The sequence below is a fragment of the Protomyctophum bolini genome, assembly GCF_963924005.1.
Source record: "Protomyctophum bolini genome assembly, chromosome: 12".
NCBI lineage: Eukaryota > Metazoa > Chordata > Actinopteri > Myctophiformes > Myctophidae > Protomyctophum > Protomyctophum bolini.
In genome coordinates, this window is record NC_137873.1 from 29,880,602 (window position 1) to 30,123,101 (window position 242,500).

The 242,500-nt window shown below is 41.5% G+C and overlaps 7 protein-coding genes across 24 annotated transcripts in view; all 7 read right to left on the reverse strand.

The window, feature by feature from the left end:
- Nucleotides 1–34,300: 34,300 nt before the first annotated feature.
- On the reverse strand, nucleotides 34,301–68,224 carry bcl2b (BCL2 apoptosis regulator b). 2 transcript variants are annotated; one of them, XM_080777977.1, is made up of 2 exons: nucleotides 67,122–68,224; nucleotides 34,301–39,480 (listed from the first exon to the last, which is right to left on the reverse strand). In XM_080777977.1, exons 1-2 carry the CDS (start codon nucleotides 67,674–67,676, stop codon nucleotides 39,343–39,345), a joined length of 693 nt encoding a protein of 230 aa, XP_080634103.1. In that variant the 5' UTR covers nucleotides 67,677–68,224; the 3' UTR covers nucleotides 34,301–39,342. The 2 variants fall into 2 exon arrangements, with proteins under 2 accessions (XP_080634103.1, XP_080634104.1); XM_080777978.1 differs by having other exon boundaries at nucleotides 67,118–68,224.
- A 3,162-nt stretch (nucleotides 68,225–71,386) lies between these two features.
- Nucleotides 71,387–76,487, reverse strand: kdsr (3-ketodihydrosphingosine reductase). The gene is made up of 10 exons (XM_080777485.1): nucleotides 76,064–76,487; nucleotides 75,550–75,639; nucleotides 75,045–75,101; nucleotides 74,861–74,926; nucleotides 74,667–74,762; nucleotides 73,778–73,969; nucleotides 73,315–73,398; nucleotides 73,131–73,214; nucleotides 72,911–73,012; nucleotides 71,387–72,380 (listed from the first exon to the last, which is right to left on the reverse strand). The coding sequence occupies exons 1-10, from the start codon at nucleotides 76,250–76,252 to the stop codon at nucleotides 72,249–72,251; spliced, it is 1,092 nt and encodes a 363-aa protein (XP_080633611.1). The 5' UTR covers nucleotides 76,253–76,487; the 3' UTR covers nucleotides 71,387–72,248.
- Nucleotides 76,488–76,923: 436 nt separating this feature from the next.
- vps4b (vacuolar protein sorting 4 homolog B) lies at nucleotides 76,924–91,990 on the reverse strand. Of its 3 annotated transcripts, XM_080778796.1 has the most exons (13): nucleotides 91,832–91,990; nucleotides 90,171–90,282; nucleotides 89,562–89,734; nucleotides 86,062–86,173; nucleotides 85,601–85,754; nucleotides 84,540–84,598; nucleotides 83,967–84,086; nucleotides 82,611–82,767; nucleotides 82,366–82,514; nucleotides 79,153–79,234; nucleotides 78,843–79,062; nucleotides 78,575–78,715; nucleotides 76,924–78,480 (listed from the first exon to the last, which is right to left on the reverse strand). In XM_080778796.1, the coding sequence occupies exons 1-13, from the start codon at nucleotides 91,850–91,852 to the stop codon at nucleotides 78,379–78,381; spliced, it is 1,602 nt and encodes a 533-aa protein (XP_080634922.1). In that variant the 5' UTR covers nucleotides 91,853–91,990; the 3' UTR covers nucleotides 76,924–78,378. The 3 variants fall into 3 exon arrangements, with proteins under 3 accessions (XP_080634922.1, XP_080634923.1, XP_080634924.1); XM_080778797.1 differs by lacking the exon at nucleotides 91,832–91,990 and having other exon boundaries at nucleotides 90,194–90,218; XM_080778798.1 differs by lacking the exons at nucleotides 89,562–89,734; nucleotides 90,171–90,282; nucleotides 91,832–91,990 and adding an exon at nucleotides 87,113–87,343.
- A 593-nt stretch (nucleotides 91,991–92,583) lies between these two features.
- On the reverse strand, nucleotides 92,584–103,743 carry LOC308325520 (tetratricopeptide repeat protein 39C-like). Its single transcript, XM_080778041.1, has 14 exons — nucleotides 103,304–103,743; nucleotides 101,833–101,881; nucleotides 100,271–100,399; nucleotides 98,832–98,943; nucleotides 96,514–96,916; nucleotides 95,601–95,769; nucleotides 95,371–95,464; nucleotides 94,804–94,911; nucleotides 94,573–94,682; nucleotides 94,361–94,484; nucleotides 93,837–93,934; nucleotides 93,642–93,746; nucleotides 93,510–93,548; nucleotides 92,584–93,228 (listed from the first exon to the last, which is right to left on the reverse strand). Exons 1-14 carry the CDS (start codon nucleotides 103,444–103,446, stop codon nucleotides 93,139–93,141), a joined length of 1,773 nt encoding a protein of 590 aa, XP_080634167.1. The 5' UTR covers nucleotides 103,447–103,743; the 3' UTR covers nucleotides 92,584–93,138.
- A 277-nt stretch (nucleotides 103,744–104,020) lies between these two features.
- Nucleotides 104,021–183,095, reverse strand: LOC308324985 (laminin subunit alpha-3-like). 2 transcript variants are annotated; one of them, XM_080777355.1, is made up of 77 exons: nucleotides 182,509–183,095; nucleotides 181,778–181,933; nucleotides 167,978–168,095; nucleotides 159,475–159,593; nucleotides 158,866–159,036; nucleotides 157,657–157,760; nucleotides 156,022–156,137; nucleotides 154,490–154,608; nucleotides 153,666–153,756; nucleotides 152,083–152,217; nucleotides 150,542–150,613; nucleotides 150,393–150,440; nucleotides 148,313–148,447; nucleotides 147,593–147,727; nucleotides 146,933–147,067; nucleotides 146,421–146,473; nucleotides 145,632–145,740; nucleotides 143,396–143,448; nucleotides 142,872–142,977; nucleotides 142,503–142,602; nucleotides 141,959–142,115; nucleotides 141,230–141,377; nucleotides 140,423–140,565; nucleotides 139,366–139,469; nucleotides 138,307–138,463; nucleotides 137,666–137,829; nucleotides 137,378–137,486; nucleotides 137,181–137,278; nucleotides 135,038–135,227; nucleotides 134,738–134,864; nucleotides 134,278–134,426; nucleotides 133,506–133,621; nucleotides 132,988–133,199; nucleotides 132,171–132,375; nucleotides 131,892–132,036; nucleotides 131,645–131,785; nucleotides 130,642–130,803; nucleotides 130,130–130,231; nucleotides 129,782–129,865; nucleotides 129,179–129,409; nucleotides 126,414–126,527; nucleotides 125,003–125,121; nucleotides 124,806–124,886; nucleotides 124,374–124,474; nucleotides 124,050–124,100; nucleotides 123,396–123,547; nucleotides 122,219–122,329; nucleotides 121,483–121,594; nucleotides 121,075–121,248; nucleotides 120,250–120,446; nucleotides 120,040–120,156; nucleotides 119,625–119,779; nucleotides 119,059–119,200; nucleotides 118,601–118,700; nucleotides 118,394–118,510; nucleotides 117,404–117,574; nucleotides 117,132–117,283; nucleotides 116,804–117,001; nucleotides 116,565–116,710; nucleotides 116,278–116,437; nucleotides 115,694–115,821; nucleotides 115,338–115,479; nucleotides 115,146–115,244; nucleotides 114,850–115,010; nucleotides 113,809–113,926; nucleotides 113,455–113,595; nucleotides 113,196–113,326; nucleotides 112,928–113,065; nucleotides 112,440–112,560; nucleotides 109,087–109,220; nucleotides 108,584–108,764; nucleotides 108,272–108,427; nucleotides 107,776–107,941; nucleotides 106,590–106,744; nucleotides 106,305–106,398; nucleotides 106,053–106,172; nucleotides 104,021–105,368 (listed from the first exon to the last, which is right to left on the reverse strand). In XM_080777355.1, exons 1-77 carry the CDS (start codon nucleotides 182,779–182,781, stop codon nucleotides 105,220–105,222), a joined length of 10,296 nt encoding a protein of 3,431 aa, XP_080633481.1. In that variant the 5' UTR covers nucleotides 182,782–183,095; the 3' UTR covers nucleotides 104,021–105,219. The 2 variants fall into 2 exon arrangements, with proteins under 2 accessions (XP_080633481.1, XP_080633482.1); XM_080777356.1 differs by lacking the exons at nucleotides 104,021–105,368; nucleotides 106,053–106,172; nucleotides 106,305–106,398; ... (3 more) ...; nucleotides 108,584–108,764; nucleotides 109,087–109,220 and adding an exon at nucleotides 111,516–111,815 and having other exon boundaries at nucleotides 182,509–183,093.
- Nucleotides 183,096–184,417: 1,322 nt separating this feature from the next.
- LOC308325690 (oxysterol-binding protein-related protein 1-like) lies at nucleotides 184,418–218,300 on the reverse strand. 9 transcript variants are annotated; one of them, XM_080778307.1, is made up of 28 exons: nucleotides 218,180–218,300; nucleotides 217,329–217,485; nucleotides 217,147–217,232; nucleotides 216,704–216,778; nucleotides 216,134–216,245; nucleotides 215,928–216,013; nucleotides 215,437–215,581; nucleotides 215,080–215,147; nucleotides 214,929–214,973; nucleotides 214,765–214,838; nucleotides 214,548–214,611; nucleotides 214,159–214,260; nucleotides 213,033–213,152; nucleotides 211,257–211,335; nucleotides 210,682–210,788; nucleotides 203,805–203,979; nucleotides 200,250–200,451; nucleotides 195,730–195,805; nucleotides 194,901–195,035; nucleotides 193,777–193,874; nucleotides 191,235–191,417; nucleotides 190,915–191,022; nucleotides 190,394–190,483; nucleotides 190,008–190,131; nucleotides 189,641–189,757; nucleotides 188,070–188,193; nucleotides 187,867–187,957; nucleotides 184,418–185,464 (listed from the first exon to the last, which is right to left on the reverse strand). In XM_080778307.1, exons 1-28 carry the CDS (start codon nucleotides 218,192–218,194, stop codon nucleotides 185,386–185,388), a joined length of 2,937 nt encoding a protein of 978 aa, XP_080634433.1. In that variant the 5' UTR covers nucleotides 218,195–218,300; the 3' UTR covers nucleotides 184,418–185,385. The 9 variants fall into 9 exon arrangements, with proteins under 9 accessions (XP_080634433.1, XP_080634432.1, XP_080634434.1 ...); XM_080778306.1 differs by having other exon boundaries at nucleotides 184,418–185,735; XM_080778308.1 differs by lacking the exons at nucleotides 210,682–210,788; nucleotides 211,257–211,335 and having other exon boundaries at nucleotides 184,418–185,735.
- A 22,401-nt stretch (nucleotides 218,301–240,701) lies between these two features.
- The window catches only part of znf521 (zinc finger protein 521), a 140,975-nt gene continuing 139,176 nt past the window's right edge, over nucleotides 240,702–242,500 (reverse strand). For all 6 annotated transcript variants that reach the window (XM_080778641.1, XM_080778640.1, XM_080778639.1 and 3 more), the window contains one exon: nucleotides 240,702–242,318. In XM_080778641.1, coding sequence (XP_080634767.1) covers nucleotides 242,289–242,318 — 30 coding nt within the window. In that variant the 3' untranslated portion in view covers nucleotides 240,702–242,288. The remainder of the gene's footprint in view (nucleotides 242,319–242,500) is intronic.

A 242,500-nucleotide genomic window follows, 5' to 3' on the forward strand; every position in this document is an offset into this window, starting at 1 on the left:
TTCAAAATTTCAAAAAACATGGGCTATAACCCATCGTTTTTGTCATTTCGTCATTTTTTTCAAATCCTCAAAATGATGAAAAACTGCGCGCTATAGTATGCCGTACGATATGGGCTATAGCCCACGGTCCAAAATGATGAGAAACGAGGCTAACATTTTTTTCCAAAATTTCAAAAACATGGGCTATAACCCATCGTTTTTGTCATTTCGTCATTTTTTTCAAATCCTCAAAAATGATGAAAAACGGCGCGCTATAGTATGCCGTACGATATGGGCTATAGCCCACGGTCCAAAATGATGAGAAACGAGGCTAACTTTTTTTTTCAAAGTTTCAAAAAACATGGGCTATAACCCATCGTTTTTGTCATTTCGTCATTTTTTTCAATCTTCAAAAATGATGAAAAACTGCGCGCTATAGTATGCCGTACGATATGGGCTATAGCCCACGGTCCAAAATGATGAGAAACGAGGCTAACTTTTTTTTTCAAAATTTCAAAAAACATGGGCTATAACCAAATCCTCAAAATGATGAAAAACGGCGCGCTATAGTATGCCGTACGATATGGGGCTATAGCCCACGGTCCAAAATGATGGAGAAACGAGGCTAACTTTTTTTTTCAAATTTCAAAAAACATGGGGCTATAACCCCATCGTTTTTGTCATTTCGTCATTTTTTTTCAAATCCTCAAAAATGATGAAAAACGGCGCGCTATAGCTATGCCCGTACGATATGGGCTATAGCCCACGGTCCAAAATGATGAGAAACGAGGCTAACTTTTTTTTTTTTTTTTTCAAAAAACATGGGCTATAACCCATCGTTTTTGTCATTTCGTCGTATGATTTTTCAAATCCTTCAAAAATGATGAAAAACGGCGCGCTATAGTATGCCGTACGATATGGGGCTATAGCCCACGGTCCAAAAATGATTGAGAAACGAGGCTAACTTTTTTTTTCTAAATTTCAAAAAACATGGGCTATAACCCATCGTTTTTGTCATTTCGTCATTTTTTTCAAATCCTCAAAAATGATGAAAAACGGCGCGCTATAGTATGCCGTACGATATGGGCTATAGCCCACGGTCCAAAATGATGAGAAACGAGGCTAACTTTTTTTTTTCAAAATTTCAAAAAACATGGGCTATAACCCATCGTTTTTGTCATTTCGTCATTTTTTCAAATCCTCAAAAATGATGAAAAAACGGCGCGCTATAGTATGCCGTACGATATGGGCTATAGCCCACGGTCCAAAATGATGAGAAACGAGGCTAACTTTTTTTTTTCTAATTTCAAAAAACATGGGCTATAACCCATCGTTTTTGTCATTTCGTCATTTTTTTCAAATCCTCAAAAATGATGAAAAACTGCGCGCTATAGTATGCCGTACGATATGGGCTATAGCCCACGGTCCAAAATGATGAGAAACGAGGCTAACTTTTTTTTTTCAAATTTCAAAAAACATGGGCTATAACCCATCGTTTTTGTCATTTCGTCATTTTTTTCAAATCCTCAAAAATGATGAAAAACGGCGCGCTATAGTATGCCGTACGATATGGGCTATAGCCCACGGTCCAAAATGATGAGAAACGAGGCTAACTTTTTTTTTCAAAATTTCAAAAAACATGGGCTATAACCCATCGTTTTTGTCATTTCGTCATTTTTTCAAATCCTCAAAAATGATGAAAAACGCGCGCTATAGTATGCCGTACGATATGGGCTATAGCCCACGGTCCAAAATGATGAGAAACGAGGCTAACTTTTTTTTTCAAAATTTCAAAAAACATGGGCTATAACCCATCGTTTTTGTCATTTCGTCATTTTTTTCAAATCCTCAAAAATGATGAAAAACTGCGCGCTATAGTATGCCGTACGATATGGGCCTATAGCCCACGGTCCAAAATGATGAGAAACGAGGCTAACTTTTTTTTTCAAATTTCAAAAAACATGGGCTATAACCATCGTTTTTGTCATTTCGTCATTTTTTCAAATCTCAAAAATGATGAAAAACGGCGCGCTATAGTATGCCGTACGATATGGGCTATAGCCCACGGTCCAAAATGATGAGAAACGAGGCTAACTTTTTTTTTTTCAAATTTCAAAAAACATGGGCTATAACCCATCGTTTTTTGTCATTTTCGTCATTTTTTTCAAATCCTCAAAAATGATGAAAAACTGCGCGCTATAGTATGCCGTACGATATGGGCTATAGCCCACGGTCCCAAAATGATGAGAAACGAGGCTAACTTTTTTTTTCAAAATTTCAAAAAACATGGGCTATAACCCATCGTTTTTGTCATTTCGTCATTTTTTTCAAATCTTCAAAAATGATGAAAAACTGCGCGCTATAGTATGCCGTACGATATGGGCTATAGCCCACGGTCCAAAATGATGAGAAACGAGGCTAACTTTTTTTTTCAAAATTTCAAAAAACATGGGCTATAACCCATCGTTTTTGTCATTTCGTCATTTTTTTCAAATCCTCAAAAATGATGAAAAACGGCGCGCTATAGTATGCCGTACGATATGGGCTATAGCCCACGGTCCAAAATGATGAGAAACGAGGCTAACTTTTTTTTTTTAATTTCAAAAAACATGGGCTATAACCCATCGTTTTTGTCATTTCGTCATTTTTTTCAAATCTTCAAAAATGATGAAAAACTGCGCGCCTATAGTATGCCGTACGATATGGGCTATAGCCCACGGTCCAAAATGATGAGAAACGAGGCTAACTTTTTTTTTCAAAATTTCAAAAAAACATGGGCTATAACCCATCGTTTTTGTCATTTCGTCATTTTTTTCAAATCCTCAAAAATGATGAAAAACTGCGCGCTATAGTATGCCGTACGATATGGGCTATAGCCCACGGTCCAAAATGATGAGAAACGAGGCTAACTTTTTTTTTTCAAATTTCAAAAAACATGGGCTATAACCCATCGTTTTTGTCATTTCGTCATTTTTTTCAAATCCTCAAAAATGATGAAAAACGGCGCGCTATAGTATGCCGTACGATATGGGCTATAGCCCACGGTCCAAAATGATGAGAAACGAGGCTAACTTTTTTTTTTCAAAATTTCAAAAAACATGGGCTATAACCATCGTTTTTGTCATTTCGTCATTTTTTTTCAAATCCTCAAAAATGATGAAAAACGGCGCGCTATAGTATGCCGTACGATATGGGCTATAGCCCACGGTCCAAAATGATGAGAAACGAGGCTAACTTTTTTTTTCAAAATTTCAAAAAACATGGGCTATAACCCATCGTTTTTGTCATTTTCGTCATTTTTTTCAAATCCTCAAAAATGATGAAAAACGGCGCGCTATAGTATGCCGTACGATATGGGCTATAGCCCACGGTCCAAAATGATGAGAAACGAGGCTAACTTTTTTTTTCAAATTTCAAAAAACATGGGCTATAACCCATCGTTTTTGTCATTTCGTCATTTTTTTCAAATCTTCAAAAATGATGAAAAACGGCGCGCTATAGTATGCCGTACGATATGGGCTATAGCCCACGGTCCAAAATGATGAGAAACGAGGCTAACTTTTTTTTCAAAAATTTCAAAAAACATGGCTATAACCCATCGTTTTTGTCATTTCGTCATTTTTTTCAAATCCTCAAAAATGATGAAAAACGGCGCGCTATAGTATGCCGTACGATATGGGCTATAGCCCACGGTCCAAAATGATGAGAAACGAGGCTAACTTTTTTTTTCAAAGTTTCAAAAAACATGGGCTATAACCCATCGTTTTTGTCATTTCGTCATTTTTTTCAAATCTTCAAAAATGATGAAAAACTGCGCGCTATAGTATGCCGTACGATATGGGCTATAGCCCACGGTCCAAAATGATGAGAAACGAGGCTAACTTTTTTTTTCAAAATTTCAAAAAACATGGGCTATAACCCATCGTTTTTGTCATTTCGTCATTTTTTTCAAATCCTTCAAAAATGATGAAAAACGGCGCGCTATAGTATGCCGTACGATATGGGCTATAGCCCACGGTCCAAAATGATGAGAAACGAGGCTAACTTTTTTTTTTCAAAATTTCAAAAAAACATGGGCTATAACCCATCGTTTTTGTCATTTCGTCATTTTTTTTCAAATCCTCAAAAATGATGAAAAACGGCGCGCTATAGTATGCCGTACGATATGGGCTATAGCCCACGGTCCAAAATGATGAGAAACGAGGCTAACTTTTTTTTTTCAAAATTTCAAAAAACATGGGCTATAACCCATCGTTTTTGTCATTTCGTCATTTTTTTCAAATCTTCAAAAATGATGAAAAACTGCGCGCTATAGTATGCCGTACGATATGGGCTATAGCCCACGGTCCAAAATGATGAGAAACGAGGCTAACTTTTTTTTTCAAAATTTCAAAAAACATGGGCTATAACCCATCGTTTTTGTCATTTCGTCATTTTTTTCAAATCCTCAAAAATGATGAAAAACGGCGCGCTATAGTATGCCGTACGATATGGGCTATAGCCCACGGTCCAAAATGATGAGAAACGAGGCTAACTTTTTTTTTTCTTATTTTCAAAAAACATGGGCTATAACCCATCGTTTTTGTCATTTCGTCATTTTTTTCAAATCTTCAAAAATGATGAAAAACTGCGCGCTATAGTATGCCGTACGATATGGGCTATAGCCCACGGTCCAAAATGATGAGAAACGAGGCTAACTTTTTTTTTCAAAATTTCAAAAAACATGGGCTATAACCCATCGTTTTTGTCATTTCGTCATTTTTTTCAAATCCTCAAAAATGATGAAAAACGGCGCGCTATAGTATGCCGTACGATATGGGCTATAGCCCACGGTCCAAAATGATGAGAAACGAGGCTAACTTTTTTTTTTCTTTTTTCAAAAAACATGGGCTATAACCCATCGTTTTTGTCATTTCGTCATTTTTTTCAAATCTTCAAAAATGATGAAAAACTGCGCGCTATAGTATGCCGTACGATATGGGCTATAGCCCACGGTCCAAAATGATGAGAAACGAGGCTAACTTTTTTTTTCAAAATTTCAAAAAACATGGGCTATAACCCATCGTTTTTGTCATTTCGTCATTTTTTTCAAATCCTCAAAAATGATGAAAAACGGCGCGCTATAGTATGCTGTACGATATGGGCTATAGCCCACGGTCCAAAATGATGAGAAACGAGGCTAACTTTTTTTTTTTTTTTTCAAAAAACATGGGCTATAACCCATCGTTTTTGTCATTTCGTCATTTTTTTCAAATCTTCAAAAATGATGAAAAACTGCGCGCTATAGTATGCCGTACGATATGGGCTATAGCCCACGGTCCAAAATGATGAGAAACGAGGCTAACTTTTTTTTTCAAAATTTCAAAAAACATGGGCTATAACCCATCGTTTTTGTCATTTCGTCATTTTTTTCAAATCCTCAAAAATGATGAAAAACGGCGCGCTATAGTATGCCGTACGATATGGGCTATAGCCCACGGTCCAAAATGATGAGAAACGAGGCTAACTTTTTTTTTTCTTATTTTCAAAAAACATGGGCTATAACCCATCGTTTTTGTCATTTCGTCATTTTTTTCAAATCTCAAAAATGATGAAAAACTGCGCGCTATAGTATGCCGTACGATATGGGCTATAGCCCACGGTCCAAAATGATGAGAAACGAGGCTAACTTTTTTTTTCAAATTTCAAAAAACATGGGCTATAACCCATCGTTTTTGTCATTTCGTCATTTTTTTCAAATCTTCAAAAATGATGAAAAACTGCGCGCTATAGTATGCCGTACGATATGGGCTATAGCCCACGGTCCAAAATGATGAGAAACGAGGCTAACTTTTTTTTTCAAAATTTCAAAAAACATGGGCTATAACCCATCGTTTTTGTCATTTCGTCATTTTTTTCAAATCCTCAAAAATGATGAAAAACGGCGCGCTATAGTATGCCGTACGATATGGGCTATAGCCCACGGTCCAAAATGATGAGAAACGAGGCTAACTTTTTTTTTTTTTTTTTCAAAAAACATGGGCTATAACCCATCGTTTTTGTCATTTCGTCATTTTTTTCAAATCTTCAAAAATGATGAAAAACTGCGCGCTATAGTATGCCGTACGATATGGGCTATAGCCCACGGTCCAAAATGATGAGAAACGAGGCTAACTTTTTTTTTCAAAATTTCAAAAAACATGGGCTATAACCCATCGTTTTTGTCATTTCGTCATTTTTTTCAAATCCTCAAAAATGATGAAAAACGGCGCGCTATAGTATGCCGTACGATATGGGCTATAGGCCACGGTCCAAAATGATGAGAAACGAGGCTAACTTTTTTTTTTTTAATTTCAAAAAACATGGGCTATAACCCATCGTTTTTGTCATTTCATCATTTTTTTCAAATCTTCAAAAATGATGAAAAACTGCGCGCTATAGTATGCCGTACGATATGGGCTATAGCCCACGGTCCAAAATGATGAGAAACGAGGCTAACTTTTTTTTTCAAAATTTCAAAAAACATGGGCTATAACCCATCGTTTTTGTCATTTCGTCATTTTTTTCAAATCCTCAAAAATGATGAAAAACGGCGCGCTATAGTATGCCGTACGATATGGGCTATAGCCCACGGTCCAAAATGATGAGAAACGAGGCTAACTTTTTTTTTTTAATTTAAAAAAACATGGGCTATAACCCATCGTTTTTGTCATTTCGTCATTTTTTTCAAATCTTCAAAAATGATGAAAAACTGTGTGCTATAGTATGCCGTACGATATGGGCTATAGCCCACGGTCCAAAATGATGAGAAACGAGGCTAACTTTTTTTTTCAAAATTTCAAAAAAAATGGGCTATAACCCATCGTTTTTGTCATTTCGTCATTTTTTTCAAATCTTCAAAAATGATGAAAAACTGCGCGCTATAGTATGCCGTACGATATGGGCTATAGCCCACGGTCCAAAATGATGAGAAACGAGGCTAACTTTTTTTTTCAAAATTTCAAAAAACATGGGCTATAACCCATCGTTTTTGTCATTTCGTCATTTTTTTCAAATCTTCAAAAATGATGAAAAACTGCGCGCTGTAGTATGCCGTACGATATGGGCTATAGCCCACGGTCCAAAATGATGAGAAACGAGGCTAACTTTTTTTTTCAAAATTTCAAAAAACATGGGCTATAACCCATCGTTTTTGTCATTTCGTCATTTTTTTCAAATCTTCAAAAATGATGAAAAACTGCGCGCTGTAGTATGCCGTACGATATGGGCTATAGCCCACGGTCCAAAATGATGAGAAACGAGGCTAACTTTTTTTTTCAAAATTTCAAAAAACATGGGCTATAACCCATCGTTTTTGTCATTTCGTCATTTTTTTCAAATCCTCAAAAATGATGAAAAACGGCGCGCTATAGTATGCCGTACGATATGGGCTATAGCCCACGGTCCAAAATGATGAGAAACGAGGCTAACTTTTTTTTTTTTTTTTCAAAAAACATGGGCTATAACCCATCGTTTTTGTCATTTCGTCATTTTTTTCAAATCTTCAAAAATGATGAAAAACTGCGCGCTATAGTATGCCGTACGATATGGGCTATAGCCCACGGTCCAAAATGATGAGAAACGAGGCTAACTTTTTTTTTCAAAATTTCAAAAAACATGGGCTATAACCCATCGTTTTTGTCATTTCGTCATTTTTTTCAAATCTTCAAAAATGATTAAAAACTGCGCGCTATAGTATGCCGTACGATATGGGCTATAGCCCACGGTCCAAAATGATGAGAAACGAGGCTAACTTTTTTGTTCAAAATTTCAAAAAACATGGGCTATAACCCATCGTTTTTGTCATTTCGTCATTTTTTTCAAATCCTCAAAAATGATGAAAAACGGCGCGCTATAGTATGCCGTACGATATGGGCTATAGCCCACGGTCCAAAATGATGAGAAACGAGGCTAACTTTTTTTTTCAAAATTTCAAAAAACATGGGCTATAACCCATCGTTTTTGTCATTTCGTCATTTTTTTCAAATCTTCAAAAATGATGAAAAACTGCGCGCTATAGTATGCCGTACGATATGGGCTATAGCCCACGGTCCAAAATGATGAGAAACAAGGCTAACTTTTTTTTTCAAAATTTCAAAAAACATGGGCTATAACCCATCGTTTTTGTCATTTCGTCATTTTTTTCAAATCTTCAAAAATGATGAAAAACTGCGCGCTATAGTATGCCGTACGATATGGGCTATAGCCCACGGTCCAAAATGATGAGAAACGAGGCTAACTTTTTTTTTCAAAATTTCAAAAAACATGGGCTATAACCCATCGTTTTTGTCATTTCGTCATTTTTTTCAAATCTTCAAAAATGATGAAAAACTGCGCGCTATAGTATGCCGTACGATATGGGCTATAGCCCACGGTCCAAAATGATGAGAAACGAGGCTAACTTTTTTTTTCAAAATTTCAAAAAACATGGGCTATAACCCATCGTTTTTGTCATTTCGTCATTTTTTTCAAATCCTCAAAAATGATGAAAAACGGCGCGCTATAGTATGCCGTACGATATGGGCTATAGCCCACGGTCCAAAATGATGAGAAACGAGGCTAACTTTTTTTTTTTTTTTTTCAAAAAACATGGGCTATAACCCATCGTTTTTGTCATTTCGTCATTTTTTTCAAATCTTCAAAAATGATGAAAAACTGCGCGCTATAGTATGCCGTACGATATGGGCTATAGCCCACGGTCCAAAATGATGAGAAACGAGGCTAACTTTTTTTTTCAAAATTTCAAAAAACATGGGCTATAACCCATCGTTTTTGTCATTTCGTCATTTTTTTCAAATCCTCAAAAATGATGAAAAACGGCGCGCTATAGTATGCCGTACGATATGGGCTATAGCCCACGGTCCAAAATGATGAGAAACGAGGCTAACTTTTTTTATTTTCTTTTTTCAAAAAACATGGGCTATAACCCATCGTTTTTGTCATTTCGTCATTTTTTTCAAATCTTCAAAAATGATGAAAAACTGCGCGCTATAGTATGCCGTACGATATGGGCTATAGCCCACGGTCCAAAATGATGAGAAACGAGGCTAACTTTTTTTTTCAAAATTTCAAAAAACATGGGCTATAACCCATCGTTTTTGTCATTTCGTCATTTTTTTCAAATCCTCAAAAATGATGAAAAACGGCGCGCTATAGTATGCCGTACGATATGGGCTATAGCCCACGGTCCAAAATGATGAGAAACGAGGCTAACTTTTTTTTTTTTTTTTTCAAAAAACATGGGCTATAACCCATCGTTTTTGTCATTTCGTCATTTTTTTCAAATCTTCAAAAATGATGAAAAACTGCGCGCTATAGTATGCCGTACGATATGGGCTATAGCCCACGGTCCAAAATGATGAGAAACGAGGCTAACTTTTTTTTTTTTTTTTCAAAAAACATGGGCTATAACCCATCGTTTTTGTCATTTCGTCATTTTTTTCAAATCTTCAAAAATGATGAAAAACTGCGCGCTATAGTATGCCGTACGATATGGGCTATAGCCCACGGTCCAAAATGATGAGAAACGAGGCTAACTTTTTTTTTCAAAATTTCAAAAAACATGGGCTATAACCCATCGTTTTTGTCATTTCGTCATTTTTTTCAAATCCTCAAAAATGATGAAAAACGGCGCGCTATAGTATGCCGTACGATATGGGCTATAGCCCACGGTCCAAAATGATGAGAAACGAGGCTAACTTTTTTTATTTTCTTTTTTCAAAAAACATGGGCTATAACCCATCGTTTTTGTCATTTCGTCATTTTTTTCAAATCTTCAAAAATGATGAAAAACTGCGCGCTATAGTATGCCGTACGATATGGGCTATAGCCCACGGTCCAAAATGATGAGAAACGAGGCTAACTTTTTTTTTCAAAATTTCAAAAAACATGGGCTATAACCCATCGTTTTTGTCATTTCGTCATTTTTTTCAAATCCTCAAAAATGATGAAAAACGGCGCGCTATAGTATGCCGTACGATATGGGCTATAGCCCACGGTCCAAAATGATGAGAAACGAGGCTAACTTTTTTTTTTTTTTTTTCAAAAAACATGGGCTATAACCCATCGTTTTTGTCATTTCGTCATTTTTTTCAAATCTTCAAAAATGATGAAAAACTGCGCGCTATAGTATGCCGTACGATATGGGCTATAGCCCACGGTCCAAAATGATGAGAAACGAGGCTAACTTTTTTTTTCAAAATTTCAAAAAACATGGGCTATAACCCATCGTTTTTGTCATTTCGTCATTTTTTTCAAATCCTCAAAAATGATGAAAAACGGCGCGCTATAGTATGCCGTACGATATGGGCTATAGCCCACGGTCCAAAATGATGAGAAACGAGGCTAACTTTTTTTTTTTTTTTTTCAAAAAACATGGGCTATAACCCATCGTTTTTGTCATTTCGTCATTTTTTTCAAATCTTCAAAAATGATGAAAAACTGCGCGCTATAGTATGCCGTACGATATGGGCTATAGCCCACGGTCCAAAATGATGAGAAACGAGGCTAACTTTTTTTTTCAAAATTTCAAAAAACATGGGCTATAACCCATCGTTTTTGTCATTTCGTCATTTTTTTCAAATCTTCAAAAATGATGAAAAACTGCGCGCTATAGTATGCCGTACGATATGGGCTATAGCCCACGGTCCAAAATGATGAGAAACGAGGCTAACTTTTTTTTTCAAAATTTCAAAAAACATGGGCTATAACCCATCGTTTTTGTCATTTCGTCATTTTTTTCAAATCCTCAAAAATGATGAAAAACGGCGCGCTATAGTATGCCGTACGATATGGGCTATAGCCCACGGTCCAAAATGATGAGAAACGAGGCTAACTCTTTTTTTTTTTTTTTTCAAAAAACATGGGCTATAACCCATCGTTTTTGTCATTTCGTCATTTTTTTCAAATCTTCAAAAATGATGAAAAACTGCGCGCTATAGTATGCCGTACGATATGGGCTATAGCCCACGGTCCAAAATGATGAGAAACGAGGCTAACTTTTTTTTTCAAAATTTCAAAAAACATGGGCTATAACCCATCGTTTTTGTCATTTCGTCATTTTTTTCAAATCCTCAAAAATGATGAAAAACGGCGCGCTATAGTATGCCGTACGATATGGGCTATAGGCCACGGTCCAAAATGATGAGAAACGAGGCTAACTTTTTTTTTTTTAATTTCAAAAAACATGGGCTATAACCCATCGTTTTTGTCATTTCATCATTTTTTTCAAATCTTCAAAAATGATGAAAAACTGCGCGCTATAGTATGCCGTACGATATGGGCTATAGCCCACGGTCCAAAATGATGAGAAACGAGGCTAACTTTTTTTTTCAAAATTTCAAAAAACATGGGCTATAACCCATCGTTTTTGTCATTTCGTCATTTTTTTCAAATCCTCAAAAATGATGAAAAACGGCGCGCTATAGTATGCCGTACGATATGGGCTATAGCCCACGGTCCAAAATGATGAGAAACGAGGCTAACTTTTTTTTTTTTAATTTAAAAAAACATGGGCTATAACCCATCGTTTTTGTCATTTCGTCATTTTTTTCAAATCTTCAAAAATGATGAAAAACTGTGTGCTATAGTATGCCGTACGATATGGGCTATAGCCCACGGTCCAAAATGATGAGAAACGAGGCTAACTTTTTTTTTCAAAATTTCAAAAAACATGGGCTATAACCCATCGTTTTTGTCATTTCGTCATTTTTTTCAAATCTTCAAAAATGATGAAAAACTGCGCGCTATAGTATGCCGTACGATATGGGCTATAGCCCACGGTCCAAAATGATGAGAAACGAGGCTAACTTTTTTTTTCAAAATTTCAAAAAACATGGGCTATAACCCATCGTTTTTGTCATTTCGTCATTTTTTTCAAATCTTCAAAAATGATGAAAAACTGCGCGCTGTAGTATGCCGTACGATATGGGCTATAGCCCACGGTCCAAAATGATGAGAAACGAGGCTAACTTTTTTTTTCAAAATTTCAAAAAACATGGGCTATAACCCATCGTTTTTGTCATTTCGTCATTTTTTTCAAATCTTCAAAAATGATGAAAAACTGCGCGCTGTAGTATGCCGTACGATATGGGCTATAGCCCACGGTCCAAAATGATGAGAAACGAGGCTAACTTTTTTTTTCAAAATTTCAAAAAACATGGGCTATAACCCATCGTTTTTGTCATTTCGTCATTTTTTTCAAATCCTCAAAAATGATGAAAAACGGCGCGCTATAGTATGCCGTACGATATGGGCTATAGCCCACGGTCCAAAATGATGAGAAACGAGGCTAACTTTTTTTTTTTTTTTTTTTAAAACATGGGCTATAACCCATCGTTTTTGTCATTTCGTCATTTTTTTTAAATCTTCAAAAATGATGAAAAACTGCGCGCTATAGTATGCCGTACGATATGGGCTATAGCCCACGGTCCAAAATGATGAGAAACGAGGCTAACTTTTTTTTTCAAAATTTCAAAAAACATGGGCTATAACCCATCGTTTTTGTCATTTCGTCATTTTTTTCAAATCTTCAAAAATGATTAAAAACTGCGCGCTATAGTATGCCGTACGATATGGGCTATAGCCCACGGTCCAAAATGATGAGAAACGAGGCTAACTTTTTTGTTCAAAATTTCAAAAAACATGGGCTATAACCCATCGTTTTTGTCATTTCGTCATTTTTTTCAAATCCTCAAAAATGATGAAAAACGGCGCGCTATAGTATGCCGTACGATATGGGCTATAGCCCACGGTCCAAAATGATGAGAAACGAGGCTAACTTTTTTTTTCAAAATTTAAAAAAACATGGGCTATAACCCATCGTTTTTGTCATTTCGTCATTTTTTTCAAATCTTCAAAAATGATGAAAAACTGCGCGCTATAGTATGCCGTACGATATGGGCTATAGCCCACGGTCCAAAATGATGAGAAACAAGGCTAACTTTTTTTTTCAAAATTTCAAAAAACATGGGCTATAACCCATCGTTTTTGTCATTTCGTCATTTTTTTCAAATCTTCAAAAATGATGAAAAACTGCGCGCTGTAGTATGCCGTACGATATGGGCTATAGCCCACGGTCCAAAATTATGAGAAACAAGGCTAACTTTTTTTTTCAAAATTTCAAAAAACATGGGCTATAACCCATCGTTTTTGTCATTTCGTCATTTTTTTCAAATCCTCAAAAATGATGAAAAACGGCGCGCTATAGTATGCCGTACGATATGGGCTATAGCCCACGGTCCAAAATGATGAGAAACGAGGCTAACTTTTTTTTTCAAAATTTCAAAAAACATGGGCTATAACCCATCGTTTTTGTCATTTCGTCATTTTTTTCAAATCCTCAAAAATGATGAAAAACGGCGCGCTATAGTATGCCGTACGATATGGGCTATAGCCCACGGTCCAAAATGATGAGAAACGAGGCTAACTTTTTTTTTTTTAATTTCAAAAAACATGGGCTATAACCCATCGTTTTTGTCATTTCGTCATTTTTTTCAAATCTTCAAAAATGATGAAAAACTGCGCGCTATAGTATGCCGTACGATATGGGCTATAGCCCACGGTCCAAAATGATGAGAAACGAGGCTAACTTTTTTTTTCAAAATTTCAAAAAACATGGGCTATAACCCATCGTTTTTGTCATTTCGTCATTTTTTTCAAATCTTCAAAAATGATGAAAAACTGTGCGCTATAGTATGCCGTACGATATGGGCTATAGCCCACGGTCCAAAATGATGAGAAACGAGGCTAACTTTTTTTTTCAAAATTTCAAAAAACATGGGCTATAACCCATCGTTTTTGTCATTTCGTCATTTTTTTCAAATCCTCAAAAATGATGAAAAACGGCGCGCTATAGTATGCCGTACGATATGGGCTATAGCCCACGGTCCAAAATGATGAGAAACGAGGCTAACTCTTTTTTTTTTTTTTTTTCAAAAAACATGGGCTATAACCCATCGTTTTTGTCATTTCGTCATTTTTTTCAAATCTTCAAAAATGATGAAAAACTGCGCGCTATAGTATGCCGTACGATATGGGCTATAGCCCACGGTCCAAAATGATGAGAAACGAGGCTAACTTTTTTTTTCAAAATTTCAAAAAACATGGGCTATAACCCATCGTTTTTGTCATTTCGTCATTTTTTTCAAATCCTCAAAAATGATGAAAAACGGCGCGCTATAGTATGCCGTACGATATGGGCTATAGGCCACGGTCCAAAATGATGAGAAACGAGGCTAACTTTTTTTTTCAAAATTTCAAAAAACATGGGCTATAACCCATCGTTTTTGTCATTTCATCATTTTTTTCAAATCTTCAAAAATGATGAAAAACTGCGCGCTATAGTATGCCGTACGATATGGGCTATAGCCCACGGTCCAAAATGATGAGAAACGAGGCTAACTTTTTTTTTCAAAATTTCAAAAAACATGGGCTATAACCCATCGTTTTTGTCATTTCGTCATTTTTTTCAAATCTTCAAAAATGATTAAAAACTGCGCGCTATAGTATGCCGTACGATATGGGCTATAGCCCACGGTCCAAAATAATGAGAAACGAGGCTAACTTTTTTTTTCAAAATTTCAAAAAACATGGGCTATAACCCATCGTTTTTGTCATTTCGTCATTTTTTTCAAATCCTCAAAAATGATGAAAAACGGCGCGCTATAGTATGCCGTACGATATGGGCTATAGCCCACGGTCCAAAATGATGAGAAACGAGGCTAACTTTTTTTTTTTTAATTTAAAAAAACATGGGCTATAACCCATCGTTTTTGTCATTTCGTCATTTTTTTCAAATCTTCAAAAATGATTAAAAACTGCGCGCTATAGTATGCCGTACGATATGGGCTATAGCCCACGGTCCAAAATAATGAGAAACGAGGCTAACTTTTTTTTTCAAAATTTCAAAAAACATGGGCTATAACCCATCGTTTTTGTCATTTCGTCATTTTTTTCAAATCCTCAAAAATGATGAAAAACGGCGCGCTATAGTATGCCGTACGATATGGGCTATAGCCCACGGTCCAAAATGATGAGAAACGAGGCTAACTTTTTTTTTTTTAATTTAAAAAAACATGGGCTATAACCCATCGTTTTTGTCATTTCGTCATTTTTTTCAAATCTTCAAAAATGATGAAAAACTGTGCGCTATAGTATGCCGTACGATATGGGCTATAGCCCACGGTCCAAAATGATGAGAAACGAGGCTAACTTTTTTTTTCAAAATTTCAAAAAACATGGGCTATAACCCATCGTTTTTGTCATTTCGTCATTTTTTTCAAATCTTCAAAAATGATGAAAAACTGCGCGCTATAGTATGCCGTACGATATGGGCTATAGCCCACGGTCCAAAATGATGAGAAACGAGGCTAACTTTTTTTTTCAAAATTTCAAAAAACATGGGCTATAACCCATCGTTTTTGTCATTTCGTCATTTTTTTCAAATCTTCAAAAATGATGAAAAACTGCGCGCTGTAGTATGCCGTACGATATGGGCTATAGCCCACGGTCCAAAATGATGAGAAACGAGGCTAACTTTTTTTTTCAAAATTTCAAAAAACATGGGCTATAACCCATCGTTTTTGTCATTTCGTCATTTTTTTCAAATCTTCAAAAATGATGAAAAACTGCGCGCTGTAGTATGCCGTACGATATGGGCTATAGCCCACGGTCCAAAATGATGAGAAACGAGGCTAACTTTTTTTTTCAAAATTTCAAAAAACATGGGCTATAACCCATCGTTTTTGTCATTTCGTCATTTTTTTCAAATCCTCAAAAATGATGAAAAACGGCGCGCTATAGTATGCCGTACGATATGGGCTATAGCCCACGGTCCAAAATGATGAGAAACGAGGCTAACTTTTTTTTTTTTTTTTTCAAAAAACATGGGCTATAACCCATCGTTTTTGTCATTTCGTCATTTTTTTTAAATCTTCAAAAATGATGAAAAACTGCGCGCTATAGTATGCCGTACGATATGGGCTATAGCCCACGGTCCAAAATGATGAGAAACGAGGCTAACTTTTTTTTTCAAAATTTCAAAAAACATGGGCTATAACCCATCGTTTTTGTCATTTCGTCATTTTTTTCAAATCTTCAAAAATGATTAAAAACTGCGCGCTATAGTATGCCGTACGATATGGGCTATAGCCCACGGTCCAAAATGATGAGAAACGAGGCTAACTTTTTTGTTCAAAATTTCAAAAAACATGGGCTATAACCCATCGTTTTTGTCATTTCGTCATTTTTTTCAAATCCTCAAAAATGATGAAAAACGGCGCGCTATAGTATGCCGTACGATATGGGCTATAGCCCACGGTCCAAAATGATGAGAAACGAGGCTAACTTTTTTTTTCAAAATTTCAAAAAACATGGGCTATAACCCATCGTTTTTGTCATTTCGTCATTTTTTTCAAATCCTCAAAAATGATGAAAAACGGCGCGCTATAGTATGCCGTACGATATGGGCTATAGCCCACGGTCCAAAATGATGAGAAACGAGGCTAACTTTTTTTTTTTTAATTTAAAAAAACATGGGCTATAACCCATCGTTTTTGTCATTTCGTCATTTTTTTCAAATCTTCAAAAATGATGAAAAACTGTGCGCTATAGTATGCCGTACGATATGGGCTATAGCCCACGGTCCAAAATGATGAGAAACGAGGCTAACTTTTTTTTTCAAAATTTCAAAAAACATGGGCTATAACCCATCGTTTTTGTCATTTCGTCATTTTTTTCAAATCTTCAAAAATGATGAAAAACTGCGCGCTATAGTATGCCGTACGATATGGGCTATAGCCCACGGTCCAAAATGATGAGAAACGAGGCTAACTTTTTTTTTCAAAATTTCAAAAAACATGGGCTATAACCCATCGTTTTTGTCATTTCGTCATTTTTTTCAAATCTTCAAAAATGATGAAAAACTGCGCGCTGTAGTATGCCGTACGATATGGGCTATAGCCCACGGTCCAAAATGATGAGAAACGAGGCTAACTTTTTTTTTCAAAATTTCAAAAAACATGGGCTATAACCCATCGTTTTTGTCATTTCGTCATTTTTTTCAAATCTTCAAAAATGATGAAAAACTGCGCGCTGTAGTATGCCGTACGATATGGGCTATAGCCCACGGTCCAAAATGATGAGAAACGAGGCTAACTTTTTTTTTCAAAATTTCAAAAAACATGGGCTATAACCCATCGTTTTTGTCATTTCGTCATTTTTTTCAAATCCTCAAAAATGATGAAAAACGGCGCGCTATAGTATGCCGTACGATATGGGCTATAGCCCACGGTCCAAAATGATGAGAAACGAGGCTAACTTTTTTTTTTTTTTTTTCAAAAAACATGGGCTATAACCCATCGTTTTTGTCATTTCGTCATTTTTTTTAAATCTTCAAAAATGATGAAAAACTGCGCGCTATAGTATGCCGTACGATATGGGCTATAGCCCACGGTCCAAAATGATGAGAAACGAGGCTAACTTTTTTTTTCAAAATTTCAAAAAACATGGGCTATAACCCATCGTTTTTGTCATTTCGTCATTTTTTTCAAATCTTCAAAAATGATTAAAAACTGCGCGCTATAGTATGCCGTACGATATGGGCTATAGCCCACGGTCCAAAATGATGAGAAACGAGGCTAACTTTTTTGTTCAAAATTTCAAAAAACATGGGCTATAACCCATCGTTTTTGTCATTTCGTCATTTTTTTCAAATCCTCAAAAATGATGAAAAACGGCGCGCTATAGTATGCCGTACGATATGGGCTATAGCCCACGGTCCAAAATGATGAGAAACGAGGCTAACTTTTTTTTTCAAAATTTCAAAAAACATGGGCTATAACCCATCGTTTTTGTCATTTCGTCATTTTTTTCAAATCTTCAAAAATGATGAAAAACTGCGCGCTATAGTATGCCGTACGATATGGGCTATAGCCCACGGTCCAAAATGATGAGAAACGAGGCTAACTTTTTTTTTCAAAATTTCAAAAAACATGGGCTATAACCCATCGTTTTTGTCATTTCGTCATTTTTTTCAAATCCTCAAAAATGATGAAAAACTGCGCGCTATAGTATGCCGTACGATATGGGCTATAGCCCACGGTCCAAAATGATGAGAAACGAGGCTAACTTTTTTTTTCAAAATTTCAAAAAACATGGGCTATAACCCATCGTTTTTGTCATTTCGTCATTTTTTTCAAATCTTCAAAAATGATGAAAAACTGCGCGCTATAGTATGCCGTACGATATGGGCTATAGCCCACGGTCCAAAATAATGAGAAACGAGGCTAACTTTTTTTTTCAAAATTTCAAAAAACATGGGCTATAACCCATCGTTTTTGTCATTTCGTCATTTTTTTCAAATCTTCAAAAATGATGAAAACTGCGCGCTATAGTATGCCGTACGATATGGGCTATAGCCCACGGTCCAAAATGATGAGAAACGAGGCTAACTTTTTTTTTCAAAATTTCAAAAAACATGGGCTATAACCCATCGTTTTTGTCATTTCGTCATTTTTTTCAAATCAAAAAAAGTTAGCCTCGTTTCTCATCATTTTGGACCGTGGGCTATAGCCCATATCGTACGGCATACTATAGCGCGCAGTTTTTAATAATTTTTGAAGATTTGAAAAAAATGACGAAATGACAAAAACGATGGGTTATAGCCCATGTTTTTTGAAATTTTGAAAAAAAAAGTTAGCCTCGTTTCTCATCATTTTGGACCGTGGGCTATAGCCCATATCGTACGGCATACTATAGCGCGCAGTTTTTCATCATTTTTGAAGATTTGAAAAAATGACGAAATGACAAAAACGATGGGTTATAGCCCATGTTTTTTGAAAAAAAAAAAAAAAAAGTTAGCCTTGTTTCTCATCATTTTGGACCGTGGGCAATAGCCCATATCGTACGGCATACTATAGCGCGCAGTTTTTCATCATTTTTGAAGATTTGAAAAAAATGACGAAATGACAAAAACGATGGGTTATAGCCCATGTTTTTTAAAATTTTGAAAAAAAAAGTTAGCCTCGTTTCTCATCATTTTGGACCGTGGGCTATAGCCCATATCGTACGGCATACTATAGCGCGCAGTTTTTCATCATTTTTGAAGATTTGAAAAAAATGACGAAATGACAAAAACGATGGGTTATAGCCCATGTTTAAAAAAAAAAAAAAAAAAAAAGTTAGCCTCGTTTCTCATCATTTTGGACCGTGGGCTATAGCCCATATCGTACGGCATACTATAGCGCGCCGTTTTTCATCATTTTTGAGGATTTGAAAAAAATGACGAAATGACAAAAACGATGGGTTATAGCCCATGTTTTTTGAAATTTTGAAAAAAAAAGTTAGCCTCGTTTCTCATCATTTTGGACCGTGGGCTATAGCCCATATCGTACGGCATACTATAGCGCGCAGTTTTTCATCATTTTTGAAGATTTGAAAAAAATTACGAAATGACAAAAACGATGGGTTATAGCCCATGTTTTTTGAAATTTTGAAAAAAAAAGTTAGCCTCGTTTCTCATCATTTTGGACCGTGGGCTATAGCCCATATCGTACGGCATACTATAGCCCGCCGTTTTTCATCGTTTTTGAAGATTTGAAAAAAATGACGAAATGACAAAAACGATGGGTTATAGCCCATGTTTTTTGAAATTTTGAAAAAAAAAGTTAGCCTCGTTTCTCATCATTTTGGACCGTGGGCTATAGCCCATATCGTACGGCATACTATAGCGCGCAGTTTTTCATCATTTTTGAAGATTTGAAAAAAATGACGAAATGACAAAAACGATGGGTTATAGCCCATGTTTTTTGAAATTTTGAAAAAAAAAGTTAGCCTCGTTTCTCATCATTTTTGACCGTGGGCTATAGCCCATATCGTACGGCATACTATAGCGCGCCGTTTTTCATCATTTTTGAGGATTTGAAAAAAATGACGAAATGACAAAAACGATGGGTTATAGCCCATGTTTTTTGAAATTTTGAAAAAAAAAGTTAGCCTCGTTTCTCATCATTTTGGACCGTGGGCTATAGCCCATATCGTACGGCATACTATAGCGCGCAGTTTTTAATCATTTTTGAAGATTTGAAAAAAATGACGAAATGACAAAAACGATGGGTTATAGCCCATGTTTTTTGAAATTTTGAAAAAAAAAGTTAGCCTCGTTTCTCATCATTTTGGACCGTGGGCTATAGCCCATATCGTACGGCATACTATAGCGCGCAGTTTTTCATCATTTTTGAAGATTTGAAAAAAATGACGAAATGACAAAAACGATGGGTTATAGCCCATGTTTTTTGAAAAAAGAAAAAAAAAAGTTAGCGTCGTTTCTCATCATTTTGGACCGTGGGCTATAGCCCATATCGTACGGCATACTATAGCGCGCCGTTTTTCATCATTTTTGAGGATTTGAAAAAAATGACGAAATGACAAAAACGATGGGTTATAGCCCATGTTTTTTGAAATTTTGAAAAAAAAAGGTTAGCCTCGTTTCTCATCATTTTGGACCGTGGGCTATAGCCCATATCGTACGGCATACTACAGCGCACAGTTTTTCATCATTTTTGAAGATTTGAAAAAAATGACGAAATGACAAAAACGATGGGTTATAGCCCATGTTTTTTGAAATTTTGAAAAAAAAAGTTAGCCTCGTTTCTCATCATTTTGGACCGTGGGCTATAGCCCATATCGTACGGCATACTACAGCGCACAGTTTTTCATCATTTTTGAAGATTTGAAAAAAATGACGAAATGACAAAAACGATGGGTTATAGCCCATGTTTTTTTAAATTTTGAAAAAAAAAGTTAGTCTCGTTTCTCATCATTTTGGACCGTGGGCTATAGCCCATATCGTACGGCATACTATAGCTCGCAGTTTTTCATCATTTTTGAAGATTTGAAAAAAATGACGAAATGACAAAAACGATGGGTTATAGCCCATGTTTTTTGAAATTTTGAAAAAAAAAAGTTAGCCTCGTTTCTCATCATTTTGGACCGTGGGCTATAGCCCATATCGTACGGCATACTATAGCGCGCAGTTTTTCATCATTTTTGAAGATTTGAAAAAAATGACGAAATGACAAAAACGATGGGTTATAGCCCATGTTTTTTGAAAAAAAAAAAAAAAAAGTTAGCCTCGTTTCTCATCATTTTGGACCGTGGGCTATAGCCCATATCGTACGGCATACTATAGCGCGCCGTTTTTCATCATTTTTGAGGATTTGAAAAAAATGACGAAATGACAAAAACGATGGGTTATAGCCCATGTTTTTTGAAATTTTGAAAAAAAAAGTTAGCCTCGTTTCTCATCATTTTGGACCGTGGGCTATAGCCCATATCGTACGGCATACTATAGCGCGCAGTTTTTAATCATTTTTGAAGATTTGAAAAAAATGACGAAATGACAAAAACGATGGGTTATAGCCCATGTTTTTTGAAATTTTGAAAAAAAAAGTTAGCCTCGTTTCTCATCATTTTGGACCGTGGGCTATAGCCCATATCGTACGGCATACTATAGCTCGCAGTTTTTCATCATTTTTGAAGATTTGAAAAAAATGACGAAATGACAAAAACGATGGGTTATAGCCCATGTTTTTTTTAATTAAAAAAAAAAAAGTTAGCCTCGTTTCTCATCATTTTGGACCGTGGGCTATAGCCCATATCGTACGGCATACTATAGCGCGCCGTTTTTCATCATTTTTGAGGATTTGAAAAAAATGACGAAATGACAAAAACGATGGGTTATAGCCCATGTTTTTTTTAATTTTGAAAAAAAAAGTTAGCCTCGTTTCTCATCATTTTGGACCGTGGGCTATAGCCCATATCGTACGGCATACTATAGCAAGCCGTTTTTCATGATTTTTGAGGATTTGAAAAAAATGACGAAATGACAAAAACGATGGGTTATAGCCCATGTTTTTTGAAATTTTGGAAAAAAAAGTTAGCCTCGTTCCTCATCATTTTGGACCGTGGGCTATAGCCCATATCGTACGGCATACTACAGCGCGCAGTTTTTCATCATTTTTGAAGATTTGAAAAAAATGACGAAATGACAAAAACGATGGGTTATAGCCCATGTTTTTTTAAATTAAAAAAAAAAAAGTTAGCCTCGTTTCTCATCATTTTGGACCGTGGGCTATAGCCCATATCGTACGGCATACTATAGCGCGCCGTTTTTCATCATTTTTGAGGATTTGAAAAAAATGACGAAATGACAAAAACGATGGGTTATAGCCCATGTTTTTTTGAAATTTTGAAAAAAAAAGTTAGCCTCGTTTCTCATCATTTTGGACCGTGGGCTATAGCCCATATCGTACGGCATACTATAGCGCGCCGTTTTTCATGATTTTTGAGGATTTGAAAAAAATGACGAAATGACAAAAACGATGGGTTATAGCCCATGTTTTTTGAAATTTTGGAAAAAAAAGTTAGCCTCGTTTCTCATCATTTTGGACCGTGGGCTATAGCCCATATCGTACGGCATACTACAGCGCGCAGTTTTTCATCATTTTTGAAGATTTGAAAAAAATGACGAAATGACAAAAACGATGGGTTATAGCCCATGTTTTTTTAAATTAAAAAAAAAAAAGTTAGCCTCGTTTCTCATCATTTTGGACCGTGGGCTATAGCCCATATCGTACGGCATACTATAGCGCGCCGTTTTTCATCATTTTTGAGGATTTGAAAAAAATGACGAAATGACAAAAACGATGGGTTATAGCCCATGTTTTTTGAAATTTTGAAAAAAAAAGTTAGCCTCGTTTCTCATCATTTTGGACCGTGGGCTATAGCCCATATTGTACGGCATACTATAGCGCGCAGTTTTTAATCATTTTTGAAGATTTGAAAAAAATGACGAAATGACAAAAACGATGGGTTATAGCCCATGTTTTTTGAAATTTTGAAAAAAAAAGTTAGCCTCGTTTCTCATCATTTTGGACCGTGGGCTATAGCCCATATCGTACGGCATACTATAGCTCGCAGTTTTTCATCATTTTTGAAGATTTGAAAAAAATGACGAAATGACAAAAACGATGGGTTATAGCCCATGTTTTTTTAAATTAAAAAAAAAAAAGTTAGCCTCGTTTCTCATCATTTTGGACCGTGGGCTATAGCCCATATCGTACGGCATACTATAGCGCGCCGTTTTTCATCATTTTTGAGGATTTGAAAAAAATGACGAAATGACAAAAACGATGGGTTATAGCCCATGTTTTTTGAAATTTTGGAAAAAAAAGTTAGCCTCGTTTCTCATCATTTTGGACCGTGGGCTATAGCCCATATCGTACGGCATACTATAGCGCGCCGTTTTTCATGATTTTTGAGGATTTGAAAAAAATGACGAAATGACAAAAACGATGGGTTATAGCCCATGTTTTTTGAAATTTTGGAAAAAAAAGTTAGCCTCGTTTCTCATCATTTTGGACCGTGGGCTATAGCCCATATCGTACGGCATACTACAGCGCGCAGTTTTTCATCATTTTTGAAGATTTGAAAAAAATGACGAAATGACAAAAACGATGGGTTATAGCCCATGTTTTTTTAAATTAAAAAAAAAAAAGTTAGCCTCGTTTCTCATCATTTTGGACCGTGGGCTATAGCCCATATCGTACGGCATACTATAGCGCGCCGTTTTTCATCATTTTTGAGGATTTGAAAAAAATGACGAAATGACAAAAACGATGGGTTATAGCCCATGTTTTTTGAAATTTTGAAAAAAAAAGTTAGCCTCGTTTCTCATCATTTTGGACCGTGGGCTATAGCCCATATCGTACGGCATACTATAGCGCGCTGTTTTTCATGATTTTTGAGGATTTGAAAAAAATGACGAAATGACAAAAACGATGGGTTATAGCCCATGTTTTTTGAAATTTTGGAAAAAAAAGTTAGCCTCGTTTCTCATCATTTTGGACCGTGGGCTATAGCCCATATCGTACGGCATACTACAGCGCGCAGTTTTTCATCATTTTTGAAGATTTGAAAAAAATGACGAAATGACAAAAACGATGGGTTATAGCCCATGTTTTTTTAAATTAAAAAAAAAAAAGTTAGCCTCGTTTCTCATCATTTTGGACCGTGGGCTATAGCCCATAACGTACGGCATACTATAGCGCGCCGTTTTTCATCATTTTTGAGGATTTGAAAAAAATGACGAAATGACAAAAACGATGGGTTATAGCCCATGTTTTTTGAAATTTTGAAAAAAAAAGTTAGCCTCGTTTCTCATCATTTTGGACCGTGGGCTATAGCCCATATCGTACGGCATACTATAGCGCGCAGTTTTTCATCATTTTTGAGGATTTGAAAAAAATGACGAAATGACAAAAACGATGGGTTATAGCCCATGTTTTTTGAAATTTTGAAAAAAAAAGTTAGCCTCGTTTCTCATCATTTTGGACCGTGGGCTATAGCCCATATCGTACGGCATACTATAGCGCGCAGTTTTTCATCATTTTTGAAGATTTGAAAAAAATGACGAAATGACAAAAACGATGGGTTATAGCCCATGTTTTTTGAAAAAAGAAAAAAAAAAAGTTAGCCTCGTTTCTCATCATTTTGGACCGTGGGCTATAGCCCATATCGTACGGCATACTATAGCGCGCAGTTTTTCATCATTTTTGAAGATTTGAAAAAAATGACGAAATGACAAAAACGATGGGTTATAGCCCATGTTTTTTGAAAAAAGAAAAAAAAAAGTTAGCCTCGTTTCTCATCATTTTGGACCGTGGGCTATAGCCCATATCGTACGGCATACTATAGCGCGCCGTTTTTCATCATTTTTGAGGATTTGAAAAAAATGACGAAATGACAAAAACGATGGGTTATAGCCCATGTTTTTTGAAATTTTGAAAAAAAAAGTTAGCCTCGTTTCTCATCATTTTGGACCGTGGGCTATAGCCCATATCGTACGGCATACTATAGCGCGCAGTTTTTAATCATTTTTGAAGATTTGAAAAAAATTACGAAATGACAAAAACGATGGGTTATAGCCCATGTTTTTTGAAATTTTGAAAAAAAAAGTTAGCCTCGTTTCTCATCATTTTGGACCGTGGGCTATAGCCCATATCGTACGGCATACTATAGCGCGCCGTTTTTCATCATTTTTGAGGATTTGAAAAAAATGACGAAATGACAAAAACGATGGGTTATAGCCCATGTTTTTTGAAATTTTGAAAAAAAAAGTTAGCCTCGTTTCTCATCATTTTGGACCGTGGGCTATAGCCCATATCGTACGGCATACTATAGCGCGCAGTTTTTAATCATTTTTGAAGATTTGAAAAAAATGACGAAATGACAAAAACGATGGGTTATAGCCCATGTTTTTTGAAAAAAGAAAAAAAAAAGTTAGCCTCGTTTCTCATCATTTTGGACCGTGGGCTATAGCCCATATCGTACGGCATACTATAGCGCGCCGTTTTTCATCATTTTTGAGGATTTGAAAAAAATGACGAAATGACAAAAACGATGGGTTATAGCCCATGTTTTTTGAAATTTTGAAAAAAAAAGGTTAGCCTCGTTTCTCATCATTTTGGACCGTGGGCTATAGCCCATATCGTACGGCATACTACAGCGCACAGTTTTTCATCATTTTTGAAGATTTGAAAAAAATGACGAAATGACAAAAACGATGGGTTATAGCCCATGTTTTTTGAAATTTTGAAAAAAAAAGTTAGCCTCGTTTCTCATCATTTTGGACCGTAGGCTATAGCCCATATCGTACGGCATACTATAGCTCGCAGTTTTTCATCATTTTTGAAGATTTGAAAAAAATGACGAAATGACAAAAACGATGGGTTATAGCCCATGTTTTTTGAAATTTTGAAAAAAAAAGTTAGCCTCGTTTCTCATCATTTTGGACCGTGGGCTATAGCCCATATCGTACGGCATACTATAGCGCGCAGTTTTTCATCATTTTTGAAGATTTGAAAAAAATGACGAAATGACAAAAACGATGGGTTATAGCCCATGTTTTTTGAAAAAAAAAAAAAAAAAGTTAGCCTCGTTTCTCATCATTTTGGACCGTGGGCTATAGCCCATATCGTACGGCATACTATAGCGCGCCGTTTTTCATCATTTTTGAGGATTTGAAAAAAATGACGAAATGACAAAAACGATGGGTTATAGCCCATGTTTTTTGAAATTTTGAAAAAAAAAGTTAGCCTCGTTTCTCATCATTTTGGACCGTGGGCTATAGCCCATATCGTACGGCATACTATAGCGCGCAGTTTTTAATCATTTTTGAAGATTTGAAAAAAATGACGAAATGACAAAAACGATGGGTTATAGCCCATGTTTTTTGAAATTTTGAAAAAAAAAGTTAGCCTCGTTTCTCATCATTTTGGACCGTGGGCTATAGCCCATATCGTACGGCATACTATAGCGCGCAGTTTTTCATCATTTTTGAAGATTTGAAAAAAATGACGAAATGACAAAAACGATGGGTTATAGCCCATGTTTTTTTAAATTAAAAAAAAAAAAGTTAGCCTCGTTTCTCATCATTTTGGACCGTGGGCTATAGCCCATATCGTACGGCATACTATAGCGCGCCGTTTTTCATCATTTTTGAGGATTTGAAAAAAATGACGAAATGACAAAAACGATGGGTTATAGCCCATGTTTTTTGAAATTTTGGAAAAAAAAGTTAGCCTCGTTTCTCATCATTTTGGACCGTGGGCTATAGCCCATATCGTACGGCATACTACAGCGCGCAGTTTTTCATCATTTTTGAAGATTTGAAAAAAATGACGAAATGACAAAAACGATGGGTTATAGCCCATGTTTTTTTAAATTAAAAAAAAAAAAGTTAGCCTCGTTTCTCATCATTTTGGACCGTGGGCTATAGCCCATATCGTACGGCATACTATAGCGCGCCGTTTTTCATCATTTTTGAGGATTTGAAAAAAATGACGAAATGACAAAAACGATGGGTTATAGCCCATGTTTTTTGAAATTTTGAAAAAAAAAGTTAGCCTCGTTTCTCATCATTTTGGACCGTGGGCTATAGCCCATATCGTACGGCATACTATAGCGCGCAGTTTTCATCATTTTTGAAGATTTGAAAAAAATGACGAAATGACAAAAACGATGGGTTATAGCCCATGTTTTTTGAAATTTTGAAAAAAAAAGTTGGCCTCGTTTCTCATCATTTTGGACCGTGGGCTATAGCCCATATCGTACGGCATACTATAGCGCGCCGTTTTTCATCATTTTTGAGGATTTGAAAAAAATGACGAAATGACAAAAACGATGGGTTATAGCCCATGTTTTTTGAAATTTTGAAAAAAAAAGTTAGCCTCGTTTCTCATCATTTTGGACCGTGGGCTATAGCCCATATCGTACGGCATACTATAGCGCGCAGTTTTTAATCATTTTTGAAGATTTGAAAAAAATGACGAAATGACAAAAACGATGGGTTATAGCCCATGTTTTTTGAAATTTTGAAAAAAAAAGTTAGCCTCGTTTCTCATCATTTTGGACCGTGGGCTATAGCCCATATCGTACGGCATACTATAGCGCGCAGTTTTTCATCATTTTTGAAGATTTGAAAAAAATGACGAAATGACAAAAACGATGGGTTATAGCCCATGTTTTTTTAAATTAAAAAAAAAAAAGTTAGCCTCGTTTCTCATCATTTTGGACCGTGGGCTATAGCCCATATCGTACGGCATACTATAGCGCGCCGTTTTTCATCATTTTTGAGGATTTGAAAAAAATGACGAAATGACAAAAACGATGGGTTATAGCCCATGTTTTTTGAAATTTTGAAAAAAAAAGTTAGCCTCGTTTCTCATCATTTTGGACCGTGGGCTATAGCCCATATCGTACGGCATACTACAGCGCGCAGTTTTTCATCATTTTTGAAGATTTGAAAAAAATGACGAAATGACAAAAACGATGGGTTATAGCCCATGTTTTTTTAAATTAAAAAAAAAAAAGTTAGCCTCGTTTCTCATCATTTTGGACCGTGGGCTATAGCCCATATCGTACGGCATACTATAGCGCGCCGTTTTTCATCATTTTTGAGGATTTGAAAAAAATGACGAAATGACAAAAACGATGGGTTATAGCCCATGTTTTTTGAAATTTTGAAAAAAAAAGTTAGCCTCGTTTCTCATCATTTTGGACCGTGGGCTATAGCCCATATCGTACGGCATACTATAGCGCGCAGTTTATCATTTTTGAAGATTTGAAAAAAATGACGAAATGACAAAAACGATGGGTTATAGCCCATGTTTTTTGAAATTTTGAAAAAAAAAGTTAGCCTCGTTTCTCATCATTTTGGACCATGGGCTATAGCCTATATCGTACGGCATACTATAGCGCGCCGTTTTTCATCATTTTTGAAAAAAAATGTAATAATGAAAACAAAATTTGTATGTCTACTTCGAAGTTATGCACATTTTATGATAGGCCACTCCCATTGCATCTCCCCCACCCCTTTTAGCCAATTGGTCTGAAAGCACATGACCTTCATGCAACATTTCAGTCTTCTACAGCAAATATTGTAGCTGCTAGAGGGACGTTTAGGAAGATTTGACAAAACCGCTGGCGGCCATTTTGAAAAATGGCTGCCACACCCACCAGAATAAGAATTTGGGATGGCCCAATATCCAGTTTCGTTACCAATATATCTGTCAAAACTTCTGCCAAATTTGGCGCTTACGTCATAAAATGAACGATAGGTTAGCTATGCCGCCTCACTATGGAACGATAATCATTCCGAGACCATGGGCTATAGTCCATGATCTTGGAATGATTAGTCTATTTTTTCAAATCCTCCAAAATGAAAAACGGCATACTGAAAAACGAGGATTTGAAAAAAAGTTCCATGGACTTCTAATATGGACCCCCAACTGACTGCCGAGTGTGACCGTGGACTGCCATTTTTGGTGGAAGGAGAAGAGAAAACCAAGAGTACCTTCGGGCTTGTCCCTAAATAGACTTGTAACCCAAATGTAGAGAGTACAAACGCAGTAAAGAACCTGGGGGTTATCATCTCTGAAAAGGCAACAATGAGCAGAAAATGAACCATGTAAATACAACAAATTGAGGGCACCGCAGGGAGTTGAACCCCATTCTGGTAAACCAGTAGTACCACACCAGTGCCTTAGTTTGTTTTGTTGTAATTTACAGGTCCAAAAGCAATCACATTCATAATAATTTGAATTATAATGGACTATAAATGATAGCCATGATTATGTCTTACAATTGAAATCGAGAAGAAGACTAAGGAAAACTCCTCAGACATAAACTAAGAAAATATTTTATTTTTCCGTGCTCATAAAGAGCTGCAAAGTGCTAAAAGTGAAAAGTGCAGCAGAAAACCTTTGGGTCATAGGCCCATCGTCAATGCCTCGCCTACTGACCGGCATGAATTAAGTTTTAGCTGCAAATGGCAGCATAAATAAATCACATCAATACACACCACATAATGTGATGTGAACTGACACGATGAAGCTTCACTCGCACATTATAAAAGACATACATCACATCAATCCACATCACATACCTAACCCTAGCCCTAACCCTAAATTCATCATGTGATGTGGGGATGACGTGATGAAGCCTTACTCACCAATGTGAAATGATACGAGACATAAACACACATCACATACCGGGCCTGTGTTCATATGTGATGTGGGCTTAGATGAAGCTTTATACTCACAAATTGGATCTGATAATATAGCACAAACAATGCTCTTATGACCTAGAGGTTTGCTGCTGGACTTCTCACTTAAAGCACTTGGAGCGCTTTATGAACATGAACAAAACAAAAAGATTCTTGGTCTCCGCCCAAGCAGTTGGCCTTAGGTTTGTGGCCAGTCTTTCTAGCCAGTTGTCCCACATTTCTATTTTAAAATCTACATGTTTTCAAAAGAATTGCCCACATTTAAATATACATTACAATTTATGCCATTTGTGGACGATTGACAAATTATACGAGGTGCAAATTATGCAATGGCAGAAGCATTCTTTGGACCCCAGTATTTGTCAGCAATACAGCAACACTATGAACATGAGAACACAACATACATACAACACTGAGGATGACATTAGAACACAAGAGCAATGAACAGAGTGCATGGCGTGCAACGAGCTATCCGCAATTTGTGAAATAATCACATAAAAATATCACATAAATGCACATCACATACCGGCCTGTGTTCATATCTGATGTGAACTGACGTGATGGCGCTTTACCAGCAAATGACACAACGCAAATGACGTGAAACGATACAGCTCCAATCAAATGATTAGAAACTGTATGAGAGACACGACCCGACACACACACCACATGCACTAGTGAAGAACTAGTGATAGATAGGAAAGAAAGAAATGACTTATGAAAAATAAAGCAAAATGCGATTAAAAACTCTGACCAGAAAAAACAATAACTTTATTAAAGCAAAGAATAGAAGAGAAGTTGAAAGGTCGGTGTAGAAACCGTGCATGTTCGATACTAATAGGTTATATTCAATAATGGATGATCTTTGCATCGTGAGCTTGTAGATCAGCTATTTGCTACTTTAGTGTGTGACACTGTAGCATGACCAAGTAAGGAAATTAATTTACAAAAGGTTGAACTATGGAGATACAAGGTTTCTGCCCGACATCAAAAGATAATAAACTACGCCCACTTACCTTCAATATCAGCACTAAACAAAACAAACTAACCAACGAAGAAAATCTGCCATAATTTTCTTCCTGTTAGTTTGGACAGATCTACAGCATAGAAGGCTGTAAACAGTGTTAAGCAGGCTACATGCTACCATAATGATACCGGAAATAAGTCGCATGACGCCAAATCACATTTTGTACACACAGTCCACTAGTGAAGAACTAGGGCAATGGGCAAGGAGAAATAAAAAAAAATAGTTTTTTTATTAAAAGAGAAAGGAAATAGAAATTCTAATAACTCGACACAGAAAACAGCACAGAAAGACTACAACAGAACATACATAATGTGATGTGACGTGACGCGACAGCTTTACCCGTAAATTATGTTAAACAATACATAAATCACATTGCGGCATGTGATGTAGAGTGGCATTATACACAGATTACGTGAAACGATACACGGTGCGAATGACAACCTATGGTATGGTAGCATGTAGCATGTAGCCCACTTACACAAGCATCAGGAATCAAAAGGTTCATTACTAACCTTCACTGCCAACAGCACCCAGGAGTGGCAACAGCACTGTACCTTCAATACCGACGTCGCCTTGTCAGCTTCACGTTCTGAAATGACAAGAAAAAAATATATCTATTTAGTTGTCGGCCTACAGGATGACATTTTGTAAGTCATAACAGTCACTGAAAGCTGTGTCACCAATATCTTACTTTATTATTGTCACAAATTGTGATTAAAGCTCCTATAAGCAATAATGTCAATTTTAATGATTTCTATTTCATTCAGCAATGAGTAAAACACACATGATTTAGTCTCTGCGATACATCTAGGGGCCACAATCTGCAGTCAAAGATATTCCTAGAAGCTTTGTCATTGGTCAGAGAAAAAAAAAGAACCCGGTCAAAATGACTGACCAATCAGGAAGTAGACAGGCAAATCGACCAATGACAAAGCTAGGAACATCTTTGAATGCAGATTGTGGCCCCAAGATGTGTCAGAGACAATATTGTTTTACCCATTGCTGGCAGTCTGAATACCAATTTTCAACGGCGACTTCACCCCTTTTGCAACCAGAGCTTATTTTAATGATATTTGGGAGACAAGAAACACTTTCCTGGGTTTTTTATGTGGGTAATCGTCGTTTTTAGATATGTAGTATTTCAAAAGTGTCCATGGGCTCCATGATGTCATGGACAATGGGCTCACTTCCTCCCTAGACTACATGTTGTCTCAGTAAGACAGCCCTCCCCTATGCACAAGGAGCAGTGCACCAAAGCATTATGGGAATTGTAGTCTGGGTAGGAAGTGTCCATGAAATCATGGACACATTGAAATACTAAAAACACATAAAAACCTCAGTAAGGTTTTTCACCCAAACATATGTAAAATCATATGTATGACAATGAATGGTCAACTTGACATGTAATGGTGACACTGCCCTTGTTTCTACTACAGCCACATGTAATCCAGGTACATACCATGGGGGGGCTTCCGTCGCTCAGTTGAAGATAGCCGGTATTAATAGAGCCGCGTAGGTTGTATGGCACAATACGTCCCGAGCACCGTACGCCTCGTAATCTCAGGGAGCGTTCGTTGACACCGTTATACGTTTCAGCTCAGCCGAGTAGACACTCTATTATCAATACCAGCCATCTCCTGATGACCCCATCCAAGGTCACACATGACACCAAGGTCACATGATTAACCTGCAAGACATAAATAAAAACAACATTACTCTTTATCCAGATTTCATACATTGTAAAATTCATATAATATTAAAAGGATATTTCACTTTATCGTCTACTCAGGCTTATGTGAACACTGCAGACAGCTTTTAAGTTGCTTGATTCAGTATTTAAATATTCATTTTAGCTTTTTAGCATTTTAACTTAAAAACTGTCTGTAGTGTTCACATAAACCCGAGTAGATAATACAATGACAAAAAGTTAGTTTTTTAAAGTGAATTGTCCCTTTAAGATATTGGTAAAAAAAAATCTAAACTTCAAAATCTACATTATATAACTTGAGTCAAAGTTAAAAGGTTTTGGCATCAAAATGTACTTAAACATTTCAAATGGGACAATCTGCATACTTGGTCATTTTGAACAGAAAAAAACCTTTTGAAAATAGCAGATCTAAAAGCTCACAATGTGTCACATCACATTCACAATGCATTGTGAGCTTGTAGATCAGCCATTTTCACAGACAAGACAATGCTTTTGTTGCGATCAAGGCCCAAGGCCTCAGTCACACATATATGCATATACAGCATATGTTCTGGGCTCTGCCTGTGTTTGATTGCCCCCCAAAATCAAACACAAATGTTTGGTCAAAGCATGTGCCTCCCATTGGAAATGCATTGGGGCGGCCATTAAACAGACAAGACAAATGTTTTTTGTGTGTGATCGAGGCCCAAGGCCAAAGAACGAGTCCTATAAAAGGACAAACATTGCTGACATTGTTGTCCATTTAGTGTCACAATAAACAACAGTCTTATAAATACTCTGTTTAAACAATAAACAGTCCTATAAATCATCTTAATGTCTAAACAACAACAGTGCTCAAGGATAAAACCGTGTTTCTCAAACAAACGCTTCTTACCTTGGAACAGCTCTGCTCACAGACAGCATGAAGTGGATCCCAAACCAAACAGCATGCTGGGAAAAAACATGGCCGCTCCTATTTAAATCCAAAGCCCCGCCCACTGGATCCGGTCACCTGTTCAACTAGTCCGTCCGTCATTGGTCCGTTAGTCAGAGTGATTTGTGTGTTACACTGTTGATGTAACTGCTGTGTGCACCACACACACACACACACGCACTCATGCACGCACGCACGTGCATTATTTCACCCTTTGGTTGGTTATAAAGGCTTATATTAATAAACACAAGGACGTGTGTGTCTGTGGCTGTCTGTATCAGCCTTTATAGGTTTGTTTATTCCGCCATCTTGTTTGATATTTGTTTGAGTGTCACCACCATCAGCCTTTAACAAGTGTTCAATCAGGCAAATGAGCACCAGCAGCCATCTAGCAGCTGTCTGCCTTCCTGCCTGTCCAATTGTCCATGAGTAGCTGTCTGTCTGTCTATGAGTAGCTGTCTGTCTGCCTGCCTGCCCAATTGTCTATGAGTAGCTGTCTGTCTGTCTATGAGTAGCTGTCTGCCTTCCTGCCTGTCCAATTGTCCATGAGTAGCTGTCTGTCTGTCTATGAGTAGCTGTCTGCCTTCCTGCCTGTCCAATTGTCCATGAGTAGCTGTCTGCCTGCCTGTCCAATTCTCCATGAGTAGCTGTCTGTCTGCCTGTCTATGAGTAGCTGTCTGATTGCCTGCCTGTCCAATTCTCCATGAGTAGCTGTCTGTCTGTCTGCCTGTCTATGAGTAGCTGTCTGCCTGCCTGCCAGCCAGCAAGTTGGTTAACAGAAAATAAATTGTTATGGCTGAGTAAAATAAAATACAATAAACACAATTTGCCTGAAAATAGATTACCCAGCTATGACCTTTTTCATGAAAAAAAATGAGTAGTGATATGGCTGACTGAGTAAAATAAAACAATCTACCTGAAAATAGATAGCTATAAGTGAAAAGCAATTTCCGCAATTACCATTTCCGCAGTAAGGTTGAAATATTAAACTATTTATCAAGGTTATAGGCATTACAGTATGAATTAAGGAACAGCAAGGTGCCAAAGTTTTTAATATCTCAAAAACTACAAAACATTTCAAAGTACAAAAGGTTTCAACAAGCCTGTGTGTCCACAGTCTACCCACATTATAGCTGCACCTCCTCCAGGTATTCTGCACAGGACCCAAGCTCAGATCAGACTCCCTGTGCCCCAAGGATGGTACTGTTAACAGAGTTAGGCTTGACCAAGTCCTGTTTAGGAAGAAACGTTTCTTGAATACATAGAACAGTGGTTCCCAACGTGGGACCCAGGGGTCCTTGAGGGAGTTCCATGGGGTCCCCAGCTAAATGATAGTTTAGAAGCAAATGGACCCTTATGGGTCTGTAACTCTGCGAGTATACAAATTGAACCAACGGGTCCATTTGGTTCCAATTGTGCACTCCGAGTTAAATGAACATTGATTTTACAATATACATTGGGGGTTCCAGAGATAGAAATGCCATTAAATGGGGGTCCGTAGACTAATGCATGTCAAACTTGGGGTCCTTGAAATTTAACGGGTTGATAATCTGTGCTAGAGCTGTAAAAAATCTTCCCTTATGGGAGTCCCTGGCATATCTTTTCAAATGGGGGGTCCGCGGGAAAATAAACGAGTGCCAATTTGGGGGTGACATTGACATGAAAAGGTTTGGGAACCACTGACATAGAATGTCTGTGACCTCAAGGAGACTCCATTCAAAAACATGTAAAATAAAGCATACATTGGTAGCCTAGGAATACCTATTATTTAATTGAAAATACATTTACAATATTGTGAGTCCTGCTAATTTTGTATTATCAACATAAGTTTAAAAGCTACCAAAAGTTTTTTCTGTACAAATGGAAGCACATACAGCCTGTATAGCCACTAGCCAGGCTTCAGTTTGAGAACGTCTGCATGCAGCCATAGGCAGCAACCACAAGGTGACACTATAACACACTTTTCAGGGTTAGTCTATGGGTTAGACACATCAACACATTCTACTATACCCAGTATATACACTGATATATACAGTATATCCAATTGATATAGCCTACCAAGTACAAGGGTAATAGATCATTAGCCTCTCGTTCTTAGAATTGGATCTTCAGCTTCCACTTAAAATTCTGAAATTGTTACAGTGGAATAGGATGTTTTTGATGCATTAATGTTGACTAAATGAGATGGTGATGGATCACATGGACTTCCAAATGAGGGGTAAAGCCGGACTAGACTTACTCCAGACAATCTGCTTTGATCTCTCAATCTCCCATGTGATATCCAGCACTGGGAACGTCTCCTCTACACCTTGTAGGCCTAAAGAAGAGGGGCTTTAGTAGCTCACTGAGCTTTTGGACAGCGCTCTCTCTCTCTGTCTCTCTCACACACCGGACAGTCTTTTGAAAGTCTTGGGGTTGATATAAAATTCTCCTTCTTCAGAGCGTGTCATGCATTTTATATGCATGGAGGGTGAGAGAGAGCAAATTTCAGGGGGCTCCAGCCCAAATTAACTATACTCTATGTTAGTCTCCTCAGGGGGACTACATCCCCTCACATGAGGCCTTTCTCTATTCCCTCATTCTCGCACTCTCTTTCAACATTAGTTTTACTGCATCATGCATCATCATTTTAACAAATTCTGTGGAGCGCCACTGCCTTTGAAGACCAGTGTGATGAGAAAAGAAGCAGAAACCTGGCCTCGGGGCATTTGATTCTTTCACTCGTCGCGTTTAGCTGCATATGGAGGCAGAGAAGGCGAGCAGACAAGTGCAGTGTTTGGGGACAGCTTTGAAGTGTGATGGGGTGCGGCTGCACTGTTTCTGCACGGCCCTTCAGAACGAGTGTGTGTACTGCAGACTGCCATGTTGACACAGTCAGCTCTACAAAGGACTGGCTAGACAACTCCAAACTGACACAGGAGTGCTACTGAGATTCAGTTCTGTTCCTAAAATCCTCCAATTCTCCATCCCTCCCTCCCTCAAAGCACCTTTTCTCTCAGACATGAACACGAACACAACACACACACATACACACCATGTTGTGTTGATGATTATGACAGCAGAGAAACCTGGGCTCAGATTGTTTGAGAAATCTGGTTTATTAGGAACAATATTGATCCCGCTAGCTTATTGTGGATATAGCAGTAAACAACAGAAACACAATCCACTTGTTAAGTGCTACAAGTTTGATATTATAGACATAAAACAGTACACTACAGCAACCATAGTGCCTACATTCATATTATGCACAGAAGAGAATATGAAAAATGACTGTATTGCTGTTACACTGTTATTCCCATCCATAAATTAACAGCTGTATATACATGTCCTTTGCGAACACATGTGGGATATCACACACCGTGTGTCATTAGTGTAGCTGATTAAGAGAATCAACAGGTAAGGTTTCAGTCTGGCAGGTCTATATTTTACAGGTAAGTGCTGTATATCAATGGCGCACAAGCTGACAAAAGGTTACACTACACCAAGCAGGTCAGTATATTCTACATGACAAACCCTTTACAGAGAGGTTACAAAATCTCACTCAAAAGTCTTTCACAGAAAGTGAAAGTGAAGTTACAAGTATTCTCTTCAAGCTCTCTTTTATTATTGTTACTATTATTAAAAAAAAGAAAAAAAGATTAATACAAGTTAACTTTGGTTTCCAGCTTTCTAGAACTATACTGTAACTTTGTGGCAGTTTAAGCTGTAAGTGAACATTAAAAATCAGGACTTGATAGTACAGCAGCCTTAATATAGCTGATTAATACATCAGAACAGAAATTGCCCAGGCGGTGGCGTAACCGTCTGGGCACGCGAGTGGTAATCCAGTCGCAGTGTGCCGCGGGTTCGACTCCCGAGCCCGACACGGCCTTTACTGCATGTCTTCCCCCATCTCTCTCCCGTTTCCTGTCAGCCTACTGTCTGTCCCTTCAAAAACCAAAAAAAAAACTGCGTACAGAAATTCACCTTTCAACATGATTTCTTCTTGATACGATAGCAGCCAGAAAATAGTATAGTTACAGTGTGAATCCATGAACATTTTGTGTGATTGTTGTTAAAACTCTGGTACCTCTCAATAAATAGAAAATGTAACTCCTTTGTTGTTATTTGTAATGTTCTACCCAATTCTAATATAAATATGGTAATGGTTATAGATATATAGCAGGTATTATTTGAGTGAGGACAATATTTTCCACTGACGCAACAAAGAAGTTGAAGATTTTCAATGAGAGAGAGCGAGAGAGAATGAGAAAGAAAATGCTATATAGGCTAATGCATTGGGGGAAAAATGCATTATAGCCTAAGCCTTTCAGAATTTTCTGTCAAACAGTAATGCAAGACAAACATCAATAAAATTGTCTGAAAATAATAAATCAATGTTGCCTTTGCAGACTGGATGTATTGCAGCTGGGGGACAACAAGGGACATCTCAGATTCCAACTCAACAGTACACAGTATGCAAGGCTGCAAATAGACCATTGACTGACAATATGAAATCTGTGTGTGCCTTAGTATTCGGTCTACTACAGTAACCTGCTGCTACAGAGATCCATGCTAGGATTTGCTACCCATGAGAACATGGTCTTTTGTCAGTGTGGATTCTAACATTACTAATAGTCTGTGCTGTGGGGCCCCTTTGTCCCCTCAGAGTCAGACCAGCAACAGCTGGAGGACACATGTTTAAAGGGGTTTGGCAGAATGGCAGTTCAGTTCTGACTCTGAAACACGGGTGAGGCCAAACAGTATATCCAGGCAGAGACTGTGTGAAAGAACGACAGGGCAAAACAAATGTAACAGAGGTAGAAAATTGAAAAGCTGTTGTTGGGAAAAAGGGGGGGAAAAAGAGGGGGGAAAAACAGTGGAAATGCTGTCATCAGGTGCTGTTCCAAGTCCGATTATACTTGCGTACTGTATTCCTCTCCAGATAAAGAATTTTAACAGAGGCTGGGTGTGAGGCCTGAGGGTTGTGTGTATTGTAAGGGCTTTAGAAAGCCTGAGGGATCCACGCCATGGGATTGTCCATTCATGCCACCCACTGTCTTCTTTTCCTGCAATACCATAATATGCAATCATTTATTTTTCAGGCATCTCACATGTAGTAGTAACATTCTTCACCCCATCGGTAAGAACATAATGTCTGGGCCACCCTTTGTGCTCCTCACTCTGTCAAAATACCTTTCCACCTCTGCCTTTGCTATGGCAAACCGGCATGGGTGCTGTGGTTTGGTGTGCCATGAAAAAAAAAAAAGACAAAAAAAGCCCTGACAGTCAGGGAGAGTTAAAAAAAACAACTCTGCAGAGCAAACTCAGTCAAGCTCAGTCTACCAACACTCGCTCATGGAAAGCATAATGCTGCAGTGTGCTGCAAGTTCACTGTATCTGCTCTTGGTATTATTTTGAGGAGTGAGAGCAGTAGAAACACACCAGGCCGGCCGTTTCCATTATACATTCTGAGCAGCTGTTGTGCGGAGGAAGTCCTTTGAAGGATGGCTGGAGGGGGGTAACCGGAGTCCACAGTTCAAACAGGGTTCTTCACCCCAACAAGCAGGGGCGGGTGGGGCGGCGTGTATGCGGGCGGCCTCTGTGCTGTGGTAGCACTCATTGCGCCCTAATTATCAAGTCTTCCATGAGAGGTCCAGGAGGAGCTTACTTTCTTTAGCCATACCGACACATGCAAACGTCTACTACACTAAACACTCGAGGTTCATGCTACAACTAGTACAGAAGCAGGCAGAACAAAACAAAGACATTACCTGTCCTTGAACCCTCCTTTTTTTCATCAGAGTCCTGCATTGTCCTCAACTTTGTGTGATTACATTTAAGCTGCATTCTTTCGCGACTTTATTTGCACTGTGCGGGCAGCGAATTGATTTCTTACGGTTTTGATTTGTGCCTTTGTTTTGAAATGGAGGGGAGTTCATAGAGTTCACAGGAGTCAGCTTTGAAGAGAGGCAGGTTTTCCGGATATGCGGGAGAGTGTCTCTGAGGAGGCAGAAGCGTCTTTGAAAGGAGAGAGGAGGAAGTAAAAAGGGCGCAGGGAGACGGGAGATAAATGAAGTCCGATAAAAGGATCTCATTCACTTTTGTGTAAGGTATGCTCCGATGGTAAGGCTAGCTGCACCAAGAGCAGCCAGGCCGAAGACCGTCTTAATGGAGGGCCAGGAACAACTGAAGACCGAGTCCCTCTGTCTGTCATACAGCTCCACGAACGCCTCCTGGAAGACAGCAAGAAAAAAGAAAGATATTAGCTTTAATTACGTATATGAAATAATGTGTTAAGTAGAAAAGTTAAAAATAACACTGAATTTCTCTGTATGCATGTGTTCAAAGATCGTTTTTTATTGTTTCCAGAAAAAGAAAGAAAAGAAAGAGGGGGAGAGAATGAATAATAAAAAATAGAGACAGCAAGGTATCTATATTTACACATGGCATTATCTACATGAGGTTTAGGAATACGGCGCGTGAGCATAGCAGCTGGGATATACTGTTCATGACATTAGTGCAATAAGAGTATCAATGCGTTGTACATGAGATTAAGGTGCAGAGTATCAGCAAGTGTCAAGTTCACCATCTCCACCACCGTGAGAGAGAGACGCGCGCACACACACGCACGCACGCACGCACGCACGCACGCACACAATTTAGGACAGAGGTCGATTCTAAAAAACGCCTTATAAATCCTGACCTAAGTTTTCTGAAAAGAATTACAACAATTGTATGTTTCAATTCTATATACTGTACATAGCAACAAGAATCCCATTAAGGCTGAGATTCAACAGAACAGTCAGTCCCATAACACTTGTCATTCAACAAACCCGGGTTTACATTGGCATGTTGAGGGGTGCTGCAGGATATTCTTCTAGACATAAATATATTAATGCCACATACACATACTGTACAAGTGAGCAGTAGTTCTGTGAGATTTAGATGCTTCATAGTCCTAAAAAAAAAAGGAACGCTATCTAACAACCATGCATGGTACAAATTGATTACGTGTGTGTGTGTGTGTGTGTGTGTGTGTGTGTGTGTGTGTGTGTGTGTGTGCGTGCTGCACGATTCTTGCTCAAATGTGAATCTAGATTTTCCTCCACAAGAATTGAGATCACGATTCTCACACGATTCTCATTTTTTCCATGAAAATATTGATAAAAAATAAATAAATAAAACCTTAAGAGTAACTAAAATGAATTGGACAGCCAACTAGTGTTGCACAATTCTTCACAAAATGAGATTGGATAGGTGTCTGAATCTAGATCTCAATATCTTTTTTGATTCATTGTGCACGGTGTGTGTGTATTTATGGTTCCTATAGCAAACACAATGGATATCTCTCACATGATGAAATAGACATCCACATGCAAACCTTGACAGCAGGAACAGCTGGCCAGGAAGCAACGATACTACGACCTCCTCGCACAAGCACGCACATGCGCATGCACACACACACGCACGCATGCACACTCCATAATCATACTGTTCAAATGAGAACAGCATTCTGACTTACAAAGAGGTGCAGGGAAGGAAGATCCAGAGAATAAACTCAAAATCTAAATTTACACTTCCATTGTGCGACCACATCGCTTGCTGACAAATAAGGCATCGAGTCATGATATTAAAAAAAAAAATTAGTCAAACATCTGTTTACTTTGTATGACAAAGTATAATTTATGTTTTATCCTGACCTGTATTCTTTGCTCCTTTGTCATGGAGATAATCACATTAGTGGTGTAACGCTATAGATTTGAGTTCCTGTGATGCTAGCACCTAAGCTGTAACCGGACCCATCTGTGAACAACGTTGAATTGTTAAGTTTAATTCACTGCAGTGTTATTGTGCCGGCTCTCCTGGGAGCGTGTCTATTTTTATTAGTCTCTCAATTTAATTCAAGGTCAAATTTACGTACCCTAATTATGTTGCATATAATTTCCCGCATATACGTTTATTTGCCCTTGGGCCGTAAAAGGAAAACTAGGTCAATATCCTTTATTTAAGAAGTGTCACATTTCATTGTAGAATACGTTTCATTAATAGTGTCATATACCATAGCAAATGCCTCAGAGTTGGGCTGGCCGTCAGTGGGCAATAAGACTTGAAACAAGATTCACGTGTCAAACCTTTGCCTCAATTACAATTAACAATTATTTTTAAAGCAGGTCAAATAGCAGCTCTACCATAGCTCACAAGTCACAACGTGTCGCATCACAAGCTTATAGAGGCAATTTTCACTATTTGTGTACACCACCATTGTACAACGAAGCATAATACAGGGTTAAGTGGATAATAAGACTAATCGATTAGGTTGAAAAAAAAGTCTCTTATCGCTCTATATCGGTTTCGATATATTTTAGATTAATTACCCAGCCCTATACCTCAGAGAGGATGACCAAAAAAGGGATCGTCTATTCCACAGTACTGCAGAAGAGGGGGGGAAAAAAGACAAAAAGTATTTCCTGCCTTCGTCTCCTCCTCCCTTCCTTTCCCGTGGCATTCCTGAGGCTGGGGGCTGTGTGACACACACACACACACACACACACACACACACACACACTCAGGAAGGATCAGCACTTTATTCGCAGTTCAGGTCTGCAGGATCCAGTCAGCAACATCTTTATCCAGCAGGCATTCCGTTCCCAACAGTCAAACCTTTTAATTAGCCCCCGATTGAAACGTGTTGAATGGTGTGCAAGTGGGAGAGCCAAAAATTAGGATTGCTTATTACAGAAGGCATGTAGTGGTACCCATGATAGCTCCCTCCTTTTCAGTTATATTAATAGTATAAAAGCAGCATTCAGGTATTAATTAGGGAACATGTGGCCCAGTGCGACCTCCAGCTGTGAGGAATGTGTTCACAGTAGGTCTCCTCTGGCCACAAAACACAGCCTCCCACTCTTTTTTTCCCCACCTACAGCAGACAAAAAAGAAAGGAGAAAAAAAATAAAAGAAAAACAGTTTGCTGAGGCAACAACAGCAGCCAACAACTGGGTCCACACAGCGTGCGCATGTGACCGACCAGCAGAATGGTGCGACAAAGGGCAAGCTTGTGAAGAGTGCCCTCAACGTGTCCCTGAAAGCCATGGGCATAGGTTATCATCCGAGACAGTGAAAGTCATAAAAGAGGGCTCTCCAATTACAGTAAGTATTACTTTGACAAGGCAAAATGATGACGAGTGTTGAAAGTTCTCCGTGTTAATTTGTCCATTTGTAACTCAGAGAGTGTACAAATGTTTGGTCACATTTTGCACACAGACTGTGTAGGCTATTATACACAGGGGGCAGTAACAGTAATAAGTCTGGACAGACATTGAGCAGCAGTCATACCAGCAGGGTTTGCTGGGAAACAGGGGAGGGGGGTCAGGTGGATATCATGAGACTGAGGCATGCTGTTGTCAGGCTCCACTTCATCTCCCAGGACTTTCTCACCCACACACCACTGAGCAGCCCTGCCATGACCATGTGAGCTCTGTGGAAAAACAACTTCAGCCATGCTGACCTTTCTCCCCCCCCACTCTCTCTCTATGTCTCTTTCTCTGTCTCTGTCTCTGTCTCTCTTTCTCATTTAGCATGACTCTACTGTACAATCCAGCTCTGCTCAATTGGAGCACAATAGAAAAATAAGAACATATAAAGAATATTCAGCACACACTATGTAAGTGTTTTTTGAGTAAACACGAAGCGATGACCCAAGCAGAAAGAGACGGAACTACTGACTTAATCGTACCAACAAAAATAGTTACAATTAGGGATGTCCCGATCGCTATTTGTTTTGCTCCTTATCCGATTCCGATTATTTGATTTTGAGTATCTGCCGATCACGATCCGACATTTATTTTTTTAGAACACTTATGCCATATCACAATATCCAAAAATCACAGACAATATCCAGTCTAATATCATGATATGGATATATGGTCCCGATTATGGTCCCGATATCACCCACGGTTCCTGATCATGTGGTCGGTATATGGGACAAGGAAAGAAGGAATCCCATCGTTGCCCTTCGGCGGACCATCTGCTATTAGCAGCAGGTGAGGGACTAACGAGTCAAACCAAGGTTACACTTTTCAACAGGACCCATATTGCCGCCTGACTGTTCCGTGCCGCTTCGTAGATCAATGCCTTTTAAAAAAGGTCACGGCAGCCCCATAGAGAAGCCAAGAGAATCCGATGGGAAAATCCCTGCTACCATTGTAGGCAGGTTTACCAAATCCCCGTCCTTCGTTCTCATAACTAGCACACACAATGAGTCCCTTGGAGACAGCCACACATGCTGGAGGCTCTGTAAGGAAAACGCACTCACACTGGAGGATCCCTGCGCTTGGCCATGGGGTGGCAACTTGTTGTAACCGAGTGCCATGGTTACCGAGTGCAGGTTTCACACATGATTTGCTTTTCCCACCCAACAAGAATCTCACCGTCTTGTTTTTCACATGATTTAGACCTCGACCGTCTCTCCTTCTTCCTCGTGTCAGACACAGACGTTTTCACGCCCATGGAGAAGCCTGATCATGTCATAGGGAAACAGGAAATTCCAGGCATTTGCCAATTCCTCTGGGGTATCCCCTTATCACCATTGAGATGATCCGTTGTCTTATGTAGAAGATAATGAGCCATCTTGTGCGCTTGACTAGCCAACACGATTACAAACCCCAGCTACACTTTATCCAAAACAGGAAAAAATCTACAATATTAACCAGTCAGCTCTGTTTCTGGACATTTCTGTGGGCAATTACAGCCAGCCACAGAGTTTTCTTCTGAATGAGGATGGAAAGGAGAAAGGGATGTGGGTTAAAGTTCAATCTGTAATTAAAGTCCCTGTTGTGGCTTCAATGCTATATATTCACTGCTTATCCCAGCTGTTTGTTTGGTAAGTGTTCATCATACAAAAGCACTTGCTATACTGTATGCACTGCCTCACCTCTCGCCACTTTGGTTTTCTAATGAGGTTCTTCCAGACTCCTCCAAAGCTAATTAAAGTCAAACAAAACTCCCACTTAAGAAGCATATTATGGAGGTTAGGGGCAGGGGAATAGGAGATAACAAACAAGAATGGGAAGGCATTAGTAATTCCCATTGTGAAGGATTGCTTTTGATCAACAAATATTGTACACTGCAAAAGTGTGAGTGTTCATTTAAGTCTGGCATAAATGGACCCTTATAGTCCATTCAGGTACATTTGTAGACTCTCAAGAGTTGCAAATAGATCAATTAACACTGAGAATTCTACTGTGTGTAGCATACTAGTGCATGGGACAGAAAATATATTCTTCCTCTTGCTTCAGCCTTATAAACAGACGTGAAGCTATACATACTTAGCATGCTCTCCAGACACAATGTGTAACAGCCAGGACAGGAGCAGACCTTGCGTCTGGCAACAAGGTCGCATCCGATCGATTTCTCTGGAGTGTCATCCATCGACCAGCACGGAAAACAGAAAGAAAGAGAAAAATAAAACGATGACGGTGGAGTTTGTAGTGTATTACCCAGAGAATCCCCAGTGTCAGCACAGATCAACACTGAACCTATGCGCTAAGGACATGGAACTACATGTGGACTATACTGTGACAAACGCCCATACTGTAGTTAGGACCATAGGCCTCAGCCTAACAAATCTAACCTTGCATAGTCTCGTGGGAGGCAAATCTCAATGATTGGGCATGGGACACAAGCTAAGGCTTGATCACCCTTTAGCTGGCCACCTTTGATGAGGGTGTATAGTGTTGGAAGGCCGAAACACCCGCTGATTCAAAGGCACACTACTGAGGATGTGTCCCAAAATTGACATCATACCCTAGTTGAAATACACCTCCTAATGCCACTCTTAACATCAAGGTAATCTCATGTGAGCCCACACCACCTATTGGCACAATGGACAGTCTTAACATCACGTCCCGTGTTTTATGATTCCCAGAGAATCCCCAGTGTCAGCACAGATCAACACTGAACCTATGCGCTAAGGACATGGAACTACATGTGGACTATACTGTGACAAACGCCCATACTGTAGTTGGGACCATAGGCCTCAGCCTTGCACAAATCTAGCGTAGCGTAGATGTTACTCAATGATTTTACGGTGTACCTGAGGTTACAATCAAAATACTACTTTGACATGTGATGCAGCAAAAACTCCCCTATTCCGGGCATGTCATAATAAACAAACTTACGGCCTCAAAAGCCTTGGTGAACGTTTGCCAATCTACAAGCATGAAGATCGGCTTAGATTTGTTTAGATGGAGAAAAGTATAGACCCCTGGTCTGGAGGTTTATAGGGTTTAAGTGGTTAAAGAGTAATATTGATTCAATATATGTCATAGACAGCAGAATGGTTTGGCGATGTCAACAAAGACAGTATTAGGCACAATTAAGGTTTAGTGTCTGGTCTCAGAAGTAGGCCTGATGGATACAAAAATCGAAATTTTATCCAGATGATATGGAAACAAATCTGGTTATTGGATCATGGTTATTGAATGACAGAAACAGCAATGCAAAATAAAGAGCAGAAACTACTTCCTGGCGTGAGACAACAAAGGGAAGCGGAGAAACCGTCACTAAAATTACTAACAGACGTATGTTTTGAACTCACTGTCATCGATGAGACTTACTTGTCAAACTTGGCATACACCATTTTCAGTAGACAATCATAACATTGGACACTAGTATGGAAAATTATGTCTTCAGGGGACGCTACCTTTAAGGCTCATAAATATTCAAATACGTGTCAGCAGCAGCATTGATGTTTACAAAACAGTGCGCTCTCCCACGGGACTGTGCCTACTCCACTGGAACATGCAACGTGATAGCCTGTAAATCACCCTCACCTCTCATGATATTCCACCTTCTTTATTGTCTCCATTATTCATTGTCTATAAACCGGTAGATAAATGAGAATTGTATAGTTTACACATGAGACTTTGCTTTCATTAGAGATGAATTATGTTTCCTTGAACTTGGATGCTCCGCTCTGGGTTAAGACATCTCATTGTGTGGGTGACGACGTCAAGAGGGCTTTGAGAACATTTGGAATGGGATTGAGGAAAACACAACTCTTCTCCACTGACCTTGGGAATTGCCTGTGTTTTGAATTCTTGCTGGTCCTTTATTGTGATCAAGCGAGCCTATTGATTCCACTCAGCGGCTTTGATCCAAGATGAAACAAAGACCAAGGTGACCTTACTGGCCCATAGGGTGTGGGGGTGCAGACAGCATCTCCCTTTTCTGTTATTTACCTTTCTACCTGCTCTCACCTGTCACCGTTGGGTTAAAGGCACCTAACCGAATCTCCAAGCATACTGTATGATTCACAAGCAGACATACTGAAGGGCAAAGACACATCAAAGCAGGAGTGAAACCACAGACATGAATAGCCATGGCAGATGATTCTTTGTTTGTTCTGCATTTGCACTTTGAGTATTGCATTATGAATTGAATGCCAGGTAAATGCCAAAAATGTGGAAAAAGTAATGCAGGCAATAATTCTCTCTCATTGTTCAGCCACGTTGTAGCCGGTCTACAACAGTCCTCCAGGGATCCATCCTTGGCCCCCTCATTTTCTCCCTGTAAACATACATCTTATTCTTAACTGAAAATAGCAAATCTACAATCTCTCAACACGCCAAGTTGTAAGCTTGTAGATCGGCTATGTTCTGCAAAGCCTATTATTATGACATACCCTGAATAGGAATGCTAAGTTTCAAGTGGTTAAATATTGTTAACCATTCCTGCAACTTGTTGGAAATGTATTAATGTCTCCCAGTGTAACCATTAAAACAATCTACATACAACACAATCAGCAACAAAAGTGACTGGTTACAATAGTTCCCTCAAATAAACACAATGCAACAAAAAGGGGATGTCTGCGTGGTCAGAGGATGTCTCCATTGAGTTTATCCGGTCTTCAGTGGAGGAGGAAGTGACAGAATAAAGCAGAACAGAATGCAGAATGACTGCTGTGCTCTAAAAATATCAACAGGCATCGTCCCAGGTCCTGGATCAGGGCCGGCCAATCTAATAAAGCCACTCTCATCTCCGCAGCTCAGTCCATTTAAAAGGCCACTGATGACGTGCAAGAGGACAGGAGAAAATGGAAAAGTGTTGCCGAGTCATTATTCACACTTGGGAGGTAAGTGGTTCAGTTGGTTGGTGTGTATGTGAACGTCTGTTGGGGTGCATTAGAGCAAGATTGAGTGGCTTTCAGGTAAAAAGACAGGATGTCTGCCACTATGGTCTCTCCCAGCCCCAGGATGCCTTCCAAGAAGCACAATCTGCTGAAGTGAGTAAGTGACGTGTGGCGTGGATTCAGCCATCATAACACTATGGGAACCAATAAGCAGCAACAACACAAAACTACCAACCCAATCAAAACCAAACTATGTTCCTCTTGCCCGAGAGAGACAACCCTGGGAAAGGTTCCAGTCTGAATAGTTTGGGATAATTATTCACTCACAGAAATGCGAAGGCACTCTGGTTACGAGCCACTTAGTAAATGGAAAGTGGTACGCGTGGCATTTAAAGCATGCATAAGCACTACATGGAAAAAAAGAGGGGAAAATATATCACTTTGATTATCGCCCTGTGGTCTGGGATTACACATTACAAACCAAGGTAAAGCATTCTGGTGTTCTGGGTCACATTGCCTAATGGTGTGCTATATCAGACTGAAATCAGCCTTGGATTGTTGTAATGCAGGAACTACTGTCTAACGAGGAAGGGAGGTATATTGACAAAACACAGAGTACTGATAGAGCGTAAGAGCTCCTGCATAGCCAAGCAACGCTGCGCCTGTAGATAGAATGTTGTGATACAGAGTGGTGGTGGACCGTGGGAACCAACTGTAGCTTCTCCTGTGACAAACATAGCCCATGGGAGAGGTTCATTTCCTGTGACGGGGGCACCACGACTCTTTCAAGCCCTAAAAGTCATATCCGTTGACCTCTAAACCTTCAGACCACACAACCCAACCATCTCAGCAGGCAACTCCCATAGAGTTGAAAATAAACTGAGTGATCTAAGTCCAGAGCCACGGAAAGCTACTGTACTGTATTATATAGAGTAATGAAGCGGAGATATGGGAATAACATCTGTGGGCCCGCATTCAAACTAATGACCGTTACATACATGGTAGCAAATGGTCCTGCAGTTGCAATCTGATTCTGATCAGGCCAATATTGAAATATTTTCCTTTGTGTAAATATTGGGTTTTAGATGCGTTTGAAATATTGCAATTAATGTAAGAGGCTCAGGCTTTTCTTTTCTTTTCTTTTTTGTAAACGCATGAGGCCCTTTTTGTTCTCTGGCCATGTTGGATTACACAATCCTGGAAAAACATGGGGGGTTCTTTTCCAAAGGCAGTGGTGATTCTGTGATTGGTCACTTGCAGTGAAAGCCTTCAGTATTTGAGTTGCTATTACGTGACGTCACTTCCTGTGCCAGAGGCTGTGGAGATGACATCAGTGTCTGGTTTGAGGTTTCGCTGCGGTTGGGCCAGCTATGGTTAAATCATTTGAGCCGGTAACTAGGGAAGGACTAGAGGCAAGCCAAACATGGAGGCACACTAATACCATGAAGAAAAGGGTGGGGGAGCCGGGTTTACATTCTCTCCAAATCTCAGTCCAAGTTTCAGCAATTTCAAACAGCAACAAAAGCTTATGCAACCAACTAGTTGACTCACCAAAAGGGGGGGACATTGTGATTCCACTTAATTCGCTGAAATCGTGACTCACCCTTATTAATTTATATGATGTAATTCTAAACACACAGACTGTCATGTCATCTAGTAGACAATTAATCGTGTCAGTGGAGGAGAAAGTATTAGAACATCAAAGCTACAGTAGACAGCCCCTACATCACACAGTCTCCCCTTTCATACAGGAGACGTCTTGTAAAGCAGGTCTCTGATGAAAGCCCGTCAGTTTTGGCAACAAGATAGTGGAGCAGTTTACGTGACTGGCGTACATGAGGCCCCCCGTTTCAGGTTCTGTGGAGTCCTCTGTGTGCCCATGTAAATGAGAAAGGCCACAGTCTGGAACAGGGTGCTGTGAACAGGACAGGCAGAGGATCTCAGATGTCCATTAATGTCAGTGAAAACAATAATCTGTGTGAGGGGCCCTCAGGAACCTCTTTGAAGCCGAGGGGAGAGGAGCTGATGTACAATGTTCACTGAACTTTTTCCACTAGGTCACAGTCATGACAGTTCACATTTCGTACTCATTTCGTCTCATTTGCACCCTGTCCGTCCGTCCATCCATGAACAGCTAATCTCCAGTGGTAACATGTCATAGTTCCGACCTCCCGTTAGTCCGGCCGATTACCAACTAACCCTTAACCGCCCACGTAGGTTGCTAACCCTTTTAAACAGCCACGTAGGTCAGACTAACGTGTTGGCCCAGGTTGCTGCAAAACAAGTTTCCCTGGATGCCAAGGCAGAACCTCTGCCCCCAATTCTTCATGTCGGCCTGTTAGCACGCCACCATGAGGCAGAGTTTTGCAAAACACATTGTTATTACTCCTACAGATTCTTTCCAAACACCACACAAATCGCTACACAGTATCTGTATAGTCATGTGATCAACAAGGATCTGACCGACTTTCCATATTCCATCCTGATTGGCTAAGATTGGCTTGCAAAGTTTGCAGGATTCATCCGTTTTGAACAAAATGCCTCAAATCATGAATACAGTGTGCGATTTTCGTGAAAGTTTGCATGCACACTCCCTGGAGGCCAAGGAAAAACCTCTGCCATGAATTATCACATCACATCACATTATAGTGCCACCAGGAGGCCGACTTTTGTAAAACACATTGTTTTATAGTACTCCTTGATCCTTCAGATTCTATCCAAAATCCACACAAATCTATTCTGTACACAGTATCGCTATATAGTTATGTGATCAGGACGGATCTGTCCGATATTTCATATTCCATCCTAATTGGCTAACATTGGCTAACAAAGTTTGCAGGATTGGTCCATTTTGAACAAAATGCCTCAAATCATGAACACAGCGTCCAACTTCCGTGAAGTTTTGTATGAACATTCCCACTAGGCAGAGGAAGAAATGCCACAATTTTCACAATGGCCTATTATACCGCCACCCGGAGGCCACAATAATATACCTGACCCGGAGGAGACCTGTTCCCCGATTAGCACTTTTGTGTTCATCTAAAAGGTGATTCTCCACCAAAGAGACTGATTCAGAGTTCAGACTGCTAGTCTGTTGTAGTCTTTTGGCATTAGTTACTTTAAAAGTCGGCAGACAGCACATTGCAATTAGATGACACCTCCACACCACACCACACCACACCAGAAGGCGAAATTAGCCTGCCAGCGTTGCTAGGTCTGCTTATTATAAGAGAGACTTTGGGCTTGTTTTCCTGTAAAGTCGCTTGTAAATTATTCATAGTTGAGGGTTGCTTTAGTTTGGGTTTATTTCTGAAGTGTAGTTGCTTATTTGGGCTTGCTTTCAATATTATTTTTGAAAATAGCTAATGTGGGATAGGGCTCAAGTGGTGAAACCGGTTGCTTCTTTTTGGCTTGTTTTCATTAGACATGGTTGCTTGTTTCACTCACATAATCTGGCAACACCAGAGTCTTGTATCTGCACCAAAACAAAACACTTTTCACCAGCCCAGGGCTAACGACGGGCTTAGCCTGTCGGGCCCTAGCCTCTGTCCTGGCTTACTCATCTGCAAAGAGAAAAGCCTGGTCACAACCTAAGGCAGAGACGCTATCGGCGGAAGTGTCGGGCCAGAACATTCGTCAGATGTCTTTCCCCCGGATATGATATTTTTTCGACTAATCACAACACTTCCGTATCATTCACGGAGATGTGAACAGATTTGTAAAGCGTCAACGTCATTTCCTTGAGTAGTACTTCCGCCCAAATCCCGCAACTTACGCCCCAGAAAATGGCGACATACCAACGATAAGTTGTCGGTAGTACACCCTATACAACTCCTTCCTCGGCCAAGGCGGGACGATATCGGCGCAGAGGAGAGTTGGCTTAAGTAACACTAGTACGTAACACTGAGGACTGGGCTGTGTTATACAACACTTGCTTATTTTATTTGGGAAGAAATCACAAAAACCAAGAAAACAATGGCTGAAAACAAAAGGGGAAGAAAAACATACAGGTAGAACTCAAGATGGTAGAAGGCTGAAGGCTGCAAGTGTGGAATGCGTAACAAAACGTCTCTGTCCTTCACGGAACATGAGGTCATAGGGGGATAGGGGGGGGGGGGACAACAATGAATCTTACCCAACTCGACTTCAGACCGAACGAGAACCTCCCCTGTCTGCCTGCCTGCCTTCCTCTCACAGGGAAGGGATGTACAGTGCTATACATTACTTGTATACTACAGTATATATATCCAGTACTTATACTCCATTACTTATAACAAACTTGTATACTTTTCATGGGTGATGTAACAAGAAATCAATTTGCGTAATACTTAAACAATCTCAGAAAGAATTAGCTGTGATGTTCTTTACCACGAAGAGTTCTCCCTCAGCACCCAACCCCCCCCCCCCCCCCCCCCCCAGCCCCACCCTTTGCTTCTCTGCCTGGGAGTTCAGTGACCTCTCTCAGGCAACCAGCTGATTTTCATCCAGGCTGGGGGATAGGAATGAGAGGAATGCATTGATGTGTGGAAACAAACAACTGCGCTGTGTTAGAGAGAGAAGCCTGATATGAGAGGCATTTCAGCCTCAGATAACCAGGGTCTACAGCAGCCTAAATAAAGGCAAACTTGTCGTACGACCACATCGCTAGACGGAAATAAATGATTTTCAACTCAAGTCAGTTTGTTGAGCGACGCGGCTGTATGTCAAAGTGTAAAGTTCACTTTGACGAACTAGACAATAGACTGTACCCTTCCCAGAGACCACCGTGTTGTTGCAGCTATACTTTTGTAACAGATGAAATCTTGCTTGTATTGGTGGAACTTGTTCCTTTCTTTGGTTAGACAAATCTGTATCCATTGTGACTTGTTAGAAAAGCCTTGGAAAGAACTATTTGTGTCAGTTAGTTGAGGGAATGGGAGGCTCAGTCAGTGGCAGTGCTGGGTGACCTTTCCTGTCGAAGTGGAAACAAGCACACTAGCACAGTGTGCCACTTGAATGATAATGCCCATTGTCGGTTACACTGTAAACCCTGAGGTGTGAAAATGTGTGGAAAGCTATTTCTTTTTATAATTTTGGGGCATTATTCCAACAACTATCAGCGTAAGGACAAATGGAAAATGCTATTAGAAGCATGGCCTATTGTCTGGTAGAGAGGCTGCATCAACATGTACTTGACTTGTTTGCTTAAGATTTGAATAGTCATTTTCCAGTGGAAAACATGTATCACTGTATAATAATGAGGTGAAGTGTCCCAAATATTATGTTGATGCTTGGTAACACCCACGTGGATGTTGTGCAGTCAGCAGGCACGATCAGCTGAGAACCAGATGACTGTTATGTCAGAAGACTTATGACGTTTTACTGATAACTTTTACTCTAAATATATATATATATATATATATATATATATATATATATATATATATATATATATATATATATTTCTATGGTATGAGCTTAACCTTCCACCAACTCCCTCTAATGATTATATATCTATAGTACGACAGAGGGACAAATTGCAGAAAGGTAGAACTGCTATTTTCGGTGCACGACTCAGTCATACAACAAAGTAAATATCAGACATAACCCCCTATTAAGAGTGCATCTTTGTAACATTGAGGCATTATTTATTTCCTCCTAATTCATCACTCTTTGGACTTTCAGGTTAGTATTGCAGCCAAACCTCTATGTTTTTGCCAAACATAGCCCTGGCAGCCTCTCTCAGGCGATGTTGCTTGCTAAAAACGACTGGCAGAGGATTCATTCCCAAGGGGACGAGCTGTGTGGTGTGGCAGGGCTCCTGTTTAGCCTGCAGTCCTGAGCTCTAATTACTTTGCCTCTTTGTAGATTCAGGTCTCCCCTCCTTGCCTTCCCCATATCGCCCCTGTTGACTGCATCACCCTGATTAAAGTCACCTAAATCACATCCGCCATCATCTGTCCATTTCATCCGGACACTTTTTAACCCTCTTTGAAATTGGGACACATGCTCAGTCAGTACACTCCTCAGATCCTTTGCAGAGAGGCGAAAAGTAGAGAGTGCACAGTACAAATTATCTGTGTTCAATAGGAGTTAATTATGCACAGAGGATCATCTGGACTGACAAGAGTAATCTGGTAATCTGGTTCAAAAGGACCTTTCCATTTCTAGAGTTCAATCGAACACTGTACATTTTACTGGACGTCATCTATTGGCCGAGTGGCTGCTCTAATAGGTTGAGAGGTAATGGAAAAGAAGTTCAATGAGTGGTGAAGGCCTACTTGTAAGTGGTATTTTCCACATCAACGATCAACAGAGAAGTCCAATGTTCTCTGGCAGCTTGTTCTACGACTTCTTCGGTGAGACGATGTTCTAAAAAGCATGAATATGAAGCGGTTTCTTTGCGATGCTGGGTGACTTTTACAACACTCCTCACAAGCTAAACTTCCAAGATAAACTTTATAAGTCTAATTTCCAAGTTGATTAACTTAGGTTTGTAGATGTAAACGCTGTCTAGACATGTCAAAGTGTTACATTCCCCTATAAAGAAAAATGCTGTCTCTCTTGTAACTGGATTCAGGGATCATAAACATTTTTCTTTGAAAATGCTGTCTCTCTTGTAACTGGATTCAGGGATCATAAACATTTCTCTTTGACACAAGTCACAAACTCCCAACTTCTGCATCATAGAATACAGAATTACAGATGCCTAATTACTCCATTGTCAAAAAAGGACAAGAAAATACTCAAGAAAAAGGGGATTCACTGTCAGTTGTTTACTTTCCATTCTTTTACTTTTCTTTGAACTATGTGTCACTATTTGAAGTTATGACAGCCCAGCAACCAATTAAAAAGGCAACGCTTTCTTGGTAGGCCTATAAGAAATTCAACATGGAAGAACAACGATTCTGTACGGGTATAGGGCCAGCATATAAATGCTGGTGCACCGAGAAGCAGAGGTTACCCGCGATTACGTAAAAACCGTCTGTTCTGCTCAATGCGAATACGCTTGTAGGTATGGGAGGACAGGAACAATTCAGCGCAGCGAAGGACTTCACTACATGAGCAAAGTTTAGCTGATCACTGCTTTAAAGCACAAGAGTTGAAGAGCGTTCCCTTTGCAGCCTTTCATCTTCTCACCATCACCGTCCCAGCACTTCAAAACCAATCAGTCGCCATCAAAGGTGCCAACCGGGGTGGTGGGAAGCAAGCCAATGTGTGCCAAGATGCCTGCGTGCAAACGACAACAGCTGAAAGCAGCCAAGAAAAACTGCTAAAATGTCATTCCAACCAAGATCTTTCCAGGGAGACGTGTTCTCACCATTGTTGTAATTGAATAAAATAAAATAATCCTGACATCCTTCTAACTGCGTCAACGCAGTTTATAACTTTGCCGCTGTCAGGCAGAAACCTCGTATCTCCATATTTCATGTTTTAGGATACAAAATTTAATAAAAAAAACTCTTTATATTACACATCATCTATGAGTATATGAGTGTATGAGTATATGAGTGTCGTACAAAAGTAACAAACAAGCTCACAACATTAAAAACATATGAGCTTGTGACAAAAGATCTATTGGAACACTTTTTGGTTCATTCTTTCATTTTCTGAGAAGTCACGGTTTTGGACATACATTACAAGGTTTGTCCAATAAGCTACGAGTACGACTTATTGTTTTACTAAGTTGAGTCTATCCAGATGCTATAGTATAGCCGGAATCATAGGAAATTGTGAATCAATAGAACGCAGTCAGAGTGATATCAGATCAGTGGCTGACCTCACCCAACATCCGTTGAGGTTGCACCAGATCAGATTTCTGGGGGAGCTATTTGCTCTGCTGCCACAAATCACATGGGGTGTGGAGGACCGACTTGATGCCACAATTGTGAGTCCGATCAATGCCGATCATTATTTTCGAGAGTCCTAGACCACAGATTACCAATTTTGACAGATAGTCAAAACCGAATCAATTAGAAAACCTTTTTTTTCAGATCGGCTATTTTTGAACGTTTTTGAAAAGGTTTTACCATTTTCAACAAGAATGACATGACCAAAAAAATATATACAATCGGAAAGGTTGAAAGTGGTCAGAAATCGGGACACGTCAGCTGCATAATTGCCAATACCGATGTCATCACAAAAAAAGTCTATATATTGGATAGCCCCATGGCCCCCATATATCGACCGGGCTCTGGGGAGGGGGAGGAGCAGGGGGTTATGCAGAGATCACTGCCCCCCCAGACCTCATCTTGGAACAGCACAGAGAAATCTATTTACCATTATCTTGCCAAGATCATCTTTTCTGGAGGGGGGAGTGTATATACTCAGCATTTCAGGGAAGGGCATATAATGGCATGCTGTTTGTTAATGGTCAGCACTGTAGCCAGTGGCACTGGGAAATCCCTGCAGGGCTGGTGGTGCTGTGTGTGCGTACATGTGTGCGTGTGTGTGTGTGTGTGTGTGTGCACGCGCGCAGTGTATGCGTGTGTGTGTTAGGCTTGCATGGCACGGCTAACAGGAAGCTAGGCACCCTGGGGCCATCTGCTCCTCGCCACAGCTCACATGTCACTCTGTGACAACACAGCATTATTGATTCACACCACCACATCCGCTTCTGTGTGTGCTCATCTGTGCGTTTGTGCGCGCGTGTGTGCGTACACAGATCCATTGTGAGGACAGCAGATAATTGATTCACACAAGTACATCCGCTTCTGTGTCTGCCTGCGCATGTGCGTGCGTATGCGTGCGTGCGTGTGTTTATATTATGTGTTTGAGTGGCTACTCAATGAACCTCAACAACTGTTTAGGTTATACTATATCCATGAAACTGTATCTCTGCGACTGACTGGGGAAGTCATTCAAGAAATATGGACAGTTGCACTTCAAACGGCAGTGGCCAGTGTTACAGTACAGAGAAATATGTATCTAAATATCTATAGAATTGACTTTGAAGCCTTTTTGAGGGCTTGTTACAAAGTTCCAGACAGCTAGATGTTTCTCAAAACTAGTTAACCTTGACCTATATTGATGTCCAACAAGACCTACAGTTTTTCAGGCTGTGCCCAATGGCAATGTCAACTACACTGCAAAACCTAGAGTCTCAATGTAACTCTACTTTCAGAGTTAAACCGACACTCTAGATTTCACCGTGTGTAGAGTCTCAGCGGTGGTCTCATTATCTACCCACCACAGCAGCAAGAGTGGACCCCTTTTTAATATCTGAAATGGCTCACACGTCAATATAGAACATGCCATTTTCCTTTAAAACAGGTATTGCTTTGGGATCCATTTGGTTCTATTTGTACACTCTGAGTTTAATTAACACTCTTGCAGGGGGGGGGGGGGTGTAATATGGCAATTAAAGACCACATGGGAGCTGTGATGGTAACAGCTATATTTAGAGGCCTCTCACATGTCCCTGCATTTTTCAAGGATCGGCACGTTACCTGACACTGAATGCCAGGTCTCGAGGTAATAGCTGGTGTGTGAGAGAGAGAGAGAGAGAGAGAGAGAGAGGGCAAGCGATCACAAGAGACCGTGATGAAGAGAGACTAAAGAGAACGTGTAAGAGAGATAGAAATGGAAAAGAAAGTGTAAGAAAGTGTATGAGAGAGAGAGAGAGCGAGAGAGAGAGAGAGAGAGAGAGAGCAATAAAGAGACAGACATAATCCGTCATTTGGTGCATGGATGGACAGCCCTTGGGGTTCCAGTTGAGGGATATCCATTTAGTGCGAGTTTATCTAACCCATATATAATTCATCAGCATGTGTTGTCACTGGGATGCAAGGGTTAGAACCGTTATGCTGGCCAAATGTTGAGCAGCACTTCACACCCTTTTATTAAACGCAAGGTTATGGAAATGCCAATATATCACATGTATGAATACATTGAAGTCTCTGTGAATTTACCCCCCGAGAGAGTAACAATGTACCGGTACCCATAAAAGGAACATTTAATGAACATTTGCGTTAATGTCGACTATGAGGAGTAAAAAAGGGTATAGCCAGGAGGAGGCCAACAACCAGAACCATGCAGACACACCCTTAACAACTCATATGTAGTGGTTACTTCCTGAATGAAGCACATGGGCCGCCAGCGATTGTCAACTAAAGAACAAATGTCCACACCCTCTGGCTGGCCACTCAGGAAAGCAACACCCAGGTCGTCCCCATTATTTATTTATTTACAGTTGGAGACATTCCTAAGCCTCTCCTAAAGGAGACAGTGAAACAAACACACAGGACGGGTGTGGAAGGTCTATGGGGAGAAGGCAGGCCAAAGAAACCCAGATCATATCAAGACGTTCACTCCTCATCCCATCCAGCCATGCTTCAACATTTCAGTATCACACCCTCGGTTTACATCTTTCTCCCCCCCCCCCCCCCATCGTACATGAAAGCCCCTTCGTACATGAAACACACACACACACACACTTAAAATCAGTCAATCAAATAGTACTCTTTCTTAAAGTTACAGACCTGTAATGGTCCATTTGGTTCACAACTATCAATCACTTGGCTTGGAGCCCCTTCATGGACACCCTGGGGGTCCCCGGACCACATGTTGAGATCCACTGAGATAAGGCAACACCAGCACAACAACCAATGCATTATGAAATGTGATGTGGCCATAATTTATACAATGCTAATCATGAGTTCTGTTCTTCAAATGACATGGTTGCAGAGCATAACAGAGACACAAATCTTAGGGGAACGGTTCAGTTCAGTGAAATGTTTTTGGAATGTGTATGTAAGATGGTGCAAACACAACAAGCAATATCATGTCAACTTCAAGCAGGGAACAACAAGATCAAACTGAATGTCTGAATTTTGAATCACTGGGTTTTTTTTCATTGCTTTCTCTGCTCACATGCTTCAGCAGTGGTTCTCAAACTTTTTCATTTCAAGGAGCCCCAAATCAATATGTGTTTGCACTTTGCAAGCGGACCAGAATCTTTGTGGTTTTGTTGTTAAAATATATATTTTTTTATCTTTCAAGATTTTAAAATAGCTGCGATGTGCTACAGCTACAGTACCTGTAAAGAATATTGTATACTGTATTTGGATAGCCAGGCATTATTGAGATCGAGTTCCTCTTTAAAGGAATTCAAGTATTTGTGTGAAATGAAAAATCATTATAAATTGGAGCTTGGAGAAGCTTTTGCTGGTAGACTACAGTATTTATTTTGTTTCTTTTTGTGTTGTAGGCTAACAAAGTCTGCAAAAGATGCTGGTGAAAATGGCTGCACATTGACACAAAATCATCAGAAAGCAAAGCACTGACGACTTTCACAAAACCTTTATTGGAAGAAAGTGTCTTGATTAAGTAAACTATCAAGCATGTGTGTCATACATATTATCTCCATGCATCTCCTGCTCCTTAGTACAGAATACGTTTTCATATCGGGATGCCAATTACATCCAATCAGAGAGTACTCATCCAAGGTACCAAGTGAAATTGGAAGTGATAAAACCGAAACATATGAGCACACAAAACTGGAACACTATGAAATTGAAGCTCCAAGCTGATAAATAATCTTTGTGAAGTTCTTTCTCCTTCAAATCTCCTTTCAAATTGGTATCCTAGCCCAGGGGTTTTGAACAGGTGGTCTGTGGACCACTGGTGGTCCATTAAGGCAGTGGTTTTCAACCCTTTTCATATCAAGGCCCATTTGATTAGATTTAGCCTATCAGACCCAAAACTAAAGAATATTTTGTTGTCGTTGGATTAGATTTTGTCCACAATTCCATGCAGTAGGTTGGAGATAACAGCCAAACGATCAAAATCACAATTATTTTACATTTTCTAATGGTGTAAACTTCTTGTACATTAAGTAATGCAAATAACAATAGTTTTAACAATAGTCAACTCATGAGAGCGTAAAATGGTCCCCCTCAAGGACCACTGGTTGAAAACCACTGCATTAAGGTATTTAATGTGGTCCCTGATCAGTGTTGGGGATAATGGCGTTATACGTAAATAATGGTGTAATATAATGGCAATACTTTTTTGGGTAAGGGAGTAACCGAACAAGTACGTTTGCTATTAGAGTAATCCATTACCTAGTTACTTTTTCCCAAAACAGTGGCGTTACTAGTTACATTTAAGACGTTTCCCGAATGAATGAGCTCTGTCAACAGAGAAGTGAAAGGCTGCAATTAGCACCGTCATGTCTGTGGTGTTACACGAAAATCAGTGACTATTATGCTTCGCAGTCTGTGGTTTTTGTGTAATGATTCTGTCACCACTTTGGTGTGACACACACGGCTCTTGTTTAAATTCCCTTTTCAACACTTGTGCGAAATGACATAGATTGAAAGAAGATCCATAGATTATCCTTTAGTAAGGCTGTGGAATTATTCACACTATTTTGGGATTTATTGGGGAAAGGAGGAGATCAACGTCAATGCAGATTGGTGAAGCAGCAAGCAGCAGCTTTCCTCCGAAGGTGGAAAGCCTGGTGACGCGATGTTACAATACTGGTAGGCTGCAGTTTGTTTTTTTCCTCAAGGGTGGGTTTTAATTGTCGGTAACACAAAATAACACAAAAATAATCGAACAAGTCACTTTTCTCAGATGGCAATGAATGTTGTAACGTAACGGGATTATTTTAGTAAGTTAACGAAGTTATTTTAGAAAGTAACGATACCCAACACTGTCTATGATCATAACATTTAGTAATGTAGGAAAGTGAAGATTTGTACCAGCTTGCCCGATTGAGTCATCGTTATTAGGAAATGCCCGTGCCCACATGTGTCTGCTCTATCGGTAAATCAGTTCATGAGCTTAATGGGAGGTTGGATAACCTTTTATTGTATATTCGTCAACCAATCAGATTGCATCCTCGAATCGACCGGTTGCATAATTAGTATTTTCTTCCATGGAACAGTGTGCACTGTTCCGTGGAAGTACGTCAATGTTGTTGTTGCAAGTTACTGGGAAATCTGAGATTAAGAAATTCCACAGAAAAGGGAGTTAGAATCTCAAGAAGGGTAATTCTACCAGCTTGCCTGATTGAGTAATTATTAGGAAATGTGCCCATATATTATAATCATGTCATCATGTGTCTGCTCTATCAGTATCCAAGGATGCACCGATAACAGCAAATATCGTCCGAAACAGATATGTGCCCGATACATCGGTGCATCCCTTCAGTTAAATTAATTTGTTGCACGTAGCATCGTGCAATTAATGAAATCAAGCCCTTAACAATCACGATTCAATCTTTTTGTTAGCTATTAATTCAAATATTTTCTTACATTTGATGGATTTTGAAATACTGTATTATTTAAACATATTTGAATACATTTAACAAAAGGCATTTTATTTATTTCCATTTTAAAACATTTTCCCATGGACCACCTGCAGGCGGTTGAGAAACAGTAGCATGTACAGTATAGACAAGGATGCATGGCATAGCAAGTCTTACCAAAGCACTAATCTTAGCCCATATCCATCTGAACACAACAGTGATCCCAGCTTGATTCTTAGTCAGGGTGGTGATCCCTGGTTCACATTCACAATCACTTGAAAACCCCTGTCCTAACCTGAAACTATTTTTTGGTCCTAACATTTTAGGGTCTATATCCACCAAGACGTTTTTTTCCTGAGCACAGCATATGTTTTAATTGTTATTGGGGAGCGCCAGCATCGTGAAGAGGCACTGATCCCAGGAACCCAGTGTTGAAATATTTCCATCTTGGGCATTTGGGAAGGTTTTTAGCACAGCACCTGGGATAAAACACTTGGTGGTAGGGCTGGGTATTGCCAACAACCTCACGATCGATACATATAATGATACAGAGACCACAACACGATATGTATGTGATTAATTGAACTCACCAATACTTGGTGGACCCATAGCCTTAAAGTCACACTCTGTGAAATTCCATTATGAACACTAAAAAGGGTTAAAGTTACAAATAATTAAGTATTCCAAAGCAACAATGGCCTGTGTTCAGAGAAATTGATAGTAGAGAGCCCAGCAACATCCCCAGGCCTACTTCTGAATTAGGGTATTCATGTCAGTGAGAGTCAAGAGAGTCACAGCCCAGAGCTCACTGGTTTAGAAGAAAATGATTCTGAGATTACAGTCACAGGGGCTGACGGGTGTAAACACAGTGGCAGATGGCGAGCGACCGAGGCCTACGCAGCAAAGGGGTACAGTAAAGGGGGGAAATCTTGGCCCCTTTTAGCCAAGCTAATCTCTTTTGTGCAGTTAAGTCTCCATTACAGTGCCTGTAATACAGTTCCAGTGATAGAATTGTTTTTTGACCGCTTCCGTTCATATTCTAGGCTATTATATAACTCTCTGGCTGCCTTTCGCTGCCGATTGCTTCTTATCTCACCATATCCACTAAACCTACCAAACCAATCAATCTGCCCAGCCACTGCATTCATCATAGCACAGTGTTTAATACAGCCCGTTTGATTTATTATCTATTCGACCCAAAGGCATTTTAGGAGAATATAAATCGTCCTGACATCCAGCATATGGCACGTAATGAATGAATTACACCTCTTATCAGATATTAATTAAGGTTTAAACAGAAAAATGAAAAGACAAAAACAATGGACTGATCATACGAAAGAGAAATTAATATCTAGTTATTTATCCTGATTGATGGGAGATAAGAGCACATTGATTTGAACTTGATGCAAATGTTTCCTGTTCAAATAGTCACCTTTTCTAATTTCCAGACAGAAAGAAGCTCATCAAACCTTCATTTACAAAGATAAACTGATGAACAGCAGCTCATCCGAGGATGTCAAAGCAGCCTACGGCCTCTAGTTTGAGGGTGGTAAAGTGGTGCATTCAGCCTATAACTATACCCAGCAGGGTTTCTCCAATTGCCAGACACTTACAAAACTCCCATCAGCGCCGACATATTGTGACTGTCTGTGAGCTTAAACTGTTGCCGGTATTCCGCTGACAAATGTGAGAGTTTGATTAATGACAGCCATAATGTAACCAGTAAACAAATATTACATCACTCTTCCCCTTTTACTCGATAGGGAGTGCAGACGGATAATAAAATACAATAAAAGCTGGTGTTCTTTTGGTGGGTTTTCCCTTTTTAATTAGGCTGACCTTCTTAATCTGTTAGCAATCCTGACTTCACGGCTGTGACAAACGTCCAAACCCATCAATGGCACTGCCGATAAACATTAACATAGAGGTCTAAGTCTAAACTCTGCTCTGCTACAATTGCAAACTGCCCGTTGGCTTTTCCGATATCTTGTGTAAATGGGAAATGGTTTATCCAAGGCGCTTTACATAGATTGTGCATTACATTAACCCATTCACACACACACGGAGCAACCATATGCAAGGCACCAACCAGCACATCGGGAGCAATTAGGGGTTCAGAGTCTTGCTCAAGGACACTGCGACATTCATTAACTCTGGGGGAGCCCGGGTTCGAACTGGAAACCTTGCGGTTCCCATCCGGCCACTCTACCCCTGACCCAATGCTGCCCCAAAATTGGACATTTTCACCATAAGGTGACCAAAATGAGTATGCTTCATTCTGTTAAAGTGCTAAATTGAGAAGAATGAAATGAATAATCTACATGGGAATAGCATATCGTTGCTGTCGGGTGGAAACCTTGGATGTCCAAAACTGAACCTGTGTTCTGTGTTAATACTTTATTAGTTAAATATTTGTAAAAACACACAGTTAACCACTTTCACTTTAAACAATATATAAAATATGCAAAAATACATAAAAATACACCAGCATGCCTATTCTGGGGGGAACATTCTCAAAATATAGCAGATCTACAAGCTCACAACGTATTGCATCATGATACGTTGTGAGCTTGTCGATCTACTATTTTTGCTACTTGTGTGTAGGGCATTCATTTACAGAAAAAATACATAATAGACATATGGTGAAATATGGAAATACAAGATTTCGGCTCGACAGCAACGTTATGCTCATAGAATGTGTGAATGTCTAAAATTATTCACCGTCAAGCTTTAAAAAACACATCTCCTTTGCATCTAGGATACATAAATGGGATGTAAGTGAGATCTCCTCACAAAATGTTATTTTCCCATGAGCAGTTGTGCCTCCTTTGTCAGGCAGTTGTTCAGGTTTTCCCCTTAGTTCGTCTCTGCAGACGTGTCAACCTGATAAAGATTAATGACTTCTCCGATGTCCTAGATCCCGCTCGGCCTCGACAGGGGAGTCGAGGGGCTCAGACAGATACCCACAACACCGTAGAAAGACCTATCCACTACCAGGATATACTAAGGGAATCCCCCTGCAGAATGGATCCAATCCAACATGCTATTCTTTGTCTCTCAGCAGCTAGTGGCATTCCTCAGACAACCTCAGCTAGGTTGTTTTTGATTGGTCTAAGGTGGGGAAACCTAACGGCCAATCATCCGTTGGCTATGGGCAAATGGTTTTCCAGGTGCACTTTCTTCCCCCCCCCCCCCCCCTCCCTCAGCCCCTCCCTCTCCTCCGCCTTTGTGCAGCCATTGTGGAGGAAAAATAAGCACAGAAACAAAAACTAATTTTTCAACTTTGAGCCTGTTTTGTGTTAGCCATCATGAGTTGTGAAATAATTTGTTTTTTATGCAGCACATTTTGGCAGGACCCCGAGTGCCATGCCGCCCCCTCAGCCAGACAACAGAATGTCTGAGGTCAAGCCTGTAATTTCAAGAAGTTGGTCACCGCCTGCCACTTTGTCCAATCACTTGATATTTACTGAGAGCGCTTGTGTGAATAAACATAGGTGTGCCGCGCGTAGGTGGGTATGCAGCCAGTGCACATCATCCATGTGTGCTCCTGTCTTGCTCCTACACTCATTATTCTGCCCTGTCCCCAAACAAGTGCAATTTCTCTCACCACAAAAGGACAGGAAAGGATGGATTTATACAGGTGGAGAAAAGTGTGCACTGCTGCACACAATGAAAGGATAGTCTTTCAAAGTCTATAGCAGCAGAGGAAGATGGAGGGGTGGGTGGGGTAATCACTGCTAAATAGGACCTATTTCCACACAAAACAACTACTACCTTGTTATTTCTGAGAGGCCCTTAAGTTTTGTTTATCTAAAAAGTATATTTATTTACATTTCTCACCGGCAATGCCTAGACTCAACACCAGCCAAATGGGCACTCCTATTTTGGGCCCCAGCTGTGTCAAAACAACAGGAAACCATGAGGATGGCTGATAGAGAGGGGTTTTCATGCCACTCTCACATGTCAAAATGCCATTATTAGTTGAATTAAAACCCATTACGGTTTTTACAATGAGGAAAACAAACAGTGGGTGTTAATAACCTTCACAGGTACATTTGGTTCCACTTGTACACTCTCAAGAGCTAAATTAACACTTGGGACTCTACCGTGTGCAGCATTATGATGCATGACCACAAGCATCCAGTTTCAATATTGACATTATGCAAATGACATTCAGAGAAGTCATGTTTCCATACTGGCCTGTATCCCACTGCCAAACAAAAATAATTGTCTGGGAGGGAGCTGCACAGAAATCAGTTGCATTCAAGATAGCAAGTCAATTTATGTGAAGGAAACAAACAAACAAACCAACCAACCAACTATTTTATTCTACAGTTTTATCCCTACTGCCGCAAGCCACCCAGCAAATGTGTTTTGTGAGAAACATTTACAAATCAATATTTTAAATGGATATTTAAAAGCTTTAGGCTAAACAAAATTCACAAGCTCTAGCTAAAAAAAATCTGCTTTTGCTAAAGACTTTTATATGACACATTGGTTTAGAAATAACTTGCAACTTGCATCTGTGTCCACTGTCCAGACAGCTCATATGGGGAGATGGAGACAAACATGAGATTCTCTTCGCAGATGAGTAAGGCTGGGAACGAGGCTACATGAGTTGTGGGATGTTGAAAGCATCCCACAACTCCAATCAGAACAAAACAAAACAGTTCAGATCTATGACTTTTAGCCACCTTTAATTGCACTGTTAAAAACAGGCGTATAGTTATATATAAATAAAATAATAATCATTCAGTTCAATTTGGGTTCTGTAACTTTAGCTGCAAGATTCTTACATCTGTAAACAAGTCACTGTAAAGATATGGGGGGGGGGGTCCACAATCCCAAACTAGCTTCCAGACAAGGCTCTGGGAGAGCAATACAACATCACTTATCAGATTACAGGTACCTGAAATACATGTCAGGGAATTCCCCCCAAACTGCCACGCATTCAAATCAACAATTCAGCGTTATGGTCCGTTAAAACTGGATAAACATAAATTCAAACTGAAACACTGTGTAAAAACTGACACTATTTCGGTCTTAGGCTGTACTGAATCTTTAGTTTGAGTATTTTTGAGCCATAACAATTTGGAGTGGACATGGTTTAGCATAAAATGCATATATGCACTAAATTAGACACATGTTCACTCAGTTTTCACTCAAACCTGAATAATCCCTCGGATTATGACAGTCCACTCTCGTATGGATAAGAAGGAGCCGCAGAGAGATACTGTCATCTCTCTACCCAGCTGGAAAACACAGAGTATGATGACCTACATTGTACACTGCAGGCACAGGCTATGTCTATAGAGACTTCTTGCAGGCATCAAGGCAGCCCAGCCACACAGCACAGGTTTGAAAAGCAGACAAAAGAGTTTCAACCTAGATGCACAGAGGGGTGCATGTTAAACACACAGGCTGCAGATTGGAGCTCTGCCTTGCTGCAGGGAACTCCCTCCACTGTGTGCCTTTGATATGTGGCACAAACCGCTTCCTTCTGGGGCAAGGAACACATTAAAGGGGAATGCTAAACGCTCCTTCCCTTTTGAGATCAAATGCTCGATATAAATCATTGATTAGCCCACTGCCTCCCACCCCCCCCCCCCCCCCCCGTCACCTTCTGGCAAGATAACCGAGCAGCACAAACATAATGTTCTCATTATGAACATTCCTACCCATTAGAGGATAAATCGTGGTGGGCTGGAAGCTTGTTTCGATGGCTGTGTGTAGCACAGGTTGAGCATGTGTAGAAGTCGATACAGTGAGCAGAATAGTTTCATAAAACGTAAACGTTATTATATTATTATTGTTATCGCCACTTATTGTGGTATGAATCTCCCACGTCCACTGTGTGTGTGTGTGTGTGTGTGTGTGTGTGTGTGTGTGTGTGTGTGTGTAATGTAATTAGTGTAGTGGCTTGTCCTAGTTTGCACCTGAAATGTCTATCTGCCATGCAGATCTCCTGACAGTGGTCCTCCTCATAGTTAAGAGTCCTGTTCAGCCATGCCTGGAGGCCTGAACACATTAACTCAATAGCTATGAGTCCCCTGACATGTGTCTGGACTGCTACCTCCCTCAAGAATAATGACCAAGCCAGGGAGTTGTATCACCTTCAGCACCTTATGTATGATAGATAGGCTTAATGGGGCAAGAAAAAACATATAGTTAAAAAAAATGTTGTGTGTGTCCCCCGGGAGGAGATCAAATGTTGCTTTCAAGTACAGTATTTCTTCCCTTGGATAATGGAGCTATACCTAACGACAGCTGCTTACCTAGCACTGACATTATAGAGGAGAGAGGGTGGGCTTTATGTCAGAGCGTCGGGAGGTGTGACAGAGAAGACAGCGTTTCATTGGCCTGATAAGCTTGACAGACAACGACACTATCAAATCAGATTGCTTCATGAGTGACGCCGGTTTGGTGCTCTTATCTTTGCGTAATGTGCGCATCTAGGGCAATATGGAATCAGAGATGTAAGGGTGAAACTACAGAATCATCACACCTACCCATCCCCCGTTGTCTTGAATCCAGCTGTTTAGAGTCCCGCTTAAATACTCCGTCATCCACTCCGCGATGTGGTCCACTTGCGACGTCATCTCCCTGCCCACGCACTCTGCGCACACGGTGCCTCCGAACTCGAAGAAAGCGATAATCCGGCCCCAGTTCACTCCGTCCCTGAACAGTTCGTTAATGACCTCGGTGAAGCGCCGCTGTGCCGTGGTGGACGTGAGATACAGTTGATGTGACATCTCTATAAAGTCGGGCTGGTATAGCCTCTCGAGTTCATCGCCGGCCTCGCGCAATACCCTGTGAATAGGAGCGTTTGGATCCGACTGGGAGAGTCGTTTAGACGGATGAGGGACGTTCTCCGGCCCGGCGTTGTTGGAATCTCCTCCACGACATCGTCGGACCAGAGTCGGCGCGGGGACGACGAGTGACCCATTATTAGCAGCATCTTCCTCCCCGTCCCCGAAATCTTCAAATTCCCATACATATCCTCGTTTTGACAGTTTATGACAAATGTACTTTTCCACAATATTGCGGGTATGCTCGTCCTCCATAACGGCGTTAATTTGGCACTTAGTAATGCTACTGATGGATACAAATATCTAAACAAAACGCATCACGACCAAATAAGTGCACAATACCGTGTGATGCATAGTGGAAAAACTGGGGTAGCCTATACAAAAATATATTAAAAGATCCAATGCGTTACGTCTGATCGGGAGCCAATAAGATTTTTTCCTCGGGGATTTTCTAGAAAAGACCCATTGGCAAACAGGGCAAGAAAGATCACCTTTTAAAAGTCCAAACTGCGTCGTGTTTTAGAACTGTTCTGCGAAGGTGTCCCGAATTAAGCCTTGACGAGAGGAGGAGGAAAAAAGTGGCGACCTTCCCTTTGCATACAAATCCAAGATACGGAAGAGGTTAGAATACTGTCTGCCTGTGCATCTGCACAGAGGATCGGCCAGTGTGTGTAGCAAAAAGAAAACGTAAAAGAAAGCCAAAGTTGCACGTGTCCAGAGCAGGCTATAACGCCGCCAACTATTTTAGCAGCGTTTACGCACAACTATGCACGGAACTGTGAGCCAGTCCAGACAAGGTCGGACTGAATGCTCTCGTACAATTGCTACTCACATTCGCAGCTCCCTGCCCACTGCGAGGGCGGTATTTCATAGTACGTCATCCACGCAAGACAGACAGACAAGCCATTTCCTTGAGGGAGCGCTTGGGAGACTTCACGTGGTGTGAAGGACACAGGAAGAAGGAACATTTTAATACAAAAGACGGTGGTCACGATATTTGCACTACTGTAGCCTATAGTATTTATGACTGAAAGCAAAACGTATGCCATAAATAAAATATGATCTTCTTCAAATAGGCAGAGACGCAGAGTGATTACTAGGACAAACATTTGAGAAGCTTCTATGAGTCTCAGTCTTGCCCATCTAGAAATTGAAGATGCTCTGTCTGCAGAAGGTTGCTTTGATGTAGCCTACACTAGCTCCTTGTGTGCTGTGTGGGTGCCACACTGTCCACAGTGGCATCTACCCATTCTGTACATTGATGAAGATTAACCTATATTTCTACGTGCCTGTGTTCTCCCTCCAACTTCTTAAACCCCAGCTCCATTCTCGGACTCACAAAGTTTCTAAAATCTCAGCCGGTTATTCTGCTGATCTGAGAGAGCTGCTATCCAGGCTGGATCCTCCCTAGCTCTGGTCCATAGATTGAAGTTGACATCTTAAACAGAATGTGTGTAACACGGTACACCTCAGCCATCACAAGCCCCAAAAACCCTGTGCATAAAATCGCAGGACCGAGGTTTCACTGCAGGTTTCTCATTTCTCAAAGGAGCAGTATAGTATGGTTCGGGTCCAGCTACACGCCTACACCCAGGGTGACCTATACCGGGCCAAGGCCAGGCCCAAGAGATCAGGGGACCCTGGTCCAGGGCTAAGGGGACCCAAGCCATGAACCTTGCATGAATTGTTGCTGTCATTGATGTCAATAACAATAACAGAGCTCCAAAGGTCACAGTAAAGCCGAAGGAAACATTCACTTTGTACATGTGTATACCATAATAATGCCTTTTAAGTGCATGTTTATCACACACAGTATGTTTCTATAGGACTTGAGAGGGGCATGCAAAAAGCAAGTGTAAAACAGCACTGGAATTTCTAAAAATCTTGTTAGGGTTACTCCAGTGTACCTGCCAGGCAGATGGGGGGAACCTTTTACAAGTCTGTGCCAGGGGCCTATTGTCCCATACTCTGCCTATATTGATTGAATAGTTTATTGAACATAAATGTAAAAACAGCAACAGAGTACAGTCAAACACTTCAAAAGGGATAGCACCAAAAAGTCCTTGCAGTCTTAATTGTTTCCATTTAGGCCCTATGCAATCAATTCATAGACTATATGACTACACCCGATATAGCCAGATTACTTCAAAGGAAGTGGTGACTATATTACGTATACTTACAATAGTACAACAGTACATTTTAGATTATAATAAAGGATAAACAAGACAGGCAGCACAGTAACAACAAACAAAACATCATTGCTTTTTTTGTTCTCTCCACGGGTATTTATTTCATTTATCATGTAAGAAAATAAGACAAAGAAACGTTCCACTTCACATTTTCTTTCAATGGCACACAAGGTGAAATTCTAACAAGTTTGGCAAATAAAGACAGCAAAAACAAAAACACCCTTCCATATTCATTACTTCAGTCATTACTCTATTGTCTCATTTAAATATATCTGTTGACACCAAAAATGGAAAGTGGGAATGTTAGCATGAAGCATTGAAAACATCTCAGTTGTGTTTAACATATTGTGAAATAGGCGGATTTGCATAGCTTAAAAGTGTTAAAACAACTCTGCTTTTCCATGAGCTACATGTCCTATCAACTACGTGTTACTACCTCAAGGTCAGCGAGTGATTCTGAAAGCAAAAGTATACATAAACAAAAAGCTACCGAGTGCAGGACTGTAAACCTTTAACCAATGTCAAATGAGAACATCATCACAAATGAGTCATCCATTCTCAATTTCATATCTTCGGTTTGAGCAAGGCCTTTTTGTCAAATCTGTAATTGACAATTCACAAAACAGTTGGCATTTTACATTTATTTAAATTATTAAAATTAACTGGTAACCTGGAGATGGGGCCACATTATTCTGTGGACAGATCCATTCTTTTAGCAATAGCTTCATCAGGAGTTACTTCTTAAGGCTTATAATGGGTCCCCACATTGGTAGTGCTCCTGCATTAACACTAGTTCTAAGATAAACTGAGCAGCAACATCAAAATAAATCTCAAATAGTTGCATTAGGTCTGCAGAAATTGTCTTAATACATTTTGGCATTCAAATATTTGTGTTGTGTTAAAAAATATTCCTACTTTCTGATCTGTACACATTTGTAGTAAAGTACATTCTCCCCATGTGATGGATAAAAGGAAGACTTGCATGAGACGTTAACATTGACATTTTTCTTGCTCCCTAAAAAGCTGAATTGTTGAGAAATGTAGGGTAAGGTAAATAGATATTCACAGGCTTGAGGGACATCCAGAGAGTAAATCTCAGTAAATGTAAATGTCCACCTTTTTATAACAGGGTCACATTGAACCAGAAATCAACGATGAAGGAGCCATGCCTCCCCTGCATACAAAGATGGTCTTCGCTCTTAATATTTTGGCCTCAAAAAAATCTTAACACACACACAAAGATCTCCAACGCCCCCTTGAGGCCTAAAGGGATACTGCTCGAACCAGCAAGTGTCATCCCTTATGTTGCCCTGACTAACACCACCATCTCCATCAATACTCAGATCCTGACTGGAGGCGGTTAAACATGTGCAGACACATAAAAACACACACACACACACACACACACACACACACACACACACACACACACACACACACACACACACACACACAGTAGATACATTTCATTGTGCACTATCCTAATGAAAGCAGAGACAGGCCTGGTGAATTAGCTCAAGTTCAGAGTTGAAAGTTGACATCACCATTTGCTACTGAACAGATTTCCCATTCCCATGACATCATGACTTTAACACATGCCTTTATGTGGCCTCTTTGAGAAATTGCACAACAAACTGATATAATTTGGTATGTTGTTTCCAAGACATCAAAATCTAATGGCTTTACTCGCTCCCTGTGGTTGGCTCAGTCACAGCGCGCGCGCGCGCACACACACACACACACACACACACACACACACACACACACACACACATCAAATGCTTAAGATTTTAATCTCCCAGAAGCAAATTACTTTTGCATTAGAAAAATGTACATACAAAATAAAAGTAAACCCACGTTCACTCTCATCACTGCAATGTGCTGTCGTATGACCTTTCAGCTTGACAAACACTGCAAACACAAGCAAAACATCCATCAATGTAGACAAAACATGTGGAAGGTAATAACCATGTTCAAAATAACAGAGGTTAATAAGTCAAAGGGAGGTGCTTTGCCTGCAAAGACTCACAATCACATGACGAAATGGTACAGAAGTTCTCACTCACACAGTATAGGGTGAATAAGGTGAAGCTTGCTGTGTGGTACTTGCAATAGTATGACAAAGGTAAGTGTTATTAGCATTCCATTTTCCCCCAGTGGAAAGGGATTTCAGGCCATATAGGCACAACCAGTCAGACAAGGCTATCCATTACGTTTAAACATGTGTGCGGGTGGTGGCAGTGAGGCTTAATACATCTAGTGTCAGTTGCTGACAAGGTCGACTTTTAAGAACAGCTTGTGGGATGTTTAGTCTGCCCTCATCTACTGCAGACTTCACCCCCCCACCAACAAAGCAGGTGCACACATGAAAACCAAAATGTCACTGGAATGCATTTGAGTGGTGTTTAAAAAAAAGGGTGGGGGTTACAGTACATCAATGGACAAGCAAGAAGGACCCATCTGCCATTTTCTTTCATTCCATCTGTTTAGCCGATATCAACGCCTGGCCTTAATGGCCACCCAGGGTGGCGTGCTTTAGGGAGTGGGGGTGGATGTGTGTAGCTGGTCTCCTCCAGTGGCTATAATAGAAGGAGGGGAGACGGTGAAATGAAGTGGGGTAAGGGGTGCTTTCAAAGTATTACTCCCTCTTATCGGCTGCTTTATCGGCTGCTTTGGACTGCTCTCTCTGGATCATGCAACGGCGCACAATGCTGTCAAAGCTCCCCAGGTAGAAGAGGGCGATGGTCCGAAACAATCCCATGGTCACTATCTGCACGGGGTTAGATCAAGGTGAGGTTTGAGAACAGAGGTCAACATTAGGATGTGCCTAGGTGCATTCACAGTAAAATCACATCCCTCAATGTTCATTTATCAGAGTCCGAAATGACCGGTTTGCAGATTAACCGGGGCAAGTAAAGGAAATGTGATACCGATTGAGCCAGGTATTCTATGGAAATTGTCTATGTCTTACGGTTCAAATCTGAACACAAAGACATCACAAAATATCTCTTTTTCATATTACTCACTCCACGTATTGCTAAGGGAACAGTGTCCTCTGGCGCATCACAGCCATAAACACCCATATGAGAATAATAAGAACACCAACTATAACAAGCAGTACCTTGCACCTTTGGCGCATGGCCCCAATTAACAGGATTTGTATTGGGATGATTAACTTACTGTAAATACCTGTGCTCTCTTATTAACTGTGGCCTAGACTAGAGCACTGTCTATGGGGAACCCAAAGTGACATCAAGAGTACAGTATGTGAAGCAGTGACTGACAGGGAGGTGGCTTTACCTGTTGGAGGCCTTCAGTGATGGAAGTAACAGGTGACATTCCACAGGTGAGTGCTGAAAGCATATAGCCATCAGGGCCCACAGAGCTGTTGAAGTTGCCTTGCTGCAGGAGGAAGAAAAGAAAGAAGAATGTATCAACAAAACAAAAAAATCCATGGAAGAAAATAAATAAATATTTTAAATTAAACATCAATAACTGGCAGATGGATGGTGTTTCTTACCACAGCATCCCTAACGAAAATCTTGGCCACTTGCTCTGGTTGACAAACCCCAGAGGTCTCAGAGATTAACTTGGTCTCTAGTGGCTATGAGGGGTATGAAAAAATAAGGTATCGTTTGGTTGAATTGAATTATAAATAAAATGTGTTTAATATTGTCCAAATACTATTGCGTGAGACCATTTACCTTTGTTTTGTTCTCCTCTGCGAGTCCTGGAGTATCTGTGTCAGGCGGGTAGGCCACAGTCACATAGATGTTGTATGGCTTCATCTGATCAAGAAAGAACACGGGAAGTCTTACAAAAACCAACGACGTACTCTCAAAGTAAAATGAACACTAGGATTTTGCAGTGTAGATATTTGATCAGTGTAATAAAAAAATTAAAACCCCCCGGAAACTCATGAACCAAGTATATTCTAATTCACTGTGTGTGTTTAGATTAACCACTTGAACCCCAGCATGCCTATTCTGGGGGGTTAATCACAAAAAATTGTAGATGTACAAACTTAGCTGAACACGTCAAAATGCCACAGATTGTAAGTTTGTAGATCGGTTATTTTTGGTGAAGAGATTTGGTGTAGACAGAAAAAGCAGTCCAAGTACAGTTGTGTCTGTGTGCCCTCTGTAGGACTTCCCTGGGAAGACTCACCTCCATCTGCAGTGACTCTGCCAGGCCACGGAGAGCAAACTTAGAAGGAGAGTAGGCAGTGTAGCCAAACAGGCCAATCTGGCCTGCTTGTGAGGACACGAACATAATGCGTCCCATCCGGCGTTCCTTCATGGTGTTTATGACGGCCCGTGTTGGGTACACGCTGCCGAGGTAGTTCACCTCCATCATACTCTGTAGGAAACAATGGCATGCACAAGAAACCGTGTTAGGCACACCCATACACTAGGGTAGGTCGCTGTGGCTATTATTGACACGTTTAACACGCTTTCCATTATAAATTCCACTGTGAAAGCCTATCTGTAAAGCTGTTTAGATGGGAATAAAACATGCATAAGGTGCATATCTAAGTTGCTACTGAATCCTTGGTTTCAGCTTTCCATAGTAATGAAACAGTCTGAATTTTGAATAAGCAATCTTGCACATCTGGGTGAAACTTAATTCTATCATGGCTTTTATTTTAAGGTGTATGTCCTTACACATGTGATCTTTATCATCAAGCATCGTAGCCTGACACTGAATTTTCATTTAGGGTTTTTTTCACGTGGCTAGCGATTCAGGGCTGGAGCCAGGCTACAAGCATCTCAGAGTATGAAATGAACCAAACTACCCAAAATTGACAGACATGTTTACCTGTCAAACACAAACATATAAAGTGGCAACATTCACAACTCCTCTGGAGCACATGAAATGGTAAACCAATTAGTAGTAGCAAAACATGTCCCTTTGGAGGGGAAGAAAGACAAATATGAAAATGTAATAAGAAGTTAAGACAAATACCTCTCAGATCCTTGAACAAACATTTCATAGGATTGCTGAGAGTTATGAAAAAAGGTTAATTATGGGACCTTGTTGTCATCACTTAGCCTACTTTGAAGAGCTCCACCTCCACTTCATCAAACTTTGCAGAAATGGATGTTCCTGCACAGCATACCAACATATCCACAGGTCCCAGCTTCTCTTGAGCCTACATGACGCAAAAAAATGTGACTTTAGCATTTACCACTGCATTGAATATGACATCAAATTAGAGACGGTCCAGTGTGATAAAGTGAGTTAATGTACCTGTTTTATCACACTCTCCACCTGATTATAATCCTTGGAAACATCCACAGATATGCAGAGCACCACCTGATTACAGGAGATGGTAAAAGAAGTTATGCAATCTTATGCAAAAATATAAGGGTATGCAGCACTATATCGTTAGAACACAGTAATATCGAGTTGGTACACATAAAAAGAAACATACCTGTTTGTCATTTATAGCACATTTCTCCACCTCCTTCTTAGCTTGAACTAATTTGGTCTGAGGAAAAAGTAGTGCATGTTAAATCTGATACGTCCATGTGCATTTATTATATGGGTATATTACACTTTTAACATTTTACCATATCACCACCCAGAGGCAGTATATTAATTAGTCGCAATGCTGCTTACAAGGTTAGTGTGATGAAAGCAGCAGTGGTTGTATTTTAAAAGCACAAACAAACGTAATTTGTTTTGCAGCATGTATAAGTGTGTAATTACACAAATAAAATGGGATTAATCATGGATTATTATACTTTTTCCTTTTGTTCATTATGGCCATTTAATGATGTATTGTAGTTAATCATTTTAAAAAGTGTGCAGTTGATATCATTTTCCATGTTTGGCAACTAATACGTTGGGGCGTGGAACAGACAGGTTATGAGTTAGGACTGGACTATACTATGGTGCACAAAGGGTATGAATGGCACGTTAGGATTTCTGCTGACCTCGTCCCGTGCCACCAAAGTGATGAAAGCTCCTTGCTTGTAGCACTCCATAGCAATGCACTTTCCTATCCCACTGGATCCACCAGTCACCTGCAGACAGAAAAACAAACTACAGTCTAGCGAGGCATCTACTTAAATAAAAGGTGCCTTTAAATACCTTCCAACTGAACACAACTCAAAGTTTCTCCAAAATAGTTGTCTAAAGTAAATCATGTCCCAATCAAATGAAGTCGAGCATCAAAAAGTGTCACTCCATGAAACGACTTCATTCATCCATCGGTGTGGGCGTGTCATAGTGTTGACAGTTGACAGTCAGTCTTTATAAATTAGTCACTGTAACGTGATCACTCGGCAAACAAAGACCAGAGTGTAAGAAACCATTCCAATTTAACATATACTTTTACTTTAAACGCTTAAGAGAAAGACGTTGTTTTACAAACGAAACGATGACTAGAACTATACCACCTGGTGGATATAACGTCCCCATATGTGTTGCGCTCTGTACAGTACTTACCACGACATGGGCCCCGTTCAGTTTCAGAGGTTTGGGACTAATGAGAGGCGATATCATGTACAACAGTAACACAAAGGCAACGATGAATGCTGCGACGACCAGAAGCATAATGAATGGCAGAAGAAGCCACCAGGAATTGATGAAAAGCCAATCGGTGATCGTTGAACTCAAGCCTTCCTCAGAGGACATGGGTGATTCTGTCAGTCGTTAGCTTATTTGCTAACTATAGCGAGCTAGCTTCTGGAACGAATAGCGGCGGTACAAAGAAGGGGGAGGCGAAACGAACACTTTGGAGGTGGAGTTGTTTTTTTCTAGCAGGATTCGACAGTCGGTCAGAGAACGAACACTGGAGATAAAATTACCCTACTGGACCTTGCCTCTCTAGTCGTCTACGACAAAGCGCACTCAAACCAAAACAAATCGAACTGTGAACTTTGAACGTCTGGTTCGACGGCCGCTAGTTCATTCGGTACATGTAGTCCTCAATTCAACAGCATATCAGAGATCTCTTTGAGCATGGAGCATACTAGTAGGGCTCAAGCGTAAATGCACTACAACTCCCAAAATGCTTCAGCTTACTCATTCCTGTGTACGCACTATGGTACGCACCTACAACCCTTATGTTACACACAGCACACCCTCTAGTATGAAGTATGTCAGATATACTCTAGTATGAAGTATGTCAGATATAACATACACATGTGATTGGGATAACAGATCTATGCAAACATTTTAGCCGATTAAAAAAAATCACATCGCCATTCGACACCCTTGTCGTCACACATTTCTACATTTCCCATTGTAAATTACAATGCTCCATCCTCCAGTTATGTTGAACAAAAATACAGCAACAGCCAACAGCTTCTTGTGACTTACTTTATTTACATACATGAAAACTTGAAAAGATTCTTATATGGCCTCTTCATAAAGAAAAGGGCAAATAGTTTGTAGTATAGAGCCATCTCCAAAGGCATTTTAAAGTAAAATGAGAGATATTCCCTATCAACATGTTTAAAGACAGTCTTGTATTCTGAACGCCATAACATAAGGAGTACAGACAATGTAATGAGTTTACATGAAATGTGTAAGTTATTATACATTTCTTTTCAGTGGTGGCAAAGCACCCCTTACATAGCAATGACTTCCAATTAAAGAAAAAAGATAAAGAAATCCTGCAACTTGTTTAGAAGGCACATGGTTCACATTGCCACTTAATAATAATGGCTACATATTTAAAGATGAATCATGCTTGGAGCTGTATTTCAGTAATGTAAAGTGTAGATGATAGTGATGTCTCTACCCATGTCAGAAGAGTCAGAATTCAACACCTTAGCCATGTCTCTTCAAAAACTGATGCTGTGGCTATGTCAATAATAAGGCATTGCTTCTTTCAGGTTGCGTGAAGGATATTGTGATATTCTGTATTGCCTTGTAAGAAAACGTGACCATAGAAAGACGTAGGCTCTGCTGTGGAAAGACTTAACGATTTGAAATGAGACTACTTTAAGTCCTTTCCAACTGTAAAATGAGTGGTCTGGCACCTTTGGTGATCCATCCTCATTCCTTCTTGGATTTGTCCAGAAAAAAAGATCACAATTTGCCAGATGCAGCTACTGCCCTGAATGAGTCACTTTCTCAACCCGATAACATATCCACCACCGTGACTAAAATGTTGCATGCATTGTTAGCTCTCCCCAGCTCAACAGTAATACAGGTTTATAGAGTATTTAAAATAAATCTTTCATTGATACAAAATACAGGTGCAATAAAGACATCCTCTCAACTAGTGAGATGTGGGCATGATGGAAATTTGACAGACAGTGAGTTCAATTTCTATTTACGATGGTAAGTTAGGTGTGAACTTTAAATATAGGATATATGGGATAATCCTGATGTGAAATAATTTATGCCTCATATATCCAGATTAATTGAATAGTCTGATTTACATCAATATATATATTTTTCAACAGAGTTGTCCCAAGTTGCTTGGGAATTTTGCACAGCTATGCATTTAGACCTTAGTGCATAATACAAGTAACCAAAATAATCCATTCTAAGAAGCAATCAAACCACATTTTAACAGTTCAACTGCAGAAATGCTGCAGAGAAACCCCCCGAACAACAGCGGATATCAAAGAAAACAATGTGGTATTCCATTTCCATCCCTTCGGTTGTGTGGCCAACACAACTTAATATAGCAGTCTTGTGATATACCAATAGAGCCCTAGGACTGGTTGAGGGTTAGAGGGAGAGAAAAGGAGAATGAGAGGAAAAAGATCACTATTCCTTTGGTTTGCTTTGGCTCGAACATCCCATTAACCTTCCTGACCAAAGTCCTCTGTGAATTTTCTCAGTTTATCCAGATCTTGTTCATTAACTGTCGGCTTTGTGCTGGCCAGGGACCTCAGCATGTCGGACTGAAAAGTAACAATGAAAAACACACATTACAAGATATTCAATATTGGCTTCTCATGCACTTGTTGTAGAAGGCCAGCATTTCAGTACTCTTACCATGGAAACAACAGGTTCCAGTAGCTTCTCGCTAGGAACATCCATCCATGTCATCTCAATAGCATTGGGATCGCCAGGTGAGCACGGGGTCAAGAGGTCATCTACAAGAACATTGGGGTCATCTCTTGACGGCCCTCGTGCCTTGGAAACCACAATTAATTAGTATTTATGTTTTGGCAAAACAAAAGTGTGATTTCAAAAGTGAAATCAAAGTGGCAGCAATGGTCTACTGAAGCATAACCTAGCATGCCTTTGTAGGGAGACCTACCCGTTTAAAGTGGGTAGCTGACTGGACCTTCCTGACGGGCTGCATGAGTGCATCTCTGACAATGACGCTGACATCTGCTCCGGAGTATCCTTCTGTCTTCTTTCCCAGCGTAACAAAGTCAGAATCATTGAGACAGGTCGGGGTGGCGCCCAGGTGGAGATGGAACATGAAGGTACGGGCATGCTCTTCTGGCAGAGGGATGTAGATCCTCTTCTCAAATCTGACATGGTATTAGAGGTGTTCAGTGAGTGCAGAGGAGAAACAGCCTGGTCGCTATTTGTTAATATGTTTGGCAGATGACAGAAATTACCTTCTTCTGATGGCAGAGTCCAAAGTCCATGGGATGTTGGTCGCTCCGAGTACCAGGACTCCCTCGTTGTCGTTCCCCACTCCTACACAGAACAAGGTCAAGGATACAGACTCAAGTCTCAATCAACCACTTTCTGTATTTATAAACTGGTCATTACAGAATTTAGTGTTACGGAATACGGATTGCATTGGATTTTGCATAAACAGATTATAATATAATCTGTTGCTGCAGAGTTTATGCACAAATCAAAAAAATTATGGAAAAAAGCTAAACATTAGAAATGTGGCATTGGTAACTCAGTTTAGGTTTTTAGGACTAGAACCTGTAACCTGTAAATTGTACAACAGAAAATATAATGGAACATCCACATCACATGGATAGTGAAAGAGTAAGTGCACATCACATTTGTATTTTGCCAGTTTAGCAGTGGAGATACATTATCTTAAAGGTATTATGACATTATTTTTAACATAATTTTTAACAACATTAAAAGTCTTGGCCATGGTCCTTCAAACGTGTCTAAAAAGTTTGAACAGAAAAACTCCACTCCAGTATTTATTGCCAGGAGTTTTTGTGTACATGTAATATGCATCCTGAGAAGGCATAGAAAAACACATTATTTTAGCCTGTAGATGTCGGTAATTCCCCCTTTCCTGTCAATCACTACCCAGCTCCGCCCCCCCACCCCTCAACGCCTCCCCCCTCCATACCTCTCCGCCCCCCCTCAGAGAAAGGGACTGTTTTTTTTCTTTCTTCACAAGTTCACAGCATCTTACTGCAGCCATAGCAACGCTGCCAGTGCCAACCACGCAACTTCTTCTCCCTTTTATAACTATTTGTTTACATACAATGGCGGCTAATGCTCATTTATTCGACCCCGAATCAGACCCGTGTGTGTGTGTGTGTGTGTGTGGGGGGGGTGCATGAGTGAGAGAGAGAGATATCATTTATTTAACATTAACATTAATAGTTAATAGGGCCAGTATATACGGTATAAGGCACATATATATATATATATACACGGGCCATTATATCTATCTCTCTCACACACACACACACACACACACAGGTGATCCCCGTGGGCCGTGTCGGCTCCCCGGTGCTCAATATCACACACACACGGGGATTGTGTTCTATCTATCTTAAATATAGGCTATCTACTGTCTTTCAACTTTTGCTATGAGGTTCATCGATAGGCCTACATACATGAACGCAATAAACCAATTGAAATGATTCCCTCAAATAAGTACATTACTCCTGTAGTACATTACTACAGGAGTACGTGGTACAGCGCCACTGTACCACGGTGACAGTGCCTCGGGTGACCTGCGGCCAGACTCCGTCGTCGAGGAGAAACCTCGAGCTTTTCACGGAGCGCCTCCGAGCGAAAGTGGACCGACTTCTGGACCCTGTGGCCCGGCCCGCGGAGGACCCCCTAAGTTGAGACTGGGTGTCGAGGAGCGTACACCAGTGGTCAGCCCCCTGTGCTCAGGGCGAGGTCCCGCGACAAGGGCAATTAATTTTAGTGCGAGGAAACGTCCCGCAAAAAAAATAAACCGGCACAGAAACGCGCTGAGAGCGGGGTTGCTCCTCCCCTCTACTCGGGGAAGGTTTTGGGGAAAACTCTGACACAACTATATTGTTTAGTTGTTTGTCTATCTATCTATATCTGCTAAGTTATCAACCGTGTGTGTGTGCACTGTTTAGTCCACAATCAGCGTTAGCGACGGATAGCGTTCTGGAGAGTTCAGTTCAGTAGTCCATCCATAGCTTCGATGAGAACCGGAGGGGGGGGTGAATGCACGATCACTTGTCCCCAGAAACGTGCCACTCGCGACGGAACACGGAACACAACCTGTTTTCACCGCTTCGACAACTTGTTTCTCATATAAACTTTCATTTCTATCGATAAATATGCTATGGTCTTGCCAAATATCCATTCATATTTCATATACAGCCCATATTTAAAAAGTTTATTTTTTAATGCAGACAAGTGAAGCGGAACGGAGCTTTAGAGAGGAGAGACCTCAGGTGGAGGGGAGGAGAGGGGCGGGGAAGAGAGGAGAGGGGCGGGTAGTAGAATTGGTAGGTAGGGAGCAGAGGAGAGGGGGCGGAGGTTTAGCGGTACATTACGTAGGCCTCCGTCGTCCAACCCACGAGTCATATTTGCATAATTATTCACAAAAGTCCAGACAGCAGAGAATACACTGAATGTTCAAATTTCGTTTTTTTTGGTGAAATTGATGTCAAGAAAAGCCAAAAAACACAAAATATCTACAAAAATGTGTTTTAAATGTCACAATCCCTTTAATATTTAAAACATAAAATGTAATTTCTCCCCAAGGCCCCTTTAAGTTGTGTGAAAATACTGCAGCAAATCCTCCATTGGGTGGCAGGCTTTGTCAATTATAATGCTGATGTTCTGTACTGATAATCCAGGCATTCATTCAAAGAGGAAGTTCAGTCTATAACTTGGAGCCGTGTAGGAAAGAACATTGCAACGATATGCTTCCCCCTTTTCTTTTAAAATAAAATATGTTTTTGAATGTATTTAGCATAATATGGTATGGACTCTATGGAGGGTTAACTGTCTGCAACATGGGTGTGAGAAAAATCACAGAAAACTTATAATCTTTGACATTTTAAGAGTAGATAAACAGTGGCCAATCAAATCTGGATGTTACGTTTGTCCACCATCCACCCACCAATAAGTACATTTTAATATAAGAAGATTGCTCTGTGATCACTGATCGGTAATCCAGTAATCTACAGCAGGTTCCGGTGCTGGACATATACCCCCGAGAAGGGAATGCCAAGTTTTCTCGACGGGGTCCGTGAATCTATAACCGGGTCTGTGTGTCACCAGGGTTTTCCAGCAGTGAAAAGTTAAGATAAAATGATTTGTCATTTTGTCAGCGACGCGTCACTGACTGTGGTTTATAAAGAGTTTGAGTCTGTTACTTCCGTGTTGCATAGCATAACTGCCTCTGCCCTCTGTCGAATCCTTGGTATCTTTACGTTCACGTGTTCAGAGCAGCAGCAGTGTAACAACAAGCTGTAGCCTTTTTTGTCACGCTTAGTCACACAATAAAACACTACACGGTACCATGCCGGTCCGCAAACATTTTATGAACCGTCAGCTGGTCCGTGGAAATACAAAGGTTGGGAACCCCTGATCTACAGGGAGGTTCAGGAGGTAATCTGTGGACTCACCCTGCATCTGGACCAGGAACTCGGTCTTGATGCGCCGAGCTGCTTCACTCTCATTCTCACTCCTTGAACCACAGAGGGAGTCAATCTCATCAATGAATATGATGGAGGGTTTGTGCTCCCTCGCCAGGGTGAAGAGACTCTTCACAAGTCTGTTGAGCAGAAAGGAAGCGTTCAAAGAAATAATAAACAACCACACACTGGTGTTCCCACTGCCCGTGCATATAGTACCAAGACAAGACACTCACTTTTCACTCTCTCCCAACCACTTGGAGACAAGGTCAGAAGAAGAGATGGAGAAAAAGGTAGAGTTGTTGGCTTCTGTGGCCACAGCTTTGGCAAGATAGGATTTTCCTGTACCTGGAGGTCCAAATAGCAGGATCCCTCTCCATGGTGTTCTCTTACCTATTAGACGGCAGAACCCACATATCGTTAATACCTGGTTATAGCATTTAAACAAAATAATGAAAACCCTCCCTCCACACAATACTTTACCCCAAAATCATCATACGTTTTAAGAGGTTTTGAAAGATTAAGATGTTTTTTGCAGCTCTGGAAATTGGACAAACATGTAACGCATTTCACCTATAGCTTAGCCCCGGCCTCTCCCACTTAGACACTTTCCAGTCGGGCTCATTTCATTCCAATGTAAATATAATGGATTTTACACATTAAATACTGGTTCATTTTTGGAGCCAGAACTTCCAAATCTCTTCCAAATCAAGAAGGCCTGCCATATGCACTGGAAAAATATGTGCGTGACATCTTTTTTCTTTTTTTTTTATCATATAGGAAAACTATTGGTGGAGAGGTTTGTCTAACCCAGTGGTTCCCAAACTGTGGTGCGTGCAACCCGTGTGGTGCGCAAGCACCTTCTAGGCCTAGGGCGTGCGTGACATGAAAAGGCTAATGGTGGTGCTAATATGCTATGGTTTTATTTTAAATATATTAACATAGGGTTAACATCAGGTTCATAATATATGTGCATATGTGTGGATAAATAGGAAATATATGTCTCTATATAGCTTATGCAATCTATATTTCCATGTGGGGGGGGGGGTGTCAGCTAGAGACTGAGGCGAAATAATAAGGCCCAAAACCAACCAAACAGACCAGCATCAGTCTTTCCCTGTGTGAAGTGCGGAAGGGAGTGCAAATCCCGCATTGGTCTACTCAGACACACCGAACGCTGCACCAAAAGCCGAAAAACCCCTTTCCAGAGCGTGACTCCATAGTCTCTCGAGACTGACGGATGCCAATGAATGATGATGACGATTGGACATTAGCAGTTTGGGGAGGGCCTTTGCTATACTGTAGGTCAATTGGTCACTGTAAACTAGCTCAAAGTTCAAAAAACTCCTATGCATACAGACGTATCAGTGCCGACTGCAGGGTCATACAGACTACCCCCATAGAAACGTAATGGTCTGAGGTGATGTTCAGTGCTTTATTTTAAAATAACAGATCTACAACTTCACATGTCGCTGTGAAGTGCTAAAACGCAGCCTAGTCGCTTCTTTTGGGCTTGTTTTCATAGACCTGGCCTCTTGTTTCTCTTGCAAAATCTGTCAACACTGGTCACTGGTGGAATAATATTTATTTACCAGTGAACAGGTGTGGGAATTTGATGGGTAGAATGACAGCTTCTTTCAGGGCTTCTTTGGCTCCCTCCAAACCAGCAACATCACTCCACTTAATGTTTGGCTTTTCCATTACAATTGCACCTGGGGAAAACAAAAGTTTTGAATTGAGAAGACCTCACGCAGCTTTGGAACAGCTATACAGCAATCTCATCAAATTCTACTTTATTAAATAATTTCAAATAAGCTTAGAGCTTAATTGACCAGATCCCTTAATTATATATTTTATTGTATTATCTCTTTTCTTATGGTAGATAACCAAGTATTCTAATTATGTTGTAGTTTTCTATATTTCTTGTTTACAATCATGTTCTGGATGTTTTGTGTCTTACATAGGTAGAGGCCTCTCATCCTAGCACTTTCCCTTTTCTATATTTGTATTTGTATTGTTTTTATACTGTGCTAAATAAATAAATAAAATTAAAAACTCAATATATTAGCAATACCATTATGAGCGGCATTGTAACATTCATTGATTTAAAAACAATGTGACAGAAGGTGTCATATTCTGATTGGCCAAGGTCTGACATCTCTAACCTGAGAGTTGATTCTGGAACTTCTTTTTCTCCGGATCCTCTCCTTCATCACTTTCATTCCTAATAACACAGGTGAAGATATGGAAAGACAGAAATGCAGTAATGAACACACAAACATAATTTACCACGATTACAAGGGAGGCACCGTCTCAAGCGGACCTTGAAACAGTAATCTGTGCATTCATTCAACCCCGTTACGACTGGATTTTTGTAATTCCCTGTATTTGGGGCTCAGGGCAAAAGGTTATCTCCAACTTGTTCAAATTTAAGACTTTTAAGAAAGAGACAAGACCATATCACTCCCATCCTTGCAACACTAAACTGGCTATCTGTTAATTATAGAATTTATTTCAACTCTTATACATTATTTTTTAAATCCCTACATAATCTTGTAGTTTCAAACTTACTACTACTTTGTACTACTAGGAATTAGGTTTAAAAAATATGTAAAATGTTATGCACATTATATAATAATTAAATAATAATATAATGATTTACATTTGGGGGATATCTTTCAGAATAATGAATAAAACATGTTCTAGACATTCGAATGATCACAAAAAAAAACATATATTACATCTATTTTCTTTACTCCAGACATTTTTAATTTGTGTGAATTTCAGCCTCTGTGGGGGGTATTTATATGCAAATATCATGACCAATGGCATTGCAATGGCATTGCAATGAACATCACTGATGACGTTTAGGTGAAAAAAGAACAGAAAAAAATATAATAATTATGTAATTAATTTAAATATAATTGTTGCTATAAAGCAACGCTGGGTCTTAGAGGGTTAAAGCCCTGCAGCTGTGGACGTCCCTACCTGCAGAATGTATATTTTACAGAAAACTTGATACTAAATCTGTTAGTTTTTCTATTCCTATTTCATAACTTTTATTTCACTTTTATTATTACACACTTTGGTTTTGTTGTAATGCACCTAGTAACTGTGTTTTTTAAAAGTCTATATATAACTATTTAAGTCATTGTACTAACAACTTAACAGACTTGATTCATCACATTCCAGCTCTGAAAACACATGGCTCCACCCATAAACACACCCTTTGTCTTCAGAAGAACCAGACTCTTTCACTGGCTTGGCAGGTGGAGCCTTCTCCTTCTTCTTCAGGTACTCCTTCAGCTTTTCTGCTCTGTCCAGGTACTCTGCACATTTTGCCCGGATGCTCTGCTTAGCTTTGTCACCCTGGGCTTCGTCTAAAAAAAGGAACATCCAAGAAATGTAAAATATGTTCTGGTAATTTTTAAACAAAGTTCCTATTAACATTACAATTTACAGTAAATATCAAACCATTTATGTCCATACAAATCTGAATTATTTAGATAGTATACCTATGACAACAAAAAACACAGGGTCCAAAATGACCCATCACTACTTTGAAGAGGTCAAGAGGATGACAATGACGTGATTATTACAATATGATTCTGCATCAGATTAGGATAGACAAATATCAGGCGGCACACGAGGAAATAGTTAATTAAATGCAAATATTCCACTTCTTACATTTTACCACATGGAGGAAGTACTGAACAGCATGTTGGTACAGACGCAAAGCCTCCTCATAATTCTGAGCTTTATCCTCCTGGGCAGCCTTGCTGGCAAGATCAATGGCTTTCTGAAAGACGAGATGGGAGGATAAAGTTGTTGGAATAACAATGCTGGTCACAGAAAAATGACATACCTAAAAGTAATGGAGAGCTATAAAAGAAGCACAATCAATTACTATGTAGCGACAGTCTCTAAATTATGGGGGTGGCACTGGCAAAACCAAAACAGACTACCTGTCTGAATGAAGTATACAAAAATACATTTAAATATACAGGCACCATAGGCGGAGGGCAATATGACACATTCACAAATAAGCATTGCTGCAAAATATTATGGGCGTTTAGAGATACAATTCTCACCTGCGTAGCATTATTAGATATAGATTGGTTCATTTATTGGACTTACTTATACAGTTTCACTTCCTGATTACTATCATTAGCTGTGGATTGTGTATGCGGGTCGTCACCATAGTGACAACAACATATAGCCTACACAAATGTAGGTTTAATATCCTACGATCCAAGTATACTTGGATTAAACAAAAACCTATATTTTAACAATCAAAACTATAGTTGGATAGCTTGGCTAATCAGATAGCTTTATGCTAACTGGCAACTTGAATATCTAACCATTAAAAGTTAAACACTTTGATGATGACACTAAACATCAAACAGCATACTTGTTACTTGCATCATTACAAAGATAAAGACGACGCACAACACAATGGTAAACAACTTTATTTGGCCCGAGTTGACGTTAGCTAAATTTGACGCTACAAAAGTTTGCTGCTAACCAACATTAGCTTTGCTATCCATGCTAAATTGGTCGATTCTATATTAAGTTAAACCCCACATTAACACAATGTCCGACCGTGCTCAAGGACACTTTACACGGGAGGGTCGTTCTTCGGTAACTAGGGTGTTTTCCATGACCCGTTTTGTTTGTATGTGTTGTTTTAGCTCATTAGCTGTATTAGCTATAGCGATGTGTTAGCTCTCCAACTTACCTGCAAATTGTTGTTAGCCATAAGGGCTGATTCTTTATCCCCCTCGGTCGAAACAAACCAAACACGGCAACAAAAACAACGATTTCCAAATCTGCTCGTTTATTAACAACACACCTAAAATAAAACGACGGCTAATTATAATTGTGGTCGTCTTGTTTTTGTATCGTCAAATCAACACCGAAGCAGCTGCAAACTTCCGCATTGAAAACAAGTCCAGTCCCCGAGGTTTCTCACGCACGCGCTGTGCGGCGTGCACAATATGTCATTGCGACGCACCCACAATACATTCAGGAAAACTGTAGCTAGGGCCTAGGGATGCTCTCCAATTTACCTGCAAATTGTCAGACATAAGGGCTGATTCCCGATTGAAGATTATTTATCGGCTTATATTGCCGAGGTTCTCTGTTGCCTTGGAGAGAACCTTAAAAGGACTGTATGAAGGTAGCTGTTGAGGGACGAGTGAATCGGAGGCTATCTCTGAGACTCGGATAGTCCTAGCTCTGATCCAAAGCCCTAATTCCCTTAATTGCTTCTTTAGTCCGCTAGAATGCTACTGAAATATTATTAATTTTATACGTTTACATGGCTATGTGACGTCATGCATGCATGCTGACAGCACGTCATAGCCAGCTCAGCTGTGACATCACGCTATCATCGGTTTCCATGGCAACAGTTTATACTGATCAATAAGTTAGCTCCAGCATCAATTCAAACGTTAGTTATTCAGTCCTCGCATGCACAGGACAAGATATACAAACGTAAACTAGTTGAAGTGGGTCAAAATAATCCACTTCTCCTGAAATTCACAAAATAATTCAGATAAAACTGAGTTATTTACAAATTTAAGTAAAATACATATTATATAACAGATGATGACAATCCTTTTATAGGTACAAACCAATAATATTTTAGGGATTGTAAAAATACCTTACTATTGCTACTGATATAGACCTATATTGAAAGCAAACTAATGACAACACTCAACAGCGTCAACTCCGCAGGAGCCGAAGCACCCGCTGGCAAAATAATAAGCCAATATCAATATGCAGTATATGCACCCACTCACTAAAATTAAGACTGAATTTCCCTTCCCTTCCCTGGTCATGTTGTCATGCACGTAGTCACATACTCACTAACGTTATACAAAGATGAGGTCCCTGACAACACTGGTATGCGTATAGAAAATACATGATAAGTAGCTTGCAGAGTTAGTTCAGTCAGATATACTCGAGGGGCTCATTCAGTGTTATGTTGCGTTCACACGGGCAGTTGAAACGATGCAGTCTACCATTCATTGTCAATGGAAGCCAGCGACATTAAGCTACGAAGCAGCTATGACGCGTGAAGCTGACGCAAATTATGCTGTTATGCATTTTTGCATCATTTCATCTGTCCGTCTGAACGCACCATTATGCAAGACCTACATGTCATTCGCTGACGTGGCATTTATTTAAGCTCACCTAGGTCTGGATTCTTCTTGCGTGTTCTTATGCACTGTTTGCTTCCACCGCCACCGGTGCCTCTGCTATTCTGTTCCCCATGGGCGGTTGTTATTGTATATCTATGATCTATCTCCCCTAAAACACCAAAAGGGCTTCTCGTCCAGAATGGGTTAATGGTTAATGATGGTTGTGCCGAGCAGGGAGAAAAATTTAGCAGAGCCGAACGCCAACATAAAATGTTATATGCACACTTGTATTCTCATTCTATAATAAATATTTGTTCAATCTATTCGTGAGTTATAATTGGTCCTCACTTAAACTATGTGCCATTGTCAAGAGGCTGTGGAAACTAGTTCATACATCATCTGTAGGCAGGTTTGGTCATTTCAAAGATTATTACTTGCACAAGCAGAGCACGTAAGTACTGTAATTGGCTGCGTATGTCGGTGGTGTCCATCGGCCAATCAGGGATTGGCTGATGACGTAACTAAGGTACGTTTGGTGATGCACTTGCGGTGGCCTAATGTTAGAGGAGCGCCCTTGTTGTGGGAAGGGTTGCCGGTTCAATTCCTCGGACCAGCAGGAAAATCTGGGTGGGAAAGTGAATGGTCTTCACTCACCCAACACCGCAGAAGTGCCCTAGCCTAGAGCAAATTGGCCCTGAACCCCCATCTGCTCCAGTGGAGCTGCATAGTGGCCAACGATATAAGACTGTGGGTTGTGCTGGTCATCTCCCAGATTTTAATGTGTGTGTTTCTATGTGCATGGCTTTGCTGATAATGAGCAGCTCAGCTGCTGCTCTGCAGGTAAAACTTGATTGAGACCTATTGAGTACTACTGCCCTAAAACTGTTTAATGAGGTAGACAAGACTGTGAAATGCTTTATATTCCCTTGATTAGAAATGTGAAAACTTGTGGCGATTAGCTGTGCGTCGCCACGCACGCCCATTGGTGCCGTCAGTTCACTCCAGACTGATACGTTCTTTTTATGTCCTGACGTCACGCACCTGGCTAGCTGCAGGAGGAAGTGCTGTGGCAGCGGCGGAGGCTGGAGGTGTTTGTTTGCAACTTGCAGTAACCTCTTTATTATCTAGGTACTTCTGTAGTTCTTCCACTCTGTCCAGGTACTGTTTACATGTATCTCGTATCTTCTGGTTGCCATCTTTACCCTGGGGTTCACCTGATGGGGAGGGAGAGGATGTTTCTGTCAGGGGCTACTGCCGCATTTGTTGATGTTGAAAAATATGCTATGCAGTTGAAAAGATACATACACGCACATGCACACACACATCACACACACACAACTTTAGATCTTATAACCTGGTATTCCAATCTTTTACAAAACAGCTATTTTCTGTTAGTGTTCTATCGGCCTATATACACCTGTATTAACACAGTCACGATTGATATTAGTGCATTAGGTATTAGGCTATAGAGTTGGAAAAATGGAGGGACAGTGATAATAACCACCGGGGGGGTAGGCTATTCTTTAAGGGATTTGGTGCAGGGAGGGGGAAAAAAGTACAGAGCCAACTCAAATCCAGTCGACTACATATACACTGTAGAGGGTTTAAGTGGTTATGTCAAGTTTGTAATTTCATTCCAATGAAGCATACGTTTTACAATGTGCAGGAAGTACTTGACTGCATGTTGGTATGACTGGATTGCCTCCTCATAGTTCCCAGCCTGGTCCTCCTGGGAAGCCTTCTGTGCTATGGCTATAGCTTTCTGGGAAGAGTAGGACATTGATGCATTAACAATTAATTACTATTGTCATCCCATTCCATCCTGTAATTGGTTAACACTCTAAATCTAAGGTTCTCAAACTAAAGGGCCGTTTACACAAAGCACTATAACAAGGTTCTCCAATAGACGGCCTGCGGGCCAATTGCGGCCTATGAGACAATTGTGCAGCCCGCACAAAAACAAGCCAAAATAAGTTTGCACTTTGCACTGCACTTTTTGACCACCACAGGCTACCACACCGTACAGCTCCACCTGACCTATGATGTAATTGCATCCGATTAGTTCTCTTCTGATATTAGTTCCAACGTCCTCTACTAGCCATTCACAGTCATGTGCTTGGCCAATAGGAACTTTGTCACACTGGAAAGGTTTTGTCAAATAACGCATCTGATCTATGAAACTACAGTCCTTTTTTGCACGTATTTTAGACAGTAGTGCTTTAAACGGCAAACGTATGGATAATGACAGCGAGGTACAACTTTTATAAACTACAACAAATTCATGGTTAGATGGCTGCCGGTTGAAGTTTATGGAATAGAGAGAGAGAAATAGATGGCAGGCCTATACAAGCAGTCTGCAGATTTGGTCCAAAACTCTCACAAATCAGTTGCCTCTGGGGTCATATGATCATGATCAAGATATAAATAACTTTTCCACGTCCCATTCCAAGTGGTTTTGACCAAAGTTTGCAGGCCCTGGATAGGCAACCCTGCCTGGTGGAGACCTGTGCTCGCCCCAATGGAGCACACTTTTATACAGAGTGTGGACTTTGCCATCCACTTGAGTTAGAACTATATATTTTTAATTACATCTTTAAAAGTTGTATAATAGCTATAATGACAATGCTATAAAGGCATTGTCATCTAGAGCTTCACCATGCCTCTAGGCTAGGCTCTATATTCTATAAATTGCATTATTCAGGCATTGGCCACCACAGGAAATCTAACCTCAGCTAAAACAAAATTAATAATACATGATCGTTGCGTCCATAAACAAACACTCCAATTGATTAGAATCAGGGCGGCAGTTGTTGGTACCATACTGAAACTGGAATCAAACAAGGCTGTCAAAACAACATTTTCCCACTCATTGATAGAATAACTGTGAAACACTAACATGCACACTTTAAAATGATTAGACGTCAGGCTTTTGCTAAGTAGTGATAGTGACATTTGACAGAATATGAACAGTTCAGACTGTTCACTGTCTGTGAGTGTGACAGATATAGTAGTGTCAGGGCTTGATATTATGGCTAATGCTATCGTGTTCATATTGACAAATAAAGACCTTGCATTCAATCCTGTGTTTAGGATAAATTGCAAATAATTCACAACATTGACACATGGAATAGCCACCTACACAATGGTATTAAAATTAAACTTGTCTAACTAAGTTTAAAGTTTTTAGACAACGGCTAAAACAGTATACTCGGTTGACTCCTGTCTGTAGCCTAGTCGGCTGTAAAAACACAAGACAAACATGGATAAAGTGCTGCTTGACAGTCAGTGTAAGTTAATCAATGTACCGGTACCTGTAGATTTGTTCGCTCCATGCGGAGTCTCTTTATAGGGAAGTTTACAGTCAGTTCAGTCCGAAGATTGAAGTTTCGATTACCTCCGCATCATCCAGTTGAGTTCCTGGTTGCTGCTGGCATTCTTTCCAATTACGTCTAGTCTGACAGTGTGACACATGCGCCTCTAGTTTCAGCCAGAAGAATGACAACAGTGTTTCACTGGCACTGCTTGTACAACAATAACACATCATGTCGGAGAGGAAGTACTTGCCTGGGTGCATTTGCCTTCAAAATAAAATAATTTGCCTCTTTCATAACAGTTTGGCTCCCTTTTGGAAAATAAAATGTGTGTAATAGTTTTACAGTCATGTTGTTTGAGAATGTTGGAGATATTTATCTAGTTGTTACCAACACCCGTTATACAGGTAGTTCTAGTTCTGTAACTGTATGACTCTTACATTACATTCGGAGATCGTGGAATAGTTTATTTCCTTTGAGCTGCTCCTTTGTGTACTACACCTAGAACAGATTTGACCACATGTATATGGATCATTTCTAATTTAGACCCCCCCCCCCCCCCTCATGGGGGTCCCAGTCACAAACTCTTCAAATGGGGTCTACGGTATAGATAAATTAGTGGGCCCCAGACATGAATATACTATACCCTGCTCATGTATGGTACAAAACGTTATGCACTGTAAACATGATATTTGTAGTATAATTCAATAAATGAAAACCCATAGCTACTGAAAAGTGACTGGACAGTACGATAATTTAATAAATGCTTTATTTACATTTACAACATTTTTCTACTGTAAAAGTTACCCTCAAAAACATACAATGGATAATACACAGGTTTGACAGTGTATCATTTGTCTGTATGCATTAGCAAAACGAAATAAATTAAACATTTACTGTAACATTTTTAAAATTACTTTACCAACACCAAGATGGATAGATTGTCAGAAGCAAAGTAACAGTAACTCAATGGACCTTTCATTATACATGCGTTTCAAATGCTTGATATGAACTTCTTGATGATCATACTCTGAGCCACAACTATCCAACAAACATAGCTGACTCAATACTAACTCAATCCATACCCGATTTAAAACTGGATAAAATGCATTACTCATGTTACAATAACGCAATTTTACAGTATACAGTACAATGGCCATTAGTCCCAGACTACTGTAAAATACATACTAATGTAAAAAAAAAAGTGTGCTGAAATGAATACAACTTGGTCAAACTTCAGAGGGCTGTGGTTGCTTATCAAAAAAACATTTGCTCCCTGCTCTTTCCAAGGTGCCTGAAAAGCTTAATCAAAGTGGGGCTGCAGCCTTCATTGAGGCCAGTGCCGAATGGATACGGACATGGAGCCTGTTCTCAAAGTCATAGCCAGCGTAGCCCTCCTGCAAAATCCATACATTCAAAAGTTATAATAATAACAAATTAATAAATAAAAGCAAATGATCACCTCTCACGTGGTATAATCCTGACGCAGAATGTAAATAAACTGTAAAATAAAAAGAGTACAGATTGCGAGGAAAGCAGGGATTCCCACTCGCCAGACCAACGCGCAACCTGTCGTGCCAATAGGGCTGAGCCCGATTGGCAGGGCTGTTGCGGGCTGGGTCTTGGCTGGGGGCTACACTATACAATATGTCAAACGGTAAAAACAGAGCCACAGTACCTTTGCCTGGATCAATAGTGCAGTACTCCTCTCTGCAGACTGAAAGAAATGAAGAAACATAGAGTACTTCCACAACACGTACTACTGCATGTTCAGATGAAAGAAACAGACACACACATTTACTGTACGTACCTCTGGGCTGTCCAGTAATACACAGCCCAGTTCATAACAGGAATATGGCTGCACATAGGAGTTGCTAAGACGACCCACCTCATCTCTTGCAGCCAACTGGAAATGCTGCAAGAATGAATGATAGCATGGTATATATAAATTATATATATTATGTATTGAGAATTGAGATGTACACCGTTATTTGTTATTTTGTACCTGAATGGCATCTTTCTTGTTGTGAAGACATTTGTGTATGGATCCAAGAAGCAGATTTTTCAGGCCAGTGCATGAGGTATCCGCAATTCCCTGCAAAACTGTTACAAGATGACAAAATGATTTATCCATACAATAGTGCACACTGGACACGTTTCTCGAGGGAAAGGGCAGAAAATCCCAACACAGCAGAGTGCAGGGACCTTGACTATTGTGTTACTGCATCACATGTCTGTACATGTCCGACAGTGCAGTAGAACAGTGATTCTTAGTCTTTTTAATTTCAAGGACCCCCAGTTTGACATGCATTATGCTCATTTGATATGATTTTTATCTCTGGGATCCCAATCTAGACAGGATGTTAATTTAACCAGGAGTTTAAACATTTGTACATTCTTGGAGTTACAGCCATGTAAAGGTTAATTTGGTTACCAATCAATAATTTAGCTGGGGACCCCCTGGAACCCCCTCCACCAAGGCCCCAGGGGATCCCTGTACAAATGTTGAGAACCATTGCAGTACGGTACCTTGTGTCATAGTCTGCAGTTTGGAGACAGAGCTATTTGAAAGTGCTTTCCACAGGTACAGAATCTCAATCACAGCCAGGATACACAGGTCTTTAGATGGACCCTGCTTTCTTATTTGCTCAGACTGAGAGAGAGAGAGAGAGACACAGTTGATTATTTCTTACAATTACGTATTTGTTTAGAAAAGAATGAAGTGGTGAGTGGTGACATACTCTCTTCAAGGAGAACACCTCTATCTGATTATTCTTGCGCTTAAAAAGCTTCTGGACATCTTTGAAGACTGCCGCGGCTCCCTCCAGGTCACCGGTGGCTCCTTGGCACACTGCACAGTCAGGACCGCAATACAGTGAGCAAGGAACCTCCTCACACAAGAACAACAATGCTCAAAGTCTACGCCATAATCCATGCAGGACAGGTATATCTATGCACCGTTGCCACTGTACCTCCAGTTAAATAGGCATAGTAGCACTGTGACCAGCGGGACTCTGCCTTCAGTCGGTCAAATGCTCTGTAGGCCTCTCCGTAGCTCAGCTCAATCATGCTGCACCAGCCTGAAAACATCAAGGGTCACGTGTCGTCACAGTGGCTAACCACATGGACCCTAGTATCGCTCTAAACCAGCTCTATGCCGACATCTCATTTAGTTTCATATTATAGATGAACAAACTGTGGTACTGGTTATGAATGATAATGCTTATTATTATGCAACTAAGACATTTGCATGGAATCTAATTTCATATTACACAGATACAGACAATTTAATCATGAAACAATTACATATTTCTCTGCTTCTCCCCCTGGGGGGTGAGATTGGCTGGGACTGTTACAGTCATGTACATGCAGGATATTCAGAGGCCTATTTGAGTTCTCATTATTCAGAAATGCCCCGACCACAAATAAACTGTTTAAAGTTCAGGCCTTTGGGGTGTCGGAGGGAGAACCCCCCAAAAAAAGACCAAAGTCACCAAACGCAACAAAAAAGTGAAATGTCTTGTGAGTAAAAACAATACCTATTTCATATAAACACACATGTTGAATTTCCCTCTGCTCAGAAGCCAGGTGTAAGGCGTCATTGAAGGACGTCAATGCACCGTTGATCTGACACTGGAAAAGGAGATGTTTATGGAGTGAATGATAGCATGTGACAGGCTGTACCATACTTTGAGCTGAGTATCAACTATGAATGACCTTTTAGCCACATTGCGATAAACAATGGGGTTTACGTTTAACTGGCATTTACCTCTAGGCGCTGCACCCTGCCTTTAAAAAACATGAAGAGGGAGGAGTTTGGGTAGACAGCCTCTCTGCGTTGAAGAATGGCTTTGGCTTCCGACAGCCCAGCCTGTGTGTCTGTGCCATCCAGAGCAAAGAAGGGCTGCACTACTGTGTGGTACCACAAGAGGGCCAACCTGCATGACATGCAGAGAAACCATAATGAATGAGAATTGTAGAATTTTCCTGAGACAGTATTATAGTATAATGTACGGTATATAATATAGTAGCCTATATTATTAATTAATCTTAATGCAAAGGACCCTATTTTTTTATTTTTTTTGAGTGGTGCAGCCACTCTAATGCCCAGCTTTGTCTGTCCTTGTTGGTGTCCGTCCCTGTTGGTGTCCCTGTGTCCCTATGTTTAGGGTACCAACACGGGGCGCTGTTGCACCACTCACCCCCCTTTTTTCTCTTCTTCTTCTACCATTTTCACAGTTAGATCAGCTATTTTAGAAGTTTAATCAAATCTTTTTAACAAGTTCTCTTTTCAAAACATCGGTATCATAGGTTGTCTAGGATGGGAACCGCATCGGTCGGGCTCTACAATTTGGCCAAACAAAGTCAAGACAAAATTACTATTATAATCTTGCTTCGTACTCAGTCGTGGGAAACTGTTGAGTTTCACATACACCACAAACACCACCAAGTAGGAAGTAAGACAAATGTTATGATCAATAAGAGAGCATGGAATCTTCTACCGCAACGGAGGGGCGCCGTCTCAAGCTAACTTACTTAAGCCAGGAGAGACACCACCGCTCTTTACACCAATTTACAATTTACACAATAAACATCAGGAATCAATGAACATGCTCCGAGCCTCCGATGTCATGTTATGACCCCGTTTGCGCTTTACAGGGATGTCTGGGACACCTACTCACGTAGCCAAGGGGGCCTTCATGTCCTTACTTTCACTGGCATATGCGAGTGCAGACAGGCCCTGGAGACGGTCGCCGGGGAAGCCCAGCAGGTTGACGATCTTCAGCAGGTGCGGCGGCACCATGGAGATGCAGAGGTGAAAGAGGCCATAGCCGAAGCTCACTGAACCCTTCAGCCTCTCCAGGGCCTCGGGGCCGACGCCGTCGCACCGCTGGGAGGGGGTCGGCCTTGGCCGAGCGGCCTGGTTGTGGAAGGACTGGTCCGAGGCGGAGGAGGACACTTTGGACCCACGTTGGTCTGAGGAGGACCTCCTACTGCCGCCTTCCTGCATCTGACTGATATCGCTGTAGCATTTGTTGTACATCTTCCAAGCTTTACGGAGGAGCCAGCCTCCTTTGATGTATGCTGTCAGGGTTTCAGACATTACGTCATATAAATAGACAGGCATTAACTAGGGATGTTAATAGTTAATCGTTTAACCATTTAGGCCTGATGTCGAAATAAAAAAAGTCTTCTGAAACAATATATATTCAAAGATTTGTGCCGCATTTTCACGATAATTCTTTTTTAGCAGATCTACAAGCTCACAGCGCGCCACCAAGTGGCACGCTATGAGCTTGTAGATCTGCTATTTTTCAATAGCTAAAGTATAACATAATGCTTAGTTAAAACACCAAAAGGGCTTCCCGTCCAGAATGTGTTTTATCGATTCATGGCTGTTAAGAAATTATAAACAGTTAACAATTAATCAAAAAACTATGCGGTTCTATCCTTTAAGATGAATAATCAGTTAGATAAATATGATCTGAAGTGGGACGTGTTCCTCAGTCATGTTGCAGGTCCCTTGGTGTGATCCATGGTCAGGCAATGCCCTCTTGATTGTTTATTGTATTACTACACATTGTGATACGGTTGATGATGCTGCGTTTGGTCGTGTAAATAATGTAAACTATTTTACATTTTTAATTTGATTTCTTTTTTTTTCTATTTGTTTATCTTATCTATCTTGTCTGTCCATGAATACGTACTCTGCTGTTGTCGTTTGTGTTTGTATTTTAAGTTCTCTGTTTTATGTGTTGGTAAAAAATCTAAAATAAAGTACTGATCATAAAAAATAAAAAAAAGAACTCTGCGGTTCTATCATTGGGCGTTTTTCTGTGAATGTAATGCCGTCTGCATGTTGTTAATAGCTAAACATGAGATATCTCGTGGTTGGCATAGATTCAGTTAACATGATCAGATTATTTTTTAAACACTTGTCAACTAACTGGTTAATCGATCGATAAGGTTATCAATGATCAATTAATCAATAGTTGACATCCCTAGTATTAACAATTGCAATGTCCTGCTAGCTGGTACGCTGGCACGCAAACATAGTCAACTTTAAAGATAATGTGTGATGAGATGCTGTCTACAGTGTTGTGTATTCAGGTGACATGGCATTTGCACATAATTTGCTTCATCACACATGGTTTGTTTGATGTGTAATTAATTCAACCCCACAGAGTCCCCGTTACTATAGATTAATTACTATAGCACTGGTGTGGATTGATTACACAGAATTACGTGAAAGTGAAACCAAGGATTACTGTCAGAATATGGCAGGGCTGAATAGCAGTGCTGAATCGATTAGGCTGCATAGGTACTGCAGCGATATTGAATATTAAGTTATTATAACATAAGTAGCATTTTTGTACGCAGTCATAGATGGAGTCATGGAGATAATGTCTCATGGAGACATGGAGATAATGCACATAGAGTGCATCCACTTGCACTCTATGTGCTACTTTCAATGGCCTGTATCTCAAAATCGGCACAATGAATGTCGTTTCTGGTGAAAACGAGGTTTTTCAACGGCCGACAGCAGGCACTGTGATACTCGCGGTCGGGTTTTTTCTGCACCGAGCGAGAGAACAACCGGTCAAGACACCACACACAACATTTTAATATGTCATGGAAAAATATGGCGGCTGTGGCTCAGGAGGTAGAGCAGGTCGTCCAATGATCCATGGGTCGGTGGTTCGAATCCCAGCTCCTCCTGTCTACATGTCCTTGGGCAAGCCCACTGAACCCCAAATTGCTCCCGATGTGCTGGTTGGTACCTTGCATTGCTTCCGCAGCCATCTGTGTATGAATGTGTGTGTGAATGGGTGAATGAAATGCACAATGTAAAGCGCCTTAGATAAAGGCGCTATATAAATGCACCATTTACCATTTTAACATCCAGTTACGGATATTTGGCTCTTCAAAATAAGGGTTGAAAGAAAAGAAAAACCTAAATATAGTATTAATCCCAGGCTGTGACTTCATCATGACCTACCTGACAGCTCTTGTTTGATGAAGGACAGCACTGCAAGGTAAACCTGACAGTCTGCTATGATGATCTGTCTCTGGAGGCGATCCACTACTGCCACCCCCGACCTCTGATCCATCTGCACACAAGAAAGCCACACACACACACGTTTTTTTCCCCGCCCAACACTGCAAAGACACACCGAGTTTATTTTCTATACAAACTGTATTCAACTAAATAAACATGTCATTTATTTTGGACTGGTAGGAGAGGAGTGGGGTTAAAGCTGCAATCCATTCATGTCCTATCCAGAAGTCAAACCTGGGTCCCTTCATAGTAGTGCCAACATTTTTACTGTTGAGTGAGTGGTTGAATACTTTATTAGGCAGAAATATAAACGGTACATAGTACAGTCAAACACTTAGACCAAAAGGATATCACAGAAAGAGTCCTTGTGGTCTCTGTGATAACAGGGAGCTTGTTTGGGAAGGCGAGGTAAGCAATACCTCTTGTCAAACAGCAGTGATCTTACCAGACCATGTCGCAATAGTAGAGTAGGGAGACCACTGTCAACCACTGCTGTTGTTACGATAGGTCACATTCACACCTACTTCGGATGGTAATCTATGGTTAAAATTATACTTTGAGTAATAGTTATAAAATTAGGGTAACGTGTGTAGGGGACTAGACGTGTGTCTCTCTGTTCCCTCTCCCTCTGCCATTCTTGCGTGCACAGACTGCACACACTGTTCTTTTGAGCATGTGGAGGCACAGAGCCGACAGCAGCACAAGTATATCGAGGTGAAGAAAGTCCCCACTCCCTCCCCACACAGTGACAGCAGTGACAACACTCCGTGTTTACGCACAGATGGACTGAATATTCTGTACACTACAGTGTTTTTATGTGCTTCCTTAAGCAATTGATTAATGTCCTTATAGTTTCATATTTCAATGAGGGCTTCAGTCTTTAGCCCACATCTATCCACGGTAACGGCTACTAACGGGACATCTTTGCACTGCGTAAAATTTATATCCCTTCTCCGTCTCCAACTGTGTTTAGCTCCTCACCCGCCACCCGCCTCATTTCCTTTATTTGCTGCGGATTGCATTCACACATAAATCTATGTGTGAATCTACGAATCTAAATCAAGTGCGATTGGAAGTGAAGCGAAACCCTCGTAGAATGCGGTTCTTTGATGCGCATTAGGATTCCAATGAAGCTTCACACCTGCCAAACGAAGCGCACTTTCTGAGTTTCCGACAATGTGAAGCAGGATTCGTTTTAATCGCAGTAAAGCTTTCTGGTGTGAAGGCGACCTTAGTTATATTGTATTAACATTCTCTACCATACTCTTTATTCTAAAAAGTTATGGACTGCAGCTTTAAGAGATGCTTTTGTGTATGGATAATGTCAGTAGTATATTTGCAGTGTACCCTGTGTTGCCGTTGAGGTTTTGGACACTTACATTTCTTTTCATCTTGTTTCTGATCATTTCAATGACTCCATTAGTGTCACTCTCACACAGTTTCTCGGTAGCTTTGAGGTCCTCATAGGCCACCAGCATTTTCTCCTCCTCAAATGTCATCATGGCATTCTACAAAAAGACATGCACAGTGAAACAATACTGTGCAACGAATGCTTACGAGCTGTGCAAGATTTCAGTTTGTGAAAAGATCCCAATCCACAGCTAAAGCCAAGCCAAGGGCCACTAGCCATCCCATTTAAAGTGTGTGTCCCCAAAAAAATAAAAGGAATCAGACCATCAAAAGGCAAATTCCACTAGGTCAGCAAAGTAATTCCAACAAATGAATGCCATTTGCACAGTCACCTCTCTCTGATACATTTAACTACTTTCAACATCTCGAGACAGTTACAATCTTCAAATGCTTCCACCCAACTGAGAATTCGAGGTAAATGCAGTGAATGTCTGGCTGGCACCCCCACTACTAGTTATTCAGCTTGCTCAGCAGCAGAAATTGAAATGATAAAGTTTCAAAAATATATACTATGTTGTTATTTTAAACAGTTTCCAGTCACAACTTTTGCCAGACCCATCTATCTTCAACTGCTTATGATCTGGAGCTGGGTAGCAGGGGCAACAGTTCCAGCAAGAGCTCCAGACTTCCCTTTTCCAGGCAACATTAGACACTTAATGCTGGGTTATCCCGAGACGTTCCACGTTCACTCAGGAAGCATCCCTCCTTAGTAGATGTCCCAAACGACCTTAACTGGCTCCTTTCCTATTCACGTGAAGGAGCAGCAGTTCTGAGTCTGGAGCAAAACCTCATTCCCTACCCAGTGAACAATCGACCAGTTTCCTACTGAGAACCATGGCCTCAGATTTGGAGATGCTGATGATCCTCATCCCAGCTGTTACACACTCAGCGGCAAAAGTATCCCCGATGAGAGCTGGAGGTCACAGACCGATGATGGCATTTCCGTCAGGACCACATCATCCGCAAAAAGCAGTGAAGCAACCCTTAGCTCTCCTCCACGACTGCATCTCAAGATCCTGTCCATGAATATCACAAACAGGATAATGACTACGTGCAGCCATAGAGGAAGCCAACTCCCACCGAGAACGAATCCGAGTGACTTACTGCCGAGCACACGGACAGTCGGACACAGATTGGAGATTGGATGGCCCTCAATAAGGTCCTCCTCAGCCCATAATCCTGTCATACAGTACGAGTATGCCCTTGCCTTGTCCCACAACCAGGAAGGAATCAGCGTTGTTCCCATAGAGTAATAAAAAGGATAGACCGAACCAGACCGAACCAGACCGAAAGCCCCCCCCCCCCCCCGCTACTCATTTCAGTGGAAGTTGCTCAGTGGTGTTTAGAACCACCCGGAGGAAACGGTCTAATCTACTTCCACATTTGGAGAAGAAAAAAATGAAAAAAATTAAAATAAATCTGCAGAGGGAATCATTAAAATTTCACTTCCGTTTTTTTATGACTATAAATAGATAGTTATGGTTAACTGTGTCAGCAGAATGATGTAATAGGAAGTTTCGTCTCTACTCACCAGAAAGCTAACAAAACTGGCTCCAAAACTCATCAAAGGACTATTGTTCCTAGTAGAGGGGATATGAAAAACAATTTTACACTTACAAAAAATATTTTTTTTTAAAGCAGTGCCTACAGTGCCTAGCATGGGTAACAGCAAGGAATGTTCCTTCCGCAGCCTCTGGAAATGGGCTACTCTCTGAATTGGTACACTATGAAAGCAAGTTATTCACTTCTTTGACAATGAGATTATAGACTCAAAATAACATGAAGCCATCTGATTTTCATACACTACAAGCCCAAAAGGTCCAGGGCAGGGGGCAATACTGTAGCATCTTAATAAAGAGAACCAATTCCCTAATCTCTGTTGCTGATTCAACAACCACAGTAGGAAGCCCGGTGGTCGATATAATTAGTGGGAGACATGACATTTAAGCTAACATCAGGAGACAGGGCACACACATAGCATGCCCTTCTATGTCATTAAGTTAAGTCAAATTAAAAGCATTCAACACATTAGTCAGTTATGTTTGATTGGGCATAATGGGCAATCAATTATTTTGAAAATCAATTAGACTAGTTAGTAAGACTCTAAATCACTCTATATTATCTATATAACAACTGGTCTCAAGTCTGGTACTGATATAGTTATGGTGAATAATGTAATGGATGTAGGTATGACAGGATAGCAGTTTAAAAATACAGGATAATATGAGTGTGAGATCTTATTTAACACCTCATCCTTTTAAGCAATACATACAATACAGCCGACTTACTTAGATATAATAACCAATGATGTGCACCAAAGATGTGACTATAGCTTTAACACAGCAAACTATTTTACATACAGTAGCTGAGCCTGAGCTTATTTCAGTGGCATGGTAGGAATGTTGGCCTGTTGTTTTCCACACACGACTGACTGGCAACCAATAGAATTCTGTTAGAACTCTGCTTATTTATTTAAAATCATTCAGAAATAGGATTATCATGGACATTAAGATGGAGCAAGCAACGTGTATATTTCACTGTAGGCTACGTGTGTGGTATTCTATTAACAGTTAGGGATGATAGATAGATAGTAGATAGAGGTACCAACTACCAAGCAATGAAGTGAAAAGCATGGTGAAAAAGCAGCCTGGTTGCTCAGGAGGTATGCATCAATAGCATGAGAAAGCCCCACACGGAATGTTTGAGCCCGGGTGTTGGTGAAGAAGACCTGCCTACATTTTTGCGACTTTATAGATCGACCTACTTTTGTAAGCCTCCCTGATGTACTGCTGCTGCTGCTGCAGGCTAGTCTAATATTTTACTACTCAATCATTGTGCATTAATATTGCGGTCAACATGGAAATATAAGAACACAATACTGATTGGGTTGATCAATCGGTACTCTAGACTCTATGGGAAAACACCAACACGTGGGTTGGGTTCCCCGGCAACACAGGTGCAAAACAGACTACAATGATTTGAGGAAAGCCAGCCACACAAACCTGTGTGTTCTGAAGAGCTCGTCGCTCTCCTTGAATCCATTGTTGAGTAACATATTAATCCCCTTCAACGCCAATTCTGCATCATCAATAGTGTCCGTTTTCTCGGCGCTTTGCTCGGATGATGGTTCTGTTGTGTCGGCCATTGAGATGATCTGCTGGATGTGGAGTGGACCCGGGTGTCGAACCGCGCCTGTCGAACCGACACACAGCGCGAGGAAATGCAACTGAACGCGGGCTGTAGGAAGGAAAGGGAAGGGTGTAGGTGCGTCTTTTTGGTGGACTTGCAGACAGAATACCCCAGTGCTGCTCCTAACAAATGTAAGTGCACATTTTAACCGCCCATCCCTTACTAAACAAATAGGCGATTTGATTTGTTAAAAAATACATGAAATACGAGTTCACCGTTTTGACAGCCCGGCTGCTGTCTTTAGTTCCGTATAGTAAGATGCCGTTGCAGTAATGCGTAATGTCATGGGTGTTTACTAGAGAGGAAATAGAAGAACTTACGTGTTTGAGACCCAGCCAACCACTGAGCTTGTTAAGAACAAGTTTATGCACATGCACACGCGCGCGCGAGCACACACAAACACACACACACACACACACACACACACACACACACACACACACACACACACTGCAACTAAGCGCGCTGAGAGACAGAGAGAGAAATAATTATTGTAAACTTTGGTACGAAAAGTACAACAGGAAGATCTATAAAGTCATAATCTGCTGTGTTTTATATACAATTTCAAGATGAAATTATGGCAATGACAAGCATTTATAAATGATGTAAACTCTTAAAAGCATCAGTGGTCACAAAACAGGAATGCATGTGGAAAAACTATACCCAGGAATAATACAACTTATTTTCTCTCACACATTATCACACAACTCTGAGGTATACTCTTGCTGGCGAATCCATAATGAATTTAGTTTTTCTGTCTTTAACTATAGGCCTAAAGCTTCTTATAATAAATGGTCCCAATCACTCAGAATTCTGAGACTATGGACCTAAATAATAAATCTTGGCATTTGTTTGACCATAATCCACAGATAGATATGCATACGACAATACAATGGCTAGACGACCCTGTGTGACCACATTCATATTCACACACAGCTTCTCTAGTATGTGCAAACACAATATGATTTCAGAGTGACAGTAAGCCTACATGTGGAAACTATGTGATTTCAAGGTTCTGTATGAAGAGTTAATGTATATTTCAAACCAGTTATAACATGCATAATTATACATGGTCATTGCTCATGTAAGAAGAACATTAACTCAAAGGAACTTGTCAGATACTGGTAAGTCAACACCGCCATGAATAGCATGGGTCGGGAAATAATACAAAACTTAAACACAAACTATTGGGTCCAGTCTAGAGAATCAATTGAACAAAGACAGCATCTATTGATGCTGGTAATCATGAAAGCACCATCACGAATGGCAAATGGCATTCATCTTCTTAAAGTGCTGCGTTGCTCATAGTAAAGTCCTTTGTGTTCATTTAACTCCAAGAGTGTACAAATGGAAGCAAATGGACCCGTAGCATTACGTTGTAGACAGAAAATCAATGATGGACTAAAACATGGTTGGTAAAAGGGCAATTATAATAAAAAAAACAATATCACAAAATAAATATAGAAACATTGAATACAGAAGCTTATCACTCGTATTTCCTGATACAGACCAACAAAATAGCATTTTGAAAATAAACACACACACGCACGCACAGTCGCACACACACACACACACACACACACACGCACACTCCAAGTACAGTACATACATTCAAACACAACATACACAACATGTACATTCTTACTCATACACATTCTCTGTCTTGCTAACAGATTGCACATGGTTGCCAGTGAACATGGTCCCAACGTTTGGTGGCGAAGCTTTCATCTCAGCCTGCTGAACACTCTCTGAGGTTGACTGCACCAAACACCCTAGACAGCCTCTCGAAGGAGACAGGCTCATTGTTGATTCTCATGTCCCGGATACAGCCCACAAAAGATGATGTGACTGGGAGCATCAGTATGCTCGTCTCCATAGCTGAAAATGACACAGCCTAGTTATCATTTCAATTCAATACTTACTATATGTAATGTATTCTCACAGTCGGACAAGTCTGTAATGTTTTTTTTCTTCTTTCCAATTGCACTCATGCAGTAAAATCGTGTTTATTTCAAAGAGCGTATACATGATATTGGTCTATTTATATACTGTACACTTCCAGGGCAGAGGTGTTTTTTTTTAAACTCATTCTGTATTTCCAATATGACATTGAAATGGGGTGAGTAACTACATTTGGTATGAGGTAATGCCACAAGGATATTTTGAGAGACTACAGTAGATAGACTACAGAACATGTGGAATGTGCTTCTATAGCACTGAACAACAAAGGCTACTGTTTAATCCCATATACACAAGACACACACACAGTGAAAAATATCTACATATCCAATATTAATTACACGTCACACAGTTACAAGTCAAATATGCAAAATAAAAATGTTCAAAGGTGGAGAGCATAATGCGTAAAAGTCCAGAATTTTAAGTTAAATGCAAACTTGTTTGCAGCAACTGCTGTCCCCTGTCAGAGTTCTACTCTACTCTGAGTACTGAGGATTTTATTGTGCAAACTGTATTGAAGATATGTAATTGATAAATAAACAGAATTCACTGCTGTATACAATATAAGCATCTATCATTTACCACAGTTAATAAAACACTTACCAGGAACTCCACCAACATACAGGGGGTCTTTGGTCAAAGGGTTAATGGAAGATGGTGGGCCAATTTTATAACTGTCCACTGTGTCCACATGCAGTTGCACCACATTTTTCTGCTTGATCACTAAAACCAGACACAGATTATATTTCATTATTATTCATCTCACCATTGACCTTTATTATGAATGTTATCAATTATCTCAAAGCTCAGTTTATAGTAGATAATGTCCTGTTAAAAGTAATGTGGGCATTTTACCTGAAATCTTATGGAACGTTCCGTCACACAGGTTGGTCTTGGGTGTGACTGACGCTTTGAATTCGTTAATTCCATTCCTCACCTGTGCCACAACCTGTAGACATGGGTAGGTCCAAACTATGAGCATTATGTATCCTACAACGGCTAGTTTGACAGTAAAATGAGTACAACTAATACCGTTTATTTCTCAATGTTACTTTGTTACCAAATGAACTCCAATACAATAGTGTATTGGAGGGGGGGGGACGGGGGGGGGGGGGACGGGGACTATTCCAATATATTCACCTCTCCTCTGAGCATGTATAGGCTGAGATGGTGGTCCACATTGGGTGTGTTTCTGGTCCTGTTAAAGTCTCCCACATAGAGCAGTAGTCCGTTCAGATTCCTTGGACGGACTTCAAACAGCAGCTCAAAGCTGGAGCCCACGGCAAAGGAGTCATCTGTAACAAACAGTGAACACCTTAATAATAATAATAAACTTTATTTATATAGCAGCACCTTCCATACATAAATGCAGCCCAAAGTGCTTTACAGAGCAGATAAAAATAATAAATACATAAACAAGAAAAACATTAAAACAGGCAGGCAGTAAAACAATAGGACAATAGCAAAGAGCATAAAACAGTGGCAAATCAGTACAAAAATAAGAACAGAGATTTAAAACTCAACTAAAAGCAAGAGTGAAGAGATGAGTTCTAAGCTGTGTCTTAAAAATGTCTATAGAGGGTGCCTGTCTGAGCTGTAGTGGCAGTTTATTCCAGGCCGTTGGCCCATAAAAGCAGAAGGCTGCCTCGCCATATCTTAGTAGCCACCCTTTTAGGAAGTTCGAGCAGTGGAGGACCGAGGGGGCGGTTAGGGACATATCTAAGGCAAACAATCGTGGAGATAAGAAGGTGCAAGACCATTATAAACGAGTAAAATAATTTAAAAATCAATCCTAAAATTGATTTTAGTGAGGCTAAAACCGGGCTGTGAAATGTGATTCTCATCTTAGTTTTTGTTCTCTCTAGCAGCTCGCAACTCTAGCTGCCGCATTTTGTACAAGTTGCAATCTGTCAGTTGTTTTCTTTGGTAGGCCAGGGTATTACAATAGTCAAGTCGAGAGAAGACACTGTTTCAGTGCTATGACCCTTTCTGAAGCCGGATTGAAATTTATTGTGTATACCTTGTTGTTCTGGAGAAACACATCAACTGATTAAAGATAATTTTTTCTATGATTTTGCCCAGAAAGAGCAGATAATAAATGGGTCTATAGTGTCCTAAAACAGAGGGATCTAAGTTGTGTTTTTTAAGTAGGGGCCTGACCACAGCCATTTTCAGACCCTCCAGAAAGACGCCTGATGTAGCAGTTTATCACCACTATCACGGCATCATTATCATTGTCGTCATATGACTGCACATTTTAATACTAAACATCACTTTGATGTCTCAAACAAAAGAGCAGCATTGTTTGCCTGAGTAATGTACTCACTTATAACGACATGTGCTCCTTTCCCTGAGAAATAAGCCCCATGCTGTGTCTGACCCTCGAAGCAGGGGCCAATGCCATCATTGCTGCTCGCCTCTGGCATAGGTGCGCCATTCATCTTGAAGTTGCGGACACAGCCAAACACACTTTGCTTTGGAAGGATTTTCCACTGAAAGTAAAAAATGTCACCGTCAGTCAAACGGCATATACATCATTTACAGATGTGGCAGTCAAAAAGTTCACCGTATAAGAGAGAGAGAGAGAGAGAGAGAGTGTGTGTGTGTGTGTGTGTGTGTGTGTGTGTGTGTGTGTGTGTGTGTGTGTGTGTGTGTGTGTGTGTGTGTGTGTGTGTTGGACTCAAGCACTGAGACACGTGAAGTTTCGAGTGCGTAGTATATCAGAAGCAACTGAAAATATTTGTGCCCTTGATAATGTATTTTATAAATGTGGACTCAAATAAAGAAATCGAAATGTGTGTGTGCGGGCTGTAATGTCATACCTTTAGTTCTTTGTGAAGAGCCTCAGGGGCACTGCCCAGGTACAAAGGTGACAAGATGTCCATGGATGCCACCTCATCGTTTGTCAGCTGACCATCCTGAGCCCTGATTCCATCTACGACCAATCGGAACCTCTTCTTCTCCAGACTGAAGATGACCTGCAGGTACGGAGGTCACCGCAAAAAAATATGAAATGGATGTATTTATTAACTGGGGAAAAGGCATCCAATGCAAATAGTATAACACGGATCAATATTTTCATTGTGTCTCATAACATATTAATGTCTTATTGTGATGTGAAGCAGCAAACTGACCGAGTGCCATTTCCCATCATTGTACTTCTCACGATTGAAGATCTCCTTTTGTTTGCCTACAGACAGCCTGATCCTTCCCTTGGAAAGGTACAGAGCAAGGTGAGTGCGCCCTCCTCTGGTGGCAGCGAAGAATATTAGGCCCTCAGGAGAGCGGGTCCTGACATCTAGCGAGAAGTGGGGCCTATAGGACAATAATCAGAACAAATCACTTTGACACTTTGAGTGAGTGGGTGAGTGAGTGAATGGTTGAGTGAATGAGGGATTGTGTGTGTGTGTGTGTGTGTGTGTGTGTGTGTGTGTGTGTGTGTGTGTGTGTGTGTGTGTGCGTGCGTGTGCGTGTGTGTGTGTGTGTGTGCGTGCGTGCGTGCGTGCGTGTGTGTGTGTGTGTGTGTGTGTGTGTGCGTGTGTGTGTGCGTGTGTGTCACACTGTCACAGTGTGTGTGTGTGCGTGCATGTGCATGTGCATGCTTTGATGTGGCAGAGGAATAAGATAAATTACACACTTGGGCTGCAGGGCTTGTGGTGGAAGTCTGTAGGTCAGCCTGCTAGCAGCACCCCCCATGTGGAAGGCATGTTGGACCAGGGCTGGCATGGCGCACATGGAAAGGCTGCCATTGGCTGCCTCCATAACCCCATCCTAACGTAACAGAGACAGCGACAACACATCACAACAAGAAGACCAGAAAAAACATAGATCTGCATCTGCACCACTGCCACCTCAACACTCTCCATCAAACGTCCTGGAACTGAAAATGAATGAGTTTGGGAAGGAACGATAAGATCAAGTGCCATAATAATATTGTCAACTACAAACCAAAATACACATGTAAGTGGAACCCATAGGCCTAATGATCAATGTTGGATACAGTATTCGCTGGTGCTACAGAAACACATCTGGGTGATGAACACTATGATGCCATTCTCATCTGAGTCATAGTGCTACTTCATCATTGTGTCAAAGGAAATTTGCACTGAGCAGTAATATGACTATTTAGTATTTACTGATCCCTGAGGGGAAATAACTTTTCTGCAATTGTTCCCAGTAGTAGAGCACTGCTCAGGTGAGCGCAGGGGGGAGCTGTTAGGGAAGTGTCTTGCTCCTCTGGGACACTTCAACATGAAGCCTGGAGGAGCCGAGGATTGGACCAGGGACCTTCTGATTCCCAAATGTCTGCACTACCTACTGAAACACTGCCACCGTAACTATAGCATAGGTTTTCATCGGAGCCTGACTGTTTATCTAAACGTTTCTTTCTCTTATTGATGGTCTATCAGGGATAAAGTTTTGTTATCAGATTATGAATGGTATAATCGGCTTTCTATCTATTTTATGTGACTACACGGGCACTATGATTTCAACTACAGTAAACATAGCCTGTATTTAATTTCATAGTGTTCTACTGTTGCATGCTAAATGTATTAGTTTCTAGTCTACACATGCCAATTTTGTATTCTCTATATTATAGAGGAGGATCAAGGGAGTTCTGTGGAATTTCAGACACACCTGACCTCCTGGGTGTACTCTGCAATCCCTCAGTTTACTGTTTACCACTAATTCTTATTCTAACCACACCCTATTAAAAGAAAAATAATAATCTAGCTCAAAATGCTTCACATTGCACGTTCTGAGCTCAAATGTTTGAAACATGTTTGAGAATTATTTTTGAATCTTATGAAATGCCCAAAATTGCGACACCAGGTTCAAAGTGAATAAGAGATGGATATCAAAATCACTGACATTATTAAAACAACCCCTAAAAAAATCTTAGCACATAGTGTTTTCTGTGTCAGCGGCGCTGGCAACTGCAAGACGAGATGAATCACAATAGGAACCTGGTTGTCATTTCACAATCACATTGAAGATCCTTGTTTGTGCAGTTTTAAACATTTTTAGCCAACACAAATGTTTGTGGCTCATCTTGTCTCTGGTGGCTATTATGTCAATAGTATTCTTAACATGAGAGCCAACATCATTGAATGGATGTGGGTTTTACACCACTCAATCTCCATATTACACAATACACATTATCTTGCTACTTTTTTGTGTTTAAAAGTCAAACACAGGCTTAAGTCAAACACTGGATTTTAACCACATGAACCTAGTGTCCCGATTCTGTGGCAAACAAAAAGTAAGAATAGTAGATGTACAAGTTCTCTTTGCATTGCTAATGGTTATTTTTGGCAAAGAGGGAAAAAGGAGAGGACCTCTATAGACCTCTGTGGGATATAGGGTTTAAGTGAGTAAAATCTCTAATTATTTTTTGCATTTCACATTTGAAAACATCTGCTGCACACATGTAAAGGCTATCATTTACATGAGTATCATTAACGATTGCTGTAACGAATAACGATATGGTCCCAAATTCAAGGTCTCCAATTCAATATTTAGGTGCCACTAATTAGTTACCTGGTCGATTATTCTGGGTATTAACATGGAATCAATGTGTTGTATTGTATGTGCTTATGTGACCAATAAATGAAAGAAACAACAATATGAACCAATGCATGTTTAGAAGGTCCACTCATCTGGGACTCTTGTATATTTTGTATGAAAATATCACTGCAGGATCTTAGCTGTTTTCTGTTTTCACAGTAAACCATCATGCCGTTACTGTCTGAGTTACCCTTTGCTTGATGTAGTTCGAGGTGTGTTCTTTTTTAAATTAATGTAGTCTCCATGTATTCCATACCGGCATACCCGATGGGAATTGCAGTTAAAGATGCAATGATCAGGCTGGGTGAGGGGTGACTGATTAGTAATTTAGTCCATTCGGTTGGTAATGGTGATATCTATGCTTACAATCAGTTATGTTTGTGAATTAGTATAATCATTAGATTCATGACGCTTTTTAAAATGAGGTGCTTGTGAACGACTGGTTAGAAACATGTATTTTGTTTAGTAGACATATGAAAAAAAGAGAGCAGACGTGACTTCTTCAAGACATCACATTGTTTTGATATTTTGAGAGAATACTGGAGCGTTTCAATGGATTATACATTTGACACAACATTCTATTCTATATTATGATCATGCAACATGTTTAGCAGTTAAATACATTAGAGATTAATCAATGCAAAAATAATCCAGGTAAAAAAAACAAAAAAAAACAAAGTCAAAAGTCAGTAACGCTACTACAAGGTGTGAGCCTTCCAAGTGACAATGTTTCTCATGTCAGAATCAGATTGTCATGAATATCTGCAGGCCTTACGGCATCCATCCCTTTCTTCATCTCTGGAAACAAAGCAGCAGTTAGTGTAAATAATGTCAACTAAAATGCAGATCTACAACAGACATGACTGGGATTAAGCATAATTATGATTCAGCAGCAAGAGGTTGTAGGCCTATGTACATTTACTGTAAAAGTTTCAAAGTTAGTAGTACACTTGAAAAGTCTTGTAAATGATTTTGTTTGATTTCCTGCTGGCCAAAGTGAATCAATGTTCTGATTATATAGCAGTGGTTCTAAAACCTTTACATTTCAAGGACCCCTCGTAAAATATACAAATGGAACCAAATGGACACTTACAGACCTGTAAGTGTCCATTTGGAACACCCTCAATGAATCGTGAGGGGGACACTTATACAGGTTACACAGACCTGTAAGTGTCTATTTGGAACTGGGGTCCCCACTTTGAGAACCACTTATCTGTAGTGTTTGTCATGTGCTCCAAGTATAAGTTCCATTAGTCATCACTTTCAGATGGCTTTGAGCGAATGTTCAACACATCATAATTCTAATCAAACATCATACGGTGTGTGTGTGTGTGTGTGTGTGTGTGTGTGTGTGTGTGTGTGTGTGTGTGTGTGTGTGTGCATGCGTGCGCGTGTGTGTTGGGCACGAGGTTATATAATTACCTTCTTAGCATTGCGGTCCAGCATCAACTGCGGAGGTCTGTCACCTGTACATATGTCTAACATGGTGTCTCCATTGGAAGTGAAACGGCTCAAGTCCTCAGCTACAAACAGATTTGATGGCCTGCAGGAACAGTCAAGAAAATGATATGACTTGAGATACCATGGAAACTCTTTTAAATGACAATGTAAAATTTAAAATCTGTAGCTTTTATCAACAAGAACCCTAGCGTCCCAATTCGGGGCCTGGTATAATAGCTGAAAATAAATACTAGGCAAAACATAGCAAACCTACAAGCTCTCAATGCATCATAATGCAAAGTGTTGTTATGTGTTTTGTGACACGTTGTGAGCTTGTAGAACGTAAATGGAGGGGACCAAGTATAGACCCTTGGGGACTCCAGTCCAACGGAGTATATATGGTTTAAGATTTATTTATGTATTTATTTGTTGAATGTTACAAGGTTGTTTTCTCCAGAAAATGAGATTACCGTCTCATGTAGAGGTTGGAGAGGCAGCCTTTGAACGTGTCCTTTCCAAGGAACACAGAGTCACTTCCAGTGTCTTTGTATGCTGCTCTGGAACTCTGCTGCTGACCCGCATCCTTATCATCAATATACAGCTCAATCCTGTTTGATAAGATGTTCATAGTTATTACTGTATTAGATAGACGTATCACTGACAGGTTTGAAGGTTATAACATAGATCATTCATGTCAATTATAGGTATTTGTATGAAATAAGTCTTAATGTACTGTACCTCTGAGCTCTTTTGGTTGCGGTCAAGTAATGCCATTGGCCATCCTGGTACTTTTCTTTCGATTTCCAGACCTTGTCTTTGGACTTAAGGACCACATGGCCTCTTTCTAAAGCAATGTCAAGTCCAGTGGCCTAGAAAATAGAGAAAATAGAACTATATGTTATATAGGGTGGATTGAAAACATGTTTTTGTTATCTTGTAAAAATCACAAATGAATGGTTTGCAATACATTGAAGGACAATGCAAATGAAGGACTGACCGACTGGCTCTTTTGCAGAAGGAGACCATTTTCATTTGTACTCTTGAAACCCAGTGAGACAGTAACATCACCAGCCAGGCTGAAGTCACTGAGGTCTGCTGACAGAGAACTCCCCAAGTTGAACTCTGCTTTACGAATTGCCTGAAAAATAACATGGAAATGGTATATTAGCACAATTACTTGGAACATCATCTGGACTGTGGGAAGGGAGGCCTCACAGCTTGGAACAGCACATCATTAACCACTTAAACCCTATATTTGTTGTATGTCAAATAGCAAAAAATAGTAAAACTATTAGCTTGGTTCATGGTAGCAGGGTAACAGGTCTGTTATATTGGCAAGTTAATGTCTTACCAGGAACTCTGGCACACATCCTTTGCTGATGCCCACTTTCTCCTCAAAGGGTTTGTATTCTGAGTTTACGGTGATGGATCTGACACATCCTTTCAGAGGGACTGCGGTAATATTGTCTCTGTGAGAGAAAACAAGAAATGTATTTATTCTCTGCAGTGCAGTGGGATGAATAAAGGTATTAGCACACATCAAATGAATGTTCTCCCACATTTAGTCCTTAAGCCAATTCCCAATGGGCTCTATGCACACATGCCATTTTTTGGAAAGAACTCTGTTCCATTTTGGTCAATCAGAGTCAGGGTTCTGCTATTGTGCGTGTTGGCTCACTGGAATCATGCAGTCTGCTACACCAGTGTGTCTCAAAGTGTCCTTGAGTTGATTCCAAAAAAAGGTCCTGTATGGGTGTGTATTAACTCTGAGAGTGTACAAATGGAACCAAATTGACAGTAAGGTTCCATTTGGTTCCATTTGTACACTCTCAGAGTTATGGGAGTGCTTGAAATTAAAAACTTTGAGAACCACTGCACACTAAATGGAACAGAGCCTTAATTAGTATGATCGGTAACGGTAACACCTGTGAACTGAAGGAAGTAGGGAAGCGGCCCAGAAGTAGGAAGAGTTATTCTGTGTGCATATAGCCCATTCCCCCTTACAGTAGTCCCATGTCACTGCAGTGCTGACCCCTACTGGTTGGTTGACTAGGGAGGGTGTAGGACGGTGAACACGTGTTTCCTCTGATACGAGTGACCCTTCCAGTCTGTTTCTTTTTACGTGACACAGTGAGCAATTTCACCGGGAGGACATACAGTAACGCACGCGGAGGACAGCGACATCCCTCTCGGTTCCACTCTCCCGCTGAACAGACCCCCTGACCAGTTGCTAAAGTAGCGACTGATTTATTTTGTTGTTCGTCAAAGCGACCGGGCCATGCCAGACGCACCACAGAAGATTGTAACCCCTAGGCTCTGTGGTGGTGGGCACCATGCGTCACCCGAACGCCTCAAACATAACACTTTTGGTGAAAGGCTGATAATCACGTACTTTTCCCTCAGGCTTAGGGGTACGCCACCGAGGTAGTATTCAGTGAACTCTCCTTTGGTGTACTCAGCCTTGGCGACAACGACTTCTTCGGACGCCGTAATGACTTTAATCTCTGGCTTGCTCCCGAGTGATTCAATAACGATGAGAACCTGTGCCAGTTTCTGAAGAGAGGAAAGAAGAGAGATGCCATTGTAGCTCAGTTCAACATTGTTAATTTCATCTCAGCTTTCCAAGGAGGTGAAGACAACTGGACAAGTGACCATAAACGACTGAATGAATAGTACTATGACACTCACCGCTGGGAATATCTTCTTGGCACTTTTAACTGGTGCTGGGAGCAGGTTACTGTTGACAACAATGAAGCCCCGTTCAATTGTCACACTGTAGTATTTGTGCTGTGAAAAAGAGACGTTTAATTAATATCAGGATTCTTTCACAGGACAGTTCGATCAAATGTATGAAATACTGTGCTGTGAATACAAATGTACCTCATTTCCAATGTAGAGGAGCAGGCCATTCTCTGAGTGACTGGTGATGCTTTGAGACATTCGGAGGGTGGACTTTTTAGGTATAGGTATCTTGCCATATCCAGTGCCTTCCAAGTACACAACATCATTCGGAGGAATATATCTGGGTTGGAGTGAGATTAAGTCAGCAAAAAAAAACAACTATGACAGTCTTCAACTGCTTCTTTATATTGTACTATCTACTGTACTGCAAAACAAAAGTGGTTTCTGAGAGTTTATTTATTTATTGGTTTTTTTCCCCCCTTCATTACAGGGAAAATCCAGAGTAGGACACCATGGTGACAAAGTATTAAATAACACCATTCATTGGAGCGTACCTCTTGCATGGAATCTCCGGGTTGACGTTGACAGCTTTGTGGAAGTTGTAGAGACTAGCGGAGTGGTCGTTGAAGCGAAACAGCTCGATGCAACCAGTATAATTTGGAAATTTGAGTGATTCTGGTGGCTGAGGAAAAACACAAGATGCAAAACATACATTTTAATTGCAAGGTTCTCTGACTAAGGTCATTGTGTCCACACATACGCATGCAGACGCGCACACTCACACACAAATACATATTCTGTCACATTCTTTTATGATTTCATTATTTTACTTCATCGTCACTTTATAGGTTTTGTAGTTAAACTGTGTTAAGACACAATGTGTTCTATTAACATGTAGCAGTCCAACTCTTATTATTTATTCCCTAGACTCAAATGGTGTGTTGCTTTTGCTTCTTTTGAGATGACATGTTTTGGGTCTTGTATTAAATATTACAATACAAGACCCTTTTTTGTTTGTGTTTATCTGATCTGGACAAATATTTGCCTTTAATATTTCTGCTTCTCTTTCCCCTATGAGGTGCTTTTACCTATTTGCCTATAGTATGTTTTGCTACTGTGTTATAGTGTATGAGCTTACAGTGAAGTCAGCAGGGTAGCCTCCGATGTAGAAGACAAGCTCACTGGACTTGAGATCCAAAAGGTTCTTGGTCTCCTGTCCCTGTTTGCTGGCCGTCTGTGGGGTTTCGGGTTCGCTTGTGAAGGCCTTGGTGAGGATCAGTTTTGCGTCCTGGTAAATCCTAAATAATATACACACATCGTATGTCACTAAATACCCAAGTTATATCCAAAGCTATTAAAGCTAAGTACTTCTATTTAGATATTTATTTAAATGACAGAATCTGTTGAACAGTTGAACAGATTTACCTGTTCAGATCCACTTTGTCAAAGACAGGTATAGTTGTAGAGGGGGTGGTTTCGCCTGATTTGATCTCAGTCTCCACTCCGTTTAATTTGTACACACAGTACAGCACATTATTCCTCAGAGCCATACCTATGTAGTCTTTGGACGACTGGAACAGATAAAGAAGTACATTTTAGCTTAATTGCATGTATGAACATATGTGAAAGTCAGGTATTTATTTTGGAACAGTGCGTTCACTCACGTCTTTATTGCCGAGGTAGAGCACAAACATGTCTCCCTTGTTGGAGGTCTGTCTGCGTCTGCGTCCGTCTCCCCTACTGGGGGGCGCGACTCTCTGCAGGGACAGAGACATGGACGTGTAGGCCTTCAGATCATCCAAATCCCTCGGGGGGCGCAGCTGCACGTGGCCGTCACCCGCGAATTTCATGGGGACCACAATCTGGAGAGAAGAAATGGACAAGATGAGTGGTAAATGAAGATTCTGTCAGTCCGTGCTGGGTTCAAGGTTTATGGCATGGAAGCTATAAATGGCTCCAAAGGGATTCATGAACAATGTTCACTTCCTTTACCCTGTTGGCTGCGTCGCGGGCTTGTTCAATGAGCTCTTTGATCTTCTGGATGCTCTCTGATATGTTGCTGATAGGCGAGAGCTCAGAGCTGAGGTTCTCCACCTCTGAGATCTTCTTTTCCAGCGATGGGATGGTGTTCAACAGGTTCTTCACTGCAAAGAGAGAACGAGAGGAAGAAAGAAAGTCAAAAGAAAGTGAGGCAGAGAAATGAGCCCCAGAGTAGGGGAGACATATTTTATGTATAGGTGCCATCTTCTCCTCATTGCCCTCACCTGACTGGTCCACGTCGTCCATAACACTGCTGAGGTTGGAGTCCGGGGGACTGATGTTGATCTTATCGAGTTCATCTCGGATGCCCTTCAGTTCGTCCATGGTTTTGCTGGCTGTGTCGTTGGCTGAAGATGCCTTCCTCTTGGCTTCAGCAATCACGTCAGCGATGTCATCTGGTTGTCAGAGACAGGAAAAGAAGAGACGCATAGTGAGCTGCAGTGCTGGACCTTGCTCACTCATCCAAACACTTACCACTTTCAACCTGGCGTCCCTATTTTGGGGTTGGGCGTCATTACAGGGAAAACATTCAAAGATTGAAAAAGCTTCGTCACACATTGTGAGCTTAGAGTATATATTAATAGAGACGGCACCCGGAGGAAACCCTGAGGCGAAATGGACATTGTGGCCGAATTTGGTATTGCAGCTTGGGGCCAAGGCTGGTCCGTTGACTTGATCATTGCGCACGTTCATGATGACACGTGAACGCTGTCTCTGACGTGAACGCGTGCAATGATAGCCAACGGCCAGCGCGTTCACGATTTGGCCCAATCCATCCCAGAATGCACTCTGTTCCTACCCGGAAGGAGGAGTGAAATCGCCTCATGCACTTTTGAGCAACTTGGGATGGGAGGATAAATCCGGTACCGTCTCTACTCTAAGGTTGTGAGCTTGTAAATCAGCTATAGAGGGTATGCGCATGCTTAAAGTGAATGGCACATCGAGTGGCAAAGCAACATGCAAAGTGAGTTTAACATTGTTTAACGTTGTTTAATGCAATCAGATAGGACTTTTCTGCTTGGATGCATGGGCTGTCAAGGCCAGAATGTCGTTTTTTGCCACTCAGTAGGCATTCCTGCAAAACTTCCGGGTTTGATGATGATGTCACGCGCATACCCTCTATTCTCGGCTCACAACACGTATAAAAAGTATGGCTTTAGTGGTTAAGTAGTTAAGTATGGCTTTAGTGGTTAAGTAGGTAAGCCACGCCGTACCTCTTTTGATGTTATTTAATTCTGTCTGTGCTTTAAGAAGGTCCTTCTCCAGGGCTTTCTTCTTCTTCTCCGCGTTATGCAGACGTCTCTTTTGGTCACCGAGGTCATCAGCAGCATCTGTTGAGGCAAAGCTAGAGTTAGTAACTGAGCTATCCAGGTTTGATATACAGTAGACTGACTGGAAACTATAGTGACGTGGCTGAATACCCTGAAGGGCCGTCTTCGCCGCCTTTCCTTCCTTCAGCAGGTCGTTGCCGCTGTCTTTAAGCTCTCGAGCTCTTTTCACAAGGTCCTCTTTCTTAACGTCCTAAAAGGGGGGAAAGCATTTGTAAAGCTCTTACTCAGGATTTGCTGGAGAGGATGGGGAGGTGAATTTATATGCATCTGCTTTCACCACTCTGGTTATTCATTCATTTTTATCGCCAGTGGGGATATGCGTTATATCGCCCTTCAGGACAGACTAAATTAAATACATTAATTTCCCTTTCCCTTCTGATATGTTGGATATTTATGGTTGAAAACAATTAAAAAATGTAATGCATCCCTATTTATTTTTTAAACAATATAAAATAATAGCAGATTTACAAGCTGACAATCTATCACACTGAAATGCCCACTATCTGTGTTTTGTTTTGTTTGTTTGTGTGTGTAGTCGAGAAACTTACATTCAGGGCCTTGTCGGCTGCATGTTTGGCCTCATTGGCCGCCGCCTCAGCAGCATTGATGGCATCAGTGATGTTCTTGTAGGCGTTGATAGCATCCATGGCGTCACGCACATCCGAACCACCACTGGAGTCCCTCACGGCACTGTTGGGACAGGACAAAGGATGCAGGTAAACACATGAATCTGACTGAGATGTCAATACGCAACGTGGAAAAATGGGGCAAACTTGTCTACTCCGAAAGCTTTGCTTTCTAGGTAAATCTTTGGCTCCTATTATAATCCTCAGTTATTAAGTGCTACTAAACCTGCAAATGAACCAAAGTCATGGGAAACAAGAGACTATATATTTCCCTGAATACCACCAATCTATCACTCGATCACAATCATACTGTACAAAACTCCTGGAGGTCCTAAAACACAGTGTATGCATGGTAAACCTACTCCTGGAGGTCCTAAAACACAGTGTATGCATGGTAAACCTACTCCTGGAGGTCCTAAAACACAGTGTATGCATGGTAAACCTACTCCTGGAGGTCCTAAAACACAGTGTATGCATGGTAAACCTACTCCTGGAGCTCCTTGGCCAGCTTGGTAAGGTTCCTAGCATGGTCCTCTGCTCTCCTCACAATGTCCTCCTTGGCCGCCGCCTTGGAGATCTCGTTGACCTTCTTGGTCAGGTCAGTCTTGGCGCCGTCCAGTTGTGCAGCCAGCTGCTCATATTCCTGCAGAAAAGAAGCACAGGTGAATCTCTGTTGCGCTATAGACTGGGGGAATTCCATCCTCATCTCTTCACAGGATATGGAGCGTAGACATTGATGATTATCTGCATTGACGGCGTGTTCGGACCTGATGGCTGATTTGTGTGGAGTGTGGAGTAAGAGGCAAAGCTGTTTCACCACGCTGCACAAACACTCTCTAGGTATTCATTGCCTTATACTAAGAAATAAGACAATTCGTTGCAGGTTCAATTTGTCATCTGTACCTTTTGACTGTCGGCCAGCCTTTTCAGCAGATCCTTTGTATTCTGCAGCTCGTTTTCGGCAATGGCAATTTGATCCTTGACTGTATTGCGTTCCTTCTTCAAGGCTGTGATGCGTTTCTGAAAAGAGCATAATATAGCAAAATATTATATTACACTAGTGTATATAATATTCTATTCTATTGATAAAGTGTGTGTGTTATGTGTCATTACCAATAGCTCCTCCAGTTCCTGTGCATTGAGTCCATTCTGGGTGTTGGCTTTCTTGACTGTGTTTCCAGCCACTTTCAAAGCCTCCTCCAAGTCCTTAAGCTTGGCCTCATAGTTCTTTATCAGGCCCCGGAGCTTCTTCGCAGATGCTTCATTCTGGTCACACTGCTTTCTCACGTCGGCTTTGATGTGCTCTAGAACTGGAGGAACAGAACAGAACAGAACAGAACAGAATTAAGGTTTACCCACAGAGTAACATTCATTTCTACTATGAGGTGTTTTGTATGTTAGCGAGCGCTATTTCGAGAACCTGTGAACCTTGTAAATGGTAAGTGGTGCATTTATATAGCCAGAATTCACCCATTCATACACCGATGGCGGAGGAAACCATGCAAGGCAGTGGCACCAACCTGCACATCGGGGAGCAATTAGGGGTTCAGAATCTTGCTCAAAGACACTTTGACACTAGCCTCGGAAACCCAGACGTTTTTATTTCTGCTGATTTCTGATTGTCTGCACCTTTGTTAAATTGACACACACACGCACACATGTACACAGACACACACACACACACACACACACTCCTCTCTCTCTCTCAGTCGTTCTAATTAATTAGTCTCATGTCGCGCATAGATCCTGCCGGGAGCTGCCTAATAGTGCCTATGCCATAAAAAGCATAGGTGAGTTCCAGGCTACTTTGACACTAACTCTTGTGACACCCCAGCTCTCGTTTGAGCTCAACCGACCAAATCTGCTTACTGACACTGATCTAATCAAGGCGAAAGCAGCAAGCTTCGGTGAAATCTGACTGTGGCAGCATTGTCTTACGTTTCTTGGCTTCGTCTCTTTCTTTCTCAGCTGCGATCCTCTGCGGGTTGAAGTTCCGTCTCTCCATCTCCTTCACCATGCGCTGAGCCTCCTCCAGCATCTTAGCTAGGTCTTCATTGAGCTGGCTGTCACCACTGGCACTGGTGCCTGCCTCCTTCAGTTGGTCCAACAGGGCTGCTCACACACAGAAATAGTTTGTCTTAGTTTGATAGATCGGCAATTGCAAAAGAAACAGCATACATGTGTTAGCCAATAATGGAAAGCCATAAAAACAGATAAAACTAATACATAATGACAAATCAATATGTGAGAATAAGGAGGGAAAAAACAAGGGTAAGAGCAGTGGAAGCAAACACAGCAATAAGTAATCAGTGGTAACACTACTAAAATTATAAGATTCTCCATTACCCTGGATTTTTCTGAGCATGTTGTTGACTTCAGAGTCCAAAGCCTTCGCTCTCTGGTGTGTTTTGTCCGCATCTGCCACAGCCTTCTTTGCATCAGCAGCCTTTTGGTTGGCCTAAAAGGAAAGTTTATTGGTAAACGTCACACGCCTTTTCACACTGTTATCGCATGATTAATACAGAACAAGACAAGGTCAACACCTAGAACTGTATATGGCTGGAACGTGTATGGAGATCTTTTCATTTGAAATGATGGATTCTGGAAGCTCAAGAATCCGCCACTCCTGAATGAAGTGTCTGGTGCTGGGAGTCTGGTGCAACGCACAGGTCCTGAGCCTGATGAGACATAGGAGGGGCCCGGACAGGAGTCAACCCACAGAGCCTAGTCCTTCCACGTGCCAGACCTCCCAGTCCCGGCAGAGTAGTTCGGGAGCGGTGGACTGTGTGCGATGTTTTTTCGTTTGAAGTGGCAACACTCAGCTGGTGATGTTCAGGGTACAGTACTATCTACATAGAGGTTTGGCTGTGCCAGTTTAATAGATCATCCATGCTGACTGGAAGGGAAATGTACTCGACCATACCGTAACACCACCCCCAGCGTCAAATGATAAGAAAAGGTCGGTTATTAGGATGCATTAGCCTGGACTCATGGACTCGGTCATTGTTTATAGGTCTGACTCTGGACCTACTGATGTGATCCAGCCAATGAGCAGTCGGTATAGGAAGCCCCAGTAGCCTACCTTGTCTTTAAGGTGATTGATGTCATCTTTGAGTGTGAGCACATCTTCCTCCAGCTGACGAACCTTGGGCTTCTGGTTGTTGATGGTGGAGTGGAACTTGTTGACCAATATCTGAAAAACAGGAAGAAAAGCAAATGTCATATTGCTGTACAGTGTCGGTGAGACTAATTAGTTACATACTTGTGTGCTGTATGTAAATAGTAAATACATTTAAATACTTCAGTTAAATGATGAAGAGACTGAAATCCCTGGGCGAAAGAACCACCCGCAACTTGCCGCAAGTAATAATCTTAACCATCGATGACGCCATTTCTAACCTGTGCCAACACCACAGACTGTGGTTGACACACAAGGCCGCCCGCGGGGACAGAATGCACCGAGATCGCTTATCAGCGGAACTCTGGAATGTTTGGAGAAACACACCCTGCTTCTGCCGCACCGGGTGAGTGTTTGTGTGTTTATGTGAGAAGAAGATAACACATTAGAAAACACATTATTGTGCATCAGAGCAAGTTAATGAGAAGAACATGATTGCCAACGTCATTTGTGACCAGATTTGACTGAGAGCCTGCCATCGCGGCTCTCAGTCAAATCTTTTTCCAAAATGAGTTAATAGCACAGGGAGACTCTTCACATACTAGAGTATGTCTGAAATACGTGTCAGAGCTGAAATCGACATGTAAATGTAAATGTAAATGCTTAAACATGTAGCTAGGGGCTGTATTTTGCATGTCTTAAATACCAGGTCTTATTACCTAACTTGAGAAAACTAAAGACCTGGAGGCGTGATCAATGCCATTTGGCTATTCTGAGTGTCCAAAGAGCATTGATCACGCCTCCAGGTCTTTAGTTTAGTCAAGTTAGGTAATAAGACCTGGTACTTAAGACACGCAAAATACAGCCCCATGTGTTATGTTAGAGACCACAGAAGTGAACCTTTCAAGCCTGTTTTCTCAACTCGCTGTTTTCTGCAAGACATTACTCTATAAGCCATATCTCCAAAACTGGTGGGTCAAACTGAACAACCAATATGTCAATTTGAAAAATGAAAAAAACGAAAATTCAAAGAAATCCAATGGCAGTCCTTCAGTCAAATTTGGACACATTTAATCTTAATTTTCTGACATTTGTCAGTGCTCTCTGCCGATGTCACCGTCTCTTTAGTAAATGACTGTACCTTGGTGTCTGCAATGGCCTTTTCCAGCTTCTTCAGCCTGTCCTGGGAGGTTGCACTGGCTGTGGCATTGTCAAGCTGAGCCTTGATTTTGTCCAGTTCGGCATCCAGCTTCTCCAGATCACTCAGTAAAGTCTGGGCACAGCTATCGCACTCTGAAACAGCATAAACAGCATTTGATTGACACTCGCTCATACCACACAGACTGTGTGTATACATATAACTACAGTATAACAGAGTAATAATTCATTCACCACGAGCTTGACAAATTATGCTGGGGCCACACAAAACCTTTGTAGTAGAGAAGATATACCTTGGCTACGCTAAACATCTACTTCATTCAAACCGCAGGAGTCTGGTAATAAGCACCAATAGAAACAGGATGAAACTCTGCCCTAGGTAGGGCCTACCTCAACACACTCCGTCCTAATCAAAATTAATTAACTCCTTGTCTTATGCTTATGATATTGTTTTAAACAGCATCTTATTGTATAATGTTTAAAGGGGTGTGTGTGTGTGTGTGTGTGTGTGTGTGTGTGTGTGTGTGTGTGTGTGTGTGTGTGTGTGTGTGTGTGTGTGTGTGCGCGTGTGTGTGTGTATATAAATATCCATACGGTTTTTCATAATAATAAATAACAACATTAGACATTCTCTCACCTTTGCATGATCCATCTGTATTTGTATCTCCTGGCTCTGTGTTCTTACACACTACAGAGAGAGATTGCAATAAATAATTCAGAAAATTAGCGAATTAACAAATGTAGCTTGGGGGAGTGGGGACCCCCATGGAACCCCTCAAGGACCCATGGCCCTGGCTAGTGCCAACAATAGCAGCACCCAAATGACTGACTGACTGACCAGAATGGTATACAGACTACAGAGCCTTAAAGTGAAATGAACAAAACACAGTAGAAAGGAAATAATAATTCTATTCTATTACATCTAATTATTATATTATTACACAAGCATCTCTAAACTCACCTCCAGTCCTTGAGTCACAGTTGTTCCCATTGCCATTACAATCACAGGGCTGACAGCTTCCTCCATCAGTTAGTGGATCACCATGGAAACCGGGAGCACACCTGTGTGGGTAAGAAACAGGTAAGATGTGGATGAAAACAAGCAAGATCTGGCTGGTAATTAATAATTCAAACATAACATTTTGCACATAATGGTTAATAATGGTTGTTTTTGATAAAACTCAATGATCTAATCTAGACCATTGAGTCTTTTCTTTCAGAACCCCATAACTCAGAGAGTGTTCAAATGGAACCAAATGGATCAACTTGTACTCTCTCAGAGTTACAGAACTGTAAGGGTCCATTTGGAAATCCCCTCAAGGAACCCTGACGGTCCCTGAACAACACTTTGAGAACAACTGATCCAAACAGTCCATCCATGACGACCACTCACCTCTCACACCTCTCTCCGGTGTATCCTTTTCGGCAGACGCACTGGAACGCCCCGGACACCTCTGTGCAGCCTTCTGCAAAGCTAGAGAGGAACAGGGACACATACGCTTTATTCATGGGACCATACTCTGTGTGCGAGTGTGTGTGTGTATGTGCATGCACATACGCGTGACGAGTGGTATACTGTCTCACACCCACCTGTTAGTTGGCACACGGAATGGGCACGGGCAAATACGGCACGTCCTCTGAGCAGGGTTGCCATAGTAACCTTCCTCGCAACGTTCACATCTGTCCCCGGCCGTGTCATATTGACAGTTCTGACAAAGACACAAAGACAAATATATTCTTTCATCAAACCACTTTACCACAAGTGAGCCTTGTACGCTACAGTGACGGAGATGAGAAGAGATGTGCAAAATCTGCAAGCTCTCAACACATCATGTAGTGATGCGTTGAGAGCTTGTAGATCAGGTAATTTTTTGCCATTTGACATATTTGACACAAGTGGGATAACCAGGGTTGGTCACAGTCGAGAAAGCCTGCTCCCATTTACTGTAAGAAGGGGAACGTTTGGACGCAAGAAAATGCCAAACATTTCACTGCCATTTCATCACAAAGGGTACTTTCCATGCTCTCAAAGGAGAGTGGTGTTCAGCAGTGCGTGTCTAGGTGGCTGTGGGTGCCCAGATGTACAACACAGACAGACACAGGCCTGATCTTGAGTGTTTTGCACAAGAGTGGAGAGAATGTTGGGCTTTTAGATATAGGGTTTCATATCCATCCTTCCATCCATGAAGAATGTGACATGAAAAGTTATATAAAAATCAAAGTGAATGGAGGGGTCCTGTAAGGCCAAATCAGAACAAGTCAGCGATCCTTAATGTGCTTCCCCAGGGTGCCACAGTATTGTGCCAACATGTGGTCACTAGATAATACGGTAGGGTGGGGTGCCCATCATCAGTGGCCCACATAAATGCCCCAGAGGAGAGCAGTCTAGACTCTGACTAAGCTGATGTCCTGAATCAATCACTGAGGCGTGTCAAACTGTGGTCACCAAATTATTAGCGATTTCACTCTGCCTTTCAGTAGATCAGACCAGGTGGAGTTCAGGTGAGTGAGTGAGGCAATGAGTGAGTGATACAGTGAATCAGTTAGTGAGTGAGTATAGGTGAGTAAGTAATATATCAAATGAGCAAGTACTGTACATCATTTGTGATAAGCTAAGACCAGCTCTTTGTTTGCCTAGCGGTTGCATGAGAAAGTTAGGATGTACGTACTTAGATAAACTTATTTTTAATGTCAAATACAAATGTCTTTTAATGATTTATTTCCATGTTGAAACATTACGTATTTTGTGAACACTCTGTATTGGCTATTGTTGTCTCTGTTTTATATGCAGAGGGGCTTATTTTTCTGCACAATATATATAGCACAATTCTATTGTCTATTTTTATGGTATACATTTTGTGTGGACCCCAGGAAGACTAGTGAAGATTAAAGAATTACGTGTTGCATTTCAAATCAATGATTTTATACTGTAAAACGAGACACGGACAGTGGCTATAACCGCTTGTTCGCAACTAAAAAGTGAAAGAGACTGGTCCCTTACCAGGCACTTCCCTGTCCTTTCATCACACTCATCAGCACGGCCATTACAGTCACAGCGAATACAGCGCCCGAGGAAGGGCCCACTGCCATCTCGGTAGTAACCAGGAGCACATTTCTGTAAACACAGGAATGCAACAATACTATCGTCACCGTCAAAACAATCATGAATACAGACTTGTTTAAAAGCTTTTCCCTTTCCCCTCCTAGTCAAGTTAGAAGCTAGGGGATTTATGTCCATCTTACAGACTTAGTAAATGGTATTATGGGATACCACAATAATAATTATGTACAATAATATACATCACAAAGATACCATTTATCAGTGCACACTTGAGATTAGAGATCCAAATACACTTTAATTACACATAGGATTATTGTATATTTTTTGCTTTAAGATTGTGACAGAAAATAACTATTGAAATAGACAGACCTAAACAGTACTTAAAAAGGGTGTGTCACCAAGTGTGCAATTCTGAATTCACAGCTCAAATACAAAATAACTTGACCTGAATGCAGTGTCATTAAATGGATTAAAAACTGGAGTCCCCAAACATGCAGCACTGATCTCTCAAAGACAGCAGTCCTGATGTTACCCTTAAAAACTATAATCCACAAACCCAGGTATCCCATCCATCCATCTGTGCATTTTACCTGGATCTGAGAACTGCCATCAATGTCCTTAATAGACGGGTACTTAACGGTCTGCCCTCTGTCATGTACCGAGGGGTACTGTACCCTCTGAGTACCCGCGTCATTTACGGACGGGTACTGTACGTGCTGAGCTCCGTGGCCATGAGGTGAAGGGTATCGTAGCCCCTGTGTCCATCTGTCATGTTGCCGAGGGTAGCGGGTTCTCTCCCCTCTCTGAACGGGCCTCGGGCCAGCAGAGCATAGTCCGAGCAAAGTCCCCCATAGCAGGGTCTGTAGCAGAGCCCTTCTCTGCCACCTTCTATCCACGCGTGTATCTGGCATTCCTATCATTTAGTCTGTGTGTGAAATAACTCCCCGCTCTTCACTGTCTCAGCCTCTTAAACACACAGCCATAAGCACACGCGGAGATGACACGCCCCAATCACTACTACTCACCCACCTGAGTCAGCTTTGGGATAGGCACACACACGCACAACGTGCGCACAACACACAGGGATGAAAGACAAGAACAAAATTGTTTCTACTTTTGAATAGTGAAACAACATTCATAAATCATTTCACAAGAGTATCATGGGAGCAACTGTGAGTAAACCTCTGCTTGTAGCAAAACACATTTACCATGGTGGTTTAGCTTGGGTATTTGTGTGAGCATGTTGGTGTGATTGAAAGAAAAGTCAGACATCTCTAGATAGTACAGACACAGATCTCTGAATCACACAAGTCAAACATAATGGAGACGTCGTTTTGGGAGTGGCAGCTATACCGCTACACACATAAACACATCGGGGCTGTGGGGAAACACTGCCACACCCTATGTGGCAAGGTGTTCCCTCAGGGTACATATTCTCATTTCCTCTCAGAAACACCCTATAAAAAGATGGCTCGTACTGTATAAACACAGGTAGACAGACCCTCTGCTGTGGCAACGGTGCTTAGAGTGCAATCACACAATAGAAAACCAACAAAACAATCACTTCAGACAGGTTGTACGTTTTCCAGACCAGCAGTTGCTGCAGTTGGTGCAAGAATATCTGGGAACAAAATCAGGCTTCCTCAACACAAGACACCCACTGAGAAAATTGCGCTCACATTTACACCTGACTTTCAAGTGGATTCTGTGGGATTTTTTTGTTGGAATTATCCATCTTAATTGGATATGATGATTATTATATGATATTAAGACCCACCAATATCTGAGAAAGAGACATCACACATTGTGAATTTGTGGATTACAACTCTTTTTTTAATGGGCGGAAAAACCATGACACAGCGATTAAGGCTTTATAATCACTAACATTATGTCTGCGTGATTGTGTTTCCTATCCCACCCTGAGGCTATGCAGTTTGTCTGTGCGGCTCTCGGGGCAACGGGGGCATGTATTTTCCAGTACATTCCAGCTGATGAATTCTTACTCTTACAGTTGACCTCATTCACCCAGGGCGTGGCGCTTTGTTTGGGCATGTCAGGACCCGGGACGACCCCAAAGTACCGTCTGAGGTGAAGTTCTGGCTTCTCGGAGAAAAGCACTTGGTCAATCTGTACCTTTCCCTTCCAACCAACGACTGAACGGGCAACAACATCTCACATCTGATCTCAAGCCTGAGTTATTGGTCACGAGGCAAACGTAGCATCCTATCTACACAAATATTGCCCCGGGCCCAGTCCCTTTATTTAGAGCAGCTTGCTAGAGCTGCTCTAGGAAGACACAGAGCAATGTGGCCGTTTACTTTCTTCATATACCCTGCAAGGCCAAATGGGTGTGGCTTTAGAGACAATGGGCGTGGCTTTAAAGAACGCTAAAATAGCCCAGCTCTGAGCCAGCCCGGAGTTCCATATGTTATTTAATACTGCAGTATTTATCGTTTAGCTTGCTGCAAGCTACTATAAATTATGGCTGTGTTATTTTTTTCTTGAATGAAAAAAAGACACAACAGGTCAAGTGTATGAATTGCTGGCAGGGCTGGGTGGGTGCGGGTGGGGTGAGGGGTTTGGGCTAGGGATGTCCCTATCACCTTTTTTGACGTGAAAATGACATGATCGGCTCCCGATTTCCGATCACGGGATCGGATCGGGACAACCCTAGTTTGGGGCGGTATGGATTCTGGCCTCCCTACCTGACAGGAGTCTCCAGAATAGCGCGCGGGGCAGGCACATTTCTCCACGGTGCTCGCGGGGCTCCCCGCCCCGGTGTCAGTAGCCTCCTCCAGGCCCACGTCACCGAGACCGAGGCGCTGGGTCTGCGTGAAGTACAGAGCCCGGATCCTCAGGCCCGCGAGACCGGCTAGAACCGTCACCAGCTCATCTCTGGACACGGGCCTGCTGGTGCCAGCGTGGCGCCAGTTTCCCTGCACGGACAATGGAGGATTTAGTGAGGGGATTATACGGGAATTCGTGTTAGGAATTCTGTTGAGAACTAAGGAAAATATTTATATTTTATTAGATACAACTTATAAGACACATAAAGTAGGAACATTGATGAAATTAATGCTCTTTCTCACTTTAGTGTGAAATGGCAAATAGCTGACTCTTACTGAAAGCGACTACAAGTAAAATAGTCTTCTGGGAGTAAAGACAGTAGTAGAGTGTATGTTTTCCCCTTCAAGAACTTATATTTAGAGCAAGTACAGGTATGGGGCAGGTGTATCTCTTTACAAAATTATATATTCTCACACACTTATTATACGTTTAAATAAGAGTAAAACCATGTGAAAACCCACCTCAACAAGTTGGACCCTGCCCTGATAGAGCCTGTCTGGAGACGGGGGTTCTGGAGTCTGGTGGACCAACGTCATGTCCTGGCCCTGAGGACATTAAGACACATTAAGTCCAGATGAACACCACTTATTCAGAAAGGGACAATAAATGTAATGGATCGTATACAGTGGCAAGAGTACATTTCTATTTATTTTCTACATAACAGAGACAGACATTTCATCTATCCAGCCTTCATCAGTGTGAGGAGTTACGAGTGTCAGTTTCCAGTGTCACTCTTGCCATTATTCAGAAAGGGAACATAAGACATTGACAAAGAGTGATATGACAGGTAGAATCGTGACCCTACGTACAGTAAGCAAAACATCTGGCCTGGTGTTCAGCAGAGTCATCCCTTCACTGGGGATGCCAAAGGACTTCATCTGGTACGTCAGGAAGCCTCCGTAAGATGACACCTGAGGAAAGGTAGAAGCCACAGGAATTAAGAAAAGTTGTCTATGCAGATTACAGTGTGTTAATTATAATAATTTGGTCCGTACTTCTTTGCAGAATATGCCAATATATATTTGCGTATAGGCCTACAGTGAAATGTGGTACCTGCGTTTAAAGCCATCCTATCAGGAGCAGTGGGCAGCTATGGGAGCTCAGGGACCGGGGCTAGGATGCGAACCAGGGCCCTTAACCCATTCTGACCCGAGATCAGATTCTAAAAATGTCTATTACATCCTGACAGTTTCATTATTAATGTAAGTCTGAGAGTGCACAAATGTACAAATGGTTACATTCGAAAATTGTTTATACACGCTTGCAAGCACAAACCGACTTGTCTTGACCTTGCCAGCAGTCTCCATCTCCATCTACTCACCCTGTCTCCTAGGTATGAAGATGGCGCCACCCAGTGGAGAATGTGTACCACAGCAGGCAGCTCCTGGATGTCTGCCACCACTGTGTTACTTGCTGGGTTCAGGACTGAGGGAACTTCCTCCTGGTCTGCTCTCTCCAGACGCCAGCCACGCATCTCCACAAACTACAGTACCCACACACAGGGGACATTATATCCAGAGTGAGTCATCACGCATCTCCACAAACTACCCTCAGGGAACATATCCACAGTGAGCCATCTCCACAAACTACACACAGGTAACATATCCAGATTCCAGATACACTTACTGGTGTATGGTCAACAGTTATGTTGCACTCACTCTCTATGGATGTTTTCTCTACCTGCAACGCTCATTATTTACCAACCCTACTGTATAGTTTGTCATCATATTACAAATAGCTAAGATAGCAGATCTACAAACTGACAGCCAGTGCATTTCTATGAAATGTAAGCTTGTAGATCTGCCCTGCCACTGTCATTAACATTTTCACCTACAGTAAGCCCAAAATAGGGATGCTAGGTAAGATCAAAGTGATTAATTTAACATAGCTTTTCTGAACAGCTGCTTTGTGTAAACGTTTGAGATTTATAGAGATGAAGTGAGTTTAACGTTGTTTAATGCAATCAGATAGGACTTTTCTTGTTTGGATGTATGGGCTGTCATCATGATGATGATGATGATGAAAATACATTAAATGAAAAACTGTATTTACACAACTGCAATTATTCAGTAATCTTTGCATGGTTACAATTTCAAAAGGCATTGATGGACATGCAATTATATTAAAAATCACACTCGTGTGAAGTGAGGGGCATCATAGATCATCACATTCCGGCCAATCACTTTTGGCATTCTTACTTTTTCTGTTGTTTATCCTCACTTTTTTAAGCCCTCAGCCAATCAAATCGTCGCTATGGGATACACACAGAAACACAAAGCTGGGCATAGGAGGGGCTAGCACCCCTCTAAAACATATACACTGACCTTCCCCCTGTGCTTGCTGGAGCTCTGACACTCGCCAGTCGCTCCAAAACAGAAGCAGCTGGTGCAGCCAGTGGGGTTGGACGGGTCAAAATGGAAGGCGCCATCCCTGCACGCATCACACCGGTCACCCACAACGTTTCTCTGCAACAACAACGTGGAGGTCAGAAGAGGAGAAGAGGGCCACAAGGCGAGGCAAAACGGAACAAAGCTAAAAATGGCATAATGTTGTACTTTACACCACACTGACCTTGCAGAGACACTTCCCTGTGTCGGGATGGCATACATCTAGCGTGACCCCACCCTGGTTACAGTCACACGGTGCACAGTTTGGGAAGCCATAATAGCCTTCTGCACAACGATCACACTGCCGCCCCCCAACCCGAGGTTTGCACCTGCACGAACAATACACAGATATTGACTTGTACTGTATGTAATGTAGTTGAGACTTGCATTATATTGCCATCTGGTTTGGTTAATGCACCCGGAAGAGGTTTACTTTATATCTTTATTAGAAGATTCCACTCACGTGCATTGTCCCGTGACGCGGTCACAGTCCTGACCTGCACTGGTCTTGGTGCCCAGGGGCGAGCAGTCACAGTCCTCACAGCCCAACAAGGGGTGGTAGCTGAACGTCTGAGCCTCACACACATCACAGGAAGGCCTGACGGTCTGGGGAGGGCAAATGCACTCGCCTGTCACCTCATCACACAACCGACGGCCACACTGACACGCTACAGAAGGGGAAACGGATTATATACAGTTTCAGTACTAGAATACAATACATTTCATAACAGTTGTGAATATGACATATGTATGGGAGGACGGATGTATATGCTAGTGTGAAATAATGTCCAACGCATTCTCATGACCAACTCATCACATTTTGCCATCTTGTCAGGTGCCTTTGGCATCTGCAGCTGGCGCTGAGGATTCTTGCACCATGTTGATGAATGATCATAAATTATTCCCACCCTATCAGCATGCAACCTGGACACCGCTTAGCAGAAGCTGGCTCTCGGCAGGGGCACTCAGCTGGCTAAGGCCTCGCTCAGACGTGATTCACAGGGCACTAGCCAGCTTCTTATTAATGTTTTTAAGGGTGACATTGCTTGTTTTCAATGATTCTACAAACATGATACAAATTCCGCTGTCACAGACAGCCCATGCATGAGGCGTGTATTTCAGACATTGAGGGAGTTCTATAGAAACGTATTGACATCCTCTGGCGTCTAGACATGACACAAGAGGACATTCACAATGTTGGAAAGGGACTCCTCAGGTATTTGACCAAGTGGCTGTATTTGAATGTGACGAGTCGGGGTGATGAGTGAATGTCCACTCACATCTGCAGTAGGGAAAGCCATAGTAGCCTGTGCCACACTTTGTGCACTGTCGACCAATGACATGCTGCCTGCAGGGACACTGTCCTCCATTTGGATCGCAGATGGACCCCGTGGAGCCTGACTGGTCACAGTTACAAGGCAGAGCTCCACCATTGTAAGCTGCTACTAGTGAGCGGGCAGAGTCTCTGCAGAACTGGGATGAGTTTCTGGGGCTGAAGAAGACATCGAAAAATAGGTTGGTTTATTCATATAATTGCCGCTAGAGGGCGCCATTAACAAAGACATCAATTATGGTTTATTTTTATGCACTTAACTGGTGCTTCTGAAAAGGAAGCCAGGTAACACATACATCTGATAACAATGAAGTTACATCATAAGCAATCCAGGTTTAAAACAATCTACTAACTAAGTAGACACATTCACATACATTCTAAAATGCATATTACGTTTTTTCTACTGGAGATGATTGCTTCAGCAGTAAGAAGCTTAATGACATGCTGTATGCACTGACTGCTTACTCAATATAAAATCCCTCTCCTCTGCAGTGTTGTATAAAATCTGCAGACTTATCCAGCAGTTTCGGTTTCAGGAGATCTGGGGCGTAACTGTTATCTCGAACCACCAAGACGTAATCCTAAAGCGGAAAAAAGCATAACAACATGTATAAAGAAAAGCAACAACAGTGCTCTATCTGATAACACCCTCATTGCTTATCAGTGATATGTAAACCCTATGTGAACCATGATATAAAAACAAAATGATAATCAGAATTTACCACTTTAAGTCATTATTTTATTCTGCTTGGACCTTGGATCTATGTAAGCAGTTTGTTCCTGACGTAAATGGTTTGAGAACTGAGCTCTAAAGGTTGATTTATACTACATTGTATGACGGTGTCTCGTGCTAAAAATAGACGATCTAAAAGCTCACAGCGCATCACATAGCGACGTGCTGTGAGCTTTTAAATCTGCTGTTTTCTAAGCAGACTGTATGGCGGAGCTAGGTACCAAACAGTCAGCTCTAGGGTTGTTGCTTTTTAGGACATGGCAGAACCCCCTGGAGAGAATATGGTACCTCCTCATGGCAGGCGGTTGACCTGAACGACCTCGACAAGGCATTCCAAGAATAATCTCCTCGGTTCAAGAACTGTGCCTCTAATCATCAGCCCAAAAGTGTCATGTACAGCTTAAAAGGTACATTAAATTCATTGCATTGGTTCCTGGGGCGACCCAGACAACTGCTTGAGAACGGTAAGCATGACAGGCTTAGTGACGGACTTAAGCGACTGACCAGGGTGAGGGTCTTTCCAGGCGGAATCTTGACAGAGATGATGGGCTCTCGCCAGGAATGGCGTTCAAGGTCAAGGGCGATGCGCTGCTCGGCGATGACCACCGCCCTGCAGCCGGAGACACTGGGGCAGAAGGAGGCATTTATGGAGCCTGGGGAGGTTGAAGAAAAGCAGAGAAAAGACGCTGTGAGTTCACACAATGTCACACAATGAGAGCTATTAAGGCTATAATGGTGTCCAAGATCTTTGATCATCTTGTCATGATCCTAGGGGGCTTAATCTGACCTTATTATAAAAGGTATCACCCCTTCACTGAGAAGACCACAATTATGCCCACATCACATGCTCATTAGACCCACTAGCCACTGCCAGGAGAAAAACCATTATGCTCAAAGGGAGCCGGTATGATTCCATTACGTTTAATTAGACTAGATTAGGTGTGAGACTGTGTCACAAACTCACCATTCCAGGTGCGCCCTGTGTCCACCAGCACTTCCACGGGAAAGGAGATGTGCTCTGGCTGCCGATAATGGACCACGACCACATACCTGCCCGGGAGGGGTACTTTGGGGTTGAAACTGATCTCCGTCTGGAGAAAAGGGGAGGACAGGAAAGGGAGCATGAGTGCAGATCGAGTAAGACTGAAGAAATGCATGGGAATGGCGCAGAGGGGACATGTTGTCTCAAGCCCTCGAGACAGCGAGCTTAAAACAGCTACGGGTCAATAGTGTCGGCAACGAGGGCACAATACAACAGTGATACCTGGGGAGATTTAAGCAGGACCCCTTCACTCTGGGGTTCAGTGAGAGGGAGCTGTCGCCTCCGTCTCCACTCCTCGCTCTCCCTCTGCTGAGGGGTGACGACCCGGGGGGAGGAGGGCTGTCCGTCACGAGCTGCGTCCAAAAGCCACGATGCGGCGGGCCTCGTGAACTGGCTTGGAACACAATGCTGACTGAAGAGATAGAAGAGCAGAAAGATGTAGACTGTAAGGACTTAGGAAACTTTAATTTCCTCTGAGAGGCAATTTTAGATACAGCACAGTACATAATAGACAATAAACACATCACAAAAACAACGGGTGTGATTCACTAAACTGTTTACACCCATGTAAAGGAATTTTCCAAACTTCTCAAGTTAGTAGTCTGATCCAGTAATCATTTTTTGTTTGTGAATTTTGCGGAGGGCCGCTCTTTCTCAAGTCTGCTCGGATGCAGACTTACATGTGACAAAAGCTTGCTATCATTAGAATTCCTTATAACGTGGGAAGTTTGGAAAATTCCGTTAAACACCCAAAATATGGGTGTAAACGTTTTAGTAAATCGGCCCCCCTTAACATTAATCAAAAATAATCTGAAGCAGAAAAACATACTCATGATATCACAATATTGCTTAAAGCTGGGTGGAGTGCTTGAAGGGATGGTCAAGCAGTGCTGAAGTGGAACAATTGGACCCATTTGGACATGGGGTCAATCCCCACGTAGAGGTCGAAATTTACAGTATGACATGGCGCTAATCTCCAGTGATCCTCTTTTGAATCTTGACATCCTCTGACTATCACATTCTCTTTCATCAGAGATCACACATTTACATTTACACATTCCACACACTTCGTATGAAAGCTCCTGTTTTAGAGGTTAACTCTCTGATCTTTTGGCAATCCCCTCTGCCTTCAGGATTAATTCCCCCCATCCTCATTTTTTTATTTTTTATTCCACCTCTTGCATATTTTCTCTTTCATTATGACATTACTTTGGATTCAAGCCCCATGACCAAATATCTCAGAACTCCCATTTGTTTGAATGTTTTTGTTTTGTGTTCATCTGTTAGTCCTTCAGTCTATCTGTCACAAGGCAGTCCTGGCACCTCATTTCATGGTTTTCAGTTCAAACAGCAGAACAATGAAGGCCAAAGAACTAGTGATATTGTCAGCAAGCCACTGCACCGTATCCAATTATTGCAAGAGACTTGAAAGTGATTGTTTTTCCATTTTGAAAGTTTGCTTTCTTGATAGAAGAGATATGGGCTTAGTAGTAGGCTTTTAGTTGTGATTGTAATGGAAGCACTCTATTTTAAGGTTTTCATTAGTTGTTCAGTGAGTGTGAAACCATTTTAATGAGCCTGTTTGTCTGTCTGTATGTCACTCTGTCTGTCCACATATTTGTCCACAAGAGGGTGCTGAAAACACAGCTCAACTATGCACACCTCTAGGGTGCCTAGTTTTATGTAGTTGTATCCCTCTCATCATGACAGAGAGGTATGTAAAACTGCCCGGGTGGATCTATGCCATCTACTTCAAATAACGTCGACTTTGCCAATGAGTAGGTGTCGTGTCCTACCCAACACCAGGGTCAAAATGTCTCAATGGAAGAGTAGGGAGACCCCTTTCAGCCACCGCAGATGTGTTAGTTATATCGTATTAACATACTACCCTGCCCTCTACCCTTAACATACTGCACTCTACCCATAACTTCATTCATTCAAATAAGCTGGATTTCAGCTTTAATGTTCTAAATCTAAAAGATAGAGCCGGATAACTCATTTTATGGATTCAGGGAAAGTGAGTGTGCGGGAATAATTGAAATGCTACTGTCAAATAACAGGACTGGAAACTGAAACTGTAAATTATTGTCTGTAAATATATGTATTGTACAGCTGGAAATTCTAGGTTGGCCACTGGGTGTTGTTTTGAAAGAGAAAACAAAAAAAGGAAGGCCGACCCGCTCAGGTGAGTGACCCTGCCCTGTGAGAGGAATGCACAGAATAACACCTGGAAAACAGATGTATTTGTCTCTCCACAGCAGGAGGTCAAAGGAACAGGCTACAGGTATGTTGTCTTACAAACAGGTTTGCTCTATGCCTGTTGTTGTTATTACCCTGTGATACCCCATTACTGAGTTAACTGTACCTGTCTTCAGTAAAGCGGCCATGGACCGAGGCACACAGTATCTTGGGGGTCACATACTCCATGAAGAATTCCTCTGCAGGCACTGCGAAGACTTTATGCTACAGAGACAAATGACAAATATGAAATGCAGAAAAAAAAGGAAATTCTGTCATTTCTCAATTTCATATTCATAAGCAATAATTAACTGTCTCAGTCACCAGTAGGAAGGAGGCTGTGGATGACTGCAGGAGAAGCGTGTCCTTATGCGTAAGCTGGAACACGGCCACTCGATTACTGCTGTCCACGGCAACACTCCGACAGAGGAAGCTGCAGGTGGTGCAATGAACAAACGAATGAAAAAAAAAAACACCATTAACACTGGACAGGAACAACATTTCTATTCATGCAGCAGAGCAGATATATGAGCAGATGCACAGCATTTGGTTCAGAACAGGACTCGTGCCTAATGGCTGTGTGTGTGTGTGCAATGAAATTCAACACGCCACCTGTAAGCGCAGCTGTAAACATTGGCTCTGGCTTGGATCTCGCCGTCTGAATGACTGTTGACGAGCAGGTTGACATTCTGGACCATGTCCACCTCGCTGGCATACTCCAGGACCAGAGCGTATGGGCCGGGCCGAGATACACGCAGACCCAGCTGGAGCTGGGCCTACAGAGCAGACAGACCAAGGGACAAATTCATTCTCATGCAATGGCATCCTACGTGGTGCAAGTACAGTACACAGTGGTTCTCAGACATGCGAAGGACCCCCAGTTGATATGTATTTGACCACAGACCCACTCCACCCCCACCCCCACCTGGACTCAAAAATCGTAATAATAAAGAAAATACAACTTTATCAGAAATTGTAGATCTACAAGCTCAAAGATTAGCTCACAGCTAATCTAAGGTCCCAGGCTATTTTTGGATAGCTGGAATATAGAATGTGTTTCAAGTGGTTTCTGATGCTATATAATAGTTTTTGCTGGGGCGTAAGAACCACTTTGAGAACCACTGCAATAACTGTGCTAGCTGTGAGTCGATAGAAGATGTTGTACTTTCATGTGTGCAACATGTGAACATTTGCACCTGTTAGTACAGTACATCGTTTAGGTCTCTGTGCACATAGGCGTGCCTGCCGCCTACCTGTGTGCCACTGACAGAGGCCATCTCAGGGTGATCTGGGGTGGGCCGTCGCACACGAACCTGCCTCCTCCGGCGCCCACCGCGGCTGGAGAGCTTTCCCTGGGTGCCCAGAGCCGAGCTGAACCCGTCCATTGACACGTGCTTATACAACAGACAGCTGAGAGAAAGAGCCATGCAGACAAACGGTGGTGAGCTGAGCTATGTGCAATAACACCAAAGATCAACACTCATCATTCTAGCTCTGTTTGATCTGGGCATAAAGTTTAAATTGAACATGTTCATGAAGGGTGGATTTCTGAGGGGTGCTAGCCCCTCCTATGTCCAGCTTTTAGTGTGTGTCCACAAACTTTGTCCTGCACAAACATTACATAATACATTCCCATTGACAATGAGTGGAGAATTTTACGTCATAGTGTACATTTTACGTCATAGGCAAATTTATCAAATTTGACGTCATCTAGTGTAAACACAAACATTACGTAACACAAACATTGATGACGAAGGTGAGGACACGCCCCTCACTTCACACGGGTGTGATTTTTTAAATGTAATGTATAGTATAGAATCTATAGATAGGTGTCTGTACCGAGTAATATCGAGTGGTGAGACTTGTTTACCATCTCGGGAAGAACAACTTTGCGTGATGTGTTCATTAATTCATTTTGGACTGAGGTCGATTAAAAAATATATTTCTTTCTGAAAAACCCATGTTTCTATGTCAGTGGTGCCATGTCAGAATTCTCTCTATTGGGCCACGGACCGGACCCCCATCGGAAAATATGTAGTTCCAGTGACCCCCCAAGAAGCAAATATTTTAGTTAAAAATGTTCGCTCTGAAATATATATTCAATGATTTGCGTCACATTTGAATGATTTTTCAAAAATAGCAGACCTACAAGCTATGAGCTTGTAAATCTGCTATTTTTCAACAGCTAAATTATAACATAATGTTTAAAACACCAAAAGGGGTTAATTCATTGAGATGATAAGATAATGTGGTTCTCAAAGCGATAAACCAGTTGTGGACCACTGGGTTTCTATGGTAGATCCTGTAATTACTTTGTGCCTGTGTCTGCAGCGGGGCTGTACGTGCACGGCTGGGTGATCTTCTCCTGCAGCAGAGGTGCCTCATAGTAGTCGCGGGGAAGCAGCACTATGTAATCCTGAGGAATTAAGAGTGATATAAGCCCAGGTTTAATTTACAATAAATACACCAAGCACGTATTGTGTGAGCAAAACATTGCTTAAAGTGCCACTCGGTAACTTTTAACAATAGCAATGTTTTGGAAACATTTCAACCACAAGTCGTTGTGTACAGTTAATGATGCGAGCTCTGCATTTACACGACCTCAGGTGTTCCCTTCCCAAGAGTTCATTTTACTTTTACAGTGAGCTCTATCTTTTTGGCATTAGATGGCATTAGGTCATTTGTCATTTGTCAACTCTTGCTCAATATTTGCATCTAAAACGCCATGATCAATTTATGAGGGGCGCGTTTTTCGTCTTACACAAACAAATGAATGGAGAATTTACGTCATATGTGGACGAGCAAATTGGCTATTCCTGTCCTACACAAAATTCCCATTGACAATGAATGGAGAATTTCTGTCATATTTATCTGAGCAAATAGACATGCTACGTCATGATGATGATCACTTGACATTTTTCATTGATGATTTGTTCACGATGTGAATCAGCCTATCTCTTTGACTGCACAAATTACTTTGTTTTGAAAACACAAAAGATTAAAATAGTATGAGTGTAAAAGAAAGGAATGTATGGTGCTGATTTCTCTCACAGAAGCTATTTCTATCATCGCTATTAATTAGGCATGTGTCGTCATGTGTCGGCGTGTCACCTGATCTCTTCCTAAAACGAAGTTGGTAACTGACACTTTAATCCTTTCACAAGAGCACAAATTACGCTTGATTCATAGTTGCGTGTGGCTGTCGTGCGCCGAAAATAAATAGCAGATTTACAAGCTTGTGCTTGTAGATTGGCTATTTACAGTGGGCAACACCCGTGCACAACTCAGGTATGAGGTATGACTCAGGCCATAGGCTTTCGACATGAGGAAGACGCAAGAACAAACCCCATTTCACCCTCTTGTACTCACAAGCAGAATTCCCTGTGCCTGTATGTGGATTAGCCATTTTCCAGGGCTCAAGGAGAAGGGCTGAGCGAAACCATCTCCCGGAACAGTAAGGAAAGTAGGGGAGGTGCTGACAGGGAACACCACCTCCTGACTCTGACCGGACCCTGCAGGAGAAATAAAACCACAGGCTGTAAAATGACACGTTCACAGCTGAGAGTACATTACAATAAGAGAAGCATCGGCTGTCATCGACCGCGTAAGATATATTAGATGCATCATGCCCCAATTTATGAACTACATGATGGGGAGTTGTTGTTTTTATTGTTATACAACACCAGTGCCGGGGGGGGGGGGGGGGATCAACTATGTTGACAATATAGTTAATTCCCTCCTCGAGACAAAAATCTGAATGCTCTCCAGTCTGAGTGGTTTTCCGAGCCAAAATTATAAAGTTCATTCAAAGACTTGGAGTCATTTCGTCAATCATTTTGGCTCGCCTGCAGGTCTTCTGGTGTACAGCAAATTCCAATTTTCCTATCTTTAAAGCATCTCCTTTAATGCATCACGTATATCTTCTAAATCTACACAAATCTTAAAAAGAAAGTTGACGCCCCTGCTTTGAATCACAGTCCTGGAACCCTGGTACCCCCCAGGCACCAATATGGATGGCTTTGACTCCCTTGACAGATGCTACAATACAGCGTGTGTTTAGTTCTATTATGTGTGTGTTATGAGCAAACAGGGTGTGAGCGGGTTGTTGAATTGGACCTTAATGACAATGGTATGCATGGTGGTGACACATTTCAAAGCTAATAGACACAGCCTTACCTGGGGCGCCATGGTTATTGGTGGCCGTGACACTACCGCTCACATTTGTACCGAAGGGGTTAGCGAACCGCAGAACCACACGGAACAGGGGGGACAGAGGCTGCAGTGCCCCGTCCACATCAACATGCACTGTTACTCTGACTTCAGTCTGCAGAGACATGGGGAGGGGGGACACACATAGCTGACTGGAGGGACGCAGGTGTGGGTAGGAGGAGGCGTTAAGGGAAATGTTAACGGACTAGTGGGTTAAGCAGATAAAACTGATACGAGGGGTTAATTAATGGAGAGCCAGCGCGGTCAAGACAGGAAAAGAAAGCTATAGGAAAGATGGCCCTTCACTTACAGTCACAGCAAGAGGGTAAGCCAGCCTCTTCCATTACCAAGATCCTCGCTCTCACACGCGCTGCCCCTTTTTGTTGGAGAGTGGCGTAGCGCATTATTACATGGAAAGGGCCAGGAAAGCCTACAGCAAGCATTAGGATCACCTCTGGCTGAGAAGAGATAGGATTAGTGCTAGGAGAGCTAGTATAGCGACCACATTACCTCACAATAGCCTCATTGTAAATGTTTCAAGTGGGAGAGGTAAAAGAGAAGGCAAGTGCAACAGCAGTAAAGTCAATGGAAAAAATGCATCCAGTAAAACCTTGAGATGAGAGACACGGTCGAGCTCCCCACGTAATAAATGAGTTAACGCAGTGCAAATGTCCAAATAAGTAGATAAGTACTGACCTGTGCCGCCGACAAAATGGCGTAACCTCTCCAGCTGAATGCTGGGAAGTTGCGGGGGTCAAACCCAAAGCGCACAGGTCTAGAGTTGGGAGTGATGCCATTCTCTGCTTCATACTTTAGCTGGTGGAGGCTAGGGAAATAGTAGCCAGTTGCGGGCCTAGTGGTGCGGAATGAAATGTAAACCCAAATTATACATACAGTGAACATAGTTTTTTTATGTGCATGAGGATGTAAGGGCTTTCAGCACTATATATTAGGACTGCAACAGTTGACTACCGGTAATCAATTATAAAATATAATCGATAAACGTTGCTTGATCTACGCATTGTGAGCTTATAGATAGTTATTTTCACAATTTTCACATGGCACCTTTGTGCGTGGAAGTGGTTTTTAATAGTATAAAATATAGTTTGAATAGTTTCAAGATAATGTTTCTAAAATATGCTTTTTGTTAATCGGATAATTGCAGCTCTAATATACGTACATTTCATTGGTAAACATGAAATGTGTTTATCTATGAAGTCACGATTCAGTCAGTGCTTACTCTGTGCAGGTACGACCCACGACGCTATTCCGACACCGACACTGTCCCGACACATCGTCACAGCCCCTGCCAATAGCCCCGCCCACATCACACTGACAGCCTATCAGGAAGACAAAAATAAGACATTCTCTTAGATTACAGTATAATAACTCATGTTTGTTACAAAGTTGGTTTTACCTGTATGTTATTATTGATGCATTACATTATATTACATCAATGTGTAGAAGACAGAAAAACTTTTTTGTAACCATCTAGTATAGATCAAAGGGTTAACCTGCTCTTTGAATATGCTGGTATAACAACGGAGTAGAAATAGAGAACAGAGTCCAGGCCCATATTCAGTGATTTAGGTTTGAAGACACTACTCACCTTCACAGCCAAAGTAGTTCCGTTTCTGCACCAGGAAGTACCCGTGCTTACACGTGTCACAGGAATGCCCACATGCATTTGGTTTACAGAAACACTGCCCATTTTTCTGGAGGAGATGATTCACAGTGAAAATATCAGATTAGGCATAATACACTAATAAAACAACTATAATATTAACACTGGTAAATGGGTACATCAAATAGAATTTGACATAACTGTCAACATTAGAGAGAGAAAAAGAACATTTGAACCTGTATGCAAGTACAAATCTAAGAAATTCCATATACAAAAGAATAATAATATTTAAGATGTAGTGAAAATAGCTGATCACAACGCGACGTGAAGCGACGTTGTGTGCTTGTAGATCTGCTATTTTCACTAGTTTGGGTCCCGGGGGAAACGTCTAATCTCTCTTTTGGGTCTCGACCTGAAACGTTTGAGAACCACTGCAGTACAGTATAAAGTACGGTATTATTGCTCATCATCACAGGTGGAGAGTATAAAGAAAGCACAGGTAACCTCACCTGTTGACACTCCCCAACGCCACTCAGGGTACCCTTTAAATCACACTGACACTCTGTCAAAGAGAAAGAAGAGAGAGAGAAAGAGAGAGACATAAGGTGGGGTTGGTAATTGGTGGGAGATGGCGTTGGCGGGGCTCTACCGTCCGTGAATAGAGTCTGATTACAGGATTCTCTCACTTTCATGGGTGAAACATGACAGCACAAGCCCCCTCCCCTCCCTGATCCTCAGAGAGTTGCACACATCAAAGGCCACGTATGTACAGTTACCGTTGTGGGGCTTTTTCAACTCACTGAACGAAATAAAGGCTCTCCTCAATGTTCGGCCAGACGGCCACAGTTAACCTGAGGCATTCCTGGGATATTAAACTCCTTTTTTCTCTCTCTCTCTCTCCTCTCCTGTATCTCTGCACAGGGTGACAGTGATAACATTCTTGCTGCGAAGCAGAGCTGTAACATTAGACTGGGTATCTGGACAAAGCCTCCGGCTGTTCCCTCAACACTGGCTGGTTAATGGAGGCAAGCTACTCTCGACTGACTGTTTCCATATACAGTACTTAAGTTGAAATGGTGTATAGTAGTAGTTGTTTTTTGGTAGTGGATATTAAGCTGTTAGGCGCTGCCAGAGTGCTAGACGGCTTAATAGTGTTTACTTTACTAATGCCGGTGAATAACCAGTCTCTTTTTTCTTCTTTTTTTGAGGGGCGGTAGGTAGCCCTTCCTATATACAGCTTTTGTCCCCACACGTCTCAATATTTGCCATTGACGATGAAAGGACAAATTAGGTCAAATGTCCGCCAAATATGACCTAATTTTGTGGCAACACAAACATGAAATGCCATTGACAATGAAGGGAACATAACGTCATATGTAGACGAGCAAATCGGCTAACCAATCACATAAATGCAGTTGTTCATGAGATGATGTATAATGATAAGAGCGCCCCTCACTTCACACGGGTGTGATTTTTTGGACCACAGTGGGAGGCGGAGCTTGGGAGTATTCCAGGTTTCTGAAATGCCACCATGCACATTCTTGCACTGCAACATTGATGAAATCCCACACGTTCAAAGGAAAGCTGCCAAGAAGTCTTTTCCCGTATTAATGCGTTTTTCCCCCAACCGTCCCTGTGAAGGACAGGAACGTGGATGGATTGGATGGCTCCCTGTTGACAGAGTGTGTAAGAGAGGCCAAGGCCCATATCAGCACCTCTTCAGGTTGCTACTGATGATTTAATACTTCTGACGATAAAACATATGGGTTGATATTGCTAGGGGGAAAAAAAACAACCTTTGGTCTATTTTTGCAGAAGCTACTGTTGCCGCACAGCAGCAGTTTTGCAGCTACTCCAGATGTTTCAGCAGAAGGTGTGCAATTAGTTGTTTTTGCAGCATGCGCATGCGCAGCTAGGTCTTATATATACCGTATACGATATTACGTATTTAAAAAATCAAATTATCATAAACTAGTCAATACCCTCCATCATACACTGGGATCAATTTGCTTTGCCAGGTGTCATCCAGTCCCAAGAGAAACAGGGAGCGGCAGTGGCTCAGGGGTAGAGTGACCGGATGGAAACCGCAAGGTTCCCAGTTCAAACCATCGGTGTGCATGTGTGAATGGGTGAATGTAATGCACAATCTATGTAAAGCGCCCTTGGATAAAGGCGCTATATATAAATGCACCATTTACCATTTACCAAACAGTGTTATGTAAAGCGTCCATGTACGGTATGTGTGAGTGGAAATGACCGTTTACAGTTTTGTAGTGGGTGGCCTGGCAGTGTTTACATTCAGAATAGAATCCAGACTTTCCATGCTATGATCACTTGAATAATAGAAGAAATCTTAGTGTGATTATCTGTTGGGTATAGGTGAGAGTCTGAATCAGTTTGTTTTCAGTAAAAAGAAGGTAACCATCCATGTCCCACCCGGCTATGCAATACCCGTTCCACCGTTCTGTCACCCTTTCTGTATCTGTCTCTCTGTGTCCCTTTAATATGGAGTTCTGTGTCAGGCATGCCCAAATATGGAGTGTTGTGATGTCCCGGTGAGGCGAACGGTTCTCGAGTTACGTTGCCTCTGACAACTAACTGTGTTTTTGCACATTTTTTTGCAACAATCTCTCGAAGCAAGGTACAGCATGCTACTGTATGAGGAGTCTGTGTGGAATGTGGATATAGGCTTCACAATGGATCCAGGTAATCATGTAACATATCTTTGTCCTACTTGGGACTTACCTATACAGCCGCTGGGGTGTAGTGTAGCTAGGTTCCAGTAGAGAGGTTTACATCTGTCACACAGAGGCCCCTCTACATTTGGCAGGCAGCGACAGGAGCCCTGGTGAGGCTACAGGGTTGGCAAGTAAAGAATAACGTTACATTTTGTTGTTTAAAAAGAATATATATTATATCTAACATTGATAACATTGTTTCTAGAAGTCCTATAGTAAATCTTTCTGTCACTATTGTTGATTTTCTTCTTACTTTCTTCTTCAAAATGGAAGGAAGTCTCTTTTCCTTTTTTTTGATTACAGTTGATTTCATTTCCACTGACCCCCCCAAAAAACACTTCCTTGTTAACGCTTCCGGATGAAGGTTTGGCAAGTTTGCTCTGTTATCAGATATAGGAATGTGATACACGTGAGTCCACACCCAGTTGGGGGGGGGGGGGGGGGGGGGCTAGGGGGGCATACTGGCGCTGAATGTTTTTGAGATTCTCCTATTAAGCACATGAACCCCAATCGTCCCTATACTGAAGGCAAACATTATGCGAAAATGGCTGTTGTAAGCATCTATTTTTGCCGAAAGATGTAGCATAGAACCGTCAACTAAGTATATAGGGTTAAAGTGGTTGACTGTGCTAATAAAATACACAATCATGGTCTATTGCAAATAGCCTATCACTAATAGACCATGATCGTGCATTTTGTTAGCAGAGTATCATATGAAATTATAGACATCATGATGTTACGAAAGCTACGTTTTTAGCATGGAAATGATAGTCTGTTGAGAGAGAGGCCTACCTACCGTTTGTGAACTGATGACTTCTGACCCTGCTGGGTTACACTGTCTAATGGAGGCTGGAAACACACACAATACACACACAGTCAAAGGATAAGCTCCAATCATACATTAGGCCATTAACCCTTCTGAACATTTGTAAAGCATTCACCTTTATAGTTAATGTATGACTACTGTAACTGTAGCCTGGGGTCCACCTATGCTTTCTATGGTTTAGGCAGCTCCCGGCAGGATCCGCCGGGAGAATATAGACGCAGATGCGCGACATGACTAATTAATTAGAGCGACTCGTTCAAAAGCTGTGTTCACGTTCACTACTATCATTGGCATGAAAAGGCGGCCACCTACATCACACAGTTACGGGAAGTAAACTGGAGATGGCATGTCTTTTGTCTTGGTCACCATCATGATCTTTATTTACAGTCTTAGGGGCCTACTTAAAAAAGATGAAAGTGTTACAAAGTGATCATATTATTTGTGTAAAAAAGAAGAGGGGACAAAAGAAACAGCGTTAGTACCTGAACATTGGGGGAACTGTAGTCCTGAGGCACAGCGGTCACACATCTGTCCCACCACCCCGGGTAGACACAGGCACTGGCCTGACAGAGGGTTGCATGTAGTGCCGTAGGAGCCCTCCCGTGAGCACTGGCACACTGACATCAAACAAGCAAACAAATGCCACAAAGCCTTGAGATGTGTGTGCATGTGTACAGTATGGTGGTATATCTGCTCAGATATGAATAAAGGCTTGAAGAAATTCCCAAACAAATCCTGTGGCTTCTTGGCGACACGCTTCATGTGCAGCGTATCATCTGTGTCCGATTTAACAGAACGAACACTGAAATGGGACTTATTCTCACTGGGTCTAATCTTGGAAATGAGAATCCTTCTGAAGATGAGGGCAAGCCCCATATATTTATATCGCCCCAAGTTTATCTCTGTGTGAAATGTCTTGTTGTGTAGAAAACACGAGATAAATCAGTGTAGATGACAGCACGGGGCTTTAACGGATACTGTGGGAGAATCACGGTATTCACCACAGTCACGAGAAGAGGCCAAACAGTAAGCCTTAGTGAAACCAGCAGCATTACTTTTTCCAGCAGCAATGGCACATCAAAGGTCCCGATCTCTCTTGGCTCTGTTGTAGTTACATGGGTTTGGCACAGTGTACAACTCACCAGCACAGTCTGGGTAGCCGTAGTAGCCAGGAGCACATTGGTCACACTGCGGTCCCTGATAGTTGGCATGGCAGCTGCACTGGCCGCTCGCATCGCAGAAAGTGCCAGCTGCACCAGCGCCGTCACAGCGGCACTCTGGACGTGACAGGAGATTTTTACATTTTACATCTCGCAGAGGTGGATCATGAGTCATGACGCAATATATAGGCCCTGTCAGATTACATTTTCTGCCTGCCATTGTGTTTTTGCGAACGCAGTGAGCACTTACTATGAGACCTAGCGGGCACAAAGGGGGGACACACGGACACACACACAGACAGACATGATCTGCTAGGTCTCATAGTAAGTGCTCACTGCGTTCGCAATCACTGCGTTCGCAATCACTGCGTTCGCAATCACTGCGTTCGCAATCAGGAGTCCCCAAAGCAGCTATACGTCCAAATATGGAGTGTGTTGCATCAATCACAAACAAATCACTCAGCTCCATATATGGGCACAAAGGGGGGGGACACGGACACACGGACAGACATGATCTGCTAGGTCTCATAGTAAGTGCTCACTGGGGTCAGGTATTGAAGATATATTCGTTTGATTTTTCAGATCCTATTCCAAGTGGCTATGACCAAAGTTTAGGCAGGAGCACTGCCTGTGCTCCAAGGAGCACACCTTTCTAGTTGATGATGTTTTCATTCATAACTGACTCATTCATAACTGACTCACCCTGGCAGCTTGGGAACGAGTGGTGCCCAGGTCGACATCGGTCACACCGCTCCCCCTCCACTCCCCGGCGGCACAGACAGCGTCCAGAGGCATCACACACATCACTGACTGAGCCACTGTCGTCACACACACACTCTGTACAGGAAGAGATCATAAACTATTAGACCACACAAGCAATAGCATTTAAGCTGCAGCAGAAATTAAAATTAGGAACACTAAGGTCATTCCCAAGCCCTTCCCCATGATTCTGAGGCCCTGTCTTTGTCCCAGTTGAACAAGGGTCAATGGCACTTCAGTCAGTAAAACTACTCATCTACATTGTGGGACTATACTTGTGCAATGGTGCCAGTGACTTGCCAAGCCTGACATTCACATGTGAATAGGCCTGGCATGGTGACAAGCACCACAGAATAGTGCTATAGTTAACTTGGCAGCAACAAAACATTAAAAACCTCTTTCGAAAAGCTATTGATGAAATTCTTTCTCAGTCGGGTCACTTTGTCTAAAAACAATGAAACAAAAACATCCATTTCCAAATCAATCTAAACTAATCATGCTTTTCCCAAATTGATTCCAGCTAAAAAGAAAACCAAAAAAGGAGACTTTGGGAGATGACTACAGCTATTAATAGGCAGCTTGTTTTTCCCTAAACATTCCCAACTGAATGGTTCCACCCTGAGGGGACAGACACTCCATCGACCTGCAGGTTGAGAACGATATGATTTACTCATTCGAACCCTATAACACTGTTCTCAAAGTGGGGTCCGGAGACCCCCGGGAGTCACTGAGGGGGTTCCAGGGGGTCCCCAGTTGAATTACATGTATTATTTCACTGGCTAGAAGACAGAATATATAAGAATGACCGCCGTAAAATAAAATAAAAGATCGTATCATTATGATGTGAAGATTGTGGACCATCATCAGCCGCTGATTGCACAGAAGGCTTCCTGCGAGGCTTCCTACAGTATGTCACTATTTTCAGTTAAACAAAAACAGTATATTAAACCTATTATTACAGTACCTAATAGAGTATAATTACATTGTATTAATTGTATTACCGGTAATTGTGGAGTTGTATTTTCTTAAAGGCATAATTAAATTATTGTTATTGTTGATTTTTACATTTTCAGCAGAAAACTCACTCTAGGCACCACCTTTTTGTCATAACGGACGAAACAGTGTGAACTAATACATATCAGTGATTCTCAAACGGTGGGAGGGCTGTGGACAATTCAGAAACCCGTCCACCAGTGACATCATCGATAGGGAATCCAAGGCAAGCTAATAGAAACAGACTTTCTATTCCTGAAAAGTTGCGATGTGAAAATGGAAGCCTCACGATAATAAAAAACTAATTATATAATTTATTTTTAAAATCTTGTTTAAAAAAAATCTGCCTAACGATGATGTCACTGGTGGACGGGTATCTGAACTGCCCACAGCCCTCCTATGAGACACAGGTTATAAGTAGAAAGGAATGGTGGTATTTTATCATGAACATTAGTGAGGACCAATTATATGAACATAAAACCTCTAAAGTGGTCTCCCGCTAATGTTAAAAAATACCGAATATAGAAATCTGCAAGCTCACAACCTATCCCATCACAATGCATTATGAATTCTTGGTGTACCTTGGGCACCACAAAAAGTGAAAACCATGTATCGGGTTGGGGGTCCTTGACATGACAATGTTTGTGAGCCGCTGCTCTAACTTGCTCATTAACCCTAACCATAATATTCTGTTGTATTTTCACATGCTGTACATAATTCATCTGATTTAGTCAAGAACTCCTAAAAAGCCTTTTTTTGCCAGGTTTGGTCACTGGCTCGTAGCTGAAACCTTGGAATAAAGTCAGGTAGACTCATTGGAGCCCAACATGGTCTCCAAATGGTCGTTTTAATGACTTGTATTGTTGAGTTAAGTGGCTCCAAAATTCAGAGACAATGGTCTTTGCAAAGGTTCTCTGAGAGATTATTGAGTGTAGATGTAGAAGTTACTAATGGTTAAGAAGCAATAAAAGCCATTTCCAGCATAGTGTATACTTGTAATCACTCATCAAGTAACACTAATCACACTTACGCTGACAGCTGGGTGGTCCGAAATAACCTTGGGGGCAGGCAGTGGGTTCTGTGGAGAGACGGGAGCAAGACAGGAGAGATTGGCAGGATAAGGATAATTAAAATAACAAGAGTTAAATAGCACTTTTCTATGAATGTTTAGGAACTTACCTGCAATATTACCTGCGGGTGATTTGGTTGTTGCGGGTGATTTGGTTGTTGTCTGGGGTAAGGGATATCCTCCTGATTACAAAGGGGGGACGGGGAAATCAACAGAGCTACGCAAGTGCCATACAATACAACAACATGGAAACCAACTATATTGTACCAATAACTAGGTCAAATTAAATTATAACCCACAGAACAAATTGTAGAAAAATGTTCTCCGCAAAAATAAAGCAGAGAATTGCATCCTAAAACCAAGACAGCATTAATTTGGCCTACAAGTTGAGACTACTCTGTCAGGCCTACGGGCCGAGAGATGAACCATCCAATTCTAGTAATTACATGCAGTTCCAAATTGCAGTATTCTGGTAAAACGCTGTAAAGCACAATTTTGTGACATGAAAACATCTTGGGGCAGACTACAGATTTATTATGGTTTCACATGGTGATCGTATTACAGTAGAACAAAGGTTTTAGTGAATAAATTGTCTACCAACATTATACAAACTGGCCAATATTTGGTCATGAGCACAATTGACCATATTTACAGTGGACATTTTGCTGCAATATCTTACTCTGGGAAATTGATTAGATTTTCTTTCTTTCATGAGCCAAAACAATAAATTATAATAAACGCCCGGGCTCCAAACCGGTTTTGATATTAAACACCCGGGCTACTATTTGTAAATATAAGGTACTTAGTTGAGCAGAGATACCCTCTCTGCTCGCTGCTCCTTTTTCTCTCTACAGCAAATCTCTTCACTGTAAATAGCCAATCAACAAGCTCAAAATGTGTCATCTTGTGACGTACATTGTTTTGTGAGGTGTTGTACTATATATATCTATTTTCAGAATTTTATTTTATGTCCGGAATAAGGATGCTAGGGTTCAAGTAACTTCGCTAGCCAGCCTCTGTTTCATTATGGGTAAAAGAGGTTAAATAAAAATAATTCAATTCTGATTAACATTCACTTGCTAGAACAATGCATTTGTAATAAATGCAAATCTTCTGCCACATACTGTAGGCTTACCTCCAAAAGGTCAAAATCTGCCCTTCTGGCGTCAACCACTCAACCTAGAGAACCTTGAAGCCTCTCAGAGCAAAACTCAAGAACCTCAACAAAAACAGACCATGAAATCAAAGACATAGCCATCAAAGGAATGGGGTCAGTTATAGCCACGGTCAGATCACAAATAGCTTGACACATGGAGCCCCCAAATACAGTACAGACACACTTCCTTTGAGGTCATAAACAGGACTTCCTCAATTAACAGACTTGATGGGAGTTTCCTCTTTAGTCCGTGAATCAAACAACGCTGAGGCACAACTACCATTTAATTTGGACACCAACCCTTACCCCTAAACATATTTGCCATTTTTCACTATTTCGAAAAACATTTTAAAATAGTTCAACTTGCTGATCTACATCGACACGTTGTGAGCTTGTAGATCGGCTATTTTTTTTTTAAAGGTTTTTAAAAGTAAGTAAGAAATGGCAAATATGGGTGGCAAGATATAGCCCCAAAACCCACCAAACCGAACTTACTAATGCATTGAGGAGGGTAGCCATAGTAGCCAACTGCACAGCGGTCACAGTTGTCTCCAGTGATCTGTGGCTTGCAGATACAGCGTCCCGACCCCATCTCACAGCCGGAGGTCGTCCTGGCATCACATCTACAGGCTGGTGGGGTAAAGTGAATGAAAATACAGTATATGAATACCCAGGCAGTTACCCAGTATAACCATATACACAAATGTGAACATTATGCATATACTGTATGTAAACATAATGGAGACAAAATGTGCATACATTGCACAAAATGTCATATCATATCAATATTAGTATTTTTTCCATGTTATAGAGGATGTATGTATTATTCTCCCACACACACACACACATACGTACAATACAACTCAAGACACGGGAGTTGTTGAAAATTAATGACCATTAACAGACCTCCACTGTCTACAAATCAAACACCTTCCGTTGCTAAGCTCACATAATTGAGTTAGTGACTCCTTTGGTTCACTTTTCAAAGAGCTCAGCGCATCGTGTTTAATTCCATTGCCTTCCAAAGTCCAAACACAACTGGCAGCTATTTATACACCAAGAGTCAACCATGGCCCACATCAGCAATGTAAACAGGAGCGGAGCCCAATTTAGCAACAATACAAGTGGTGGTGGTGGTGGTTGGCGGTGGTGCCATGGTGCCATTTGTCTTTGCCTCAAACAACACGCCGATGTCTCCTGGGGACAGAGATTCTTTGAACGCAGCATTGTTTTTTGGCCACCTGTGTTAGTCATGCATACTGTAGGTCAAATATGGACACTGTGAGACAACATCAAGTTCTGTCTGTCTGCGCTGATAATCCAGCATACTGCACATTGTAGTCTCCGGAATCCAACTGGAAGTAATCTGTCACCAACGGTGGCGTTTGAATGCTATGGCAACACAATGGAGTAAATCATGTCTGTCCATGTTATAAATAGCACAAACCGTGTATAGCCATATTTCACCTTATTATGTTTTTTCAGATCTACAAGCCTGCTATTTTAGCAAAAAAGAAATTAACCTTTCAACATTTTAATAACATGCTCAAAATAGTGACGCCAGGTTGGAAGTGGTTTAGTTTATCTGTGAGTTTTATAAATATTTAACCAATGACAAGAGCTTGTGACTAAGAAATAACATTGGATTCATATGAACACAATACTGTTTCTTTTTTTCCATCTGCTGGCCGTGCAAGTGCAAGCACGTGCGAGCGGACAGTGATTTTCTCCCGCCACTAATGTAAATTAATGCAGCCATTCTCACTGGTCGTGCAAGGAAGCAGATTTAGTTTTTCCTGCTCTGCACGCATTCTGACCAGACATCCGCTGTGGCCAGGTTTGGAGAGAACAGTTGCATACAGACCTCTGCGCACAAATCACTTTTTTGGTGGTTTCCCACTTCCCAGCGTTAAGAGATGATTTTGCTCATCTCTTTCATTGTTGATCAACAAACCCTTGCTTGAGAAAATAATAAATATCTATTAATCATTTTTCGTGTCATATAATATTATATTTCTTTGTTTCATACTGAAGGACTCAATACATGTCCCGGCCGGCAGTAAGGAGTGCAAACTCACGTATGCATCCAGTGTGAGATTCAGGTGGCACTCCATAAGGTCTGTAGAAGCCCTCAACACATTTATCACAGTTGGCTCCAGCAGTGTTGTGCTAAAGAGACACGTCACAAACATACAACTCAACTCACACAGAATTCAATAAAATGTAAAATACATCCCCTGGAAGAGCCCTATAAAGTAGAACTTCTTTCATAATTTTGTTCATGCAACCAGTATCTAACAGGACAATGCTTTGATTTGCTATTCAACCACGTACCATAAGTAAGATGAATACCAAAAATAGCCGATCTACAAGTGGAACATACTGTTAGCTTGTATATCGTCTATTTTCGCTGTTTCTGAAACATCTGAAAATGTTTGCAGTTCTTTTAAGGTTTTCACCTGCAAAGACTTGCACCAAGATAGAGACAACGTGGTAAAAAGTCGTTAATCTGCATTAGTATCATATTCCAAAAGTGTATCATAGAATCATCAATCAACTGTCTATACAATTCAGTCTCAACAGAATGACTTTCATCTTCTAAATAAAGAACAGAGCTTCGGGCAAAATCAACTGGCAGGCCTCTCTGTTTGTTCAACATCAAGGTTTGATTTAGAAACATCCATTCGAGCTCTGGAAAGTGCAGAATGGACTGACTTAAAAGCGGTCCATGCAATGCAAAACACCCATGACAAGGTATCACGAAATATTCGCTCATCATGTACTATACACTCAACACCTAATAGACACAAATAGCAACCACCCTGCATGCACACACAAACACACACACACAGTCACACACACGTGTTGTGGAATCGGTTTAGACTTGATATGGAGTCCATACCTGGCAGTTGATGCATACTCCTCCTCCGTCATACCTGCCGAAGATGTCTAAACTTGTTCTCTTCTGCTCCACCTCTGGATCGTAATAACAGTCAGAGCCATGGGAGAAGCACTGGCAAGCTGAGAAGGAAAACCCCCAACACACACACACACACACACACACACGCACACACACACACACACACACACACACACACACAGGTAATGAATGCTAGACACATTTCATGTTGAAAATATTTGATTCCCTGTTCTCATGTGTCAGCAAATTATTTAAGAGTGGGGTTCTACGGTAAATCCCCTGCTTAATATGATTGTTAAATCTATACAAATCTTAACTAAACTTCCTACAAACCAAGCCCTGTGCCTCATTAATGTTTATGAATGGTTCTGGTGCCTTTCCACTACAAGAATGCAGAGACTGGATTCCACCCTGCTCTCCTCTGTCTCTCTCTCAGTTCTATAGCAGGTCAGGTTTCAGCATCTCCAGCTATGAAGGGAGAATCCTGTCAAAGGTCCAAGGTAATTAGAATCCAGCTGACATGGGCTTCACTGGCTGGCTGTCTGACTGGCAGACTGGTTGAATGTCTGGGTGACTGGCTGGCTGTCTGACTGGTTGGATGTCTGGGTGACTGGCTGGCTGTCTGACTGGTTGGATGTCTGGGTGACTGGCTGGCTGTCTGACTGGCTGACTGACTGGTTGGATGTCTGGCTGTCTGTCTGTCTGACTGATTGGATGTCTGGCTGTCTGACTGGCTGTCTGTCTGACTGGTTGGATGTCTGGGTGACTGGCTGGCTGGCTAAATGTCTAGGTTGCTGGTTCTCAAAGTGGGGTCCAGGGGACCCCTGTGGTATCCTTGAGTGGGTTTCAGGAGGTCCACAAGACTCCCCATCAAAATGAGTATCAGTTTAAACAACTCGTTTTTTGGTTGTCTATTTTATAATCTATAAGCTCATGATGTGACATGATGCAAAGGATTGGGAACTTGTAGATCAGCTATTTTAAAAGGTTTTTCTTTTAAACAATCTGGGAATAAATTATGAGAAGTTGAACAACATTTCTGTATTGGGGTCCCTAGCTGGCACAAAATCTTTTCAGAAATAGATTTCCCTCAACATGAATATGTATGAGAACCATTGAGCTAAGTTGACTGGCTGGTTGACAATTTGACAACTTGGCACAGCTGCCCAACTGGCATTGGACTGGCAAGCTGGCTGGCTGAGCAGATTAAAAGCACTGGTCCTGGGGCTAACTCCACATTGTGCTGTTCATCATGCAAACCCCTTGTGTAATGCTGACTTGAGTCTCCGGTAAGCCTCCGTGCAACACCATATCGGGGCATTTAGTACAGAGCTAAAGCGTGATAGAGGCACAGGGATGCTCATAAAACCCTCTCCGGAGGCCCCAACTTACTGAACCAATGTGAGGAAAAAGAATCCTTTGCAGTACCATGAGGTGGGTGGTTTATTTACGTACCACCACAACGAGGCATTGTACAGTGCATACTATATATAAATATGCGGTCGCTCACTTACGTTGACACTCGTTGGGGCTGTCTGCGGTAGCGGCACGCCACGGCTTCTGGTTGAAACCTGGGCAGCAGCGGTCACATGACTCGCCACACGTGTTGTGTGTGCACTCGCACTGGCGTCTGAAGGCAGGAGATGAGAAACCCGGAGTTACTGTCACAGAGAATCTCACGCAAACATCTCACAAAACAGAGATATACTCAGACATTTTGGGTAATGCTAATGTAAAATGCTCAAATTCCTATCAAATTCCTGTCAGTCAGCACTGTAATTGGGTACAATAAGAGCATTAGATTCTGCTGTGTAGTTTTGGGTGGTTAATTGTTTTCCCACCCCCCTGAGCAAAATGGCTGCTGTGTGAATATAGTCTACAGATGTATGCACGTGCATAAAGTAAGTGGCAAATCGAGTGGCAAAGTGAATTTTCTGTTTGGATATATGGGCTGAAAGTCTTTTTTTTTGCCACTCAGTAGGCGTTCCCGCATAACTTCCGGGTACGATGATGATGTCACGCGCATACCCTCTATAGCCTCGGAACGTTATCTCACATCTTGCAGCCCCTTCATCTTCTTGCCAACCCTTTCGTTTACATCATCACAGTCAGTAATCAGGGGAATCAAAACAATCTGTTGCTTTTCACAAAGGCCATGTCAGAAAACAAACAAATGAAGTCACTGCCCTTTTTCCAAAACCCAAGTAGGCTATATCACTAGGATCTCAAGAAGACTGTAGTATCACCATGCTGCTCTCAGCAAATTAAGTCATCCTTGCATTGGCCTATACACTGTATAAACTATACAAACAACACCATAAGGGGATGAGGTACTGGGGAAATCTTTATTTTATTGTCTACTTTGGAAAGGCTCAGAAAAGTAATTGCAGCCTAAGGAAGAATCTGTAAGAATAAAGACATATTTCTAGCCCAGTGGCTTTCAACCAGTGGTCCGGGGACCATCAGTGGTCCTTGAAGGGGTTCCAGGTGGTCCCCAGCTAAATGATGGAGAGTTGGTAACCAAATGGACCCTTATAGATCTTTAACTCTTGAGAGTGTAAAATGAATATCATTGATGTTCAAGTGTTTACAATTTACAAGAAGTTTACACAATTAGAGAAAGTAGAAGAATAATTGTTACTTTGATCAACGTTTGCTCGTTATCTCTCCTTTGGTACAGCATCAATACAGCATGGAAATGTGGACATATTCTTTCGTTTTGGGCTAAAACTCATCAAATGGTGGTCCGTGGCTCAAATGCTGAATAAATAATGGGCATGAAAAAAGTTGAAAACCACTGTTCTAGCCTATCTGCAATTGTCCGGATCTCCAAATTCATAGGACATTTAACATTACAACTAACACAATTTGGTTGGCTTCAACATTCCCTATAATGTGTAAGAAATCACACCTGTGTGAAGTGAGGGGCGCTAATATATTAAAGTCTAACTCATGTTGATTAGCTTAGGTGATGTAATGGTGATATAAAACAAACGGTGCCAACACAAACATCAACAATAAAAAGACAATGTGACGTAATGAGGCACATTATGACGTACATTTTCCCTTCATTGTCAATGCCGTTTACAAAACAAACTAAAGACAAACATTAAACCTGTGTATAGGAAAAAATGAAGAGCATTACTCACTTATTTGGACTGTCCTGGTTCCGCCCACGGCCACCACACACCTGTGCATGCCCGTGACAAACGCACCGTCCACCAACACTGATGTCCTTGATACTGTAGTAATACTGTAAATAAAGAGGAACGTTATCTCAGAATGTGAATCAATATTATCTGTGCGTCATCATCAGCAGCGATATCACCCACCACACCAGAACAAACCATGTCTGTGACCTGGCTTAACCGCAAGCGATTTAACTGGAGTGAACATTAACCATAATATCTGTACCTAGTATACTGGCCAGTTGAATCTGTACACATACCATGTCTGAAATGGACACCTACTGTTTATCTTCTGCCTCTCAAGCTAAAATAAAATGTAGCGTCTTACTATACATACTGTACAAATAGTTTGAAGATTAACTTCATACAATAAAGCCTCCGTCATAGTTTAACTGTGAGATAAGCATGCAGCACAGTAAAGTCAATAGATGTTCTCACTGCTCTGACAAATTCTCACTGCTCTGAAAGTTTTAGAGCAACTATACAAAGTAAAAACATTTTAACATTCACATATTTTAACGTCTTGGTAGAGCCCGATCAATATATTGGCCATTATTTGATGTTTCTTCCCACATTGGTGAAGGCAATTATGCAGCCGATGTGTCCCGCTATTTAACGACTTTCAACCTGCCGTCCCTATTTTGGCATGCTATTATAGGCAGAACGTATTGCAATGCAATGTATAAATGTACAGTTCGGCAGCACGTTGTTTATAAGTTAAATAAGGTTAAACTTGAATCAAATCAAATTAATTTCAAGATTTTGCCCTTTTTTCTTTCGTTTATTTCAACAAATTGTCAGTCAAGACATCAGAAAGGGCTCTCTAAAATCGGAACTGGCAATGAACCCAAATATGTGTCTCTGTTCGGGCTCTACTAATCAGTCCATGCACAGTACCATACTAAGACCAGCTGCTACATGCAGGGAGGTGAGCTGTCTAAACCAGTCCTAGCATTCTCTACCAAGGAAACGACTATGATAACTGGACAGTCAGATCCGGCATTAAAAGTGGAGGAATGTGCAAGCAGCTCAGTGTGCTTGTGTCAGCAAAAAAACACAGAAGTTGGCACGGAGCTGATGCAGGGCTGTAAATATGTTTTGCCCAAACGGGCAAAGGGAATCTGCTAAGAGTGGCACCTTGGTGCGAGGCACCAGCGTGCGGCGCCTTACCCTGCGCGTGACGCTGGGGTCTCTCTGGGCCTTGGAGATGAGGTGGCCCAGAAGGGTGCTCGTACGGAGGAAGCGGAGGCGGATGTTGGTGGCCTTGGTGAAGTCACGCAGCACCGGAGAGTAGGTGAAGTTGGTAGATCCTGGCCGTCCGTTGACCAGAGACACCACAATCTGCATAACACACAGCATCCATTTTAATCACCTGTACCTCCTGCTATATAGAGCTGGACCATGTATAATTTTAGATCATGATATGAGATTAGATATCAACTGAGGTTTTGGTGATCAAAATATACTTTTAAAATATTGCATTAAAATGAAGCAATGAGATATTCTGAAGTTATGGCATATACAAAATGCCTAATAAAAAACAGTATTAAAAAAAACCCAAAACAGTGAAATGAACAACAAATGTCTCTTCCGGTTCGGTTATCATATCCATATTACAATAATGATTCTTTCTCAAAATAGTCTTGTGTGTAATCTTCTAAGTATCCCCAAAATACTGTCACATTATCAATCAATCCTTTTGACAATCACTCCCCACTATAACATACATTTGTATATATTATGAATTATATATTTAAAGTGTATTATTATATATTTAACCTCTCCATTCTCCAGGGGGACAATCCGTGAGTATTCTGTGGAGCAGATCTGGTCGCCATCCCCTTCTATACGCTTGTTGGGCTCCTTCCCAAACAGTTCAATGCACTCCCGCCTGGAATCTGAGAGCAAAACCACACAACATTAGACACATGTCATCCGTATGCCATTTGCATCACACCAAAACCAAAAACAAATGAGATCAGGTTTCTTGAGAATATTTGTCAACAGAACAATTAACTGAAGATTTCATTTTTTTATTGGATTATCTAATTATTATTATCTGTATTAAATCATTTGTATAAATGGCAATCTTTAGTCTTTACATAACTCAACTAGAAAGGTGCTCACAGTATCTCTGCCAGGAGGCATGCCCTAATGATACTGTAATAGCGATGCACTTTAAATGCAGTGAATGCCATTAAAGAACTTCCACCTACAGACATGAAAGAGCAGCACTACATGTAAAGTTTTGACTATCTATTGGAAGCACAAGATGAGAGACACATGAAATGTACCATGTAATGCTATTTAAATGTAAACATAGATATTCTGTATTGTTGACTCTTTTGTGAGCCTATTATGTCCAACACCACTGAAAACAATGTGCAGGTGCCAGTCTAGACAGCAAGGATATCCCAAACTAACAAAATACACAGACTACCTCACAATAAGTACTTACTTTGCTTTCATTCTCACATATTTATGCAACAGAAGTCATATAGCCCTCTCCCAGTCATACAGTACATAACATATACAATAACCAAAATCCCCACTTGCTAGGGCAAAGGCCTGATTAAGTCCCAGGAATACTTCACTGTTCCAGCCCTTACTGACTATATACAAAACATTAAATCATAAACATTAGTTGAGTAGGGAAGGGATTACATGTAGGTACCACTGAATCTTACTCAACAAAAGTCAACAGTGGTATTGCAAAATTCAGAGGCCACGTTAAAGACACTATAGTTGAAGGACCCGTGTGTAATGAAGGTGTGTAGTGAATGCATTATGTAAAGTACAATTCAATAAACAACAACAATGTGGAATAATTAGGCCATTATGCTATCAGCAATTAAATCTATCAATTATTCAAGAAGAGGATTGATCTGAGTTTTGGTGGCCATTCATGCCAACCGCTGTAAAAAATGCTGGGATTTGGGATGTGATATCTCACCTGAGTCTCATCAACAAAATGAGACCTTCCCCAGCCAGATGCACCTGCTGGCTTTGATCCACTACCAGAGCTCTCACTGGGAATACACTAGGCACACTATAGTCTTCACTGCACTATGATGGACATAAAATAGACAGCTGTATGGAAGTGGTGAATAAGGTTTTAAATGCACGCACTCACGCACGCGCGCGCGCACGCACGCACGCACGCACGCACACACACACACACACGCACACGCACGCACACACACACACACACACACACACACACACACACACACACACACACACACAGTGACAAGCTGTCACTCGAATCCTCAGAGACACCCAATTTATTGTATTTCACGAGCATTCACACTGTTAACATTCCCTTATAATGCTGCTAGTGTGAATTCAGCGTAGAGTCACACACACGATGGAGGACCCAGACTTTGTTAGCAGCAGGAGAGGGAATTTGAATTTGAAAGAAAAGAGTAATGAGAAAGTGATAAAACCTTGCTTGAAAGCCAGCTATTTCTTTGTGATAGTAACCTCTGGTGCCAACCGTGCCCAAAGATAAATGCTAAGGAAGGACAGACCATCGCCATCTTAATCCCAAAAGACACCTTCCACAAGGTGAGATTTGACTAACAGTCAAAGATAAATGCTAAGGAAGGACATGTCTCATTTGTTGTGACTTGGACTTGGTCATAACACAGACCATCGTCATCTTAATCCCAAAAGACACATTCCACAAGGTGATATTTGACTAAAAGTGACTGTAAAAGACACAACACACCTCCAGTGATATAAACACCATGTCCATGAACCTTGACAAATGCATACCACACTGCGTTTGCTCTCAGACTAGTCCTGCGTGGCCAGACTACCGCCTCTCGCCATTTTCAAATGCTTCTGTCACACAGTCTGGAGCACGGTAAACTCTGATCATGAGTAAATATAAAGCGGAAGTGAAGCTTCCTCCCCACTTCCGTTTCGTCTTTACAGTCGCGCAAATTTACCCTACTATAAATATAAATCATCTAAACATATACAGCTTCTGCTTAGCAGAAATGGAAATACAAAATAAGCTATTTTAAAATATATTTTGAACGGAAATGACAAATAGTCATTGTAGTTCCAGACTCTATATAGCATTCGAAGATTGTATTGAATAGTTGCCTGGCTGCGTGAGACTTATACTCTCAGACTAAAACTGCTGTTGATATAATAATAATAAACCCAGTTGCAGGATTTATGGCAATCTACAGCAGGTTAGCACAAATCTCTGGTATTTTTAATGAAATAATTCTCCCAAGGTCTGTTGGAAGGGTTGATCTTGTGATCAATAAGGAAAGAATTGTGCAGTATATTGCTGTTCACCTTTGGCCTGATCATATGTTCTTCTGACCATGTGAATATCACAAAGTGCCATGGCACATGCCCAATTGTTTTGGGTAGAGCGTGGTCCCGTCACACAAGCAGTTCCTCCCTTATCTTTGTTTATGACTACACTCTCTTTCTGCTTTTCACCACCAACCTGAGTTTTTAATGTATTTCTCAAGTGAGACCATAATTATAATAAACTTCTGTCTTATAATGTGAAGTGTCTCTGACTCCATGATCTCAATAGTTACTGATTGATACAATTCCACAACATTATATTAGTTTTGGTGCAGGTTTAAACTTTAAACAGATCATTCTATAAGGGGCTAAAGACTGACGTAAAAGACGTTACTCTGGGCATTTCAAAGTTTTGGGTAGGGATGTGCATGACTAATCAAATATTCAAATATCAATAGAGGGATAATTGTTCTGTGAATAACTAAAGAAAAGAAAAGAAAACGATTTGAAAAATAATAAAATATTTGTGGCCTGCTTAGATTAGTTGCCAGAGGGACAGACAGACAGAGACAGAGACAGAGACAGACAGACAGACAGACAGACAGACAGGCACGCACACAGTTTGCTCATACTAAGAAAGTCAATGTCAGTAAAAACCTTTGCTCTTGCATTCACTACATTGCAATGCAATTGTAATGGATGAATTAAAAATTATCTCATGATCTTTTCTCCCAGTTAAATAACACAAGACCTAGGACAGTACGCTCACACCTGCATGATTCTAGAATGATTTGCATTGTCGTTTCAACACCACAAATACCTAATTAATTTAAAGCCTTGCTTGTCATGGAAGGGGGATTCATTAACAATGTGACTTAAATAGCACACTGTGTGAGAACAAAGTAAACAAAAAACAGTAATCTACACAGGATCAAAAGAACATTTTAGTATCCGTTGGAAAGGGAGCTGTCAATTACTGAACAGTGCTATATTATTAAGATATTTGTGAAGGAGGGGGTGGGAAATACTTTGATATCAAGCATTATTTAATAAGGAGGAGTGAAGCCATAAATTATTCCAAGAGAACATTAAGTGAGATCAGGAGAATAAGGCAAAGAGAAAGGAAATGAGTCAGAACGGCGTCACGTGGCAGGGTGTGTGCACAGGTGCCTTACAGTCAGACTGGATAGATCATCAGACAGTCTGGGTTCTGACAACTGAATGTGAGATGAATGAAAACTGGAAAACTGCCACCATATATGGCCATCTCCATAAATGGTAAATGGTGCATTTATATAGCGCCTTTATCCAAGGCGTTTTACATAGATTGTGCATTACATTCACCCATTCACACACCGATGCAAGAGGAAACCATGCAAGGCACCAACCTGTACATCGAGAGCAATAAGGGGTTCAGAGTCTTGCTCAAGGACACTTCGACACTACAGTAACTCTGGGGGAGCCCGGGTTTGAACTGGGAACCACAAGGTTCCCATCCGCCCACCATATGAAGATCACGACACTGACCTCATCTAACCCTGGATAACCATACAATGGAGAAGACTGGATCATCACCTAGATCTGCATATATGGAGCCGGCCAGCAACTCTACATCTGACCTCAAACCCTTAGATCTCCATATATGGAGCTGACCTGACAGACCTGTTCTGACATTCCATACGTTGATCCACCCCCACCAGTCCTTTCTGTTCCTTGATCTGACCTCATCAAACCCTGTCCACTCAAGACACGCTCCATATATGGCCAGTGCAGAATTATAATTCTGTAATTACATATGTTGATCTGACCCCCATGCCAAAGCGCCAGGGCTCAGTGAGCGCCGCTCACGCAGCAGTCTGCTGTCACCCAGGGGGATGCGTCTTACTGGTACTTTATTATACTAGAATTTCGTGTGCGCTTCGCGCGCACTCATCCCAGAGCTACTTCGCCACGCACTATGGGAAGAAATAAATGGCGGGAGTTGACTCCACATGTAGTAACGGATGGGTTATTGGAAATGTACCATTGTTTTGTCCTGAATATTTCCACAGCCTAATTACTAAAGGATTGTGACTGTGGGACAGACATACAGTCTGACATACAATAGGCTACACGTGTGCACAGTGAATAAACAATGACCTATATGCCCAGAGTTCTTAAATTAACATAGTTGGATTTTAACAGAAAGACAATGCCATAAATCAGTCAAAGTAAGTGACAGACTCAACAGTGGCACACAGCATGCAAGGCAGCGATGCATGCATGCAAACATGTTTGTCCAGCTGAGATTTAGTGTCTCCATCTCTCTGTGGAAGAGGTTGCACATGACCTGTACGGCCACACTGAGGCGCTGCAACACAAACACAGACACAAAACAACACCACGCTGTTTGTCCAGTTGACCCAAATCAACACCAATACCTAGCCTGTTTGTCCAAAACACAGTATCTGCTGGCCACGTTTCTACTTCGCCACAACCTAATGTTAGTAACAAATGTAGGGGAGAGCCGCCAAGGTTGTAACGCTTCACGGTTGTAACATGGACGTTATATCTTGATTGGTCAACGCCACCATGACGCCATCGCGTCAGTATGTGTACAGCAACGTACTCTACGTGGCCAGGAAGTTTGAAGTGTTTACCTTCAAAATGCGTATAATTTTACACCTGGAGTATATGTGTGCTACAATTTTTGTCTTTGGTGTTGGTGAATAAAAATCCACATGGATGTGTTCATGCTTATGTTCTTCATTAGTTTGCATCGTGTTTAGACGGAATTCACGTTCATTCTGGTCTGTAAGCAACTGCAAAGAAAACTTGCAAAAGCGGGTCATTTGTAACATGTGTTACAAATGGTCCGCTTCCATTCAATGCGATATGTAATATTTACATATTTGACATATTGGCCAATATTATATGTTCTGAAATTGTATTGTATTGTGTAGTGTATTCTAAAAGTAGTTTAGGGTTGTATAACATTGTACAACTCAATCAATCAAACGTTTGTTTAATCAATGTATTGCCCCATTGAAAAAAAAGAAAAGGCCAAACTGGTACACCCGATACTATTTAATATTTCTCTTATGTTTGATATTTTCTTATCACATCCATGGTATGAAAACAATGCTAAGGAGTTGCTTCAATGAAATATAATTGCTTTAAGCTGAAAACGGGTTATTAGTTATTATGTGTAGTGTAGTGTAGTCAACATGTTAAGGCTCATACACACTGCCCGGTATTTGCTGCGATTATGCTTTCGGGGAGCATTGTTGGCGCTGGCCGACAAAAAACCCTGATCTGACGTTAAGTGGTGCCCAAATGGTAGATCACGATCTACAAAGGCTTTGCAGGTAGACCACATGACATGGCAGTAAAAATATATATAATTTTAATATATATATATATATCATCTTCCGCTTTAGATGACCTGAGATTACTTGAGTGATTGACATAAAAAAGGGCCTGTCAGCTCAAACACACAATGCAATACTTGTTGTTGCTTACAATCATCAGTAGCAAAGTCAAATACCAACAAAAATAAAAGCCTACGATTTGCATTTCCCCCCCTCTATTTCCCATTCCATGTGCGTTTGTCTTATATGTAGCCTATATGAAAGGCCCCTCAATTACATTTTGTCACTATTTTCAGCAATGGGATGATAGTTTTATTTGGTGGGTATGTTGAGCTGGTCGTTTTGAAAGTAGCTCTCAAGTCCATAAAACAAACTAACATAGGCTACTTCTCTATAAGCAGAATCATGAATAGGCCTATTTAATTTATACAAAAGGAGAAGAGAGAGAGAGAGAGAGAGAGAGAGAGAGCAATGTGTTTGTGGCTCAAACTTTGTCTAATATTGTTTTAGAGCAGTGGTTCTCAAACATTGTCATGGCAAGAGCAAAGGAGGCCCAATATTTTTTCAATCTACAAAAATAATCCCAAAATCGCTGATAAATTAAATTACATTACTTACTAATCGCTTATTTGGCAACACTGGTCAGAAACGACCAGTTGCTTTTTGTTGCAGCTCCGTGACTGGGAGATGGGAACTTTCTGTTACAGTTAAATCAATCTAAAAGTACCACACAACTGAAAGGTATCGCGACTGTGAGTGCAAGTTAGATACGTGTGTGGCTATAATGACGCACAGCTGTTATGTAATCGCGCATCTATAAATTCTAATCTATTTCTTGGGGAGCCGGGACTGTGTGTGTGTGTGTGTGTGTGTGTGTGTGTGTGTGTGTGTGTGTGTGTATATATACACTCCGTCGGTAATTCCCTGTAGGCTATACCCACATATTGGTAGCCTATCTCAATATTGGCGTGACGCATTTCACGTGAATAATGTTGTGTGCGCGCGTGCGGAGAAATAGAGTTATTTAATGAGTCGCATGTTGGTGTGTGTGTGTGTGTGAGTGTGTGTGTGTGCACGTCAGGCGTGCGTGTGCGTGCAGGCGTATGTATGCATGTGTACAGTGTACTGGGCAGTTGGCTGTGTGGCGAAAATAGGCAAAGTGATCGGTGTAAGGGTGATATTTTGGCACAATCCGATTAATGACAAAGAACAATGTTGATGTAACTAAGGGAATCGTCGAGTCATTTATTTTGTAAATAAAGAGATTTAGATGGAATAAGCGAAATAGCGATCGTATAATCTCTCCTGTTCCTTCTTTCTCTCATCAATGTCCTGCGCGAGATCAGATTCTGTGCTGCGCGAGATGACATTGTCAAGCTAGTGTGGGGGCGGGCCTGGTAAAAGAGGGCAGTGTTGCCAGGTTTGCGAATTGTAAGCGAGTTGCAGTGTATGTAAGTAGCGTGGTTAAAGTCCTTGTTTCTCGGCGTGTTGTGGCAACAGCGTAGGCTGTTGCCTGGGGGGTGTGGGTACTTTGGGAAGAAAATGTTTGTATTAAACAAATGCATTGCCGGCGTGAGTGTGGAAGGGAGCCAGTGTTAGTGCCAATGAAAAGTCTATTTGGCTGGTGGTCTGCGTTGGGGTTGGCATGGGCCGTGTAATGAAGAGATCGCTTACACACACTGCAAAGAGACTGCGAAGGGTAAGTGTGTGACGTCACTGCCCGTGTGAGTGTGTGTGAGAAGTGAGTGTGCGTGAGTCTAGTGTGTAAGATGGTGTTGTGGGCGTTGCAGTAGCGACGTAGCTGTTCGTGGCTTTGGTTTTCTGCCTTGGGGTGTGTCTTCTGAGTATGGGTACCACTTCTCCCATATATATAAGATGACAGTGTCACGCAAACCGTTTTGAAACTTTTAACCTGACCAAAATAGGGTCACCACTCGCCGGGTTGAAAAATATTCACAAGAACATGTGATTAAATAATAACTACAATGGATCCATTAGAACACACTCAAGACAGTTTTTTGTTTTTTTTACCATTTCCTGAAAATATACAGTTCCACCCAACAGGGGCGAAATACTGCATATACTGTTGGGTGAACCTTTCTATAGTTTAAGGAATGTTCAGATCTGCTTAATACTGTTGCTATGTAGGTAAGTACAACTTTAGCATGGGACAGATTCAAGTCTGATTCAAGTCTGTCTAACAACTTAGTGGTTAGACAGACTTGCTGCGGCCCGTGCACTCTCAGCACATCACAATTTCATTGTACCTGTACCTGTACCTGTATAACAATGACAAATCAACCTGATTCTGATTCTGACAGACCATCTCCTCATTTCCCACATTGAGAAGACTAGTAGGGGTTTGGGGATTACAGCTCCAGAAAGCGTTATTCATGAGTTTCCCCTAAATACCATTGAGCATGAGGTATTTATTATTAAACAAAATCTGCAAATTTGTCTCACCAAATGTTTATTGTAAGACACTACCAGGTATGCTGTGTTAAGCACTGTAAATCATAACATCATCACATTTCAGACCTTGGATATCTTTCACGTGTAGATAGGTTACGTATAGAAGACAATCTTATACGGTTTGATTCTTCTTCATTTTGGCTGCGACAGACAGCATTACAAGCCAATGCAATATTGTAACTTACGTGCAAAATACTGCCAGGGACTGTATGTTCTCCCATGGTCCACAGAACGCTCCAGTACCCATAGGTCAGGACGAGGGGAGTTGGCAAACTTGATGAGGACATATGCCACATGGAAGAGCTGAAAATGAGAGCACAATGAGAAGTGTAAACAAAGAGGAGTGATTGGATGTGCAGATTTGGGTCAAGATGTTCCTCCTGGTAGGGAACTAAGACAGTACTCCCAGGGTACTGTACTGTGTACCCTTGTGTAATATACAAAAAATCACATCCATGGACACTAACACTATGACATACAAAAATTGTGAATTCATTGTCAATAGGAATTTAATGTTTGTGTACGACAAAGTTTGTGCACACAAGCTGGATATAGGAAAAAAACTGAGGGTGGGCACATTTTTTAAACCACTTAAGGCCTGTTCATACTCCAGTTTTAGGTGATAAGGTGACCACCGAAAACTACAACATGACGACGTCACACCGCAGTGGTAAGTACGTGCTTCACCGCTCAACCCAACACTTCTCTCTGCTTTTACTAACCACCGTTTGGGTGGTCACCTTATCACTGAAAACCCATGAGTATAGACCTTAAGCCCTACTGTATATAATTCGTTGTACAACAAATTGCAAAAATAGCTGATCTACAAGCTCACAGTGCATCGCATCACAACATGATTAACTTGTTATTTAGATTGCGATATTATCAAAGATAAATATCAAACGAATCAGACAATCTTAGACAATGCACTTCCCAAAGGGAAACGCATGTACTTGACCAGAAGCAGGAATAATACAAATCAGAGGCATGGCTGCTAGACCCGACACCCAGTATGCTGGGCCACAGCCACGTCTACATGGATAATCTATCTCCACTCTCTAAGTTGCAAAGGTCCACCAGAGAGTTAATGACCTTAATGCAGACGTGAGGTAAGACATGGCCAAAGAACTATAAGGCCTTAATCAGGTTTAGCCATTGAGCTGATTCAGGAGCAGCTATGCTTATTTTACCCCCACTCTTGCAGCTTAACTATATTTTCCAGTTTTCCCCACATGGCCATATTGTGGAGCAAAAAACAAACACCTAGCCAAAAGACACATATTGGAATTGAGGCAGTAAATATTGCTTGGGTGCCGTGGTGAGAACCTAGCAACTGAACTCATTTAATTCAAGTATCTCTGCAGTCTCCATCTCTTCTATCAGAAAGTATACAGGCCAAACGAGAGCAGAAAATGATCCCAGCATCCTCTTGTCAGTCTCATGAAGCTCAATGTTTGCTTCATTATCCTTCATTATCCTTGAAAGCGGGTGGCTTTAGTTTGACTGAATAGAATTGAAACATATTTTCTTATCTAGTCAATGCGCACTTTGTTACAGCATGAAATAATGTTGGCATTGTTTCTGAATTCACAGTCTATGACACCGACCTGCATGTCCACATGCTGGTTTATCGAAAATAAAATAAAAAGTCTAGCCTACAACCCAGTCTTGTTGAGGCTGCAACACAACATATTTTCAAGTGATATGCTGCCACATATCTTAAACCAGCATTTAACATGCTCAAGAGACAGGATAAAGCAAGTATTTTAAAAACATGTGTTACGGATACCCCCACTCCCAAGTCCGACCCCACCCCGACACCAGGGTTTAAGCGGTAAATGTATATCTAAAATATAGTGTGTTATTTTAGAAAAATACCCATCTATAGACTGTCTGGCGTGTGCATGGGGTTCAAAAGGATGAGGGCAGGTCTACACTAGTCTAGCATCTTTCAGCACCCTGTTGAAAACCCCTGGCAGGCATTTGGAACATTCAGGGCTCTAACACAGATAACTAAGCAAAGTAACGCAGAGCAAAGCCTGCATGTGCTGCAAAGTCGCAAACTCGTCAACAAGGCTCCACAATTATGTTGAAGGATTGCCATCCCCCACACTGAGAAATAATGACCACAAGTTCAAGAAGCTCTTGGGCTGATGGACCGTGACAACTGACAAGGTTCAAGGGGCAATATAGGACATTGTCTGGCCTTGTCCTTTAGAAAAGAAACACAGTTGTTCATAAACAAGAAAATCATTAGCCCACAGACTGGAGGCTAATAAATCAATAATACGATATGGTAATAGGATTTTTTAGTGTTATTGTTTTTCTTGTTTATATGCTGTAGATTTAGACTTCTGTTGTTGTAAAGATATTCACAGTTCACACTAATGTTTGGTGGTTTCATGAACTTTCTCTCTTACTGTCAGCAGCCACCTTTGAGGACCACAATTTATGATTCATCTTCAATTAATCATAAATTGGTCAGCTATGCAATTGTGTTGTTATTAAAGTATATTCATAACTATAATAAAATCAACCAATCAATCAAAAATGGGAGAAACTAAATTTGTAGAAGATGGCTACTAATCCAATTAATTCTTTATCATATCCGACCTAATCAATAATGAACAGAAAACGCCTTGCTAATTGCGACCTCTATTTTGCATCGGCCATGGCCTGAAGCGAATCTGAGAACACTTCCACCCGCATGCTACAGGATGTGCCAAGCACAGAAAAAAGATAAATGGGAGCACACAAACAAAGCACGGGCTGCTGCCCCGCTAAAAACAGAAGCAGGGCTTTCGCAGAGAGAGGCGAGTGCCAAGTCTGCCTACTATCAATACTGATTCCGCAGGAGTGGGAGCAAGTTGAGTTCACACACGAGCTGGGGATGACGTTGGGGGAAGGGAGGCCAAAGGGACAGAGCGGGAAGGGGCACGGGGGGTAGGGGCGTGCCGCGTCCAGAGACGTGCCGATTGGCATGTTGGCCCATCTCAGATTCCAACCATAGCGTCACATTCCACCTCTCCGCTAATGCCTCCATGGCAGGGCAAGCAACTGCTTTGACAGACCTGTTACTGACAAGCACAGTGAAAATCTTCACATCTACACACAATAACATTGTCAGTGTTCATTTAACCCTGCTGCACAAATTGACCCAAATTGACCCGTATGATTTTAAACTCTCACTGGGGATTCTGATGTGCGGTTGTGTACTGTACTGTGTACTGTAGGAGAACTATGAGAGACAAGGAGACAGGCCAGAAAGCAAACACAAATAATTCAAGCGCCCTACCACCATGAACAATTTGTAAAGCTTTAAGCTATCCATGTAGGCACATGCTCATCAAAAAAAAACATTAGGATATCAGCCATTTCTCTCATTTAGCATAACTCTAATTTGGAAATTAAATCACATAATAAAGATTAGAATCACAACCACATGCTGAGACTGTTTAAACCCCCATTTAGTCTAACTTCACGAATGTCACATAATGTGTAATATATCAACACAGCAATAACAAATGCATGCAGATAATAATGTCCTGCAGTGTTGGAACCTGTCAGAATGAGATGTAGCTGGGAGACAGGGCCTGTTCCAGCATGGCTCGAGCCTCATTCTAAGTCTCTGTCCTGCCAGTCTAAACATTCACTCTGGAATTAGTGTATCCAGTGCCTATTGTGTGGAGCAGGCCTGAAATATCGTCATGGCATGCTGAGCGTACCAGCACAGATTCCAGTTGTGTACAAAGACATGGAACACATTGACAAGCTTGTGGCAACAACGCTTGAATAGCATTTCAGCACAGTACATATATCACCAGCCCCTCCCTGCATCTGTTGTGCTAGGATGTTGGGCTAGGGATGCTAACGTGTGGGTGGGGGTGTCAGAAAGGTCAGGGGTTGAGCCATCACAGGTATCGGCTGTTTGACAGACACCCGCCCTCTCTTCCTCTACCCACAGCTCACATTCTTGACACTGACCCCAATAAACATCGCATAATACAGAGCATAACATTTCCACTGTGAACCAGCCATCATGACAACCTGACATAATTTTCACAACAACAATCCATGAATCAAAGTATTTCAAAGAAACACACACACACACACACACACACACACACACACACACACGTGCACGCACACAAATATACACACAGACTGATCTCTGACATTTTATTCGCATGTGTCAGAGATTCGTGTGTGTGTGTGTGTGTGTGTGTGTGTGTGTGTGAGACAGCTTGAGCATGATAAAGAATGCCCTTGAGTGGAAATTACGTATAGAGAACATGGGCCAACAGTGGCTCAGGAGGTAGCAACATGATGTCATGCTGCGGTGGTAACGTCCGCTCACCCAATTTAAGCACATCTCTCTTGTTTTTACTAACCACCGTTTCGGTGCTGGTCACCTTATCACCTAAAACTGGACTATGAATAGGCCTTAACTGTTCCCCGGGTCCTGCTCAGTAGCTGCCCACTGATCCTAATATTGAGGATGGTTTCAATGCAGAGGACACATGTATGTACAAATGAACAATGAAACTTCCCTTTTCCCCAGAATTCCTGTTCTGTGTTGAGTGTGCATACTGTAGATGTACAGTATGCAGATGTATTGATGTATTGACTCACATGACATCACAGGTGGAATAGACACACATGTATACACACATGACAGACGTCATAGTTCATTTATTTTGTTTGACGTAAATGGGAGTGGAATGGGAATTGGAGCTAGCATGTATAACTCTAACATAAGCTCACCTAAACATATGAATCGACAAGTAATCTCTAGATTATTCAGGGGCATTTTGTAAAATTGCGATCCAATCTGGAAAGGTATGGTAGCCTATTTATTCAACGACTGCTGCTGAGAAGCAGATATGCCTCCTAATCCCAACTGCAAGTAGAGGGTGTTAGAGAACCAACAGGACTAAATTTACTGTAAGACCAGAAGCCTGCTGGTAGATAGAAGCAGGCGTGGGCTGGCCAGTACCAGTGCAAAATCATGCATTATTTTGTCCTATTAAACCTCACAGATATTTCTTTATTTCCAGTCATTTCATACAAGCAGCACTTTGCGGATGATTACACTACTTAAGGTTAACGCTGCACTAAGTAACTTTGGACGAAATATCATTGTAATCACTAAACAATCTGGATGGTATGTTCTGCATACCATACTATTCTACATACAGTACTATGTTACTACAATATAACTTAATTATACAACTGGGGTGGTTGTCTCCCTGCTCTTCAGAATCAGCTATTGTCACATCACAAGTTTACAGGTGTAAAAACATGGGTGAAATGTATTTCTATTTAGATCGTGTGTCTGGTTTTGGTTTGACTGGTTGACAAGCAGTAATTGTCTAACCTTCAAAAGTCAGTTCCTCCCCTGAGCAAATAGCCAGGCTCCATTAGCTCAGCGGTAAAAACACGAGACGAGAGTTCAAATCCAGGGTAGAAGAAAGAAAAGGTTAGTCCTTGCATGTGCATTCCTGTGCAGTGTGCACCCATTACTTCGAATTATTATTTTTCCACATTTATGTCCATATTATACCAGCGAACTAAATCTGACGTTACCTAAGTTCAATTTAAGTTACCCACTTAATAAGTTGGTAATACCTTTAACATTTGACTGCTACAGTAACTTAGTCATTCCTCATTTTTGGATTATTACATTTTTTGTGCCAAACGGTGTTGATAACTGGTCCAATTGAATAAAGGGAGATTCCACCGCGCCTCAAGATGAAATCAGGCTAATCCGGTGCATCAGGAGCTGACATGGAGCAACTGGGATGAGTGGAGCCTTTTACTAAGACCGGGAAAGCACATTGGTTGGCTATTCAAAAATAGCAGATCAACAAGCTTGTAGTGAATATTTTTAACTAAATGCTTTGCTTCTGGTGGTTTGAGATGCGGATCCGCGGGCCAAATACATATCATTTTGGGTTTTTTTTTTTCAGAAAGCTGAAGACATTTATTTTTATCTGCCTCAGGTCTTAATGAGTTAATGGGTTACCTATACACGCAATACACACTGCGTGCCAAAAAGTGCCAATTTTCTCCACGGCTCCGCTGCGTAATAATGAGCACCCATATGTGCGTCCTCACAAACAGCAAAAGTAGCCGATTTGCATGATCGGGCAGCACAAATATATCCGAGTATAGGTCAGCTACAGTACGTCCCTGGTTAATATAGAACAGGTTGCAAGGCAAAAGAACGACAACGTTTTGATAACATCTTCATCAGGTCATCCTGATATAATATCATAACAGTGTTTAGTTTATATTTCTTTAATTAGCCGTCTGATACACTGCACTCTATTATTTATGTCAATCTGGACAGATACGGGGGGCGCTGTAATTTAAATTCTCAGGCAGATTTCTGTTCCCCGTCCGCCCACCGTGATAAAAGCTGTCTGAGTGAAGCTCCCGAGCATCTGCTGTTGGAGTCAAGGAATGTATCATAAAGGAGAAAGAGGCAACGCCTTCTGTTGGGACTGGGAGTGGATCAGGCCTGTCAAACAGAGCACATCGCAGCACAATGGGGTGGAGCCGTCCGAGTACAGTTTGAAACAATGCAATGTGCAACTGTTTGTCTGTGTGCAACAGGTGGTGCTGGTGGAAGACAGCGGGGGTAGGGTATTATTTATTACATTTGTATTACTATTTTTATAGCGGATGGATTTACCTACATCAACTGAATTAGACATATCCTCCAACAAAATAATGTTCACCCCCATTGTGGATTTACCAAAAGCCAAGTCAATGAAAATGATGTTGTTTTTTTTGCAATATAGCAAGAGATTTTAGGTGCAGCTGTAGTTCAGTAATAAATGAACACTTTACCGTTTGGTGTATGATTGCTAATTTATACTATTATGGTAATCAGGCCATTAAAAAAACATCTCAAGACGCATTGCAGAGTTCAGATTCAACAAAACTTCAAATGACAAATAGTCAGTTTATACTAGTTAGTTTATACTATTAAGAAATTGAAAAATTCAAAGAACATGAACAAATAATTTCAAGATACAAAGCTTGTGTGATGTGTAAGCTGAGAAGTGTGTCATAGTCAATACAGTATCATCCCAGAACATGACAATCACAGATTGCATTTGATAAGGTTCTGCCCATTGTTGAATGTATAAGATGTATAACAAAAACATCAACAGCTGTCATGTAAGTGGAGTGTGCATTAGTGAGGGGGGAGAGAGAGAGAAATTAAGAAAGAGAGTGCACGAATAAGAGAATGTGAAATAACTATATTATTGAGTTTTGTATCTTTTTTTTTTTATATATTTTTTATCCCACGATTTTGTAACCCATTTTTCACCCCTGTGTCAATCATCTACTGTGATCCTGGGCTCTACACACCCTCCGCCAACCTGGGGAGAGCAACGGACTTAACTCATGCTTCCTTCATGCTTGAGTGTCCAAGTTGCTCCTTTACACCTGACAGGGGGGAGTTTCCCTGGTTGGACTTAGCGCGTGAAAGGAACACGTTATTCCAACCAGTTCCTTTCCCCTCCATCAGGCGCCCCGGCTGGCCAGGGGGAGGCAGTTTAGAGACCAGGATTACTGCATGACGCGGAGGAGGAAACACGCCGCCAGCACCCACAGTGCCCCGAGCGGGAATCGAACCCAGGACCTTCTAGCTGTGAGGCGACAGCACTACCAACTGTGAGTTTTGTATCTTTAGTTTGACAACGGCTGAGTGTGTTGTACAACTTTAGCATGCTCTTTGTTGGACAAATTGACACACAGGAACAGTTTTAACATACGGTATAATAATTTTGGAAATTTTCCCCTTACACACAAGTTGGTATCGATATCGAGATCGTGAGAAAAACAATCAGTGATCGGGATTGGTCACCAAAAACCTGATCGGAGCACCGCTACCAAAAACACAGATAAAAACACTTGGCAGTGGTATTCAAATGGCGGCCCGTGGAGTGCCCCCTTGTGGCCCCTGGAAGAGGGGGGGGGGGGGAATTCTGGGAATAATAAAGTTACAGGTATTGTGTGTGCGATATGAAGTGTGAGATTACCATAATGACAGTAATACTTGATATTCAAGGGGACTTCAGTCACATTAGACTAGACGAAAGCACTGCAGAGGGCAGGTGTGTGTGTGTGTGTGTGTGTGTGTGTGTGTGTGTGTGTGTGTGTGTGTGTGTGTGTGTGTGTGTGTGCGCGCGTCTCCAGCTGGTGCTCGTTGGTGGTCATTATGGTCAAGGCAATTATGTTTATGGACTGTCAAATAGATCTACATCTATTCTAAGGTAGCATACAGTATACCTACATATTATCCTGCTCATTACTGTGCAGAAATATATACATAAATATTCGTGTTTGAGCACAAAATGCATTTTGAGAACCCACAAATGTTCACGCTTCATGCACACACTGTGCGGCCCCCCACACACAATCATTCTACAGTTGTGGCCCCCGGTCTAATCTAATTGAATACCCCTAAGTATTTACTTGTCATTGTCCACGTGTAAGATGGGACACTGAGCAGAACTACAAAAATTAGAGTGGTCACTGCATCAGAGGAGCGCATGCAACACTTGTCTTCTACAGTCTACACCGATTATCTACAACTTCACACACTAAATTCTAACACTAAATTAAACCAGTCAAATTAAGCTACAATCAAAATGTGAAAAAATCCATTAAATTGCATGTAGGAAAAGGTTGTGTGTGCCCATATCATATGTACTATTGACATGAAAAGGTGTATAATGCCTAAGTTATCCCTCATAATCTTTTCCACAATAGAGCGCCAGGTTTAGGAGCCACGGCTGTCCAGCAATACCCCGTGATGTACACTCCTCCAAGCCAGACTGCTGCTGCTGCTAACTGGCACGAGGTGGGCTGCTAGTGGAGTTGTAAATATCTGCCGGTTTGGCTTGGCGCCTCTAGCAGCCATGGCTAAAGACAGGCACTTACGTCACGTCTATCATCACCACAGCAATAGCCAGGGGCATGTCTAATAGACAGTCATGTCTGTAAGGAGATTGACAAGGACCCTGCCAAGTGACAACTGCACTACATTCATTCACTACAGTCATCTTTGGTAACTACTAACTAGCTCATGAGATATAGGTTATAGCTCAGCCACAAATTGATAGGTATAAGGCTACACCACCCCACCCCCCCCCCCCCCCCCCCTCCCCATGTGAAAATATTTTGTGCCAGGGACCACCTGGCACCGAACAGATTTTTGTTGTTACTGTTAGATTAGATTTAGTACAGAACTAGAATATGCAGTCCTCTGCCAGGCCGGGTTGCCTACCCAGGGCTTGTAATACTAATGTTTAGAGAGTGAAACTTTTAATCTAAATATTCAACTTTTAGCCAGTGAAATAATAGTGAGATTGAACTGTTTCTCATTTTGCTGCAGGGACCCCCTGCTGGATCCCCTTCAAGGACCCCTGAGGGTGCCCAGGCCCCACTTTGAGAATCACTAGACTAGCTGATGATGATCATAATGTTTTATTATTATAGGATTACAGCCATACAGTACATCCTGACAGAGTGTACCAGCGATGTCAGACATGATTTTGGGTTTGAATATTGTCAATGTTTTCAAAGAAACGTGTGTGTGTGTGTGTGTGTGTGTGTGTGTGTGTGTGTGTGTGTGTGTGTGTGTGTGTGTGTGCGCGCGCGCGCGTGCATTTTCTCTCCACCAATTTACCCCACCTCTTCAATCCATTTTCCCAGTGAAAAGAGAAGGTCAGGTCACTTTCAGAAAGGTTTGAGAAGAATAAAACCTTTGTGGGCATCCGAGAGCGCAGCAAGGATGTCATACAATACAGCCTGCAAGAGCTTCAGCACAAAAGGGAGCGATGGGTGCGTTTTAAACATTCAAATCAATGTTGTGCACATGGAGGTAGACCCCAGAGAGTGGATTATGTTATAGAGGAATTCTCTTTCAAAGCATTCCTGCCCTGGAAGCCTCTATCTCCCAAGTCTGACAGAATTAAATAACAGGCGGAAATGACAAAACCTACTAACTGTTCCCAAAAGAGCACAATTCTGTGTTGATCTTTTAATCTTATTACCACCAGTCATAGATAACCACAACATGCCGCTTTCCAAGGCAATTAGAGCCTATTCACACCACAAAAGCGGTTATACTCTGAGCTGTAATCTACTAGACACAAACTAAATCAGAACACATTATCCACAGGTATAATCCATAGAAAAAGGTCTCACAAAAAAAAAGGTAAATCAGTCCCTTATACATATCACTGCACAATGTGCACATGCTAATCAAGAAGTTCATTCAAACCAATAGTGCACAGCACAATGTCTGCTCCGCGTCAGAAAGCCACCAATCAAAAGGATTTAGGTGTCATCAGTTGGCACAGACGGCAGTAAGCCCTGGCATTTCAGTCTCACGTGGGCTGCTCTGGACCAGTCATAGAGATTTATACATGTGGTCAGGGCTCCTAAAAATACATTCCCGAGAAAAACTGAACAAGTGACAGGCCAATACATGGTACAAATGTTCACTAGAACAATGAGTGGCCACCCATGTCCTGAAAATAGTTTAGCAAGGCCAAATGTTACTGGAACGGGACTTGGGGTGGTTTGGGGTGGTTTAGGGTGGGGCCACCCATGGTATAAGCTTGTGTTAAAATGGTCCTAACCTATAGGCACATCAGCCCCTTAAGATAAATTAGCAAAAGAAAATAAGGGATACAACTGTATGGTATGGGTCACTGTCAATAAAAAATAACTAAAACAAAGGTGGTCAGACAAACTTAATTGCCAAGGACATTTTACCTATAGGCACATCAGCCCCTTAAGATAAATTAGCAAAAAAATAAGGGATACAACTGTATGGGTCACTGTCAATAAAGAATAACTAAAACAAAGGTGGTCAGACAAACTTAATTGCCAAGGACATTTTACCATAGCCCACTGGATCCACCAGCCCTAAAGAACCCAAAAGAAACCAATCAAGGTCATTTCCAGACACAATAAACTAGAGGATTTGTCATGGGTCACACATCAAAAGGCCAGAACTCTGCCAGTCTCAGACACAACACTAAGCCAAAAGTAAAGAGCATTGAGCATGAAGCTTCATGATCTTGACTCAAGATGAATGCTGCATAGAGTACAGTACATCTACTCAGTTTCTCCACTGATGGACCAATATATTTTCTTCTAAAATGTTAAATGAAAGTTACTTATCAAGACTTTCCAGGAATACCTTTCTTACAGTATTGGCATAATCCTTTAAGAGGCAATTTTTGCTATTAGGTAGATTAGTCTTTCACTAGAGCTTAACTAAGGCAGCCCTTACTTCAAACAAGGATCACAGGGCAGACGGAAATGGCCGTCAAAGAAGCCTCTGCCTTTGAACCTTGCCGTTCATACATAAACATTTTATATGCCATTATCTGATATATCCGCTGAGAGAGATTGAAGATAACTCAAGTGAAGGGAGGCACCTGCGTTGGCCTTAAAAGAAAACCACAAGACTCATTCAACTGGATCCAGCCCACACATTTCTGTGACCACATCATCTACAGCAGTGGTTCCCAAAGTGGGGTCCGGGGACCCCCAGGGGTCCCCAGCTAAATGATAGTTAGGAACCAAAATGGACCCTTATGGGTCTGTAACTCTGAGAGTGTAAAAATGTACACTCTCAAGAGTTAAATTAACATTGATTTTACTATAAATTGAGGTCTCAGAGATAGAAATGCCATTAAATAGGAGTCCGTAGACTAATACATGTCAAACTGGGGGTTCTAGGAAATTTAACGGGTTGAGAATCACTGCGAGAGCCGTAATAATCTTCTCTTATGGGGGTCCCGGGCAGGGCTGGACCGAGACAAATATTCAGCCCGGACATTTTCGCGGAATTTGGCCCAGACTGGCCCACCACAACCAGCACGCAGATACTCTACTGACGTTTCGGGTCGAGGGCCATTCCCATAGAAATACTTGAAATACAAGCCCTTAACACCACACCACATTTACAGTACAACATCAATGATACACAACCAACAGACAACAAATTTAACATATGCCCACCGGGCATATGCCTGGTACGTCCTGTGGCCAGTCCACCCCTGGTCCCTGGCATATCTCTTCAAATGGGGGTCCGTGGACCAATTTGTGTCAATTTGGGGGTCCTTGACATGAAAAAGTTTGGGAACCACTGCTCTACAGTATTTTAGCATCTACAAAGCCCTCAGAGCCTCAGGTTGAACAGCCTCCGACAACAACTCTGCAATTCTCTCCTTGCCTGAAAGTGTAAGCAAGCTTACATAATGTAGGAAGGAAGAGAGTCATAAAGTGCCCTGTAAGTCATATATCACCTGAGGTTTAAACACAGGTAGAGGTCCAAACAAAACCCATATCAAAGCCGAAATAAGTAACTACCGAAACTCTCTCACCATATACAACCTATATCATTAAGTCGAAGTGATATTTTGGTTTACTGGCCTTGGGATGTTTATTCCATAATGGGTTTATCACTTTGAGTGGAATGCTTGCAATTATGTTTTGGCAGCACCTCGTTGAGTTTGCTGAATTTAAAAGCCACATGTTAGAAAGGTGCCAACCCACAATTCTCCCATTACAACTATTTGAGAGCATTCTTCCACTAAAATATGGTGTGTCTCTTCCAAAAAACGAAAATTGTTACCAACAAAAAAAATAATAATAATAATAAGAAGATCAAAACAAAACAAACTCTAAGACCACCAAGGCCCAATAAGTGCGTCGTGTTCAGAATCTCACAGGTTGCATCAGATACAGGGTGACAGGTGAAGGCAGGGTTGTGTCATGTTGTCTCTTCATGCCGCAATACCACTTTCCCCACTGCCAAATAAACAGAGCATTACCACGTATTAAAGTGACTAGGACATCCCTAGAGGCCCTGCATGCATCCATCCTTTCATAAAGCATATAATGCTATATTTAGCCTCTGTGGCCCCTCACTCAGCTCAGGGGTGGGGGGGCATGGGATCAGTGTGTTTTATTGTTGTTTGTCCAACTGAAACATACCCCAGACCCACGTTCAGTTCAACCAACAGGTCCAGTCCTCCACCTGCACTCCCTCACTCAGACTTAACCTCCCTCTGATCCCTAATCCCTGGGCAGAATTCTTCTCTCTTTCCTCACAGTGGATAATTGAGCATTAGGTGCAATTTCATGGGCCATGAGCCAAACTCCTGCCACAGACACGGGTCATAATGGACGCATATCCCCCGACCAAAGAGGCGTGAATCTGATTCCTGGCAATATGCCAACTGCAGGACATCACTCACATGACCACCACTGACTAAGACGAGGAGGCTCACACTTGAAGTATTCTACTTGGCAGTAGATCAACATGAAAATGCAAAGAATTCACGGCTATAAAGACAAGCAGAGACAACACCAAAACACAGCAAATGAAGAGCTATAGGATTTGTGGTAGGAATTCACAGAATGCTCGCCTTAAAAAAAACCTCGACCTCACGTGGAGCGGTTCTTGTATTCTTTTTATCTGATTTACTGAGAAATAAGGTTTGGTAATAAGTTTAAGGTTAGGCATAGTTTTACTGGGATTAAGTTTAGGAATATGGTTAGTTTTTGCCACAGTTTTACTAAGGTTAGGAATAAGGTTAGGTTTAAACGTTTAAGCATAGTTTACTTGGGTTACGTTTAGGAATACCAGCCTAGTAGTAGTTCCGCCGGCTGTATGCCCGGGGCGACTGTGTTTTGAGGCGAGTTTGTTGGTATTCATCAAACCGAAGGCCTCCAGCCACCTCACACAAATGACATAATGCAACTACTCAACTCACATCAGTACACCAAGAGCTGAGGCAGAATACAACATCCCTCTATTCCCTCCTGCAACATCGAAGTGTTATATTCCATACTGTCACCACAGAACACTTGTCATTTGCATGTCATGCAATACAGTAGGTGAAGTCCTTATAGTCGACTCAAGTGTGTTGATCTCTCACCTGCCCAAGGTCCAGAGTGACGTTCACCTCGTTGTAGACCAGTCCCTTGGAAAGAGGAGGGCTTTGCCACCAGCGCTCTGTTCCATCAATGGCATTGGTCACTGGGTGAGCGTTGCTTGGGTGAGGGTCATCGGCATTGCAATAGTGACAGAAACCCTAAAGTGGATGGAAATCATTGTCACTTGGTCAATGTTAGACACAAAAGGGAAAATAGGCCATCAAGCAAGAATGAGTCCTATGCCTAATACTTAAAAAAAAATCTAAAGTAGGCTATAGGCCTAAATTACATGCATGATCCAAATGGAGTATGTGTAGGCCTCAATGCCTCATTGAGAAGAGACAGCAGTGGCAATAACGATCCTTCAAAATAAGTTGATAGGGTCTTTCATTTAGAAAACTCGGGAGTAGGCTAAAGACAATGGTGGTGTAAAACTATTTGGCAGATGTACAACTTGGTCAGGGCAGGAGATGTACAACTTGGTCAGGGCAGGGAGAGTTGCCAGGTTTCCCTGCGGGGATTTAATGACTCATTTAGTAGCAAGTGGGAATGGAACATTTGGCGGGGACACGGACAACAGTTTAATGACTCAGATTTCGTTTTTAGGTCCCCCCCCCCCCCCCCCATATATTTTGCAGGTGCCCAGAATGAGACTATAGCCTATTTAACCTTTATTTATATGCATATATAGAAAAAGGTAACCATCCAATTATAAGTTCCACTTCATTCTTACCTGTACATTTTGAGTAGGAATTATAAAGCTGGGTCCCCCGACAAGCTTACAATACACGTCTTTTCGCGCTCTCCCCGTCTCATCCTGGCCGCAGGTGGCGGTGGCAGAGATCCGTGCCCCTTCGGCAAGATTGAAATAGGCCGGGCTCAAACTGAACCCCGTGATTTCGTTGAACAATACTTGTCCGTTTACAACAACGTCCCTGAAAAATGATATCGACAAAGTTAAAAAGAGAGCGCCGAGATGAGCTGCTCCTCTCATCCCTCTCGCCATGATGTTCCACGTTTATAAATCCCCCTGTAGATGCTGAGCAATCCGCAGCTATTGCAGTTCATGCCATCATCTCCATGAAATGTGCCCAGTAGGCTACAGCGCGTATCAAACTCTTTTAAAAGGACAACTGGCACTTCTGCTGCATGCGTACGCATGAAGCCTGCTCTTCTACAAACCACGTTTTCCTTTGCATGTTTCCAAGCGAATGAACGCCTCTCCTCTCCTCCCGGGTTTCCTTCAAACAGTATAGGCTGCCACACGGGGAGTATCAGGTGTCAGACTGTCAATGGTCAGAGAGAGAGAGAGAGAGAGAGAGAGCTCCTCTCGCTATAAAGTAACGCACCGACTGCATGGGGCCAAAGGTCCCCTTTATCTGCGCACAAACCTGGCTGCATTTACGCGCATATCGTATCAAAATCTCTGAAGCGGCGCCCGTTCAATGGAGTTCAATTCAATGGACAGGTGGCGCCATCTCGAGTTTTTTTTGTTGCTCTTATTGGGAAGTTTTGATTGATTGAATAGAATTATTAGTAACAGTTTACAGATTGTAGCCTACAGAGCTACGTACAGTCTACGTAATAAAAAATAAAAAATAAAGAATAACGCTAAAATCCCTGGAGCTTAAGTTGTTCCCATATTATATTAGTATGGGATTAATGAGCGTGTGAACAATTGGGCGAGTAAAAGGGTCCATTTGGTTATAACAATCAAAAGACTTAGCTAGGGAACCCCTGGTCCTGGACCTTTCCCCCACACCCCACTTCATCAAACCTTAACATTGATCATAGGGAGACACCTAGTGGATGAAACGCTCACTCACACAGCCTATATCTGCCATATCCACGGTCTACATTCAATATTGAGAGTAGTAATAAAAGTCAGTTTATCAATATCAAGCAATTAATGTATTAATATGTCACTTAAGTTTGTTACAGGAGAATTGCATTAACCCTGTAAAACCCGGATTAATTTCTACTTGCAAAAAATAGATTTCAACCTTACTACTTTTTACTACTAGGATTTAGAGGAAATTATGTTAGAATATATATATAGCAAATGTTATGCACATTTATAATAATTAAAATAATAATAATACATTTATAATTTACATTTGGGGGATATCTTTCACAATAATAAATAAAACATGTTCTAGACATACTAATGATCACAAAATAAGTTATTTTACTTACTTTTATCAGGGTTAAAGGTCAAAGGTCATAGGTTCAAAATTGTTCAAAATTGCTAAGAGTCCAGAGATTTTGAATTTGTGTGAATTTCAGCCTCGGTGGGGGGTATATGCAAAAATCATGACCAATGGCATTGCAATGAACATCAATGGTGAAAAAAGATCCTAAAAAAATATATTAATTAAAATATGTTGTATTATTGCAACGCTGGGTGTTACAGGGTTAACAATCTGTGCAACATGAATGCTGTCTTTGTCCTTTGTTGCAGTCCAAGAGAGAACATGAACTGACCTTGACAGCACCAAGAGTTTATACAAGAATGATTAATTAACAAACACGTTTGTTAATAATAAGCTAAATAAAATGGCCTGAGGGAAGAGTAATAAACAGATTTAATTTGTTTTTGTTCCTTTACAGTTCTATCACTTGTTCACAGGAACAGGAACGTACAAGCCACAGTCTTAAGAAAGGGCCATAAGACAACACACGCAATGTTCAAGTAATGGCTTTTATTTAACAACAATAGAAATTCTTCCTTTAGTCTGTCATGGTATACACAAAGAGTGAGAGTTAGAATCGTGCATTTACCAAACCACTACCGAGGGCCCAGTCAGTATTGTATCCGACATGATCGATAACCCTAGCCAATTAAAAATATACTGCAGCTATTCACAACAATAGAAAGGAATGTGTTCAGTCAGTGCATTTAAGTGTTGTGAACATGAAGTGAGTTTCTTTTTCTTGAACATAGCCCTACTGTGTATCTAACGCTTGCATAGTTAAAAGTGATGCACAACACATGCATTTCTTATAACAGGAAGAGTCTGATCAAATCTATGCATGGTCATCTCAAAACAGCCAGAATTTAAAATGACTATGGCAAAACTATCACACGCACACAAATAATGAATAAATTCTTTATATGGGCAGAGTTCCAGAACTCTGTCAGTTTAGCTACAGTATCTGAAGATCAAAGTGCTACAGAGACTAAAGAGTCGGATAGGGATTTGTGCGCAATATAGCCATTCTCCTCTACATAACGGACCTTGAAATTCATAGTTAGTTATGATTCAACTTAGCTGAATAAATTATCTCCATCTGAGATACATAAAATATCACGATTGACCACGAATAGCCAACAACACTTTAAATGTAATGGACATGTTTGATCTCTAGAGCAAGTAAACAGGACAGACGGTAAAAGTCTGCGACACAAATGTACACAAGAAAGCTCTGAAGATTCACATTCAAGTTTAAAACACTCCTTTTACCTAATAGAATAAATGTAAAATACAACCTAACTATTTCCAAACATGCTTAAGAGCGCTTTGTCTTTGTGCTTTTAGTATTGAAATTGCAGAACTGATGCTTCAGACGTTTCGATGCCACTCAGCTCCCATCAGATTCAGAAAACGTTTCATGGCTTCACCTCACTTGGAGAGACAGACCAGGGATCTTGTTCACGCCAAGGCCTATTTCTTACCGGCACAGTACCTCTACACAGAAAACGATGTCATAGTACATTTATTGTCAAGTTTCATATATGTTGATAAGCTGTAAGCTGCATCAGAGAGCCCTACTACAAACGAATACACAGCTGAGAGAATTTGAATGAGGTTTAGATAGGTGATGTTTCTGTATGGTACATAAGTAATCGTCTGTAGTTAGTAGATGTCAGGCACTTGAGGGTAGTTTCTCTCCCAGTAGCCGTTCACGTAGAGCCAGTCCTGAGCTTTGTTGTGCGGGTTTGGTCCCTGGTGAAACCACCTGCCAGGAGCAATGCCATTTGTTTACGTCAAAACAAATTCAGGATGTGATGTCATTGGGTGCAATATGATTATGACATGAAGGGCACGTTCGGAAATACCGCACTGGAGCACACTCGCCTATTAGTTTGCATTGCACAGTGCGCTATATTCGAACGCGCCCATAATCTGCACTAATTTGGACAACAAGGCCTCTAAGCATGCACGGTTTTAAAGGGGTGGCCACTCAAGATGCCACCCCAAAATATCTGTCATGACATTGACTTCCACCTCGCTGTGGAGCGGGTGTTTGGCCAGCACTTATTTATTTTGCCTTTTATTGCCTATATTGATAGATGTACATTAGAGTGACAGGAAATGGGGAGAGAAATGGCGGGGTCACCGGGTTGACATGCAGCAAAGGTCGTCGGGATGGTGATTCGAACAGACGACATGCTGTCAAGCTGGATTAGCAGCCTATAGGTACCCAGACTGCTACGCCAGCCGTTCAAACAAGCACCCAAGGCACAGTGGCAAACAGCCAATGTTTTGCTTGAGCTTGAGGAATGTGAAAATGAGACACAAGCAACTTATCAGTGCTTGTGAAATTAACACATTGTTTATGGCTTTCTCTAAGGTGATATTTCATTACTTATCTCAACAGCGTCAAATGGGATTTCTTTCTCCATGTTGAAACCTAGCTTAAATGAGTAAAATCGATCAAGTTATTTCTGACCTTTAGAATGGTGCAGAACAGTGCATATCAGAGATACTGTAAGTTGAAGTTGAGTAATTTCTGTTCCATGCCAATGTTTGTATTATTTACAAGAGGGTGCCACTAAATGTTTGTATACATGTCTGAGGAATGAAGATGCACTACACTATTGTACCCATAGTGTGTCTATGTAGGACATTAGTGTATTTTGGTGCCACAACACATTGTCTGCTTCAAGAAAAGAGTGATTACGTCTTTTTTTATAGAATGCATTTATTTAGGTAGGTATAACTTTTATTTTTTGCACCTTACTTGAAGCAGACAATCCGTTTTCATAAAGATGCTACGGTAATAACCACCCACTCAATCAATCCACTATGAATAAACACCATGTTAAAATAAGACTTTATAACCCTTCCTGCAAAATGGGTAGAGAAAATAATTGTGTATACATGACTTTATGAAGTATTACAGTCCAACTTGTAATGCCTTAGGACAAGACATCATTATTATAATAACCCTCTGTAAATAAATGGTGGTGGTTTTATAATTTATTATCGAAATGGGCTTCACAGACGGTGTTACCCATTATTCAAACTGGCACATCGTTAGTGGACAATTGCCGACCCACCCACACACCAGGAACACCTCATCTGCCTCACAATACTGTGGAATCTCTACGGCTACACTGATATTTCATCAGCATAGCACATTTGTGGAAGAAAATAATTCACTGTGTACTGTGTGTAGTTAAAGAGAGCAAAACTTTACCACCCTCAAACTAGAGGCAAAAATGTAAGCTTGCAATTGGGCGTGTTGTCCTGATGAGGGCAGTGTAACATTTTGGAGACTAAACCAGTGGTTTTCAACCCATTTCATGTCAAGATTTTGTCCACAATTCCATGGTGTTGATGTTGGTACCATTAGGAGAGATAACAGGCAAAAGTTGATCAAAAAAACAAAATCTACATTCTCTAATTGTGTAGATTATAAATTAAGTAATGCAGATGTTTAACAATAATGAAACTCTTGAGTGTAAAATGAAACAGTCCATTAGGTTTAATTTTACGCTCTCAAGAGTTAAAGATCTAATAAGGTTGCCAACTCTCTATTTAGCTGGGGACCACCTGGAACCCCCCCTCAAGGACCACTGGTTGAAAACCACTAGACTAAACCAATGCAACACTAAGCTAGCAATGCAAAGCAGGGCATGGTGAGTGAGCCAAACCTTGGGTCAAGCGCAGGGTTCCTTCTCAATGACAACAGTGATGGGAGGGGTGGCATGGTAGGGATGGCATGGGACGGAGAGAACCACAAGACAAACGGGAAAGCAATCAGCAAAGCGGATCTACCCACAGGCCACAGCACTGGGTGAATGCAAAGCACAAACGGCATTCTATAGGAGAGATAATTGACATTTTGACTCCCGGGACTTTACCTATTTTTCCAATCCTCGCTAGATTTGGTACGATTTTTCCGGGACATCCTTTGTTTCTCCTCCAACCTCTTCTTCTCTTCACTTGCTAAATCTAAGAGTCATGGAAATATTATGAAACTAAACAACGTCCACATAACTAACACATGAAGGTTTTAAAAACGTGACATAAGGTGGACTCAGGGGATCAGTGTCGTAAGCGGTACCTATATCTCCAACTTCCATGGCACGTATGTCAGGCCTGAGACGACAGTCCGTGCGGGGCATAACTTCTTCCATGCCTTTATCCAGCTCGTTCAACTGCATGGCAAATGTAGAGAAGGCGTAGAACTGCCATGGAGAAAATGAGACCAATATACAGTATAAAGCGGAGACAGAAACAATGTGTCAGAAGTAAAATGAGAGTACAATCAGCGCTTGAAATAGAACGTTATCCTTCTCATAATCCCACAGAGCACTTGATTTGGGTTGAGTCTTTCCAGTATGTCAGGTAGCTTTCTTTTTGTTTTCTTATAATCTGGTTTAGTCCATCAGGATTCATGTCTGGTAGCTGTGCTTGATAGAGTCTGAGGAACCAGGACTTTGTTATGGAGCATATCTGGGTCGCTTTCTTTTACAGTAGGTAGTTATGGAAAATAAAAAAATTAAGGGAGGCTCCGGCACACTCATATCTGTGTACAATCAATTTATTGCAAGCTTTGGACATATGGCATTATGCCTAAGCAGATGAGCGGTGGCTTTTTTACATTACAGTAGGTGTTCATAAAATGTAAATGACCTCTTGTTAATTTTGATAATAAGAGGGTATAGTCCCAATTCTGCTCTTCATGCACTTGATTGTTGTTTTCCACTGGGTGCGGAGAATGGATTATAATGCATTATGGTTTGTGGGCAGGGCAAGCACCAAAATATTCATCAACCCAATTCATACTTTATGGCAATAATGTCTATTTTTCCATGAAGAGAGTGAGTGTCCCAACCACCGAAGGTAGTGGCAAAAAAACAGTAAAGGTAAAAAGAAAAGGTTGTGTTTTTCGCATTACAGAAGTTTTTCCCCTCTACACCAAACATCTTCACTGAAAGTATCTGATCTACAAGCTCACAATGCGCAACATGTTGTGAGCTTGTAGATCGGCTATTTTCGCAAAATGTTCGTCCCAGAAAATGGACGCTACGCTAGGGACTAGCGACTGAAATTAGAAAAACGCCCTACGAAAAATATCCCGAAAGTTAACCTTCCCAAAACCTAAATACTAACAGTGCGAAACTGTAACCAAGATTCATGCCCAAACGTACAACAATTTATTAGCTAAATCAAAGTATACTAAACCACCACACTACATTAAAAACAGCAAAAGGCTAAGATTTAATGTCACACAGAGTATCTAAAGTGAACCAGCTGTAAACCATTTGATTGGTTTTCTGTCAATCAGTTCTGTCTTGGATAGTTTTCACAGGACTGTACACCTGTGACATCACTGGGGTAAGCACAACTTCAGTGGTGTTTCAGAGACACATACTGTATGACTGCAGTGTTAAGGAAAGCCACTTCCTTCAACAAACATACATACAGTACTGTTTGTACAGTATTGTAGGGGGTTCCGAAACCTTTTCAGCTTCAGACCCAAAGGAAATTTGTCTTCCCGGGACGCAAACATATACACTTAAGCTCTATTTCAGAAATAGATTCTCGTTTTGTGAAAAAAAAAAAAGTTTTTAAAATAAAACACAAAATGTACGAAAGATTACTTTTTTTTTTTGTAACATGTCCTATTACCTGGGCCGAGTTTTCAGGGCGAGGGGATATCCTCCACATGAGATCACTGCCTGGAATCATCTGCACAGAATCAGAATCAGGCGGAGGCGTCTCCTCTGGCTCCTGATCCACACTAGGCTGGAGAGAGAGACATAGAAACACATTAACCACTTTCAACCTGAAGATAAATAAATAAACAGTACTACTGTGAGCTTGTAGATCAGCAATTTCTGCCATTCATTGTACAACGTAATATATGGGGTGCAGTGGTCATCATTACTATACTTTGAATATCTGTTTTTTGCTTACTTATCCAAAAACTTTTGGAGCTACAGTACTCAGTCGACAGTGATGAGGAATGTAATAGTTTTCGCAGCATATAGAATACCCGTTTGGCTTTCTTTTCCTCCGCATTCTTCTTGTCTGCCTTCTTATGTGCCTCAAAGGTGTCGCAGTCTACTGTGTATAAGCATTCGGTCCATTTGCCATAGAGTGCACAGAGCTTCTTTTTGCTGCCAATATGCAAAGAACAGAAGAGGTTATTAAAACAGAGCTTTAGGCATTTCTGATAACGTGTGCCATCACTGACAATTAGAGCTCTTATTATAGGAGTCTGCAAATTTGGCCTGTATTCACTGTCATTACATTTACAATAACAATATGTATTCAATTAAGCTAAATGAGCAACAATTTTATTAGAATATACCTAGATACATTGCTGAACATTATACCGAATTAATGAGCCACTGGTAGTGAAAGCATACAGATAGATACCTTTTATCTAGGATGTAACCCTCCACTTTGTGAAGCTCTTTGCCAAAGAGGCCACAGGGCTTGAACGTCAAGCTGCATCTCTCCCCTGTCCTGTCACAGAACGACAGCCTCTGTGTTTACCAATTCTCTTTTAGCATTCCCCATGCTGCATGACGACAAGGCTTTCAAACATTCACCACCACTCGGTTCACTCTCTCTCTCTCTTATACTTTCTAATGGCATGGAACTGTCCCAGTTCTGTTGCCACGATCAATATGCTGCATGTGAAAGTAGATCAGCACAACACTGCAGATAATATCTGCAGTGTTGTGCTGATCTTTGCAACAGATCTATGTGTATATTATACACATGGATCTGTTGCAAAGATGCCATGCACGCCAAAATGCACAAACAGATTAGCATTATGCATACATACATACATATATACATACATACATACTGCAACACACATAGCACTCGTGCGCACACACAGTACTGTATACACAGGAAATTATATGGAATCGGTGTGTTGTTTGTATTACTTGTGGTTGATCACTTCCACGTTGCCATACTGCTCAATCCAAAGTTCGCCAACAATAATATTGTGGACACAACAGGTGGGGTTTGTCCAGGTGTATGCTTCATTATATCTGCAATAGGAAAAGAACACCAAATCCAACACCGATCAATTAGTGATGATTTCCACCGTGCTTGCTCACCTGAGAAGGCAGTGTGAACCGATACGCTTAATTTAGACTTTAGTTGCACGCTGGTGTTTCGCACGAGACACGACGACGTGCGACCAAGAATAAATAAAACACTGAACTGTAATGTACGTATGAAGCACTGCCGAAACACTCACTTGGGCAGCTCCAGAGTGATGATCCCTTTGGGTTCGGCTTCAACACTCTTGCCCCAAAACTTGAGTTTGGGGTAGATGGAGCCGTGGAAAGCGAAGTCGTCGTTGAGTCCTTCAGCATGGAAGGCACTCACTGGAGGGTGGTGGCTTACCTGCTCCGACATCCACCTGAATCCCAAGTCCTCTCTGATGAAGAGAATCCATAACATTTTTATGAAAACAAATAATGTCAGAAAAGTGAACTAAACCACCGCTCATCCATAAACAAAAAAACTTGAGTTGCTGGAGCTGATTTAAATCAGAGTGAATGAAAGAAAAGAGCAACCGCACACTCGAAACACTGTGCAAGTATCCAATTAATTGCAAGTCGTTTGACCTTCTTCGGCATGAGAAAAAATGTAAAGACGACAATAAAACCTCTTGTACCCTCCATAGCGTTTGTGCACAACTATGTATAATACATTATACATAATACACAACGTTTAATACAGAGTGCAACATCTTACTATGACATTTAATTATTGAAATTAATTGTTTGTCATCTCTCTGCTCTTCTGCACATTGCAATTTTTCAGTTTTAGACCCAGAAATGGCCACAGTGGGAAAGCACTGACTGTGTATCCATTTTGCTTAATACTTAAGTTCACAGGATCTACATGCTTGTAGATCGGCTATTTTCGCCACACAACTATTAGTGGACCTCCTCACTAGATAGTATAGGCCTCCTGGCACCGATTTTAAAGCACAAAAAGGTACAGTAAGTACTGTAAAGTGGTATAAAGATTATGAGCCACAGCATGAAGTACAGCACTGAAATACAAAATGAACAGCACATATTGGTGTGTCCCCTCACACAAGACATCAGAGTGAAGGACAAATTGGACACGAGTGTATTGATTTGAGCTCACTCTGTGTGCACAACAGAGGAACTCTGTGTATGCTACATGCCTGCCTGGAAAGAGTAGTGTAAGCTAGGCAAGAGAAGTATGGAGAAGGTCAGAAGGAGTTACACTGTGTCTTTGTGAACCTAGAAAATGCATATGATAAGGTTCCAAGAGAGGAAGTGTGATACTGCGTGGCAGAGAAGAAGTATGTACGGAAGGGTTCAAGGTTGGGGGTGGGTCGGCTCTGAGGCCTTTCTTGTTCGTACTGGTAATGGACAAAAGTTGACAGAAGAAGTCAGGCATGAGTCACCATGGACTATGACGTCAAGAGGTGAAGAGGAGAGTGCAGGCTGGGTGGGACGGATGGAGAAAAGTATCGGGAGTGATTTATGACAGAAAAGGGTACCAGCAAGAGTGAGAGGGAAGATAATGATGGTAGTGAGACCAGCCATGCCGTACGGCTTGGAAACGGTGACACTGACGGAAAGACAGGAGGCGGAGGTGGCAGAATTGAGGATGCTACGATTCTCATTAGGAGTGACAAGAGCAGAAATGATTAGAGGATCAGCCCAGGTTAGAATGTTTGGGGTAATGTCCCAAGATAGCCAGGTTCTGGTCTTGTGTGACAAAAGAATTGAGTTCAATTATGAAGTCTACGATCTGTAAAGATCCTGGGCAATTTTTATTAGGGCTGCCATCCGAACATGGGGTACTAGATCCTAGAAGGGCTAAGCTACTTGATAAGCTCTGCGTAGCGAGAAAATGCATTTTGTTCAATTGGATTCACGAAAAACCTCCATCAGTGACTGAGTGGTATAGAGAAATCTATAGAGTACTTCCAATGGAAAGGCTCAGTGCCAAATTAAAAGAGAGAGAAGATAACTTTATGAATATATGGCAGCCGCTGATCGATTATTTGCCCAGGGATCTATCTATGGTGATTTATAAAGGAAGTGATTCAGTGGATTGGAGAGCCCCAGCTGTACTATTGCAATTTGCCTTTTGATGCCCATGTGTGTTGTGTTATCATGTGTATGTATGTGTGTATATATTTGTATTTATATATATATATATATATATATTCTTAATGAATACTGACCGTATTGTGTACGGTATGTGCTGCTCGCCATTTTATTATTATCTTTGTTTGTTTGTTTTGTCTTGTTTCTGAGCTTTTAGTTTTTTTTGTCTGTTTTATTGTATTGTGCTTATAATTTATACCTTTTCATGATTAATCTACTCATGTATGTGAAAACGTAAAACTTCAATAAAAAGTTATTTAAAAAAAAAAAAGAATGTTTGGGGTACAAACAAGGGAGGTGAGGTTGCGATGGTTTGGACATGTGCAGAGGAGGGATGAGGGGATCATTGGCAGAAGGATGAGATTAGAGGAAGCTGCAAGGCAAGAGGAGAATAGGATGGCCAAAGAGGAGGTTTATAGAGGAGTTAAGAGAGGATATGCAGGTGGCAGAAAATAAATGACTGAGGAAGACGCAGAGAACAGAAGCAAATTAACTGCTGTGCCGACCCAGACGGGAACTAGCCAAAAGTTATCGATATCGGCAGATATGGTTACTTAGCAACATTGTAGACAAAGATTGCTGCAATGAAAAACGCTCACAGAAACATCATGGAAAGTATAAATGAAGATTTTCTCTCACCTTATTAGCTCGTAGGTCTCTCCTAATAGTGGGTTAAATGGCTTCCCAGTCCTCTCCCATTGTGACGCTACAGCTGACACAGCAAAGGCTGCAACACACTACACAGTAAAATGCTGAGTGTTTATTTAACCAAGAGTGTACAAATGTGTAACCAAATTGTCCCACTCCGAGTTACAAATATAAAAATGTAGCGGATGGCTTTACTGTGTACAAACCATAGACTATGAGCAGTATATACATCATTAGCTAATAATAATTACTAGCCATTATACACAATGATTGTCAAGTCTCACGATATGGCAAAGTTCTAAGAAGGTATAGACTATAGAGGGTATGTACATGCATTAAAGCTGCTATAAGCAATAATATGTAAATTCTCTTTTTTTTGTATTTTGTATTCAAGACAGCCAGCAATGGGTAAAACGCTCCCAAAAAAAATGTAGTCTCTGTGACACATCTAGGGGCCGCAATCTGCATTCAAAGATTTTCCTAGAAGCTTCGTCATTGGTTGATTTGCCTGTCTACGTCCTGATTGGTTAGTCATTTCGACCGGTTTTGTTTTACAAAGCTTTTAGGAACATCTTTGAATGCAGATTGTGGCCCCTAGATGTGTCATAGACCTTTTTTAGAGCGTTTTACTCATTGCTGGCTGTCTGAATACCAACAAATATTTGAGAAATATTGCTTATAGCAGCTTTAAGTGAGTAGTAAATTGAGTGGCAAAGTGAGTTTAACATTGTTTAATGTCGTTTAATGCAATCACATAGGACTTTTCCGTTTGGATGTATGGGCTGTCAAGGCCAGAAAGTAGTTTTTTGCCATAACTTCTGGCTATGATGATGTCATGCGCATACATGAAAGGAAAGGTACTATGTTTACCCAGGGTAACTGGACTAAGCTCAAGAACTTGTTTACAGCCAGGCCCTGCGGTGGTAATTTTAACGTGCCGGTCCGGGGATACAAACTAGTGACCTTTTCCCATATCAAGACCGCTCCGCAAACCGTTCGGCCACCGCTGCCTAAATATATATACATGTAGGCTACAGTAGATGCAAACGACAATCATTAAAGTATATGGGGTTTTAAATTCATAGATCTGGCAATGTGTTTATTTGAGCTGCTACCTTCATTCTCTCTATGGAGTCTGTGGAGGCGTTGGCCTGGTGAATGAGGTAGGTATGCTCCATGTACTCTGTCAGCCGCTGCAGGAAGCTCAGGGGCTCGTTAAGGATCACAGGCATGGCAATCTTTGACAACTCCTGAGAGTGAGAGAGGGAGAGAGAGGGAGAGAGAGGGGGAGAGAGAGAGAAGGAGAGACAGAGAGAGAGGGAGCGAGAGAGGATGAAAGAAACGGTGAGGACACTCACCCATCATTACGATGTGTAGAATATAGCCTAAATACATTATGTATCCAGTGCATGATGAAACATTAATTTTCACAGTACCACATGTTCTGAACGTGTCATGGATTTACCAGGTTAATCTTCCGTATCTACTAATAATATCCAATGCACGATCACATACATAGAAGAGTACATGACATAAAGCAGGCACTAAACTCTATTTGCCAATAAAAACGCATGTGTTTGCCCATCAGGTCGGTTATGTAGAAGCCATTAGCCCCATTTAATTGGGGATTAGAGGGTAAACAGAGATTATAAAGTGTAATTAAATCCAGGCAGAGACTGGAGAGGGTATTTGATCCCCACGAGAGCTGTAATTATGATCAAACTTAATTCCACCGCAAATTAATGAGGAATTTCAAATCTACGTCATCACCATTGGGCTACTTTTCCGCCCCGAGTTTACTCGAGTTCCACTAAAACCTGCTCGAGAGGGCAAAGTCTTGAGTCAGCACTTCATTTCCCTGTCGGGGGAAATAAAGTAACAAGCGATCCATCATCATCAAAGCAAACTGGGAAGGTTATTTTTGGGTGGATTGGCCATTCTCACCATGCCGATGCATTTTCTGAGGATGCTCCAGATGCTAACGTCGTTCCTGGAGTACATGGGATTCGGTAGACATGTTCTGTGGGATGGCAGGGAGAGAGAGAGAGAGAGAGAGAGAGAGAGAGAGAGAGAGAGAGAGAGAGAGAGAGAGAGAGAGAGAAGCAACCAATGTCAATTCTGCTGAAATAGAGGAATACGGTTTTAGTATCAAAACCTTAAAAAAGTAAAAACTCCCGCACACACACAGTCTCCAAATGCAGTCGAATAATTTATTAAGGGAACAGCAACGTGTTGACCTTATTCAACCTTCGTCAGGCTATCTTTGTATCACAACCTTAAAAAGGAATTATTCAAAGAGGCATTACTGAAATCTGAGGCCCTTTATAGTGCTGTTAAAAATACATTTTCTCCAGTGGAAATCTCTATATTTATGCGTTAGTGGTGGAAAGAAACTAAGGACATTTACATAAGTACTGTACAATTCTGAGGTATTTGTACTTTGATTGTTATTACAAAACATACCTTATATACATTTCGGCCATTTGAAAATAGCTGATCTACAAGCTCACAATGCGTTGCATATTTTCTAAATATTTTGTATACCTTTGAAAACTTGAAATTAGATATTCTTTATGTGTAATTTGCTTTTGGTACTTTAAGTACATTTTGATGCCAAAGCTTTAGTACTTTTACTGGAGTACATCTTGAATTCCGGAGTTTTACTTGTAACGGAGTACAGCATTTCTACTGTACATCATTACTGTTGGTCTGACTGCGCAGAAGCACAAGGCCCCTTTTCCTCAAGTGACCCGGTTTGTTTTCCACTCTTCTCTGCTTCATGCAGAAAAATAAATAAATGAAAACAGAAACCAGAGCAATGAATACCAAGGGAAGCAAATCCTACCAAAATAGATTTCCATCCAAATGGAGTTGGTAGTTGGATTACTATCAAAGTAAAACTACAGTTTTACTTGACCCTGCGGTTTGGAAACAAAGTTAACCCGACACCTGCCAGTTAACGAGCCGCCCTGGTCAAAGCCTCATGCAATACCCATGAATGGATGGGAGATCTGAGTATCTGTAGTATTTAGTACAAGACGCATTCACCAGTAGCACCATTTGCAACACAAAAAGACAAGAAATAGACATACCGGTACATACATACTTATTTAACACCAGTATAGACGCCTAAAGGCGAGGAGCGACCGCAGGGCTGAGACACTCTACCGGAATAATGTCACTTCATTATGTCAGCACTACAGCGGAGCAGACAGACGTCCTGATGTCACTCACTCATCCCCTGTCTCATATAAGCATTGTGGTCCAAAAATAAATAAACTGTCTCAGCGATATTGTCAGGGAGGCGTCTCTGTGTCGTCACAACAGTCAGTCAGTGATATTTGATAGCGTCTGTTTATAGCGAAATGTTTAATAATTCGATGGCAGTAACATTAGCGTTTTCTCTCAGTCAATTGATTCTTTATATCCATACGAGTCAAACCACTGCGATCATTTGTTTATTTGTCACTGTCACTTTGGGGGATGCCTCCGTACAAATAACCTTCTCGAAATGTACAGAAACAAGGCCGTTTCTGAGGACATTTCTCAATGCACTTTCGCACAAAATACAGAAATGCAACAGTATAAGTACAACTAAAGCATGAAAACGTACAAGCCAAGGCTCTTCAAAGCACACGTGAGGAGGAAAAGGGCAGCATTGAAATGTAAACTTGCGCTGCAACACGAACCGCCGGCGTGCGTGCGTGTGTGTATGTGTGTGTAGTGGCGTGTGTTGTGTGTGTGTGCAGCATTACATGAAGAGCGTGTGACGGCAGCGTGACAGGCTTGAGCGTTACAGGCTTCCTGCACGTTTGCATAGTAACTGCGATAATCATTTTTATCCCACAATTTTGTAACCCATTATTTCACCCAGTGTCAATGATCTAATGTAATACTGGGCTCTACACTCCCTCCGCGAACCTGGGGAGAGCGACGGACTGACCTCGTGCTTCCTTCAATGCACGAGAGTCCAAGCCGCTTCTTTTCACCTGACAGGGGGGAGTTTACCCGGTTGGGTAAATAGCGTGTCACGTTATTTCCAACCAATTCCTTTCCCCTCTATCAGGTGCCCCGGCTGGCCAGGGGGAGGCAGTTTAGAGACCAGGATTACTGCATGTTTATTTTTGTGAGGGTACGTACCTACCCTAGGGTACACAGGGAAAACATACAAACTCCACACAGAAAGGCCCTTTCACCAACACGGAGGCGAGAACACACCCCCCCAGCGGGAATATAAAATTACAATACGGTATACAGTAAGGCTCATAATCTTAGAAGTAAAAAACTAAAGAATAATAAGACGTAGAATAATATGTCTACCCGCTCCAAAAGACCTACAGTATATTGTCTATATTGGTCTTGATGCACTGAAATGACTCCACCACGACCTTGACCTCGGGGTCTTGAGCGAGGCTCTCTTGTTTTACACTTCACTGAGGTGAGCCGATAGGCCAGGTAGAAAACTGTAATGGGCCCACACTCTCTGTAAGACAGCAGGTGTGCTTACCTAAAGCAGACGGTGCCTTTATTCACAAATCACAAAATCAGCACAGCAGCTACAGTATACTGTAACAGCAGGAAAAAGTAGCCAATCCCACAACAAACCACAGCAACACACAGAGGAGAGAGAGAGAGAGAGAGAGAGAGAGAGAGAGAGAGAGAGAGAGAGAGAGAGAGAGAGAGAATGGCCACAGGGCTCAAGCTGAACCCTCTGTTAACAGTGCAATGAACAGACCACTGGTGCATGGCAGAGATGCCCTTCTGTCAGCTCCAATCCACGCCAGGAAAAGCTAGTGTAGTCGATAGTCATCTATACTTCCTGTAAAGCCATGTTCCTTTAGTTGGGCGCAAAACCAATATTGTATAGCCATGTCAACATTACTTCTTGCCTTTATGTTGAAATAGAAGTTATAGGTGTCACCGGCGTAGGGTCCATTGGACCACGCGGGTCGTGGCCCAGTCAGTTTAGAGCTGGCCCAGTCTAACTTTGAAGAGAGGGAGCAAAAGAACAAGGAAAACAACAAAAGATAGCCTACTTTGGCAGCCCTTGTGCATGCAAATTTCTGTTTAGTATAGCAAACCACAGCAAGCAAGCCGTGCAATGCTAATTTGCCCAGTCAATCATTTGATCCACGCTACGCGCCTGATAGGTGTCACATACATGTATAGAAGTCATCCATGTTTTATTGTGAAAACCTTCAAATGACAAAATTTAAAGTTGATGACAGAATTTTGAGGTACACCACTTACTACATTAAGACAAAGAATATTTTAACAGCGTTAGAATTAATCAATGCGGATAGTGTCAGAGAGAGTTCCAATTAAGGGACGATGTCTGTTCCACCAATCCATCAAACAAACAACACATATGCATCTACAACACGTGACCATGTACACAGATCACTGAATGACAGGAGTAATAACATACAAACAGACACCTCATCAATCTTTAATGCACACGTCTCACACACACACACACACACACACACACACACACGCACAGAGACCTCGTCAGCCAATCCCTTTCCTTTGACTCTCTAGGCCAGAAACCACTAAATTATTCACAGTCACTTGTTGGAGTAAAAAAAAAAAGAGCGGGCAAACAAAAAAATAAGCATTTGTGGAAATGAGATGGACCCATGCCCCATCTTCAAGGGAAGTATTATTATTATTATTATATTAACGGTGAACCATGGCACCAAGACCCTGCAGCTCAGACAGACTGAAGTAATTAATACTAATAATAAACTTTATTTATAAAGCACTTTTCAAAAACAGAGTTACAATGTGCTTTACAATGGAATATAAAAATGCAGTACACTATCTTAGAGGCACTTATTGTTGGAATTAAACAACAATACATCGTTAACGCAATACACAGAAGCAGTAAAATAAAGTAATATCACATAGTAAAAACAATAGAATAAATCTAGGGGAAAGCCTGTGTGCACAGGTGGGTTTTTAACAGTGATTTAAAAAGAGCCACTGGGGTAGGGCGTTCCACAGATATGGTGCCGTGGCTGCCAAGGCCCGGTCACCCATGGTGACGGGTTTTGAAGTGAACGTGTAGGAAAAACAAGAGCGGGACTACTCTCTGGGGCTTGGGTGCTCAAACAAAAGCAAACTGTGGAGAGGCCGTATTCCATTACAACTACACCGTGACATTTATTCACCCGAGCTCTCTTGCCAACGCAGATTACGGATCTGCGTTGGGTTACGGACCCGATGGTCGCCAGACGAGTCTGCTGACTGATATCTCTATGCGATCGAACATGTATATATACTGCAGCATGGCAGCTATGATAGATGCTTGTCATAGCTGAAGCATCCGACTGTTGTGTGCAGAGGCAGAACAACATGGTCCAAATATTGTCATCTGGCGAATGGCAAAATAAAGTACCAACAGAACAATGAACATGGCGAGTACAAAACAAGCGTGACCTAATAACTAGAACAAGTCCCACCTGTGCTTCTTGACTCCGTTGCACTGGGCCGTTTCGTTGCCATGGTTCCCGTCTTCCCCAGACATTCCGGTGGGCCCCCTGAGGGTGCTGGGATGGCGGCGGAGGCTGCTGAAAAGGAGGGGGGAGTCTCTCCGCTCGTCCTCTTCAAAAGACGGGCTGGCCACGGACAGGAAACCACTCACAGAGAGCTCAGACCCAGACTCTGTGGGACGAGAGAGGGGGCAGAAAGCAGCTGATGCCAGGCTCAAACATACATACAGTACACAACTACACACACAGGTCAGCCCAGAAAGCTCCAGCCCTGTTAGTCTTTAACTGTAGTCTAGACCAGGGAATGAACACACACACACACACACAAACACACATGCACGCACACGCACACGTGTTAAGCTCCACCTGGGGATTCTGTTCCAATGAGACGCCACAGACAGGCTTCACTTCCTCCTACATGGTTTGCTCTGCTGACTGGCTAGTATACTGTAGTACTCCTCCTCCCTGTAGGCTGTATGGTGTCAAGGACACAGTGGATGGGAGGGGAGACAATACGTACATCAACCATGTCATGGAAAACTAGACGTGTTAAGGCTAAGGCTTAAAACCACTTCAGGCCAATTTACTTAGCTGCAAGACAAATAGCAAAAATAGCCGGTAAGGACAAGCCCAAAACAGGGACAGGAAGTGGTTAATTTCAACAACAGAAACTGGGACGCTTTCACAAACATTGCGATATACGACATCTGTGTGCAACTGTACACAGCGCAATGCCGTGCATACCGGTTTCTTTCACCAACCCATAGGGTGGTACTTTCAAAATGCTTCGCAACATCCCTCCCTCCTTCAGCAATTGATTGTCATTATGAACCACCGCCTATGCTGTGAGGTGAGGTGACTGAGGTCAGAGACGACGTGTGTTGCCGTGACCAGAAGCCAACTGTGTCTATGAATAATGCATTCATTTCTCAGAACCAGAGATCATTCCCTATACTGTAACTGTACATTACAGGCGTCAATTGTACATACAAATCACTGTGGCGAGGCTCAAATATACAGGGAGGCCAACTAATCAGGTCACAAAGACAAACATGCATAACTGTAAACTGGTTGGCTCTACGGACATGAAATGCTCTTCTTCAAACATCTAAAATGCAAACAGGAGCTCGTTTTCCAGGCTAATGTACCACAAACTCATTAACCTTGGATATAATTACAGGGGACAATTCGACCGGCTGCACTACATCAATGGACCATCTCAGCAATGTAGCAGCTGACGTTGGGGCAATCAGCCGTGTCAAACTGCAACGGGAGCGAACGGTCATTAGACATGTCTGTGAGGGGCGCCTCGAGTGACCCTAGAGACAAACACCACAGAGAGACTGAACTTGTGGTGCCTTCCGGAGCACACGCATGCACACACACAAACACACAAACACACACACACACACACACACACACACACACACACACACACACACACACACACACACACACACACACACACACAACACACACACACATTCAACCCTTTTCATATCAAGGCCCATTATTTATTTGGCATTTGAGCCACGGACCATTTGATGAGATTTAGCCTCGCAGACCCAAAACAAAAAAACATTGTTATCGTTGATCAAAATAATTATTTTATATTCTCTAATTGTGTAGACTTAAATTAAGTAATGCGTAAACTGAAACCAAATGGACCTGTATGGGTCCATTTGGTTTCATTACGCTCTTGAGTTAAAGATCTAATAAGGGTCCATTTGGTTACCAACTCTCCATTTCGCTGGGGACCACCTGGAACCTCCTCAAGGACCACTGGTTAAAAACCACCGGCCTAGAGAATAAAACACGTATTTAAGAAGACTGAGTTTATAAAGAGGGAGCCAAGAAGAGCGATAATCTCCAGATTGCACCTCTTGCCACATGTCTATCTCTGGCAATATTCTGCCAACTGATATATACCAAAATATAAAAGGTGTTTTGACGCTGCACTTGGAGAGGTGTGATCCCAGTTGAGTCAGCAATGCATTTAACACATTCGGTACCACCATTGTTAGCTACACCATAAGAATATGCAAAACAAAGTTGCCTGAGACAAAAACAGCAATCAAATGCACAAATCAGACTGGATTGGTATGATTTTGTGTCCTGACCAATAACAAAACTAACAGTATAACAATGACTTTTCAAACACTACACATGACGTGGGCACCAAGGTCATCTAATCCGTGTCAGTTGCCGATTGACCACCCATTAGGCCTATACATTATTATGGCCTGCTGTGATTTTGTCTCAATTATTTCACTTCATTTACAAAGTTTGCACTTTGTGGGCTTTGGTGGTTGCGACGGCAGTGACAATGTAGGGTCAAAATGTGCAAGAGCAGAAGACATACCACACACACTGCATAAGTGCATCTTTAGCAGCAGGGGTCAAATATGCAAGAAGCAGAAGGCACACATACGGTATATATCAAAATCAATTTGACTTGTTTATGTTCATTGTGCAAGTGACATTTAGACCAGCTGCTCAGGATTTTTGACACACGTCCAGCTCTTTCCATTTCAAATTTATCACAGTTTGTTTTTAATCGGATGCCATTTGTCCTTTATTTAGCAATTATTTTTGCTCTACTGAAGCACCTGCTGACGATGATCAGCAGGGACCGGAGAGAGCTGGTTATTCTGGATATTAATGGTTATGAATACAGGTGTGCCTTGAGATTTTGACTCGTCCTTTGGTGTGCCTTGGGCACAGAAAGTTTGAAAACCACTGGTCTAAATCATTGCTTCTCAACGTGGGGTTTAGGGACCCACAGAAGTCCTTGAGGGGGTTCCATTCCCCAGCTAAATGATTGATAGTCGATGGTGCAGTTTGGTGCGATTACACTCACAGCTAGATGAACACATCTGTTTGGAGATTGGGGTCTCAGCCCATAGCCCGTAACACTTGCCTTGATACCCTTGCAGGCTTATGCAAAGGTTAAAAATATAATTTAGATAGCATGCTATTAGACGGATGGCAAATTCATAATTTGTTGACCTGGCAATCCTAATAGTTGTATGTATACTGTAATTTCAAGGTACAGAAAGCCTACTGTTTTTAGACTGAGAATAGGTTTTTAGTTTAACTACACTGAATGATCGTCGATTACTACTGTATATCTCTATGCATTTGATATATTACCTTGTGTTTACCTTGCTTAATGTCAGGCCCTCTGGATTAAGAGCGTCTGCTAAATACTTAAATGTATGAGAATAAATCACACCCGTGTGAAGTGAGGGGCGCTCTTATCATCACATATCATACATGATCTCATTCCGGCCAATCACAATTTGCGTGCTCAGTGCTCACCTTCGATCAATGTTTGTGTTTACACAAACAATCAAAGCTGGCCATTCATTGTCAAGGGCATTCAATGTTTGTGTTTATACAAACCCTCAACGCTGGACATAAGAGGGGCTAGCACCCCTCACTATCAGTGGAATGATCACGTCATTCGACAATACAAAACTATTTTTTGGTTGTCGTTTTGACCAACTGTGTGTGTGGGCTGACCTGACACAGCATCATAGAAGTGATCTTCAGTGACGGTGCTCAATGTGCTCAACGAGGACCTTCTGGTCCGGGACACAGACTGTTCGAGCTCGGGGTGATCGCTGGTCAACGTCTGCAAGGCCTCCGATAGAGCTTTGTTCTTCTCCACTTCCTGTTCAAACTTCAAACTCCAGACCTGAAATACATTAGATAAATGTATGCATGAACGAACAAACTCCTCTTGTTGTAGAAAAAAGTATACACAGTAGAAGACATGCTCACAGTCAGATGACATTTCTGATCAATTACAGTCTCACTGATTGATATGGATTTATTAATGCATTGATAAGGGGGGTGTGTGTGTGTGTGTGTGTGTGTGTGTGTGTGTGTGTGTGTGTGTAGTGTGGCTTCGTCTGATGTCGGGTCATTGTTCTAACCCCTGCCCACAGATCCAGTTTCCGCCTGTCGGAACCAAACACCTCAGTCTCTGAAAGCTCGTGGCCTAGGATTGAGTGTCCCTTCAGGGCAACCTGAGACATGCTACTATGGGACAGACCAGATCAATGTTCCCCATTTGACGCTGCTGTCGTGGGATCTTTACCAACCCAGCGGTATACCCCATATCATCACAAAACTAAGCATGCAAAACCGTTCAACACATTCATTGAATGGAAGACTTTACCTCCTGAAATGCGGAAAATATATTCTGTAGAAGAAAGGGAATTCAGGGAGCAAAAAGTGTATGCTACACTGATGACAAGAAATACAGCCAAATACCCAGAGTGAAAAAAATGCCAAGTCACCTTGAGGGAGGCGGCCGGCAGGCTTGGAGCCCGTAAATCAGGTTGTAAATCTGAGATAGCAAAGCGAGGCCAATGTCTTCATATAAAGTAAAGAGAAAGCTCCATCAATTATTCTGCCTTCAACTGACTCACCCATTCCTCACTGTTGTGCATGCTCATAAACACACAGGCACACACACAATTACCCATATTAATCAAGTATAACCTCTTACTCACTATTATTTTCCATTCATTTCCTATTTAAGGCTTTAAATATGAAAATGTACTTTTAACACCCTTCACACATGCACGTGTGACACTTAATTGATTATGCAAATTAGTTAAATAGGACGTATTCTCAAATGTATTGATGAACATTACATATTATGCACTTTAGTTACTTTTGCACTTTGTGTCTCTATTCTTTTCTCTTTATGCTGGCAACATGTCATTGTTCCAACCTCATGTTAGTAACACCATCCCACACCATAACCTCAGTCTTAACCGGCCACACCTTAGTCTTAACTGGCCACACCTTAGTCTAAGGCCCAGGCTATACGTACATGGAACTTTTGCAAAACGGATATTTTCGTCCTCCGTTTTAGAAAAAATCTTGCACAAAAAATTTCGCACCCCTGCCCTCAGGTAAGAGACTGCGGTCTCTAAAGTGCAATACCTCCCGCTTCAAGAACAGCACTTATCCCGAGGCTGTCCGCCTCTTGAATGCTAACACTCTTTTCACTCGCACTTTACAGCGTGAAGATGCTTTGTAAAACGATGAACTGTGATGAATTGCTATTTATTTATTCAACATGAATTGTAACGTTTTGCATTCTTCTTATTTATTGGTCCCCCTCATATGATGTCTGTACTTTTGTATTGTGTTCTGTCTGATTATGTGATGTGAATATGTGTATGTATCGTATGTATGTTTTTAGTGCACTGAAACAAATTCCAATCAACTCTGTTCACATGGCAATAAAGTCTTGAATCTTGAACTGGCCACGTAGGTCGGACTAACGGGATTATGGGCAGTCCTTTTATATTCTCTATCTTTTAACTGCATTGATTGATACACTTACTTGTAATGTGATCATGTGATGTGAGTAGATTGATTTCTGTTCTAATGCTTCGTGATCCAATGTTATTGTACTGCTGTCATCTGCTTTGTTTGTCACCGTTTTTACATTAAATGTTTTCCCCTTTTGTCTCAATGTGATCGATTTTGTTTGTTTGATGATATACTGGACAGTTGAAATGTAAATATCGTTCTGTAGGACCCCCACTGAAATTAGATAGGACATCTCACAGGGCATAATTATTTTTCGCAGATAGTTTCTTGTAAAGTGGGTTGTAAATAAAGTCTGTAGCAGTCCGATTACACTTTCTAGCATTTTGTGGCCATGATGGAATCAAAATACAGTTCTGTCTCTTGCCACAGAACACTTTGCCAACTCACTACAATTACAGTGAGTATATCAGATACACTACAGTGAATTTTACTTACTACTGCAAGAGGAAGCAACATTACAGCATACACAAGCATAAGCTTGTGTGGGCTTCAGCATTTGCTTTAGAGTTCTCGAACATTTGTGCTGAGCCAACAGACGGTGTCTGCCAATTTGGCTCAACAGGACTGAGCCGAGTATACCACAGATGGAGAGCAGCTCAATCACAGCCTAAGAGTACAATACACAGTCATTATAAATGAATACCTGTCTACATAAGTGGTTGACCTTGCCTTGAGCCTCTTATTTGTGTGTAAGTGTAATATACAGTAAATGAGCTCACATAATCTTGAGCCTTAACCAGTGTTCTCCATCCTCGGGAACTTGGCTCGTGAGAGAGCCCGTCGTCGCAAAACGGAACACTTTGTTGTGCAACTACCACAGCTGGTCTTTTCTCTCTCTCTCCCCGCATCCTCTCGCCTGAAAACACACGTGGCTATTTTAAGCCCTGCTGAGGCTGTGCCATTGTACAGTAGTTGATGCTTGATGAAACTGGGGAAAAGACGTTTCTCGCTTGGCCAGGAGCCAAAGAAAGGACTCGGCTTTTGTTTGGCCTTTCTTGCTTAAGGGGAAGCAGATGTGGGAGACAAATGGCTCCCATCTCCATGCAGTGCAGCGGTGCTGGCTGGCATGATGACGTACCATAGATCAGTGTACTGGTGCCGCTGGCATGATGACGTACCATAGATCAGTGTACTGGTGCCGGCTGGCATGATGACGTACCATAGATCAGTGTACTGGTGCCGGCTGGCATGATGACGTACCATAGATCAGTGTACTGGTGCCGCTGGCATGACGACGTACCATAGATCAGTGTACTGGTGCCGCTGGCATGACGACGTACCATAGATCAGTGTACTGGTGCCGGCTGGCATGACGACGTACCATAGATCAGTGTACTGGTGCCGCTGGCATGACGACGTACCATAGATCAGTGTACTGGTGCCGCTGGCATGACGACGTACCATAGATCAGTGTACTGGTGCCGGCTGGCATGATGACGTACCATAGATCAGTGTACTGGTGCCGGCTGGTATGATGACGTACCATAGATCAGTGTACTGGTGCTGGCTGGCATGATGACGTACCATAGATCAGTGTACTGGTGCCGGCTGGCATGATGACGTACCATAGATCAGTGTACTGGTGCCGGCTGGCATGATGACGTACCATAGATCAGTGTACTGGTGCCGCTGGCATGACGACGTACCATAGATCAGTGTACTGGTGCCGCTGGCATGACGACGTACCATAGATCAGTGTACTGGTGCCGGCTGGCATGATGACGTACCATAGATCAGTGTACTGGTGCCGGCTGGTATGATGACGTACCATAGATCAGTGTACTGGTGCTGGCTGGCATGATGACGTACCATAGATCAGTGTACTGGTGCCGGCTGGCATGATGACGTACCATAGATCAGTGTACTGGTGCTGCTGGCATGACGACGTACCATAGATCAGTGTACTGGTGCCGCTGGCATAACGACGTACCATAGATCAGTGTACTGGTGCAGCGGTGGCGGCTGGCATGACGACGTACCATAGATCAGAGTACTGCACGATGACGCTGAGAACCGGCCAGCTTGCATCCGCCGCGAGTTCAAAGACCGCATTTAACCACAGCCAGGGTCAGTCATAGCGCTGCAATCTTTCTCTGTAATGTTCTAATGATTCATTTATGCTTCATTGTACAATGGTGCTGCGTTGTGTGACCTTGTAGGTCAGCTATTTTTTTTAAGCATAAATGGCTTAAAAAGTTTTGTTTTGTCACAAATCTTTGGTCCGACTCTGAACTAGGCTTAAAATTAGCTTTTAGAAAGCTAGATTTTGCCTCTCCATTACTAAGAGAGAGTACCACATGGAAAATGAAGGCTATGCGCAGGAAAAACAAGTAGATAAAAACAACTAAACACGCCGGCGGAGGGTCAAGACTCCAGAGTGCCGTTTAATGGCTCAGCAAAAACATAGCCTTCCTGGGACGCCTGCTGAGTGCTGACCAAGCGGTCTAGGCACATATAGGCTCTAAAGCAGCGTGGCCTGGTTCAAATCCCAAAGGCCTTTGCTGCATGTCACTCCCTGTCTCCCTCTCTCTCCCTGTTCCCTGTCACTTTAGTTGGGTCTCACGCAGACCCAAGTTGGTCTACATACTACACAATCAATCTCCTTGGTGACCTCGAGACCCTTTGCCTGAATGCCTTCTCCACGAGACAAAGATGCGAGGAGAGGCATTTCTTCTACTTCAATCTCCAAGCAATCATACTCTCCCTGTGTGCGTACTAGAGAATTGAAACCCCAGCTCTGCAGCTAATGAAGTGGGTCATCAGATCACAGCCACCCTTGCTGAAGGGCAGGACTGTAATTGCTGCAAAAGACTCCCTGCTATGAATCATGGTTCCATGTTACACATCCGCTGACATTGTCATAGCACAAACACAACAGCTTGCGCAAGTCCACATTGGTTATGTAATGTGGAAAACAAATGTTTACCAACCAGCACCGACAAAGCAGACCCATCTGGTCAACTAGCTGCCAGAACAATAGGAGGGTTAGGATTAATAATATCCACAGTGCCATTCTCAGCACTCTGTAGGCATTATAATCCTGTTGGTCTGGAGTAGTAGCTCTAGCTTCTAGGAATCATGCTTATTATACTGTATTATACTGGGTCAAGTGGGATGAGCTCCCACTTGACCCAGTGCTCTGGCAGCCAATTCCTCCTCTTGGTCTATAGTAGTATTTCAATGGCATCCCAGACTACATTAAATGGCCTCCGCATCCCAATGATCTTTATGCAATGTTATTCCTGGAGATAAAGGAAGATGTTGCCAGCCAATCTATACTTGAAATAAAACCTGCATCCGACATCGATCTTCTTCAGGTCAATCTATACTTAAGAGTCTAGACAATGCAGCTTCTGGCAAATGAGCATCTTTATGATAAGGAGGCTAAAAGTCCCCTAGCACGTGAGCAATGCTCTATAAGGTAAAATCCAGCTAACTTTCAAAATTGCTGTAATTGTATTAGATAGATTAGATAGTACAGTATTAGGACATCTGTGCAGCTATTTAGTGCATTCAGTAAGGCCGTGAATTTAAACTGGGGGTCTGTGGGTGCCTCTCTGAACTGAGGATCATCCTAATCCCAAGTCTAAACCCAATTATAGTTCTCAGTCTGGCCCAGACAGTTCTGGCCCTGTACCAGCCCTGATCATTGTGGATAATTTCCGCTTCTTCAGACAAAAAGCTCTCTCGACATAAAACACTTCTAGTCTCTCCAGTTTGACTTTGCTCAATTATGAAAATTTCAAAATAATCTTTAAGCTTTTAGTATGCACAGCATATACAGTAGTACTAGTACTTATATTTGCCTTTTAAAGAGTATGGTAGGATGTAGGATGTATGTTTATTCAGTCTTTTTTTAAATGCTGACCCTCGGAGCTGAGCCCCAAGATTTCCTATGCATTCGTGCAAATAAACCCTATTCTACAGTTGTTGACCAAATGTATAACCGAAAAATCCAACGTCAAAGCTTATGCAGTATGCATAAAGGCCAGAGCACTGAAGGTTTCAGCATGCAAATACCTCTTCACATCTAGGAGAGATTCCAAACTCCATAGGAATGACTGCAGCATATTAGTGCATGCATTACTGTACGAGTACATTTTTACACTTTAAGAGTTAAATTACCACTCAGGATTTACTGTAAGAATAGATTCCTGCTTTAAGTATTGTTCTAGGCAGTCTCTAAACAGAACTCAAAAGTAAAAAACTAAAACCACCATGTCCTCATGGAGCAAGCCCACTGCAAAACGTAGCCAGTTTTCCCGATGACAATGAAAAACAAGGACACGAGAACAAAGAATGAGATAAAAGAGCAGTTGTCCACTTGTACCTGTGCAGATGTTTCTATCCTGTCTCCAGTGCTCAGATGCTCTGCTGGCTCGAGGAAGCGTGGCTGTGAGCGGGTGTGTGTTGTTAATGTGCGAGGGTGAACGCATGAGGCAGTCTGAGCCTGTGAATATGCACGCGCTCGACTTCCCTCCCTCAATGCACAATGTCTTTCCCTAGAGCAGGAGCCAAAGCGCCTCGGTGTGTGTGTGTGTGTGTGTGTGTGTGTGCGCGCGTGTGTGTGTGTGTCTGCACTGATCTACGAGCCGAGTGCAAACCTCAGCATAAAAGCGGATCTTGCCCGTGTCATTCCTACAGCCACGCTAGAGATTAGCACAGTTATTCTATGGATCCCCCAAGGGCACAGCATGGTCACTAGGACAGGTGGACGGGGATACGCACACCTCTGCCTCCCCCAACACACACACATTATGTCACTCACACCGTATGGCGGAGAGGGAGCTACGTTAAGTGGGAGGGGTTAGGTTATTTTGATAACCATTCTGCATAACTTCCAAAGCCAATAGGATGAGCAGCACGTGGGTGCGTGGGATCAATGGGATAAATATAGACTCTGACACATAATAAATACAGGTAAAAAAAAGAAACTGTAGGACAGGAACTGTAGTGTGTTCAGCAAAACTTCACAAACACAAGCTAGATTGGGCAGATTCTACATTAGTTGATGAATCATGAAGACATTATTTTTCTACAGTACCTCCTCCTGTTTGGACAACAGTTCAAGGCAGAGATGTAGGGCAGCACAGGTCTCACTGGAGAGGCTGCAAGTCTCCTTGGCTTTCAGCATAAGGGGAGCAGCCAGTGCTTGGAAAACAGGAACAAAAAACAAAACCTAATAAAACATACAGTATATTAAGTTTCTTTAACATGCGAGAGTTAAAACTGAGTGAATTAATCAACAGTAAAATCCTCAGTGTTAATAGGGAAAGAGGAAGGGAAGTATTTTCTGGCCCCTAGAGGAGTGGAAATTACTTTTCAGCATTTATCCAGCATATGGCTGCTAAGATGGCTCAGGTGAATGCTTGGTGGCTGGGGGAAGCTATTAGCGGTTAAGTGTATTGCTCATGGGGACACTTCCGACGGGTAGATTGGGTGAGCTAAGAGTCGAACCGGCAACCTTCCAATTCCCAGATGGCCACTACCAACTCAGCTACAGTTGATTTGTGTAAGTCTGACAAATTAAAGCAAAATATAATGGTCCATTTGTACACTCAGACTTCAATTAACACTCAGGATTTTACAGTATAGCAAAAGATACCACAACACTCTTACCCTGACTCTCTGCATTTTTCACCATAGAGAGGAAAATAGATGTTTCACTTGCCAATTTCAGGTGGCAGGTGTCAGCTACCTGAAAGAGTGGTTTGTCATCAGGGAAATTAAATTGTGTGTAGCACAGTTCACACAGCTACAGTCAGCCTACACACTGTTAGTTTAACTATGGGACCGTACAAATGGAACAAAATTATGGGTCTATTCCGTTCAATTTGTATAATCTCAATAGTTAAAGATGGAGTGCCGTGATTTTTGTATTATTTCCAGTTTTTCATGCGTTTATAATTGATTGATTGATTGTATTTAATGTAACAGCATGCAGAATAGGTCAATTCAAAAACTCAAGTACAACTCAATACAAAAACTGTTAACTGTGGACGACACCATAAATAAAGAATTACACTTGTTCACAGTACAATGGGGTACGATTTTCAATTCATCAGAACATTTAGAGTACAAATATACACTAAACAAATAAAATATGGAAATCCTCATAAAAAGGAGATAAAAAGGGAAAAGAAAAATATACAGTGAGGAGACAGCTGTTCTTCAGTTCAGTTGGATCACCACCCACCATGGGCAAACTTAATGAACTGGTGGGCATGTTAGCAAATACTGTACTGTACACTTTATTGAAAAAAATCCGTATACAATAACTACAAATGCACTAACTAATGTCCATTACAACTGCAGTTCAAAATGCTTTAGACCCGGTATTGACCTTATACCTACCTTGAAGCGTACCTTAGTTACATCACCATCAACAGCCAATAAGGGACCACCATACAGTATACATACCACACATGCATACATGCATGCATACATACATGCATACATGCATACATGCATGCAGGTACATGTAATGTATACATACGTTACAGTACCTTTTACCCACCCAACATTGAAACATCTCTTACTTATGTCACCATCAACAGCCAATTAGGGGTATTCATACCATACGGTACCATACATACCACTTTTGGTCCAGCCGACCACAATTCTTGCACGCTCTTCTTGCGCAAGTAATAAACACCACAGCAGGGAATTGTAATGCTCCCTTCCTTGTGTGGTGCGGGGCCGCTGTCAGCTATAAAAGACCGACCGGCCACAGCTGCCTTTGCTTACGGCCATACCACCCTGAACACGTCCGATCTCGGAAGCTAAACAGGGTCGGGCCTGGTTAGCACTTGGATGGGAGACCGCCTGGGAATACCAGGTGCTGTAAGCTTTTTAATTTGGGACACTGAATGAGCAACCGCCATTTATGAATGGTCATGATACAATATTACTAGATCATGTGCAGTACCAACTTATTGGGTAGCCTACTGCTGAAAATAGACAGCATGGCAAATGGCATGTAAATTGCAAGCTGCGTTCATGATTTGAGGCTTTTTGTTCAAAACGGCCCAATCCTGCAAACTTTGAAAGCCAATGTTAGTCAATTAGGATGGAATATGAAATATCGGACAGATCCGTTTTGAACACACGACTATAGAGATAGAGTGTTTTTCAAAAGTCAGCCTCCTGGTGGCGCTATAACAGGCCGTTCTGGAAAATGTTGGGCAGAGGTTCATCGCTGTATACAGACGGACGGACACACGGACAGACACACACACACGGACGGAGTGCAAAACATACTCTCTCCCCAAGCCTTCGGCCTGCTAGAGACAATAATACGTGATGATCATGTTTTAGGGTGGAAAGAGATCACGGCACTCCATCTTTAAATTAACACTAATGATCATTTAAACTCCTAACTCTGCTAGAACTCACCTGAAGGGCTTGTGCGAAGTTCCCCAGTGATGTACTACCTTCATCATAATCCACGACCTGCTGTTGAACACAGTGCTGGGTACTGTAGGCTGAATGCCCTGCTACGGCATCCATCCATCTCTAAATGCACACAACAGACACGTGCACACGAAAATAAGTCACACGGTAGTCACGGTAAACAGCGGGAAAGAGTGTAGAATATCTGAAACTTTCGAGGCAAAAATACCAATACCAATCTACTGAGCTTGTTTATTTTTAAGTATAGACTAGGGCAGTGTTCTCAACCTGTGGATCGGACCCCCAGGCGTGTCCCGACTCCCCACATGAGTTTGCGGGGTTCCCAGATGACCACAGAACAGAACAACCCAGAACGTTTTTAAGTTGCTAAATTCAGCATTTAGATATTTGACATTCACTTTAGCTGCCCCCTTCCTATACAAACCCATTGTAACTTCAACCTCCATTTTAGATTCATCGAAAACACACGTCCTTTTTTCTGGTGCCCTTGATTGTTTTTTATTACTTTTTAATATATTTTTCATTTTTACTTTTCCAAAAGAAATAAGGACGGGTGTTTTCGATGAATGGTTAAAATGGAGTTTGGAGTTACAATGTGTTTGCAACTTTGCATAGGAAGGGGGCGAGGCAGCTATAATGAATATCAAATATCTAAATACTGAATCGAGCAACTTCAAAACTGTCTGGGGTGTTCACATAAACCAGAGTAGACGATAAAATGACCCAACGTTTTTAAGTGAAATTTTAAGGACTTCAAAAAGACCTTAAAAAGACTGCATCAAAGATAATCAACAAACTGGTCAAATAAACATTGTAAAAACAGCCGATCTACAAGTTCACGCCGCCTTGTGAGGCGTAGATCTGCTATTTTCACAATATTAATCTGTGGAACAGAGTCAAACTAAATGTAATGCCTCAACTCCTACAATTGTGGTGCTTATCAGGGTGGGGTGTTCCTGGTCAAATAGGATTGTTTTGGGGGGGGGGGGGGTCGCGGTTGGAAAAGGTTGAGTACCACTGGACTAGGTGGTCCATAATGACGAAAGACAGAGATACAAGGTTCCTGCCCGACAGCAATGTACAGTAGGTCATGTCAATACAAACTTACTTTTCTTTTGGCCATTGAATCAGTCGTGGAGGAGACCTTAAAGCGATGGCTGGTGTCATCAAGGCATTTGATGGTGAAGAGGCAATTATCCCATGGTTTGATCTGAAGTACATGATGAAATCACTTACTGTACAGTACATACCTACAGTCACTATGGAGATCTCAATGGTAGCTACAGCAAATAACCTGCTATATCAAAGCCAGTTGGATGGCAGAGACTCGCTTTTAATGTCCCATTGAATATATACATTTTGTAAAAATAATATTGGAAACATTAGAATTCCATTAATTGTGAATAAATGTTTTCACTGAAATTAAACTGATTTAAATACATTTGGAATCTTGATGGACAATGACAACACCGTATGATACAGCCCAGATCATACTACCTTACAGTAGGCTTGTGTTAGAGTCTTACAGCCCTGCTTTCTTATTCCAGCCAGCGCATCAGCTCTAAAAAAAAAAGACATGAGAGATTTATGAAAGTTAGACATAAAAGGAGAAAGGACCCTATACACATTGCAAACGCCAGGCTAATAGGAAAAGATATTTCATCCACCCATCTATCATCTGTATGGCAGAATAGTTGAATGAATAATAACTCACTGTCTAGGGTACCAGGATAGGGTTCCATCTTCAATAACCACCCAAAGTGCCCGCCAGCCAAGTAAACGTGAACTCTGTCAAAGGGTAGACATGAATATGAGCTCTTTTTTTGTATGAGTAAAACCCTGTCAACCGAACGTACATCTCTCCCAACACTCGAGTACCTTCCAAAGTGGGCCTTCCAACTTGTGTGCTGCACTTTTCACATCCTTTGCAGAAAATAATAGTTGTGCAAAATTTAAATACAAAATATACTTAACTCAACATGCCTGCAGCATTATATAATGTATATACCGTAATATAATACAGCATTACCTGGACATTATAGGCTGCCAGAATCTGTCTAAGTTCTTCATTAGGGGCCAAGTCAGACACGGTCTGGTCTGCAAAGAAAAAGTCAGCCAGTCAAAAAAATAATACTCACCTTCGTCTACTCTAGAGAGAGTGAGTTATGTTTTTTTTTTGGCTGTATGACTTCTAGCCCCTTCTGGACCAGTGATCATTTTATATGAATCATCAGCTCTTTGCATGCAACTGATAGTATATAGCATTTATATTATATATATAATAATATTGTGATGTTTATTCATTACAGCAATTAGCAAAGACATTATTTGAGATAATGTTTAATTAGATAGATTCAAATGACTGACTGATCTACCGTTACCGTACCATTCTTGTTTTTGATACCGGGGTTGGCTCCTGACCGGAGTAGTTTCAGAACACACTCCTTGTGCCCCCTGTAGGCTGCACAGTGTAACGGCGTATTCCCCACAAGATCCCTGCAGTGGATGTCAGGGGGCTCCTCTCTGCTGAGCTGAGGGATTAACATCAGACACAGTCACCAAGTGAACAGTGAGTTCAACAAGGGCAACAACATAACAAAAGGCAGGAAGATTAATTTTTGTATACAATATGAAAATATCAACTTCACTCATCCACAAGCATCAAACCTCCTAACATGATATGTTATATGATACGTTGTGTGTCTGTGGCCCCTTGTTTGATTTAACTAATGAGCACAAACTTGTAACATGCTCAACAGGCGCCGACAAGGAAAAGTAACAGCTGCGGTCAAGCATAGAAGCACCCAGTCCACCATGTTTTCAACACGAAATATTGCCATCTATATTTTGCCAAAAGGCTCAGTGTCAGATGTTGACCAGTTTGGACAGGGTGGTGATGTCCCCGTCTCTGGCTGCTTGCAGGAACTTGTCTTCTAGCCGAAGTTCCGCTCGTCTCTCCGCAGCTGTACAAATGCAACCATTTGAGAGAACCACGTCAAGCACACCTACAGTACAGTAACGAGTGGCCATCAATCACTTTCTATATTTTTTTACAGTCCACAATCACCACATATAGTACATACCCTCTAGCATGGTAATGATTTCATCATCCTCTGTGACGTCTTTGGGGATTCGGGCTGTTCCATTGATTATGTTGGCGCTGGCATCATACCTCAGCAGCAACAGAACAATCTCCTATACGGTTACGGTCCATTGGAAATAATTGATTACTTTATTTACAGTAGGGAGAGAAAATGACATGTTATTTTTTTACATCAGTCAAACCTTCAATAGAGGGTATGCGCATGCATAAAGTGAATGACAGATCGAGTGGCAAATCGAGTGACAAAGTGAATTTAATGTTGTTTAAAGTCATTTAATTCAATCAATTAGGACTTTTCTGTTTGGATGTATGGGCTGTCAAGTCCAGAAAGTAGTTTTTTGACACTCAGTAGGCATTCCCGCATAACTATGATGTATGATGATGATGTCACGCGCATACCCTCTATAGAGGAGTGCTGTGTATCGTCTTTGGTTAAAAAATTATCAAAGGTTCGTATTCATAATTTGGCTTAAGATGAGGCAGATGTGGCCGGTAAACAAAAATACAGGACCCAACAGATTGAAAAGAATTAGAACATTTAGTATTTCACCTTTCTTCCAGTGCAGGAGGCTGTGTGTAGCGGGGTATCGCCCAAGTTGTTCTGCACATTTACATCAGCACCTGCCTATACAGACACATTCACAAACGCATAAAATACAAATTATGCATTGATTACTAGAGATGTCCAGATACTGTATCGGTATCGGCGAATATGCCAGTCTAACCACTGATTCGACACAGGAGTAAAGGGTTGACACTATGGCAGGTAAATAAAATGTTGGGGCATGGGGAGTTTCCTTTCGAGTTGCCCAAGCTGAAAGTGCACATTTGAGTGAAGAGTCTGCTAAACACAGCATGAGATATATGGCTAAATAACTATAAACACAACACAAGATCACAACACTGGTATCAGTATTCGGTATCGGCTAACACAGAAATTGTGGAATCCCTATTCATTACAATACAAAATGCTGTTTCACAGCACCCGATTACCTTGAGAAGTTCCTCCACCGCATCAATGTGACCAAAATAACTGGCCAAGTGGAGTGGGGTCCATCCTGCACTGGCTATGCTCTTAGCTAGAATGACAGCCAATAAGAATTAGAATTAGTCAGTCTAACAAGACTTCAGCAGCTATGTGGATGTGTGATGGTGTTTGTTAACAATTCACTTACATTTGCAGTTGACGTTGAGACATTGCTCCTGCTCAGCTCTCAAATGGAGGAGTTTTTGAATTTGGGAACAACTGCCGCTCTTTGCATAGTGGAGCAGCTGACCCTCTAGATTAGATGGTTCCATCACCACATCACTGTCTGAGGTGTTACTCGCCTCCTTTAACAAAATATGTATTAGTCACAACAGTTTTAATTGAACACATCAAACCTTTTCAGGTCAAGTACCCCCAAATGAATATGTATTTAGTCGTGGATGGTCCCCATCTGAAAATATTTTGTGACAGGCAGGTACCCCCATAGCCTACAAGATTTGTGTTGATAACTTTTGAAAAAAAAATGTAATCTACCAAATACAATCTCACATATATGTTGCTTATTGTTGATGGACTATTTTCAAATAGCTGCTAGAATAGGATAGGTTAAAGTATAGTTACATTTATTTTGACAAATATTAACTAAAATTGCGGGGGAGTGGAAGGAAGGAATACCCACACATCAAGGACGCCACTTTGAGAACCATGCACCGTGTATGGTAGGCTTCATTACAACTTGCAACGTTAAAACATTTGTAAACAACTTCAAAGGCCAATGCATTATCCCTAAACATTTTTTCACCAAATTTAAAAATGTTAACTTTATAGGATTCCTCATTGTCTCGATAGTGTTTCAAATGAAAGCCCTGTCAATGCCCACATGCATGGAGGATTCGAAGAATGAGTCCATGTGAGCATTGACAGGGCTTTCATTTTAAACACTATCAATTCACAGTCACACAACACAGCACAGCTGGTGCAATGTCATGTGGTAAGTAAATAAATAGAGCCTACAACAACTAGCAAAGTTCAACTCACAGATTTCGCAGTCATTTTTACGAAGAGACGACCCCTGTGGGGGTGGTCATGGCAAAAACATTGGACAGTTGCACAAGTGAAATGTGATCATTTAAATCAGCTGACAGCTGGTAGCCATCGGGCTGCAGTGCTCATGTGACCTGTGTGTTGTAAACAGTTGAGTTATCTGTCTGAGGTTGTAAATTTGTATAGTAGCCTATAAATTATATCGGATGATTATCCCAATGTTAAAGAATGAAGAGGTCGACTGTGAAACCGACGTCGCGAGATAGCCTGCTGTTTCCTCATCCTCAGCAGGGGGAAAGCATCGTTGATCGTTTGCTTTTCATACAGAAATGATTGGCATTTTCATCTCTTGTACACTAGGTGGTGGTATTTACTAGGTTTTTCCTAAAGCTGCCAGAAGCAAAGTTTCATTGTGCATATATAGCCTACTATAGGCTACCACTTTCACCGCGTCCATTCGGGAATTGGAGGAGAATTTAGAAAAATCCATGATTTTCAAAAGAAATATCAGATCTATAGCCTAATGCCAGGGGCAATTGGTATCAGCTAATCAGACTTGTCTACAGTCTACACCCTCCCAGTCCCAACACTCAGCCTGCATGGCCTCAAAGTACAGGTAAAAATATAGTACAGGTAAAAATCTCTAGATCCGTGGATATCCACGCAGTCTTCACTTTTCGTATATCTCGCCCCACAGCGTGGATATCTCGCCCCACAGCGTGGATATCTCGCCCCAAAGCACGGATATCTCGCCCCATGTTTATTTTACCTTATTTCTCATATATAACATTTAGAATCAATGTTTGTCAAAGGAGAACATTTAGAACCAGTTTTGTTGTTGGTCAAATGAAAAGTATCCATGGATAATGAATGGGCCTATTCAGCATGTAGGATTGTTTTTGTTTTGTGTGCTTCACAAGGAGCAAAAGTTTCGATTTTTGTTTTATTGAATACTTTAACAGTTTGCAAAAACTACAGTGGTAAATGATGCTATTAAGGATAACACAAAAAGTTCAATCAAAAGGCATAGGCCTACCTTTGCCATTCGTTTTGGCTATATAGGCCTACATAATAAAAACATTCAAATAAAATTCAATCATTTCCCTCTATACCAGCAGTTATGAACCCCTGAGTAGTGTGTTTTCCAGCAGAAACACACTGCCCTCTCACCATAGCCATTTATTTTGGTTTTCACTGTTGGTTTTACCAAACACCAAAATACAGAAGAACGTGTCAGAAACGAATGCTGCAAGGTCCGCCAGGGCTGCCAAGAAAACACCCCTGGATCTTGCAGGACTCCTACATTGTCATCTTTACTGGATTTCTTCTGGATTTGGTATAAAAGTCCCAAAATTCACCATAACACAGGAAAAAAGGTCTATAGGGGAGCAGTGCATGCAATCATACAGAGATGTTCACTTAAATAATGAATGGTTATTGTTAAAGATGTGTCTTTACATTATTTGCTTCAGTCATCAAATCAATTTCTGTACAGCTATGTTTTGCGTTTAATGGCTAAAACTGTCCATCATTTTCCAATGCTATAGTAAAGCAAGCCTGATAAAAGTATCAAACTCCCCAAATTCACCAGAACCGTTTCTGGGGTAGGACTCTCCGCTTGGGGAGTCTCCCCACCCCCCAAAAAAGAATCTCCTGGATTCTCACAGTCCAATGTTGGCAGCCCTGGTCCTATAGCACCCAAGAATATTTTGTAACACCGTGTCAGACACACACTGCTGGCAAATAACAATATACTGTTTATGGCAAGTCACACCTAGCCTCGGAGACCCAGGTGATTTTAGGTTACAAACCCAACTTTGATTCTGCCTATGTGGCCATCTTTTTGCAATGGTTTTCAAGTGTTTTTTAGGCTGCGCTGGCTGCACAAAACAGGCGGCCACACACAACCTGCGTTTATCAGCCTGCGCACCAGTGTGCAGGTAACGCTCAGAAACGGCTCCAGGAGGAAATTACTGAGGGCAAGTCATTTTTTAGATAGTAAAACAATTTGTACTGTACATAAAATTGAGGGGGTAGAATTTGCAACTGAGGGACGAGGGTGCAGGCGCCCTCTGGCATCCCCGTGGCGCTGGGCCTGTGACCCTACCCTAGAGATAAGACATTCATATGTAATGGGTATTGTGAGAATTGTACCTGTGAAAGATTATACCAAATTAGTTGTTTAAGTTAGTTAGTTAGTTGTGTTGTTTCACACACACACACACACACACACACACACACACACACACACACACACACACACACACACACATTCTGCGCATATGATATTTATCTATTTGTATAGCTTAATGTTGCCTGCCCACTGTGTATTTTAACATTTTTCACACTCTCCTTTCTTCAACTCAATCACTGTGCCAGTCAGCAGTGGGCCTGATGATTTCTTTAACGTGTATAAATCAGTAAGTATTATCAGTGTCATGGATTATAACAGTGCCTTGGAAGCACCGCTGCTGCTGCATACATTAATCAAAGTATATTCATCAAATCAGGTCTGGCGAGGGAAGAAGTATGCTGCACTACTGTCTGTACTTCCTGTTAATTAGTTTGGCAATTATTGTAAGCTGTCACAGTTCTTAAGCGGCAGGGTGGACTGTGTGTGCTCCAGAGCGTAATCCCCCACAAATGACAAGATAATGGCGGCAAAGAGAAGGCGCGCTTCAAAGGGAACCTGAAGATAGAATCCCCACCAGGGACATTTTAGGGACATGGCAGTGGAGGAGACAGTGAGTGAGACAGAGGTGGTGGAAAGTTAAACACTTGATATATTCCCTTCACTGAGAGCAGTCCGAGTATCAGAAGATTGTTCCGTATCATTACTGCATGCTGTGCAATGACACCGCCTCGCTGGCTCCAAAGGAAGCAAAACGTGTGAGGTGTTACTGTTTATATTCACAATGCTGTAAGATGGAAACTTGAGTGAGTTGGAAGATAATGTTTTTGCCCAACAACAAATCCCACCCTGAATTGTATTCATGCTGTCATGCATTAGTATTGAGGACCTCCTCTAGAATGAGATGAGACATCTCAAGGGGCTTATCCTTTCAATAAAGGATAATAATTATAATAATAATAATTTCCCTGGCCAGAATGCTTAGAGGTAGACCTGCACACATCTACTGATGTAGACCTACACAGATCAAATAATCTCTTTGATGTTCGGTGTCTCTTTGTACACTAGATACTCCAGTATTCTGCAGCATATGTTGTAGAAAACATGGTTTCCCTTCATGTGTGCACAAGTTCTTGCAAGTCCATCATCACGTTATTCAGGTTGCTTAGAAAACAATGATGTAATGAGTCCTATCCTAATCATAGGCCGGATAGCTAAAATAGCTGCTCTATAAGCTCATAAACTAAAGCACCATGATGCAATGTGTTTTTGTGAGCTTGTGGGCTATACGATTTCTCCTACAGTATAATGGCATGCCTGAAATAGCAACGCCTGGGTTAATGTGGTTAAACAAACTATTGCCTGCAGGATATTATGCACCTGTGCTGAAGAGGCATTATTCCGATGTCGTGTAAGTCCAACTCTCCCCACTAACCCTATAACACTAACCATATAACAGCACGTGAATTTTGTTCGATTCTGTTATACACTTAGTAATTAATTTGGATTGTTATGATGACTGAAGTATTTCTAACCCTATCCCTGAACCTAACATCACACTAACCTAATGGTCGGGCGGGATTATGGGATGCGGACCCCTTCACCATGCGCGAGACCCCTGGGAGATGGATTGCTGAGTTGGAGCGCAACACCTACAGTAGTATTTACAGCATGACTTGCCAGTGTGCCACACACAAGCAGTGCTTACTCATACTCTGTCTTGGGGATTGCTGTACCGACTAAGCTATCCGGACACACATGTCATTATCCTGTGAATGAAAACCTGACTTTAAATTCTATGTGTACTAAAGTGTATTTTAGATGCACTGGTAACAGGATAATTGAATATACCAAAACAACAACAACCAGTTAATCTATGTGTAACTGTGAATGTGGAAAACCAGGACGTTGTAATATGTAGTAGTTTAATGCTATAGGTCAGGGGTTTTCAACTGGTGGTCCGGTCCACGAGTGGTCCACGAGTATTGCATGTGGTCCCTGACCATTAATTTAGTATATGTAGGATTAATGTAGGATCTTTCCACTAGTTGAGAAACATGTAGTCATTTACTGACAAGTTGGAGGTCAAGAAATTCAACAGAAAAAGGGAGTTAGCAGAGGGGGGAAGTGCGCCGGATTGTCTGGTTGAGTCATTATTATTAGGAAATCATTAGTAGTCCATTGGTTGAGATTGAGAAACAGTGGGATGTATTACACATGGGATGCATTAGGTGTTCTTAGCACTAATCGTAGCTCATAACCATATTCCCACTCAACACAATTAGTGGTCCCCAAGTTGATTCTAAGTCACAGTGGTGGTCCCTGGTTCACAATCAGTTGAAAACCCCCTGCTATAGCTATAGGTCATGTATTGCAGGTAGAGATATCTGAGAAGTGTATTTTCATGAACATACTTCACTCATGTGTAAAAATGTACTTTTTAATTTAAATAATGCTTGTGAACACCTGGTTTCCCAGGGGTGTTCTGCCTCCCGCAGCGCTGTACATCCCCTACAGTACAGTGCAGTCTGTAAGCTGTGGCTGCTGGTCATGGACTACTTGCTGTGTTCAACTTCTGTCTTCAACATTGTCCTCCTCATCAGCTACGACCGCTTCACCCAAGCGGTGAGTTTACAATCTTTTACTTCTCATTACTTCTTTAATTAAAAGGTTTTTCAAAATAGAAAAAAATAGCAAATAAGTTTAGGCATAAGGGAGGCGTGAGGTGTTAGGGGTGGCTCAAGATATAGCCCTAATTGCTTGTTCCCTTGTGCACGGTAACATCCTGAGTGTAAATTTAACTGTGTAAAAAGGTGCTGTGTATAGCCTACCCAATACCGTCGGTCACTACTGGTGGTCTGTTACTTTGTTTTTGAGGGTTGAACCGCCCAGGTCATCAGTGGGGCCAGAAGCACCACACTGTCCCAAATGAGCCCATCTGTACAGGTTAATCATTCATGACCCGCTCAGGCCCAGTGCCACCCCTAATTATAGCCCTCCCTCATGATGAAGGCAGAAAGGTCATGTTTCAACTTCAGGACAGGCTTGGCCTGGTAGGCTACTGGAGTGGCTCTGATAACTCAGATCTGCTTTATCAATTGTAATTGCCAAGATGTATGCCAGGTATGAGGATGATAATAGGCAATTATGTGGAGTTCCCTAAGTACAACAATGTTTTGTAAACATACAACATGGTAATGTTAACGTTTATTTGTAGATTTTTTTTTTTTAGATATTTAGTAGTTACAGACTTTTAGCCCCTGCAGCTACGAGCCATGCTGAGCCTGAGAGGTGACTGTGTGTGCTTGCTTGCGTGCGTGCGTGCGTGTACGTTTGTGTGTGTATGTGCATGCATATAATGTGTGTTAACTCAAAGGTGGGGTGAGGCCCAGGACTGTAGACAGTGTTCTATTTTTCCTTTTCACAGAAGCAGACACTTAACATCAGACCAATGAATACAAATAACACTAGCACGAGAGAGGCTCTCCTTTAATCCGTATGAGTGTTAGCTTTGATCATAGAGATCCTCTTTTGTCTGCCCTGGTCCCACCAACACTGCATGATCAATCACAGCAGAAACAGTTCACCAGCAGTCAAGCTGCATTTTCCTAAAAGCATTTTACACTGAAATACTGAAAGAGAAAGAGCAGGTGCCAGGCGTAGTATTTTCACCCGTGAGAAAGCCAGGATTGGGATTCAGACTACTGTGAGTGCAAGTGTTTGTCAGTGAGGTTAAGCATCCTCAAAGCCTGAGCATGGAGAGAATGGGGAAAGGTTTTGTTTAGGTTTAATACTAGGTCAGTGATTAATGGTGTATTTATATTCAAAGCATACAATGTCCAGCATGGAGGCGCTGAATGTAATAGCATAGAATGTAATGCACAAATATTGTGCATTACATTCACCCTTTCACACACACACACACACACACACACGCATGCATACACAGATGGCAGAGGAAACCATGCAAGGCACCAACCTGCACATTGGGAGAAATTCAGGGTTCAGAGTCTTGCTCAAGGACAGTTCGACACAAACTCTGGGGGAGCCCGGGATCGAACTGGGAACCTCACACGGTTCCCATCGAGTTACTCTACCGGCCACTCTACCCCTGAGGCACTGTCATTGATACTAGGTCTGTGATAAGACTCAACCCTCATAGTCTGCTAATGGCTATACCTACAGTACAGTGCACGATCAGGTGTTTCAATGATTAACGTTCATCAAAGGTTTCAGCCCGAGCAACAGGTTTTATATGGATTGGACATACAGTACAAACCATCTGCTCTTCTGTTCTATAGTAGACCTACCTTTAGATAGAGCACTTAGCACAATCAATACATTATTTATACGTTATATGGAAGGACTGCATTTATTTCTGTTGTGGATCCGAACAGACGCTTACAGTATATATAACAGTGATGGTTAGTTACAACGGCTGCTGGTCAATGTTGTGGACAGGAACATTGACGATCATGTTGGACAGAATCAGCTTGTGTGATGGTACTTCAGTGACTTCACATTTTGTTCAGTGGTACTATTACTAAGTCTACAATAACATACCGTGTTTTTCTGTAGATAGAGGAACAGATTCACATGAATTATAGTGTGCATTGCATTAATCATAGACTACCGGTATTCTGCATACAGTATGTATATGCCATTATGTTATGTTTTCAGAACACAACATTTACGTAATAATAGTGAACGAAACGGCATACTTTTCTTTGTATTTGCTGCAGGTGAGCTACCGTGCCAGACAGGGCATGATGACCCCTCAGGTCATCATGAAGATGGTTGCTATCTGAATGCTGGCATTTGTCCTTTATGGACAAGCAAGCCATACTATTCTGTGAGCTGGCAGTGGGCAGCCAGGAGCCACAGAGTGCCAAAGAAGAACGAATGCTTTGCCGAGTTCTATTACACTTTGGTATTTCCTTCTCAGCGCCTCCATGCTGGAGTTCTTCCGATGCCCGTCTCTGTGGCTTTTTTTCCAACCTCAGCATCCGCAGGAGGAGGAGGAGGCTGCTTCATTGAAAGGAAGGACCTTAATTCCCAGTCCCACCTCCAGCCCAGCCCAGAGTCAGCCCGCGCCCAGGGGGATTTGCTGTTCTCGCATGAGACTGGCACTCATGACTCATACATAGGCCCTGTCCATTTCCAGACCTCCTTTCCAATATGGCAGTGGTTTTCAACCAGTGGTCCGGGGACCACCATGTGGTCCTTGAGGGAGTTCCAGGTGGTACAGCGAAATGATGGAGAGTTGGTAACCAAATGGACCGTTAAACAGTCTACACAATTAGAGAATGTAGAAGAATTATTGTTGATCAAACATTTGCCTGTTATCTATTCTCCTGTGGCTACAACATGAATACAGCATGGAACTGTGGGCAAAATCACATCCGACGACGACAACAACAAAATATTCTCTAGTCTTGTGTTAAACCTACAAGGCTAAATATCATCAAATGGTGCTCGAATGCGGAACACATACAGTAACACACACTCGACACTCCATGTGAAAAATCGGCAAATCGGACCCCTCATCCCCCGGGGGTTACCCGGCCGTCTGTCCAGGGACAAGAAGATGGCCATGGTCCCTGGCTGTCGTATAGTGTGTGTGTGTGTGTTTGCCATCTGCCGGGCGCCCTATACACCGCCGGGTGGCGGTGTGCGTCCAACACCACTGGTATACGAGGTCACCTTCTGGCTCCTGTGGCTCAACTCAGCCATTAACCCCTTTTGGGCGGGAACCCCTTTTGGTGTTTTAAACATTGTTATAATTTAGCTATTGAAAAATAGCAGATCTACAAGCTCAACTTGTAAGTCTGCTATTTTTGAAAAATCATGAAAATGTGCCTGAAATCTTTGAATATATATTGTTACAGAGCGAGTTTTTAACTCAAATCTTTGCTTCTGAGGGGTTCCTGGAACAACATATTTTCAGATGGGGGTCGGTGGCCAAACACAGATAATTGATGGGGTCCTTGACATGAAATATTGAGCACCACTGATACAGAAACATAGGTATTTCAGAAAAATAAATTAAATTCCGACGTCAGGCCAAAATGTGTTAACCCCTTCCTCTATACCCACTCTGCCACGGTAGCTTCTGCGGGGCCTTTGGCCAGATTCCGTGCCCCAGGCGACGTATACCACTCAGCCCCTCGGCTGACCTTCAAACTGGCCAGTGACGGTTCTGGTATAACCTTGGAGAGAGAGAACCACTTGCAGAAGCTGGACTGTACACTCCAGTGTCATAATGACCATCGGTGGCAGTTCTCAATCAGACTCACTGCATGAATGTTTTGATGTTTTAGGTGGATCAATGCAGTGCTACAGGGATGACATTTTATTTCATTTATTCCTCCTACTGCACATTTTCAGGGGGAATTTCTGCATTGGATTTTGGGATATTTTGGCATTCACGTTTTACTCTGACATTTATTTTTTAACCAAATGCACTTAACCCACGTTCGCTCTGAAATAAGATATATTCAAAGATGTGCGCCACATTAAAAAAAAAAAAAAAAAAAGCAGACCTACAAGCTCGTAGATCTGCTATTTTTCAATAGCTAAAGTATAATATAATGCTTAGTTAAAACACCAAAAGGGGTTCCCGTCCAGAATGGGTTAATAATAGATATTTACAAAAGTAAACTCTCAAATTCATGGTTGAGATATTATTAGAAATGCCACAGTACCGCAGACCTTATATTTGAAAATCCTATGAAAAAAATCATCAGAAATATGGCGAACCCACAACGGATTCGAGGACTACACCCTCTATTTTCTGTGCCTACAGCTGATGTTTTATCATAAGCATAAACGCTGATGAATTGCGTTTAAAAACAATCATGATATTATCACCCTCACCATTATCACTATCACCCTCTGCTGTTGGAAAGATTCTTCTCTTTTGAGGTAATGCCAAGAAATGCATGCATAGTGTAGTAGTCTGTAGTGCCAACAAATGCACGCATAGTCTACATAAAAAGTTCTACTCTCCCTTTTAAGGGAGGGATTTCTACAGATACGATACAGGTACTGCAAAACTAAACGTCAACAAACACCACCATATACTGCATTTTGTCTTAGGAACTATGCTTTTTCCTCATCAAGCACACTTGTAATATTCCCACAATACATAATATATACCTATAGTGTACATAGCCTACTGGGCATGTATGAATGTTTACAGACCACTAGATGTCACCATTAACCTTTATAGCATTCTTTGCAGTGCCAGTACAGGGCATTAGGCTAGAACAGTATATAGGATGAATTCTCCTCCTTGGCCCACAGACTTTGCAACTATTGTTGTTTGCCTTTAATCAATCAAACTCCATCTCATTCTCAAGGTATAATTTGTGCTAAGAAAATCACTCATCCGAGTGAAAAACGAATAAATATATAGGCCAATAATCATTGGATCCAATCCAACTATCGGAAACTGCTATGTAAATTTCGAAATGCTGCTTTGTTTCATGGCAACAATTTGCCAATATTATTGTCCTAGCTTCTATTACACAATATGTGAAACTGCCAGTAGTCCAGTGCCCTATACTACCCATTGCTTTACTGGTGCAGAAGAGTATAACGTTGACAAAAATATAAGTTGTTTGCACTCCTCATAAATAAATGTAACCTAGTGGAACAATTTGCGCAAAATATAAAATAACTACATCTAAAGTGGTCAACATTCGGCATGCCTGGTAAAACCCTATAGGAAATAAATACATTTCTATAGTTTAAATCCTGCATAAATTGTAATTTGTAACGCTGGTGGTTCAGCCAGTTAGTGGATGAATCGCATGATCCTTGTGATTAATGAGGACCCGAGTTCGAATCTGACTCCTGTCATGTCTCGCATGTCTTCTCTCTGATCATGGTTCCCTGTGGCTCTACACTCTACTATTGAATAAAAGAAGCATAAATTGCACCACAACATTAAAATAAATGACGCTGCTGCTGTTTATCTGATGTATAATTGGGTCATTGATCTCAAAGCCACTTCTGGGTCAAGCGGTGCTTATTTTGTTTGTATGATGCGAGCAAAAACCCAGGGTGCACCGCCATCTTCACATTGTTCCACCTCGCAGTTAGGCTTGTTTTGATAGATTAGATGAGACCCTCTCCGATGAGGACTTATTAGGCCTGTAATTACGCCATCATGCTAGATAGTGAGGCTCCATTTGCAGGTGCCTGGGGTCCCACAGGGGACTTGCATTGCTCAAATTGTTGCCACTGCCCGTGTGTGCACATCTGGGCCCGTTGGTCAGGTGCCGGGAATAAGGCCACAGCTGCAGGAGCAGGCTCCCCTCTCCCATGTCCCCCCGTGGCATGGTGGGGGGACAGAGGCACACTTGTGACCAGAGGGAGGCAGGCACATTTCCCTGGGGAGGGCAGAACTGCATCTAGCAGCAGAAAATGGCATGCCTGCAAGCATGCATGCGTGGGTTTACTCCCCGTGTTATCTAAAATGCAACAGCAAACATAATATCGTCTCGCTGCAGTGTGTTGGGATATCAGGAGGAGATATATACAGTAGGAGAATAGGTTGATTGATAATAATAATAATAATATCTGGGACTTACAGTATATAGCGCTTTTCATAGTACTCAAAGACGCTTTACATGTGTCGGGGCCAGGGGAGGGAACATAAAAAAGGACAAGATACATTGAAAGATGGCATGTTAGCCTAGCCAACAGAAAGGAAAGGGACTATTTGTGTGTGTGTGTGTGTGTGTGTGTGTGTGTGTGTGTGTGTGTGTGTGTGTGTGTGTGTGTGTGTGTGTGTGTAAGTAATATATGAACTACAGTATATACTGCTACACAATATATAAACAAATAATATGAATACAAGAAGCACAGGTGAAACACATATGCGTGTGTATTGCGTATGATGCATCTTTATGTTTGCATGTGTGTGTCAAACACCTCTCACAGTGGGTGTACGTGAAATGTGTTTATGGAGGGGTTTGTATGTCTGTGACCTCAAGCGATGTGTCTGAAAGCTGTGACCCCAAATGGAGTGCACCTGTGCCCCTTAACTTTATAGTCCCCCATTAGCCGAGAGAAAGCCACTGATCAGAGGGGGCTAGGAGGCCTATATAAATTCCCACATGAGAACCTTTCAATAGTTAAACTCTCATAGGTACTCCCTACAGCATTCTGATACAATGACTTAATGTAAAGAAGAAAAACAACAACAACCACCAAAAAACACAACCCTCTGTTCTTAACTTGCACAATACCTCCGGTCTACACAATTAAAACCCTGGCAACACTGGTGGAATGTGCCCAGTGGGGTCTTTGACACGGCAAAGAACACAGCAGGGCTCTACAGTAAATATATTCTCACATGTACAGTATATAAATACGACATTTCAAATGAATGCCGCAGCAGAGCAACATGACATCCATTGTATCTCAGGGAGATACATTTTGCTCTGCGGTATATAGCGGGTCCAAAGTGTGACCTCTTTTAAGTTGTTGTGTGGTCGTAGGGAGCGCATCACTTAGTGTGCATTTTCTCCTGCCTAGGCTGTTCACTTTTCTCCACCGCCATTAACATTTCATGAGTGCGTTCTAAAAGAGAGAAAAACAGACTAGTATTTCTGCTTGATTTTTTCTTTTTTGCCTTTCGCCTTCCTCCCGTTCTCCCCGTGCTCTTTTATCCTGCAGTGTACTTCCTGACTGGAGATTAAATAATTCCATTGGAATCCTCCTAGGATGGGTTCCCAGCACTTGGCAATTAAACAATTACATTTAATCAGCATGGGGCGACGCTTCAAGTCACCCTCATTTCAGACGTTGATTAAAAGCAATTCTGCAGTGGTTATTGCCGACGACTTTAGAAAGTGCGGTTCACTTAGGTTTACTGCATCTGCAGGGTCAGGTTGGATATGGCATTATGGCAGGTTCACTGGCGGTCGAGAGCCGCGTCAGCCTCTGGTGGGTACAGCAGTAATGACAGAACTCATGACAGACCTTATATTGTCCCCAACGTCAGAGCTAGTTAGATTACTCAGACACATCTTGACCCCGCGCAGCAAAGAAAGACGCAATGAACAATGGAAAAGGAGAGGGCATGTTATGCACGTGGGAGCCCACATTTGTGGAGTCTGCGTTCGTTCGTTCGTGCAATGCATGCATGTACTATATGCATGCACACTGTATGCATGGCATGCATGTGTATTATGCATGATTTGTATATACAATTGTTTGTGTCTAGTGCATGTGTGTGACCCAGGTTGTGTATGATTGTATATAGGCCTACTGTACATCCATGTGTATGTTGTGACTCGTGAGTGTGACTTTTGGTAGGTCTATTTATCTACAGGTAAGTGTGTGTATTTCTGAATTAAATGCTCCTTGACATATACAATTTCATCATACCCTGCAATAACATCCTCCCTACTGTACAAGCTGAGAGGGGAGGCGGTGGCTTGTGCCGAATCACGTTTGGCATGTTATGCTTGAGTGAACGTACGTGGCGCATAGCGTTGCAGCAGCACACACTCTCCCCCTTTTCAACAGCGTTGATTTCGTCAACTAGTCGACTACCTTTTTTCACTGACGAAAACTAAATGGAAACTAGGCCATGATGACTAAAACTATGACTAAATATATTGACCGCCAACAAATAAAATCTAGACTAAAATGTTAGCGAGGGACTACAAGAGATAATTTTATGTTTGGTTGCACTCAGGTGTTGCACTCTGAGAATAGCCGATCTGTAGATCAGCTATTTTCAGCATGCAACCAAGATAAACAGCTGTAGATTTAGTCGACTAAAATCGTATCATATTTAGTCGACTAAAACTAGACTAACACTAAAACATTTCAGATGCATGAATAAAATGTGACTACTAAAACTAAATTGAGGTTTATTCCAAAGACTATATGACTAAACTAAAATCACAATTTGCTGTCAAAATCAACACAGCTTTTGCAACACAGTTGAGTTGACAGTCAGAGACTCTAGTGAAACCCAGGTGCCCCTGTTTCATAAGACACCCCACCGGCTCTCCAGCCCTCTTAATTAGCAGCTTCCGTCAGCTGGCACCCAGGCCTTCTAGCGCAAAGCTATGGCCTTTGTTGTTGTTGTTGATGGAATCTAGTTCATTCAAGATGATCAGCCTCATCTAAAAGGCGGATGTTATGGGCATGCCGCACGGAGCATCTAGCAGTGTTGATTTTGACTGCAAAGTTCGATTTTTGTTTTAGTCATAGTATTTTGAATAGTTTGTCACATTTTAGTCACCTGGAATGTTGTAGTGTTAGTGTAGTTTTAGTTGACTAAATATAAGATTTTAGTAAACTTTTAGTAAATCTACAGTTGATTTAGTCGACTAAAATGTATATTGAAGGGCCTTGATGCCGTCGTAATGGCTGATTTTACGCTTGCTAAAAATAGCCGATCTACAAGCTCACAACTCGTCACGCTTGATGATGTAGTGTAAAATGACTTTTACTTATACTGGATACCTTGTCCACTAATATTCCCTTCCTAACATTTTAGTCTAGTTTTTATTTGTTGATGAAATTGTCAGTATATTGAGTCTTAGTTTTAGTCATAAAGCTTCAAGCCGTGCATTTCTGATGTAGCAGTGTGGAGGAATATGAGAATAGACTTTCCTCAAGTACATAATACAGTGTGTTCCTTGGTTTTTAACAAGGATGGGCAAGAGCAAGGAGTGGGGCTGTGAGTTTCCAGGCAGACTGTCAATCAGCTTCAAACGTACACATGCACTGCTGCGGTCAAGACATTGATGTTTTTTGTATGATAAAGTCAAATATAGATTAAAGGTTGCTACAAGGCCTGGAATGTAGCCTTTGCTCAGTGTGGCACATCATATTGTAGTTGGGCTGCAACAATAGTCTCTTCTAATGACATTCCCCTAGCAACTTCTTGCCTCTACTAGTCTCGGGGGGAGGGAGTGCTACAAAAAGTGATAATTACATGAAATATACATAGAGAATAAAGGGAGCATGTTTACATAACCAGGCCCATAAATATCTGACTGAGAAGACATTGTTCTCCGACTCCTTTTAAGCTGATCTCCCAGGGATGCCATTTTAATGACATGATGGTTTAAAGAGATGCTGCTCCATCTCGTTCCATATTTAATTAACTTTTCCTTTTTTGACGCGGAGGAAAAAGGAAAAAAAGGAGAATAAAGAACGCGTGATAGAGACAAACACGCGATAGCGGGGAGACAATAACAAATAGCTGGGAGAACAGAGGGGGGAAGCAGGGAGAACACGCGCGGAGACTTTGTCATGCTTTTGTGAGCTGTTTACAATACAAGAGATGCAAGAAGGGAGGGCGAAGACGAAATGGTAGGAGAATGAGACACAGGCAGACCGACAGACACAGATACGAGCATAGAGGAGGGGGTGAGGATTCAGCCAAATCCCTACTTTAAAATAGCTGATCTACAAGCTCACAATGCTTTGCAGATGTGGAGCGGTGTGAGCTTGTATCTGCTATTTTCGGTGCACGACACCATCACACGATGGACTATAAATTCAATTAGGAAAGGGAGAGGAGGATCGGACGAGGGGAATCTGGAGAGAGGGCTGATGGAGGGAGAACAAGGCTCCTGTTCTCCCATGGGGCTCTATTACGGAGCATTTCCTAGTTCATCACCAATAAGCAAAAGAGAGGAAAACAAATGACAAAGTAGAATTATGAGGAAATGTTATTAACTCGCACCCAATAACAAGGGGGGACGGGGGACGGGGGACGGATAAAATAAACCTAAAACAGTGAACTCTGTGAGTTTCGTGCAGCAGGATAGTTTGGTCTCTTTCTTCCATGTTCTTGCCCAACTACACGTAACGTTCCAGTGTGTACATTTCACTGGAAACATGCAAACACCGGCAGATGTTGTCAGGGGGCGAAGAAGATTGCTTTATAACAACACTGCGGTCATCCACAGAGTCTTAACTATACTCCTAGAGTTGCTGCATCTCCCAAAGCACTGTAACATTGGGACCTGTTTCACAAGTCACTCAGATCAATGTTTCGTCATATTTAAACAATTCATTGATGCGTTGGCACTGATGGAAGTGGCTCTGCCCAGGGTCCACCACCCTTCTCCTGGACTCTCTGTTGGCTACTCTCCGTCTAGTTTTCTTTTAACAGTTAGCCGTGTATGAATGCTGCATTATTGATAGTCATTCTCTATCTTCTCTCTCTCTCTCTGTCCGTCTGTCCGTCTCTGTCAAACTCATCTCTGTCCTCATGCTCGTTACACCACTGGAGCCCACAGGAGAGTTGCAGTGGGTTCGACCCCACATGGTCTATATTTCATTCTGTGGTGTTTAATTCATTTTAAAAAATACGCAAGGAAAAAAAAAGAAAACCCTGTGCCTTCACTGTTATAAGTGTGTGTGTGTGTGTGTGTGTGTGTGTGTGTGTGTGTGTGTGTGTGTGTGTGTCTTGGTGGGGCAGAGAGAAAGATGACTGGAGGGCGATACTCACCTTCAGCTCCTCCAGTTCAGGAAGCAGGGGGGATCATTAGCCATCAGGGCCACAGGAGGGGATGTGGAGGAGGGAAGCATGCCTGCCCTGCATGGCCTGTGGGTGGCTGGGTGGGTGTAGTGAGGAAAGTAAGGAAAACAACCGTTTCACTCTTAACTCATACGAAGCAGTAACTATGAAAGGTTATTTGTATAATATCACTTAATTGGCTATTTATCAATAAGGTGAAGAATTGGTGGTGGTTTAATTTAATATCACTTTAAAACACGTCTGGGGTCACTTTAACGACTAGTCAGACTTTTGTGTTCGCCCCAGGCAGGTTTTGGAGTTGCTTGATTCAATATTTCGATATTTTACATTTATTAGATCAGACACACTCCACTCCTACACAGTATACGAGTATAACATCATAGGCCCATTGAACTTCAGTCTCCATTCTAACTAGAGATGTCCCGATACTGTATCTGTATCAGAAAAGTATCGGCCCTTATTTGTCATATCGGTATCGGCGAATATGCCAGTCAATCCAGATGCAGGAGTAAGGGGTTGACACTATGGCAGGTAAATACAATGTTGGGGCATGTGGAGTTTGCTTTCGAGTTGCCCAAACTGCAAGTGCACATTTGAGTGAGGAGTCTGCTATAAACACATCACGAGATATATAGCTAGATAGCTATAAACACAACACGAGATCACAACACTGCGGTATTCGGTATCGGCTAACACAGAAATTGTGGTATCGGGATCGGATCGGGAACAAACAACGTGTATCGGAACATCCCTAATTCTGACCATATTAAAACACACATCCCTGGTTCTGGTGACTGATACTGTCCTTATACAGTAAGTGATGGGCTGTTTTGTTTTGTTTTTTGTAAATTTGCTCCTTGGAGCACTGCAGGTCTCCGTATCTGCCAGGTCAGGTGGGCCAGCAATGTTGGGAACCGATGTGCGTGATGTTTGGACAAAATTTGTATGAGTAACAGTGTCTTGCAAAAATTGGCCTCCTGGGAGGCACTATAATAGGCCAATGGGAAAAGGGTGGCATTTCTTCCTCTGCCTTTCATGGCAAATCGGTGTGCGGGCCACTAGGCCAGGTGGCTACCTCCTTCCATGAATCAACAAAATAATGGTAGTGCATGCTTGGCTCTTTCTAGGGAAAACAAAATGGAGATACCACAATGAAATTAGATATTCCCTTAGACCCTTACAATAAAGCAAAAGAAAATTAAACATTCCCCCCCCCCCCCATTAACAACATTATCAGCAACATCTATTGTGAGAACAAATTTGCAATTTCCTTACATAAAAAAAGATACATAAAATGTTGAAATGTACAGACACAAAGAAGCAGTACTTACAGTACAATGAGGACAGAGAAACTTAACCAAGTTGTTGACAGCTTCCTTTTCCTCTTTCCTTCCACCTCTTGCTTACCATCTGCAACCATCAACATGTATTCTTAATCATTTTGACATAAGCATAACCTCATGAAAGACTACACTGTATCAAGAATGCTTACATTACACGTGTATGTGAAAATATACAATGAAAGTATAGCATTCTTATTAATAATGTCTTCAAAGAATCCTCCACAAACACAGGTTGTGTAACCCTTGACCCCCAGAAAATGGCACTCTTAAAGTGACAGTGCCACCTGGTGGAGTTTGCATAGAATGGCAAACATGTTTGCCACTGGGGCCTGGCCCAGCCAGCATGCTTTCTGGTCCAGAGGGGCGGGTCCAGACTCCAGGGCAGCGCATGGAGCTTGCACTGGATAGTATTGGTTCACCGATCAGCGCTGAGCATGGCCGTCTTCTCTGACTTGGATCCACTCAGGTATTATACATAATGATAAAACAGATCTGAGGTCAGAGATAACCGACCCGGGTCAGAGTGATTATGGTAAAACACATCTGTACATTTACCGTATAGTCTCGGGTCCTGTTGGGTATTTTGGTAATCAGGGGACTGGAGATCAGCTGTACACAGTCAGACACACGGACAGACACACACACACACACGCATGGCGGGACAGGGGCAAAAACATACTCTCTGCCACGCGGCTATACGCCTTCCTTCGGCCTGGTAGAGACAATAACACATTGATGGCCTGCTCCCTACTGTGTGTTTTTATCCCTGCCAGGTCGGGGCCGTCTGTCTGGTTTGTAAGCAATACCTCGCAAATCTTGCTCGGGTTGATTAAGGCCAATGGTGACTATCATTAACGTCTGTCTGTCTGGGATGTCGGAGTTATGGGCAGTCCCCGGACGGACGGACGGACGGACGGACATGGTGCAAAACATACTCTCTCCCCATACTTCGGCCTGGTGGAGACAAAGATTGTTGTGATGTTACTTGCTTGCTAAAGTTACCAATCATACTAATTAAGGCTCTGTTCCATTTAGAGTAGCAGAGCCTTTCCAGTGAGCCAACAACAACAGGCACTGTAAGCAACATCCAACCCAGAGCACCCAACTCTGTTTGACCTGAATGGAACACAATCTTAATTAGTATCATTGGTGCACCTAGTATTATACTCAATGTAATATGGCTGCCCTCAAAATACCTAATTGGAATCATCTTTTATAGCCTCCTTTAAGTTTGAGCATATAGTCAAAAATAAAATCCAGCAAATTAAACTTTTTTTGCCACAAATAGCAACAAGCTCAACACACATGTACACTGTGACACATTGTGAGCTTGTATATTCTATTGTCTAAACGATTTAGAAAATATTTGTGCTTAAGTGGTAAAGTGATGTGTGCCAGAGATTCAGAGTGTCTTATCATTGCTAAGTGTTGCAGAAACTGAAGGTGATATTCACAGCTTCAAACCCTCCTCTATTTATAACATGCTTTCCCATTTACACCTCTGTAGCCCATGGATACTGTAAAACAATATTTTAATTGTTTTAATGTTGTTGCATTGTCCCAAACCATTTATGTTTGCCTTGTATATATGCACGGTCCTTTCATGCAACATTAGGTTTTATCTGTTATTAGCAATTGTTTGTGCCACAATAAAACAAATGGGAGTCTACTCTACAGTCACACATTCATGAGGTTTATGTTCATAAAAACACGGTGAGGTTTGAAGCGTCCATTTTGCTGACACAGTTCCGGAGTGAAAAGATGGCTCTCTAGGCGAGGAGCGCCAGTGTGAGAGATTGGGTTACCCCAGACGGTCCCAGCGGATCTCCCGGCCAAATGGATCTGGATCTCACGCTTGGACGCACATATTGAATGCCATAAGAGGTCTCTAAGGTCCCCTTCAGTGGGGAGGAATGCTCAGCCTAACAATGTTGAGTTTTCACCAAACCAAATTCACCACCTAAAAGAACGTCAGAAAAAGGCCACTCAAGCAAAGGACAAGGACCTGAATACGTACTCAGTGTTCATAGTGGATGAAATGTCACATTTCCCAGCATGCTGCAGAGCCACAGTACAGGTTGCGTCTCATAATTATTTAATAAATCCTATGTCCTAACACAGGCAGATATACTTTTCCTCTGCTGTACTACGGATGTTAGCTTGTAAAGCAAAGACAAGAGTAGAGCTTAAATGCCCCTTAGCAACCCTTAGACTAGTTTGTGCTGCTCCTTACATCCAAATGGAAATGTTGGACTAAAGGCCTATTCATATCTATTCATGGTTTAAAAACAAGAGAGATGTGTTTGGGAGAGTGCCTGAGCGGTGAGTCACTTACCATCGCGGCATGATGTCATGTTGTAGTTTTCGGTGGTCACCTTATCACCTAAAACTGGAGTATGAATAGGCCTTAAGATGGACACCAGGGGAAAGGCCATGGCTTGGGTCACCTAGTAATCAGTATGGTTCATCCTGCAGCAGTCTGCCTATTACATTCTGAGATCTTGTCTGCAAAGTTGACATTTTGTTGTTGACCAAGATCAACAATGTCCTCTGGGGAACGTGAAGGTGCAGAGAATCCAGCAAGTACATTTTTTTGGGGGGGATAAAAAAAAGAAAGTATCGAAATAGTCCAATCACATTCACTGACCGGAACCAGAACCAGAACAATAGTGTTTAAGCTTCTCCTGAACATCTGGCTTGACTGCCCAGATCCACTGAAGAGGGGCAAGGCTGTTACTGGCGTTGAGTGCCACTTGCAGCGGGGATAATGTCTGGGCGACGACACCGCGGAGGATCGGCCGGGCTAAGTTATCTCTGAACAAGCCATCCATTCTGCTGCTTGCTGATGGAGAATACTTGGGGGCTGTGTAATTATATTGCTTTAAACGAACCCCCGAGAACGCCCCTGCCAAAGCGAGCACACCACAAAGTCTCACACTTGGGCGAGTGTCAGAAACACAACACTTGTGCCGGCAATTTAGCTCTGCGTGTGTGTGTGTGTGTGTGTACGGGCATGATTACGTCTGTTTTTTGATGCTTAGCCTGGCGGCAAAAGGGAGGCCACAGTGGTTCTGATACGCCTCACAAGTGAATTTAATTAAATCATAAATATGAGCTGGAGGCCGCCACCCAATTTAATGTAATGGATGATGTGGGCCAGTCCATCTCTGGCAAAGCAAAGTTCTGGACCCGCTCAAATGCCCTTGAAGCTTATTAAAAGTGCCTGGCACGGGGAGATGCGAGCAAAGTTGCTTAATGGATGCCCAGCTTGCATTCAGAATGACAGTTAATGTTGGGCCATACCAATCTCAGATCTGGACGAGGGATTCCACCTCTGTTGCAGATGTCTGCAAGATTGTCTGTCCAACAATCATCTAGCTGTCATGGCGTTGACATAATCAAATCTAGTAGTCAATAGGCAACATATGTACAGTATTTTGATGCATCATGCATCAAATGGGATTTGATTACAGTACAAATCCCAATGATACAAATTGATAATGCTTGAGTGGTAATACTGTAGGGCAGGGATACTCAAATAGATTTACCTGTGGGCCACATTACAAAAATGGCAAGGGGCCAGGGGCCAGTAGATAAAATTACGACATTAATGATACTTGATAACTTCTCTCTTTCAATTGCTTTATTTTCGCAAAATGTATCAAAGTACAATGTGCATGCACACAATATGTAAATAAATAAATGTGTTACATTTTCTTGCATAAACACAAAGAGCTGTTTCCATAACTGCACAAATTATTGCACATAACATGAGTAGCTGTTATAATAACATAATAACATAACATGAGTAGCTCTTTGCCTGCCTGCCTGCCTGCCTGCCTGTCTGTCTGTCTGTCCATGAGTAGTTATTTGTCTGTCTGTCAATGAGTAGCTGTCTTACTGTCTGCCTGTCTATGAGTAGCTCTCTGCCTGCCTGTCTATGAGTAGCTGTCTGTCTGCCTGCCTGCCTGTCCAATTGTCCATGAGTAGCTGTCTGTCTGCCTGTCTGAGTAGCTGTCTGCCTGCCTGCCTAATTGTCCATGAGTAGCTGTCTGCCTGCCTGACTAATTGTCCATGAGTAGCTGTCTGTCTGCCTGTCTATGAGTAGCTGTCTGCCTTCCTGCCTGTCCAATTGTCCATGAGTAGCTGTCTGTCTGTCTATGAGTATAGCTGTCTGCCTGCCTGCCCAATTGTCTATGAGTAGCTGTCTGTCTGTCTATGAGTAGCTGTCTGCCTTCCTGCCTGTCCAATTGTCCATGAGTAGCTGTCTGTCTGTCTATGAGTAGCTGTCTGCCTTCCTGCCTGTCCAATTGTCCATGAGTAGCTGTCTGCCTGCCTGTCCAATTCTCCATGAGTAGCTGTCTGTCTGCCTGTCTATGAGTAGCTGTCTGACTGCCTGCCTGTCCAATTCTCCATGAGTAGCTGTCTGTCTGTCTGCCTGTCTATGAGTAGCTGTCTGCCTGCCTGCCAGCCAGCAAGTTGGTTAACAGAAAATAAATTGTTATGGCTGAGTAAAATAAAATACAATAAACACAATTTGCCTGAAAATAGATTACCCAGCTATGACCTTTTTCATGAAAAAAAATGAGTAGTGATATGGCTGACTGAGTAAAATAAAACAATCTACCTGAAAATAGATAGCTATAAGTGAAGAGCAATTTCCGCAATTTCCGCAATTTCCGCAATTACCATTTCCGCAATTTCCATTTCCGCAATTTCATCAATTTCCATTTCCGCAATTTCCATTTCCACCATTTCCGCAATTTCCGCAATTTCCATTTCCGCAATTTCCGCAATTTCCATTTCCACCATTTCCGCAATTTCCGCAATTACAATTTCCGCAATTTCTGAGGTTGAGTATCCCTGCTGTAGGGCTTCATGCCATATATGAACCACTGGTATGCCGTGAATAGCAGCGCCGTTTATTATTCACAGTATAACCTAGATACTATGGTGCGAGTTTCACCGTGGTGCACTGGAGAAATGGCATCTTTTCCAACCAAAACTCAAAAGCTCGAATAGAACTATGTCACAACAGTTCAACTTTGTAGTGATGAATCATTTACTAGGACAGACAGATGTTGTTGAATGGGTTTTGTCCCACTCGGCAAAGGCAGAAGAATCTTTCTCTTGCTCCCCCGGAGTGCTGGAGGCTCCCTAAATAGGCCTAGTGCGAGGCTGTGTAGAATGGGACCGCACAGGGTGATGGGTAATGAAGTCATTAATAACAAAGACCTCCCTCGAAAGATGCTCAGATGTTCGTTAGCGAGAGCCACGAGGGAACCAGGAAAAATAGGATGCAATTTGATACAATGGAGGAGCAAAGTAAGCTTTTGATGGTAATCATGTTTGTAATGACAGATCCTGTTTGATCGGTTTATATCCTCCACACACACACAAACACACACACACACACACACACACACACACACACACACACACACACACGGACGCATGCACAAGCATACACAAATATTGTGTCAAACAGAAAATCAAGGCAGACTGAAGCCATTTCCTCATACAGTTTTTAATATTTTCATCACATGTGCAACACAAAAAATGAGGTCTGCCAAATACAGAACTCCATATTTGTACAATACATTTTAATAACATCAGAGAGAACGGTCCTTCCTTTGCAGGAGATGGTGGTTTCCTGTAAACTGAGTACGAACAATTCTCAATCAAAAGGTCAAAACATTAAAGTTTCATACAAAAGTGCATCTCAGGTTCGATGAATGCAAAACATTTACATAACAGAATGATTTATAGTTGTGTATGATGCCACAATGGCTTCCAGCTTGAGCAGAGCAATGGGACACCGCAGAGAAACAAGAGAACTTGGACACTCTCCAGGAGAGACCAGGGACAGAGATTTTAGAATCCTTTTATCCCCGGGAGAGACCGAATACATGTTCAGTCTCCATGACCCCAAATTAAAAATGGATTTACTCCCAATTGCAGAAAAATAAAATAAAAAATACAGAGATATAACCGAACAGGGAAAAAAAACAGAACAAAAATAAATTCCAGTAATCTCCAGGCTTGAACGAGCAGTAAACATTAACAACAGAAATGTACAGGTTGAGTCAGTGGGCTGGAGATTCCCCCATGCTCTGAGAGCCACATGGGGGTCTTCATGCCTCTGTTCACACGCCAACCAGAGGAACTATAGCCTTTTCCAAATCTGTGTCACTGCGTTTGCATATATCAGAATCCTGTCCTGTTTTTTTTTTCCTTTTTTTTGCTTCCCTTGCGTTATCTGTGCTGTTTTGTTCCCCAACCACCCCCCACCCCACCCCCCCCACTTCTCATTTGACATCTCCATGAACACGGCAGAGCACATTAACCGCAACACCGTCCTCAGCTGGTCCTCTTGACAGCCGTGTAGAGATGATGGGACAGGCTGACACAGTTATGGACGTTTCAAACCTAATGCTGGTGAATAGAGCTCTCTAAACCCCCTGACTGTGATGACTGACCACGTATAACTGCGCGGTAGGGATATCGGCGGCTGATGAAATGAGTCCTCCTCCATGTTTAACACTTTGTGGTTCCTTACAGCTTTTCTACATCCTTTAATAGTGGCACCCTGGTTCTCCTTCACAACAAACCACCGCTTGAGTCCCATATCTGGTCTGATTGACAATGGCATTGTTCTTTATTTTTATTCCCCTTCCCCTCCATTTTCTTTCCTATTCTTTTCTCTCTCTCTCTCTCTCTTTTTTTTTTTGGACAAACATTTTCAACTGTACATTGGCAAATACTGTATAAGATTGCAATATAGATGTAGATAAGCAACACATGAAGAATTCTATGTACAAACAAAGTTGGCCTTTTCTGTTGTCTTGAAATGATGTTTAGTAACGAACTGGGAGGGGTTTAAATTGTCCTGTTTTCCCCTCCTCCGTGGTCTCTTTCTTTTATGTATTTTTTTTCTTTTTCTTCTCGTTCTGGCGTGGTTCCTCAGGGTAGTAAACTGAATCTAAAGTTCAGTGCAAGAAGGGAGTCAGTGGGAAACTGCACCGACGGTAATTGGCGGTCAGACGTTGATGCTCTGGCGCAATGTGATCCTTGTCTTGGGCCGTGGCGCTGATCTCTGCCATGTTAGCTGCTGTGCTGAGTCAACGTGTGGTTCTGCAAGGACACAAAGAGACAAACCATCACACACCGGGCGTACAGTACAGTACATCGTTATTTCTGCCTTTTAAACAACGTGAACAAAGCGCCGTCTGATCTGTGCACAAATCAAAGACTAACGTTTGAAACGTTGCAACCGTTTGGACGATTTCATGTTTTGGTGGTGATTACGATTGACA

Coding starts and splice junctions, on each gene's coding strand:
- bcl2b (XM_080777977.1), bottom strand. CDS start 67,676: ATGGAGGACGAGCATACCCGCAATATTGTGGAAAAGTACATTTGTCAT. Junction 39,481..67,121: donor TTCAAGACAACGGGGGATGG/GTAGGTGTGATG, acceptor GCTGTCTTCCAG/GAGGCGTTCGTGGAGCTGTA.
- kdsr (XM_080777485.1), bottom strand. CDS start 76,252: ATGTCCTCTGAGGAAGGCTTGAGTTCAACGATCACCGATTGGCTTTTC. Junction 74,763..74,860: donor TGGAGAGTGTGATAAAACAG/GTACATTAACTC, acceptor TGCGTCATGTAG/GCTCAAGAGAAGCTGGGACC. Junction 73,215..73,314: donor CAGAGGAGAACAAAACAAAG/GTAAATGGTCTC, acceptor TACCCCTCATAG/CCACTAGAGACCAAGTTAAT.
- vps4b (XM_080778796.1), bottom strand. CDS start 91,852: ATGGAGCGAACAAATCTACAG. Junction 90,283..91,831: donor TGGAGCGAACAAATCTACAG/GTACCGGTACAT, acceptor TACTCTTCCCAG/AAAGCTATAGCCATAGCACA. Junction 82,768..83,966: donor ATTCCCACACCTGTTCACTG/GTAAATAAATAT, acceptor GCCGTCTAATAG/GTAAGAGAACACCATGGAGA.
- LOC308325520 (XM_080778041.1), bottom strand. CDS start 103,446: ATGGCCGACACAACAGAACCATCATCCGAGCAAAGCGCCGAGAAAACG. Junction 96,917..98,831: donor CATCAAACAAGAGCTGTCAG/GTAGGTCATGAT, acceptor AAACCCTGACAG/CATACATCAAAGGAGGCTGG. Junction 93,747..93,836: donor ACAAGAAAGATGCCATTCAG/GTACAAAATAAC, acceptor TCATTCTTGCAG/CATTTCCAGTTGGCTGCAAG.
- LOC308324985 (XM_080777355.1), bottom strand. CDS start 182,781: ATGGCGAGAGGGATGAGAGGAGCAGCTCATCTCGGCGCTCTCTTTTTA. Junction 109,221..112,439: donor TGGACCGCAATGCTAAGAAG/GTAATTATATAA, acceptor CTGTTACGTTAG/GATGGGGTTATGGAGGCAGC. Junction 105,369..106,052: donor GTATGTTGGTGGAGTTCCTG/GTAAGTGTTTTA, acceptor TGTCATTTTCAG/CTATGGAGACGAGCATACTG.
- LOC308325690 (XM_080778306.1), bottom strand. Junction 214,261..214,547: donor TAACACAAGCCTACTGTAAG/GTAGTATGATCT, acceptor CATGTACTTCAG/ATCAAACCATGGGATAATTG. Junction 211,336..213,032: donor ACTTCGCACAAGCCCTTCAG/GTGAGTTCTAGC, acceptor CCACTCTTTCAG/GTAGCTGACACCTGCCACCT.